A 271,467-nucleotide genomic window follows, 5' to 3' on the forward strand; every position below is an offset into this window, starting at 1 on the left:
CCCTGAGCGACCCATTCTGGGACCTGCCCGGGTGTCTGAGGTGGCAGTGGTAACAGCACCTGGCTATTAGCAGGACAAAGAATGATCCTCAAAGGGTTTGATGACTAGCTCTCGGTTGTCATGGAAACCAAGTCCCTGTTCAGCCTCCTTAGGCATCTTGCTGCTCACCTGTCTCAGGCCTTTTCTCCAGCCTTGATCCAAGCAAGAATCAGAGAAGGACAGGTCATAACCCTGCAAAGCAGGGCTTGGGGGTGGGCACCTGCGGGAAGGAAAGAATCCCACAGTTGTGTCTTTTAGGAAGCCCTAGGGTGAGGGAAAGAATGTCTGCTAATTAATGTAAGAGGGAATATAAAATTAAAAGCAGGGCTGGTAGGATGGCTCAGCGTGTAAAAGTGTTTGCTGCCCAAGCCTGACAACCTGAGTTCAGTTCCCGGGTCCCACAGTGCAAGGCAAGAACAAACTCCTGCGACTTGTTCCTCATATTTGAGTCTTTGTGTTTTCATAGGCATACACTCGGGAACACACACACACATATCCTCATTGTCATGACAATAATAAATTAACCCTAAATTTTAAAAAGGAAAAAACCAGGAGGCTAGAGACACGGCTCGGTAGTTAAGAGCACATGTTGCTCTCGCAGAAGACCCAGGTTAGGTACTCAGCACCCACATGGCGACTCACAACCATCCATAATTCCAGTTCCAGGGGACCTGGTGTCTCTTCTGACCTCCCCGAGTACCAGGCATGTATGCGGTTCACTGACGCATGGGCAGTCAACACTCAGACACATAAGATAAATCGGAAATAAAGATAAAGAAAAAGGAGACCAGGGCTGGGGGGGGGGGGTCACTTGGCAGGGTGCTTGTCTAGGTGCCTGGGTTCCATGCCAGCATCACATGAGCTCAGTACATGGTGCATGCCTGAAATCCCAGCACCGTGGAAACAGGAGAATCAGAAATCCAAGACATCTGCTACGTAGTGAGTTCTAGACTGGGCTGCATGAATCCTTGTCTGGAAAAAAAACAATAAAACAAAGCAAGCAAACACAGGAAAACCTGTTTTAAAAGAAGAAATCCAGGGGGCTGGAGAGATGGCTCAGGTGTTAAGAACATTGGCTGTTCTTCCAGAGGTCCTGAGTTCAATTCTCAGCAACCACATGGTAGCTCACAACCATCTGTAATGAGATCTGGTACCCTCATCTGGCCTGCAGGGATACATGCAGGCGGAACACTGTATATGTAATAAATAAATATTTAAAAAAAAAAAAAAGAACACGCCTTTAATCCCAGCACTGGGGAGGCAGAGCCAGGTTGATCTCTGTGAGTTCAAGGCCAACCTGGGCTACCAAGTGAGTCCCAGGAAAGGTGCAAAGCTACACAGAGAAACCCTGTCTCAAAAAGCCAAAAAAAGAAAAAAAAAGAAAAAGAAAAAGAAATCCGTTTTTTGGCCTCTAAGAAAACAATTGTCCCAGCAATGGTTGGAACATCAGAGGAAACTGATGAATGTCCGGTTAATATCAAGCCACCCCCACATGTGTGGACTAAACACCTTTGTGTTGTTGGCCGGATTAGAGCCCCTGGCCTCAGTTTAGCAGGTCACACTCAGAGCCTCTGGGCAGTGGCTGTCAGGACTCCTCTGGTCTCAACCTCCACCAAGGGGACAGTAGAGACTGGGGAGCCCCACCCCCACCTCTCCACATCTTACATTTTTTTACGTTTTATGTGTGTGAGGACAAGGGACTGGTACACACTCAGGTGCCAGTGCTCCCTCGTTTGAGACTGGATCTCTTGCTCACTGCTGTGCGCACCAGACTAGCTGGTCCACAAGCTTCTGGGGGTTCTCCTATCTCTGCCTCCTGTGTCCCCCAAAGGAGCCCTGGGATTACAGACTCCGGTGCTACAGTGTCGGACTTGGGACACAGGTCCTGGGACTTTGGACTCAGGTTCTCACGCTTGTGTGACAAACGCTTTTCCCCAGCCCCCCCTCTCTTCTTGGGACAGCTCTGAATGGCTGGTTTGGGCTCCTCACAACATGGCACTCTCAGAATAGTCACGGTCCTTAGATACCAGGTGGTTGTCACTAGAGAAGTTCTGAAAGCCTTGAGGTAAGCCACAAGCTTCTGATAACCAAGGTCACATGGCCCCTCCACAAGGTCACATGGCCCCTCCACAAGGTCACATGGTCCTTCCACCATGCGCTAGTACTCCAAACAGCCGCCAGAGGGCTTCTGTCTCTACTGTGGCAAGCCTGACTAAGGGTTTACACGGTTCCAGGACATACGGTCCTTCAAGGTAGGGTGTCATGGTAACAGGGGCAGCCGGTCACAGCACATCTACAGTTGGAAGCAGGGAGCAATGAATGCTGATGCTCTGCTTCCTTTCTTCTGTGTTTTCAGTTCAAGGCCCCAGCCCACACCGTATTTAGCCTCATCAGCCTAATCTAAAGAATCCCCACAGACATGCCCAGAGACCTGTGTCCACTCTAACTCTGAATCCTTTGATGTCGAGAGTCAGTACTGAGAGGTCAACACTGTAGAGCAGATACCAAGCAAGAGATGTCACCGCAGAGAAATCAGGCTGACACCTTTGAAGCCACAGTCTACCATTAGAGGAGGGATAAATGGACCACATGTGCCTCCTGGCATGGCACAGGAATCAGCTTTCCCCGCTGTAACAAACACCCAAAGTAGAGAGAAAAGGTTTAGCCAGGCAGTGGTGGTGCATGCCTTTAATCCCAGCACTTGGGAGGCAGAGGCAGGAGGATTTCTGTGAGTTCGAGAGAACAAGGTGGACTGGTCACATTGTTCACTTTAAGGGTACACCCCAATGACCTAACAACCTTCTGCCCCTTAGAGTTTCCACTACGCCCCAATAGTGCTGTTCTGGGGGGCAAGCCCTTATCTCCTGGGGACATTCAAGGCACAAACCACAGCCAGGTGTGGTGGCATAGCCCTGCAGCCCAGCACTGGAATTCAGGGTCAGCCTCAGCTGTCTGAGACCCTGCCTCAAAACAAACAGCAGCAAAGATCCCAAGCACAGCACACGCTGACATCCATTTTCAGAAAGTATGGACTGGAAAAATGGCTTAGGGGTTAGGAGGGTTTGATGCTCTTCCAGAGGACCAGAGTTCAGGCCCCAGCACCCACACTGGGCAGCTGACCACTGTCTTAACTCCAGCTCCAGAACTAATATCCTCTTTTAGACAACACACACACACACACACACACACACACACACACACACTTGAAAATTTGTAAACAGATAACTATTTAAAAGTGTGGGGTGTGAGGCAATGAGGTTCCCAGGAAATGAGTCAATCCTGGGGACAAGAATGACTGGGTTTCTAAGAGATGGCCACACTTGATGCACACCTTTAATCTCAGCACTTGGGAAGTGGAAAAAAGAGGATCTTTGTGAGTTCAAGGCCAGCCTGGTCTACATTAGATTTCCAGGCCGGCCCAGACTGCACAGTGGGATCCTGCCTCAAAAAGATAATGATAACTAAATTAAATTAAAAATTTAAAGAGGAAGAGAAGCAGCCGGAAATCAGAAAGGCTTTCCCAGAACTATCAACTAAATGCCACCAAGGCCTTTCCAGACTCCAGCAAACAACCACAGAGACAAAGGACACTTTCATGACAAACAAGAGCGTCTGATCACAGCGGGTCTGAGTGCCAATCCTATCTAAGTGGCTAAGATTTATTTTGCTTGGTGTGATAATGGCTTTGTGGTTATTTGAAAAAACATCATCTTTTTGAGAGAGGGAATTACATGGATCACAACACATGAAGTTACTTTAGGGTTGAGATTTAGTTTAAGCATTTCAATGGGGAGGAAGAGAGAGGAGAGAGCCAGTGGAACGAAATCCCTGCTGTGATCCTGGGGGCTGGGGGTTCCGGGCACACGAGGCTTCATCTCACTGTTCCCTCCACGGTGTGTGCAACTGACATGTTGATCATGAAAAGGGAAATTTTAAAGAGAGCCACCAAGAAGGAGCCTTTCATCTCTCCCGCTGCTCCTGACAGCCAGGCCACGTACAGAGTCCTTTGTCGCAGTACCTTTGAGTGGCCCAGGCCGCTGCAGGAACAAACGCAGCCATTCAAAGTCACCTTTCATTAAGCCAGAGGCCAGGCTTGGAAACTGCTGTTCCCAGCTGCTATTGTTCGCTGGGCTTCTGACAGTTCCGGGCACCTGAGGAAGAATGAGCCCCCTTCCCCACAGACACAGGATGTCCCAGCCCCAGGGTTCTCTCCAATTTGTGGGGAGACATTAGTGTCAAATGGGCCCCGTGGGTCACAAGATGCATCAGGGAAGGCTTGAAGCCAACAAAAGGCAGATGGGATGCAGGACAGGTCACAAGCACGTGTGCAGCCCTTCCCAAATGAGGAAGGGAGAGCACACATTGGCAATGGCCAGCCCTCCTTCAGGCTGGGTACTGCTTCTCTCTGTGAAAACAGAGCTAGGTCAGTGCTCCCCACCCCTCACCAAGAGTGATGTCTCTGCTGAGAACCTGCCTGCTGGAAGTTGGTGGTGGCTCCAAGGTTCTAGTCCCAGATTAGCACTTCAGAGTCTACAGTATCCATGGGTCTCACATAGGCTGGCTCAGGCTTCTTGACAGGGAAGGGGTGAGGTAAGGTAGTACTGAGAGAATCACTTCTTGGCCCCATTTATAAACCTGATTTGTGTTCGTGTGTGTGTGTGTGTGTGTGTGTGTGTGTGTGTGTGTGTGTGCGCGCGCGCGTGCACACATGCTGATGCATGTGAAGGACCTTCCTCAAATCACTCTCCACCTGGTTTTTGGAGGCAGGGTCTCTCACTGAGCCCACAAGTCACACTTTGGTCTAGACTGGCTGGTCAGCACACCCAGGGATCCTCACATCTCCACTTCTTTAGCACTGAGCTTACCAACATACACCAGTGCACCCAGCTTTTGTGAAGGAACTGGGAACTTGAACTCAGGTCCTCAAGACCCATACTTTTTTTCTTTCTTTCTTTCTTTCTTTCTTTCTTTCTTTCTTTCTTTCTTTCTTTCTTTCTTTCTTTCTTTCTTTTCGAGACAGGGTCTTATGTAGCCCAGGCTAGCCTCAAACTCACTATGTTACAGAGTAATTTTGAATGGTTGCTCCTTCTGAGATTACGGCTGTATGCCACCACACCCAATGTAAGGACCAGATCTCGTGAGGCTAGGCCCCTGCTTCTGGGTCCCAGCTCACTGTACAGGGGTGAGGAGGAAAACACTGAATGCAGAACTATCCTCAGTGCATGGCCAGCTGCTCTGGCTTTTGTTTGTTCCTTTTAGTTTTTGTTGTTGTTGGGTTTGGGGATTTTTCTTTTTTTTTGTCTGTTTGCTTTGAGATTTTTTTTTTGTTTGGTTTGTTTTTTGTTGTTGTTGTTGTTGTTTTATCTAAGACAGGGTTTCTCTGTGTGGCCTGGCTGTCCTGGAACTCTTTGTAGACCAGGCTGGACTCCAACTCACAGAGCTATGACTGCCTCTGCCTCCCTCGCACCCCACCTCCACCCCTGGCTTCAGCTGGTCTGTTTAACATGAAGCAGTGCTCCCCAGTTGCACATAAGTCTGATTTCTCCTGAGCAGGCTGCAATTTTACAAATGGTGCCCTTCCAAGGAGAATGCAGGCCAGACCAGCATCTCCCCGGGGAGACATCATCTGAGGCCCGTCTTGCCTAAGCACTCAAGAGGGAGCTTTTACAAAGAAGGCACGTGGGTTCAGAATGGAGCAAGCACTTGACCGTGTTCAAGCAACTCTTTGGAACCTCCACAGAGTCAAAGCCTGCATCCCCCAGAGAGCTCATCAAAATTTACCTTTCCCTGGGCTGTAGACATAGTTCAGTCTAGAAAGTGCGTGCTGAGTTTAGATCCTTGTGGGCCAGGCATGACGTGGCACCTGCTGCTGCTACCCTCATCACTGGGGAGGTGGAGACTGGAGATCTGGGGCTTGCTGGCTGCCTGACTAGCCAATTAGTGAGTTCCAGACTCATCAAGAGACCCTGTCTCAGCTGGGCAGTGGTGGCACATGCCTTTAATCCCAGCACTTAGGAGGCAGAGGCCAATTCCAGGACATCTGAAGCAATACGGAGAAACTCTGTCTCAGAAAGAGAAAGAAAGAAGAGAGAGAGAGAGAGAGAGAGAGAGAGAGAGAGAGAGAGAGAGAGAGAGAGAGAGAGAGAGAGAGAGACCCTGTCTCAGGGAATGATGTGGAAGGCCAGTACCATGGCTCTCCAGTACGTGCTGTGCAAGCCAGGAGACTGGAGTTCAGTCTCCATGGAGGTAGGGACACCAAGTGATCACCGCCCTTCATCTCCAGCTCTCAGCACAAAGAAGCCCAAGAAACCCTGAAGTACTAACGTTTGGGGTCCCAGGTTTCATGTAGAAGACTCAGTACTTCCAGTTACCCACAGGTCCTAGGTCTGCAGGAGCAACTGGCCCTGCCACTGTCGCCCTGGAGGGGTGCCACAAAGGGAGACTCTGAGGGAAAGAGAAAATGGCCTCTCCAGGGGGAAGAGTTTTGCCTTAGGACGGTAGCCAGAGCTCACAGTGCACAGTGCGGCTGAGGCTTAGCATCTTCCCCAGGGCCAGTGTGTCCTGCCTTGCTGGGCCCCAGCAGGCCAAGCATGGAGCTGTGTTTGTTTGTTTGTTGTTTTTTGAGACAGGATTTCGCTGTGTAGCCTTGGCTGTCCTGGAACTCTCTCTGTAGGCCAGGCTGGCCTTGAACTCACAGAGTTCCCAAGTGCTAGGATTAAAGGCAGCACCACCCAGCAGGAACTGATTTTTTTATTTAGTTGTTTTCTCTCTTCACTCAGTTTCTCATCCAGTTCAGCAGACTTGGTTTTAGATTTGGGGTTGGGAATTCGGTGTTGGGGTGGTGGGTTGGTGTTTTTAATGTCTGTGTGAAGGAGGGAGGGCTCTGTGCCATAGTGCACCGTGAAGTCAGAGGGCTGCTCTCTGCAGGCGGTTCTCGATTCCGCCTTGCTGAAAGGCGAGCTCACCTGTGTTTCTGCTGTGCTGTTTACTCCAGCCAAACTGCCTAAGGAGCTCACCAGCTTCCAGCCAATTCTCTTGCCCCCACCTTCCATCTCCTGGAAGGAGCACACTGGGATTGTACACACTTGTGGTTCTGAATCCAGCTTTTTACATGTGTTCTGGGGGTAGAACTCAGGTCATCAGGCTCGTATGGGCTGAGTGATGGCAGCAATGTGAACTTTTGACCTCAGATGCTCGCTAGCATTGAGGACAACACCTCCTGCATCCTACCACTGAGCTACATTGCCCTATTCCAGCCATGTGATCTGTAGCAAGTGTCTATGGTTGTTTCCCTGGGGGCCTGGGACCCTCTGGATCCACTTGATTTCTATGAGAGTTGGAGACAGAAGGGTTAAAGTAGAACCACCTGCCTACATGACTGAGCCCTCCAGGAAACTTTACACACTAATACATAGGTAGATAAATAGATAGATAGATAGATAGATAGATAGATAGATAGATAGATAGATAGATAGATAGATAGATAGATGCTGCAAGAATATATTATAGAGATTCAGCTGTATATAATAAAGCTATACCTAGAATGGTCAAGATATCTTTTCTAGAGGGAAGCCATTTATCAAGGAATATTTGATGTTATTCAGCTTTTAATATTCAGCTGTTTCTTGCTATGAATTTCTTGTTTGTTCATATACTACTAGGCCATAAGGCAAAAAGTATTAGCTCAGATGTACTGCTGATCCACTAGGTAACACCCCCACAGAGCCTAGGAGACAGGCAGACTGTAGATGCATAGATTGTTTCTTGTGCAAATGAAGCTCAGACCATCCCTTTCCTTCAGGCCTAGTAGCATTGCAGAGCTATTGATTGACCTAAGACAATGGGGCTTTTTCCAAAACCAGGTGCAATAAAGACTGGAGCAGAATTCCTGGTCTGAGAAGTGTCACGTGGCTGGAGAGAAGAGAACAAGGCACAGTTTCTATAGACGGGAGGGCAGACTGGCTCTGGCTGAGGAGTAAGGAGCAAGAAAAAGTTCTGTAGACTGTAGGTGGATTTGAATCAGGTCAGGAGAGCAGGAGAGAAAAGAGAGATGGAGGACAGAGGACTGGAGGATGAGGATGAGGTCGAAAGCATAAGAGCTTAGTTATTATTAAGGCCATGAGGGGACAGAAAAAGAAGGGACAGAGAGGAACCGAATGTCAGGATGGACCTGAAGCTGCATAGATAGAATTTTGTCTTAGAGAAATAAAGTAAATGGACAAAAAAGCATGGTGTACATAGATTCCTTTCCCTCAGATAACCCCACACCAGACATAGCATCTTCCCCAGGACTCTGGGGAGGATTTTCTCAGGGTAGGCCCCTGGAAAAATTCCAGTAGATAGATAGATAGATAGATAGATAGATAGATAGATAGATAGATGATAGATAGATAGGTGGCAGATAGATAGATAATAGATAGATAGGTGACAGATAGAAGATAGGTAGATACATAGATGATAGATAGATAGATAGATAGATAGATAGATAGATAGATAGATAGATAGAAAGATAGAAAGATAGATGGATGGACGGACGGACGGACAGACAGACAGACAGACAGACAGACAGACAGATAGATAGATAGATAGATAGATAGACAGATAGACAGATAGACAGACAGATAGCTGGAAAGATGACTCTGCAGCTAAGAGCACTTGCACTCCCACTGTTGTGAGCTGCCCATAGCTCCAGCTCCAAGGGATCTGTCTGATTCCCTCTCTGGCCTCTGCAGACATGCAGGCACTCACATACATGTGTCATACACACACACACACACACACACACACACACAAAACACACACACTCATTAAAAATAAATATTTAAAAAACAAAGAAATCCAATCTAATAAATGTTTTTCCCCCAATAAATGTTTTTTAAAAGATCGCATTGTGAAGCTGGAGAGATATGACTCAGTGGTTTAAGAGAACTGGCTGCTCTCACAGAGGACTCACGTTCAGGTCCCAGTGCCTGCACAGCAGCTCACAACAGCCTGTAATTCCAGTTCCAGGGGCTCTGACACCCTCTTCTGGCATCTACTGGCATTGCATGCATGTGGTGCACAGACATACATGCAGGCAAAACACCCCTACACACACAAAGTAAACAAATCTAAATAATAATAATAACAAAAGTACACATTGCTAGCATAAAGTATCCTGTGTGGTCCAGGACACATGAACAAAAACACTCACCAGGCAGGACAGAGCTAGGGCTCAGAATGAGCCAGACTCTGTGTGGGATACGCAGGGTTTGAGCATCCCAGGTCTGTTTCGCACATCTGTTCCTGAAGTGGGCCCTTCTGTGGGCATGGAGCTACACTTAGGGTCAAAAGCACGAGGCTGTCTCTCTCATTGCTAGGACAAAACACCTGGCAAGAGGCAGCTTAAAGAAGGAAGGGTTCAGTCGGCTCACAGTCTTGGGGTACAGTCTATCACCATGGGGCAGGCATGACATCACCATGGGGCAAGAGCTTGAAGCATCTGGTTTCATTGGACCACAGTCAGGAAGCAGAGGGAGATGAATGCTGCAGCTCAGCCCATTTTCTCCCCCCCCCCCCAAAAAAATGGGTGGAAAAGATGGCTCAGCAATTAAGAGCACTAGCTGCTCCTCCAGAGGACCAGGGTTTGATTCCCAGCATTCATATGGCAGCTCACAACCATTTGTAACCCCAGTTCCAGGGGACCCAACGAAATGCCCTCTTCGGATGCCATAGTCTGATTTCAGACATAAAATAAAATGAATATATCTAACTTTTTAAAATTTTTAAATGAAAAGATGAAATTACTTTGCATGTGTGTGATGCACCATGTGTGTGTGTGTGTACCATGGCATGTGTGTAGAGGTCAGAGAAGAAACTCAGCTGTTGGTCCTCACTTTCCACCTTGTTGAAGCAGGGTCTCTTGTTCACCAGTGCATATCCCAGGCTAGCCAGCCTGCAGGCTTCCAGGCTGCCCATCCCGCCACAGGAGTTCTGAGATTACAGATGTGTGCAGCCTTGTCCTGCTTCGGGGACTCACACTTGAGTGGCAATCATTGAGCCACCTCCCAAACTGGCTTCCTCCTTCTAATTCCACCAAGCTGAGGGGGAGGGCAAAGTCACACACAGTCAAGTGCCCTTGAAACCCAGCTCTGGAAGATGTACTTTGGAAATTCTCAGCTCCCAGAGTCATCACAGCTAGACCGATCGCCCAGGCTGCACTCGGCTCCCACTGAGGCTGGATGTGTGGGAAAATGCAGTCTGGAAGCTCTGAGTCCTAGCTGACTCTTAGTGGTTGAGACTCCAGCCTTGGGGTCACTTCTTCAGCTGCATCCAGGAGGATGTCTCCCACCCAGTCTAGGGCTGGTGCCCAGCTATGGGATCTCAGCAATATGCAAATTATTCCCTGCAGTTTGACAAGTGCATCCAATACAATCTGCATGTGCTAAATATGCATTTCATTCAAGTTGCCTCTAGGGAAAGAGTCTTCTCTTTGAGGTGAAATAAAACACTGAAGGTCCAAGGATGCAGTTCAGTAGGCAGGAAACTTGCCTTGCATACACCAAACCCTGGGTTTGATCCCCAGCACCACATAAACCACGTGTGGTAGCACATCCCTGTAATCCCAGCACTCAGGAGGTGGGGCCGAATGATCAATAGTTCAAGGTCATCCTCAACTTCAAAGCAAGTTTTATGGCTAGCTTGGTGGATCTAAACATTTGAAAAAGCCAGGCATGGTGGCACATATCTTTAATCCCAACACTTAGAAGGCAGAGGCAGGTGGATATCTGTGTGCTGGAGCCCAGCCTGGTCTATATTGCAGTTTACAGGCCAGCCAGGGCTATATAGTGAGATCACATCATAAATAAATAAATAGGTTAAAAGGAGAAAAAAGAGGCCGGGGATGGCTCAGTGGTAAAGCTCATGCTATAGAGTGTTAGGTCCAGGTTACGGGGTCCCAGAACGCACAGGAAAGCCAGATGGGCATAGCAGCCACCTGTAATGCCAGCACGTGGGAGGTGGAGACAAGAAATGCTCAGAGCAAGCTGGCTGAGGAGACCAGCCAGAGCAGCAAACTTTTGGGTCAGAGACAGACCTACCTCGATATGGGAAGTAGACAGGAATCGAAGACTGACATCAGAGTTGAGCCTCTACTCACAGGAGAAAACACACACATACACATATATACACACACATATACACATATACACACACATACACATATATACACACACATATACACACACATACAGACACACACACACACACACACACACACATACAGACACACACACACACACACACAGACACACACACACAACTTAAGAAAAAGAACCACTAATGCATAATGGCTGCTTCCTCTGGATAAATGCATTTCTCTGCTTCGTACATACAGATCCACTGTCTTCCCACACTATCCTCTGAGACAGTGAGCATTCCACAGGAGATGGAGGCACAGAGAGGTTAAAATGTGTTCAAAGTCACACAGCAAGTTGATGGAAGAGGCGGTGGCTTGAACCAAGATGGTGTGGCTCTGAGGTACCAAGCTCTGCCACTCGGGAGACAAATTACCACCAGCCCAAAAGCTACAAAAAAAGACATCCTGTGCTGCTGACAGACTCACCAGGCTCCAGCCGCGCAGCAGACTGAAGGAGAGATGGAAATGGCTCGGAAACAGATCTTACAACCAGCATGGAGCTGTGAGAAAGTGCTGGGGAAAATGAAGGAAAGCACCAGGCTGACGCAGTTCAGGGTCTCCTAAGGAGAGGGCTATGTCTCCCAGGCCTGGAAGGCAGGGCGGGGGCATGGAGGAGTCCCTGACAAATAGAACAAGAGGAGCTTCTGAGTGGTCACAGGGCCAAAGAGGAGACTCAGAAATAAGAGGTCTAACATGAGCCCAAGAGTTAAGGAGGATGAGCCAGGCACAAGAGTCCAGGCCAGGCGACATCAGGAGTCACTGTTCCCTGAAGCTTCGTGATTCCTCATGAGTGATTTTGGAGAATAGAGTACACGCTCTTAAAAGAGCCCAGAAAAATGAGCACGGAACACTGCTGGGCCCCGAGGGGCAGGCTGACACGGTGACTTAAAGTGAGGATGAAGGGGAGCCTGAGCCCCTAGGCAGATCAACAGAGCACTCTGGAGCCAAGTTAGACCCCAGCAGGTGGGTGGCAGCAAGCTTTGAGGCTGGGTGGAGAGCAGAGTGGATTGGGGGCGGGGCCTGTCAGAAGAGGTCTGCAGCCAAATAGGCCTCCAGCGAGTAGCTGCCTATCACGGCTGGAACCCTACAGTCAGACTCTGTGGGGTTCCCAGTCTGAAGCTGTCACGGTCCCATTGGAGACAGAAGTTGTGGAAGTTCTCAAAAAGGAAATTTAACAGAAAAGATCATTACTAAGCCATGGTGACGAGGAGGAAGTTACTGGTTACAGAATAAGACTCAGTCCCCCAAAAATAAAGGCTGGGGTGTAGTTCAATGGTGGAATGCTCACCTAGCATATGAGAGACCCTGGGTTTGATCCCCAGGGTTACAAAAGAAAGGGGTCAGCAGGCATGGTGGCTCATGCCTTTAATCCTAGCAATGGGGGGGGGGTGCAGGGCCAGGAGGATCTCTGTGAGTTCAAGGCCAGCCTGGTCTACAGCGTGAGTTCCAGGACAACCAGGGCTACACAGAAAAACCCTGTCTCAAAAAAAAAACAGAAGGGGAGGAGGAGGAAGGAAGGAAAGAAAGAAAGAAAAAAAGAAGGGAAAGGAAAGGAAAGGAAAAGAAAGGAAAAGAAAAGAAAGGAAAGGAAAAGAAAAGAAAAGAAAAGAAAAGAAAAGAAAAGAAAAGAAAAGAAAAGAAAAGAAAAGAAAAGAAAAGAAAAGAAAAGAGAAAGGGAGTAGGGAGAATGGTGGGGAAGCAAAGAGAGCGCAAACCTAATCTGACCTTGGCATCCAGAAGTGTGGTCTTTGTTGTGTGCTTGGAGGTGGGTGGGGGGTGGGGGGGTGTTAGGACTAGATAATTCCATCAGGTAGAGTCCCTGACTGGATTCTGAAGGGAAGGCTGAGCATAGTAGCATAAAACATAATCCAAACTCTCAGGTGGTAGAGACAATAAGATCATGAATTCAAAGTCAGCTTCAGCTACATAGTGAGTTCAAGGCCAGCGTAGGATACAAGACCTGTCTTAGGGTTTCTAATGCTGTGAAGAGAGACCCCATGACCACTGAAACTCTTATAAATGGGTCTGGCTTACAGTTCAGAGGTTTAGTCCATAGTGATCATGACAGAAAGCATGCAGACAGACACGTGGCTGGAGAGGTAGCTGAGAGGCCTACATCTGGATCATCAGGAAGAGAGAGCGACACTGGGCCTGGCTTGAGTGTCTGAGACCTCAAAGCCCAACCCCAGTGACACACTTCCTCTAACAAGGCCACACCTACTCCAGCAAGGCCACACCTCCTGTAAGCGACACTCCCTGTGAGCCTATGAGGTCATTTTTATTCAAACCACCACAGACCCTATTTCAAAAAAACTCAAAACAATGAGCTGGAGCGTTAGCTCAGTCACTAAGACCACTGGCTCGGCTCTGTCGGGTGTTCTGTGTGGGTCTGTGGAAGAAAGAGGGTCACTCCAAGATGGATTTTAGGCTCTCGGCAGCAGGGAGGTCCAGCCTCTTGGATGGAACCTTGAACAGCTGTGCAAAGGCATGCTTATTGTTACACAAAGGTTGTTTTGGGGGTAAAACAAGTTCCTCGTACCAAAGCCCTGATCTAATCTATCCGTTTTTCTGAAGGAAATCATCACACCCCTGCAACCTCAGTCCTTATCATGTCCTGCTTGCAGTGGCCAGTGACCCAGGAGCTCCAGGGGTGCCAGGATAGTCTTGTGACCAAAGTCACGCAAAGCCTGTAAAGCTGCTTCAGAAACACAACTCTACAGATAACAAAACAACCACTGTTTTCCACAACGATTTCTTCAAGGTCTAAGTACTTCTAGAAAACAACTATTCGTTCTGATGTTTACCACAGACACAGTGAAAAACAACTATTTCATTCTCATGTTTACCCTAGATACAATGATTCTCCTAGATTCCCACAGCAGGTTCGATTCTCGGCACCCACATGGCTGCTCATAGCCATCTGAACTCCAGTTCCCCAGGACCCAATATCCTCCTTTGGCCTCCCAGGGCACCAGTCACATATAAAGAGACTTACACTCAGGCAAAACACCCCTACATTTAAAAATAAAAATAAATTGGAAAAAAAGAGAAAAAGAAGAAGAGGAGGGGACAACCAGAGTAGACACACTAGAGGTGACCTGATACTCAGACCTAGCCCTCTGCATGTAGCCCAGGGTGGCCTCTAACTCTCTGTGTAGCGGAAGATGATATTTAGCTCTTGACTGTACTGCTCTGCCCTCCATATGCTGGGATTACAGGTGTGCACCCCATACCCTGTCTATGTGGTGCTAGGGATCAACCCAGGGCCTCAGGGATGCTGGGCAAGCACTCTCACAACTGATACCCCATCTAATGTTTTCTTTATAACTTACCCAACCTCAAATATTTTGTTACAGCTATGAAGAATGGACCAAAACACCAGGGAACTGAAAAGGCACAGAAGAGACATGGACCTCATCAAGGATGATTTTTCTAGATGCAGCACCCACCTCCAAGGCTGAGTGGATGAACAAGGACTTGGGATTACTGAAATCAGGACGCGTGGGACACTGCCATCGTGTGAGAGACTCTCCGGGAGTCTGCGGGAATCCATCTGCCTGCCGGCAAAGCTGCAGTTCCAGCAACCACGGCAGGAAGGAAACACTGTGTGGGTGACGCCACATGAAGCCGTGTGGTGATGCCCACAGAAGCAGACAGGAAGGAGCAAGTCCCTCTTCCCTCCCACAGACACACAGCTGCTCCAAACTCCCCCATCGCTGAAGCCCAGTGGGGGCAGAACAGAAACATGGCTGAAGAGACTGCTCAGCAGACAAAGGCTGAAGAGTCTGCTCTGTCCCTGGGACCCACACAGTAGGAGAAGAGAACCAAGTCCTGCATTGACCTCTGACCTCCACACTAGTACACACACACACACACACACACACACACACACACACACACGCTCACACGCTCACATGCTCATACATATAAACGTAATTAAAACAAGTTTTAAATTTTTATTTTTGTTTACGTGTATTTCTGTGTGCCTGCCTGTCTGTGTCCCATGTCACACAGGTGTCCATGGAGGCCAACAGAGGGAACTGGAGTTATAGGTGGCTGTGAGTTGCCACGTGGATGCTGGGAACTGAACCCAGGTCTCCTGCAAGAGCAGCCAGTGCTCTGTGCCTGTGATCCACCTCTCGCCCCCAGACACATCCTGCATCCATGGACTCACATCACCCTTTGAATCAGCCTCCCGCCCTAAAGCGGTTGCCCCGGCTCTGCTGAGGCCTCTTGCTCTGAGGGACAGGGTTGTACCAGCCCCTCTACCTCCAAGCCTGGGACAATGGCAGAGTGTCCGGAACCCCAGACAGATCTCAGAAATTCCTATGAAGCCTGCCTGGCCTGGAACCTGCTGTGTAGACCACAGCTATTTATGCAATGCCAGCCATTGAACCCAGGACTTAAGGAATTCCCAGTAAGCACTCTTCCAACTGAGCTACATCCTAACCCGGTTTGTTTTTTTAAGAAAGGATATCATGTAGCCCAGGCGGGCCTCAAACTAAACATCATCCACCTCAGCCTCCCTAGTGCTGGGGTCAGGTGTGGCCCTCCGTGCCTGGCCTTTAGAGATTCCTTCGGCTCCATTTGACTCCTTACCATTCAACCTGGATTGTGGCGTCCAGTTCTAATGCACAGCATTGACCACAACCACCACACTGGTGCAGTGAAGATTCACGACCTGAGGTCCCCAAAGACCTAGCACCCCCAGCCCATCACTGTAGAGGCCAGGCTCAAGGAACAATCTTGAAAGAAAATCAGGAAGGACTTGAAATTTCTGAGATCTCCCTGGGGTTCCGGACACTCTGCCATTGTCCCAAGCTTGGAGGTAGAGGGGCTGGTACAACCTTGTCCCTCAGAGCAAGAGGCCTCAACAAGCAGAGCCAGGGCAACCGCTTTAGGGCGGGAGGCTGATGCGGAGGGTGAGCTCCTGTCACATGGGGAGTGGGGAATGAACCCCAGGGACATTAAGTGAAATAAGCCAGGTCCAGCAGGAAACACAGCACGGCGTCAGTCATGTGGGGACTCTGAAACCCTGAGAGAGCTGGAGGATGATCAGGAGTTCAAGGTCACCCTAGGCTACATAGTAAGTCTGAGGCTAGCCTGGGCCCCATCACAAACAAACACCAGCCCATCTCCTTGATGTAGAGAGGGCCGTGGTTCCCAGACTGGCAAGGGGAAAGGAACTTGGTCAGTGGACCAATGTCACAGTTATGAGCTCAGCCACATGGCAGAGCAGCTAGAGTTCACCATGGAGCTGGAAGAGAAGACCTTGGTTTGGATTTTAAGTGGGGTTTGTTTGTTTGTTTGTTTGTTTGTTTGATTAGAGACCTGGGTTCCCTATGTAGCTCAGGCTAGACTGGAATTCCTGAGCTGAAGTGAGCAAGCCATCCTCCAGCCTCAGCCTCATGAGAGCAGCTGGGAAAGGCATGTACCACTCACTGCCCATGCTGAAGAGATTTCAAATACTTCAGTAAGGAGATGAGAGCAGGAGGTGGTGGCGCACGCCTTTAGTCCCAGCACTTGGGAGGCAGAGGCAGGCAGATCTCTGTGAGTTTCAGGACAGCCAGGGGTACACAGAGAAACCCTGTCTCAAGAAACCAAAATAAATAAATAAATAAATAGATGAAACCAAAGGGAGGTGATGTCTAATGGCCCTGGATTGATCTCCACACAAGCTTAAGTGTATAAAGTGGTATACCTGCCTGTAAATTCCTACTGTAACCACAAAGCAATTAAACAACAGGATGGGCTGAGTTCCCAGGCTCAAGGGGAGGAAAGGTGGTCAGCCAGAGCTTGAAAGGCAGCATACAAGGGCCTTTGGATCACCTGACTTGGGTTTGAGCCACCTGAGTGGTAAGACCAAGACCAATGATGAACTCCCTCCCCTCAGCCCCCAGTCCTCAGTGGCTCGTTTTGACGCAGCTGCTGTTGAAATTACCAGAGGCTCCATTAAGCTTAAAGCAGTATCACCTGCCAGGCTGTCTGCACAGTCATTGTCCTGCTTTTTGCTTCTGTGAGGTCCCTCTTCTCTCCTCCAGAGGCGGGGTGGGGGGTGGGGGGCTGGGGGGAGCAGTCACCTCCAGAGCCCTCTTGCCCTCTGGATCCAATTCCTAGCCAGGGGAGACCGCCCCGGGCAAATTGCTGCTGTCAATTAGATTGCCAGCATGTCTGCCCTGCAAATTAATGATTTCATTCATCAGCTCATAAATCACCTCCTGCCACAAGCCTGGCCTGGTCCCAGGAGAATGTCCAGGCTCAGAGCAGGCTAAAAGCAGATCAGCATTCCCAAACTATGTTCCAGGGAACCTGCCCCTCCCCAACAGGTGTCCAGGGCAAGCCTGAGTCAAACAGATATCACCATGAAGGATTTGACAGTCTTGACCGTACTTGAGGGGCTCTGTGACTTTCTGGGGAGCACCATGGAGGGCTGACCACAAGATTTCAATAGAAAATCCTCCCATTCCAAGGAGCAGTGTGCAAATGTTTAGGGAGCTGGGCTTGGGGGTGCACACCTTGGCATTATAGAGAGAAGGCTTGGGCTTGGGGATTCAGGGTTAGCCTGTGCTATGGGAGATCATGTCTCAAAACAAATGGGCTGGAGAGATGGCTCAGCAGTGAAGAGCATTTGTTGCTCTTGAAGAAGACAGGGGTTTGGTTCCCAGCACCCACGTACATGGTGGCCACTCACAAGCATCTGTAACTCCAGCTCCAGGACGTCTGACGCCCTCTTCTGGCCGCTGCGGGGTACTGCACACACATGGTGCACATAAATCAGGCAAATTCACAGCCACAAAATAAAAATAAAGCTAAATAAATAAATAAAAATACCGTGACAGAACAGCTCCCAGACTGACTGAAAAACAGACCTGGCCCCCCAAGCAACACTCACTCATGTCCTGTCTGCCCCGGACAGGGTGAGGGTTAAGCATGGAATGTCGGAGCACGCTGAGCCAAGAGCTGACTGACCCTACTGCACAGCAGTCCAGCTGTCGCCTCCTCCTAGGGACCATCCTTTAGTACCCGTTAGCTGCAGTGAGGTGACTGCCCCACAGTCAAGCTGCCAGGGTGTCTCTCTCCTTAGAGTCAACTCTGCTTTCTACCCCGTCCTGTCCCCTACAGGCCAAGGGCCCACTAAGTCCCAGGGGCATCCCAGAAGCTTCCCCAGGCCCAATATCGTATCTGAAGATCGGAACGGCCAGGAGCACAGGCACACTCCACGGTCCCTTTGGCTGGTGACCCCAGCCTCCCTGGCAGGATACTACCGGGTCTGCCCCAGCCAGCCCAGCCTCCTTCCCTGGCCCACTCCCTCTGCCAGTGGTACATGTCTGCCCACATGGAGTGATTTCTTCAAAGGTTTTTCTTGAGATGGGGTCTCACGTGGCCCAGGCTGGCCTCAAACTTGACTCACAGCTAAAGATGAGGGACACATGGGAGCCAAGTGTGTAACAGCAGGGGCTGTGTCACCAGGAAGAAGCCCAAGAAGGATACTAGATAACTGAACTTCTGATTCTCTGCCTCCACCTCCTGAGCACTGGGATTACAGGCATGAGCCACCAACACCTATTTAGTGAAGACAATTTCTAGTAAGAAGCCCTTTGATAATCAAGCATCATCATATGAATGAGTGACAGGTCCTGTATCCTACATCATCCATTAGAGCATCATCATCCATTAGAGCATCATCCATCAGAACAATGGAAGCTGCAAACACAGCCAAGCAGTCAGGTGCCTCCTGCCCCTGTGAGCCTGAGACACAGGACAGGATGGATCCAGATCTGGGAGACCAGTTAAGTGCCCAATGAGGCGAGGAAAGGAGATGCTGAAGGGAGGGACCCACTACCGGCTCTGGTTAAAGCCAGCAGCCTAGCATGTGTGAGGCTCTGGGTTCCTCCACCAGAACTACAAAATAAGCAAAAACACACAAATGCGGCAGTCAGCTGGGTGGGCGGGATTTGGGGGCTTCCCTGTCTGTCATCCCAGCCTCGACCGGCCGAGATGTTCCTAGAATGCAGTCCCTGGTGGCCATAGGTTGGCTGTCTACAGGAAAAGGGATTTGAATCTGCACCAGCCACTCAGACTTCCCAGCAGCTCTCCCTGAGGTGGACCTGGAAGGCCCTAGAGGGAGTGAGGGGGAAGGAAAAGAAAACTGGGAATTTATGAGAAAATGCCCTGAGTTCTGTCCCGACAGTACAGATAACTAACAGAGAAGACACTGTAGGTGCAAGAGACAGGTGGGCGAGGAAGTGGCCATGTAAATAGGAACCACGGGCCAAGGAACGGCCACTAAGGGCCAACACCAGCTAATGCCTTTGCACCCTTTGAACGGTCTGATCAACCTTTCTTCCCCACAGTCACGGAGGATCAGACATTAAAGACCCAGGACCCTCCACCAGGCCCATGCTGGATGCCCTGGCTGAGGGTCTGAATCCCAGCCCCAGTCAGGTGGCCTTGCCTGTGATCTCAGCACCCGGGAAGCTGAAGCAGGAGGACTGCGGTTAGTTTTTGAGGCCAACCTGGACTGTGCATAGCAAGATCTTACCCTCAGCCCAGCCCCCAAAAACTGAGAGAGTGGAAGAAGGAGGAAAAGAAGAGGAAGGAGGGAGGGGAAGGGAAGGAGCGAGGAAAGGAGGTGTAATTGTAGCAAACACCTGTAACCCAGCACTTGGGAAACAGCCAGGCCAGGCTGATCTGCATGAGGCCCAATCTCAGAAAGAAACAAAGAAAAGAAGACAGGAGGGAGGGGGGGAGGGAGCGAGGGAGAGGAGGAGAGGGGGAGAGAGGGAGAGAGAGAATAGAAAAAGGAAGTGTGTGTGTGTGTGTGTGTGTGTGTGTGTGTGTGTGTGTGTGTGTGTTTAACTCCATTGATATGATCACATATTCAATTACGGAATACACTGAGGAGCTGCAGCCCCTTAGGGACCCACACACCTGTGGCAAACCCATCTTTTTGGTTGACTGGAGACGGTGCAATGTGTCAGCTGCTCCCAAAACAGTGAGTGTCCGATTAAAGGCTGCACCTGCCTACAAACTAGACAGACAAAGGTAACCGTGGCTGGAGCAGGATGGTGGTCACATTTGTCTGTCATATAAAAAGAAATTCAGGGGCTTCAGAGATGGCTCAGCTCCTAAGAGCACTGGCTGTTCTTGTAGAGAACCTGAGTTCTGTTCTCAGCACCCATGTTGAGGGGGGCGGGGGCACAACCATCTCAGCGGAGCAGACGCCCTCTTCTGGCCTCCACAGGCATATGCACAATGAATACACTTTTTTTTTTTTTAATTATTAAATTTTTTAAAAGTCTCAAATTCCTGGTGTAGGGTTGAGGTCGAAGCAAGGCCGTCAGCAGTATATCTGGGTCCCCCTCTCCGTCATCATCAACACCAGGTCCTCATCCTTCAGGTCACCTTCTGATTCCAAGCACCACGTATCACATCCACACGCCAGGCAGTGGAGGGCGAGCAGGAACAAGCTAACACCCCCACAACACACCCCACTCCCAACGCAATGCCTTCCTGCTGAGTCAGCCTTCTCTGCAGAGTCCTCCGGCCACGCCCCTCCCGAGCCCTTCTTAAAGAGAGGGCAGGGAAGGGTATTGTCCGAAATTCTCGGATCAGCTCAGCTCTCTGGTGCTAAGACCAAGGGTGTGGCTACTGGGTGTGCCAAGAGCAACTCCCCCTACACCCCCCCCCGTCCCCCGCCCCCACGTAATCCTGATTGTTGAATGAAAGACAGGCCTGAGAGCTTCGCTGATGCTGTGGGGCCTCAGCAGAAGGATGCAGCCTGGAAACTGCCGCAAAGCTTGGAAGACTCGGTCTCCTTCCTGGGACTTGCTGCAACAGGCCCACCGCCACCACCGCCACCCTCAGACCCGCCGCCGCCACCCTCAGACCCACCACCACCACCCTCAGACCCCCCACCGCCACCCTCAGACCCACCGCCGCCACCCTCAGACCCACCACCGCCACCCTCAGACCCCCCACCGCCACCCTCAGACCCACCGCCGCCACCCTCAGACCCCCCACCGCCACCCTCAGACCCCCCACCGCCACCCTCAGACCCACTGCCACCACCCTCAGACCCACCATCGCCACCGTCAGACCCACCGCCGCCACCCTCAGACCCCCCGCCGCCACCCTCAGACCCCCCACCGCCACCCTCAGACCCACCGCCACCCTCAGACCCCCCACCGCCACCCTCAGACCCACCGCCGCCACCCTCAGACCCACCGCCACCCTCAGACCCCCCACCGCCACCCTCAGACCCCCCACCGCCACCCTCAGACCCACCGCCACCACCCTCAGACCCACCATCGCCACCGTCAGACCCACCGCCGCCACCCTCAGACCCACCACCACCCTCAGACCCACCACCGCCACCCTCAGACACCACCCCCCGCCGCCACCCTCAGACCCACCACAGCCACCCTCAGACCCGCCGCCGCCACCCTCAGACCCACCGCCATCCTGCACCACCGAGAGGGTGTAAATAAAAACTACGGAGGAGTTGTATTAGTCTGATCCCCTAAGTGGCTTCGCTTATCCCTGTCTTTCAAAAGCAAAGTATTCTGGAAAATCAGGGCAAAGAGATAACAGCTTTCCTTTCCTTTCCTTTTTCCTTTCCTTTCCTTTCCTTTCCTTTCCTTTCCTTTCCTTTCCTTTCCTTTCCTTTCCTTTCCTTTCCTTTCCTTTCCTTTCCTTTCCTTTCCTTTCCTTTCCTTTCCTTTCCTTTCCTTTCCTTTTTCCTTTCCTTTCCTTTCCTTTCCTTTCCTTTCCTTTCCTCTTTCTTTCTTTCTTTCTTTCTTTCTTTCTTTCTTTCTTTCTTTCTCTCTTTCCTTTCTTTCTTTTTTTTCTTTCTTTCTTTCTTTCTTTCTTCTTTTTTTTTTCCCTTGGCTTTTTGAGACAGAGTTTCTCTGTGTATAGCCTTGGCTGTCCTGTAACTCACTCTGTAGACCAGGCTGGCCCCAAACTCACAGAGATCTGCCTGCCACAGGAAGGCAGAGGCAGGTGGATCTCTGTGGATGCTGGGATTAAAGACGTGCACCACCACTGCCTGGCAACACAGACCGCTTTCAATCAAGACAATAATGGAATCCTCTCTGCCTCAGTTTACCAAAAATAGCACTGTAAAGCTGGGCTCTGTGACATCCACCTGTGGTCCTGGCTGCTTGAGGCTGAGACAGAAGGATGGTTTGATCCCAGGAGTTCAAGACCCACTTGGGTGCCATACAATGATACCCAGGATTAATCAATCAATCAAATTTCTTTCAGAGTGATTTCATATAACCAAAGTTGATGGATCCGTATTTCCACACTTTCTCCCTGTGTGATACCATCTATGCATGCAGGAATGAATTTGTTTTCTCTGACAATTAATTAAAAGGCAGAAAAAAATTGAAAGTCAAAGTTTATTCAAAGGGAAAATTTTTTAAAGAAAAACCCCAGAGCAGGCATGATGTAAATCTTAGCTGCTGCCTAGAGTGGGAGAACAGAGAAGAGAAAGAGGAAAAAAATCTATGCTGCTAGAGTCAAGCCTGGATGGAGGCTGCTTTGGGGCAGAGAAGTGGCTCTGGAGCAGGGAGAGAATGTAAGGGAAGAGGGAGGGAGCCCAGTACTGGAGAAAGCACACTTACATCCTGGTGGTATGCAAAAGAAAGAGACAGGGAAAGGAAGTGTTGCTCCTGAATCAGGAGGGAGAGCAGACCCAGTGAACCCCATACCCTTCGTAGAGACTGCAAAAAAGGCAGGAATTCTAGAGGGAAAGTACAGTATCTCATTAAAGGGATAATTATTCCGCCCATCTCTTAGCATGCCTTAAAGAGGGCCTGCCTTCCTCAGAGTAGGCACTAGGCCAGGTGACTGACTGCCCCAACTGGATTAACTATGTTTTAGGTAGCTTGGAATGCTCAGTCTCCACCCAGGCCAGACATGTCAGGGGCTTTTGTTGTGTCAGCCCCCTCTCTGAAGAGGTAGCCCTAAAACCATCAAGGAGATGAGCTGAAACTGGGGACTAGCTCTAACCCATTTTCACCATGAAAAATCTCAGAATTTGGTTCTGCAGCTGTTTGCCAGAAGATATAATTGTTGTCTGGGCTGGAATTCTAGTCCACGCCCTGCAGCCTAAGCTCCAGGCAGGAGTGGCCCCTTAGGAAGGCTAAGAAACTGGAGCTCCCTGCTAGCATTCCTGGCCCAGGAACTAGGGAGAGCTCTAGGCGCTCCTGGGGGCCGGAAAGCTGCTGAAGCTGCCCGTCCAGTTTCCAATCCTTGTTTACATCTCCTGCTCCTGCTCTGGAAAGAAAGAAAGTTTTAAATGGCTTCTATTTGTCTGTTTTGTGTGTGTGCCTGCACTGGAGGTTAGAGTTTCCAGAGTCCTTCTCTCCTTCCACGTGTTGGTCCCCGGGGACTAAACCCAGGTCACCAGGCTTGGGGCCTTTATCCACTGAGCCACCTTGTTGGCATAAGGAAGTAATTTTTAAACCGATCACTTTCGCCTTGGTTTCTTCTTTCCTCAGCTCACTGGGACACTTTGTTGTGGGATAAGGGGCCTGAATCTCAAGCCAGTGTGGTGGAGGCAGAGTGGATACCTGTGAGTTCAGGGCTAGCCTGGTCTACATAGCAAGTTCCAAGCTAGCGAGAGCTTCATAATGAGATCTTGTCTCAAAAAGATTAAAAAAGAAAAGAAAAGCTGATTAAGACTGATTAAGGTCTTTAACTGACTAAGGACTTTAATGAATTTATTACACTTTCATCTTTTGACACAGACATGCTCAGCTGGTGTCCGCTGGGACCCTGATCTTCCTCTGAATTTTCACTTTGTTACTCCTCGTCCATCTTTCCTTTGTGGCGTTTGCTTTTTCTCTCTGAAGCAATTTATTCCCCGACCCGGTTCCCAGTTGCTCCAGGACACAATCTTCACATTGTGATCGCCGGCTGCTGATCGGAATGGAAAGCTGAGCTAAGATGAGAGACAGGGCACTGTCACTTGCTGACTGATGGGATGCACTTCAACCAGACAGCAAGGCAAGCCAGCAGGTCCGCACTGCTGCAGGGCGCACAGAGCCGGCACAGTAACGAGACCCACCGTGCAAACGAGCTGAGATGTGTAATAAGGGAAGGTAAATGGCCACAGAGTCTTCTGGAAGGCAGGGGTAACTAACTCTGAGAGGCAGGATTAGGCCAGGGTGTGGAGAGGCTCATCTCCTCGGCTGCTGCTGTGTGACTCTGGTGGACAATGCGTGCAGTCTCTCTGAGACTTGTTTTCCTCTTCCATGCAGATAGTAACGGCTCCATTTCTGAAGGGCAGTCACCTAGGGCAGCCATTTGTCCCGTAGCAGTGACAGCAGGAGGCTCAGATCTTTGCGGCTGGCACCCCGACACTCAACAGTTGGGCTTGATGGCCTCTCCTGGTGTGACAGGAAGAAATTCCCTGAGAGTGTTTCCTCTTTCTCCATACAACCCCAGAAACTTCCCCTAACTTGGTTTTACAGACACAAAAATGTCCTGCCTCCATGCAGGGGAGATGAGAGGTGAGGAGCCTGGAGCTGCAGCCCTGCATCTGCAACACCCACCCAGGACTGCTGGTGACCGCAAGTCAGATGCCAGCGGCTGGTGCTGCCTCAGGGAAGCTGGGAGAGGCAGGCACCCCCCCTCCCCCCTCCTCCCCCGGCCCCGCACTCTGTAGTCAGCTTGCTCTCCTGTGACTGGGGCAGAAGGGTGGATGTCTGAGATCCTGCCATAAGGCTGGATGCTGCCATGTGTAAAATTCTGGGAGCTGGGAGTCTTAGCTTATGCATCTAATCCCAGCACTCAAGAGACTGACTAGAGAGGAATGCCATGAATTCTCCACCAGCTTGGGCTACATAGTGTGTTCTAGGCCTATGGAGCTCTGGCCTATAGAACTCTGGCCTATGGAGCGCTGGCCTATAGAACTCTGGCCTATAGAACTCTGGCCTATGGAGCGCTGGCCTATGGAGCGCTGGCCTATGGAGCTCTGACCTATAGAACTCTGGCCTATGGAACTCTGACCTATGGAGCTCTGGCCTATGGAGCGCTGGCCTATGGAGCTCTGACCTATAGAACTCTGGCCTATGGAGCTCTGGCCTATGGAGCGCTGGCCTATGGAGCTCTGGCCTATGGAGCTCTGGCCTATGGAGCTCTGGCCTATGGAGCGCTGGCCTATGGAGCTCTGGCCTATGGAGCGCTGGCCTATGGAGCTCTGGCCTATGGAGCTCTGGCCTATGGAGCTCTGGCCTATGGAGCGCTGGCCTATGGAGCGCTGGCCTATGGAGCGCTGGCCTATGGAGCTCTGACCTATAGAACTCTGGCCTATGGAGCTCTGGCCTATGGAGCGCTGGCCTATGGAGCGCTGGCCTATGGAGCGCTGGCCTATGGAGTGCTGGCCTATGGAGTGCTGGCCTATGGAGCGCTGGCCTATGGAGCGCTGGCCTATGGAGTGCTGGCCTATGGAGTGCTGGCCTATAGAATGCTGTCTAGCATACACAAAGCCCTGAGATCAATCCCCAGCATTGCATAAACCAGGCATGGTGGTGCATGCCTATAACCCCAGGGATGGAAAAGTGAGACGTTATCTAAAACCCAAAGTCCTCCTCAGCTACACAGCTACTTCAACACCTGAGCTACATGAGATCCTGAGGCAAAGCGGGAGGACAAGAGTGGGGGAGGGGGAAAAAAAAGAACTTCCATCCCAGGCAGATGGCCGAGGAGGCCACCCTAGTGAGTCCCTTCTTCTGTGTACCTTGGTCCTCTTGGGGATGATGGGACTGTTCTCTGACCTGACAGATGCCAGGAATGCTGATTAAGGGCAGAGTCACAGCCTGTGTTCCAGGGGTCCAGGAACCAAAGGCCACCAGAGAACTCGACTCTGACTCGGTGATGACCTCTTGATTAGTGGTTTGTGGCCTTAGGAATCTTGGGGCTCCCCACAGCCAGTAGGGCCTCAGGAGAAGTAAGAGGCAGGGAGAGTCGAAAGGTAGAAAGGAGGGCACCCGGGACCCCAGCCAGCACCACAGCGAGCCAGTAAATGGGTTTCTCCGTGGTCTCTGCTTCAGTTCCTGCCCTGGCCTCCCTCAGTGACGGACCACAGGCTGTAAGATGAAATTCTCTTTCTGCCCCAAATTGCTTTTGGTCCTGGTGTTTCTCACAGTGTCCCAGGCTCAGAGATCAGTCTGCCGGTCACCCTCCCCAGTGAAATTTCCTCTATCTGAGAAGCCAGCGTGTCCCGTCTCCCACCCTGCCCCGGGCAGTCTCGTCTCTGCGGTAACAAGCTGTGTCCCGTGTGCTGTAGGTATTACCTCAGCTTACCCTCACAGCAGCTTCTGCAGTGGCCAGCTCCACTGTTTGAACTTGTCAGTTAAGGTCCTGAGGTGCAAGGAGGTTCAGGAATTCGCCCCAGGTCAAACAGCTGAAAACCAGAGAGCCTGTTCACACCGAGCCTGTTCACACCCAGGCGGAAGGCGCACACACACACACACACACACACACACACACACACACACCCCGCTGCACTCTGAAGACTAGATAAGGGTTTCCTTAGCCCTCAGCGGAGAGACGCTGACATCCTGCCTCCCCTCTCCTGCTCAGGAAGACCTTCTCCAGACAGAACTGGATCTGAGAGTCACAGTCACCTCCCAGTCCCTGTGACTGGTAAAGTAGGAGACTAAGAGAGGAGCTATGATGTCCCTGTCCCAAGGCCACACAGTGAGCATCTGGTCAGACACAAGACCTGCTGGGCAGCTTCGAGGACACCTGAGCTGTCCACCCGAGGGACTCCGGGGACGGCTAGGGTCTAGACCAGGAAGGGAGCTTCCCCAGGGTTTCAGCCATAAATGTGCCTGGCTACTGACTCGGCTACAGTCAGCTGAGCACCTGGGGAGGGGGAGGCCTGGGAGGGCCACGTGTCAGGCCTAAGCCCCTAGGGGCCTTCTTGACATTTGTTCACTGAAGTCTTGAATCCCAGAGGGAGGAGATAGAGTGTCCCCACCTTGAAGGTCCTAGTGCACAGGATCCCCGCCTCGTATTACAGCAGCCCTTGGAGCCGGGAGGAACCAGTGCCCAGGGCTAGCAGCAGGGGCACCTCTGGGGACTCACCCAAGGGTCCCCTGCATCATGTCCTGAAAGGAGCAGACTGGCTTCAGGGGCGGGACTCAGAGGTGTCAACAGCGCCCAGTGGCCCAGCATGAAGCTCCCCCTCCCCATTCCCTATTCCCTTCAACCCAGAAAACCCTGCCACTTTCACACTCCCACCAAGTTTCCCAAGAGAGGAGGGTGGTCTGCCTGGGAGGCAGGGAGAAGAGCCTGGAGCTGCAGCCTGGCATCTGCAATCTTCATGAGACAAGGCCCACCTGGCCTTCTTCTCCTTCCCTGTCCCAGACTGTCAGTAACAGCTTTGCAGAGATGTTTGTCATGGAGCCAGCCAGGCATCTGCGGCCTACATGCCTGGGAACCCCCCCCAGCCTAACCCCCCACTACCTATGCCCCCCCCACATCCTAACCCCCCACTCCCTATGCCCCCCCACATCCTAACCTCCCACTCCCTATGCCCCCCCCATCCTAACCTCCCACTCCCTATGCCCCCCCACATCCTAACCTCCCACTCCCTATGCCCCCCACATCCTAACCTCCCACTCCCTATGCCCCCCCATGACCTAACCCCCCACTCCCTATGCCCCCCCACATCCTAACCTCCCACTCCCTATGCCCCCCCACATCCTAACCTCCCACTCCCTATGCCCCCCACATCCTAACCTCCCACTCCCTATGCCCCCCCATGACCTAACCCCCCACTCCCTATGCCCCCCATATCCTAACCCCCCACTCCCTATGCCCCCCATATCCTAACCCCCCACTCCCTATACCCCCCATATCCTAACCCCCCACTCCCTATGCCCCCCACATCCTAACCTCCCACTCCCTATGCCCCCCACATCCTAACCTCCCACTCCCTATGCCCCCCATGACCTAACCCCCCACTCCCTATGCTCCCCCACATCCTAACCTCCCTCTCCCTATGCCCCCCCACATCCTAACCCCCCACTCCCTATGCCCCCACATCCTAACCTCCCACTCCCTATGCCCCCCATCCTAACCTCCCTCTCCCTATGCCCCCCCATCCTAACCCCCCACTCCCTATGCCCCCCCCACATCCTAACCCCCCTCTCCCTATGTCCCCACACACCTGCCTCCTTCCTTCAGCACTCCAGGCTCCCGTTGGGCCCTAGGTGTGTCCTGCTCCCAGCAGCTCCTGGCCCTTACAGGCAGCTCACTCTGCAGTCACCAAGCTGGGCCCTAGCATCTCAAGTCCCTATGACCACAAAGTTCCCACCTCCAGCCTGGCACTGGGGGAAATCTGGAAAAATAAAAAATACCCCAGGGTGTACCCAATGACAAGGGTGTTACCCCACCTACCACGACATTTGTGTGTTGCCCCAGGGGTCCTGGACAAGAAAAGAGGGACACCAGCTTGGCTGACACAAAAGCAGGATCCAGGGGCTGAAGATAGCTCAGCAGTTAAGAGTCCATACTGCTCATGTGCACACACCTTCACACAGACACACCTCAGTAAAAATAAGAATAAAGCGGGTGTGGTGGCTCATGTCTTTAATCCCAGCACTCAGGAGGCAGAGGCAGGAGGATCTCCGTGAGTTAGAGACCAGCCTGGTCTACAGAACGAGTTCAGGACAGCCAAGGCTACACAGTGAGACCCTGTTTCACGGTTAATTTTTTATTGCTGTGATAAAACACCACGACCCAGACAAACCATATAAGAAAATGTTTATCGGGGCTTATGGTTCCAGAGGGTCAGAGTCCATGACTGCAGGAGGAAGGTGGACAGCCAGGAGCAGGAGTCCAGGTCCACTCACATCTTGAATTGCAAGCAGGAGGCAAAGAGTGAACTGGGAATGGTGAGAATCTTTAAAGCCTCAAAGCCCACCTCCAGTGACATACTTCCCTGAGCAGGGCCTTAGCTCCCAAATATCATCACCAACAACTGGGACCAAGTGCTCAAATGCCCAGGATTATGTAGGACATTTAACCACCAAGCCTTGTCACAGAAAAGGGAAAAGGATTTAGAGGGTCTGAGAGGTGGCCTAGTCATTAAGAACACTGAATGCTCTTCTAGAGGACTCAGGTTCAATTCCAGCATCCACACAGCGGCTCACAGCCATCAGTAACTCCAGTTCCAGGGGATCCAGTGCCCTCTTCTGGTCTCCATGGGCACTGCATGCATGTGGTGCACAGACACACAAGCAGGCAAAACACCCATATATGTGAAATAAAATTTTAATTTGGGGGGGGGGAGGCTTGAGATATGGTATTGTAGTTACTGTTCTACTATGAAGAGACACCCTGACCAAGACATCTTACAAAAGAAAGCATTAGATTGGGGCTTCCAATGTCAGAGGGTGGGTTAGTTCATCACCATCAGCAGCAGGCAGGAGGCATGGAGCTGGAGCAGTAGCTGAGAGCTTACCCCCTTATCAGAAGGTAGAAAGCAGAGAGAGACTGGGCCTGGAGAGGGGTTTTGAAACTCAAAGCCCATCCTAGGGACATACCTTCCCCAACAAGGCCAAACCTTCTAATCCTTCCCAAAGGTTCCACCAACTGTGGACTAAACATTCAAATATATGCGGCTCTGGGGGCCCTACGTCTTTCAAAACAACAGCATTTCTCTACACAGTCCTGGCTGTCCTGAACTTGCTAGGTAGAACAGGCTGGCCTTGAACTCAGAGAGATCTTCCTAACGCTGCCTTCTGAGTGCTGAGATTAGAGGTCTGTTCAACCATGCCTAGCTATATATGTGTGTGTGTGTGTGTGTGTGTGTGTGTGTGTGTGTGTGAGAGAGAGAGAGAGTATTTTATTTAAACAAACAAAAAGGCTGGGCTGATATTTTTCTGTCGTCTTAGCGGTTGCACATGAATCTGCTAATATCTTAACTATTGTCTGTGGCCCCACAGCCCCATAGTCAGTGCCCCACCAACCACTCAGGCTGTGGCCTAGAGGGACTTCTGGTCCCACAGGCCTGGCAGACATGCAGGTTTAAACTAAGTCTCTGTCATTCTATTTACCAACAAAGACTCAGATGTCAGATGCTGGGTGAAAACCTGCTGGATCAGAGAGGCAGAGCAGCGACCAGCTGACCCTCCTCTTTGTCCAGAGACCCAGCAAGAGACGCGTCTCTCCACTCATCCCAAACCAAAAGAAGTGTGAAACTCCAAGTCCCTCTCTGCTCCTTCCTGTGTGCCTCTATCCATATTCCTGACTCATCCAGACTACCTATAGCTAATTCCATTCATCTAGTTGCTGGCTTCTCCCCCAGAATCAAGGCTGATTTTATTTAATTAGCACAAATGCAAAGTCAGGGTTCACAATGTGATCAAATATCCCCCAACATTTTCCCCGTTTGTCTAAATAAAAAGGAAAGATTTTAACTCTAACACAGTAAAACTATATACAATAAGAACAATTATCGGGTAAGAATTACATTCACAATGTCCAGTCCTTTTGTATTTGGCAAATTCAGAGAAAATACTCTATTATCTATCCTGTCTTAGTGTATATACCTAAACAACTTTCTATCATAACTGGTTTCTTTTTATTTATTTATTTATTTATTTATTTATTTATTTATTTATCTATCTATCTTTTTTTATCCTGGCGTGATTAGACTCAGGACGACCTGGGAATTGAACCTGGTTCCTCTGGAACATCAGTCAGTGCTCTTAACTGCTGAGTCACCTCTCTCCTGCTATCATAACTTGTATTACCAGCCTAAAAATATCCTTTTAGCCCTTAAAACAGTTTCTTAGATAAACAACTTAAGCTTTTATGTCTCTCAACCTTTATGAATTTTATATCTCTTTTGTAAGTTTTTTTAAAGTGGTAACAAAGAAAATGGTAAAACTGTAACTGTCTAGTCTTCAATCCCCATCAGAGACCTGAGAAGGATAAACTATTACCTGAGTAAATAGGATGTGCAGGGCAAACAGCTTCCAAAACTATAGAAATGACAGAGACAGCTGGCTGCCTGAAAAGTCACCCAAGGTTCCTCAGCAGTGTTGGGGCATCCGTCTTTGGCCTACAGGCCTAGAACATCTGACAGACTTTTCTGTGAAGCAGGAATTTTGAAGGACTGTCCTACCTTGTCTTGGCAAAGTTTGGCAGTTAAATTTCTTTGTGTCTTGCTTGTCCAATTGGATAGTACCCTGTCAGCAGTCAAGGTAAGGACAGTTTCTTGCCCAGTGGCTAACTTTGCCACAAGAAAAGCAAACTCCATATGAAGATTCTTTGATGCCCATCATCTTTTTTGAAGTAGATTGGTGCTGCCAAGAGCACTGTGTCCCACTGGCATGAAAAGCCTTATGTTATTAAAACATCTTAAATGCCATAATCCGTAGATCTCTGAAGTGTTTAAAGACCACCTGTCTATCTAAAATATATGTTTAACCTTGAAAACATACCTAACATAACAAGTTTGATTACTATATATGACTAACTACTAACCTGAATTTTTTTTTTAAGATTTATTTATTATGTATACAGCAGAGGGTGCCAGATCTCATTACAGATGGTTGTGAGCCACCATGTGGGTGCTGGGAATTGAACTCAGGACCTCTGGAAGAGCAGTCAGTGCTCTTAACCTCTGAGCCATCTCTCCAGCCCCCCATGAATTTCTTAATTATTCTAAGTAGTTTATAATAATAGCTTTCAAGGACTAGAACCTTACATTACATTTTTAAATGAACTGCATAGGTACAACATCTTAAATGAGAGTAGAAACATGTAGCATGTTGTAACAAAAATAACCTTAAATTTGTATCAATATACAAAAATCCATGCCAATGTAAAATATTTGAGACTAGTAGTTGCTTTTTAGTCTAAAAGTAGATTCAATAATCTACCCTTTTATCCTATCATTCCTATATCCTCCTTTCTTTTTCTTTTCAGAAAGAGATTCCTGAATCTAACCTCCTCTGCTTAATTTCCTCCCTGACCATGACTAATAACAACTTGCAACAACCCCTTTATACAATGACAAATATTCATAACCCACTGAATGACCAAAACCAACCACCCTACCTTTTTGGGAATGTGGGCATCATGTTCTTAAAATTACTTTCTATTGTCTGGGGATGATGGCATCTCTAGGGGACCCTGAAAATGGGATAATGGTCAAGGCCTAGGAGAGCTAGCTGTATCATTTGTTGTCCAGTCTCTGTGTGATGGGAAAGTGTGGGGCTTATCTCAAATTCTGGCTGCAGTAGTCTGTGAGGCTGGACCATCTCAGCTAGCAGCTTTGAAGTTGTCCTGAGCAGTTTGTAGTCCTAAACGGGCTTTGGGTGGTGTTTGTCAGCTTGATGGTGTTAGCACAGTCAAGGTGGAATTGTCTTTGTAGGGCTCCATCATGTTTTTAGAGACTTCAAAGGTTGCTGTTAGGAATGGTCACAGTTCACTGCAGAAAACTTAAACATTTTAAATGCCATACACAGCAGATCTCCAAGAAGTTAGAGGGGCACAATCTATTAAGTATATCAGGGTTACACAAACTTAGTTCCTGATTACCTGCTTCAGAGGCAGGCGGTGGTGGCACACACCTTTCAGCACTAATCTCAACACTCGGGAGGCAGAGGCAGGCAGATCGCTATGAGTTTAAGGCCAGCCTGGTCTACAGAGTGAGTTCCAGGACAAGCTCCAGAGCTACAGAAAAACCCTGTCTTGAAAATTACCTGCTTCAGACTCAAACCCAAAAACACGTACTAGAAGCTAGATGAAACTTATTTCTAGAATTAGTACTCTGTATGACTACTAATATCCTGGCAGAAAGTTACACACATACAGAGATAGATAGATAGATAGATAGATAGATAGATAGATAGATAGATAGATAGATAGACAGACAGATAGATGATAGATAGATAGGTAGATAGATAGATAGGTAGATAGATAAGATAGATAGATGATAGATGATAGATAGATAGATAGATAGATAGATGATAGATAGATAAGATAGATGATAGATGATAGATAAGATGGATAGATGATAGATAGATAGATGGATGATAGATAGATAGATAGATAGATGATAGATAAGATAGATAGATGATAGATAGATGGATAGATAGATAGACAGACAAATAGATGATTGATAGATAGATAGATAATAGATAGATAGATGATAGATAGATAGATAGATAGATAGATAGATAGATAGATAGATAGACAGATAGATGATAGATAGATAGATAGATAGATAGATGATAGGTAGGTAGGTAGGTAGGTAGATAGAGAGAGAGATAGAGAGATAGGCAGGCAGGCAGATAGATATAGCAATCTTAGAGATTTTGGGATAATATTTATATCTTAAGAAAAAATTTAAAGAGTCAAAACCAAAGGACTATAAAATTAGTGGCAATAGAATATTCCCTTAGTTTTTATTTTCTTCTACTTCATACCAGGTAGCTCTTCTGACATAAGACAGAGATTTTGGATTTTTCTTTAACAAGCATGCTTGGGTTTAGAGAAGGAGAGAGCCATGCTCCAACTCCAAAGCCAGCTTTGATTTTTAATTGAATTGAGACCACAAAAGATCATTTGCCTTTTATGTTTGTAGAGAGCAGAAAAAACAAGCATTTGGGAAGATTTATAAAATTCTACCCTGTTGGAGGTGTGTTATACCATTAGGCCAATTTACTCTTTTTCTTGGGATATTTTATCTTGGTGATTTGTCCTTCTTCAGACATCTCATTTGTCCAGTGGTCTCTGGATTCTTTAGTTGGATACTTTTCTATCCCTAGAAAGACAAAAATATAACCCTGCCCCACCCAACCCTAACTTTGGGGAGATCCTTTTTCTGCAGGTTATATTTTTGTTAAGGCAAAATGTCTTTTGGCAACAGAAAAAGTATTGTCTTTTAATTTAAAAAAATTTGGGGGGGGCGGGCGGTGGTGGTGCATGCCTTTAATCCCAGCACTTGGGAGGCAGAGGCAGGTGGATCTCTGTGAGTTTGAGGCCAGCCTGGTCTACAGAGTGAGTTCCAGGAAAAGCACAAAGCTACACAGGGAAACCCTGTCTCAAAACAAAAAAAAAAAAAACAAAAAAAAAAAAAACAAAAACAAAAACAAAAACCTTTTGAAATTTACCTTGAATTTGAATTTGAAATGTACCTTGGTATATGTGTATAAACATACCTATTTTCCCCTTTCTCTTTCTATATACATAAATTCAAGGTTAATGTGTATTTGCTTCTAGATCACAAGGGATCATCATTTTAAATTTTAGCCTGTCTTTTTAGTAACCTTTTGAATTTACTTAAAACACTTTAACTCTCTTAACTGGGCTTTTAATACCGGACAACAAAAATATCCTTTTTATTTGAAAAGAAAACTCAAAAGCTGATGTCCAAGATGAAGTGAGTCACATGACAATCTGCAATTTAACATTCTAATATGGAATTAAGACATGTGTTTTAAGAAAACCTGCCAGGCAGTGGTGGTGCATGCCTTTAATCCCAGCACTTGGGAGGCAGAGGCCAGCCTGGTCTACAGAGTTAGTCCAGGACAGGCTCCAAAGCTACAGAGAAACCCTGTCTTGAAAAGCCAAAAAAAAAAAAAAAAAAAAAAAATGAAAAAAAGAAAACCCCTTTTTCCTTTCATGCCAGTAAGGCAATTGTGCCTTTGGTAAATTATCATTCAAAAATATTATTATGATGATATTTTTTCATACCTGAGCAAATGAAAGACATTTGTTATTCTTACAACTTTGTATTGAATGATCAGGCTGTTTGATGAACTACCACCTCTCCTTAATCAAGAAATCTCTCCTATTCAAATCTAATCTTTATTAATTTTGAAAGAATCCATAGCATTTCATTTCCTGGGGAAACAAAGTCATGACTTCTCTCGCAGTGCAACACATTTCCTGACTTCCATTCTGAAGTTAAGACATTCTTAAAATACGTGGACTGGTTTAATTCAGCAGTTTTTCCCCCCACAATCCAATGTTTCTCAGTTGCTGTTGTTATTTTGTTCATTAGCATTTAAAAACTTTAAAGTTAATAAAGCACTATATAATCTATCTCTGGAGGTTTTTGTTTGCTGTGGATTATGCTCGTTGTTAATAATAAAGCTGATTGGCCGACAGCAGGGCAGAAAGAGATTGGGCAAGGCAGCCAGACACAGGAAGAATGCTGAGAGAGAGAGGCAGAGTAAGAGAGCTGCTGGGAAATGCAGAGAAGCAAGATGAGAACGCCATACTGAGAAATAGTACCAAGCCACGTGGCAAAGAATAGATAGAAATATGGGTTAATTTAAGTGTAAGAGTTAGCTAGTAACAAGCCTGAGCTATCGGCTAAGCATTTATATTGTAATATGAAAAAAACTGCTTCATCTTCCCTTGTTAGTTTACATTCATTAGTCCAATGTCAGCCTTTGCCACACTTTCTTCATACTCCAGAAGGCTGGGACCTTCTTTTTGAATTAACTCTAGAAAAAAACATTGTTTCTAGGAATACCTTGACTACAATCCCTATTGAAATGACCTTGCTTGCCACAGCCAAGACATTTGACAATTTGGCTTTTCTCAAAACTTTTAGAGATTACTTCTCCTACTAAAGTTGCATCATAAGTATGAGATCCAATATCAGCCGTATTTCTAATCCATTCATCTATTGGTGTTAATCTTGCCTTTAGAGGCCTGATCACCTTTTTGTGTTCAGAATTAGCATTTTCAAAAACCAGCCAAAGATTCTATTAATATTTATCTGATTTCTAGATCTGATACTATTCTATATGCAGCTGAGGTCAATCGTTGCAAAAAAAAAAATCAGTTAAGGCTTCTTTTGGGCCTTGTATAATTTTAGTAAATGACTCAAATCTCTTTCCTGATTCTCCAACAGTGCCCCGAGCATTTAAGGCTGCTAAACAACACAGGGTCAAGGTGTGCTCATCAAATTCAAGCTGCCTTTGCAACTCAGCATGCAGGCCTTCACCTAGCACCTGGTCTTGGGAAGTGTCGATGCCTCTAGCTCTATTTCACTGTTCTATGGCACTAGCCTCCTCTTGCCACCTTGTTTGCCATCAATGTTGTTTATACCAAATCTTCCCAGTCTTGGGGGATAATTCTGTTCCGAGTTGCCCATGAGTTTAATATCTGCTTCACATAGGGTGAATGCATACCATATGAAACAACCTCTGAGAGGACCAAGCAGACGCCATAACGGGCTGCTCAGTCTTCTCTCAGAGATCAGGCCTCAATTTCAGTTTCCTGAGACTGATCAAGGAGTTTCTAGGAGGTCCATGAACAAAAGACAATCACTGATGTCCCTGACAACAGGGACAGGGAGATAGGATGCACCAAGCCTGGGCCACTGAGCCAGCCCCCACAGTCAGTACGTGCTAGGACAGCCAGCCTCCACAGCAGCTCAAGGAGAAAGCCTGGGATTTATCCAGGCCTACCCGAAAATTGATAACGGTAACTTCCAACTAACCCTAGCCAATTAAAAGTTACTAACATGACTGCCATTCTATCCATCTTCCTCGTTCCTCTAGACTTTCTATAGTTAATTCCGGTCAACTAGTTGCTGGCTCCACCCTCTGAACCAAGGTTGATTTTATTTAATTAACACAAATGTGAACTCAGTGTTCACAGTGTGATTGAATAATATCCCACAACACTGAGCCAAGCATGATGGCTGTACTGAAACATTTTCCTCCAAGACTGAAACATTCCATCCTGCCCAGAAGCTCCTGAAACAGGAAAGTAAGCAACTCACATAGCTTCAGGAAGTTCCTGAAACTGACAGATTTGTTAGGACTCTCCTGCCAGAATAAGCTATAAAAGCTGAGAGTGCCTCTCAGAAGAACAGAGGCAAGCTGCAAAGAAGACCCTGAGACCAGATCAGCTGCCCTAAAGAAGCAGAAAACAGCCAAGTTGCCTAGAAGAGGTTTAGACCACTGAGGCACTTGGAAAGGACACTCTCCAACCTGCTAAGTAAGCTGTTGTGCCGTGTGCTCCAGGTTCCCTGCTTTGTGAGCTGTCACCCATGCTGGGGTGGGCTTTGCTTATGCAGATGTCTGAGTCATTTCTGTTCCTGTAATTACTCACCCACATTCCTGTAAGTAACCACAATAAAACTCCTGAGGTGACCAAATTGGACTTTGGTGTTATTTGTACTTTAGTCGGCCATGGGTTCCCTATCTGGGTTGAGTAGACGTGTGCATTTTGTCTCTCCAGGAAAAGGCTTGTCACACAGCAGTGGTGACACCCTCAATCCCAGCACTCCAGAGGCAGAGGCAGGTGGATCTCTGTGAGCTCGAGGCCAGCCTGGTCTACATAACGAGTTCCAGTGCAGCCAGAGCTACATAGTGAGACTTGTCTCAAAAATAAGCTGGGTGTGGTGGCGCACACCTTTATTCCCAGCATTCAGGAGGCAGAGGCAGGCAGATCTCTGGGAGTTCGAGGCCAGCCTGGTCTACACAGAGAGTTCCAGGAAGCCAGGGCACACAGAGAAACCCTGTCTCAAAGCAATAATAATAATAAACAAGATCCACAACCTTGGGGACTGGACCTGAGCCTGTCCCTTGATTTCCTGAACTCGGGTTTTTTGTTTATTTGTTTGTTTGTTTGTTTGTTTGTTTTTTCTTCCTTCTTGGGAGGAAACACCGACCGGAATCACCTCTAGAACCCAGCCTTACACCTGCAGTGTGTCTGTCCCCACTTCCACTGAGACTTTCAGAACCAAGTGAGCAGTGAAAACAGGAACAGGAGAGGCCAGGCTGAGGTTTGAGCATCTCTCCAGGACCAGGTACGTGCTTACCTACAGTGTTCTGGGCAGGCCCACAGCCTGGAAACCTACTGTTGGCCCTGGGGCCATGCACCCATCCCTAAAGCTTACTCCCCGCAGCCCATCCAGCAGAGGAGGAAGTCACTTGTTGGGCCTCCTGCTTGGCTTGTGGCCCCTACACACCCCATGCCACACTCCCAAGGTCCTAGCTGCATACAGCAGTTTCTGCAGCACCACCCAGTGAGGGCAGTGGCAAATTTTGGCAACAGAGTCTCTGTTCTTTTCTTCTTTTTACTTTTTTGAGGGAGTAGAGAGGAGACAGTCTCATATAGCCTCAAGTGCACTATGTTCAAAAGATATGCCTTAAAACTCCTGGTCCCCCTGCCTCCACCTCTGAAGTGCTGGAATTGCAAGGTTGCACCACTACACCCAGTTTATTCAGGACTGGGAATCAAACTCAGACAGTTCATACGCTGGACAAACGCTCTGTGCAGCACTGCTCAGAATAGCGGGGAACTGAAGTGTCCTGGCAGCCAAAAATAGAAATAATCTAAATAAATGGTGGGAAGGGATGCCTGTGGCTCTACAAAGTAATTACAAAATATAACTGGGGTAGAAATGGTCAACACCAGCCTCTGAGTTTGAGACGTGCTATGAGAATCTAGCTACATATTGATGTCATTCCAATTAAAATTCATATCCATAAAGAAATTGGGTGGGGGCTATGGATGTGGCTCAGTTGGTAGAGCACATGCCTAGTATATACAAAGCCCTGCTTTCCATCCTTGGCACTGCACATACCTGTATGTGCAATACTTAAGAGGTGGAGGCAGGAGAATCAGGGATTCACAGTCATCCTTGGCTACATATGGAGTTACAGGCCAACCTGGGCTACATGGGACCTTTCTTCAAAAGCAAAAGGAAAATGTGGCAGTGCCTGCTTCAAAATACTGAGAAAAATCTAAAAAAGAAACAAAGAAAGGTCGGGTGTAGTGGTGCATTCCTTTAATCCTAGCACTCTGGAGGCAGAAGCAGATCTTTGTGAGTTCGAGGCATCTACATAGTCAATTCCAGGACTACACGGAGAGACCCTGTCTCAAAAACATCAAGAAGGTGTGTGTGTGTGTGTGTGTGTGTGTGTGTGTGTGTGTGTGTGTGTATACATCTGTGGAGAGTCAAGCCAAGTGGCTCATCACTTTCTTCTCATTTGTACTTTCTGATTTTTCCTTCAAGCAATGTTCAATTAACATGAAGTTTTTCTATCTGGTTATTTGTTTGAGTAACCTGGAACTACTCGAGAATTCATGTGCATGGAGGCATATATATAGCATGGAGGTCCCTAGGACGACTGTGGCTTATAATAAATTTCAGTTTTACTCAATTATTGAAAAAAAATAGCCAAACGAATGGAAACACATGAACTATGAACCAAAGGCTGAGGGGCCCCCAGCTGGATCAGGCCCTCTGAATAGGTGAGACAGTTGATTGGCTTGATCTGTTTGGGAGGCAACTAGGCAGTGGGACCAAGTCCTGTGCTCATTGCATGAGTTGGCTATTTGAAACCTGGAGCTTATGCAGGGACACTTGGCTCAGCCTGGGAGGAGGGGACTGGACCTGCCTGGACTGAGTCTACCAGGTTGATCTCAGTCCTCAGGGGAGGCTTTGCCCTGGAGGGGGTGGGAGGGGGGGAGAACAGGGGAACCCATGGCTGATATGTAGAACTGAATGGTATTGTAAAATAAAATAAAAGGGAAAAAAAAAAGAATTCATGTGCACAAACACTTGAGACCAGAGGACAACTTGAGTGAGCTGGTTCTCTCCCTCCAACACGTGGGTCCCAGGGATGGAACCCACGTTGTTGGGCCTAGCAACCGCCCTTGCCAACCAAACCATCTCACCAGCCCTGCAAACGTTTTTAGACTTATTTATTTTTATTTTTTAAGTGGGTAGGTATTTTGCCTGCATGGATGTCTGTACACCATGTGCATTCCCGGGGCTCACAGAGGCCAGAAGAGGGTGTCAGATCCCCTGGAACTACTGGAGTTACAGACAATTGTTAGCCATCATGTGGGAGCTGAACTCAGGTCTTCTGGTAAAGCAGCCAGTGCTCCTAACCACTGAACCATCCCTCTCTCCCTCCTTCAGAGGTTTTGTTTTGTTTTGTTTTACTGCAATAGTCTACGCTAGTGAGTGTCTAACGAAATGACACTAACTTTCCTAGCTTTCGTTTGTTAGTTTTTTTGTTTTTTTTTTAACTGTTTTTTTTTTAAAGATTTATTTATTTATTATGTATACATTGTTCTGTCTGTACATATCCCCACAGGCCAGAAGAGGGCACCAGATCTCATTACAGATAGTTGTGAGCCACCATGTGGTTGCTGGGAATTGAACTCAGGACCTTTGGAAGAGCAAGCAGTGCTCTTAACCTCTGAGCCATCTCTCCAGCCCCCCGTTTGTTAGTTTTTAAAGCCCAGGATCACCTTGAACTTGCTATGTACCCAAGGATGACCAAGGATAACCTTGAATTCCTAATTCTACTTGCCTTCACTTCTGAGTGTTGAATTACAGGTGTGTGCCACCACATCTGGTTTGTGTCGTGCTGGGCATGGAACCTAGGTCTTCATATATGCAATAAAGGCACTCCACCAACTACATCTCCAGCCACCATTTTCCTGTCTTTTTTTTTCCCCTTGAGACAGGGTCTGTCCACATAGTCCTGACTGTTCTGGAACTCACTATGTAGACCAGGCTGGTCTGGAACTCAGAGAGATCTGTCTGCCTCTGCCTCCCTGCCTCTTGAGTCCTGGGATTAAAGGTGTGTGCCACCAAGCCCAGCTCCATTTTCCTATCTTAAGTGAGATTCCCACTTGCAGTGTTCAGGAAGAGTCTTGCACACTAGAATTCAGTGAACACTTAGTGGCTGATTCCCTGCTGATTCCCAAGCAACTCTTTTTGATAGATGGGGAAGCCTGGGCTATTGGGTGGCTTGCTCATGTCACACAGTCAATAACCAACAGCATAGGAGTTAGAATTAGAGATAGATCACCTCCCAGGATCCTTGCCAGGGCCTGTCCCCACCCTTCCAGAGCACCAGGATAGGACAAGCCTGGGCATCCCATACCACCTAGAGGTGCATTCCCTGAGGACACCACCCACCCACATCAGCAGCACTGCCTTCAAGGCCTGCCTAGCTTCACCCTGATTCCCAGACATCCAGATACCACTTCTGCCAAGAGATAAGCACAATGGGAAGGTCCACCTCACAGTCCCACAGCACAGCTTGGAAAGCATGGAGGAAGTTAACCAGACAAGGCTGGAACAGCATAGCCATGCTAAATGGATAGAAGCCCTGACCGAGGGCACCATCAAGGGTGCTCAGACCACAGCTGCCCCAGAAATGAGTATCATTCCCCTGAGAGAAAGCTGCTCTCACCACTGACAGGTCATTGGAGAAGCCCACTAAGTCTCCTACTCTCCATCCAAAGAGCCTTGAAAGGGGAAGTCCATGATCCATAGCTAATCAGCTATGCCATAAGCCAATCAGCAAATGGCATTCTTTACTAAAATGATGAGCTCAGGGTGGCCATGTGACTTAATAGCATCCAGTAGAGTGCAGCTTCAGATTTCCTAAGAACCTATCACCTGGCTGGGTAGTGGTGATACACGCCTTTTATCCCAGCACTGGGGAAGCAAAGGCAGATCTCTATGAGTTCAAGGCCAGCCTGGTCTACAGAGTGAGTTCCAGGACAGTCAAGGCTACATAGAAAAACTCTGTCACTCCCCGCTCAAAGAACCTATCACCTGATTATTTCAGTCGGTAGCCAGAGCTTGCTGGGCCCCACCTTGCCTTAAAGAGGCCTCCAGGCCCAAATACCAACAGAGGCTGAATAAGAAAGGAACACTGGAAAATGTGGGGCAGAAGGCTGCTTTTACCTACATCTGGCCTGGTCAGAAGTTCCAAGAGACTAAAACTGCTTATATATTGCTTAACTGAGCTAAAGTTATCTACTAGTCCCAATCCTGTCCAGAGCTGCCCAGACACAGATGAGATGAGTTTGCCTTATGTCAAAAACTCAGGAGCAAGACTGGAAAGATAGCTCTGAGGTTAAGAGCACCAATTGCAGGCTGGAGAGATGGCTCAGCAGTTAAGAACACTGGCTCCTCTTCCAGAGGTCCTAAGTTAATTCCCAGCAACCACAAGGTAGCTCACAACCATCTATAATGAGATCTAGTACCCTCTTCTGACCTGCAGGCAGAACACTGTATGCACAATACATAAATAAATATTTAAACAAACAAACAAAAAAGCACAAAAGCACCAACTGATCTTCCAAAGGACTTGAGTTTGATTCCCAGCACCCAAATGGTGGCTCACAACTAGTAACTCTAGTTCCAGGGGACCTGGCACCCTCTGCTGGCTTCAGATAGCACTGCATGCACGTGGTGCACAGACACACACAAAGGCAAAACACCCATACGTATAAATAAAAATAAAGGGAAAAAAAAAAAGGTGTTTTTTTTAAAACCCGAGCGCTGGTTGAGTGTTTCCCTAGCATGCACAAGGCACCAAGTTGGATCATGGTGGTGCACACACTCAGGAGGGGGAAGCAGGGGGTAAAGAGTCCCAGGTCCCAGAAACTATTCCCTCAACTGCATAGTGAGTTCCAGAACAGCCCGGGGGCTCCTGGATCTCAAAAGGCAAATGACAGGGGTGGAGGGTGGGAGTGGGGGAAAGGGTGGGAGGTTGGCTGAGTAAGTAACAATCCCAGGATCCACATGAATGTGGAATGGGCTTGGTGGCCCGGAAGGCTAAGCAGGGATGCCCAAGCTAGCTGGCTGGCCAAACCAGACCCATCTGCAATCCCTAGCTGCAATTCAATGCGTAAGATGGAGGGTAATTGAGGAAGCCTCTCAACGTCAACCTTGGGTCTCTGCACAAATGCACACAGGCACCTGAACACGTGCACACCCACGTTAACGTAAACAGGCATATACACACAAAGTGATAGGCCTGGGAGGTGAATCAGTCAGTAAGGTGCATCCAGTACAGGGGGAGGACATGAGTTGGGGTCCCCAGGACCCATATGAAAAGCCAGGCATGGCATGGGAGCCTGCATCCCCAGCCTTACAGGGGGAAGAGACAGACGGATTCCTGAAGCTGGTGGCTAACTTGCCCCACCCACCCAGTAGATCAACCTCAGGTTCAGTGAGAAACACAGTCTCAAAAAATAAATATGGAGGCCAATCAAGGTGGTGCATGCCTTTAATGCCAGCATTCAGGAAACGAAGGCAGATGGATTTCTGTGAGTTTGAGGCCAAGCTGGTCTATGTACTGAATTCCAGGACAGCCAAAGCTATGTAGAGACCCTGTCTTAAAGATTAATTAATTAATATTAATGATGGAGAGCAATGAAGGAAAGGTGACCTACAGGGACCTCAGAGCTCCACACACAAATACACATCTATGCATGCATACCTGCATGCACAGGTGCACACCACACACACACAACTAAGTGACCAAGGATGAAGGCCACCTTCTTGACACCCTCTCAAAGGTCTTACCTGTCCGTCTACCCCCAGCTCCAGAAACGCCCACCATGAACACAAACCATAGATACCACATGCAGCACTGGATGGAGTTTTATTTTAAAGTCAAAGGCACAGCCTAGAGGGGCGGAGGCAGTGACAGTGGGTGCCCAGCCCAGCCCCCCAAGGCTCCACCTGCAGCCAGGGGCAGCTGTGCCCATGGGGAGTGGGGGAGTGGCAAAGTACCTCCCCTTGTGGGGGAGCCCCTGCCTCTTTCCGCCGGTGACATAAAAGTGGTGCACTTCAGAAATGCTCCAGAGGTCCCCCAGGGTCTCTCTCCCGTTCCCAACACAGGTCTTTGGTGGACGTAATTGCACACGGTCCATAAAGTGACGTCATGTTGACGGGTATCCCCTCCCAGGGGCAAGGCCCCAGGGGAGCACAGGAGGGGGGGTGCTCCTGATTCTTCCCCATGGCAACTGCGTGCCTAAGGATGGGAAAGGATGCCCTTCCTTAGTGGAGGAGGCCCCGAGAAAGGCCCTCTCTCTCGATGAGGCAGTGTGGGGGTGGGGCGGGGTGGTAAACCCCACTCTGCTCACAACGCTTGCTTCCCGGTGTCCCCAGCTCTTATCTGGTAAGACATTTTTTAAAAAATCTCTGCTTATAAAAATACTTCTGCTCTGTCTGGGACTGGGTGGGGAGCGGAGGGGAGGGCAATTCCTGGGGATCAGAGTGGGAGCGGCTGGCAGCACCAGGCTCCTAAGGGTCACAGCTCCTAAGGGGAAGGGGGTCACAGTGGCGGGAGCTAGGAGGGGGACAAGGGGCCGTTGGCTCGGCGGGATGTCCCCTTGGTGGCAGAGGCTGTTAGGCGACCCGAGGAGGCAGGCACCGGGGAGCCGCGGCGGGAGGCAGCTGCGCTCCGGAGCTTCTGCTTGCGCCTCTTGGCTAGAGGCGCATTCTCCACACTTTTCAAAAAGAAGCCTTCCCGCTTGCCTCGGTTGAATGCCTGGGAAAGAGGAGGATGAGTGTCCCCACCTGGCCTGATTTGGGTTTGCTGATCCTCGCCTTGGAGTCTTGGAGCGCACCCCATAGTGCCCAGATCTGCAGGCCCCAGGCCTCCAGCCTCCGGAGGTCAGGCCCCCTTACCCATCGAAGGCCGGGCTCCGCCCACCAGCGGTCTGCCCCTTACCATGAAAGTGGCGTTGAGCCCAGAGCGCACAGCTGGCCCAGAGGACTCCAGCACATCGGGCGTCCGAAGCGGTGGAGAAGAGCGCGCGCTGCCGTCCTGAAGCCACGAGCTGCCTCGCAGCCCCTCCAGCTTCAGCCGCTTGGCTGGGTCCACTGTCAGTAGCCCTGGTGGCGAGGCAGGGACAAGCTGGAAAGGGAGACTTACTCTGCCCCCGCACCCGTCCCTCAACCAGGATGTCTGATTGAGTACTCGCTTGCCTCACACAAACACCCTCCTCAGCCATGCCCAAGTCCTCCAGTTCCGCACCTCGGACCAGCTCCTTGGCTTCCTCCGACACACCCTGCCAGGCTTCCCCGTCCAGTGAGAAGCGCCCTTCGCGGATCTTGCACATGATCTCAGCTGCCTGGCTCTGCCCGCCCTGGCCGGAGGACCCTTGGAAGGGAACTTGCCCCGACAGCATCATGTACTGGGGGAGATGAAGGAGTGAGGGGTCCAGGATGCAAGACGGAGGCTGCATCTTCAACCCACCCACAGCACCACGGCCCTCTCCACTGCATGGGAGTCCCAAGAGTGCTGGGCTCTCAATCCCAGTATCACAGAGACCCTGCTTTGCATCCTGGTCTCAAAGACACTGCTACCCCCACTAACACACTTGGTAACCCCAGGTTCCTCCGAGAACCTTACCAAAATGACACCCAGGCTCCAAAGATCACAGGACTCATCATAGCCCTGCTGTGCCAGCAGCTCGGGGGCTGCGTACTGCAGCGTGAAGCAAGGTGTCTGCATGGGTCCCGCTGGGCTCTGCGGCCGCAGTCGCGCGAACCCAAAGTCGATGATCTTTACAGGGGCCCCGGGCGTGTCATCTGCATATAAGATGTTCTACAGGATGGAGACCGGACAGTCAGTGGCAGCCCAGCGCAGGTGCCAGGCAGTCCTGCCCCACCGCCCGGGCCCGGCGCCCACCTCTGGCTTGAGGTCTCGGTGCACCACGCCCGCCTCCTCGTGCATAAAGCTCACGGCCGACACCAGGCTGCGCAGAATCTGGCTGGCCTCCGACTCGCTGAAGAGCCGCTTCTTTCGGATCCGCTCCAGCAGCTCCCCTCCTCGCAGCAACTCCAGGACCAGGTAAGTGTGCAACTGCGGAAGGCGCGGAGGGTCACCTCCACCCCCTGCCGGCCTCCTCGGTATCTTGGGAGCCCTCAAATTCCACTCCTGGACACACGCACCTCCATTAACTGCTTCCCGGGAACTCTTTATCCAACTTTACTGCCCATCCCCTAAGCTCCGCCTCCTGAGCATCCTCCTCACATTCGGTTCCTCCTCCAGACTCAGCGGTGTCCCACAGTCCTCAGGTCCTACGCTCCTCAGACCCCACTCCTAGGGTCTCCTTCTCTCCGGTCCCCCACTCCACAGCCCGCCCCTAACAAGCGTCAGTCACCTGGTCATGAAACACCTCATGCAAATTCACCACGTTGGGGTGTGACTGGCACAGGCGAAGGGCAGCCACCTCGCGCTGTGTGTTCTCCTCCAGCCTGGGGACGAAGCAGGAGGAGTTACAGTGGCCTGCTGGACCCTTATCCCCAGGCCTCTCTGTGGACCCTGCCCAAAGCCGGCTCCCACCTGCGGCTGAGGATCTTGACAGCGAATTCCTGGCCGCTCTGGCGTTGGCGACATCGCCGACACACGGAGAAGCTGCCCTGACCCAGTGCAGGCTCCCGAAGGTCTAACTCATACTGCTGGAAGAAGGGCGAGTCCTGGAGGCAATGGGGGGACGGTCAGATTCTCACCCTGGAGCTGGGTGGCCATGTCACAGCCGATGGCCTACACCCAAGTCATAACCACCAGCAACCCCGAGGATTCCAACAAAGCCAATACTATCGCCATCCCAGGCTAGCCCACCTGCATCATGGCACTCCTGGCAACTGCTGCCCTTCCAGGCCTGTGTCCCGCACCAGGTGCCTCCAGGACATCTGTCATCACTGCATTGTTGTGGTCAAAGAGGATGGACGGTGCCACGAAGGAGTATCCCTGCAAGGACAAGTGTCAGGGGCAGATGCCCATGGGGGCTGCTGAACAAGTCAGTGGGGGGGGGGGGATGGGGGGTGGTTTGGGGGACTGAATTCATCAGAGGGAAGACCTCCACAAAGGGGCAGTTAGGAGTATTCTTACATGCGGGTGCACACAGCCTGTGTGGACACATTTCATTCCACCTGCTTTATAATCACTTGGGGCCATGTCTATCCTCCTAGTGTGTGACACCCCCATTTTTCTCATCACAGTGACAATCCTCTACCCGCAAAGTACCTAGCACAGACTAGTAGCCCAGGATTGTGCAGAAGCGCTGCATCTATTGTCATACACGCTTAACTTAATTTATCAATATCTGCGACAGGGGAAACAACTCTCTTCCTTCCTTCCTTCCTTTCTTTCTTTTTATTTATTTATTTATTTTTTATTTAATGCTGAATGCTGTTTATTGAAGGAGGGAAGAGGTCTTAAATATAGGCTTGCAATACAATGGGAGAACCCTGGAGGGCAGAAGTTCACTCGATGTTTTACAATCTTGCATCTAAGCTGTTAACGCCCATTATGCAGGATACACACACAAGGAACTTTCCTTAAGCATTCAGGAGGGTGGAACCCAGTAGGGAATTAGCATAGGGAGGATATCAAGGTCAAGGTCAGCAAGCAAGGCAATAGTTACCCAAAACAGGGGCCAAGACCCTACAGGTCCCCCTTTTACTAAAAAATGAGCTTCTGACTTAGGTTGCATGGGATGTCAGCAGGTTACCCGTCATGGAGACGCCTGCCCAGGCCACACAGGTGCTCTGTCTTAGGTTGGTGAGCGCCCCCCAGGCATTACCCGTCTCTGAATACTCATTATCATACAGGCTCAATCGTGTGTGAGCTGCAGAGTTAACTGCTACCAAAGATCTCAAAGTGGTGCTGGGCTTGCAATCTGTGTGTTCGACACAGACAAGAACAACAGAGGTCCTAACCCAACATAGCCAGTAGGCTAAAGGTAACTGAACCATTCCCTTCCTTCTCTCTTCCTTCCAAAACCAGACTTCAACCTCCTCTGCCAGGCGGGGCTGCCAAGGAAAGGCAAAGAGATCAGAAGGTTGACCTCTGCCTTTCATATAGACCTGAGTCCTGGCAGTTTCAAAGTTTTGTTGTTCTTATTGTTTCGCTTATGTTTTGTTTTGTTGTTGTGGTTGCTGTTGTTTTGGGTTTGTTCATTTGTTTTGAGACACAGTCTTATATGTAGACCAGGCTAGCCTGAACTCACAGAGATCTCACCTGGCTCTGCCGCCTGAGTCCTGAGATTAAAAGGCCTGTGTCACTATGTCCAGTCTTTGCTTTTTTTAAAGACCAGGCCATGTTATGTAACCTTGGTTGGCTTGGTACTCACTAGGTAGCCCAGGCTATCCTCAAACTCACAGCAGTCCTTCTACCTCAGTCTCCCAAAGCTGGGGGTTACAAGGGTACATTACTACGTGACATCATTGGTTTCTTTAAAACAGACTCCAAGTGGATGATATTTTCTCCTATTAAGGTCATTGGTACATCCCCAGTGCCCAGATCACATTGTAGGTGCTCAACACAGAGTCTTGCTATGCTAACATCAAACTCTCAATCCTCCTGCCTCAGCCCTCTGAGTGCTGGGATGGACAGTGTAATACCATCATAACTGGCTGGATCCATCATCCTCACTATTGTTCTGTTCTTATACAGTATGTTTGAACTATGTTCTAAGGTTGAACTTGAGCCCGGGGGACATAGGAATGAATCCCAATCCTTAGGGATTTCCAGATCAGTCATGTCAAATTGCTCAGCAGTAGGTGCTGGGCTCAAGTGCACAGGAAAGGGAGCCAGGTGGTTTGGCCAGTGGGGAGCTAGGCAGGTGACTGCCCTGGGGCAAGCAAGACAGCAGAGGTGTGGCCTGGTGCCTCGGGAAAGTGCAGTGCACTGTCTGGGGCATCAGGTCGGACAATGGTAAGCACTGAGGTACACAGCTCACACAGGACCACACCATCCCAGGCCCTGGACGCAGAGCTAAGGCAAGCCTAGTCATTCAGCCCTCAATTTCTAAACAAATGTGCCGTGCCAGGGCCATGCCTAGCTGCGGTATAAGCATAGCCTCTCTCCCCTGAGTGCCGACTTAGCAATTTTGAAAATTATTAATAATTTTTTGAGACTAAGTCTCATGTATCCCAGGCTGGCCTCATACTCCATATGTAGCAAAGGATGACCTTGAACTCCTGACCCTCCTGCCTCTACTTCCTGAGTGCTGGGATCACAGGTGGCAGCACCAACGCAGCTCATACAGTGCCAGCACCAAACCCAAGCTTCACGCATGGCAAGCAAGCTCTCTGCCAACCCAGCTGCAACCTCAGCCCTTCATAAATCTTTTGTTTTTGTTTTTCAAGACAGGCTTTCTCTGTGCAGCCTTGACTGTCCTCCAAGGCTGGCCTCCAGCTCACAGAGATCCTCCTGCCTCTGTCTCCGAAGTACTGGGATTAAAAGGGATGCGCCACCACCGCCAGGCGAAAGCAGTATTTTTTAATTTATTGAGTCTATATGTGTGGGTGTTTTGCCTGCATGAATGTCTGTGCACCACATGTGGACAGTGTCCTCAGAGGCCAGAAGAGGGTGTCAGATCCCCTGGAACTGGAGTTGTAGGTGGTTGTGGGTGCTGGGAATTGAACTCCTATCATCTGGAAGAACAGCCAGTGCTCTTAAACACTGAGCAATCTCTCTAGACCTCTAAATATCTCTGAAGCAGTGGTTCTCAACTTGTGGGGTCATGAGCCCTTGAGTGTGGAATGACCCATTCACAGGGGTCACCTAAGACCATCAGGAATATCAGCTATTTACATTATGATTCATAACAGTGGCAAAATTACAGTAGCAACAAAAGTAATTGTATCGCTGGGGGGGGTGATCACAACATGAGGAACTATATTAAAGGGTCGAGGCATTAGGAAGGTTGGGAACCACTGCCCTAAAGCAAGAGATGGTGGAATGGGGAGGAAATGAAAAGCCAGGTCTGGAGGTGCCGGCCTGTATTTCAGGAGACTGAGCAGTAAGATAGGAAGTTCAAGGCTGGCGTGGGCAACTCATCAATGCCGTGTCTCAAAATAAAAAGCAAAAGGGGGCTGGAGGCACGGCTCGGTGGCAGAGCACTCCTTAGCACAAGTGAGGCCTTATGTTTAACCCCATGGATATACAGGGGAGCAGGGGCTGGTGGGCTGGCTCTGCAGCCGAGAGCACCAGCTGCTCTTCCAGAGGACCTGGGTTCGATTCCCAGTACCCACATGGCAGCTCACAACTGTCTCTAACCCAGTCCCAAGGAATCTGACACCCTCTTCCGGCCTCCTTGGGCACCAGGCACGCTCATGGTGTATAAACATCAAACAGACAAAAATATATATACACATAAAATAAATAAATAAAAATGTTAAGGAGGTAAGCAGATGTGACACAGCTGTGGTGGCTTCTGTGACTGACAACCTCAGGCAACCTCTAGGAGGTGGAAAGGTCCGTGGAGATGTATCCTCAGCATGACCCGGGGACTCGCAGGGACTTTGCCAGCAGAACTGAAGCAGGCAGTAGTGTCCTGCATCTCCTCCATCGGGTCTGGTGGGTTCCCACTCACCTGAAAGATCCTAGAGTCCCCAGGTGGAGGGCTGCCAGCAGGGGAGTAGACAGGCTCCAGCCGAGTGAATTCCTCCGCAAAATTACCCACATCCAGCTCTGAGCGAATCTGGGGCCGGAATGGGGCTGGGATCTTCCTGGCAGCCAAAGCAGCCCAATCCAGACCCTAGGGAGGAACGGTCGGGGTGAGAGGTGAGAACAGGCCGAGTCACTCTGGTTCCTCTGTTGTATGGAATAGGACCTTTCAGGCTGTGCCTAGCCTTGAGTGACTGACCTGAGTTACTCCATCTTGAGTCTAACTGCCGAGAAAGAATGACTGTACATCTTGTTAATACAGGTAAACAACTACCATCTGCCAGCACAGCCAGAGGCACAAGCTGATAAATATTTGTATCTGATAAATCAGGACACCTGAAAATATACGAATCCATGAGCCAGGGTGTAGCTCGGGTGGTCGAGCGCTTCCCTAAACGTGCACAAGCCCTTGTTCTAATCCTCAGAATGCATAGACTGGGCACACCTGTAATCCTAGGACTGGGGAGATGGAGGCAGGAGGATCAGAAATACAAGCTCATCCTCAGTTACGTAGGGAGTTTGAGACCCTGGTGGGATATCAGAAAAATCAGTCCCATGAACATACCATATTTAAAGGAAGTCTCTCACCTGGAACTATGGAAAGAAGGATCCCACCCAAGACCAAATGTGGCTGGCCTGCTGACTAGTCACTGGGTCACAGGCAACCACCTCATCCAGGAAAACTGTCACAGCAGAGAACTCCTGCCTCTGACCCAGGCTCCCACACAGCTACTCCTTCAGTGACATTCAGCCTACTTCAGACTGGGCCCAGAGACAGCCTGCTGCCTGGCCCTGCATCTGCTCTGCGCCTTCAGGACAACCTCAGCAGTCAGCCTCTTTAACCCTTTCCTAGCCATCCTGCAACCTGCATGTTTGTATATTGGGTGGCACGTGGACCAGGGATTGGAGAGTTGATGTGCATAAAGATGGGAATAAAGGGAGGTGAGACGGCTTCACAGATAAAGGCACTTGCCACCAAGGCTGACAACCCGAGCTCACTCCATGGAACACACAGAGTGGAAGGAGAAAACCAACAAGTTGTCCTCTGGCCTCACATACATGTCCTGGCTTTTGGTTTATTGAGATAAGGACTCTCGACATAGCCCTAGCTGTCCTGGAACTCACTGTGTAGACCAGGCTGTCCTGGAACTCACTGTGTAGACCAGGCTGTCCTGGAACTCACTGTGTAGACCAGGCTGTCCTGGAACTCACTGTGTAGACCAGGCTGGCCTTCACTCACAACTACACCCAGTGCAAAAATAAGGTGATTTTTTTTGTTTGTTTGTTTGTTTGTTTTGTTTTGTTTTTGGTTTGTTTTTGGTTTGGTTTGGTTAGGTTTGGTTTTTTTAACAGGGTTTCTCTGTGTAGCTTTGCGCCTTTCCTGGAACTCACTCTGTAGACCAGGCTGGCCTCGAACTCACAGAGATCCACTGGCTCTAGGATTAAAGGCATGTGCCACCACCGCCCAGCATGCAAAAATAAGTTTTAAAAAAAGATTAGAATAAAAGAACCTGTGGATGCCAGGTGGTGGTGGCACACACCTTTAATGCCAGCACTGGGGAGGCAGAGGCAGGCAGATCTCTGAGTTCAAGGCCAGGGCTACACAGAGAAACCCTGTGCAACAACACAAAACCTCTGAGTGCCCACAGCCAGTTATGAAGTGAAACTGGATAGATTACCTGACAGACACCAACCAATCAAACTGATGCAGCTTGTGGACTTATTGTTACTCAATTAATTCTGACATTGTGGAGAGATGTAAAGGAGCCCGTGTGTTTCTGACATAACATACAGTAAGAGGTCAGAGGACAGGACGTGGAGACCCCACTTTCCTCTGTCTACCCTCACTGGGCCACTCCCCAAGAGCAAAGGCCCCGACCCTGAAGTAGGCAGCCCCCTGTCCCACCCCCTCCCCCTCCCCCTTACAGAGCTTCCACTCCACGCTGTCAGTTCCTGAACTTGTAATGCAGTGACATCAAAACACAAACCAGCTGGGCCTGGAGGGATGGCCCAGCAGTTAAGAGCCCTGGCTACTGCTCTTCCAGAGGATCCGGGTTCAATTCCCAGCACCCACATAGCAGCTCACAATGATCTGTAACTCCAGTCTGATGCCGTTTTCTGCCCTCCACAGACACTGCACACACATGGTGTAGACAAATAAAAATAAACAGACAAATATTCCTGAATGAAGAAACACCGTTCTTTGGATTTTCACTTCTGGGAGTGAGCACCTGCCCTTTTCCATACGTTTTGACTAATGTAATAGAGCTAACTAATTTCTACCCAACACCCATTTCCCTGTCTTTTTTTAGCACCATAATCCTAACATAACCAGGATGCACCATCTTACAGACACTTCCTTGTAGCTGGCTGTACCCAATCGTTTGCAAGCAGATGCTGTCAAGAAGCACCTGGGAGGGAAGGTAGGAGCAGCTGGCAGATGGTGGTATTAGGTGTGTGTGTGTGTGTGTGTGTGTGTGTGTGTGTGTGTGTGTGCGTGTGCGCACGCGCACACTTTCCAAAGAAAGGGCAGAAGGAAAGGAACACCCCTTCCAAGTGTCGTGCCTCAAAGACCTTGCAGAATGACAGGTGAGTACTCTCCCAGCACCCAGTCTGAGCCTGGGGGTATCCCAGAAATTCCCTGAAGGAAGTGGACCCTGCTCATTTGCATCTTGGGCTCCACTCTTGCCCATGTTGGCCTGGGAGAGGAAGACTCTGATCTGCGAGCAACCCAGGAGGCCCTCAGCTGGGATCCCAGTATGGAGGCAGAGTGCCTGGCCACAGGAAACACCTACAGATGATGCTCTTATTGCCATATCAGACAGATGCCAAATCTGATGCCTACATGTAAACAGAAGAAGGCAACAGCTAGGAAAACCCATGCAGTGAGGTCTGGTGTGAGGGCTCCATGCCAGTTCCTGCATTCTCCGGGAGCTGCCCGGAGAGAGTGGCCTGAGGACACTGGGGTCTCTGCATTCCTCCCTTTGACCCCTTATTGTGCGTAACATCAGAAAAACATGGGCACACTTATGCTACCCATGCTGCAGCCCAGCATGGATATGAGAGGATGTCATAGGTTAAAAGCCTCACCTGGAAAAAGGGGTGACTCTTGACTTCCTGCGCGCCCTGGGGACCCGCGCCCAACCTCTTCTTAGGATCCTTGCACAGCAGCCGCTGCAGCAGGTCCTGTGCCACAGGCCCAATCCGGAGGGGGAAGGGAGGGGAGCACTTCAAGATCCGTCTGGGAGGATGGGTGGGGGTGTCAGGGGCAGCAAGCCCCCTCCCAGCCCAGCCCAGGCAGGCCGCAGAGCCCTCCGCTGCCCTCCATGACCCGTACCACTTACCGGGACACCTCGGCCTGAGTGTTCCTCTCTCCCTCCAATGTGAAGGGCGAGGCCCCTGTCAGCAGCTCGAAGAGCAGGATACCCAGGCTCCACCAGTCCACAGCCTATGGGGCAGGGCCAGAGTGAAGGCCTTGTGTGTTCAGCCTCACCTCTGCCACCTTCACCCGGTTAACCCACCTTGCCATGTCCAGCCTTGCTTCGGATGATTTCGGGGGCCATGTACTCGATTGTGCCACAGAAGGAGTAGGTCCGCTCTTTCTGGGAAGCCAAAAGGACCCATTTGGATACCTTAACCCCTCCCATGCCCCAAAGGCCCTAAAGGCTTAAAGCGGAACTTGCTCAATGTTAGATGATCCTGGGGAAACAGTGGGAACCTTTGTACCCACCCACTCTGCAGACCCTAGGGTGCTGACACGGAGGGAGCAGGACAAAGGCCTGGCTGGGAGCACCGTGGACCACGCTCGCCATCCACTCACCTCCTCTGTCAGAAACTCCTTGCTTAGCCCAAAGTCTGTGAGGACGATGTGACCTTCCGAGTCAAGCAAGACATTCTCGAGCTTCAGGTCACGGTAGATGATGCCCAGCTGGCAGAAGAGAAGGGACACTGAGTGTTGCCCTAATGGACACCCTACACCGCCATAGCCCTGTGGGTCCTCACTTGGATAAAGAGGCGTCTTGAAGATCTTTAGCCTGCAGGGTGAGCTCCAGGGCAGGACCAAGCCCAGGCAGAGCTGGCCATTAGAAAAGCCACTGGACCCAGGCATGGACAGTCACACCTGTCACCCTAGTACACAGGAGGCTACGGCAGGAGGCCAGCCTGGCCAGTCAGCGACTGCCAGGAGAGGTGGGCTACCGAGTGAGACCCGGACTAAAACAAAACCAACCAAAAAAGAAGAAAGAAGAAAGGGGTGCGGCAGGTGTGAGCTGTTAGTGGAGTGCTCGCCCAGCATGAGGCCCTGGGTAGGATCCCCAGAACCACACAAACTGGGCATTGTGAGACAGAGGCAGCAGGATCAGAAGTTCCAGGTCATTCCTGACAACGTAAGGAGCTCAAGGCCAGCTTGGGCTACATGAGATGCTGGGATCTTACACAAGATGGCTCAGCAGATAAAGTGCTTGCCGGGAAGGCTGACAACCTGAATTCGATCCCCAGAACCCATGTAAAGGTGGAAGGAGAGAATTAATGTTACAGAATCTGACCCACATACATGCTGTGACACATATGTACACATATGTACCTACACACGTCACACATACACACAATAAAAAAACAAATAAGAAAGGAATACAAAGGAACCACTGAAGTTATAAAGCAAAAAGGCCCTGTAGCCCAGGTCTCCAAGAGGACTGATGTGAACAAAAAGCCCCATTTCAAAAGCTTTGGGGACTGAGGTCTGAGGTCACCACTTGAGGAAGTCCGGTGAAGGTAAATCTGAGTTCCTGTTAGAAGAAAGCCCCTTCCAGAAGGTTCTGGGGCAGGAGACCCTACCAAGTAGTGTTGTTTCAATCCCGGAGGCCAAGGCAAGCAATTCTTTCAAGGTCCCCACCCAGGTTCCTGAAACAGGAAGCCCCTCATCAGGCTCAGGGCGGTCCCCAAGGAGCAACCAGAAGCCAGGCTCTCTCTTACCTTGTGCAGGTGTTCCAGGGCCAGCACAATCTCACCCCCGTACACTCGCACCTCAGCCTCCTTGAAGTACTGACGCTGGTAGAGGTGAGTGAACATCTCGCCACCATTCACATAGTCTAAGGGTGCAGGAGAGGTTGAGATGTTCCCCTATAAGGTAGCCTAACCTAACTTCCGTCCCCCTCCAAAGCCAGGGTGTGACAGGCCCTCACCCAGGATGAGGTGCAGCTTGGCATCCGTCTGGAAGGCGTAGTGCAGTGTAACCAGGAAGGGTGCCTGGCGCACCAGCTCCAGCACTGAGCGTTCGGTGCGGGTATGCTCCTGCGTCTTGGCGCGCTGCACCAACGCCGCCTTGCGTAGCACCTTCATGGCATAGAGCTTGCCCGCATCGTGCCCACCCTCCTTCCGCACCAGGAACACCTTCCCGTAGGCTGTGGGAGCAGCAAGCAAGCGGATTGAAGGTGGGCTGTAAGTGTGAGGGCGGTGCAGACTGGTGGAAAGAGGGGTGCAGGGGTGCAGGGGTGCAAAAGGCTGACAGAGCCTGCTAAGGAAAAGGTGAGCACCTCCCTAGAGGGTGCTCAGCTAAGCCGAAGAAGCTAAGTGCAGTGCAAGCTAGCCTGGGGAGCTTGCAACTCCAGAAGGCCTGCGGGGCGGGGAGGGGGCGGGGCACGTGCAAACCTGGGACGATCAGAGAGCTGAGAAAGGATGAAAACGCTGGCACCGGAGGCAGAGGCGCGCTCCCAGACAGCGGAGGGATGTGCAAACTCGGACTTGGGGGTTTGCAAAATACAAGAGTGGGGCTCGCAAGGGGACAAGGGAAGAAGCTATGCAAAGCTCTTGGGAGAGAGTCAAACCCCCAAAGAGACTAGGAAATCGCGACAGGGGGGCATGCACGCACAGGACTTTGCAGAGAGGAGTGATGTCAACCTGGACGCCCTGCAAGTGGGCATGGAACCCTGGTACGGTAGGGCGGGGCGGGAAAGGGGAGCCGTGCCGGGAAAGGGTGGGGGGACTTCCCCAGCAGCCAGGCCCAGGCCCAGGCCCAGGCGGGCGAGCGGGCAGAAGGCCCAAAGCACCATGCCAGGGGCACTGGCCCAGTGAACGCGGTTCCTCACCTCCCGTGCCCAGCACCTTGAGCAGCGCGAAGTTCTCCACGCTCACCTTCTCCTCATGCCCAGTCAGGTTGGCTGCGGGCACAGGGGGGCGAATGAGCCCAGCGGGTCGCTGACTCTTGCCACCCGTCTGGGACAGCCGCCTCGGGATCCCGCACCCACCTTCGGTGATCTGCAGCTCCACGGCGCAGCCCTCGTCCTCATCCTCGTCTCCCATGGCGGGCGGGTCGCTGGGGCCCGCGCGGCTGGGGCTCCGGGCGGCGCCGGTTACATGGCGGCTCCGGCCGGGGCGGGTGCTTCCTGGTGCCGCCTCCAGGGCCGAACGGGCGCCGGCACCGCCTCCCGGCTCCCCGCCCCGCGGCCTGAGTCAGGCGGCTGGAACGTGACGGAGCGGGGCTGCGGGTGGGCGGCCGGAGGGGGTGGTAGGGTCTCCCCAACCCCGGGACCCGTGAGAGCCGCGCAGGGCCTTTGGATGACACCTGGCCTCTGCTGGGGTAGGCAAGCCTCCAAGCCAGGTAGGTGTCTGCCCAGTGGGATATGGAGGGCACCAGAGGTTTATGTCCCAGGATTCAGGGAGGGCTGCCCACCCAGGCACACAGAGCCCTCCTTCCCACGTGGCAGCCATGCCTCTTCTGCTCCTCCTAGCCACTTGACACACATCATAGCCCACCTCCTTCTTTAGGACCGCGCTTTAACCTCAGCAAATACAGCGGAGACCCCTGGACACAGGAGTCCTGGGCTCTTAATGATGGACAGGCTGGGGTGTGTGTGAGGGGCGCGGGGGGGGGGGGTCTGAGAGTATGCTTCAAAACCAGGAAGCCACTTTTCATGACCAAAGAGTTGGATGCCTGGTCCCCACATGGTAGAAGGAGAGAAATGACTTCCACAAGTTGTCCTTAGATCTATATGCCTGCACCCACATACAATACACAGGACATAATATAAAATAAATGTAATTTCAAAAAAATTATAGAGGGAGCTGCAGGGCTGATTGCTCAAGGACCCTGCTCCACCTTTCCCAGGGAGCCCCACCCTCCCTCGGGCAGCCTCAGGTGCCCTGACTCACATCCTGCCACCCAGCCTAATTGTCCCGGGATTCGTTTGCTTCTCTGTTGCTGAGATAAAACACTCTGACCAAAAGCGACTTGGGGAAGGGAGAGTTATTTGGTTTACAGGTTACAGTCCACACTCAGAACTCAGGGCTGGAACCTGGAGACAGGAGCTGACGCAGAGCCGGTGGAGGATCACTGTTTCCTGGCTTGCTTCCCATCCCTCCATCAGCTGGCTTTATTATACAGCCCAAGCCCTCCGACCTAGGGATGTACCAGCCACAGCGGATGGGGCCTGCCTACATCAATTACCAACCAAGAAAACGCCTCCATAGACAGGTCCACAGGCCCATCTGATGGCAGCAAGTCCTCAGCCATGAGGTTCCCTCTTCCTAGGTGTCCAGTTTGACAAGTCAGAGATGACATTCCACCCCTTGTCAACTTTGACACACAAGCACACCTCCCTTAAAGCATAATCTTTCCTCTCTTGTTCATTTCCAAGAGCTCATGTTAATATCACAATATACAAGACAGTCCAGCTGGAGAATGGTGGTGCACACCTTTAATCCCAACATTCAAGAGGCAAAGGCAGGCAGATCTCTAAATTCCAGGCCAGCCTGGTCTACAGAGCAGGACAGAGTGGCACATGCCTTTAATCCCAGTACTCGGGAGGCAGAGGCAGGCAGATCTCTGCGAGTTCGAGGCCAGCCTGGGCTACAGAGTGAGTTCCAGGAAAGGTGCAAAGCTACACAGACAAACCCTGTTTCGAAAAACCAATAAAAAAAAAGAAAAAGAAAGAAAGAAAAAGAAAAAAACCAAACCAAACAAACAATTACAATGACTTGATGGTCAAAATTATCTTTTTTTATTTTTATTTTGTAATTTATTTTTTTTATTTTTTATTTTTTTGGTTTTTTGAGACAGGGTTTCTCTGTGTAGTTTTAGTGCCTGCCCTGGATCTCACTCTGTAGACCAGGCTAGCCTCGAACTCACAGAGATCTGCCTGCCTCTGCCTCCCAAGTGCTAGGATTAAAGACTTATGCCACTACCACCCAGCTAATTAACTTTTTTTTTTTTTAATATCCAGTCTCTTAAATGTGGGCTGCGGTAAAATCCAAAATAGTTACATACTTTATTCAAAAGGGAAGAACCAGGACACAGGATACAATCAGATCAAGCAAAACCCAGCATCCAGTAAAGATATCAAAGCCTGTATCTCGAGGCCCAGCATCTGGGACTCACTCATGATCTTCTGACTCCGAAGCACCAAGGGAGGTCTGTTCCTCTGGCCGGCCATCCCCAGCACACACAGCTTGTCCTGGAGGCTTAAGTCAGCTCCCCGCCACAACTGCTGCTGTGCCTGGCATGTGTCTCACAGCCCTGGCACCTCCAACATCCTGAGGTTCCCATCCCAACTGAGACTGCACCTTTGCCAGTGGCCTCCTGGCCTCCCTTCGGGGACTCTGACCCTGCCACATAGTACCAAGCCTCAGCTGTTCCCCATGACCCTTTCATGCCTTCAAAATACCAGTACCAGGTGGAAGACTTAGACCCTGTTTGCCAAGTTCTGCTGACAGCTTGAGATGCAACCTTGGCCCCTACTAGGCCACAGCTTCTGTGCGGTGGCCCTGAGAAACACTTCCCAGAAGACTGCCTCAATGGTGCCAGTTCCTTATTCACCCCAGCCGATGTTTCAGCCCTGGCTCACAAACATCATTGGTCCCAGGAAAGCACGGGTTTCGTTTCCTCGACTCTCCCAACACATCACATAGACAGTCTGGTAAACTGAAAGACTGTCAGACTTCCCTCTCAGACTCCACAAGCCAGGCCTTCGTAGTCTGCACTGCTCACACAGCTCTTTAGGCTCTGAGCACTCCATGGCTTTTCCAGCCCAAAGTTCCAAAATCCTCTGCCTTCTTCCCACAAAAAAACAGTCCAAGCCACGTGGTCAGGTCCATCACTGCACCCCACGTTCCAGGTACCAACGTCCATATTAGTTTGCTTCTCTGTTTCTGTGACAGAAAACAACTTAGGGAAGAAAAGGTTTACCTGGCTCACTGAGTGCAGTCCTCCTGTATGGGAAGCCAGGGCGGGAACGAACGTGGGGGCGGGAACGTACGTGGGGGCGGGAGCTGAAGCAGAGACTGGAGAACACTGCTTGTTGGTTTGCCTCCTTCGGCTTGCTCAACTGCCTTTTCTTTTCTTTAGGATTTACTTTTATTATTTTTAATTATGTGGGGGTATGCATGTCTACATGTGGGTGTGTGCACATGGGTAGGTACCCATGGAAGCCAGAGGCATGCCCTAGAGCTGTGAGCCGCACTGTGAGTGCTGGGAACTGAACTTGGGTCTTCCAGAAGAGCAGCTAGCGCTCTTAACCAGTAAGCCATCTCTCCAGCCTCTCTGCTAGCCTTTTTATACCGCCCAGGCCCACCTCCCTGGGAATGCACTACCACAGTGGACTGGGCCCCTCCTACATCAATTAGCAATCAAGAAAATGCCGAGACGCCCACAAACCAGGCTAATGGTGGCAATTCCTCAGCTGAGTTTCCTCTTCCCAGGAGTCAAGCTGACAACTGAACCCAACTATGACAGTTTCCTTTCCCAGTAATCATCCTAGGGGCTCGGGTCAGAGACATGGGACGCCATGTCTTATAGTACCCCCTCGAGTGACTGTGAGCTCCCTGAGGCAGAGCTCAACCCCAAAGGCTGGAAAAGAAGACGAGGAGGTTGGAAGATACGGAGAGAGAAAAGAGGTGCCCTGAGACACAGGGTCAGGGCCAACCAAGGTCATCATGCCCCAATTCCCAGATCCCATGTCCCACTTCCCACCCAGGCTCTGCCCACCAGTGGCTGCCTACCTGGCCAGCACATCCAGGTTTTGGCAAGTCCAAGTGGCCACACTATAATTCCTTTTGTTACATGGTCCAGACATGGCTCCCTAGCTACAGAAGCCCGTCAATAGGAATCCCCAACACCTCCAGGCTCCCAGAGGCAGCCAGCAGACACAGAGCCCAGATTCATGGGGTTACAGCTTTATTCTCTCCTTCGTGTCCTGGACAGGGCTTAGATATCAGCCCAGGCTTGTCCCCAGAGAATGGGCCTTGGCTTCCCATCTAGACCGGGCAGAGGACTCTCTTACCCACTCTTGCCAGGCTCCTTCAACTGGGGGATCCCCCAGAGATCGCCTCCTCAATGATGGCTGTGTACCAGAGCAAGAGCCCTGGCCAGGAGCTACCCGTTGGGACCAGTCACATCCTCGGTTGACAAACTTGTCCCAGCTCCTTCGTAGGGCCCCAGTACGGGTTGTGGAGGGCCTGGGAGTCCAGGCCTCTTTTAAGTACTCTTCTTGGAGTCCCTGGGTCCCCCGGCTCTTGGGTTGCCTGGGAGACCCACCGGCCCTATATTGAGGAGAAGGCTTCGCTCCTAAGTCTCCTGTCCCCACAGCGTCACTGGCTGAGGGAAGGGGTAAGGGGATGTTTCTCCGGTTTCTGCTCCTGGAGGGCTAGAGAGAAAAGCTGGGCTCAGGCTTCCTCCCCAGGAAGATCTGGAGCAGTCAAGGCAGCCCACGGGGCCCTGAACCTTCTGTCCACCTGCTAGCCATCCACCCCCGTACCAGCCTGCCTCCCAGCTGCCCCTAAACTTCAGCTCCCTTCCAAAGCCTGTCCCCAGCCAGTGCCCTCATTGGAATCCCAGCCCGTACACACACACACACACACACACACACACACACACACACACACACACACACTCTTCTTCCCCAGCACTATAACCTCCTATCATGCTGGGCTAAGCGCCTCTGCTAGCTCAAACGGTTATATGCCTGCATGTGAAATAGGCATGTGATAGGCTTTGAAAACTTAGTATGAAAAATAAGGGGTGTGGTGACACAGAACTATTATCCCAGGACTAAGAAAGTTGAGGCTGGACACTTGCCACACATTTGTGGCCAGCCTGGGCAACAGGGTGAGCTCTGGGCCATCTTGAGCTATATAACAAGACTCTATCTCAAAAAACCAAACACAATAGTAAGGCATAGTCAAGGTATACATATGATCCCAGCACAAGGAAGGTAGAGGCAGGAGAGTCAGTTCAAGGCTAGCCTAGGCTATATGAGACCTTGTCTCAAAAAAAAAAAAAAAAAAATCTTGAGCTGGACATGATGGATCACGCCTTTAACCCCAGCACTCATGAGGCAGAGATAGGCCGATCTTTGTGAGTTTGAGGCTGGTCTCAAACTATGGTCTACATAGTAAGTTCCAGGCCAGCCAGGCTGCACAGTAAGAATCAGTCTCAAAAAGTAAAATAATGTAGGAAAGAAAATCTCATTTGTAATTTTTCCGCACTGACTACACATTGAAAATGGTCATCATTTAGACAGACAGAGTTAAATGAGTCATGTCACTAAAATCCTTGTACCTGTCTCTCCGTGTTTTCTGGCTGGGTTGCTAACAGGGAAAAGATACACACATAGCTCACACCACCATTTTCCTTTCTTCCCCTTTAAGACAGGGGTCTTGCCCTAGAATCTAGGCTGGGCTTGAACTTTCAGTCTTCCCAATCAGCCTCCCAGGTGCTGGGGTAACCGGCACGTACCACTCATACTGTTCACACTGCACTGCTGTCAGTCCAGGCTGTTGGAGACAGCGACTGTGTTCAGTGTTTGCTGTCTGCCTCCCCACACCAAAATGTTCCCTGCCACATCCCCAGGAGCACCCGAGCTGGTGTTTGGTAAAGGATCCTTCCTCATCAGAAGAGAGAATTGGTGAATGAGACTTCAGGGACCCCAGACGAGTCACAGACCCCCGCTCACCCTCTCGACTGGCGTCTGTTTCATGTTCCGGGAGGGTCTTGATGGAGCCATCCCATTCCACACCAGATCCTGGGGATCAGAAGGCAGTCACTGGGCCATGGTGCCAGGCAGTGGTGGGCAAGGCACACAGGACACAGAGACTAACAGGAATGAATCTTCTCCCCAAAGGTCCATCGGATGAGGGGGGGCTCATATTCGGGGACTCTGTGTCTCACCTTTGCTGTGGGCACTGGGTGCCCCCAGGGGGCCTGGCCTGCGCTGACGGAACCGCTGCCTTGGGGTGTCCCCTGGACTGAATGACTCAGAACTTCGCCCCCCAGGGAACCGGGAGCTGAGTCTCCTCCGCTGCCCACCTGCCAGGGTCTCATCTCCCAAGCAAAGCGAACTCTGGGCACGGCGCATGGGTGCCGGTGACGAGGACCCTGTGAGAGGCACATGTGGAGGGGTTGGGTATCATCAAAGTACAGGGAGACAAGCAGAGAGCCAGTGCGTGAAGCGGGAGAGAAGGGACCTGGCAGGTGAACCTGGCCAGTGTGATGCTGGCTCACACAGATGCTGTGTGGCCTTGGGCGAGGCACCTCACCCTCCGGTCCTCAGTTTCCTTCTGTACCATCAAGGATAAATGACCTTTCCCTAATGTGCCCTGCTGCTATGAGGTCACAGGCGTGGTGTGGGTTGTGTAGAAATGGGGAGGTGGCAATATGGGCATAAAGGAGGAGCCAGGCAACATCAAGGGCAGGTTGGGGGCAGGAAGCAGGAGAGGCCTGGGAAGTACACGTGCAGGCCAGAGAGTATGGCAGATGCCAAGGGTGGGAGACATGGGATAGGGACATCCTGGTCACCCAGCCCTCAGACCCACCTGTCCCATCTGCCTCCCTGCCCTCAGGGAGCTCCGTCTCCAGGGGGCCCCCCAGGCTCTCGGTGCTGCCAGCCCCATCGGCCCCCAGGCGTGGCCCCCCATGGAGGGCCCCCTCCCGCCGGGGCCGAATCAGCCTCTTCACCTTGTCTGCCAGCCAGCTGCCCTTCCTGGGGGCAAGAGGGCATAAGAAGGGATAAGGAAAGTGGAGAAGGGAGGCAGAGGAGAGTCGTGTCAGGGGGAGAAAAGGGCCAGGAAAACCCTCACTAAGACCTGCATCCCAGCCTGGCTCTTAGGGAACTGGGGGTCGGAGGGCAGGACAGGGCAAAAGTTAGCAGGATCCCATTCCAGAAGGTGGGGCCTCACTTGGTGCGGGGCAGGGGCCCAGGTTCCAGCACACGGTACTGGTCCATGATTTTCTCCACCAGCTTCTGCTTCTCACGGCGTAGGGCGTTAAGCTGGTCCCTGGTAGGAAGAGGAGAGAATGGGTTCAGAGAAATCTGGCAAAGCCCTGGCAAAAGCAGGTGTAACCCAGGGCAGCCACGTTGCAGGTCAAACTGCCCTGTGCCTGGGATCTTCTCCTAGGACGTGGTGGGGGCGTGTGGGGGAGGCTCCCCAGAGGCCCATGGGGCCTAGCCCTGGCCTGCGCATGCTCACAGGTACTCTCGCTGCTCTCGGTGAAGGTGGTCACGACTCTCCAGACTCCGCTCCAGCAGCTCTCGATTCTCCCGGCTCAGGGCCTGTACCTCTGCTAGCAGCTGCCTGTTCTCCTCCTCCTGAGCGCTGCGAAGCTGGGTCAGCAGCTGCGGACAGCAGCAAGGTCAGGATGAAGACCCGTCCCGAATACCTGTCCCAGCTTGGCTTGCCCGCCTTGGCCTCCCCAGGCTGCCCTGACCCTCGGCCACACCTCACACTGTGTGGTCAGCCGGCAGGCGCTCAGGTCCAGCTGCTGGTTGGACTCCCGCAGCTGCTGGCTCTGCATCTCCAGCTGTGCCCGCTCCAGCTCCAGCCTCACCAGGCGGCCCCGCAGTTCCCCGCGTTCACCCTGGAGCTCCCCTCGCTCCCGAGACACCTCAGCCAGTAGCTTCTGAGCTCTTTGGAGGCAAAGACAAGAGCTCTCCAAGAGCCCGGAGGGCCACACCCACAGAGAGGAGGTGAAGCAGACCACACAGGGGGGCCGTGGCTAAAGCCATCCCAACCCACTTCATACATGGGATGCTCATCTGGGAGTCGGGGGCAGGGCTGCACGAGGGCCGGTACCTGTCGTGCTCATTCTGAAGCCTCCGCAGCTCCTCCTCCAGGTCCCGCTGCCGATGCCCATCCTGCATCAGGCGCTCACGCTCTGCCAGTAAGGCCACCTCTTGTGCCTCCACACTGGCCCTCTGGGCCTGCAACTGCTCATGCCTGTATGGATAAGTTCCATAAGGGCTGCAGGGGCCTGCAGCCTTGGCAAGTAGGCGCTGCATTGTGGGGATCTAGGAGTCTGACACCTCCAAAGCATAAGCACTACACCTCAGAAAAGCCCCCAAACGCAGAATACCATGCCAAGGTGTCACCATTCCCAGCCTCAAAGTTGAGGAGCCCAGATCCCCCAAGAGATCGATCGGCAATAGGGCCGATATGCAGAGTATGGAATTCCCCCCCTGGGTCGGACCTAATGAGGGAAGCAGGCGAGTGAGCATGCCAGGGAGAGAAGCCGGGCGTCTGGGGGGTCTCACCGGCCCTGCAGCTCACGGTGGGCCAGCTCCAGGGCGCGCATGTTGGCCTTGAGATCTCGGTGCCGCACCAGCAGTCCCTCCAGCTCTGTCTCTTGTCTCCGCTGCAGCTGGGCCAGGGCCTCGTGGTCTCGGAGCAGAGCCTGCTGCTGCCCGCGGGTCTCCTCCTGGGCCTGTCTTGCTGCCCGCACCTCCTCTTCTAGCACCCCCAGCTTCCTGTGCAGCTCCTGGCCCTGCATCTCCATCATAGACTTTTCAGCCTAGGGTGAAGCAAACAGGCAGGACCGCGGCAGTGTGGCACCCAGCCCAGAAGGAATAAGGGACACGGGCTGGGACCAGAGGGCAGAGGACAGGAACGAGCTACGGAGGAAGCAGGGGGACAGCTGAAGAACAGGAAGAGGTTAAAAGCTGTAGAGAAGCGTCAATGTGGCAAGGAAAAGCTGAGCCATGCAAGGGGTCCAGAACATGGGTAGGACCGATGAGCAGAGACTAGGAAAGGCAGTGAAGACTAATGGCTAGTACGGAGGAGAAGGCTGGGATGGGAAGGTGATGGGGAATGGAGATGGATACAGACGTGGATTCTGAAAGCAGGGGTAGGGAGAAGGTACAGACCGGGGTGGCTGGGGTCAGAGGACAAGCACTGCAAACAGGTGGGGTGGCTGGCTAGAGGACGGGAAAGGGCACGAAATGACACAAATGGGCAGGGGACAACGGCCCCAGGCTGCCACCCACCTGCAGGCGGCTGCTGTGCTCCTGCGCCCGCTGACTCTGCAGCAGGAGCTCCTGCGCCCGGCCCTGCAGGCTCCCCAGCTGCCCCTCCAGGTGCTGCAGCTGCCCCTGCAGAGCTGCCTTCTCAGCTACCAGCGTGGCATTCTGCCAGAGAGGGTCATCATCAGTGGCTAGGCGGCCAGTCCCCCCATCCCCCCGGGCAACCCCCGTCCCGTCACTCACATTTCGCTCCACCTCGATGAGCCGACAGTTCTGGGTCTCCGCAGTCCGAGGGTCAGCCCTCACCTCCGTCGCCAGCCCCACAGGGTGCTGTCGCAGCTGCAGAGACAAGGTCCAGGGACACAAATAACAGGTGCCACGCATGCCTCGGGACGTGTGGGAGCCCAAGGAAAAAGCAGAGCGGTCACCCCAAGAAGAGGCTCCATCCATTTAAGGAGTGGAGGACACAGCCCCAGCAGGGCGTGAGATGAGCAGCTAGCCCATCAATCCAGAGGTGAGACCTGAGCCCTGGCAATCCTGGTTGTCTACTCCCAGGTTGGAACAAGGGGCTGGCACCTCGGTTCCCAGGACAACTTTACCTGAATCAGCTCCTCCTCCAGCTTCAGGGCCCGGGCCTTGAGCTCCATCAACGCCTCCTCCTTACTGGTTGACGCTGCCCGCAGCTCAGCTTCCAGCCGCTGCTCCAGGCCCTGGTACCTACCAGGAGAAACCGTTAACACCCAGCCCTCACTTCCCTGCCCCTGCCTGTCCCAGCCACTGTGCCCACCTCTGGTGCTGACTCTCCTGCTCTCGTAGGAACTCCTGGCGCTCCAAGGCTGCCTGTTCCAGCTCTCGCTGCAGGTGCTCCAGCCGGGCCCCCAGCTCCTGGCCACGTACCACAGCCTTCTCCAGCTCCTGAGGGCAGGCAGGGTAGGCTGAGCAGGTGGGATGAGCACAGGGAACATGCCTCTCCCCCAGAGACAGAGGAGAGCTCGAGACGGGCCTAAGAAGGGGTTATCTTGCTCTTTGCCTTGCTCTGTTACCCTGGCAAATGTCTTTTAATCCTTCGGGTCTCTGTGTTCCCATCTGGTGGGCACGGTGGTTCACATCTGCAATACCAGCACTCAAGAAGCTGAGGCAGGAGGATGGCTACAACGTTAAGGCCAGCCTGGGCTACAGAGTGAGGTCTAGGCTCAATGTGAGACCTTATCTAAAAGACCCGAAAGTGGGGAGCGGTGGCCTTGCAGGATGGATATGAAAGGGGTGGGGCCCTAACCCTGGTAGGGTGTGGGAAGCAGCCCCTGAGTAAGGAATCAGAGATGCACACTAAGCGAGTGGCTTCACCTCTTTGAGCCCATAGTTTCGCATGTACCCAGGAGGGTGAGGAACCCTGTGCGCGGCCACATCAGCCATGTGCAGGGGCTCAGTGGAGCTGGGCCTGCAGAGCATCCTCCGCCACAAAGGGGTGGCTGCTGAGAGCAGGCAGAACAGGAACTCGGGACCTCGGGCCTAACCACAGTGCAGGGCTGCAGAGGTTGGGTCAGAGACCATGGCATTTGGCAGTTGGGCCACAGCATTCCATGGTAGGGGTGGAAGGTCAGCTCTGGCCAGTGAGCTCCAGGGAGAAGGAGACCAAACCATTCCAACTCCTGGGGACCCTGGAAAGATAAAGCTACACAAAGGTGACCCTACCAGCCACTGGCCACATCCTGCCTCTGAAAACTAAGACTGTTGAGCCATCGTCCTAGGTAACAACCTCCACACCCTGCCCTGGGCACCTTGGTTCCCAACAGATGTGGGCATGGCCTCTGGGTGAAAATCTACAATTCAGCTGGGCGGTGGTGGCACACACCTTTAACCAACACTTAGGAGACAGATCCAGGCAAATCTCTTGAGTTCAAGGCCAGCCTGGTCTACAGAGTGAGCTCCAGGACAGCCAGGGCTAATAGAGAAACCCTGGATGGGGGGAGGGAGGGAGGGAGAGGGAGGAGAAAAATTACAATTCCCATAAGGCTTTGCTGCCCAGCTGGCCACTAGGGCCTTGGCACCGCTAGAGATAAAAAAGAACTGTAGTGCAGATGAAAGTGGAGGCCTGGGGCCCGGCCCACCCCTGTTCTGGCTATAGCCATACCAAGTGCTCCTCTGCCCAGCCCGAGAGGCCTCCGTGCCCGCAGGAAAGCCTCGGGATCTCTTCTGTCTGCCTGCTGGCCGGCTCCTTCCGTGTCACCGCCGGGCAGCACCCAGAACGGCTGCAGTCAGGAAATCCTCCTGATTCTCTCTAACCCCAGCCTCTCCCACACTCTAAGTCCTCAGAGCCAGCTCTTCCAGGCCCGCCCTTACCGTCTCTGCCAGCTACCACCAGTCCCTCTCCCCGTACTGGAGCCGGGCACACCCTGAGCCCTGGCCACACACTGCTTTGCCAGCTCCTATCAGACAGGAACAGTTTTCAGTTTTCCTCTCATCTCTCTCTCTCTCTCTCTCTGTCTGTCTCTGCCCCTCACCCCTGGATCTTTTTTATTCTCCCTCTTTGGTTATGTATTTATTGATTTCTGAGACAGGGTCTCCTTACGTATTCCTGTCACTATGAGCCAGGCTAACCTCAGACTCACATCTATCTGCCTACCCCCCCGACCCCCACCCCCCCACGCCCGCCCCCAAGTACTGGGATTAAAGTGCACTCCCACATCAGGTCCCTCTTTAGCTTTAGAGGCTTTGCTCTATAGCTCAGGCTGGCCTCTAACTCGCAATCCTCCTGCCTCAGCCTCCCAAGGGCAGGACTTCAGACATGCGCCACCACAGGAGGGACAGGCAGTTTTGTTTCCACTTTACAGATGAGGGACGGGACACTCAGAAGTAACTGGCTCCGAGTCACACAGCTGACAATCAGGGAGGGTCTGAGACATCCTGCAGTCCTTCACTGGCAGATCTCTGGGTCCCGTCCTACAGTATGTACCCCAGAGAGACCCTCTCTCTTCACTGGCTCACGCACATCCGTTCTCACATTGCCTACCTATCTTCCCCATACCTACCCTGCGCAGTGTCCAACCTGGGTCCACCAGCCCCCCAGTCATGTTCCCTATCCTCACCACTGGGAGGGGCCACACAGGTGCTCTTCCTGTCTGAGCCTCTGTCTCGTCTGTGCCCTGGCATGGGACAGGAAACTGCTCACACTGGAGCACCCAGTTGCCAGCCCACAGCTCTAACACCCTTGCCCCTCCTTCACGCCGCCCCAGGCTCCGCCTCCCAGTGTGGACTGACCCTTGGGTTTGTCTCCAGCCTCCAGAGGTACCATTTACACACAAAAGCCCCAGCCTCTCCCTCAGCACAGAAGGAAGCTCTCACTGTGCCCAACAAGAACCCTGCTTAGCCGGGGGGTGGTGGTGGCGCACACCTTTGATCCCAGCACTCGGGAGGCAGAGCCAGGCAGATCTCTGTGAGTTCGAGGCCAGCCTGGTCTACAGCGCGAGATCCAAGACAGGCACCAAAACAACACAGAGAAACTCTGTCTCGAAAAACCAAACAAACAAACAAAAAGAACCCTGCTTAATTCCTCCTTAGCCTCACCTCTCCTGCCTTCTTCAGCTCACACCTGGTTCTGCTCCTCCCCACCTCTTCCTGGAAGCCTTCCCTGATGTATCCAGCCTGGACTCATGGCCCCTGCACTGTCCTGTCTCCTCTACACCTGTGCATATGGACAGCTCCCCTACCTGGTCATTGCTGTGCACACAGCCTGGTATAGAGCCTTGGCTGGCCTCACGAAGTGTGTGAATGAATAAATGAACAAAAGCATTTCTAGCCATCACCTCCCCTCCAGCACTGCCCCTGTCAGCCTTACTGGTTACCACTGCCACTGCCTCTTGAGGGGCCTCAGCTCCCATCCTCAAACTCAACCCCACGTGGGTCTGCCCACACCCTGAGGCTTTCCATGCAAGACAGAGTAGCAACCCCTTCAAAGCTGGCCGCTGCTGTGACTTTTTCTGGGTCCCCCAGCATCTCCAGTGCCTTAGAGTCCTTGTCCTCACCAAAGCATCCAAGGAAATGTTGGTGATTTTTCCTGGAGGCCTCTCCCACCCAGACTGGCATTTCCACCCCCTCCTGGGTACTCTGCTGGCACTTCTTCAGTAGATGTTTTCGTTTTTGTTTTCTCTCTAGACAAAGTCTCGTGTAGCCCAGGCTAGCCTCCAATTCATTATATAGTCAAGGATGCCTGTGCTGTCAACTTGACACAAGCCATTCATCTGGGATCAGGGAGCCTCCGCTGAGAAAATGGCTCTGTCAAGTTGTCCATAGGCAAGTCTGGGGGCATTTTCTTGGTTAATGACTAATGTGGGAGAACCCAGCCCACCATGAGTGGCACTGACCCTGGAGAGGCTGTCCTGAGTTATATAAAGAGAAGCCAGTAAGTAGAGCCTTTCCAGGACTCTTCATTGTGTTCCTGCCTCCAGGTTCCTGCTTTGGGTACCTGCCCTGACTTTCTTCATGATGGACTGTAACCTGGAAGATGAAATAAAACCTTTCCTACCCAACTTGCTTTTTTTTTCCTTTGGTCATGGCGTTTGACACAGCCATTGAACAATGGCCTTGAACAACTTCTAATCCTCCTGCCTCCGTATGCTGAGTGCCGAGATGACAGCATTATGCCACCGTGTCCAGTTTATGTGGAGCTGGGTATGGACCTGGGGCTTCGTGAATGCCAGGCAAGCTCTCAACAAAATGAACTCCATCCCAGCTCCTAAGGAACCACTGTTTGGGCACTTACAGCAGGCCTTGGCCAGGTATGAGCCAGGTGCTTTCCACAATGATCCTGGTCTGCCCACAGACCATGAGGGCTGCAAGGCACAGCATCTCTGTTTTACACAGGAAGAGGGAACCAGGGTGAAGGGGTAGAGACTTTGACAACAGAGTGCAGGACAGACCACCGATTGGCTGTGTGAGTCCCTCCTGTAGCCTACCCTATCGAGGACCAGCCATCAGCTGTATCCTGCAACCGCAGGAGTGGCCTGGACTGTCTACCTTCTGTCCCATCTCAGTGCAGTGAAGGAACCCACACCGTACATCCCAGCAACCTGACCCACTGGCCACACCCCACATACCTCCCTCAGGGCTTGTTTCTCCAGGCGCTCCCTCTCAGCCTCCTCCAGATGACGACGGACCTGGCTCTCCAGAGTCTGCACCTGCTGCTCGGCAGCCTCGGCTTGAGCCCGCAGCCTGGGCCCCTCTCGTTCCCACTGCCTTCGTTCGCGGCCTGCCGCCGCCAGCGCCTCTGCCAGCGCCTCCCGCTCTCGGGATGCAGCCTCCAGCTCCAGGCTAGCTGTTTCCACCGCTTCGCGCAGTCGGGCCTGCTCCCGGGCCTGGGTCTCGGCCTCCTGATGGGCCTCAGCCTCTGCTCTGCGTGCTTGGGCCAGCTCGTCAGAGAGGCAGCTAGCCTCAGCACTTCGGGCCTCCAGTCTTTGGGCCTGGGCTTGCAGTTGGGCCTCAAGGCCCACAACCTCTCTCCTTAGCTGTACCACCTCCTCTCTGAGGGCCTGCTCCTCGGGGACAGCACTGGCCAGGGTCTCCCCCACGACTGGCTTCTCCCTGGACCAGGCATTAGGAGCCCCTTCTGATGTCTGCTGTGGTTTCTGAGGGACCAGTTTACTGACCAACCCCTCGGGCCTCTGTTCATGCCCTCCTGCCTCTGTCTGCTGCTTGGACAGTTCTAGGCCCTGATTGAGAGTCTCCTGATCCTTCAGCGGCTCCTGGAGTTTGAACTCTGAAGACCTGGGCCTGCACTCAGGGCTCTCCCATTTTAGGACCTGGGTCTCGGGCACCAATTCCCCTTGGAGAGCCTCCCTGCTTCCAGTCTCTTCTAGCAACTCCTGCACCTCAATTCTGATCTCCGGACCCTGTGGTAGAGCCCAGACAATGGGGCTCTGGAGAGAGACTCTATGGTTGGACTTCTCCAGAGATCCATGTGTTTCCACAGTAGGGTCTGATTCTTGGGGAGTTAGGACTGAGGTTTGGGTATCCTGAGAAACCATCTTGAAAGAACTCTCCATCTTCTCTGGATGTGAGTCAGGTGCCTGGGGACACTCAGATGACCTTGTGATGTCAGAGTCTGATGCTGAGGAAGCCAGGTCCAAGGATTCAGGGCCTTCACCTCCCCTCTGGCAAGACCAGCTTTTGAGGTTGTGATCTAGGGCCCCAGGAGTTGGGGGAGCCCCATTGGGCCGGGGCAGCATGGCATCCTTACTCTGCTCCTCCAGCAGAGGGCGCTGAGGACATATGAGGACAGTGTGAGAGGGGGGGCATTAGGACGGGGTGGGGGTGGGAACCGGTAAGGATAAGGATGCTGGAGGGACCTACCTGGCTGTCAAGCTGCTCCTGCATCATCTGCAGCAGGCCTCGAAGCTCCTGATTCTCCCGTTCCACTGCCCTTAGCCGCCCAGCCTCTGCTTCCCTCACCTCGTCCTGCAGGGAGGGCGCTGCTCCGGGTAGGGGAGCTGGGGATGTGGCCACGTCAGGGCTCTATCCACCCTCCCTGACTTCCCTGCAGCACCTCTCAGAGACCTAGTAAGGGCATGAAAACAAGTCCTCCCCACCCAGTCGGCCTCCACCCCAGATCCTCACCCCCACCCTAGGCCTCACTCACCCTCCCCAGGGGAGCCTGGGGGTGGCTCCAGGCTCCTCTGAAGTTCCAGCTCCAGCTCCACATTTTCCTCCACCAGCTGCTCCAACTGATGCCGCAGGGAGTCCAGCTCCTGGGGTGTGACGGAGTGGGGTCAGCACAGCCTTCTTCATCGGGCCCAGGCCAAACGTGCACATCTGAGAGTCCCAACAAGCTCCGGGAACCGCTTGGAGAGACCTCGGGCATCACTGGGGTCATGGGGGACCAGACACAAGGGGCAGATGGTCGGGTCAACCTAGCTCACCGCATGGGCCTCGCCCAGCCTGGTGCGCAGCAGCAGGTTCTCCCGCTGGGTCTCATGCAGCCTGGCTGAGCGCTCTCGGGCAACCTCCAGCTGTTCCTCCAGCATCGCCTTCGAGGCCTCCAGGGCCCCAGAAAGCACCCGCTCCTCCTGGTGGGAAAGCAGGGGCGATCCGTGATGACGCGCAACCCCTAAGCTCCAGCACCTGGCAGTTCCCAGTTCCTGACCCTGAGACCGCCTCAGACCCCACCTCCTTTTCCTACCTCTTACCTCCATCTGCAGCTCTCTCCAGGGTCTCCCAAGCTCCTGGCCCACCCTCCCGCCCCCCTCCGGAAACCGCCTCCCAAGGCCACATCCCTCCACCAGACCACACTTATCCGTACCCCTACTTGTTAGGGTCTCACTGCAGACTCCCCAGTTCTACCCATGGCCTCATCCTTCTCTTCAAAATCTGCCTCTCCACAGTCTCCTCCTCTTCTCCCTTCCATCGTCCCATCCTAAAGGATTTGTCCCGGACTCCACCTGCTGTGTTCTCACCCATTTCCCCCAGCTAGCATCACCCATCCCCAACAAAGTTGGACCCCCTCCTCTTAGCCAACCTCCTCCCGCACGCCCCGCCTCCAAACCACGCCCCCACGTGCCCCGCCCACGGCTCCGCCCCCACCGCACCTCCAGCTGGCCCTTGAAGACCTCAGCGGCCTGCAGCCTCTCGCGACAGCGCCGCAGCTCCTCCTGCAGGCGTGGCAGGCGGCCGGCTCGCTCGCGTAGTGCCTCTGCCTCCTCGCGGTAGAGCTCGGCGCGTTTAGCTTGTCCGGACAGTGCCTGGGTCTGGGCCAGATGGTGTGGAACTAGGATCAGCCAGCCACGGTACAGAGAGGGGTGAGGGGGCTTCTGGGAGCAATGGGACCACGATCGGGAGCGGACAGTGGACGGGGATGTTGGAGCGCACCTCCTGGCGGAGCCTTCGAATTTCAGCCTCCAAGCCCTGCACCTCGGCCTGGGAGTCCAGCAGCAGCTCGGCCTTCTCCTCCCTGGAGGGACGGGGTGATGGAGGGTGTCTGCCAGCCGCAAACCCACACCTAGGCCCTATCACGCCCCCGCCCCCCCCCCCGTGCTGTAGACCCACCCAGGTTCCATCGGCCCCTCCCCAGTCTGCAGACACTCACACCTCCTGCCGCAGTCGTCTCAACTGGGCCTTGGCGTTGGTCAGCTGCAGAGCCAGATGGTGCGAGGGACCCTCTGCAGAAGCATTAGCAGGAACCTCTGGCAACCGCACGTGGGCTGGTTCCCGCTCCAGGAGCGCTTCAGCCAGCCGCTGGCGGGAAGGCAAAGGTCAAGAGGCACCCTCCGAAACCTCTGCACATAAGGCTTCCGATCCCCACAGAATCACTCGAGGTTAGGACAACCGACAGCTCCCAGCACTGCCCCCGAACCCCAGCTCCCTACTCAGCTCCATGTGACTGTTGCCTGTCCCCTACCTGGGCCCCCAGATCACGTTCTCGCACCAGCCTGGACACCGTCCCCATCAGGTTGCGTAACTGCATCTCCAGCTCCACAGCCTCCAGCTCTCCCGACTCTGGTCCAGCCAGAGCCAGTACCACACCAGCACCAGGCTGGGTCACCTGAGGGCACGGAGAACAATCCATCAGAAGGAGGGTGATGAGAGGTGAGGGTGGCTTCAGTGATGGTGATAGTCCCACATGCCACCCAGCACAGTACTGAGATACCAGGAGTCAGACTCCCCGGCAGGCAGGCAGACTGAGAGGGGCCGTGACTAGGTAATAAAGGCAGTGGCAAATTTCCAAGCTAGTCATCTTCTTCTACAGCCTCCTGACTTGAGACAAAAGCCTGGCAGCTTTTGCCTCCCACCAACAGGCCCCTGCTGATGGACTGACTCAACAAGTTCAGGGCCTGATCAAGACATGTCATACAGGGACTGGAGAGATGGCTCAGAGGTTAAGAGCACCGGCAGCTCTTCCAGGGGTCCTGAGTTCAATTCCCAGCAACCACACTGGGGCTCACAGATGGGACATGCAGACATACATGCTGGCAGAACACTGTATACACAATCAATAAATTTAAAAAAAAAAAAAAAAGACATGTCACAACAGTTTCAGACCAATCAACTATCCCATCGGTCTTTAGAACACTGTATACACAATCAATAGATTTTAAAAAAAAGACATGTCACACAACAGTTTCAGACCAATCAACTATCCCATCGGTCTTCAGATGACCAACCCTAAAGTAGGGGAGCAAGATTCTTCACAGTGTGTCTGCTGCACGTGTTTGCTCACCCTCAATAAACGCCTTTCTGAATTGCGTGAGATTTCTCTGCTGCCACCTGGTGCACTTCAGATATTTTCCTGCCTTTAGTTCCTTAACTGGCAGAGACAACGGACCCAATCAAGATCCCTAGACTGTATCACTTCCAGACTGCATCAGTACCTCTTGGATTACAGTGGCCAACTCGCTCTGGACGTCAAGACTGAGGCCCCGGATGTGACGGATGAAGAGCTCCCGATGTTCACACTGTGGTAGACAGGAGAACCAAAGCTGGCACCCAGGGGCTCTGTCCTCCTGTCAGAACTCCATTCTGTTCTCCCTTCCCCTCCTCACCTGCACTGAGGCCCCCAACAGCAGCCGAAGGATGCCTTCCAGCTCGTCCACTGCCTCTTCTGCTGGGTACAAGCCACAAGGGGTTAAGGAGGGACATGGGGCAGGGACAGAGGTCAGAGGGCACCACCACCCGGGGAAACAGCACCTGAAAGGGGGTCAGACCCCAGTGTCTGGAGGTCTGGGGGTGGCGGCAGGATCAGCAGCTGCAGTTCTTCCTACAACAGGCCAACAGTAAGAAAACCGCCTTCACCAGGGCTTGCCGGGCCCCTTGTCGGGGCTTCCTGATGCCTTACCTGGTAGAAATCCCTCAGCCGCCCCCACAGGTGATGAAGGTTCCACATCCGACAGGCTGCAGGACCATCGTGACCCCTGATCATCCGAAGTCCTCCTCCTCGAGAACTAGGAGCACTGGGGTCACCCAGGGAACATGGATGAGAGGCTGGTTTGAGGACCACCCACCCCCAGGCCTTGCCCTCCACCCTAGGCTCCTCCCACCATTGGACACGCCCCAGGCCTTGCCCTCCACCCTCAGGCTCCTCCCACCATTGGACACCCCCCCCAGGCCTTGCCCTCCACCCTAGGCTCCTCCCACCATTGGACACGCCCCAGGCCTTGCCCTCCACCCTCAAACTCCTCCCACCATTCATAGCGACCTCTCCTCAGACCTCAGACCAGCCTCCCCCCCCACCCCCCCGCCCCGCTCCCCATGTCACTTACATGATTCCAAGCACCCGAAGGAGCAAGGCCCCATCACTCAGCTGCAGGAATCTCTTCTCTGTACAAGGCCCCTTATCCTCCTCTTCTGTCCCCGCTGATTCTTCTGCCTCCCCCACCAGCCCAGCCAGTCCCAGCGCCTGTGGGGACAAACCCGAGAAGTCAGATGAACAGGTGGCATCCCCACAACCAGTAAATCCATCCTGAGCCCCCGATCTGTCCCAACACACCCTAGGATCCCTCTCCCCACCAGTGCCTCTGGTCCCAGATCCTAGGCTCTTTCCACCTCACTCTCCTCCGCCCACAACTCTACCAGCCCCAGCCACCCATCCCCCAGTTCTCAGTCCGCCCTGATACTCACTTCCCCACACAGCCCTCCCACCTGATCCTCACCCAGGTGGCCAGACTCCCACTCAGGAAGTCTTTGAGCCTGGGCCCCTTGGCCCCCTCCATGTTGGGGGTCAGGGTGTAGTCCCTGTCACGCTGTGGCAGCCACACCTGCTCTGAGAGGAAGAGGAAGTCCCCGGCTGGGGGATCCCAGGGGCCCAGCCACAGACCCTGTACAGCTTCCTTCTTCCGGGGTTCTGCCGGGCTACGTGTCCTGCCTCAGCAGCACACACACACACACACACACACACACACACACACACACACACACAGGCACACACACACACACACACACACACACACACACACACACACATACACACATTCCTCCCTGGGTCTCAGATAAGACTAGATACAATTCTGTAAGTTAGCTGAGGGGAGGCCTACAGTGCTTCTGACTCCATGGCAATGATAGGGAGTCCCTTCCTCTCTAGGCAAGAGGGTGACCTCAAGCTAGCACTCTGTGGTCACTGAAGAGGCTCTCTGGCTTTGCCATGGAGTCTGAATGCCATATCTCCTTCTTCTCTTCAGTTTCATGGCAATGAATCCATCTCCAACCCTGAAGCCTGCTGCAGATGCTATCTGTCCCAGCCAGCTCCTCTGAACCCCAGGAGGGAGTGGACACTGACCCAGTCATACTTGGTCTATACTACACTGAGAAATGGCCGTGGGCCGGAAACCTCAGTTGCCAGCCTCAGTTTTCCATCTGTAAACGACTTAAAGGGGGATGCGGTCAGTGGGTGGAGAACCTGCTTATGATGCACCAGGCTCTGGTTCAATGCCTAGCACCTTGTAAACCAGGTGTGGTGGCGCACGCCTGTAATCCCAGCACTTGGGAGGCAGAGGCAGGGGAATCGGGAGTTCAAGGACATCCTGGACTACCTATAGTGAATGCTAGACCAGCTAAGCCAACTCAGCCAGAAACTATGTCCCAAAATAATGATGATGCCGGGCATGATGGCACACGCCTTTAATCCCAGCACTTGGGAGGCAGAAGCAGGTGGATCTCTGTCAGTTCAAAGCCAGCCTGGGCTACCAAGTGAGTTCCAGGACAGTGAGGGCTATTTAGAGAGACCCTGTCTCAAAAATAAATAAAAAAATGATCATGTTAATAGTCACACAAAATATGACATTGTACTACTACTAAAAGTGCTTTCACAGGACAGTCAGGGAAGGCCTTCCCGAGGAGGCAGGAGATGAGTGCTGTCTCTGAGCTCACAGCCTGAGGAGAAGGCAGGGTATTCAAGGAATCAGTGCGGAATGCTGTGAGGCAGCTAGATGCATAGATCAGGAACTACTCGTGTTCTGTCTCTCCTGAGGTGTCTTGTTTGTCACAAGTGGCATTTCTGAAGTCAGGTGACTGTTGCCCTTCAGCTAGCTTCCGTCCTGACTGAGCTGTCATAACTGTCATTGCAGGCGCCAGCCCACGCTTCCAAAGCCCCAGCAGCAATTCCTGGAGAGAAGATATGAGCAACTTAGAAGAGGACCCTGAGGCCCCGCAAATGGCGGGAGCGCCCTCGGGAGGGACCTGGCTGGCCTGAGCTACTCCCAGCACGCCAGCAAAGCAGTCCTGGTTCCCAAGCCCCCCAGCTGGGGAGACCTGTTTGAAGGAGTGCAGCTCTATGGAGTATTCTGGATGTCCCCGAGTGGGAGGCTGCCAGGAAACAGACCCAAGGACTCACAGCAGAAGCGATCACAGGAGTCGCCTCTCCGTGGGAATTCTGCCACTGAGCTCACCGGTCGTCTTGATTCTATCATGCTGTTTGTGAATGCATCAAAATTTTATATGATATGAACCTGCATCTAATCAGGAAGCAGATCTGCTGGGAAATATAGAAACGGCCTAGTGATGAGGAGCCTGGGGCCTGGTTAACTTTTCCTTTAGTGGCATTTTTATTACACACGATGACATCTTAGAGTTGATATGATATGAGGTAATAATAACATCAGTGGCGCTGCGGTGGCACAGGCCTGTAATCCCAGCACTCAGGAGACTGAAGCAGGAGGATCCACACTCCAAGGCCAGCCTCTTCATCTAAGGACGAGTGAGATGGCTCAGAAAGCCTTGAAGCCTGACAACGTGAGTTCAGTCACCAAGACCCACCCAGTAGACGGGGAGAACCAACTCCTACCAGCTGTCCTCTGGCCCCAGACACTCATGGCGGCATGGGGGCCCCCACACACTAATGGAACCAAAGTTAAAGTAAATACAAGTAATAGAAATCACAGCAAACGCAGGCTTCCCATGAGCTGGGCATGGTTAATAAGGACTTGACTCCTATTAACCCATTTGTGCTGGACTCCTCTGTGAAATAAAAAGTGTGGAATATTTCTCATTTTGCAGAGGGAAACAACAACAAACAAACAAACAAAAAAGACAGGCACAGAGGGGTTAAGAAACCTGCCTAAGGTCCCACAGCTGTGAAGTTGGGGATAGACCAACTGGAAGAGGACAGCAAGGCCAGAGGATAAGGAGCAAGGGACATGGAGTCAGGCAAGCTGGGGCTGACAGGCAGAGGGAAATCATGCAAGACTAAGGAAGAGGCTTGTCCTTGAATCATCTGGGAAAGTGGGTAATCTGGTCAAGAAGTGCTGAGCGGTTCACAAGGGGACTCCGCACTTGTTGAATGACCCAGCTGTGCCCTGGGCCTTCCTAGTAACGCTCTCCAGGGGTTGTCGGCTTCCGGCCTCTTGAATCTTGTTCCCACTTGCCTCCTCCGACAATTTCAGCCCGAGGATTCTAGAGGCACTACTACACTGGCCGAGAAGGTCCTCCAGAGCCAGCCAGACATGGTGACTGGGGCTCACCTCCGCTGTGGCAGAGCGTAGGCCCGGTGTGGCTCAATTTCTGAGTCACACCCTTCCTGAGCCCTGAGGCAAAGGCCATGTCCAATTGCTCTTACTTCCTTCTTTTAGACAAAATTGGCTGCACCTCCATCTGCCCTCAGACTGCTGAGTCAGGTGAGGCAGGATGGGCAGCGGGGCACCCAGTCCGTTGGCACAGACATCGTGTGTTTCCCAAGGCTCTATTAGATACAGAGTGGAATTCATGTTGGGAAGCTGGCAGGGGTCTCTCCCTTGGCTTGAATCTTTCTTTAAACATTTTCATATATATATGCATGATTATGCTGGCCAGTTTTATGTCCGTTTGACACCAACTAGAGTCATTTTGGAAGAGGGAAACTCAATTAAGAAAACGCCCCCACCAGAATGGTCTCTACGTTAGCCTCTGGTGCACTTTCTTGATTGATGACTGATGTGGGAAGGCCCAGCCCAATGTGGGCAGGGCCACAACTGGCCCTGTGTGCTCTAAGAAAGCAGTCTGAACAAGCAAGCCAGTAAGCGACGGTCTCTAGTGGCCCCTGCTTCGGTTCCTGCTTCCAAGTTCCTGCCTTGAACTCCTACCCTGACTATCCTGGATGATGAACTATGAACTGTAAGCGGAATTCCCTTTCCCCCCCGGGTTTGCTTTTGGTAATGGTGTTGTATCACAGCAATAGACCCATGAGGCCAGAATAAAAAGTGTTTAAAAACCAGGGCTTCAGTGCCACATGACTGTAACTAGAACTTGGAAAGCTGAGGCAGGACTAGGAATTTGTAACCAATCTTGTAGCAAGCTTTCTTGTTGAACTATTTGGGGACCACCAGCCCCCTCAATGGTGACATGGAGACTTATTATTAATTGTAAGAGCTTGGCCTTCAGCTTAGGCTTGTTCCCAGCTACCTCTTATAACTTAAATTAGCCTGCTTTTATTAATCTACGTTTGGCCACGGCTTTTTAACCTCTCTTTCACTGTGTACGTCTGACTTCCTCCGCATCTCGCTGGCATCTCCAGTGCGCCTAGACTCAAGTTCCTCTTTCTCTCCCCAAAGTCCTGACTATTCTCTCCTGCCTCGCTATTGGCCATCCAGCTCCTTATTGAACGAACCAGAGCGACACATCTTCACACAGCGTAAACAAATATTCTGAAACACAATCTGGACTGCATAGCGGGACCCTGTCAAAATAAACAGAAAAATAAATTACACAGTGGTTCACAACAGTAATCCCAGCACTTGGGAAGGCTGAGTCCAGAGCTTATCATAAATTAGAGACCAGCCTGAGTGGGCTAGTGGTAAGTTCCAGGCCAGCCTAGGCTAGGATGTAAGACTTGTCCCACCCACTCCACCCCCACCACGCACCCCACCACCCACCCCCGCATAAAAGTACAGAGAGCTGGGCACTATGGAGGTAGAGGCAGGTGGGTCTCTGAGTTCAAGGCCAGCCTGGTCTACAAAGTGAGTTCCAGGACAACCAAGGCTACACAAAGGAACCCTGTCTTGGGGGTGGGGAATAGAGAGAAACTCAAGGGTCTATCATCCATCACTCCCACTGCCCTAGCTAGAGATAGCCCACTGGTCTACTTTTGTATCCTTTCTGAGGACATAAGTGTGCCAGGCACACACATGGCCATGGGCCTTCCGTTTTGCTTCACAGTGTTTTGCAATCTCGTTTGTTTCTCTGGTGGTGCTGATTTGGGACCCATGCCTCACACACGCTAAGCATATAGTAGCGCTGAACTACAGCCTGAGCTGCAGCCCCAGGCAGCCAAGATCTGCTGTCTTTCCGTTCAGGGAGCCATGTATCACGGCTAAGGGAGCCAGGTATCACGGCTCACGCCTTTAATTCCAAAACTTGGGAAGCAGAGGCAGGCAGGTCTTTGTGAGTTTGATGCCAGCCTGGTCTACATAGAAAGTTCCAAGACATTCAGGGCTACACAGAGAGATCATGTCTTCAAAAATAAGTGTTGCTGGAGGTCAGAGGCCAGCCTTTCGTGTTGACCCTCTCTTTCTGCCATCTTTAGAGAGGGCCTCATCTCTGCACTATGTTCCAGGTTCTGGTCACAGGTGCAGGCCACTAAAGCCCTGTTTTTTTTTTTTTTTTTTGTTTTGTTTTGTTTTTTTAACACTTTTAAGTCCCCAGCCCAGACTTGACATTTTAAGAACTGCACAGCTCTGGGCCTCCGCTGTCTCTTCCCATTCAGTCTGCTGTTTTTGTTTGTTTGTTTTTGAGACAGGGTTTCTCTGTGTAGTCCTGGCTGTCCTGGAACTCTCTCTGTAGACCAGGCTGTCCTCAAACTCAGATATCTGCCTGCCTCTGCCTCCCGAGTGCTGGGATTAAAGGTGTGCACCACCATCAGGCTTCATTTAGTCTCCTGTTGATGGATGTTGAACACATTTGCATCTTGTCCTATGAACGACAATGACATCAGAACTGGCTTTCTCTGGTTTTTTGTTTTGTTTTGTTTTGTTTTGTTTTTCAAGACAGGGTTTCTCTGTGTAGCTTTGTGCCTTTCCTGGAACTCACTTGGTAGCCCAGGCTGGCCTCGAACTCACAGAGATCCGCCTGGCTCTGCCTCCTGAGTGCTAGGATTAAAGGTTTGCGCCACCACCACCCCGCTCAGAGGTCTTTTTTGATCAGTTTCTTTTCAATGAAATTAACTCCTCAGGTTGGTATGAGGGCTCATACCTGTAACTCCAGCATTCAGGAGGCTGAGAGGGATGGTAAATTTGAGGCTAGCCTTAGCTATATAATAATACTATATCTAAAAATAAAAAAAAATGTACTGGGCATGGTAGCACATGCCTTTATTCCCAGGAAATGCAGGTGGATCTCTGTGAGTTCCAGGCCAGCCAGTTCTACAGAGACTCTGCCCCCCAGGCCTGGTAGCTCATGCCCATATTCCCAGCACGTGGGAAGGAGAGGCAAGAGGATCGAAAGAAGTTCCAAGTAAGCTTAGGTTAGTCTAAATAACAAGTTCCAGACTAGCCACAGCTGTACAGTAAGGCCCTATCTCAGAAAACAAAAACCAGGGCCAGCAAAATGCCTCAACAGGCAGAAACACTTTTAGCCAGGCCTCCCAATCTGAGTTTGATCCCTGGGACCCATGTGGTGGAAGGAAAGAACCGACTCTCATAAGTTATCCTCTAACCAGCGCACGCGCACACACACACACACACACACACACACACACACACACACACACATACACACACACACACACATATACACACACACACAGACACACACACACACACCACAATAAATAAATGTAATAAAGTTTAATTATTTTTATTTTAACTGATTCACAAAATTCATACAAGAAATAGAAAAGGTATCAATTAAGTCTAGAGGGCTGAGGATATGGCTGGGTTAGGAGAACATTTGCCTCCCATGCAGGAAGCCCCAGGTAACATCTCCAATACTAGATAAGTCAAATTAAACCAAAGGTAGCACATGCCTATGAGCCAACACTTGGGAGAAGGAGGAAGACTAGGAGTTCAAGGTCATCCTCAGCTATAAGGACTTTGAAGCAAGCCTGGGCTACATAAACTTCTGTCAAAAAAAAAAAAAAATCCTAGGCCTTGTGGCACAGACCTGTATGCCCAGCCATAAGGGAAGCTGAGGCAGGGGGATTGCAAGCCAGGCTCTGTAGTCTAGCAAGTTCAAGATTCTGTCTCAAAATATAAAACTAAAAGTTAGTCGGACGCTGGCAGCACACGTCTTTAATCCTAGCACTTGGGAGGCAGAGGCAGGTGGATCTTTGTGAGTTCGAAGCCAGTCTGGTCTACAGAGTGAGATCCAGGACAGCCAGGGCTACACAGAGAAACCCTGTCTTGAAAAAACAAAACAAACAAACAAACAAAAAGTAAAAGCTATCAGGTTTGGCTTGGTCTGGGACAAGGTCTCACGGTATAGTCCAGGCTGGCAAACTCAAGAGCCTTCTTTCTGCCTCAGGCTGTTAGGTGCTGGATCACTGGCTTGTGTCGCCCCTCCCCCTGGTGCCAATTTCTAAAAGGGCTCAGTTCACACTGCTGTCCAGCAGAGGGACCCAAAAGAAGGGCAAGGAGCAGAGACTGTCAGACAGACAAATGGACACGGACTCGGTGCCTCTGCCCCTGTCCGACAGACAGTCCCTCCCTAGGTGCTCTTCTGGGTCTGCACAAGGTAGGGCTGGGGAAACCTGCAGTGCTCAGTTCTCTTCCGATTTTGAGATTTCTGCAAAGCCATGATCCAACAGGAAGGCCAGCAGGAGCAGGGCTCTGGGACCGGGCCAGAGGCACAGTCACTGTGCATGCAGCCTTTCCTCCCTGTTTGAGCGGCCTAGAGTCCCACCTGGTACCCAGCAGCCTGGCTGCATCTGTACTCAGATGGTTCAGGACCCCAGACTCAGAAAGTCAAAACATGAAACAGAGCCTCCAGGGCTTGCTAGCATCTCCACAGAGACTCCCTCCTTCTCAGGCACCTGTGGGAGCAGGTGTTCAGGTCCAGAGATGCTCAGTGACCCATGCTGCCCAGATGGGAGGCCAGATCCAGCTGCAGTAGGGCCCAGAGCCCTCTGCCCACGGCTCACCAGGTGCCAGTACCCACCATGTGCCCCCCAGTGTCAGCTGCAGCCTTGACAGCTGAAAAGAGTGAAGCCAGCCCAGGCCTGCCACCTGTCAATTGGCCAGACCTTCCTCCCTGCTCTTCCCAAGGCTCTCTCCCCTGCCTGTCTCCAGGGCTCTAGGCATCACTGGAACCCAGACCTCCCTCTCCAGGCCTTCTCCAATGGCCTTTCCCTAAATTCAAATGAAGCTAGAATCTCTGTCCATGACCTTCAAGGCCCTGTAGAAAAGGCCCCTTTAACAAAAAAAAAAAAAAAAAAAAAAAAAAAAAAAAAAAAAGCCGGGCGATGGTGGCACACGCCTTTAATCCCAACACTTGGGAGGCAGAGGCAGGCGGATCTTTGTGAGTTCGAGGCCAGCCTGGTCTACTGAGGGAGATCCAGGAAAGGCACAAAGCTACACAGAGAAACCCTGTCTCAAAAAAAACAAAAAACAAAAAAAGGAAAAGAAAAGGCCCCTTTACCACCCTGACTACTATGATTTAAATCTGCAATATTCCCTGCAGGCTTGTGGCTTGAAGGTTTGGCCCCCAGATATGGCTCTATTTTTGTTTTGGAAACAATAAGAAATGGGATCCCAGCTAAAGAAAGCAGATTTCTAGATTTCTAGGGGCTGGTCTTGGGGGGGGGGGTATTATTTCTGCCTACTTCCTGTCTTGCTCTCTGCTCCTGTTCAGCCAGGATGTGAATCAGGCTGCTCCACGATGCCTTTCCCAACACGGTGGATTGAACCCTCTGAAATCATGGGCTGAGTCTGTGACTTAGTTGGTAGAGTGCTTGCCTAGCATGCATGACGCTCTGAGTCCAAGTCTCAGCACCACATATACCAGGACTGGTGGCACATGGCCATGATCCTAGCACGTGGGAGGTGGAAGCAGGAGGATCAGAAGTTCAAAACCATCTTCAGTCACATATCAAGTTCAAGGCCAGTCTGAGATAGGTGAGACCCTGTCTCAAAAACAAAGGGCTGGAGAGGTGGCTTCACAGTTAAGAGGACAGCTGCTCTTTCAGAGGCCCTAAGTTCATTTCCCAGCATCCACATGGTGGCTTCAACCGTCTATAACTGCAGTTCCAGGCACTCCCATGCCCTCTGCTGGCCTCCACAGGCAATGCATGCTGGTGGTGAAAAGGTATGCATGCAGACAAAACACTTGTACACATAAAATAAAATAAAAAATTAATCTTCAAAATAAAATAAAAATAAAATTTTGAGGGAGCTGAAGAGATGGTTCAGTGGTTAAGAGAACTGGTTGTTCTTCCAGAGGACCGGGGTTCAATTCCCAGCACCCACATGGCAGCTCACAACTGTCGTAACTCCTGTTCTAGAGGATCCGATGCCCTCATATAGACATACATATAGCCAAAAGTACACAGAGAAACAGTCTCGAAGAAAAAAAAAATCCTCCTTTGTTTCTGTCAGGTATTTTGTTACAGTAACAAAAAAGGAGTAAGCAATCCACTAACCCAATCTTCCTCTGCTCTACTCCCTCCTGGGACCTCTTCTGTCCTCCCTGTTCTCTCTCTCCCTCTCCACAAGAACCCCTCCTCTTTCTCACCCCTACTACATTCAGTCAACTACCCACTTCTCACAAAAGGCTTTTCCTTTCTTCTGAAGACCCCAAACCCCATCCCAGACCTACTGCATTCTGTGGTGGCTTCATCTTTCCTGTGGAACCGATGTCCCTGCCAAGCATATACGGCAACTACAGCCATCACAAGACTGCCAGCTCTGTATCTGTATAACGCCCCCCCCCCCCATATCCCCTAGTCATAAAACATGTTATTGTTCGCCCATTCACAAGGAGGAGCATTCTGTTTAGAAAGGTTCCATCACCTGAGGCCATGCATCCAGGAAGCTACTACGTCAAGATCCAAAGCCAAGTTCGAGTTCCTGACTAAGAGAATTCCCATGGCAGAGACAAGATAAAGAGCCTCCAACTAGGGGTGGTGGGCACACCTGTGATCCTAATACCACGGAGATGGAGTCAGGCAATAAGGAGTTCAAAGTCACCCACTCCTCAGCTTGGTATCAAATTTGAGGCCAGCCTAGGCTACATGAGATTGTCAAAAGAACAAGAGAGGGGCTGGAGAGATAACTCAGAGGTTAAGAGCACAGGCTGCTCTTCCAGAGGTCCTGAGTTCAATTCCCAGCACCCATGTGACAATTGTATCTCCAGCTCCAGAAGACCCAAAGCCCTCTTCTGGCCTCCAAGGACAGTGCATGCACATGGTGCACAGATATGCAAGCGAGCAAACACCAATACACATAGAAATAAAATATTTTTCAATTTTCTTGATTAAATTCTGTGTAGCCCTGGCTGTCCTGAAACTCCATCTATAGCCCAGGCTGGCCTCGAACTCACAGAGATCCGCCTGGCTCTGCCTCCCAAGTGCTGGGATTAAAGGCATGCGCCGCCACCACTTGTCCACTTGCTGCTCTTGCAGAGGCGGCAGGTTAGGTTCCTAGCACCCAGATGGCATCACATGGCTGTCTGTAATTCCAGTTCCAGGGGATCTGATGTTCTCCTCTGACTTCCAGGAGCATGAGGCATGCACATGGCACACGTATGTATGTGCATACACATCAACAAATAAAAAGGAAGGAAGAGAGAAAGAGGGCACCTCATTACTAGGTGGTGCACACCTGTAGTCCCAGCTGAGGCAGGAGGGTTGCTTGAATCCAGAGTTCAAGATTAGCTTGAACAACATAGTGAGAACCTAAGTAAAGGACAGAAGGAGAGAGAGAGAGAGAGAGAGAGAGAGAGAGAGAGAGAGAGAGAGAGAGAGAGAGAGAGAGAGAGAGAGCGCTGTGGGATTGTGGGATTGGACTGGAGGAAGCAGAGCTCAAGTTCATCCATCACCTTGGGCTCTGGGAGATCCCAACATACCTGCTCCCTGACCCCTCACTCTCTGGTGAAAGCAAGGCAGGCATCCATGCACATCAGGTCACAAAGAGGAGCCCAAAGCCACCTGGGGTCACCAGCCGCCCTCGGATTAAAGATGCACATTAAGGACCTGCCACCATTAAACACCTATTAAGCAGGAAAATAAAATCCAGAAGGAAAGTGAGCTGTGAGGTGTGCAAACTCCTCATTGAGGCCCTCCAAGAGGACCAACAAAACAGCCTTTGCCCTGGCTACACAGCCTTGGAGAACACACCCTGAGGAAGGAGTCTAAGAGGAAAGAAAGAGAAATGTCTGAAGCTGCTGCGTCCTGAAAGCTGGGAGGCCAGGTTTCCACCAAGAGAAGCCGAGAGCCGCATGTCTCTGCCTCACTGCGCCCAGACTTCCCTCATCCTGCCCTCCTTAGGCTTTAGTGCAGACTGTTCCTACATCTTAGAACACCCCTCCAGAGTTGCCTTCAGAGTCCATGCCTGGCAGATTCACCGCTGAGCCCCTGAATGCCACACAAGGACTCAGACATGGCTCTCAGCAGACAGCGGCTGAAGGCAGGGCACATTACATGACTGCAAGGGGACCTGGGAGTGAAATGTGAAACCCTAGACATCTGAACATGCCCCTTAGAATTATACAAGGGAGACATGGCTTTATGAGATCCAAAGTCACATTTTAAGTTTTAATTACCATGCCTACGAGATCCATGAAACAAAAATGCCTGTGATCTGCAAACCTTGCTCAAGGACAGATAGTTCCTGAAATGCTGGAGGCTGTTGTTTATGGGAGATGACAAGCCACATGTTTTCCCTCCCCTAAACAAGTTTGTTTGACTCATCTGCACCGGATGTGCTTGGTCACATGTGGGCGGGAGGTTCACGGGCAGGAAATACGTCAGGATGTATGCTTGCCCCTGATTGGACCTGATGGGAAATACTTAGGCTGCTGCAAACCATTTTCTGGAAACCCAGAGATGATGGACCCTGGCCAGAGCCCATTCACCTGGCCAGTATTTAATTAAAGTTTGCTTCAAATTTGGCCTTAAATTACAGTAACGAGCCGGGCGGTGGTGGCGCACGCCTTTAATCCCAGCACTCGGGAGGCAGAGCCAGGAGGATCTCTGTGAGTTCGAGGCCAGCCTGGGCTACAGAGCAAGATCCAGGACAGGCACCAAAACTACAGAGAAACCCTGTCTCAAAAAAAAAAAAAAAATTACAGTTGTGGTCTTACTCTTGACTGGTGGGAGTAACAGCTTCCCACTGGGTGAAGTCACCAATATCGAGAATTCATTTTGGGACCTGGGCATGGTGGCACAACACCTGTAATCCAAGCACTCAGGAGCCTGAGGCAGGAGGATTACTGCAATTATAGGCTACATAGTCATTTCCAGGACAGCTGAGCTGCAGTGTGAAGTGTAACAGAGCCCCTGACCAAAGGGGAAAAAAAGCCGGCAGAAGACCCAGTAAAGATGGCGGGGACCCGCCTGACTCCATTTTGAAGGCAGCAGCCATCATGCTGTATTGTTAAGTTTCTATTTACCGTGAGAGCTGAGTTGCTCTCTCTTTCCTGGATCCTGACCTTCCCCAACCTGTGACCTTGACTCGTTTTTGAGAATGCCCTTCCCCTCCCTGACCCTCCCTAATTACATGGTGACCATGTGACCCCCCATTTCCTTATTGTCCCATTGTCTCCCTTCTGTAAGACTACTTAAAACTCCTTGAAAGGGGCCCAAGGAATGGATTTGAGGCTGTCATCTTTAACCCGATTTAAAAGGCAGTTGCTGGTCAGCTCTTGGGTACACCCCAATAAAAACCAAGCTTGCTTCAGATTTGTTCAAGTTGTGCTAGTGGTCTTATTCTCGACGTTGGGATTAACAATGGCTGCAGAGCAAGCCTGAGGATCCGACTTCATTCACCCCAGAACCCTCAGGAAAAGAGAACTGACCCCCCTTGAATGTTGTCTTCTGGTCTGGAAGATCCACGCGGTAGAAGTAGGGTGATGGAGGAGATCAAGGATGATGGGACAGAGGCTTAGAGCAGGGTCCCAAGGCCACACAGGGATCTGGGACAGCTCAGCACGCGCTCCTTCCAAGGCTGACAGTTTGGACTTTTGAGAGAGGGTCTCACTATGTATCCTCTGGCTTATCTGATACTCACTGTGTAGACCAGGCCGGCCTCAAACTCACAGAGATCTTCCTGTCTCTGACTCTCGAGAACTGGAATTAGAGCTGTGTGCCACCATGCCTGGCTTCCAAGGCTGGTAGAACACCAGAGAAGTGATACCAACCATTTGGATGCCATGGGCTCCCCAATGGTCCCTCTTCTCAGAAGTGGCCCTGGAGTGGCCTGTGCTTCTTCCTCTCTACCCAGTGTCCTCAGTTTTAGCTGAACATATGATTGCTTGGAAGAAAGTGATTTCCCAGGTTCCCTTGCAGCTGTTTGGACCCCGTGACTAAATTCTGTCCAGTGAGATATAAGAGGAAAAGACACATAGTAGACGCCTCTTTACCCTGGTGTCATATTCTGCAGTTTTAGTTACCAGTGGCTTATCAGGGCCTGAAAATACTAAATAGAATTTTTCAGAAATAAATCATACTTTTTTTCTTTTCTTTCTTTCTTTCTTTCTTTCTTTCTTTCTTTCTTTCTTTCTTTCTTTCTTTCTTTCTTTTTTTTTTTTTTCTTGGTTTTTCCAGACAGGGTTTCTCTGTGGAACTTTGGAGCCTGTCCTGGAACTTGCTCTGTAGACCAGGCTGGCCTCAAACTCACAGATACCTGCTGTGGGATGTTCTGTATGTCCTGTGGGAGCCCGTTCTCAGGTTCCTCGTGGCTTTACCCAGCAGGTCCGCATAGAGGATGATTAGGACCACAGGCCTGAGTGCAGGTATCTGAGATGGTCTGCACTTGGCTGTGCTGGGGGATGGTCTGTATGTCAAATTGCTCTGATTGGTCAATAAATAAAACACTGACTGGCCAGTGGCTAGGCAGGAAGTATAGGCGGGACTAACAGAGAGGAGAAATAAAAGAACAGGAAGGCAGAAGGAGTCACTGCCAGCCACTGCCAGGACAAGCAGCATGCAAAGATGCCAGTAAGCAACGAGCCGCGTGGCAAGGTATAGATTTATGGAAATGGATTAATTTAAGATATAAAAACAGTTAGCAAGAAGCCTGCCATGACCATACAGTTTGTAAGCAATAGAAGTCTCTGTGTTTACTTGGTTGGGTCTGAGCGGCTGTGGGACTGGCGGGTGACAAAGATTTGTCCTGACTGTGGCCAAGGCAGGAAAACTCTAGCTACAGAGATCCACCTGCCTCTCCCTTGAGAGTGCTCAGATTAAAGGCGTGCACCACCACCGACAGGCAATTCACACCTTTTAAGTTATGCACTATTCTGAGTAACAAAGTAGAAGTTGTCCGCTTCATCCTTTCTAGCATATCCACAGTGTATAGGCTACCCTCCCATTAGTAATTAAGTAGCTACCTTGGTCATCAGATGGACTGTCATAGTATCACAGCTCTTGTGTTCAAATAGCACTTGCTGGGCTGGAGAGATAGCTCACAATCAAAAAGCATTTACTTGACTCAATAATGACCCCAAAAAGTCATGGTGCATGTGAGGATTGGGAGAAAGCTCTCTCTCTCTCTCTCTCTCCTTAGCTGAGGCTAGTCTTGAACTTCTGATCCTTCTGCCTCCATCTTGTTAGTACTGGGACTATAGGCATGGACTACCACACCTGATTTAACGTGTCCTGCCTTCCCTCTGTTCTCATGCCACTAAATTCAACACAGAAAACTCACCAGACTCAGGAATCTCCACATGCCAAGCAAGTGGTATGACCTCTGATCCAGTTCAGTTCGGATACTCTCTGCCTGGACAGGACATAAGGTCCCACTAGTTGGGGGTTTGACTCCCCAAGATTGTCCCATTCTAGATGCCAGCTGCCAGCTTCAGGTTGTTTGTGTGTCATACCTACCATCTATACAACCAGGTTCCCACAACATATTTTTTTTATTTGTGTGTCAAAGTTGGAGAAACGGCTCTGTGAGTCAAAGTACTTGCTGCTCTTCCAGAGAACCAAGGTTGGGCTCATGGAACCCACAGGTCAGCTCACTATCACCTGTGACTCCAGCTCCAGGGGATCCAATGCTCTCCTATTGGCCTTCATGGGCACCTCCCCTTCCACATGCCATATACTAAGATAGACATATCCATAAAAATAATAAACCTAGGGGCTGGAGAGATGGCTCAGAGGTTAAGAGCACTGGCTGCTCTTCCAGAGGTCCTGAGTTCAATTCCCGGCAACCACATGGTGGCTCACAACCATCTGTAATGAGATCTGTCGCCCTCTTCTGGCTTGCAGTGCAGGCATGTGTGCAGGCAGAACACTGTATACTAAATAAATGAATAAATAAATAAATAAATCTTTTAAAAATAATAATAATAAACCTAAAACAAAAAAAATTGTTTAATTTGTGTATATGATATGAACTTGTCATTCTGTGGGTGTGTACATCTGTGTGGGTGCATCTGTGTGTATGCAGGCACACATACACGTGGAAGCCAAAATCTGACACTGCACCCTTCTGCAATCACTGTCCAACTTTATTCATTATCACTGTGCATGTCTGATGCTCGTGTGTGCGAGCATGTGCCACGGCACTCGAGTGGCCGTCAGAGAACAATGTGTGCAGTCAGTTTGCTCCTCCACTCTTTCTATGGTCCCGGGGATTGAACTCAGGTCACCAGGCTTGTGTGGCAAGGGCCCTTACATGCCCAGCATCTCTCTGGCCTTCCACCTTTATTCTTTGAGACAAGGTCTCTCACTAAACATGAAATTGAGCTTTGATTGGTTGACTGGCCAATGAGCTTCATTTGGCTCTGCCGCCCCACCCCCACCCCCACATACACCAGTGATGGGTTTTTAGCAGAGCGCCCCCCACCCAGTGTTACATAGATTCTAGGGACTGGAACTCAGGTCCTTGTCTGTGTGTGGCAGGCACTTTACCAAATGAACCATACCTGCATCCCTAGTGTATGTGCATGTGTGTGTGTATTCATGTGTGTGGGCATGTGTGTGTGTGTTATTTAAAGATAGGGTCTCATGAACTTGCTATGTAGCCAAAATTGTATTAATCCCAATGGTGAGAATAAAACCACTTCCAGAATTTGAGCCAAATTTGAAGCAAGCTTGGTTTTTTTTTTTTTTTTTTTTTGGTTTTTCCAGACAGGGTTTCTCTGTGTAGTTTTGCGCCTTTCCTGGATCTTGCTCTGTAGACCAGGCTGGCCTCGAACTCACAGAGATCTGCCTGCCTCTGCCTCCCAAGTGCTGGGATTAAAGGCATGCGCTACCACTCCCCGGCTTCCTGGGCCCCTTTTACAGAGTAAAATCACAGTAGTTTTACTGAAGGGAGATGATGGAGCAATAAGGAAACACAGAGAAAAAAATCTCAGAAAAATATCCTGTGGTCACCATGTGATTGGGGAGGGGTTAGGGAGGATCAGGGAGGGGAAGGGCATTCTCAAAAACAAGTCAAGGTCACAGGCTGGGGAAGGTCAGGTTCCAGGAAACAGAGAGCAACTCAATTCTCACGGTAAATAGGAACTTATTTTTTAAAATACAGCATAATGGCTCCTGCCTTCAAAATGGAGTCAGGCAGGTTCCTCAACTGGACTGTGTTCCTGATTCTCCTGCCTTCACCTTCTGAATACTGGGATTACAGATATGCCCAATTTTTTTTTCTTTTTTAAATATTTATTTTTGTTTTATTTGTATGAATGTTTTGCTTGCATGTATGTCTGTCATGCATGCCTGGTGCCTGCCTAGTTGCCAGAGGGCGTTGGATCCCCTGGAACTGAAGTTGGTGATGTCTGTGAGCTGCCATGTGGGTGCTGGGAACTGAATTCAGGTCCTCTATAAGAGCATCAAGTGCTCTTAACCACGGAACCTTCTCTCCAGGCCCCAGTTTTTAATACTAATTTCTTTAGAACTTCTGTTTGCTTTCTTTTTGCAATGACTGCAAGGCAAGCTCTTCTGTGCAGTTCATCTGCAGAGCATGTCAGAAAACTCAGGAACTTACTTCAGCTTGATTGATTACAACTGGTATTATAAGGTTGGGGGTGTGGGTCAGCAGATTGTTTGCTTAGCAAGGCCTGGCCTCCATTCCCAGCACCGCAGAGGAACAGAGACAAAAGGCTCAGATAGAGATGGGAGGGGAGCAGGGGAAGAACAAGGGAAGAGCACACTGCCCTGGCGGCCTGCCAAGCCCTGTCCTCTGTGCTCTCAGGGTGACATCTCCACAGAGGCAGGACTGAAGTTCCACACCCTCACTAAAAAGTCGTTCGACCGACAGGGCCAGAATGGGTGTGGACACCAGCTCAGCCTGTCTGCTCAGATTCTCGCTCACCCCATCTGCAGCACCTCCCTCCAGGGGATGGGACAGACTCCTCCAGGGCCTCAGGATCTGTTATCAGACAAGGCTAGGTCAAAGAATTATTGTTATGTCTATTAGTTTCCATGGCTGCCTTGGGAAGGAAGTTAGAAGCCATGGCCAATAAACAACATACATAGCATTGTATTGGATGGATAGATGATAGATAGACAGACAGACAGATAGATAGATAGATAGACAGACAGACAGACAGACAGATAGACAGATACACAGAAAGATACACACACACACACACACACACACACACACACACACACACACACACACACACACACTGCATTCTGTCTAAGTGTACCTAACTTACATCCGAGGCTGAGACAGGAGGATTGCAAGTTCCAGTCCACAGAGGAACACTGCTCACTGGCTTGTTCCCCATGGCATGCTCAGCCTGCTTTCCTATACAACCCAGGACTACCTGCTCAGGGTGGCAACCCCCAGGGTGAGTTGGGTCTCCCACACCAATCATTAATTAAGAAAATGCCCCACAGGAATGTGTACAGGCCAATCTGATGGAGAAGAGGTTTTTTTTGTTTTGTTTCTCAGTTGAGATTTGCTCTTCCAGATAACTTATTTCAAGATGATTTAAAAAAAAAAAACAAAACAGGGATGTGGCAGCTTTCAGAAAACCTTGAAGGTAATGGGATGGTTTTCTTCTGTTCTCCATTTCCTCCTTTGTAGGGAGCTGAGGAAGCCCTGAATGAATGAGCATTTTGACATGGGCTTGGTCATGTTGAGGACTCCAGGATTTTGGATGCAGGGGAATATGGGCCAGGCTCAAGAGGAGGCGAATGTTTACTAACTACTGATGAGTGTGTGCAGAGACTAGCCACTGCAGCCTCCTCCTTATCAACTGCTCACCTACAGAGACCTCCCACTGAAACTCGGTAACCCCACCCCAGCCCTGCACCTAATAAACACACTGAGGTTGCCCGGTAGCAGGCAGACCCTAGCTGATCCCAGCTTTGTGTATCTGTGTCTGTCCATTCTTCAGTCCTTTGCTCTCCTTAGCCAGGGTACCAGGACCTAAGCTACACAGCACACAGCATTCCTGTCTGTCTACTAGACTACAGGTGTGATATCTGGAACTCCAGCAGCCATACTGGGTTTTCTGGTGAAAACATGTTCAAATTGGCAGAGCAAGAAGATAGAGGTGTGAGTGCCCAGTAGTCACCCACCTGCCAATGACTGCCACCTCAGTCCATCCGTGAGCTCCCAAGCAAAACTTGATCTATCCCATATCAGGTCCCAAGGAAAATCAACTCCTGAAACTTCAAAAGGCAGTCTAAATATCCAGACACAAGCTCAACCTGGACTATAGGAGCATTTCTGCAGGTTAGATAAACACCAGCCTTCCTCGGGAACTTATGAAACTGGTTCCCATCTACCCAAAAGGAATCATTTCCCTTAGCTCTGACACAAAGGACATTATCGCTACCTGTGGTGCCTATCAGCATATCAAAGCAAATGCTGGCCTCCAGGCTCCCTCAGTATCACAAGTACCTGTGACCCATTCCAAAGTCCAGGCCAACATCCTAGCCTTTTTCGCTTCTTCGCCCACCCAACGCTCTCTCTAGCTTACAGGTTTCCCTCCCCCTAGCTACTCATTCCCCTTATAACCCTGCTAGTCTGTTTTTTCTCCCATGCTCTTTGCTTCTCTCACTAGGTTTTCTCTATTCTCTGCGCCCTGCTATTCTCCTTCCTTTCACAGATAGCCCTGGCCAGGTCCAGTCTGTTGGTCATGGTCAGTCTCCTCCTTCCTCTCTCTGCTCTGGGCTCTTCCAGATGCCTCTGGCTGTTCCCTCTTTCATCTCTACAAACCTTCCCCCTAACTATGCCACGGAGCAGTCACGTGGTCAGTTTATACACCCCACACCCAAAATGGTCAAGTAATGCTAAGAGATAGCCACCCGCTTATTTTGGTTCTCTGTTATTTGCTGTGGGATGTTCTGTATGGCAAATGTGTTGCTCTGATTGGTTAGTAAATAAAACACTGATTGGCCAGTAGTCAGGCAGGAGGAAGTATAGGCGGGACAAGGAGGAGAAGAATTCTGGAAAGTGGAAGGCTGAGTCAGAGTCACTGCCAGCCACCACCAGGACAAGCCACATGTGAAGATGCCGGTAAGCCATGAGCCACGTGGCAAGGTATAGATTTATGGAAATAGACTAATTTAAGATATAAGAACAGTTAGCAAGAAGCCTGCCACAGCCATACAGTTTGTAAGCAATATAAGTCTCTGTGTTTACTTGGTTGGGTCTGAGCGGCTGTGGGACTGGTGGGTGAGAGAGATTTGTCCTGACCGTGGGCCAGGCAGGAAAACTCTAGCTACAGTTATTGGCACCGGTAAAAAGACACAAGTCCCAGTGGTGGCTCATGCTTGTAATACCAGACTGAAACAGGACTGGCACCAGTTCAAGGTCAGCCTAGGCTACAGTAAGAATCAATCTCTCTCTCTCTCTCTCTCTCTCTCTCTCTCTCTCTCTCTCTCTCTCTCTTTCTCTCTCTCTCTCTCTCACACACACACACAAAGTTAAATAGGGTATAGTGTTGTACTCAGGAGGCAGAGACAGGCAGAACTCTTGGTTCTGCGCCAGCCTGCTCTACATGATAGAATTCCTAGCCACCCTCCCATGACTGCGCATGCACTGGCAAGATGCTTAGTCATTCCGGGGTCTTACGTCCTAAATAATCCACGCGCTGTGTGGTCACGTAGTCACGTAATTTGCGTGCAGCATGATCACGTAATCTATGCTCATGCATGGTGTAGCTACTATGTGAGCCCATATGCGCATGCCTGGGGAATCCATAAAAAGTGGGTCACATGCCCCTCCCCATCTCTCCCTGCACGACCATTTCCATAGGCCTAAGCTCCCCCTTCTGTTCCCCTTCCCCTAATAAACTCTTGTAGTGGATTTTGTTGTGCCTCACTTTTCTGTAACAGTAAACAGCACCAATTAATGAATAACACAGAGCCGCATAATAACTAATATGTAGTAATAACACTACATAGTTACAGGCCACCCAGGGGCACACAGGAAGACCCTGTCTAACAATAACAAGAGAAGGTGAGCAGGAGATGGTGAGACTACACTTATAGTTCCAACACTTGAGAGATGAACAGGAGGATGAGTTCAAGGTCATCCATGGCTTATGTGTGGAGTTTGAGGCCAGCCTGGACTACATAAAACCCTACCACACAGAACATCCTGTGCTGGAACTCAATTTGTAGACCAGGCTGGCCTGCCGCTGTCTCCTGAATGCTGGGATCTCTTTCATTTTAGGTGTATGGGTGTTTTGTCTAGGCACATGTGCACAGTAGCACAGATGCCAGCAGAGGGCACCAGAAGCCTTGGAACTGAAGTTACAGAACCACCATGTGGGTGCTGTGAACCACCATGTGGGTGCTGGGAACCACCATGTGGGTGCTGGGAAGTGAACCCAGATGTTCTGAAGAGCTGCCAGTGCTTTTAACCACTGAGCCTCTCTCCAGCCCCAACCGTTCCCTCCCACTCCTCTGTGTGTTCCTCTGTGTAACAGTCCTGGCTGTCCTGGAACTCACTCTGTAGACCAGGCTGGCCTCTAACTCAGAAATCTACCTGCCTCTGCCTCTGCCTCTGCATGCTGCAAACCTGTCTTCTTAATAGCTGACCCTCGGGCTTCCTGCTCCAGCAGCATAAAGCCAGTATGTGTGTCTGGGTTCTTTTAGGACATTTGTTCAATTGTTTGGCCTTAATATTGGCCCTTTGGCCTCTACAGTCCCTGTTCCAGGTGCAGCCTCAGGCCTCCCAAGCCCTCAGGCCCAATCCACAGGGCCTGGCTCGCCTTACCTCAGACCTGAAGCCCCGCCTGCTGGCTCTAGAAACAGCCTTACTGCATTCTTCTGGCAGGTGTAGATCTCCTTAGGGGCCTGGAGCAGCTCCAGGGCTGGCTCAACACTAGACATTCCACCCCAGGAAGATAAGCCCAGGTGCTGTGCAACCAGGGCCCACCAACCCCCATAAGGCTGTCCCAAGGTGCCACTGGGACCCTGTAAACCCCCTTCTCTCAGCCTAGAGACTCAGCCTCTGGAGAGGACACTTCCTTAGAGGCCTTGTAAGGATGGGAAAGATAGGCGGCCAGTGAGAAATGCAAGTTGGTGTCTGTGAGAGGGACTGCCAAGGTGGCAGGAGGCTGCAGGAAGAACAGGAGGCAGAGTTCAGGAGCCAGGGTTCTAATCCATGCAGTGACCTGTGGTAGGGAGAAGCCCTGTTCCTCGGCTCCTTCATTTATCTCTAAAGATCTGGGAAGGGACAAGTCTCCTCACTGTGCTCGCTCCTCAGGTCCTGTGACCCAAGCATCACAAGAGGACAGGTCGGCAATGGCCAGTGACATGGCGTAGCGGGTAGGATGAGGGAATCTCAGGAGGAAAGATGGGGGCACTGGCCACTCAGGTAGCTGAGTAGTAGGTCCCCTTAGCGGGAGAACCCAAAGTCACCACCTAGTCCTCTACCCTGAGCGCCCACGGCCCCTCCTGGCCCAGGGCCCTCCCCCTGGCATCCCATCACAGATCTTTTGACACCTCTCTTCTGCCTCCCAGCTCCACACAATCTCAGATTTGACTCTGATCTGGGCTCTGAACAAGTCCCCTGGTGCCTGGGAAGGCTGGGAGGCAGGTTGCTTACCACTCTCAAGGCCCTGAGCTGCTGACTTCCAGACAGCCTCAGCCAAACAGTGCCCAGACTGCCTGATCCTCCTGTAAGTTAGGCCAGCGCTACCTTTCCGGCTCACCCTGACTGTCTCTGCCACTCCCATCCCTAGGCTCCTTTCAGCTCCAGGGTCTCTTCCACCCTGCCTGGCCTCGCAGCCTCTGGCTGATGCAGAGCTTCTTTGGTCCTGAGTACTGTACAGTGGTGTGGAATATTTGCTTAACTAGGAAAAAATGTGTTACATTTGTTTATGCTGCATTGGTTTAACTAAGTAAAGATGTGTTGCATTTGGATTTGCGTTAATTAAATAAAATTGACTCAGAGAGGCAGGGTTAGCAACTGGTTGTCAGGAAGTAGCAAAGAGGAGAGAACTAGAGGGAAAGAGAGGGAGGTGCCTGATGCCGGCCGGCCAGGCAACCACCAGCCAGCTGGACACGGGAGTAGGACATACAGAATGGAAAAAAGGTAAAAAGCCCCAAGGCAAAAAGAAGAAGAAAAACAGGTTAAATTAAGTTGTAAGAGCCAGTGGGAGAAGCATAGGCTAAGGCTAGGCATTCATAACTAATACTAAGTCTCCATGTCTTTATTTGGGAGCTGGTTGGTGGTCCAGGAGAGAAAGTCTGCTACAGGACAGGACTGCTGTTATACCCCACTACGCCTACACAGATCGGTCAAGTGTGCTGTAAGCATCTACCTCTAGAACTACAACCTCCTAAACACGGCAAGGGCTTCCCAGCCAACCCCTGCTTCCCTGAACATGGATTCCATGGGCTAGGAGCTGGATGTAGATCTCCTGAGACCCCAAGTCCTACTAGTATCCCTGCTCTTGGTCCATTTCTGATCACTACTGGCCACATGTCTCCAAGGCTCCTCCCCCCAGGAAGTCTCCTGTACTGAGCCTGGTACTATGTGCTCTGAGGAAGCCTGGTCAGTACCAGAGATGCTCCTGGAGGAACTGGAGTCTGCGAAATGGGAGGCCTGAAGCCAAGCTTCCAGTAAATGGAATCACCCAGCTCCTAGACCAAGCACTAGCTTGCTGTGGAAAAATTCTCTTGTATACTGTAAAGATTTGTCACTCAAATTGGTTTAATAAAACTCTGGCCACTAGCCAGACAGGAAGTATAGAGTGGGGTGACCAACCTAAGGATGATGGGAAGGAGAAGGGCGGAGTTAAAGGTCACCAGCCAAATGCAGAGGGACAAAATGAACATGCCATGTTAATAAAGGTGCCACCAGGTGGCAGAGCATAAATAAGGAATGTGGGTTAACTTAAAATGTAAGAGTTAGTTGGTAACAAGCCTGAGCTATTGACCGAGCATTTATAATTTACATTCAGCCTCTAAGTCAGTTATTTGGGACCAAAAAGTCAGGACATGGAAAACCTCACCTACAAATGGTGCCCACTGTCCAGCATAGATCCACATAAAACCTGAAAAAGCTTTAAAAAGGTTCTAAACACACAAAAATGGAGCCATTTTGACTTAAATTTTGAAGTCAAGATATTCTTAAAATATATAGGTTGGTTGAATCTAGCAGACTTAGATTCCTAGTCGCATGTCTCCCATGCCAGCCACAGTACGGAGACACATCCCCTGGTGGCTGCCATGAGCTAAGCCGTATAGTGGGTCCCTGCAGTCTCTCACATGTGCAGAGGTACAGCAAGGCATCTTTCAGCTGCTGCCTGCAGGTTTAGGCTCCCAGCACAAGCTCCACCAGCAAGCTGTATGGTGGGTTTGGGTTTTTGCTCATGTAAGACAGAAAAAGTTACTGATAGCAGTAAAGACAGATTCAGATGGAAAAAAGCCTCTAAACAGGTTACATTGTATTTAAAAATACACAGACTTGGGAGAGAAAAGAAAAAGGGTAGAGAAAGTCCTTACAAAATAGCGTAATAAAAAATATAAGCTATATATAGAGGGAAAATACACAGAGAGTCTGAATCCTTTATGTTATTGTGTTGTCTTTGAATTTTTTTGGCTTCTAAGAGACACTGGATTATGAAAACTGCTAGATTCAACCAACCTATATATTTTAAAAATATCTTGACTTCAAAATTTAAGTCAAAAGATATGTTAATTTGGGGAAAGGTTATGCTTTTATTCCCACAGGAAATGGGAGGCAGAGGTAGGTGGATGGATCTCTGTGAGTTTGAGGCCAGCCTGGTCTCCAAAGCGAGTTCCAGGAAAGGCGCAAAGCTACACAAAGAAACCCTGTCTCAAAACAAACAAACAAACAAAATGTAATGTATAATTAAGAAATACAGATTAACAGCCATCTATAATAGTCAAACTTATATTCATGTTAGGTTTTCTTGTATACAGAGATGTATTTCAGATAGATAGGTAATCTTCAAATACTTCAAAGACCTACTGAACATGGGATTTATAAAGTTTTTTTTTCTTTTTTTTTTTTCGAGACAGGGTTTCTCTCTGTAGCTTTGTGCCTTTCCTGGGACTCACTTGGTAGTCCAGGCTGGCCTCGAACTCACAGAGATCCACCTGGCTCTGCCTCCTGAGTGCTGGGATTAAAGGCGTGCGCTGCCACCACCCTGCTGGGTTTTAAAAAGTTTTAATAACTTAGACTTTTCATGACAGTGAGACACGTCTGCTCCTGGTAGTACCAATGTACTCCAGAGAAGATGATGGGAATCAAAGAAATTCCATATGGAGTTTGTTTTCTTTATGGCAAAAGCTAGCCACATGGACAAAGAAACTGCCCTTGCCTCAACTGCTGACAGTTACTGTCCAAACTGAACCAGTAGGACACACAAAAAAGTGACTGCTGAACTTTGCCAAGACATGGTAGGACAGTCCTTCAAAATTCCCTGCTTCACAGGAAAGTCTGTCAGATATGCTAGGCCTGTAGGTCAAAGATGGATGCCTCATTATCGAAGAGAAACTTTGAGTTACTGTCCAGGCAACCTAATGTTCCTGTCATTAGGAAACATTTCATCCTTCTGGAGTCTTTGATGAAGTTGAAGACTAGATAGTCATAGTAATAATTTTCCTTAGTTATGATAAAAGGGTAAATTAGATATAAAACTTTGGACACAGCAAGATGGGATGTATAATTAAATGTTTTCTCCTATTTTATCAAATACAAATAGACTGGATATTGTAACTGTAATCCTTACTTGATAAGTATTAATCTAACTATGTTAAAGTTAAAACCTTTTTTAATTAGACAAAAAGGGGGAAATGCTGTGGAATGATCCTCTTGTATACTGTAAAGATTTATCACTCAAATTGGTTTAACAAAACGCTGATTGGCCATTAGCCAGGCAGGAAGTATAGGTGGGGTAACCAAAATAAGAATGTTGGGAAGAAGGGCAGGGTCAGGGGGTTACTAGCCAGATGCAGAGGGAGAGAGGATGAACATGCCATGTTAATAAAGGTACCACCAGGTGTCAGAGCATAAATAAGGAATGTTGGTTAACTTAAAATGTAAGAGTTAGCTAGTAACAAGCCTGATCTATCAACTGAGCATTTAGAATTTATGTTCAGCCTCTGAGTTGGTTATTTGGGACCTGAAGGTTGGAACATGGAAACATCCATCTACACCAACTATCTCAGGATGCACCAAGCAAAGCCAATTCTGGCTTCCTCTCAGCTTCCAGGTACCTGCCCTGGCTGTCCTCTACTTTCTCCCACACACCCCTCCATTGACCTTGGCTCCAACTATAACTACACCATGAGCAAGGGCAAAGCACACAATTCCATGCCAGAGGCAGACACAAATCAGACTGTTTATTGCAGAAATATGATCAACGTTCCATTTAAGTGGCCCAAGGTAAGAAGGTGCTGGGCCTCTCAGCCTAGAGCTGAGCAGGGAAGATGGGAAGGACAGAGGACCTTCTTCATCTGGTCAGGGCCTCAGAGTTGTGAGAGGATGTTCGGGGCCAGGCTGCAGGTGAGGCCTGTGCCATCCGGCTCTACATTCAGTGCCTTCACTATGCCATTGTCTACCACCATGGAGAACCTGCAGAAAAGAGGTACAGCTGCAGAAGCCGAGCCAGCCGCCTGGGCCCCTAGTGCCCGTGGGGAATGCCCCAACTTTACCTCTTCAGCCGGCGATTCCCAAAGAGAGACACCAAAGAATCATCCAGTAATAAACCTGTCTCCTAGAAGACAGGCAGAGACGGGTGTTGAGAGCCCCCAAACAGGTCAGGGGCTGCTCCACACATAATGGGTCCCTCCAGGACCAACTGCAGGCTGAGGGAAGGGTGATACACTCACCTTCCCAAAGGCCCCAGTGGGGTCAGCCAGGAGCCGAACCTGAGGGAGAGAGTAATGTCACAAGGAAACCTCCAGTGCTAGTAAGATGGCTCAGTGAATACAGGCACTTGCTACCAAGCCTGAGGACCTGAGTTCAATCCCCAAGACCCCACATGGCAGGAGAGAACCAAGTCTCATAGGTTATCCTCTGACCTTCACTTAAGTATCATGGCATGAGTGCCCACCCCAAACATAAAATAAGTAAATAAAATGTAATGAAAAACAAGGAACCTCCTACCTGGGCCTGACCCCTTACAGACCCCACACCTCACCTTGCCTTCCGCCTGGTGGGCTCGACCCCACTCTTGAGTCACAAAGACGTCATTAACACTCAGACATGCCAACACCTGCACTCCCTTGGCCTTCAGAGCCCCAGCTTGCTCCACGAACCCAGGCAGGTGGGTCTAAGAGGAAAACACAGGGTCAAAACAAAGACAGCTGCTGGTGTTCCTGAGCTGGCTCTTTAGCTTCCCATGCTCTAAAACCTCTGATCAGGTTAAGGAAAGCAGTGTGAAACATGCCATTTACTGTTCACTTTGGCTGCTCGGGAGGATTGAACCTGAATATCTGTGGTCAAGAACATGAAATTCCCATGGGCAAAACTCTTGTCTCATTAGCACAAGCCCCAAGTAATTTTTCAGTTCTTCGGTGAGCGGGATCAAGCAGAGGTGTTAGATTTAACCCGAGTCCTTTTCTCCCACACTCCTGATTCTGGAAAGAAGCCTCACCTTAGAACAGCCAGGCGTGAAAGCCCCAGGCACTCCAAACAGGACTCCTTTCTTGCCCTTGAACAGGTCTGCCAGGTTCACCTTCTTCCCAGGCTCCCCTTCAAACACTTCCACCGAGGGGATGCCATCTCCCACCTGGAGACAAGGACTCCAGGATAAAAGGGGGTCAAGAACGGCCCAGTAAGCCACATCCAAGCTGACACCCAGCAGAGAAAATGCCGCCTGTCTGTTTCCAGGGGTCAATCTCTGTTCTCTGTACCTCCCAGTTGCCCCACGTCTTACGAGCGTCAAGGAAGCCTGGTCTGCTTAAGCCTGGCAACAGAGAAAGGGAGAGGCCTCCCCAAGTGTCGCAATGCTGTGTCAACAAGCCACCCAGGATGGATCAACGCACAAGAGGGGGACAGAGGGCTGTGCTTGGGGTTGAGAAAGCGCCCGGCAACAGGGAGGGAAGACATCCTGACCACACAACGGAAAGTCAGGGAAGATGCCCAAGTCAAAGGATAGGTGGGGGGTGTCCACCTACCTGGAGGCTTCCTGAAGCCACAGGAGGGAACAAAAGGGAGGGAGGCTGGGGTCAGCAGGTAAAGGTGTTTGCCACCAAGCCCAACTCCCCATAACCAGACAGGACTGACTCCCGAGAAAGTCGTCCTCTGACCTCCACATGCACATGTGTGTTCCCAAATACACACTCTAAATACATATTAAAAAGTGGTTTTCGAAAAAAGTAAGGGCCTTTAATCCCAGCACTCAGGAGGCAGAGGCAGGTGGATCTCTGTGAGTTCCAGGCCAGCCTGGTCTATGGAGCGAGATCCAGGACAGGCACCAAACTGCACAGAGAAACACTGTCGCGGAAAAAAGAAAAAAAAAAAAAAAGGATAAAGTCCAAGAACCTTCCAGAAAGGCCAAACAGAAGCAGCGGGGGAAGCATTCACAGAGGGAAGACAGCAATGGGGGGGAACAACGCGGTCTCCAAGAGACCACCTCACTTTCAAAAGATGCGGCGAAGCGGCATCCAGCACTATCATAAATGGGGCTCTGGAGAGGGGTGTAAGAGGTTTGAAAAGCGGCCACGCAGCGAGGGAGATATTTCCAGAATGTGGAAAATGACAAAGCATCTGTCGCCTGACAATGGTGGGGACCTGTCCCTGGACGTCGCAGTTAATATGAGACAAAGAACGTCAAGGAATGTCCCGCGACGGAGGGGCAACGAGGGGGTCTTACAGAAAGCCTGGCAGGAAGAAAGCGTCAAGGAGGACAGCCCGAGACCCCGCGAGCAGTCCAAAATGCCGCAACAGGGTGGATGCAGGAGAATTAGGACCGGTCACCTTGATCGGGGCCATAGCCACTGCGGCGCTGCTGAAGCTGCGGGCCCCGCTAGGCTCCCACCCTGCTGCTTCCCGGCTTGCTCGGCCTGCCTCGCACGTCCAGGTAGCAGCTGAACGGAGCACCGAACCGGCTACGCCGCCCAGGACGCGTATCCTTGGGAGTAGCATGTCAGGCCCGTCGCCGCAGCCCCCCGCCCGCCGCTAGGTCGGCCCACCAGAGGCGGGTGCCGAGTCCGCTCCGCCCACGCCACCTCGCCGCACCTACCACGCGGGTTTATAGAGACTAAGCCGTGACGCATTATGACGCGGTGGGGCTTGCAGGGGTCGGGCGCCTTATTTGCATGCAGAGAGAGGCGCCCGATTTACCGATGCAACACTTTCTGACCCTGAACCGCAAAAAGGGGGTTGGGGTACAATCTGGCTAGGCCCCGAACGTGCTTCACACTCAACGAGAGCCACGCAGTGTTGCTTTGCATTGTACATGCGATTTACTGCGAGCGGGGGCCGGCGAACGCCGTTGCACTCTCCCTGAGAAACGCTTCCGGTACCAGGACTTGGCCCACCCCTTCGCGGCCGCAAAACCCCAGAAGTTCCAGCAACTTCACCACTTCCGGTCCGGGGGTGGGGAGGGGAGGGCCCAACGGCTTCAACAGCGGAAGTGGCATGAGAAGTGTGGATTCCTTCCGCTTCCGGCCGCGCGAGCTCCCGTGTGGCAACATGAAACTGCTCACCCACAATCTCCTGAGCTCGCATGTGCGCGGCGTGGGCACGCGTGGCTTCCCGCTGAGGCTGCAGGTATTTGCATGAGCGTCTGTCGCCCTTGTAGCTCAGGATAGGGACACCGGGCCCGACCCCACCTCGCTAAACCTTTCCTCCCCGCAGGCCACCGAGGTCCGCATCAACCCCGTGGAGTTCAACCCCGACTTCGTGGCGCGGATGATCCCTAAAGTGGAGTGGGCGGCGCTTGTGCAGGCGGCGGACACGGTGAGAATCCCCCCCCCCCCCCCCCGTCACCCCGGGGGCGGGCTCGGGCTCTCGGCCCTGCCAGGCCCCAGTGGAGTCCGTGGTATGCCCGGTGACCACACGTCTCTTTCCCGCAGTTAAACCTGGAAGAGGTACCCAAAGAGCCGACTCAAGGCTATGAGCACGACGAGACGTTTTTGAGGAAGATGCACCACGTGTTGCTTGAGGTGAGAACCCTGTCACTTGCCTGTCGCTCCTACACAGAGGCTCGGGTGCTCAGCTTGGTCTTGCTCCCCCTCCCCACAGGTGGACGTGCTCGAAGGCACCCTGCAGTGCCCAGAATCGGGCCGTCTTTTCCCCATCAGCCGTGGGATCCCCAATATGTTGCTGAATGATGAGGAGACGGAAACGTGAACTTGCTAGCCACCGCTCTGACGTTTTGTGAAGTGTGTATCATTTGTATAGTCTGTTAACTATATATGTCATGTATGACCCCATCTCCCCCCAGTGACTCACCGACCACCATGTACTTGAGCTCCATAGTATATTTTTTTTTTTCTCATTAAAGGTTCAAAACCAAAAGCGGTTTCTCTTTGCAGCAAATATACATTAAAATAGAGTCTCTGTACAGCCAAGGGCTCTGGGCCCCGGCTTGCCCCACGGCCCTGCGCCTCCCTGGCCAAACCCAAAAATAAATATAGTGTTATTGCTCTGCAGGGCATAGAGGCAGTGCTGTCCCCCACCCCTTGAGGTGGGAGCTGATGGGGGGCCCGGGCCACCCCAGGGGTCCAGGGGCTGGAGCCTGCTTGGAGTTATTGCTTCGAGGGGGGGCACTAATGCCCAATGCGAATGAGAGGAGCGAAGGGGACAAGGGCCTTTGCTTTCCAAGCCCTCCTCTGCTCTGGAGAGGGGGTCGATTAAGCAGCAGCAAAAGCATCGCCCACTGGGAGACTGTGGCCTTTCTCCATCCCCTTCCCTCCCTGAGATCAGTTTCTGCCTCCCACATCCCCTGCAGCCCCCTATGGCTTCCGCAAGGCCCCCTACACTCTTGGGGGCACATTATGGCTTGCAAGGGGCAGCACTGTGCCCACACCTGGGCATTCACTTTCCTGGCTCCTGACACCCCCCAGAGGGGGGAGGGGAGGGCATGAAGCCTGCTCCCAGGGGCGGATGGCATTGCCCTGGCCCTGCCAGCAGGCTGTGGCACTGCCCAGACTCCAGCTTTGCCCCCTTGGGGCTAACACCCCATGCTGGGCAGATCCTGCCAGCCACCCCACCCTGTCCCACCCCTTGCCTCAGTCCATCATGGCCTCAAGCATTTCCAAAAACAGCTTGTGCATGGGCACCTTGCCCTCCAGCTTCACCCCATAAAAATGGGCCAGGACTTTGCCTGCTGTCTGGCGGAGGAGCGGCAGTGTGAGCAGCAGCCTGCCCGCTCGCCTCCGCTCAGCACCCCCTCCAGGGCCAGCCCGGCCAGCTTCATACTCCAGCAGGGCCTCGTGCAGGGCTTCACGTAGCTGCTCCACAGCCTCAGCATCTTCAATATGCACAGAGTCTGAGGAGGGGAGAGAAACATTGGCAGAGGTGACAGGCTTCACATCTGTTTGGATACTGCTGGATAGGGGATAACACACTCACTGCTCTGCCTGTGCGCCAGGACCCATCCTTTCTCACCTGTGGCCACCTCTTGTCTGCCACACCTTCCCTTTCACTATCTCCTTGTCAGCACAGCACTAGGGCTCAGAATCCTGTGTACAATTCAGGACCTTGGCTTACTTGGCGATTTTCAGTGATCAAGCCTCAGTTGTCCTAATCTATAATTAGGGACCGTGCCACCACCGTTGACAACTGGAGGGCCTTTGGGGGAGACCTGTGTGCCTTCCCTGGACACTCACCAGAATTGGCAAGGGCCAAAGCCTTCAGCAGTACGTACTCCTCCCGCTCCAGCCGTAGGGCTTGCAGTCGCCGTACCAGCTGCAGCAAGGCTGCCCCCAGGTCCCCCAGACCAGCTGCCCGGGCCCCCTCTTCATCCAGGACCAGGTCCTCGGCAAATGCCAGCTCATCCTGCAGCGGCAGTGAGCGCTGGGCCACACCCAGCACTAGCACCTCCATCCACACACTCTGCAGTACTGACATCTGGTCAGACAGTGACAGTGAGGAGAAGCCTGGAGGAAAACCAGGAAAGGACAGGTCAACAGTGCAGCAGGGCCAAACATGGCCTACCTGTTCAGAGACGCCCTGACCACAAGCCCTTCACCTGGGATGCTCTTGGCCCAGCTGATGGTGACCACTATCTCTCGATCGAAAAGGTCGCAGAGAGTCGCCACGGCAGGGAGTTGTCCATCAGGGCTTGCTGGGTCAGGCATGGCATACAGCTTCTCAGGCTCAACCACCAGCAGATGAGACACCAGTGCGTTCACTGGGGCTGCAGTGACATGACGAGAGTCATGAAAACAGATCTGGCAGACCTCTGAGGCCCCCCAGAGCCAAGTGTCTTCGCAGACATTCCCCTCTGGCCTTCCTTGAAAGCCACTGGTAAGCCTGAAGACACAGTGCTCACTTCCTCAGAGAAAGGTTGTATGCACCAGAAAACCTTTCCCTGGGGCATGGGCGTAGCTTGCACACAGCCCCAGTCTAGTCTAGCATTTAGTAGGCTCAGGTTCCTCCAACAACCCAAAAAAAAAGACAAAAGCAACCCCTGTGCTGATTCGTTTTTGTCAACTTGACACATGTCTGGGAAGGACTCTTAACTGAGAAAATGCCTCCGTTAAGATGGGCCCATAGGCAAGTCTGTAGGGCATCTTCTTGACTGATGATTGATGTGGAAGAGTCCTATCTACTGAGGGTGGTGTCATTCCGGGCAGGTGGGCCCCAGTTGTGTAACAAAGCAGACTGAGCAAGCCAAGAGGATTAAGGCAGTAAGCAGGGTTCTTCCATGGCCTCTGTATCAGCTCCTGCCTTGAGTTCCTGCCCTTATTTCTCTCAGTGATGGAGTGTGACCTCAGAGTTATAAACTGAAATAAATCCTTTCCTCTCCAAGTTGCTTTTGGTCATGGTGTTTTGCCACTGCAACAGAAACCCTTCTACTTGGGAATCTGACCTGTGAAGTAGTTGATTGTTCTCGAATGACTTCACAATCACCTATGACCCCAAACTCCTAATCCTGGTCTGCCTCCTGAGCACTGGGATTTTGATTTTGTTTTTGGTTTTTCGAGACAGGGTTTCTCTGTAGCTTTGCGCCTTTCCTAAAACTCACTTGGTAGCCCAGGCTGGCCTTGAACTCACAGAGATCCGCCTGGCTCTGCCTCCTGAGTGCTGGGATTAAAGGCGTGCGCCACCACCGCCCGGCCTGAGCACTGGGATTAAAGTGTGCATGTGGTGTGCACTGTGCTCAGAATCAAACCCAGGACTTCATGCATGCTAGACAAGCACTCTACTGCCTGAGCTACATCCTTGGCCCGTGGAGATATTTTTATTCTAATTATTTCTTGGGGGGAAATAAGAGAAGGTAAGACCTGGGTCCCAGGGCATGTAAGGAAACCAAACAGACTTCTCCAGTGGCTGGCCCACCAACACCCCAAAGCTTAGGAACCCAGGATCTCACCTGTCTTCCGGGGGCCTCCAGCTACTGCCAGAGGACCAGCAGGGAAGGGGCCTGGGAAAGGCAATGGGTCCACCTCTGGCCGCCGCTTGTACTTCTGTCGCCCACCTCGGACACGGTCCAGACGCACACCTTGAATTGTAAGACCAGACTGTGTCCATAAAACACCTGCCCCACAGAGCCCCACCCCCACCTTCTCCCCAGGCTTCCACCCAACCCACTGGACCACCTCCACCTCACTCAGGCACTGCCCAGCGCTCACCCTCCTTGAGCATGCCCACCCGCAGGCACTTGGTGAATCGGCAAGCCTGACAGGCCTTGCGTCTCCGCTTGGTGATCTCACACTCATTGGAGGCCGGACAGCTGTACTCGATGCTCCCTGCCAGGAAGAGGCAGGGCTCCAGTGGCGGCCTCCCAGAGCCCGGAGGGGGCCCAGATGACAGGAGAGCCCTGACTCACCCTGGGCAAACACCAGTCTGGGGGTATGGGGAGGAAAGGGAGAGCAGGATGCCATGAGCAGGGCAGGGAGGGAGACAGCCACTGGGCTGGGGGAACCCTGCTTGCATGAGGCCAGGCCCTGGAGGTCAAGCTGCGTATTTGTCCTAAAACCATACTACTGGGTTACGATGTCCTCACCTGCTTGCTGTCAAGGGTCACAGCAACCTCCAGGCTAAATCCAAGGCTCCATTGAGTCCTGAGCTCCCTTGCCTAAAGCATTGCCTTCGGCTCCTAGAAACCCTTCAATGCTGTCTTCCTTTGCTTCTGGGACAGGCTCTCCTGGTCCTCCTACCCTCTGGCAACTCTATGGTTTCTGTATAGTGACCTAATGCAGTCCCCAGGGCTGTCCTACCTCTTTCTCCCTATCTCCTAGACTTCCAGGTGTGCATCTCTAGCATGGTGCTCTAGATGCACATATCCAGCAGTCCCAGGACACCCCGAGGGTCTTCCAATCCACCCTGATGTAGAAAGACCCCAGCTCTCCTGTCAAGTCTCCAACCACTTTCCATTGCCCAAGAAACCTAAGTGGCATCGTCCTCCTCTCAGCCACCCGGCGGTGTTGGGAGTCTTCTCGCCCACCAGACCCCAGCTCCTGCCTGCAGCTTCTATCCTGACCTGTCCCTGGCTGTCTCTATTCTCTGCAGAGCGGCAGGGGAGGGATCCTGTCCTCCGATCAAATCCCCACTCAGGTCTCTTAAGTACTCTGCCCAAGTAAAGCAGCGTTCCACTACGGGTTCCCTCGGCCGAGCTTCACCGTCTTCTGGTTCTGTTCTGCACTGCATGCTCCTCACACAGGGCCAGCCCCAGGGCATCTGCTCCTTGCCTGGAGCTCTGGTCCACAGCCTCGGTTGCTCCCTTACTTCCATCACCTTGGAGAGGCCTTTCCTTAGCCTCCTGTGACAAATCCCTTTGCAGCTACTTCTGGCCTGCAGAAACTCTCAGCGTTGATCACCATCTGATATATAACACGTGTGCTCAGTTACCCTGTGGCTTTCAGCTCTTGTTTTTGTTTTCTGAGACAGTTTCACTCCATGGCCCAGTCTGGTCTGGAACTGGCAACAATCCTTCTGCCTCAAGTCTCATGGGCATGCGCCACCATACCTGGCTGTTCTGTGTTTAGTTTTTGTGGGATTTGTGTGTGGTTGCAAGCACATGGAAGCTCTGAGTTCATGTAAGGTGTCTCCAACAATGGTTCTCAACTTTTTTTTTTTTTCTGAGACAGGGTCTCGCTATGTAGTCCTTGTTGACCTTAAACTCACTATATACACAAGCCTGGCCTCAAACTCTGCCTCCTGAGCACTGGGATAAAGGTGCACCCAGCATGTGTGAATTCTCCACCTTGTATTTTGAAACAAGGTCTTTCACTGAACCTCACCAACTCAACTAGAGTACCCCAAATCCTCCTGTCGCTGCCTCCCAACATCTGGCTCTTGTGTGAGTACCAAGCATTCAAACACTACCAAATGTGCCATCTCCTCAGCCCCCTCTTTTGAGTTTTCTTTTTTTTTTAAACAGGGTCAGATGTAGCCCAGGCTGGCCTCTTAACTCACTATGAAGTGGAGGATGATCTTGAACCTTGATCCTCCTGACCCCACTACCAAATGCTTACATCACAGGCATGTGCCACCACACTAGGGAAGAAAACACTGTCTTGCTATATAGCCCATATGTACTCCATATGTACCCCAGGTTTGCCTGGAACTCACAAGCCTCTGCCTCAGCCTCCCAAATGCTGGGATTAGACGAATACCGCTGTGAACAGCTTACCCTGTATGCTTTCTCAACCCAGCTCCAGTTTCCCAAGGCTAGTCACAAGGCCTGATGTGTAGTAGGTACCAACACCCGGTCAGCCTCACAGGGCTGATCCCAAGGACCAAGACATGAAACACACAAGCAGCCAGCAGGCCTTTCATGCTTCTCTCCTCCTATACCCAGCAAGGCTGCTACACCCAGCTCAAGGGCCTCCGCAGGGGTCCTCCAGTCCTGGTCCTGACAGGCCCTTAGCACACACCTTGCTCCTTCCCTTCCAACACAAGCTACAAAACAAAGAGGACCATTCTGACCAAGTCAGTTTCCCCTGCCCAGCCTCAGCTGTGTCTGGAAGACAGGCCATGGGAGCAAAGAGCAAAGGACAATCTGAGTGCTGCAGCACAGGCCTATAATTCCAACACTTCGAAGAGTCTCAGCCAGCCTGGGCTATACACAAGACCTTACTCAAGAAAGAAAAATAAAGCAAGGGCTGTGGGGACTTATCATCTGTGGTTTATTTACTTATTTATGTGTTTATTTTGAGACTGGGTCTCTCTATAGGTCTGGTCGCCCTGGAACTCAGCTATGTAGATCAGGCTGGCTTCAAACTGAAGAGAGATCCACCCTTTTCTTTTCTTTTCCGTTTTTCAAATGAGACAGGGCCATGCCTTTAATCCCAGCACTTGGGAGGCAGAGGCAGGCAGATCTCTGTGAGTTCGAGGCCAGCCTGGTCTACAGAGTAAGTTCCAGGACAGCCAGGACTGTTTCATAGAGGAAAGCGTGTCTTGAAAAACAAAAATAAACAAACAAACAAAAAAAAGAGACAGGATCTCATTGTGTAGCCCTGGCTGGCCTTGAACTCATAGAGTTCCACCTTCCTCAGCCTCGTTAAGGACTGAGATTAAAGGTGTGGGCCACTACTGCCCAGCTGTACTTCCTATTCCTAAAACGTATGAGCCTTCAGTTTTCCTAACTGTAAAGCTGGCATCGCTAAATATATATATATATATATACACACACTTGAGGCTGGAGTATAGCTCACTGTAGTGTGTGCTTAGCATTCACAAGGTCCTGGATTCCATCACTAGCAACCTCCTTCACCGCACCTCCCCAAAAGAGGAAGGCTGGAGAAAAATTAATGGAGCTGGGCATGATGGCACATGCCTTTTTCCCAGCACACTCGAAAGGCAGAGGCAGGCAGATCTCTATGAGTTAGAGGCCAGTCTGGTCTACATAGTGAGTTCCTGTATGGACAGCCAGACCCTGTCTCCATTTTAAAAAAAAGAAAATGAGAGGGAGAGAGAGAGAAAGAAAGAAAGAAAGGAAGGAAGGAAGGAAGGAAGGAAGGAAGGAAAGGGAAGGGAAAGGAAAGGAAAGAATGAATGAAGATAATTTACAGCAGTTAGGTTTGGCCCACAGTCAGAATGAAGGTGTATGGGAGGCACCTGGCTCTGACTGGCAAGGAGCAGTTTTAGACCAGTGCACTTCAGCCAAGTCAAAATTCATTGGATCCAGACATGGTAGCACATTAATGCCTTTAGTCACAATATTCTGGAGGCAGAGACAGGCAGATCTGTGTGAATTTAAGACCAGCCTGGTCTACAGTGTGAGTTGTAGGCCAGCCAGGATTTCACAATAAGACCCTGTCTTAAAACAACAACAACAAAACCCACAACACACCTTACTGGAATGTCACTATCAGTAGTCCAAAGTCCAGTTCCTAGTGATACACAGAGGCAGCAGTCTGCAGTGTTAAGAGCTCAGCTCTGGGCTTGCACCAAATACCAGGGCTGTCATTTTCCACTTGAGATCTGAATAGCTACAGAAGTCTCCCTGTGCTTCAGGCCTTAACGGGACTGTTTTCCATAGCCCTGCAATAGGGGGCCGAGACCCTGAAAGTAAAAGGGACAGTACCTACCACAGGATAAGCTCTCAAGTGTTCAAAAACAGTTGAGGGCTGGCAAGACGACTCAGTGGGTAAGGGCACTGGCTGCCAAACCGGATGACCCTAGTTCAATCCCCAGGTCCTCTACGGTGGGAGTCCAGAACCTAATCCCACAAGTTATCCTCTGGTCTCTGCACACAGGCAGTTGCTGTAAGTGTACACACACACACAATAAATACGTGCTAAAGAATTTTTAAAAAGTTGTTGCGGTGGGATTTGCCTGAAACTACAGCACTCCTGGGAGTCTGAGGCAAAGGATGGGGAGTTCTAGGCCAGCCTGGAACAGTAAGTTCCAGGCCAACTCCATAATAAGATAGCAGTGTATCAAAACACTTTTTTTTTTTTTGGGTAAATTATACATGTTATAGTGCCAAAGTAACCACTGGTGGCATAAAAACATAATAAAGAGAATGTCCACAGCAACATCTTTGTGTCCTCAAATTCTGACATGCTCTCCTGAGTGAGGACAAAAAAATCAGTGGCTGAAGAGTGGGAGAGCCTATCCTTTTTTCCTTTGTGTGTGTGTGTGTGTGTTTTTGGAGACTCGAACTCATAGAGGATAGCCTTGCTGGGATTAAAGGCGTGGGCTACTACCACCACCACCACCAAGCAGAAGCCTATCTTTTTAAAGCTAGATGCTAAAACATAACAAACCTTTACCAGTTACCCATAAAAAAAAAAAAAAGGAATTCTGTGATGTACTAGGGATAAGCAGGCAGCTACTAGAGACAATAAGAAAGCCAGGAGCTCTGGGCTTGGTGGCGCACGCCTTTAATCCCAGCACTCCGGAGGCAGAGGCAGGCGGAGCTCCGTGAATTCAAGGCCAGCCTGGTCTACAGAATTTAGATCCAGGACAGCCAGGGCAATACAGCAAAAGAGTATGTGTGGGGGGTGCAGGGGGGAGGGGGGGGGAGGACGGGACACGACAGGAGCAAAGTTTTACAACAGGTGCAGGCACCTCGGCCTGGCTTATACCCCATTCCAGTCCAATGACCTACGCTAGTGCCTTTTCTTTCTTCTTTTTCTTCGAGACAGGGTTTCACCTAGCCCAGGTTGGCCTTCAACTTACTATGTAGTTAATGATGACCTTGAATTTCTGATTCTCCTAGTTCCACCTCTGAAGTGCTGAAATACCACCTGGTTATACAGTGCTGAGGACAGAACCCGGAGCCTCCTGTGAACTAGGCAAGCACTCTACTAACTCAGCTACATCCTCGGCCATCATGTCTTAAAAAATAACAACACAACATGTGCCTGGGAAGTACAAGGAAATTCAAACTCAAGCGGCACCAGGCAGGCTCCGGGCCTCCTGCATGCATCACTGTACCAGCACCGCTGGAAGGTGCCAGGCCTAAGGGGTATGGGGCAAAGGACACAGAGGCTGGGGTGCGGGGTAGGGGCTCACCCTGGATGGTCCTCTTGAAGAAGGCCTTGCAGGCCTCACAGGATGCCACACCGTAGTGGTAGCCGGAGGCCACATCCCCACAGACCAGGCAGAGGCGTTTGGGCAGAGAGCTGAGTACCAGCTTCCCACTGCCCTGCTCACCAGACCCTGCCCCCTCCCCATCCTCCTCCTCCTTGTGCCCTGGAAGGCAGCGTGCTGGCGCTGGACCCGGAGCCAGGGTCACCGGCGGTTCGGTCTCAGTCTCTGAGGAACCCTTTGGACTGTCAGGGCTGGCTGGCTCTGCTTTGATGTAGAGAGGCTCGATGCCCACCACCTGGCTGGACATGATGCTGGTCACCTGCAGGGAAAGGCCATCAGGGTCACAGGGAGGCACTCTGCCACATGGGTTGGGCAACACTGGGCCTGGGCCAAGCTGCCAGGCTAAGCCAAGGAGAGGGAGGAGGCAGAGTCCAAGGAAGGGCTGCCCATGAAGAGGGCCCCCAGCTGTCACCATGGGAACAGAGTCTCCAGAGCCTCTGGGGCCAGTTAACTGACAGCAGGTCCTCCTCTTGGGAACCTGGGAGAGGCCTGGCAAGTCTACCTCCCACCCAAGCCAGGCAGCAGGGTGATTTCAACCTGCAGGCACCTCTCAACCCCCAAACATAATACCTCTCCTCAGTTTTCTCCAGATGTTGGGAGGGCTCCCTTTAGGTAGTGAGTCTTCAAGAGCATACTTAGGAACACAACGGGGGTGGGCGGGGGCGGACGGGAGGGGTGTTTAGCCACTCTCTCTGGAGTTTCCACATGTCCACACATGCTCACTCTCCTGAGGACCTTCACACTCACACATGGCCTATAACCAGTCCCTGCTCTTACATACTCAATAAGCAAACTCACACAAGTCTTAAATCGTACTCTCTCCAGACTCTTGGGAGAGAGCCTCTCACCTCTGACACGCCACCCCCTCCTGCCTTAGCAAGCCCATTCCAGCCACGCCGTGCAGGGCGCGGCTCCACCTCTTTTGCACCCCGGGCCTGCACGGTTCATTCTTACACTCCAGCTGCCGCAGAGTACACCACCTCTCGCGACTCCCGGGGCGCTCCCACCCCCACCACCCCCCGCTCCGGGGCCACCCCCTTCCAACCTGCGCACACCTATGGGAAGTTGCCTGAAGTTACTTGTCCCCCCCCTCCCCCACTACCCGCGGGGGACTTCTATCAGGTTATCAGGAAGTAAGAAGAGGCGACAAGGAAGAAGTTCTCCCCCGCGCTGCGATGACCTATGACCCAGAGAGGAGGGTGGCCCAGAGCCCCTGCAAGCGCCCCCACGTGGCCTCTAGGGCCCCTTTCAACACCAGCCCACCGCGAAGACTCCCGCAATGCTCAAGAGTCGAGCTCAACGCTGCCCGGAGGCTCTCTCCGAGGCCCGAGAATAACCCGGGGCCAAGACCCGTCCTGACCCGGCCGCCGCACCGGGCGCGACCCCGCCCGCAACCCGCCCCCCGCCCGCGCTCGCACATGGCCCCCGGCGCGCCCGCCCACCCCCGCGGCCGCGCTCCCCTCCGCCCCCACACCTGGGGCTCCGACAAGGCTGGCGGGCAGGCATGGGGGCCGAGCGGCCCGGAGAGCCGGGATGAGCAGGGGCCGCCTCCTCCGGCCGCGCCGCCCCGCTGCGCTGCGTCCCCCTCACTCGGCGGCGCCGCTGGCTGCTTGTAGGACACAAAAGGACATCGCGGCCGCTTCCTACTCCGCTTCCTCCAGCTGACAGCGGAGGCGGGGTCGGCCGTGCGCATGCAAAGCAGGGGGCGGGGCCAGGTGCCTTATGCTAATCAACCCAGAGAAGCGGGCGGCGCCTGCGTACCCGGAGGCAAGTGGGCGGGCTTTAGTGACACACACGCGTGCGCGGACGCCCTGAGGGCGGGGCCTGAGCCCAGGCTAGGCACAAGGACTCGGAGCCGGAGCGGGGAGGAGCCGGAGCGCCCTTGCGTCATGGAGGTGGGCGGAGCCCCGCCTTACAGGAGTGGGCGTAGCCACTCAAGTGGACTCTGTGCAGGCGGTGAACATGTATGTAAATGAGGGGGCGGGGTTGTGTGTCTGCATATGCATAAGGATAAGGGGTGGGGCCTAACGGGGGCGCTGACACCCCCCCCTCATAATGTTGATGGGACACTTGACACTGACTTGGTAGACCAGCACACCTGCGGACCCTCGGGTAGGAGCAGCAGACCTAAAACATGCAAGTATTCCTGGTTTGTGAGTTCCTGGAAGGTGGTACTGGTGAGACTCGGGCGGAGAAAACTCAAGGTCACTGCGGTGACCGAATGAAGGTCACGGGGAAAGGCGGGGCCACGTGCGTCCGCCTCACGCAAGCAGCCACGCACTGACTCGGGAACCATGCATAGACTCTTTAATTTCTCTAGGGCTCAAATTCCATGCAGATGGGGTCGAGCTTGGGTCCAGGGAACGGGACAGGGCACGGGGCTGCCGTCTGGTCGGCCGCTTGAGCTGGAGGTTCACTGAGGCATCAAGTTCAGCCTCTTGTTCCGGCGCTTCTTGAGCCCCTCGATGTATCCCTGCAGCTCTTTAGTCATGAAGTGGCCCCTGCCAATCGTGGACCTATATGCTACGAAGAGGGCAGAGCTGAGGGCAGGGCCGTGAGCCATGGCAAAGCTTTCCCCCAGAAGGCACCACCGGTGTGATTCGAGGAACCACAGATGACTCGAGGTGGCAGTTAATGCTGGATTTGGATCTGTGTTAGTTTGGGGGTTTTGGATCACCAAGGTTACGATGTGTTACGGTGAAGAATGGAGGTGAAGGAGGCTGAAGATGCTGCAAGCCTGAGCCAGGGCTGTGAGCGCCGGCAGCTGTACAGCCTCCTCCTGGGCCACCCACTCTAACTAGTCATCCGGCCCTTTTTCCCCCTCTGGATGTTCATACCTCGTGAACAGAAGGTTAGCCAAACAACCCAATACCCAATAACTTTACCCAAATAATCCAGATGTGTCACTGTTCCCTCACCTGGGAGTGAAGCAAAGCTACACAAAGGCAGTCTGTCATCCCACTGGACAAGTGGTTTTAAGTCCTCTGAGTCACTCCATTGAGCCTGCCTGTGCCTAGTCCCTAGACTTTTAATTTTGGGGGAGCCCTTGGAATATTTGTGAGTGCTAAGGGGATCTGACAAGATATACAACACATCCTGAAACTCCACTCCCGAAACCCCAAGCCCTGCCAAAGCCACCAGGATCTTTTGTGGAAGTTGGGGTGGGGGTGCTCACTATTGAGGGCTTTGCTGAGAATATCCAGAACTTCATTCTCCATGAGTTCCATCAGGGGCAGGGGCAGCTGGAAAGGCAACAAGAAGACCCCGGTTCTGTGTGGAGCTGAAGGGCTCCCCACGTGACCTCCCCAGCCTGCCCGCCCCACCTTCCTGAAATCTGCCCCAGCCTACCTGCAGGCCTCAGCCTGCCCTCCTCCTACCCACTGCCCGCCCGCCCGCCCGCAGCAGTCTCCCCAGGCCCCTCCAACCCTGTTCTGCTGCTCGGTCCAGTAGGCTTGATGCGGTGTTCGCTTTGACGGACTGACTGACAATTCCGAAGTAGACTTTCCTAGAGAAACGCAAAGCGAAATCAGTCCACTTCAGGCTCCTGGGTCTGCTCTGGAGCAAAGCATGTATGTGTAGGCACATGGTGGATGTGGGGTTCAGAGGTTAGTTCCACATACTACCTTCACTGAAGACTGTATGGGATATCCAGCCCTAGGTTTTAGAATCCCACCCAACTGGGACCCAGAACGACTGTCCCACTGTGTGAGACACAGAGTCTTGGATTTGTCACCTGTAAATGGAGTTATAGGAATTGTCTTTTATGAGAATAGTGCATCCTCTGTGAGTGTGTTGTTGTGACTAGAACCCAGGACCTTGTATAAGCTAGATAGAACTCTACCAGTAAGCTACACTCCCAGGCCCAGAATGGCCTCTGATGGCAGTTGTGATATGTAGAGGGAACAGTACCAGAAGTTCTATGCCGGACATATAACAAGTGTTCAGTATGTGTCAATTGCTATATTGGTATCAAGCTTTTTGTTTAGACAGGGTCTCATTGTGTGGACTTAGCTGTCCTGGAACTCAATATCTAGACCAGGCTGTCTTGGAACTCACAGCTATCCACCCGCCTCTGCCTTCTGAATACTGGGATCAGGGGTGTACACTTCCACACCTGGCTTTGTTATCAGTGCTAATTCCCTGAAGAAGTTGGAAATGGGAGGGACAGAGGGTGGACACACCCAAGTCTCAACAGTGCTTGGCATACTGTGAATATATTTAATTTTTGTTTTTAACCAAGTTGGACATGGTGGTGCATGTGTGTAAATCCCAACACTCAGGAAGACACCGGGAATCCAAGGTCATCCTGGGCTACATAGTGAGACTCTCATTCCAAAAAGAAAAACAAAATAAAAATAAAGTAACTGCCGGGCAGTGGTAGTGCACGCCTTTAATCCCAGCACTCGGGAGGCAGAGCCAGGCGGATCTCTGTGAGTTCGAGGCCAGCCTGGTCTACAGAGCGAGTTCCAGAAAAGGTGCAAAGCTACACAGAGAAGCCCTGTCTCGAAAAACCAAAAAATAAAATAAAATAAAGTAACTGTTGACTTTAAAAAAAAAGGGGGGGGGGGAGACTGCAAAACAGTGAGATCCCAGCCAGGGAATGAACTCATTAAACCCACAGGTGAGGGAGGGCTCGGAATGTAGTTCAGTAGAAGAGAACTTTCCTAGTATGCGCGATGCCCTCGGTTGACACCCAGCACCACATTATACAGGAAACCCACCAGGGCTTCGCTTGTGCTGACTGCCTGCGCCTCTCTTCTGCATTTCCCGATTCTGAGTAGTAGGACGCCTGCCCGGTAGGGGGCGCTCCAAGAATGTATGTTTGCGGTAAAGCGTGAAAGATTTGCTGCCCTCACCACCACCCCCGCAACCCCCCCCCCCAGGTAATCTTGTAAACTTGGGATCCTATGGGCTTACCCCCATTTCGCAGGAAGGGAAACTGAGACCCTGGCTAGCCCCACCCCTGTACACACCTATCGCCTCGGCGAGGCCACTCTGTTCAAAGGAGGTCACAGATTCGTCGTGCTCCTCCTCATCTACCACGAGATCGCGCTCCAAGGTACTGCCACGGCGCAGCTCTAGCTCTAAACGCGCTTGCTGCTGGATCTCCTCTGGCTCGAGGTGGAGACTTTCCTTCAAGGAAATGGTGTGGCTGTACCTGCGAGACTTCTCTACATCTCTGCCTTCCTCGTCGAAGTCCTCGCAGACGTCGGCCAACGACGCGTTGGCTGTGGACATGGTGGCCGTGCTCCATAGATCACGAACATCTCCGTACAGGCTCGACCTGGCGGAACTGCGGCGACGGTGTTCGTGTTTGGTCACAGCCTGCGGGTCACACACACACACACAAAGGAAGCCAAGGGACTCGGGGAGCTAGAGAGGGCAGGAAGAATGGGCTGGAGTGGGGACTCCATGGACCAAGCGCCCAGGCTGCAAGTGTCAGGGCTCGGAGGGCCCAGGCAGACTTCTTACTTGGGAAACGTTTTCCTCCATCGTTCCGCACCAACGGACCAGTCGCCACAGGACTCAGTCGAGAAGGGGGTCACGCTCCAGGAAGGGGGAGGGGCAGAGTCTCCTCCCGGATGGCGATAATGGTCTCGCAGGAGGAGACTTCAAGCTGCAGTTGTCATTCAAGACTAAATTGCTCCCACCCCCAATATCAATGCCAAGGTTGGCGGTGCCCAGGCCAGTTCTGAGTTCGGGTCTCCTCCAGGCATGGACAAGAGTCTGAATACCCAAGCTCAGCCGAAAGGGCCACAACTTGATCAGCGTGGGTTCCCAGTGGGCTGGATATAGCCCCGCCGCAGCGCGAGAAAAGCACTCGCACACCCACTCGGGTCCCAGGAGCACGCACTCGGTGGTGCAGACTTTTTGTTTATTGATGCAGGTTTTGAGGCACAGTCGTGAGGTGTGAGGGACAAGCCGGGCCAGGACAGCGAGTCAGAAAGCTTTGGATGGTGGAATTTGGAAATGGTTGGGTGTGAGGAACCAGCCTGGGAAGAGCGGTGCCATTTGGCAACCCTTGAACACCTCCCAGGGTTACAATCGCATTGAACAAAAGAGGACTCTTTGGTCAAATAAGCCAAACATGCCTGGGCATCAGCAGGAACGAAGCCCCTGGCGGGGGTCCCGGGCCAGGGATCCTGCCCCTACACAGGCACAGCTTTGTCTCGGAGACGCGCAGGACCCCGGGGTCTCGAGGGCTTCTTGGAGGGATTGGGACGGCGGCGACCCCGAGGCGCTCGAGGCAGGGAGCAGCCACGTTCACTCTGCGTGTCTGAGGACTCATCGATGAAGGCCAGGTTCTCACTGGGGTAATCCAGAGCCGAGGCCGTGGGCGGGGAAGGTGTCTCGGCCTTCTTTGGGGGCACAGGGGATCCCGGCCTGCAGGCTGGCTCAGCAGCACCAGGTGGTGCTGGCAGGGAAGAGGGCAGGATCGGTTGCTCCTTCTCTGGTGGCGGGGCGCTGGGCCCGGCTCTCTGCGTCACCCGTGCTGTCACTGTGCCGGTCCAGCTAGCAGCCTGCGCCGTGAGGCCACCCATCTGCAGAGAGGAAACGGTGTCCGCCGATTCTGGGAACTGCCCCTTTACCAATCGCACCCACCTTTTCGCCTGGCTCTCGAGCCTCAGCCTGACCCCCGCAGACACACTATTCCTGCATTGGATCGAAGCACTCCTTCTCCAGGACCCTTTCTAGAAAGCCCCAGTTTTGTTTCAGCCTTAGCTGTCTCTCTGTAGTCGGCTAGCAAAATTCAGGTTTCAGATAAGTCGCAAAATTTAATATCAGTATGACTCATACAGTATTTGGGGCATGTTCTAAAATCTTATTTGTTGTTCATCTGAAACTCACACGTAACTGGCCTTTCTAGTTTTGTTGTTTTTAAAAGAGTCTCATTCTATAGCCCAGGCAGGTCTGAACTCGCAGCAATCCTCCTGACTCTGCTTTGCTTACCAAGTATGGGATTTATAGATGCGTTCCACCTCGCCTCCGAGTTTTTATTTACTAACCCTAGCGACCCTATCTATCCATGGAGGCCGAGGTGGTCGAGTCCCTGACAAACCTGAATTTACTCCATTGTTCCCGGTAGCGCACGCTCCGAGACTCAATTTCGGAGGAACCTACATTTTGGAGGGGAGTCTGGCTGATCAACCAGCGGCTAAGGGTACAAGAGACAAGTGACATGCATGGCGCATGCGCGGCAAAGAACAGACCCTGGGAAGCGTACCTCTGCCCGAGTGCGGCGAGACACCGCCCGCAACCAGTTGCCGATGGTGGTGAGCACCGAGGCGAAGTAGGCTAGGCCAAACAAGATCCAGAACCACGCCAGAGGTTGGTAGGCTGAGTTCTGCCCGGGGTCAGTGCCTAGATAAATCACAGGGAGAGACAAGTAAGTTGATGGGGTCAGGAGGCAAATGTGTGAGCCTCTCTGGTTCAGGGCCGGTTTCTGCACCTTGATGAGAGAGTGCCCTCCCCAGAAAAAAAAAAAAAAGGATGTGTTAGAGTGTTAGATGTATGCAAGATGAGTGTGCACGAATTGCAATTGTGTATAGTAAGAGCATGCAAGAGGGGGTGAACTTAATATATGTAGGAGCATGCACGGGACTCAGGCCGACAAGATGTAAGTGGGCATTGGGTGCTGCCTGCTGGAAGCACCATAGTGCGTTCCATGATGGGTGTGGGAGCTGGGGCAAATACCCCACAGTAGTTCATAGGCAGAGTGCAGGGATAAAGTAGTTGGGGAAAGCGCTGGGCAAAGTTAGCCTCACCGGGCACATAATCGCCAAAGCCCACGGTGGTGAGTGTCACTATGACAAAGTAGATGGCTTCCAGCTTGCTCCAGCTCTCCATATAGGAGAACACGAAGGTAGGAGTTAGGACAAAGAGCAGGCAGCCAATCAGCAGAAAGAGCACCGCGGACAGCATTCTCACCAGCCCGGGTGGCACGTGCCACTTCTGCGGGGAGGGGCGAGAGATAGGGCCATGGAGATATCCAATTCCATTCTCCCCACCCCTCCCGACCTCCATCCTGGCTTACTGCGAGGCTCCCTAGGAGTGCACACTCACATGCCAGGGACCTAGGGAAGAGTACCCTATGAGGGGCACAGTGCAGCTCACCAAGAAGATTGCTTCGATGTGACCGATGCCCCGGCGCAGAGAGGAGCCCAGCCGGTCCCCGACCCCCGCCAGCAGCATCCCGAACAGCGGGATCCCCACCAGTGCATAGAAGATACAAAAGAGACGCCCGGCGTCTGTCTGTAAGGCTGTATTGCCATAGCCTGGATAGAGGGGGCAGTGCAGGAAATGTAGGCGCGATCTGGCACCCACTGCCGCTCCCTGCACCTTCCCCCATAGGGAAACTCCTTGCCCCTTGCCTCCCTCCACATGCCCCATCTCCTCCCCCACCGATGGTAGTGATGATGGTGCCCGAGAAAAAGAAGGCGCTGCCCAGGTTCCAAGCTGATGAGTGGTTGCTGCTATTGGTCCAACTGGTGTCTGGGTTTGCACCCCCTCCCAGGGTTTCAGCCACGAGCTGCGGACAAGGCGCACAAGGAGGAACCTCAGACCTTCCCTCCAGCTGGGCCCTCCAGCTCCAGCCCTCCCCATTCCTTACACAGCTCACTGGCTGTGTATCTACCTCTCTTCCCTTCCCTGCTCTTTGGTTTTAGTTTTTGACAATGTCTCTCTGACTCTCTCTACCTAGCTATCTTTTTGTGGTTGGTTGGTCTGGTTTTTTGAGACAGCATTTCACTATGTATCCCAAGCTACCCTGAAACGTGCCGTGTGTCTGGAACTATTGATCCCTCCTGCCTCAGCCCCCCAAGTGATAGAATGAGAAACATAAAACCACCATAACTGACTTTGCATGATAGATTCCCAACTTTACAGTCGGGAGCACTGGTGCTGGGTTCCAATCTTGGCAGCCTTGGGCAAGTTAACTCATGGTTCCTCAGATTCCTCCTCTATCACATGGGGTGACTGTCAGAGCACCAACATCATAGATCTGGCATGCAGAGTAAACACTGGGTATTTGTTGGGTAATTTCCCACACAGTCATGATGTCCTGTGAGTTCCTGCTCCTATGAGTGTGAGACTCCACCCCCCACCCCACCCCCCACTGCTGCAGTGGAAAGTGAGTCTGAGTACCTGGACTCTAAACAATGTATTAAAAGGTGAGACCTTCACATGCCATCAAATGTTGTGGCCACTTTTAGAAGGTTTATATGTGTGTGCTTGTGTGCACACGCCACCTCGTAACATCCAAGCCAAACCCAGTATTTCATATGGAGTGCTCCATAAGCGTGACTGAATGAGTGAAGTGCCAGGGCCATGCTTTTCTTGCCTACCTGCAGATTCCCCAGGGGAACGATCTGTGTCTGGAAAGAGCTTGCCCTGGGTGCTGGAATGTCAGAGCACCCAGAAGATGAGAGGAAGAAGGGCCCTTCCCCATACTAAGCAAGGACAGAATCCACAGAGAAGTTTACAGTCTGTCTCATCTCCATGGCAGCCCCCATTAGCAAGACCTACTCCAAGTTCATCCTCCCTGGAGTAACTGCTGCAAACCCTCAAGGCTCTGATTTGTCCGGAGGAGAGTCCAGACTCCTTAGCTTAGCATTTATTTAGTTTTTAGTTATTATTTTGAAAAAAAAAAAGTCTCATATAGCCTAGGCTAACCTCAAACTCACTAAGTAGTCAAGGATGGCTTTGAACTCCCGATCCTCTTGCCTCTACTAAGTGCTGACATTACAGGTGTGAGCTACCCTATCCAGTTTTGGTAGTGCTGGAGAGATACCCAAGCCTGCAGCATGCTAGGCTAGTACCTATCAATCTATCAGCTGAGCCACACATCCCCACTCGCTCTTATTGGAGGGTTGTTTGCTTTTGTTTTGGGAGTCTTTCTTACTCAGTAGCCCAGGCTAACCTGGAACTCACAGCAGTCCTCCTGCCTCAGCCTGGCACAGCACTTTTTCTAACCTGGTCTCCACCTTTCCTCAGACTTCTCTCTTGAGATTGTGATTTAGCACCCCAAAAAACAGCAGCCTTCTCCCCAGATTCTCTGAGGTGATTCCATTTTCTGTAATAATGGTCTTTGAATAAAGAGGTGAAATGTCTGGTTAAAAGTGATTTAAGTTTTTCTAAGATTTATTTTATATGTTTATTTTATTGTGTATATGTATGTATGTATGTATGTCATGTACATGCCTGGTGCCCACAGAGGCCAGAAAAGGGTGTCAGATTCTCTGGATCTAGAGTTACAGATGGTTATGAGCCACTGTTGGGGTGCTGAGAGCCAAACCCAGGTCCCCTACAAGAGCAGCAAGTACTCCAAACTGCTGAGCCATCTCCCCAGCCCCAGTGATTTATGTTTTATTTATTTGGCAACCTTCCCTCACATCCCCAAATCCTTCATCATCCAGTGTGTTCTGACTTTTGTTTCAAATGACCAGGCGTCTGCTCTCTCCAGTTTCTGCTACACTCTGAGCTTGTCAGCTTCCGCTCTATTGCCATGCTGTTCCTCTGCCTGGGGCTTGTTTGGCCCCACACTCAGAATCCTGTCCCTCTCACTTGGTACTTTCCCACTGCCAGCTCCCCCTAAAGCCTCTGCATTCTGCTTCATTCCCAGCACACAACCCAAGGCCCAGCAACCAGTGGGTGCTTAGTGAAGAAGGAAGGAATCTCCCTTTCCACGGCTTCCTACAGTCTGTCCCTGGATCTGTGCCTTAGATGTGACAGCACTGAGAAGCCCCATCTGCTTCACCCCAATATTTGTGCCTCTACCCACCCCCAGCACACACAGGCGTATCGTTGCTGCAGGACTCACTCATTCAGGGAGTGGCTGCTGTTGTTAAGAGAAGCAGAGCAACAGCCACCCACCCTGTAGGCTCCCGGTCTCTCCCTTTCTTCTTCCTCATCCCAGAATAAAGCAATTCCATTGTGAAGATAAATAGGTCACACTCCCTCCCTCCCTCTGCCCTGTGGTCTGGCCAGGCACACTCTCCACCCAGGCACTTCTGAGCAGAGCTTGTCCTGATTTCTGGAAGTGGGAGAGAGCATCACTCTGCCCGTATCTTGGCACTGGATCCTGCCACCTTAGGAATCAGTTGGAACTCTGAGGTTTACAGGCAGACCCTCCACAAAGAACAGTCAGGGAATGAGGGGTACTCTTCTGCCAAGTGAGAAAAACTAATTTATCAAGGTTAAGCCAGAGCTTTCCAGAGCGGTGACTGAGAAATCAAAGGGAGCGACACAGGAACTCACAATCTGGACCCATGAAGGCTGAAGCCCACAGCTTCCCTTCATGACTGGATGGAGACTGATCTACAGTAGCTTGGAAAAGCCTGACACCACCACCCCCCCCTCCCACTTGCTTGGCTGCTGAGCATGAGGGAGGAGGGACTCCTGAACTGGCATCCACAGTGGGAGGAGCAGAAGAAGCCCTCTAAAGTCACCTGTACTTGTTTATGTGCAAACTTTGGGGGCGCAGCGGGAGGTGTTCGCCGGATCTTTGGGTTTCTCTAAAGCATCTGAACTAAAAACATACATAGGAGCTTGTGTGGGAGGAGCAGCCAACATTAGCAAGTAAAAACTCTGCGGGGGGGCCGGGTATGGTTGTTCCGGCTTGTAATCCCAGTGCTCTGGAGGCTGAGGCAAGACAAGACAGTCCTGAGTTCAAGGTCAGTTTGTGTGGCACAGTGAGTGCCCGGCCAGTCAGGGCCACATAGCAAGCCCCTGTCTCAAAAAAACAAAAATCATTACCAGGGTTATATTTAAATTCAGCTGTTTAGCTGAAAGTCCCAAGTGACTGAACATCTAAGATTTGGTCTGGTGACCTAATGATGTTAGACCTGGACAAATGTAGCATGTGCTCCAGCCACTTATTCATTCCATTCATTTATTTGTCCGTTTTCCCTTCCTTCTATCAGCATCACACAGGGAAGGAGGCGTTCCAGGAAGCCTTATGCCAGCACACACAGGTAGCAACAACAGCATGGCCAGCATTTTGTAAACACCCCCAGATGCACCCAGCCCTCATGCATGTCTGGAGGCAGCCTCCCCCCACCCCTGAGCAGGACCCCACTGCTGACCAGTTCTGCCGACCCACCTTGATGAATTTCGTCAGGTTCTCTTGGCTCACACAAGGATAGTCCTTCAGAAACTTGTCTCGGCCATCCTCCAGCTTCTTCTGAACCTGCTGCTCATGAGGCTGCTCTAGAGCCTGGAACACTAGAGCCCCAGATACCAAGTAAAGCAGCACCAGTGCCAGCAGGGCCAGGAGTGTGGTGCTGCGCATGGCCCTTCCAGAGGCAGGTCCGGCTCCGCTTCCTGCCTGGGAAGGAGGAGCGGGGAGCTCCTGGGGAGCAGTAGTCACTGCAGGCCAAACCAAGGATTATGGGGTCAAGGAGAGATCTGACACCCACATCCTCCTTTTCTATCTTAGACTCCCCAAGGTTTTGGAACCCCTAGCCTTATTGTCCATGGATATAACACCCCCCCCCCGCCCCCCAGCATCCTCTGGTTAGACATCTAGTTCCAGGTACTAACACCTAGACCGCCACCTCCAGCCTCCCTCTTACCTCCGGGGCCTAACCATCAGGAGAGTAGGAGGAAGAAGGAGACAGCCTCGGAAGAGGCAGGGTAAGTGAGAAATGTGGGGAGTTGTGAGCCATAGGGAGCCTTGGAGAAGACCAAGGGAAGACCAGGGCTTTCCAAGGCAAAGCAGGAGGAAAGGCTGGAGCCCGCAAAACAGGAGACAGGAATAGCAGGTCCATACTTGACTCTCCCAATGCGGCTGTGGCAGCCTCCTCAGATGCATCTGTCCCTTCCTGCCTTTCCCGAGTCCAGGCTAGCAGGGATCAGCGGGGCAGGGATCCTCCAGGGTCCCCACCCGCCCGCTGGGCTTTCGAGGAACCCAGAGGCAGATCTGGCTGCAGGGTAGAGGCAAGGCCCAGAGCCAGGTACAGGAAGGGTAGGCACCAGGTTCCCGAAAGAAGGGAGGCACGGGGTGGGAAGGGCAGCATGGATACAGCAGCCCACGGGACAGCTGTCACCTAGGGAGCAGCGGGAGATGGCAGGCGCGCGCGCGAGCACACACACGCGCGCGCACACACAGACACGCATATATATATTTTATATATATATGCTGTCCGCCACACGTGCCACAAAGATCCGCGATCCCGCACTCCACCCCTCGGCTCTAGCCGCAAGCTGCCCAGGCTGCAGGCATAGCACTGCACCACATTCCAGCAGACCCCGGCGCAACTGACCACCATGGGCGTGCCCGCGGTGCCGAACCACCTTAGATGTCCACGCGCACGGGCACGCACACACACACACACACACACACACACACACACACACACCAGATCCGTGTGACACCGCACGGCAGCCACTTGCTCCCACCACCTCCCCCCGCGTCCTTACGCCGACGCCTCCGAGCGTGACCCGAGACGGGACGCACCGTCACACCACTCGAGGAGGGCATTCACGCGCGGGAGGTGGGTGTCCCGCTCTGCCGGTCGCCTCCCAGCTCCCGGCCCGATATTCAGCCCACGTCCCCGCGCCTGCTCCCCACTTACTGTCTGCCCCTCTGCGGCTGCGGCTTTGGCTGCAGCCAGGTCTCCCGCGCCGCCTCGCGCGGGTACGGGCTGGGTCACGGAAGTGGTGGCAGCCGGGGACCGAGCGGTCGGCCTTCAGGCTGGGACACCACCCCCTCCTTTCCACCCTCAAAACCCCCCTCCCCGGGCGCTTAACCCTACCACAGCTACGTCTCCTAGTCTCCTACGTGCCGCACCCTCGCCACCGGCTCTCGCTGTCACTCGCCTTGCACTCAGCCCTTTACCTGCACCCTCTGGGCTCCCCAATCCTGGCTTGTCCTGGCCAGTGAGCAGCAGAAGAGCTAGAGAGCGGTCGACGCGGAGTCCAACCTTCCAGGCTGGTATCGGAGCCCCAGCGCTGCCCTAACCTGGACATCAGTTGGCCCGGGGCTCAGGACAGCCGTCGCACTCATCTCCTGGAATCTTCTAGGTCTATTACTGGACTGGGAAGAGCCCTCTTTCTCCGCCCATGGGGATAGTCAGGCCCTTGGGCTCAGCACTTATGAGGGAGAGGCCCTCAGGGAGAAAGGGGTATGTGGGGGTGGGGGGCGGGGAGATCTCTTTGAGGCCACCTGGATTTAACCAGCTGTATGGGCTGGGTCCCAGCTCTGCGAAGTCACTGATGGAGCATCTCCTGATCTGGCTGCATCCCCAGCTCTGATCCTCCAGGTCTTGGAGTAACTCCCCCACCCCCGGAGAGGGGCCAGCAGCTGCCTGCCAATCCTAGCAGGCAGAGTAGAGTGCTAGCATTTTCTGAAGAGCTAAGACTGGGTCCTATGCGGTCTCTGCTCTTCCCTGTTCCCTGTTCACGTTCATATCCATTTCTTTACTGATCTCCCCAGTCTCTCCTGCAGCATTTGGAGATCCTATGGGCTTGTGGTCCATACTTTTTATTGTTGTTTTGCTTTTTGGAATCGGGGTTTCTCTTTGTCCTGGAACTCACTTTGTAGACTAGTGTGGCTTCAAACTCAGAGATCTGCCTGTCTATGACTTCTGAGTGCTGGGATTAAAGGTACACGCCACCATACCAGGCCCAGCGGCGATGGTCAGTAGTTTTAAGCCTAGAGTTTAAGGTGACCACCCCAGATGGGAGGGGGCCAGGGCAGGTTATCAAACTCTCTAGAGTCTTCCTGTCCCCACTTACAGTAAAATAATTTTCTCCGGGTGCTGATTGGAGCGTTTAAGAGGTCAGTGTTTATAAAATGCTCAAAGGCTGGCACACACAATTAAGTGCTCTATAAATGTTAGCAATTTTGCTTCCACCCAAAGTGATTGTCTAGCTTACTGCTGAAGTCCTGAGCCTCTGATGTTCTCTCTGGAGACCTTGCAGACCTGGCTCCAGGATGCTCCCAAAGAAAGGGCTTCAAGGCAGACTCATTGCTAGGCTGAGATCCCAGAGGAGCTGGAATCACCAGGTTTCTGGGCAGGAGTCACAGGCTCTGATAAGCAATCCTGAGCCTCAGGGCAGAGCTGCCAAGATGTCATGTCAGGAGTGCAGGGCACTGACTAAACTGTTGGGGGGCAGGAGGCAGGAGCTGACTGCAAGTGACCAGGCAATCAGGGGAACCCATACCCACGTGAGGAGATGGAGGTGGGCCACAGCAACACCTCTTGACACTTGAAGGCCACATTAGAAGTGGTGACAGAAACAAACGAGACCTCAGGTCAATGAGATTGCTCAGTGCTGCATAAGGCTGCTTACCACCAAGCCTGAAATTCCAAGTTTGATTCCTGGAACCCCATACCTGTATGTGTGTCTGTGTATGCACACCCATGCTACACACACCCCACAATTAAAATAAGAGAGTATTAGCCGGGCGGTGGTGGCCCACGCCTTTAATCCCAGCACTCGGGAGGCAGAGGCAGGCAGATCTCTGTGAGTTCGAGGCCAGCCTGGGCTAACAAGTGAGTCCTAGGAAAGGTGCAAAGCTACACAGAGAAACCCTGTCTCAAAAAATCAAAAAAAAAAAAAAAAGAGAGAGAGAGAGTATTAAAGGGCGGGGGCTGAGAGAGAGAGAGAGAGAGAGAGAGAGAGAGAGTATTAAAAGGGGGGGGGGCTGGAGAGATGGCTCAGTGGTTAAGAGCACTGACTGCTCTTCCAGAGGTCCTGAGTTCAGTTCTCAGCAACCACATGGTGGCTCACAACCACCTAATGAGATCTGGTGCCCTCTTCTGGTGTGCAGGCATACATGCAGATAGAATACTGTATACATAATAAATAAATAAATCTTAAAAAAGAGAGAGAGAGAGAGTATTAAAGGAACTAGGCCTGCACAAAGCTTAGTCCATTTGAAGACAAGATGCCCAAAAGACTGTAGAGATGGCTTAATGGTTAAAAGCACTTGCTGGGGGTCCTCTGAAAGCTGTAGTGGGTAGCCATTCCAGCTTTGATCTGGAAATTCCAACCCCCATTGAGGCTTCGGTAACTGTCACGCCTACAAGGCAGGGCCGAGAGAGGACGCTGAAGACCTGAGATCCGAATGCACTGGCCCTCTTGGTTCCTGGACCCTGGACACTGGAGGTAGACCGAGCAGAGTTCTCCAGAGAACACCGCCAGACTGCGCTACACCTTTCCCAGACCCTGTTACCTATCCCTTCACTTGTAAGTTACCCCACAAAATAAACCTCCCTTTTAACTACGTGGAGTGGCCTTAATAATTTTACCAATATCTGGTGCCCAACGTGAGTTTCCAGCACTGATAGCTGTAACTCTAGTTCCAGGGAATCTGATGCCCTCTTCTGGCTTCCTTGGGCACCACATACAGGTACAGATACACCTATACACACATTAAAAACAAATCTTAGGGAAAAAAAAAAGATGCCAAACAGGCTAGGTAGACATGATGGTACACGCCTGTATCCCAGCAGTTGACAGGTAGAGGTAGGAGTGTCAGGAGTTCAAAGTTATCTTCAGCTACCTACAAGGTCTCTGTCTCAAAAAGCTGAAATTGGGTCAATGAGATGATGCAACAGGTAAAGGTCTTTGCCACCAAGCCTGATGACATAAATTCTGTCCCCTGATCCATATGGTGAGAGGAGTGAGCCAACCAGTAAGTTGTCACCTGACCTCTACATATGTGTGTGCTGTGACAAGTGCTTGTCCACACAGACACACAGATATGTTAATTTAAAAATGATAGTTGGGCACTGTGGCACACCCCTTTAATCGCTCAGCACTAGAGAGGCTGAGGCAGGGAAATCTCTGTGAGTTCAAGGCCAGCCTGGTCTATAGCTGGAGTTCCAGGACAGCCAGGGCTACACAGAAGAACCCATCTCAAAAAACAAGAAAGTCAGAGGGCTGGTGAGATGGCTGGGTGGCCAAGGGCACTGGCTGCCAAGCCTGGCAGCCCGCGTTCGCTCTCTAGGACCCGCGTGGTAGGAGAGAACTGCCTCACTATGAACCCACACATATCACAATAAACAAATGTAATGTAATTTGTTTTGTTTTGTTTTGTTTGTTTTTCAAGACAGTGTTTCTCTGTATAGGCTCTGCTGTCCAGAAACTCACTCTTGTAGACCAGGCTGGCCTCGAACTCACAGAGATCTATCTACCTCTGCCTCCTGAGTGCTGGGATTAAAGGCGTGTGCAACCACTGCCTGGCTGTAACACAATTTTTTAAAAGGAAGCCTAAAAGCCACATAAGTACAGTGCTGTGTGGTCTGGGAGAGGGGTTATGGCTCTCTGCACAGCCAGTAGAAAGTTTCATGAAGATTCGACTCCCTGCCCCCTCCTATGGAGGGAGATTCAACCCATAGCCCTGGACATCCCTAAAAGTACTCAATAACTGAGCCACATCTCCAGCCTGTGGAGGTGATTTTTCAATCAGGACAGGTGCACTAACCTCTAGTCTCAGCTATTTGAGCTGAGACTAAGGCAGAAAAAAATCACTCGAGGCAAAGAATTTCAGGCCAGGCTGGGCAACAGAGAGAAGGCTGCTCTAAACCAGGACACCTTGGCCAACAGAGAGAGACCTGTACCGTTCCTCTACCGCTCCATGCCCACTAGCCTTGAAGAAAGTGAATGGCTCCCTTCCAGCCTAGCAACCCATGTCAAGGGCCAGTGTTTGATCAGCCTGATGCCAAACAGGTAAGAAGGAACACAACTCAGACAAGTGACAGGTGGAGGGACAGGACACAGACTGTTTATTGAGTGGTAGGCACAGGAGAGGTAGCTGGCTCCAGTGTGGAAGCAGAGGCAGCAGGTCATGCCAGGGCACTGTGGGCATCTGGCAGCCTGGGGGCCTGGTCCTTATCTTAAGGGGATGGCACAAGCTCACTACGATAGGAGCAGCAAGGAGCTGGCCAGAGGAGAGAAGCAGCCACAGTCCCCTGGCATCCTGGGCAAGAAGCGGCAGATGTACTTGGCACAGGGGCCGGGGATAAGGGGGCCTGGGGCCTGGGTGCTCTAAGGGGGGTAAAAGGAGGTCATGTCTGTGGCGTGGAATAGAGGCTGTGGTGGTGGCCGCCAGGTCCTGGCACCTGGGAGAAGAGCAGAGGAGTGGTCCTTGTCTGGCTGGCCCCGCCCCAGCCTGGCTCACGTCCGATGGCACCATACCAGCTGCCAGAGCCCAGGCTGCCGGACATGCTGCAGGCAGAGAAGCAAGGTAAGTCCCAGGAGTCCCGGGTAGTGCCCAGGGTCACACTCATGAGATGGGGGAGGGGGGCAGGGGCAGGCGCCTTTAGCCCTGGGAACCCAGAGGGGGCTTCACTCAGAACAAGGCAAGCCTGGCTCTTGGTCCCCACTGCCTCATGGAGCCAGGCAGGACCCCAAGACCCCTCAGGCAGGGTTGAGGCTCCTACCTGGTGCTCTCACTCCGGCTGTGCTCCCAGGAGCAGCCCTCATCCTCACAGTGCCCAGCCCGGTCAAAGAAGTAGGAACGGGAGTCAAAAACCTGCCCGTTGAGGATTCGGCTGGTGCTCTGTAGGTGTGGGGGGAGAAGCTGCTACTATGGATTTTTATTTTTGCCCCCATAACTGTTTCAGGACCCCAGGCTAGAATCCCCAGGCTCTAGCCCACTCCACTGGACCTAGAGGGGCTTGGGGGCCCTACCAGGTCCTGCGGGGGCCGGTGTACCCGGAAGAAGCCCACCAGCAGTGTGGTGGGCAGCAGTTCCCACACGAAGAGGATGAGGCCAAACACCAGGTAGCCTTTGTTCCCTAGGTCATTCACCAGGTCTGCCTGGGGGAAAGCAGAGGCTGAGAACAGTCTGCCACCACACAGACCGTGCTGGCGCAGGGCCCCGGCCAGCCGGGGGCTAGATACGAGAGAGGGGACAAACTCGGCCAATGCCTACCTGGTCAGATACGTTGTACCAGTCGTAGTCGAAGGCATCTAGCCGGCTCCGAGGGGCCAAGGCCAGAGCTGCCAGGTTGTAACAGGCCCGACTGGCATAGAGCAGAACCATGGCAGCCCCTATGGCAGCCGCCTGGCACACACTGGTCCCCTGGTAGAGATGACGATAGAGGACCTTCAGGGGGAGGAGGCTTCCTCTACATCCTAAGGACCTCTGTCCAAGGACCCTCAAGGCTGCCACATCAGGGCTGGTGGCCCTACCTTAGCCTCTAAGTAGATGCTAGTGGAAGGAGCTCGCCTGGCGACGAGGCAGAGGCAGGCAGCAAGCGAGAGGGCGCAGATGACGAAGAGGGAGTCGCTCACCAGGACGCGGACCAGCAGGAGAACCCAGGGCTGTGCCCGGCGCTGGCGGGACAGCACGGCACACAGTACGTTCACCAGCAGAAAGAGCAGGGAAGCGCCCACGAAGGCCCCTCGGACAGCCAGCCTGCAGCCCACAGCAAAGTCAGCCCCCCGACCACGGACCTCCCTGGCCCTCGCCAACCACCCCGACTCCTCCGAAGACCCCAGGGTCAACCAGAACTCAAGATGGTCCAGTCCAAACTCTGCTCGTCTAGTTTTGCATAGGAGGGAACTGAGGCTCAAAGAGGTGAGGTGATTGAAAGCTATGGCACTGTAGGAGGAGCATCAGACAGGGGGTCAGACATCTGGATCTGAGCCCTGACTGGGCCTTCCTCCAGCTGTGTGACCTTGAACACGTTGCTTTATCTAACTGGGCCTCAGTTTCTTCATCTCTTAAAATGAGAATAAGAATAGTATCTCAGGTGAGGTGTGAAAAGATGCTTGTGAAATATCTTTATAAACTGGAAGACACTGTGCAAAGGACGGGCAGGGGCGGGGCAGCCAAGGTCACTGGAAGTGCACCAATACTTGATATAGTCCACGGGTTGGAGCTTCTTTCTATCATTCTCCACCGTGGATGATACCATCAGGGCTATCTGCACCGGGTACTTTAGTCTTTCCTAGCTCTATCACAAATGTTCTGGGGGTTCTTCTCATCTCAGCCCTGCCACTGACCCATTAACTTCTCCAGTACTTACAAGCCTCGGCTCATCTCTGGCCGACGCTTTGCCTTGGCCTTGAACACCACCTGGGAGCAGAGAGACCCATCACTCCTCTGGACCCTTGGGTTTGCCCTCCTTCTCCCACCACACCAGTCCCCGTGGTTACCTGGGCAAAGTAGAGGTTCATAAGCGTCAGTGTGAAGAACTGCAGGCAAACAGGGCAGCAATAGAGAAGCCAGAAAGGCAAGGGCCCCAGGCGGTTGGCCCGGGGAGTATCTCGGAAGTAGAAGGAGAAGAGTGTGGTACGCAAGGCTGCCCAGAGCAGACAGAGCGCCAGGAACACCGTCTGATAGCTGAGGCGCTTGTGCCCGTACAGAAGCACCAGCCAGAGCTGGGCATAGACAGAGAGGAAGAGCAGTGCGTACAGGGCAGTGTAGGCAGCGGTCAGCCCCAGAGTCACTGTAGGCGGCAGCGCAGGTACCAGCCCGGCTGCAGGCACCAGGCCAGACAGGTTACTCTCCATGTCAAGGAGGGCGGCCTGAAACCAGGAGACAGAGATGGAGGGCTGGCCAGAAGCCAGGGAAATAAATACGGAGGGGTGGTTACTGCAGGAGGAGGTGAGAGCTGGGGACTCTGGAGGACAGAAGTTGGGGTTGCCAGGCCTTTCCTCCTCAAGAGACGGGGGGATGGGGGTGGGCACGGGTAATCTGGGCCCTGAACCCCTCACTCTGGAGTGTGTAAGGGTACTCTTTCCTACCCAGGGCAAATGGAGTGGGGGTTGGGGGTGTCCCTCCCTGGGTCAGCCCCAGAGCCAAGATGGGAGGATGCAGTGGTACAGAAAGTCCCTGGCCTTGGTCGCTCGTGTCCGGCTGGCAGGAGGGGGAGAGCCGGCCGATGCCCGTCAGCTTAGGACAGCGGCCGCTGCGGGGGCGCCCAACGCCCCGCTCTCCCCCTCCCCACGCTTGGTGGCTCTTTCCCCTCCAATAATCCGGATTGGGGGGGGCTTCTTCCTCTGTCCTCAAGATTCCAGACGTTGTTGCCCCACTGCGTCCACCCTCAGCCCCGGTGAATAAGAGGAAGTCGATGTCAGGTCCTCAGGCCGCTGCTGGGGAAGCGGGATCCGGTCGCCGGGACACGGGGCTCCAGCTCCCCGGCTCCCGCTGCTCCGCCCCACTCCTGCGCCTGCGCGGGCGGCCGTTCGCTACGCAAACTGCGTAGCAGCCGATGGAGACTCCGAGGCCGTGCGCCGCGCCCGGCGTGCAGCTCTTCGAGAATCGACGCAAGATGCGCTGCCAGCGGGCGTCCGGGGTTACGGATGGCTGCGGGCGGCCGAGAGGCGGAGACAGGGCCGCATGTAGCAAGCACTCGGGTTATTCGTGTCCTGAAATGCCAGCTTTTAATGTTTGGGGGACTACTGTTTCCTACGCTGAGATTCCCCTAGCCCACATCGGGATCGGCGTGCCCATATGGGGGCGGCAACGACTTCCCCGCACTGGGTCGCTGAAGGGAACTTCCGCCCACAACCAAGATGGCACCCTGGCCCCGCCCCCTAGCTTCTGTTCGCGGGCTCCGCGCTCCGGCCTGCGACCGCTTGCACACACCTTTTCTAGCAGCCGAGCCCCCCGAGAGCCCCACGGCTCGTCCTCCTGGGCACCCCTCTCCCTTCTCCCGCACCCGGGCGGCCATCCTGCCTGGAAGGAGCTCCCGAGATGGCGCGGTGGGTTGTCCCCGAGTTGGGCAACGCGAGGCCTCCACGACCAGGAGGAGGAAGGAGCCGGCTTCCCCATCCCGGTCCTTGGGTCCAGGGAGAGCAATAACCATCGCAACGATCACTGCACCCTACGGCCGAGCTTCAGTGAACGGCTCTACAAGTGCTTTCGCCCATAGTAATCACTGAGCTGTTTACAGAGTTTTCACCAGCTCCCCAGGGAGGTGTCATTAGCCCCATTTTACAGGAGGGAATTCGGGCCCAGAGGATGTATCAGCCGAAGCAGGCCTTCCCGATCCAAATGGGAACCCCAAAGCAGCCCTTGCTGGCTCCTGCACATGCCCTAGGCGTGAGGAAGTCGGATCCCGGAATCCGGAGCCTGGGGAGCGACGCAGGAGGAAGGCGGTGGAGACCAGCAGGTCGACTGCAGGGGTGGGACCTGGCTTGGGGTGGCCCCGCCTCCAGGCCGACCCGGGATTTACTTCGAGAACTGATTGGGTCAGATGCGTGACAGTTCCCGTCGCCCAGGAAACTAGGACCGGGCGCCCTTAGAACTAGAGGGAGGAGGCAGGCCCGGGTCAGGGGCCTCGAGATCGGGCTTGGGGTGAGACCTATTCGCGGTCATAACGGGCAAGCGGGACGCACCGGGGCCTGGACAGAACTCTAAAGAGAGATTTAGTATCCCGGGGACAGCCTGTGTTCTCCACCAGGCCAGACCCAGCGGACAGATGAGGGCTTGGGAAGGCTGATAGGCCTGTGGCGTGTGTGTGTGTGTGTGTGCGTGTGTGCGTGTGTGTGTGTGTGTGTGTGTGTGTGTGTGTGCTCGCGCGTGTGTGCGTGTGATCCAGTAGGAGAGGGTGTGTGTGTGTGCTCGCGCGCGTGCGTGTGATCCAGTAGGAGTGTGTGTGTGTGTGTGTGTGTGTGTGTGTGTGTGTGTGTGTGTGTGCTCGCGCGCGCGTGCGTGTGATCCAGTAGGAGAGGGAGCCAGGGGCCAGACCCAGTAGACAGATGAGGCTTGGGAAGACTGATGGGCCTGTGTTGTGTGTGTGTGCGCGCGGGCGTGTGCGCGTGCTCCTGTGTGATCCAGTAGGAGAGGGAGCCAGGGGCACCTCTCCTGCTTCTCATCACCAGTTTGCCTCACTGTGCCCTAAGTACTTCTTACCTTGTCTTTACAGCCCAGAGTATGTTCCAGATCCCAGAGTTTGAGCCGAGTGAGCAGGAAGACTCCAGTACTGCTGATAGGGGCCTGGGCCCAAGCTTCACTGGGGACCAACGGGGTCCCTACCTGCCCCCAGGTCTCCTGGGGAACATCGGACACCAACAGGGGCAGGCAGCCAACAGCAGTCATCATGGAGGTAGGTTCCCCATCCCACCATCATCTGCCTGCCCCTCGCCCCCCACTCAGTTGCCCCTTGCATCCCTGTAGCAGCCATACTTCCTGAAGACTCTGGGTAAGTCCCACATAGCTCTGAGCCTCAAAATGTCTCTTCTACAAACTATCACTGCCTTTGTAAGACCACAGGGTTAATTCACAGAAATATTTGGCATGCCCTTAGGTGATCAACCTGCTTCACTGAATGCTCAAAACAGGCCCCAGGATAGACATCAGTGGGAGGCAAACTGATCCCCAAAGAGGAAGTGACTTTCCTAAGGTCACCCTAAGAGGTGGTGCTGGAAGACTCCTCAATTTCTGAGTACCTGTTCTTCCTTGGTTAGGGCCTTCCAGTGGCCAGTAGGTTCTTTCTTTTTTTTTTTTTTTTTCAAGATAGGGTTCCTCTATGTAGCCCTGGCTGTCCTGGAACTTACTCTGTAGACCAGGCTGGCCTCTCAAGTGCTGGGATTAAAGGTATGTGCCACCACTGCCCAGCCAGTAGGTTCTTTCTCACCCCATGGATCACCCACAGCAGGACTGTCCTTGCACAGATGGGACAGGCAGGTGACCAAAGTGACAAACAGAAGAGCAGTGTGAGGATTGGAAAGTGAGTGCCAAAATGGAAGGCGGGGCATTGGAAGATACTGGTTATTTCTCAGTCCTCTCCACTCCCCAGGGTTGAGCCTGTGCAGCCACAGAAATCTCAGCTTAATCAGGTGTGTCACTGCCCACTAGAGCTTAAATGACCCCCATTTCCTTCTTCTTCTTTTTTTTTTTTCTTTTTCTTTGTTTTTTTTTCAAGACAGGGTTTCTCTGTGTAGCTTTGGAGTCTTTCCTGGAACTTGCTCTGTAGACCAGACTGGCCTTGAACTCACAGAGATCTGCCTGCCTCTGTCTCCAGATTAAATCTGCTGGGTTTAAAGGCGTGTGCCACCACCGCATAGTCCCCACTCCCTTTTTGAGACAAGGCCTCACATATCCCAGGGTTGCTTCAAACTTGCTGTATAAGTGAGACTAGCCTTGAATTTCCGATCCTCCTGCCTCTACCTCCCAAGTACTGGGATCATAGGTGGGCCAACATGCCTGGCATTCCACAATTTTTTTTTTTTTAGCTGAGGATCAAACCCAGGGCCTTGCGCTTGCTAGGCAAGCGCTGTACCACTGAACTAAATCCCCAACCCCACATTTTTTTTAATTGTATGTATATGTGTGCCTGTGTGTGTGCAAGTGCAGGTTCCTTGGAGTCCAGAAGAGGGTGCTAGATCCCCTAGAGCTGTTAGAGGTGGTTGTGAGCCACCCCTGATGTAGGTGGTTGTAAGCTGCCCCATGTGGTTGCTGGGTACTGAACTCACATCCTCTGCAAGAGCAGTAAAGGCTGAGCCACTGAGCCATCTCTCCAGCCCACCACATTTCTTTTAACCTCCAGATGTCCTGCTTGCTCTTTTTCTGCTCTTAGCTCCTCTCCATCCTCTGCCCACACCTGGCTGTTCCTCCTCAACCCTGAGGCACACTAACCCCTCTTCATCCATGTCCTACAGTGGTGGGACAGACACCAACAGAGGAGCCATAAGAAAGCTACGCAGTGCTCAGAAGATGATGTGTGTTGGAGGTAGAGAGCAGAGACTTACCTAGGTAGTCAGGGCTGGTCTTAGGAGGGAGCAGCCGAATAGGTAAGGCTGAGAGTTAGCTATTCTGATGCCTGTGTTTCAGGTATAGAGAACAGGAAGTTAGGAGGCCCTGGGACAAGAATTGCTCCTGGGTAGTAGGGCCCCAAGTGGGGAGAGGTAAAGAAGGGTAAGTAGAGCCCTGTCCAATTCAGTCTGTACAGGCCTTTGGAGGCTATTGTAAGAACAACTTTGACTGGAATCCTGGGAAGATTTTTTTTTCCCTTCTTACTGTGCTGGGGATGGATCCCAGGGCCTTTGTACATGCTGAGCAAGTGTTCTTCTATGAGCCACATCCCCAGGCCTGGGAGTTGGGTAGGAAGGAAAGAGCTGTTGAGGAACATACTCAGCACCCTGAAAGTTGGAAGAAAGAGATGGGGGAAGGCCAGGGATCAGGTAGGAACTTTTAGACATGTAGGTGGGATTCCAGAGCACTGCTTGTGGGAGCAGCAGGGAGTTGATCTGAGTTGTGTATGTGACAGCCAGCCAGGGGTAGGTGCTAGGTGCTTGTGGAAAGGAGAGGAGCTACCCCAAGTTTTACACCTACGTCAAGGGGGTGCTCCAAGAGGAAGGAGGTGGCAGTTGGCTGGCATCGTGCTAGGATGGAGTTTTTGATAAGTGACAGGGTGGTCTAGGTTATGCCAATGGAATGAGAGGCTGAGAGGAGGGCAAGGAACATGGAGATGAAGAAGTCAGAGATCAGGAGGAGCACTCAGGTTCAAAAAACTCAGAGTGGGCTAAGGGACTGGCAGAGAAGCAGAGCAATTTGTGTACAAGATGGAGAAGGCTGAGGCATGGAGCGTGGCAGTGACAAGCTCTGAACCCTGATTTAGGGATCGCAGTGTGAAAGTGTGGCCGGGAGTGGAGAGAGGTGCACCCCAGCTCAGCTCCGATCCGTGAAGGAGGGCTGCCAGGGGAAACAGCCATAGGGAAGGTAGCTGAATGTCTTTGCTTCCCTGCTAGGCGGGGACTAGACCACAGATATCCTCCCTGAACCAGTGTGTGTGTGTGTGTGTGTGTGTGTATGGAGTGTCATAAACATTTGATTTAGTATTTAGTTGTCTCAAAAGCAATTGCCAGAACTGGATGTGGTGGTAGTTAGCATTTAGGCGTCAGTAAGATATGCCTGTAATCTCAGCACCAAGCATGGCTGAGTTTGAGGCCAGCTTGGGCTCCTTAGTGAGACTCTGTTCCAGCAAAACAAGTCACTTTCCATAACGAGATTTGCAAGTGCCATAGAGCTACTGGCCATTTCTGCAGTCAGCTCACTCTGACCCTAGCTCTCCTGCCTATTTGCACCAGGCCCACTGGGCTGTGAGCATCCCTGGGGCAGTGACTGCAGTGCAATGCCTGAAACAGACTCCAGAGTGGGAAGGGGAGAAGGCCATAAACTGGGAGAAGCAGCCCGTACTGGCCTCTGGTCCAGACTGCAGCATCTGAGGAGGGCCCTTTAGGAGCCCATTGAAACATTAACTGGTCCGCCTGAATTTCCCGAGCTGTAAAATGGGAATAGAACTGTTCCTACTTCACAGGGCTGCAGTAAGGGTACCTGAGTTCATGTGAACAATGCTTAGGAACTGCCTGGCACAGAGGAGGTACCATGGAGGTCCTGTGCCCTATTACTGCCATAGTTGTGGTTATCATTGTTACTGTGAGTTGGCTCAGGCGCTGCAGACCTGGGTTTCCATCAGTAGTAAAGGCCTTGGACATCCAGTGTTCTTGGATGGCAAACATGAGGTGTAGGTTAGACTCAGGATGGAAGTGACTTGCAGGCATTCCTTCCTTCCATACAGCCATTCAAGATTTAAGGTAGGCAGTTGGGATTTAGAGCAGCGATTGGAAAACCACAGACATGGGCTAAATCCCTGTGGTTTTGCACGGCCCCTGAGCTAGGAATGTTTTTCTTGTTAGGTTTTGAGGTTTTAAGGTCAGGACCCAGGGTCTCCAGCTTAACTAGGCAAACACTATCACTGAACCATATCCCCAGCCTTTTTTACATTTATTGAGACAAAATCTCACTGTGTTGCCCAGGCTGGCCTCAAACTCCTGGGCATAAGCAACCCTCCTGCCTCAGACAGCCAACTAGCAAGAAGCTGGGATTGTATAGATTTGTACCTCCAGGAACAATTCTTTATTTTGTCTTTTCAAGACAGGGCTTTTCTGAATAGCCCTGGCTGGCCTTGAACTCCTGTTTCTGCCTCCCAAGGGCTTGGATTAAAGGTGTGTGCTACCACGCCCAGCTGGGAACAGTTTCTAATCTATTGAAATGATTGGCTGATAAAATCCAGGGAGCAAATTATTATTATTAATTTTTGGGGTTTTTTGTTGTTGTTGTTTGTTTTTGGGTTTTATTTTTATTTTTTTTTTTTTGGTTTTTTGAGACAGGGTTTCTCTGTGTAGCTTTGCGCCTTTCCTGGAACTCGCTTTGTAGACCAGGTTGGTCTCGAACTCACAGAGATCCGCCTGCCTCTGCCTCCCGAGTGCTGGGATTAAAGGCGTGCGCCACCACCGCCCGGCTTATTTTGTTTTTTTTGAGACAAGGTTTCTCTGTGCAGCTCTGGCTGTCCTGAAACTCACTCTGTAGATTAGGCTGGCCTCTCACAGAGATCCACCTGCCTCTGCCTCCCATGTGCTGGGATTAAAGTGGTGCGCCACGACCGCCCAGCTTCTTTCTTAAATATTTTATTATAACAGGTAAAAATTGTATGAAATTCCTATTTCAGTGTTACTGAGTAGAGTGATGGTGGGCACAGTGGTGTTTGGGGAGGCATTTTGTCTGTGACCCCAGCTATGAGCAAGCTGGGCTGTTGTTATAGAGGCCCTGATAGAACGCTTGGCCAGAGCAGGGCCAGGTGAGGACCCAGGCTGGAACTCTAGAATGCCTTTGCTCAAGGCTACAGCACAAGTCTGGGCAGGCCACTATGGAGACATGGCAGGCACAGTGGCCTGCCCTGCCTGAGGGCAAAGCCTCACTGTTCTTGGAAGGGTATAGGACACCACCGTTTTTGTTTTTATTACTCTTTTCCACCTTGCCATGTTTTTTGTGTGTAAGGGCATGTGTGGAGGTCAGAAGAGAATTTTAGGAGTTGGTTTGGTTCTCTCCTCTTCTACTTTGTGGGTCTCAGGAACAGAACTGAAGTCATCAGGCTTTGTGGCAAACACTTTTTCCTGGCTTGTCACCTCCTGGGCACTCCCGCCAGTTTTAATGGAGTGTGCTAGGTTGCTCCTTGAACTGTGAATTTTCCCAATCAGCCACACCCACTTACCCAGAAACCCCCTGGGTAAGGAGTTTAAAGTGCAAGACAACCTGTCTCTTCCCATCCTCCTACCCCCTCCGTCTGGGAGGGTGGCATAAATGGGCAGGCCTGAGCACCCACCCAGAGAGAAGCCACCCATCCCTGCCCCTGAGGGATGGGGCGGGTCTGCGCCACACCCCACCCACCCTCTTTATCCAAGGAGTTCACAGAATCTCAAGGTTCTTTCCAGTAAATGCAAAGATATTTCTAAAAATTCCACCAGGGCCGGGAGATGCAACTCAGGCTGTAGAGTGCCTGCCTGGCAGGTACACAGCACAGCCTTGGCTTCCAGTCTCAGCAACTCAAACTGCAGTTGGGGGGTGGGAGTTTAAGGCCAGCGTCCCAGCTACCTGAGACCCTATCTCATCAATCAATAAAGCCTCTTGACACAAATGGGTGTCATTTGGTTGCTGGGGTGCTTGGCATTGCTGAGCACCTTTAGTGACTGACATCCTCCATGCCACAGCACAGGCTCTTGGCATGGGTGACAAGTGGGGAGGAAGAGAATGACTCCTCCAGACTGGGCCACTGGGTACTGTTGAAGGGGGGCTAGGATATGAGATGGGCAGACCCTGGAGTCAGGCGGGTTGTGTTTGCACTAGTCTTCCTCACTGTGTGGCCTTGGGTAGGTTGCATACTGTCTCTGTGCCTTAGTTTCATCCCTGTCAAATGAGGAACTTCCCCAATAATATGAGCTGAGAACTAAATCAATGAATCTGAGAGACACCTCTAGCCTGACCTGCTCTGTGTCCTCCTTGATTGGTTGGGTTTTTGTTTTGTGAGGTGCTGTGGATGGAACCCAGGGCCTTGAGTGTGCTAAGCAAGGATTTTAACCCTGCTCATGAAAGCAGATCTGTTGGGGGATGGAGCATGTGTGCCACACTGCCCAAGTATCCGTGCAGGCCGGAGGACAGCTTGTGGAGGTCGTCTTCTCCTTCCCCCTTTACATAGATTCCAAGGTTCCCACGCAGGTCTTCAGGCTCCTACTGAAAGCTCCTGTACTGGCTGAGCAGTCTCACCAGCCCTTGGTGAAGGAAGTGGGCTGAGCTCCCACCAAGGCCACCTGGACGTCTTCACCTTCCTGCCAGCACAGCACCTGAATGCTGAGGTTCCAGGGCTCAGGTCCAGTTGAAGTGACATTTCGTTTTTTAGTGCAGATAGGGTGCACCACCAAGAGACTCAGGCATGAGCCTTTTAGCTTCTGCCTTCCTTCTCTGTAAGATGGGGAGAACTCCACATCTGTCATACAGGAGACAAGAAGCCAATGGCTGTTCACAGGACAAGGTGGAGTGCTCTCCTGTCTTGTCTGTTCTCATGGTAACTATGAGACAGGCTGTCCCTGTGTCACAGAGAAAGACACTGATGTGCCAGGGAATTGGGGAAATTCCCTAGCTGCTGAGTAGTCCCCCTGAAATGCTCTGTAGATGGGCAATAGTATTGTTCTGGCCAGGTGCTTTAAGCAGACCAGGCCAGGCCTTTCATGATGGTTCCCTCCTTACCTCTGGCTTTCTGTTACATGTCTGCAGCTGGGATCCTCAGTACTGGAGCTGAATTGCAGAGTTCTGCCCATTGACCTTTGTGAAAGGGAGGCAAACTTACCAACCTCCAAACCTGGGGGAATTTTACCTCCTCCCAAGCTTTCCCTGCAGACACCTGGGTGTGGGCAGCAGGCTGTACCTAGCTCTGGACTCTGCCCCTGGGAGAGGTTCTTGGTCTTCACTGGTCTGAGCAGAGGGGGTTCAGATGGCAGAAGTTAGGATGGCACACAGTACCCAGATCAGAGAAGCAGATCACCCACAATTCGCTTGCAGCTCACAGAGCATGTCTACATTCCGATGTGACCTTCATACAGGTGCGTTAGTATGCAGGGTAGGTGAGACTTCATGAAGGGAGGAAACTAACTTGGAGTTTAAGGGTGGCTGGGCAAGGCAAGAGTTGCACGCCCTGATGGGCTCAGGCGGCCAAACCCAAGGACTTCTGGCCTCAGGGCCTAACAGTCTTGTCAGCCTGAGAAACTGACTTCTCTGAACACCTGTGTAGCTGTAGTCTCCCCACTCCCCCATTTGTGAGACGTGACACGTCCTCCTGTAGTAGAGACTGGTTTTGAACTCAAGCCCCTGCTTCCAGCTCACCAGTGCTGGGATTATAAATATGCACCGTGCCCAGGACAAGCCTCTATGTTCTGTCTGTAGAACCAGGTGGTGAGGATAGTTTAGCACATAAATGCTAGTCTCAAAAAAGAAAAAAAATCCACAGTTCTGGACACTGTCTCCAAAAAATAGGTGCAATATGGAATGCAGAGAGTTCTTGTTCCCCCGCAAAGACAGAACAGAACACCTCCCTAGTTAGGGGTTACTATGAGACCATGTGAGTTAAGGCACAGTAGAAAGTCTTTTTGTACACTAAAGTCGTCCTTCATTACTGGCACTCGACAAGGATTTGTGGAAGTTAACTCGATTTCTCACAAAAACCCTCTTAGCTCCCTCCATTCGCAAAAGAGGGACTGGGGCTATTGGAAGGTGTGAAGGGCGGGTCGAAATTCACACCTCTTTCATCCCGACTCCTGCAGGCGTTGGGGCTATGGAGACCCGGAGTCGCCACAGTTCGTACCCCGCGGGGACCGAGGAGGATGAAGGGACGGAGGAGGAGCTCAGCCCCTTTCGGGGCCGCTCGCGTTCGGCTCCCCCCAACCTCTGGGCCGCGCAGCGTTACGGCCGCGAGCTCCGAAGGATGAGCGACGAGTTTGAGGGTTCCTTCAAGGTGAGCACCTGCATAGGGTGCGACCGGACCTATACCCACCTTCCCCTTCTGCTATCTAGGGCATGTCGGGATTTGTAGTTTCAGGCCCACCAGGTTTTCCCTTTCGTGTTTCAGGGCATGCCGGGACTTGCAGTTCTAATCCCTCCTCTGTCCCTTGTGTTCTGTGACTTGCAGTCCAAGGATTTCCTCCCTCTTCCTTCTTTGTCCGAAACCCCGCCCCCAGTTCCGGAACTTGTCGGCACCTGTAGTCCAGAGTTCTTTTACAGGTAGACCGCTCAGAGAACCAAGGTTTTCTGTGATCTGTACTACAGACTCATTTCAGGCCAAAGTTCCTGAGTCCCCGAGGTTCGGAGAGCTCGAAGCTTGCTAGTATGGGAGCGTCTCCCCAACTTCTGAGCCACTTTAAATTCTTGAATTCAGCCCCATCCTCTTAAGATCTCTGGCTCGGAGGTTTCATTTAGGGTCCCAGCAGTTTGTGGGCTCCAACCAATACCGATTCCCGAGAGCCCACTCATCTTCTAGCGCCCCTGACCGCTCAGTGCAGAGCAAGCTGGTGGCGGTGGTCTTGACATTTCAACTCAGAATGTGAGGAGGACTTGATTCGGGATGCCAGGGTGAGGCTCATTCACTCAACTCTTTACTCCTTCCCTGAAGGGACTTCCTCGCCCAAAGAGCGCGGGGACTGCAACACAGATGCGACAAAGCGCCAGCTGGACGCGCATTATCCAGTCCTGGTGGGATCGAAACTTGGGCAAAGGAGGCTCCACCCCCTCCCAGTGATCTTCCGCTCCACATTCCCGGAACTCGACCTGCTCCCGACGCCCGCCATATTGGGTGTGGGCGGAAGCCTTCGGAAGACTTAGGGATAAAGAGAGGATCGCTGTGCCCCTTTAACAGGGAGAAGAGCTGGCCAACAGCTTGAGTCCCTTCTGGTGCGTGCAATAGCCACGAAGGGATGGTTCTCGTTGGAAGTTTCAAAGTTTCCGCCTCCCCCACCTCAGCTTCCGGAAGTGACTTTTCCCCTCTCGGTTTCCCGGCTGCCCTCAGGCGCCTGCGCCAAGTTGAGAGCCGGGGTATAAACCGTGACTTGGCTGCAGCCCTATCATTCGAACTGGGAGCCCGTGGTCGCTACGTGCTTGACAATAAAGCCCGCGCCTGTGCTGCCGCATCTCTGTCCTTCGTTTGGGGTTCCGCAAGCCGGATCATTCATTATTCCTGATAGTTTTAAGAGACTCCTTTTATCCATAAGGGAAGCAGGCTCTGTCTAAGGACTGAGACCAAGAAGTTGAAGCGATCAGCGGAGCGGGGCTGCTAGGCTTGGGGGTGAGGGAGCGGATCATGGCTAGACCCCTGGGACTGCCAGGCCTTATCTCTAATATGGTAATTGGGAGCTGCAGCCCAGACGGCCGCTGGAATTCGCCGCTGGAATTCAGCGTTCTGCAAACCCTGCCGCGGCTCCCCCGGGGGCGGGGGGGCGGGGGTCATTTGCTCCTATTTGGGTCAGTCCTTGTGAGCAGCTACTGTGTGACCGGCCTGGGGCCAGCGCTGCTCGGGGACCTGGCAGGGCACGCGGGGCGGGGCGGCACGATCGCTAGGGAACGTAGAAGCTTCTCATGGGGACCTGGAGCAGGGCCCAGAGCCCAGTTCAGAGATTTATTGGCGCCCCTATAGCCCAGGCCAGTGCTTTGGGCTGGATATGCAGATAAATTGCGCCACAACCCTGCTTCCCGGAACATGGGAGGGGGCGGCCCCCACGGCCGGGCCTCAAGGAGTAGGTCAGACTTGAAGGTGAGGCGCTGTCTGGGACTGCCACTCAGCAGAAGGACGGACCAGGATGTTGGGAGTCAGCTTGTTTTTGAGGACCCCAGGCAAAAATGGAGGTCAGCCAGTCAGCAGTGGACATGGATTACAGGAAAGTGGGAGATCTGGGAACAGGACTCTGACAACTGAAGGAGGTGGCTTGGGCAATGGTAGGAACCTCAGAGAGCAGAGGCCTTAACCCTGGGAAGCCCAACCCTGGCCACCCAGTTTCTCTGGCCTTCCTACCCGAGCTGTTTGCCTGGGGCTGCAACAAAAACAAAGAAAGCAAACACTTCATTGGCAGGAGATAAGGCCAGATAAGAGGCTGCCTTCCTCCGGAGGGAGCAGCCAGTCCCCAGCCGCCAGGAAGCTGGGAGAGGCCTTGAAGAAGTGCCAGTCTGCCTCAGCCGCAGGGCCTGGCCCATTCTCTTGCCACAGGGTCTCTGGTGTTCCTAGCTGGTCCCAGGCTCGCAGCAGGTCTTCCAGGCTAGTGAAGACCATCCAGCAGAGCCAGCTGCAGGCCATGCTGCCTCCTGGCAGATCTCCACTTAGCTATGGCCCAGTACACGCAGCTGCCATTCAGGGCCTGTTTCTGTATCTGTAAAACAGGCAAAACATCTCCCTCACGGGTGAGGGGGCCACAAGGTATCCACGGGTATCAACCCCTGCCAGCAGCAACCCTTCAGACTGCCAGCTTCCTTTATCCTAAGAGCCATGGATCCCTCCCCAATCTGACAACTCAGCTCCAGCCGGCCACTCCATCCCTGTGTGGTGTCCTCGGTGGCCCTGGCAGAAGATGCGGGGTGCTTCGGTCATATCAGGCAACAGGAAGGGGGGCAGGGAAGGCTTCCTGAAGCAGGGTCTGAGCCTGAGCAAAGAGACTAATAGGGGGGGGAAGCTAAGGGCTCAGGGCAGAGGCAGGAAGCTCAGAACCTCCTCTGGCAGGGAATAAGGTGCCTTGGGCAAGGCAGCCAAGCTCAAACCTTGAAAGTTTTTGCCAGGAGTCTGACCACCAGAGCACAACCCCATTTTATAAATAAGGAGACTGAGGCCCCAGAGGAAATGGCAGTACCAGAGCTAGAGCCTAGAATGTTTTCATCCAAACCACACTGTACACAGGGTCCCTGAAGTCCACTTTTATTCATGTAAAAAAAAAAAAATCCCTAAATATAAAGGGTTGGCCTTTACTTCCCAGAGCTCCAGGGCCCCTCCTGCTGCTCCCTGGGAGTGCTGCAGGTTCGCCTCCAGCCCTTGTCCTGGGCCTGAGGTTAGAAAGGGAAGCTGAGGACTGAAGAGGCCCCAGAAAATGAGGTTAGTGTGAGACATCTGCCTGATTTTAAAAAAATAAAATTTCTAAAGATAAAATGTTTAAAAAAAAAAAAAAAAGCATTAGTGTCTTCTAGCCATTACCCGGTGCTCGCTCACGTCCTGTGGCCACCTATTTTTTTTTTCAAGACAGGGTTTCTCCGTGTAGTTTTGGTGCCTGTCCTGGATCTCACTCTGGAGACCAGGCTGGCCTCGAACTCACAGAGATCTATCCCCCTGGCTCTGCCTCCCGAGTGCTGGGATTAAAGGCGTGCTCCCCTGTTGCCCGGCCATGTGGCCACCTCTTGCTCAGCCAGTTTAGAGCTGGGTGTTCTCCTCCTGGCTCTCCAAGTCAGCGCCAGACAGGTGCCCGCCACTCCCAGGTGCATGACCATTGCTGGCACAAGCCACCAGGGGGCCGTCCCCAAGCCCTTCGGATGATGTCTCGCCCAGCAGGCATCGGCGGATCTCCTGGGGCAACCTCTCTCGCTGTTCTTGACACTCCTGGGTCAGCTGGGCCAGCAGCTGCCAAGAGAAATGAGTGTCCCGGGGGGCCAGGCTGCCCAGCTCCTGTCCACCCGCCCGTCCGCCCGCCTCCTCTCAGGCCTTACCTTGGGCTCCTCTTCCACTAGCTGCTGGAGGACTTGCTGCTGCCCTGCCAGGAGGCGCTCATGGCGCTGCTTCTGGGCCTCTTCTAGCTGTAAGGGAGGGCAAGAGTTCAGCTGAGGGAGGGGCAAGATCTGGAGGCCCTGAAATTAGGGAGAGGGGACCAGGGCTCCCAAGGACACTGAAGGTGTTCAATAGGATGCAGGCACCAGAGGCTGTTGGTACCGTGCCTGGAGGAAAGGCCTTTGGGAGAGCGATGTGGCACCCAAGCCAAGCCAGGCATGGAAGAGCTGAGTTTTTGATGAGTAAAGGAAGAGAGGCGGGGCTCACTCACCCGTCTGATGGAGTTGACTGACTCTGTGATGTGCCGCCGATTAATCTCTGTCAGCTCCCTGCAGAGGGGAAAGGGTTCGGTGCCCAGGCTCCCCAACCCCCCCCCCACCCCCGCCTCCCTCCCCTCACTCAATGGCTCCCAGCCCCGACACACTTACACTTCCTTCTTATGTTTCTCCCTTGTCTTGGCCTCTGAGATACTGTTGTTGCGCTTCCTGTCCAGGATCTTCTGCAGCTCCTTCTTCTCCCTGGGGCAGCCAGGAGGGACAGAGGGGTTCAGAGGCAGGACTCCTGGCACCAGAGTCCCACTGCACTCACACAGGACCCTCTACCTTTCTTTACCTTTCATTCAGCTCCTTCAGTCTCTTGAACTGGGTTGTGTGTGCATCCAGGACAACCTCCCTGAGCCGCTGCTGACCCTGGGGACACAGGCAGCCAGCCAGCAGGTAACAGAGGGCTGACGGGTCTACCCCGGAAGCTGGCTCTCCTTGCCTCCACCGCAGGCCCCTCACCTGTCTCAGGTGCTCCAGCCTCCGCTCAGTTTCTGCATCTGCCTGGGCCTCCCTCAGCTCCAGCAGGCTCTGCACCTGTCGGTTCTGGAACTCTCGGTACTGCTTGGCCTCCTCTTCCTCCTCCTTAATGTCCTCCACATTGGTAGCTCTGCCTCTGTAGGAAGAACCTTCTCAGTAATGCTAGGTCCCTGGCATAGGAGGACAGTTAGAGCAGGGCTCGTGCCAGCAGGCAGTGGCAGGCACCAGCCAGGTGAGGTCTGCTATGCAAATCAAGAGGACCAGCACGGGCCAGCAGCTGCACCGTTAGCTCCACACAAGTGACAAGTCCCTGCTTCTTGGCAGAGGACTTCAGAGGAGGTGTTACTACCAGGGAAGAGTGAGGACCAGTATGGGAGTCCACCTCCCCCTTCCTGTTATCCGAGTATGCCCACCCAGCATGGACAGCCACATGCACACCCCCCTCCAGCATTCCTGTCAGCACACAACCCAGGTGGCACCAGGCTGAGGGCACTCACGGAGCACTGGGGGCGGGCCGGCACCTGCCCTCAGCCCTGGCCTGAGCCAAGCCATCCAGAAGGCGGCGGGTGAGGGCCACAGCCTTGCGCTGGTGCTTTTTCTGCAGCTCCCTCAGGTCTCGCTCCTGCCGGCTCCGCAGCTTCACCATAGACTTGTGGTTTCGGAGCTCCTCCAGAGGGGCAGGCGTCACCTCTGCAAGGGAGAGGTGTAGGTAGCAGGCAGAGGAGGTGGGGTAGCCGGCAAGGTGGGCGGAGCATGGCCGAGCTGGATGGGGTAGATGCCCCCCAGGTGGCCCCACCCCGGATCAGGCTGTGCCCCTTACCAGAGAGGATGCTGGCAATCAAATCATCTCGCTGCCCTGGAGAGCAGAGGATCTGGTGAGAAGCTGGGGAGCCCAGCAGCAGATGGCTTCCCTGTGGCCCACTCCTAGGACAGGCTCCCCCTTACCTGGGCTACTGAGGGAGGTGCTAGTGGGGGAGGTGGTCGGACCCGGGGGCCATCGAGGCGAAGCATCCAGTGGGTTAGGTGTGGGGTTGGGCAAGAGCTGTGACCCTGGCTGTTGAGACTGCGTCTCCTGATACGTCTCTGTGCTGGTCTGAGCCTGCAAGAGAGAAAACTCCTTCCAAAAATGTCTTCTTCATCTCTGGGTCCTTCCACCTCTGGATGCCCTATGCCCCTCCCAGCTCCCTCTGCCTGCACAATGAAGAGATAGACAGTAGGCACCCCTAGACCCTGGTCCATGCCAGGAAGGCTGTGTGGTACCAGATCACTGCATGTCCTCAACAACTCCCAGATGATTCTGGAAAAGCCTGGCTTGGCCCCAAGAGTCCTCCAGTGTGTCCCTCCCACCCTTGCCCGCTGGTTCGTCTTCCTCCTGGATGCTCAGCTCCTGATTTAATCAGCAGAGGAAGCAACGGCAGAGCGGGCACCAGTCTCTTCGACTAACAGCTCCTCACAGCCCTAATTGCAGTCATCTCTTTCCTGGCCGCCACAGGCCCCATGGGGACTGGGTCAGGACATGTGGCCGAACCCCTGCTCCTGGCGCCTCCCCACAGAAGCCACTGCCTACCTCCTCCTGGCTTCCCTGGCTTCTAATGCCTCAGTGTATATATACCCAAGTTTTCTACTCCACCTAGAGTTGGAGAAACTCCTGTCTAGAGACAAGCCAAATCAATGCACATAGGTAAGTCCTCTTCCAAGAGCCCACAGCTGAGCTGAGGGTATAGCCCAGTGGTAACGCATGTGCCTGGCCTAATTAAAACCCTGGGCTCCGTCCCTATCTAGCCCTGGGGGAGAGAAGGTAAGGGGTTGGAAAACTGACTGCTCAGGAAAGTGCTCGCCATAAAAGCATGAGGACCTGTGGTCAGATCTCCTCACGCCCATAACCCCAGTGCCAGGATGGGCAAAGACAGGCAGATCCCTGGAGTTCACTGGCCAGCCAGTCTGGTTCAGTGAGAGACCCTATCTGAGAAAATAAGGTGGAGTGTGTCTCTGGAAAACCACATGCACATGTATGTGAACACATGCAGACATGTTTACACACAAAAGCAGAACCCCACAGCCCGTACGCCTGGTGCAAGTCATCCAAAGCTCCTGACAGTGCAACATGGCAGAAAGGTCAAGCTTTAGGGGCTAAAAATGGGCTGGAAGCCGAGGCAGGCTGTATGGAGCTCAGCCACTTCCCACAGCCTCAGTGTCCCGTCTCTGAGGGACATGGCCAGGAGCCAAGGATGTGACTGACCTCACAGTAGGCTTAGCAGCAAGCTGGCACTTAGCCGTCACTTGACATCATTTCCAGGTTTGAGTGAGACAAAAGGACCCAGAAAGGGGAGCAGGTTTTGCAGGCATGAGCTGGGCTGGTAAGACAGGAAACTAGGGTCTGCAGTAAGACACTTCACAGCTTGGTTTAGAGAGAGGTAGGTATCAGCTGGCAGGGCTGGGAACTGGGGGTACCCGTGGGAGAGTCATCCGCTGGTCTCCAGCGTCAAGGTAGGCCTAGCCCCGCCCACCCCCACTGTTGCCCACTCACCTCACTCTCCCCAATGAGAGCAGCCAGCTGCTTGGCCCGCTGGTCCATCAGGCTGACATGCTTGATGGGGTTAATCAGGGCCTCTGCATAGTCTAGAGGAAGCAGAAGGTCCAGTCTTCAGACCAAACCCCAGGCCACACTCTTCCTGCCAGCCCAGGGCGCCAAGGGTGGGAAGTCTGACCCCACTTGACCTGGGGCACCTACCTAGTTCAGCCACGCCCAAGTCCAGCTCCCACCCTCCTGGCCCCTGCCCTGCCCTACCACCCCGTCTCACCCTGGTGGTCATCGGGGATGTAGTCAGAAGCTTCAGTGTAGATAAGCAGGGCGGGCAGACACAATGGCTGGTTGGCCTCATTTCGCAGGCAGACATAGTGGTATCCTGGGCGGGCAGGAGGGTAAGGTCAGCTAGGCCTGGCCAAATCCCCAAGCCAACCTAGTGCTACCCAAAACCCATAGACTCACCCGAGCGGATGGCCGAGACAGGAAGGATGCGGTGCCCAACGAATCTGCCACCCTCCTCAAAGGCTGCAATGCGAAGCGAGGCCAGCGTGGGCAGCACAACCTGTAGGGGCCAGACTGCTGAGCTATGGGGCAGAGCCAGGACCGCCATACCACAGCCATCAAGGCTTCACCCTCAGAGCACAGAAGCCCAGCTCACAGGCAGCCAGAAGCCCTCAGAGTCATCCACAGGACAAGACAGGACAGGTCGCATCGTGGCCTGCTTAGCAACTATGTACTGAGCCGTGTGTATCAATTCAGGACACACTTCAACCAAGTCAAAAGCAGAGGTCATATTCCTACTCCTATGGGACCGTAGGAGTGGGTGCAAGCTTGGAGCTGTGGTCTCTGGCAAGTGCTTCCTGCTTTGGAGATGAGGCGGGCAGTGTCTGTTCCTCATGTGGGGAAGGAACAGGAACAACACAAGATAGGACAATGTTGTCATCATCCCTCCCCTACAGCCCAGCCCTGTCTCTCCTTATCCCCTCTGTCACTCAGAAGAGGACAGGGAACCCAAGCCTGACCACAGGACACACGCGGGGCCTGGGAGGTCAGCTGCCCCTTCCCGCTTTCTGGTCCCCAGCCACTACCAGGTGCCCGGCCCCCAGAGCCGAGTCAGGTGAGGCTGGCCTGCCGCAGGGTGGACTCACCTTGGGGAAATCAAAGGGTTCTTCATCCCACACAGGGTTGAATGAGTTCCCCTGAGACGTCCTGGTGCGGTATTTGCGCCTCGTGTCCACTGGGAGGCCAAACATGTCCACTTCGACGTAGATGCCCACCTTCCTGTCAGACAGGAACTGCCCGGAAATCACCTGCAGTGGGAGAGCCCAGGGAGGAAGTAAAGCAGCTGCTGTGTGTCCTACCCTCAGGACACCCCAGGCCCAGTCCCTCTCAGGACCCACCTTGACCCGCAAGGCGTTGGCTACGATGCCGTCGACAATGACCTCAGTGAAGGGGTCAAAGGACTTGTCCGGCCGCCGCATGAACTCGGGCTTGAGCAAGTACCCGCTGCGCCCGTTGTACTCAAACACGCCTGCGTTGAGCTGCATTGGCATGTCTGCGGGCAACACAGGCAGCGTCAGTTAAGTGGCCTCGGCGGGGTCATCCCGAGTTCAAGGTCCAGGGTCAAATGGATTCCAGGGTCCAGACTCAAGAACAACCAGACAGGTGAGGGTCCACAGAGTCAGTCAGGGTCGGGGTTCCAGATAAAGTATGGGTGCAGTTTTGGGACAAAGGATTAGGGAAAACCGAAGTCAGTAAGGTGGGTCAGGGTGTGTGCGCTGCCTAGTTTTACGTCAACCCGATCCCAGCCACAGTCATTTTGGAAGAGGGCACCTAAACTGCGAAAATGCCTCCCCCACATCAGATTGGCCTGTGGGCAAGCGTGTGGTGCATTTTCTTGATTAATGATTAATTGATGTGGGAGGGCCCAGCCCATTGTGGGCAGTGCGGCCCCTGGGCTGGTGGTCCTGGGTGCTGTAAGGAAGCAGGCTGAGCAAGCCAGGGGGAGCAAGCCAGGAAGCAGCGTTTCTCCATGGCTTCTGCTCCAGTTCCTGGCCTGGCTTCCCGCGAGGATGAACATGTAAGCTGTAAAATGGAATGAACCCCTTCCTTCCCAAGTTGCTTTTGGTCACATTGTTTTATCCCAGCAATAAAAACCCTAAGACAGAGGGCCAGAGCTCACCCAAGGTCTGGAAGTTGAGGGCAACAAGCTGGCAACCCACATTCCAAAAGAGCTGAGGCATGTAGTTGGAAGAGTCCACACGGGTGCCCTTGGGATAGATGCGGCTAAGCTGCTGTTTGTTGTATCTGGGGTTGGTGGTCAGGGCCATAAGGGAATAAGTGACCACCTTCTGCCAGCCTCTGCCTCAGGCCCCATCTCCACGCTCCTGGAAGCCCACTCCCAACAAAGCCGTCCATACCATTCCCCAGCCACTGCACCTCAACTTCCTGGTGTCCCCATGCAGATGGCTTCCGTGGGATCAATCCCTGAGGCATCTGCAAGTCCCTGCCTGGCCCCACCCCAGCCCCAATGCCTGGGGAGGATACTCCACAAATTCCATGGGACTCTTGGTCAGCTGTTCCATGGCCTTGGTCTCCACAAAGGATGACATCTCGAAGCACTTGTTCCTTTCTGTGGGCAGTGGAGGGGAAAGCGTCAGGCCCGGCCGGGCCTGGCAGGGCCAGCTCCCAGTCACCCAGCTCCACTTACTTCGAGCAGCCTCAAAAGACTTGAACTTGACAGGCTCAATGTAGTTGACAAGTGTCGACATCTCCTCGGTGGCATTGACCTCACTGCTGGCTGTGCCCTGTGGCCCCCAAACTCAAGGTCAGTGGGACCAGATGTCCCTTACTTGCCCCCACAAAAGGGGGGCTAGCCCTTTCCCACCCCTGCAGTCATACTGCCCAGCAGCTTCCTGCAGGACACCTTGATATCACCTTGACAGTGACCTTTCTGTCACCTCTACTTGCCAGTGTTCCCCTTGACGCTCCCTCCTCTTGCCCCAGTTCCTCCTGCCACAGGGCCTTAGCACATGCTAGTCCCACCTCTTCAGGTCTGTCTGCCCCAACCTTCCCTCCAGGGCAGAGTCCCCTTCCCCTGCTCTGCAATTCTGTGTCCTCTTTTCTTTAAACCTTTTTTTTTTTTTTTTTAAGATTTATTTATTTATTACGTATACAGTGTTCTGCCTGCAGGCCAGAAGAAGGAACTAGATCTCATTACAGACGGTTATGAGCCACCATGTGGTTGCTGGGAATTGAACTCAGGACCTCTGGAAGAGCAGCCTGTCTTTTTAACCTCTGAGCCATCTCTCCAGCCCCTTTTCTTTAAACTTTTAACTTCATTTATTTTTCCTTTGTGTGTGTGATAGTGTATGGAAGTGTGGGTACTTGCTGCCACTGTGCACATGGTTGATCAGAGGACAACTTTAGGGAGTTAGTTCCCACCTTGTCTCGGGTTCTGGGTATCAAACCTAGGTCACTATGCTTGTATGGTAAGCAATGATACCTTGCCAGCACTGCAATTTTATTTATTTTGAGACAGGGTCTCTCTATGTTGCACTTGCCAGCCTAGAACTCACTATGTAGACAGACCAGGCTGGGCTCAAACTCAGAGATCCGCCTGTCTCTGCCTCCCAATGCTGGTATTGAAGGCATGCGTCAGCACACCTAGCTGGCTCTTCATTACTGCATTTATGTATTATATGTGAAGAGGACGAGCATGTGGAGGCAGATGCTTTTATTAGGGGAGCCATCTCCTTGGCCTTGCACCCTAACTCTTATAGGTTCGTTTGCATACCACTTAAACTGGGGGCTACAGAACTCAAGCTCAGGAGAGTAAATGATCGGCACACTGGCTGTCACCCAGCAGGTGCTCAACAAACAGCCCCCTCAACCCGCCTGTGGTCCTGACCTCATCCGTAGTGGGTTTTTTTGGATCTGTTTCCTCCTCTTCTTCATCTTCTTCCTCATCCTCTCGGTCAGCAGGCATGAGAACATTAGGTCCCCGGCTGAGGCCCTCCTCACCCAGAGACTTCTGGGCCTCCAGGCTGGTCTTCTCAAGTCCCATCTCCTCCCCATTGCTTAGGCCGGGGCAGCTGTCTGAGCTGGGGGACCCTGCACAAGGGCCAAGAGTCAAAGGTCAGGACCACAGGCTGATGCTGAGGAGAGCTGCAGCTGTGCTCACTATGTGTGGGGAGGTCAGGGCGCCTTTTTAGAGAAGCACAGCTGGCGGAGAGGGTAGGGGTCACGATCTGGATGGCATTAAAGCTGGTGGTCATCCAGAGGGGTCACAGGTCAGAGTTACACTCTCTCTCTCTCCATATATATTTATATATATGGAACTGGAACAACAGCCTGAACAGCCTGAACATGGTAACATGGATGGGCTGCAAGCTGAGCTCAGCCAGAGCCATACCCAGTGGGGATTAGTGAGGTGAGCAGTAATTGTCATGTGATAGGGGACCTCAATGAAGTGACAGGGCAAAGGTTAGCTGAAATTTTAAGGAGCTGGGTGAGCAGAGTTAGTGGAAGTTACAGGTCAAGTGTCAGGAGCCTGAAGGAAGAAGTTCACTGAGGTCAAAGGTCAGAATCCAGAACCCTACCCTGACCAGGCGGCAGTGACAGGTTGGAAGTCAGGGCTGAGAGGTCACCCCTCAGCTAAGAGGTGGTAAGGAAGGAGGTCAGGGGCTGGGGTGATGGAGACAACGGGGTGAGAGGTTAAGTCAGTGTTAGGACCTGGGCTGGAGGTCGGGCCGGGCCATACCTAGCTGGGGTGAGGAGGGCTCTGTGGCGGCTGAGCTCTCGCTCAGGGCTGAGTTGCTCTGCTCCAGCGGCCTCTTGCGAATGGAGCTGTCAGAGACGCCTGTGCTGGGCCGATGTCTCTTCTTGTTCTTCACCAGGATGCGGCCCATCAGGTCCTGTGGACTAGGCAGGGGGACGCCCGCAGATAGCTGGGCAGTGTGGACACATCAGGACCTACTCAGTCACGCTTCACCTCCAAACACCCCCCTTAGCTCCAAGCCCCCCCATACCGGGTACTTATCCAGTGGGTCAATAAGCAACGCGTCCCCGAAGATAGAGCGGCAGTACTCAGCCATCTTGGCCTGCTGCTTTGCCCTGTGGGGACAAGGTCAGAGGTCAGAGGCTCCCAGGGGAAGCTGAGGCAGTTCAGGTTCACAGATGATTAAATCCATGAAAGAAGGGCTGTGTTGGGGTCCATCTGAGGTGCCACCGTCTGAGGTTCCTCTGGAGATTCCCAGGGCAGACCCACTCACGAGTCTACATGGTTCTCGAAGGAGAGGATGACCGGGTAGGGCGAGGTCTTGAAGGCTGTCTCAGCAATGGCCTCCAGCACGTCCCGTAACGGCACCTCGGTGGTCATGGTGAAACCATGCGTAATGAAGGGCTCCTCCTCCGGGGGCCGTCCCTTCCATACGTCCAGCTCCACACAGCGGCAGCCCCACAGCAGCGCCTGGCGGTACATCTCCACCGACGACGTTCCGGCCAGCTGGCCCGCTGCAGGGGAGGCCGCGTCACCACCCACTGGCCACCCCATTCCCCGGAGAACCGACCCATACTGGGGACAGAGAGACCCCTGACACAGCCAACTCCAGGGTGCTACACTCTGGCCAGTCTGTTACTCCTCCACTCAGTGTGAGGCCAGCACCCTCTCCCCAAGAAGCCCTCAGGAAAGGGTAGACATGCTAACCCCCAGCCCCTGGCATTCACCAGGCGGGAGCAGAGCAGGCGGCATTCAGCAGCATTTGCAGACCCAGCTGGTTCTTCCTTCAAGACTCACATCCTCTCACATAAGACACTCCCAGCCCTGCCCTACTACCCTGAACTGTGGAATCCTCAGATACCTTCCAGAACTCCCTAGGACCTAACTAGTCTCTACTATTCCTGCTCTCCATCTCTGGCCTGCACCAGCCTCACTCACTACCTCTTGCCTAGAGGATCACAGTCCCTCCCTGCCTCCAACCCAATCTCCACAGAACTTCAGACAACTTACCCGGTTCCAGTGCTTTCTCTTCTTCAGGCTCTCCAAAGAACCTCTCTGCCACTCACATTGAGTCCAGAAGCCCTCCAGACCAGGGTGCTCCTGCCTCCCTTTCCTAACCACCTCTCACTAGCCCTCTCCTTCTGTGGACCTGTCCCTAGGCCCATGTTCCCCTACCCCTGGCTCCCTTTCTTGCTTCTCCTGGGGCTATGCATGTGGTAGGCTAGTGTTCCATCCCTGAGATACACACACTCCCCATCCCCTTTTTTTAACTTCTAAACCCATTCATCTCCTGCCCAGGCATCTGTACAGGCTACCCCTGCACAATGCCCTCAGCCCCTCTCCAGGGACACTTCAAGATACCCACCCATGCCCGGCGGTGGTGGTGGCGCACGCCTTTAATCCCAGCACTCGGGAGGCAGAGGCAGGTGGATCTCTGTGAGTTCGAGGCCAACCTGGGCTACAGAGTGAGTTCCAGGAAAGGCGCAAAGCTACACAGAGAAACCCTGTCTCGAAAAAAAAAGGCACAAAGCTACACAGAGAAACCCTGTCTCGAAAAACCAAAAAAAAAAAAAAAAGATACCCATCCATAAGGCACACCCACAGAGATATTGACTCTGGGGTAGGGTGGCTGTTCCCCAGCCCTTCCCCAGTGCTGGCCATGGATGATCAAATTGAAAGCTCTCCCCCAAAGGAGAAGCAGTGCGAGGCCAGGGATGTGGGTGTCTTTGCCCCCCGCTCTCTCACTTACCAGTGAGATAGGTATTATGTGAAGAGTTGATGAAGTATGCACTCAGTGGCTGCGTCATGTCCATGCTCAGGTCCAGGGCCTCCAGCGGCAGGATGCCGTTCTCCTCTCCTCCCAGGTAGCGGCTGAAGCCCTCCATGGACATCTGGTCTGGAGATGGAGTGCCAACAGGTCACCTGGGCTTGGCCTGTCCCACGCACACCACCCCCACTGCCACCAGCCGCTCACCTCGCTCCAGGAACTGTTGGTTAGGCTCATATTTCTCGATGAGCAACCGAGCCTGCGAGGGCCGCAGTGGCGGGTACAGAACTTCATTGAGTCTTGGGTCTCTTTGCTTCTGGTTGATAAAGTCCATGAGCTGCTCCAGAGTGAGGTACGGCTTGCCCTTGGCACCTCTGGAGGGGCCCAGAAGCTGGGTCAGGCTGTGGCCTCAGTTCCCACCTCGTGCTAAGCCCTCACCCTGGGAGACAGAAGTGGGAAGGCCTGCACCTAACTTCAGCTGCCACAGATTGGTATTCTGGGCCTCAGTTTCCCTGTCCACTCTCCTGACCACTCAACAGTGTCAGGCAGAAGACGGACTGGCATCAGCACTCACAATGGCTTTAGAAGCTGCTAAATGCTCAACCCACTACCCTGAGTCTCTAGACCCTAGGACCAATCTTGGCTCTGGCCTCCCACACTGTGTTGGCTCAGGCAGGTCCCCCAACACCTCTGAGCCCCTTGGTTCCCATCCTGAGTGGGTTGATTAAGCCACCTGTGGCAAAGGGCTGGCACACAGTGCTCCAGAAACCACAGGAGAGTCCCAGGGAGGTCCTGCCTTCCTTACACTGACACCTGTGAACCTGCCCACCCACACCACTTTTCACTGGGCCAGAAGAACACTGAGCAGAAGGCAGAGGCAGAGCCCAGCCTATGGGAACCACTCCCTGGCCACTTACATCTCGAGCAGGATCTTGTCAATATCCGGTCGCAGGCACAGCTTGTTCAAGAACCGCTCAAAGATTTCCAAGGAAAACTCATCAGGCCGGATGGACTCACTCTGAGGGTGAGGAGTGTGGAGTGAGAACCTAGGGCAGCCAGTTCCAGAAAGTGGGCACCCACTGTGACACCCCACCCTGCCCCACCCTCACCCTGGCCCTGGCCCCACACACCCGGTTGAAGTTGAGGCCACAGGACTCCAGCGCAGTCTCCACCCGCTTCTTGTCTGCTGAGAACATCTTCAGAATGCTGATGCAGGCGGGAGAGGTCAGGGTCAGTTGGGGGGCAAAGATCACCAAGGTCAGGGCAGGAGAGAAGATGCTGAGGGGGGAGGGATGCTCACTTCTTGACTGGAATCCGTCCATCCTGGTTCACCTGCAGCTTCAGCTTTGTATATCTGGGGAGACGGGTATGAGGATCAGATCCTGGGCCTGGTCAGCTGCACCCCCAGTGCTCCCCAGGGGGACCCAGGGCTCACGCTTTCCGCAGGAAGGTGTTCCGGGAGGCGTTCTGAGCCAGTATGTTCATCGCCAGTTTGAACAACTCCTCCGACCAGACCTGGGAGTTAGCACACACACGGGGAAGAGGTGAAGGGGGCTGAGGGGCTGGCCCAGTCACCCTTACATCCCCAACAGAGTATGGGACGGAAAACATCAAGGGGATGAAACCAGGAGTGGTGGCTCATGCCTGTGATCCCAGCACTTGAGAAACTCAGGCAGGAGGATTGCTTCAAGTTGGAGGCCAGCCTGGGCTCCAGGATGTCTTCCAATGAAGCGTCTGCTTTCCTGGACGGTCTCTCGACCCCAACCCACCTTGACTGTGTCATCTTGCACGGCCATGAAGTTCAGGAATGTGGTGTTGACTGGGTCCGGCCCAGCCACCACCGTCATCAGCTTCTCCTCCAGCCGGGCATCAGGGCCTCCAAAGCCCAGGACTTCCCGAATCTTGGGGTCCTGTGTAGTGAAAGTCAAGGGTGAGGGGAAGGGGTGCACTGTCCCGACAACCTTGGTCCCTCAGTACGAGGCCTCATCCCTCACCTTGGGCAGGCGGGCATAACGACCTGTCCGTGTGTCCCTGATGGAGCTGATGTCCAGGGTGTCCACCTCCTAGGGAAACCAGAGTCAAGGTTTGTGTGTAGGAGGCAGGAGGGGTCTTTAATCTCCCCACCACCCCAGCTGAGGAATGCCCAAGTCCTGGTTAGGTCTCAACCCCAGGCCAAGGGAACCAGGCAGGGGTCTCCCGTGGCCGGGGTCTCCCGTGGCGGGGGTCTCCCGTGGCCGGGGGTCTCCCGTGGCGGGGGTCTCCCGTGGCGGGGGGTCTCCTGTGGCCGGGGTCTCCCGTGACCGGGGTCTCCCATGGCCGGGGTCTCCCGTGGCGGGGGGTCTCCCGTGGCTGGGGTCTCCCGTGGCCGGGGTCTCCCGTGGCTGGGGTCTCCCGTGGCAGGGGCCTGGGCCTGAGCCAGCAGCACCAGCACACTCTCACCATGTTGGGTCCCGTCCAGTACAAGAAGAAACCATTGGGATCCACACGCAGGGTCACCAAGTTCCTACTGGAGGCCTCCTGAGGGCAGCACAGAGGACAAGGGTCAGGGAGTGAGAGCTGGGACAGGCTTGGTCCTGGACCAAGCTGATTTTACCAGTGAGCCAAGCAGAAGCTCCTCCAGCCTGCAGGTGCTCCTGGAGAAGAAGGCAAGACCTCAGCATGACATCTCAGGTTCAGTCCCCACACTCCTCCCAGCTGCACCCTTTCCCCCGAGATGCTGTCCCACAGGCTACTAGCTGCTCTGTCCCCTCCACCTGCCTGCCTTTTGTCACGCCCTTCCCTGTGCTGTCCTTTTTTTTTTTTTTTTTTCTTGAGACAGAGTTTCTCTGTGTAGTTTTGGTGCCTGCCCTGGATCTCGCTCTGTAGACCAGGCTGGCCTCGAACTCACAGAGATCCACCTGCCTCTGCCTCCCGAGTGCTGGGACTAAAGGCATGCGCCACCACCGCCCAGCGTGCTTTCCTTTCCTATCTACCCCTGAAATGTCTGTGGAGGTTTCCAGGAGCCCATCCTAGCCTCGGTTTCCCCCGAAGGCCTGAGAGATCAGGGGTGCTAGAATCCCTGCTCCACCGCCCCCTTACATAAGCACACCCCAACCGTATGAAAGCAGGGGGCTGGGAGCCTGGATCTAAAGCCTTGCTGTGTCCCTTGAGGCAACTGGCCACCCTAAGGTCTGCCTCAAAGCCCGTCACCCATCACGCTGTAGCTCATGGGATCTTCCATTAGCCTTCAGGCTCACCCCATGTTATAGAAGAGCCCCCACCCGCTCCAGGAAGACTAGGCAGGAACTTCCCATTCTCCATAACAGCTCTAAGATGACTGACAGGAGGGCAGGATATCAGGAATATGCCTATTTTCTGAAAAGGACCCCGTCATTGATGCGCAAGGCTATCTACCCCATATACTCAGAACCAGCAAAGAAAGGCTTGCACTCCAGCCGGAGAACCCCCCTTGAGCACCCCACCCTGCAAACTGCTGCTCTGGACAATCCGGCCACCAACCATGCACAGTCCCAGTTCCACAGCCCCAACTGTGGACCACGTCCGGTTCTACACCCTGAATTTCAACAGCCTCCCCCGTCTCCAGGCTCTCCAAAGCCGGGTCCTGCCATCATCTCCGTTATACACGGGAGGAAACCGAGGAGCCAGGATTTGCAGGGTTATATTCACAAAGTCCTGGCACCTAGGAAACGGGGAGCTAAGACCCCTTGCAGGGCCCCAGCTCCTGGTTTCAGGCCTCACAGGCAGCGGGGACATCAGCTGGAAGACTGGAATTGCACGGCCCCACCCATGCTGTCTTGGTTTACAGAAGGATGGCAGCCGATCCGGGGACTCGGGTCCCTAAACCTTTTGTATGGGTGGTCCTTCAACTCTAATGGGAGAACACTGGGCCCCTCCCAACCCCTCCAGGAGATCCCCAACCTTGCCCTGGGCCTGACTGCACAGCCCCCAGTAGTGCTAGGAAGGGGGAGATGTGTGGGTGCTGTCCCTAGAGCCCCCCCCATGGGACCGTCTCCAGGGGCCTAACTTCCAAAGGCCATCCAGGCCCCTGGCTCTTCAGTCCCAAACTGTGTTCAGCACCCCCACACCACCCCGGGCCCTCTCCCTGTTTCCACTTCCTTATTTGGGTTTATCACAGTGCAAGGAAAAGGAGAAACTTTTCCCTTTAGGCAGGCCTGGGGAAAGGGGTCTCCTGGGGCCGCGGGGATGCCCAGGCACCCCTCGCCCAACACACCTGCAGCTAAGGCCACGCCCCCAGCCCCTCCCCTTAGTTCCCACTCCTGCCCCACCCAGCCGGAAAGAAACCTAGCGTCTTCCAGGCCTATGGCCTGACTGGGGAGGAACAGTAAAGGAAGCTCAGGCCGCTGGGTCGAGGCTCTAGGGAGCGGGAGGCCCAGGGGGCAGGGGAGGGAACGGAACGTGGGTGAGACGTGGGATCCGGATAAGAAGCCGCAGGTGGGTATCGGGTAAGGATCAGGAGAAAAGCAGTAAAAACTGGGGTCCAGGATTTATTGGGGTTCAAAGTCCCGAAGTGAAGGAGTGGGGAGCAAAGTTCCCAGAGTTGGAGGAACTTGGAGGAGACAAAGTCTCTCCAGTGAGGGGTGACTTGGTGCTCCCACCTGAACAGAAAGCTCGCGGGGATCCTGAAGCAGGGCGAAAGGGTGAGGGTGAGGGTTAGGGACAGGGTGAAAGTGGTGAATAGAAGAGAACTGCTCAGGTGCGGCGCTGGGGAGAGTGGGATCCCAGAGGCACTCCACCCAGGACAAGGATGCCCTACGTCCCGTGGGAGTGCAGTGCCGGGCGCAGGGGGCTCGGGGACCAGACCAGTATCGGAGAACCAGAATTGGTCTGGCAAGAATGGGAAGGAGGCGTGCGAGAGGAGCAGGATTTACAGGCTTCGAAGTCTCCACGCCAAGGCGTGGAGAGCCCAACTGACCACAGCTGAAGGACTGGCTGGGTTGCGGACTGGGCTGCCGGGGGGACAAAGTCTTCAATTACTGAGACGACAGGGGACTCAAGTTTCCGGAGGGCAGCAAGGCTGGAATGGGGGGCGCCGTGGTCAGGCAACGCTGAAGTGGGGGTCCCTGGCATCTGGCCGCATGAGAGTGAAGGAGTCCTCCGGTCTGGGGAGCGCAGGGGACAGCCGCTCTTACCTCGTCCCATTTGATGAACTTACTCCCGCGTCGCAGGGTCTCCACCACGGTGGGCGGCTCCAGCTGCAGCGCGTGGACGCCGGGCCTGGCGCCCGCCATGGCCAAGCCGGGGGCGGCTCGGGGACCCACGGAGCCCCGACGGGAACCGACGGTGCCGCTGCGCTTTCCACACCCTCCCGCGCGGCCCGCTCCGGCCCCGCGGCGTCAGCGCCCGCCCGCCAGCCAGTCTGTCCCGGACCGACCGGAGACTCGGCGCCCGGCCCCGCCCCCGCCCAGCTCCGCCCCGTCGGGCGGTGCCGCCCCCTCCCTCCGCGTCGGGCCCGCCCGGTCCGCGGCGGCGCCCCCTGGCGGTCGGGGCGGCGACTGCATCCAGAGGAAGGATGGAGCAGATTTGGAGGGTCTTTGTTGGCCGGCTCAGTAAGGGCTTTATTTTTCAGGGGTCTTGAGTAAAAGAAGAGAACTTGGGGCCACGGAGCTATCGAGTGTGCACCTGGTAGGACGGACGTTAGAGCTGCCTAAGATGGGCCAAGGTCAGCCCGTCGAGGGCTCCAAGTGGAAAAGAGGGAGATAATAGGGTGGGGGGACGCAGAGCTTTGTACCCCACCCCGCTCCCGCCGCACTTAACTGAGCTCAGGAAACGTCACCCCATCTCCCTCCATCCCACTTCACCGGCTTGCCCTCACTTCGCCTCACCCCCTCCTGCTGCAGCGCAGTCCCCCCTCCCAGGGAGCACTTAGCTGGCTAATGGGCCTCCCGCCGGCAAGCGCCCCTCCCCCGTCCCTAGCCCTGGAGGCCCGGAGCCTGCCACCTCCTTTGAGGACCCAGGCATGCTGGCTTTCCAGAGAAAACCTTGGCTCTGTTCTTGCGCTGCTGACCCTGTGATGGGAGCTAGTCTCTGTTGAGTCTCCTAGCTGAAAACTGCAAAGTGAAGGATGGTTGTTTGCCCAGCGGGGGCAGAAGCCTCGTGGGTGTCCCCAAAGGAGGGGTTGTGCAGCGCCTGGCCCACAGCAGGTGCCCTGAAATCTGTGTTCCAGAGATCGGAGGAACGGAAGGGGCAGGCGCATGGGCACTGGCAGGGGTGGGGGCTGCAGCCCCTCCCGCAGGGCTTGGCTGGGGGGGCTCCTGCCTGGGGGCCCCTGTGGGAGCCCCCCCAATACGAAGGAGGCAGCAGCAGCAGGTTTAAAGTAGAACTCATCCAGAGGGGCCAGCCAAGTCACCTAGAAACCCAGAAAGAGTCGGAGCTGGCTCTGGGGGAGGAGGGTCAGCCAAGGAGGAGCTTCCCTGCTGGCGCCTTTGCCCCAGGCTCTCAGGCCTCAAGAGGAGCCCAGCCTGGCACTGGCAGTTCTCCAAATCCCCACCAGAATGGTGGCAAACTTAATGAGTCTTGTTGACTCTGGCTGCGGCCTTGTGCAGTGGTGTGATTATTATCTCCATTTGGGGCCCAGAGAGGGGAAGGGACTTGCCCAAGGTCACACAGTTTCCTGAGAGGATTTCAACCCTCATTCTGACTTCCTGCCTCTGCTCCCAGCTCTATTAGAGACAAAGGGGAGGGGTGTGCAGGGCTGTGACCCTCTTCCTCTCTTAAAAAGGCTGTAAAAGGAATACCCCTCCAATGCTCCAAGGATCATCAACCTCCTTGGAGAACAGAACCATCGGGTACCCACAGGCTTAGGTTCAAGTCCAGGACTCACGCTCCCTAGTTGTCAAGCTAGAACATACACCCCCTCTATGAGCTGGGAAAGAAAGCTGTGGGGACGTCGGAGGGGAAGGAGGGAAGAACATGGACGGCGGTGAGCTCTGGCACAGGGGACCCTGTCACCAACACTAAGGTTAGGAGGCCCTGTGCCTTCCGAGGGAGGCCTTCCCAGAAGCTTCTGAAAGCAGGTCCTTGGAAAACAGGATGGAAGCTGCTTGCTGGGCCAGGCCCTCGTCTTCCCCACTGCTAATCTCTTGAGGCCAGGCAGCCCCCATTAGAAGGCTCCTTCCTCCTCCTTGGTCACTTTCTTCCAGCCCTGGAATGGTAATCGTTTCTCGGCAAGCAATAATGGGGGGACGAAGGCAGCCTTTCAGGCCTCTACCCTCGATTAAGGGATTGGTTTCAGCCCACGGGTCCCTCCCCAGGGCCTCTGCTTCAGGGAGGTGCTGGAAGCATCCTTAGCTACACTCGTAGGGTGGGAGGGGGCCGCATCCCCCTGGGAAAAGTGGAGCATGGATGGGAAAAGGAAGCGACTGCGTGAGGCTGGGTGAGGGGCCAGGCACACCCCAGTCACAGGAGGACTGGTGGGTGAGCAGAGCCGGACAAAGGCTCCAGAGCCTGAGCTCTGGGTCACACGGAGGTCAGGATCCTCTCTGGCTCCTGGAAGATTTGCCCACTTCCTGGCAGAGTCAGGACTTGAACCCAACCCCTTGTGCTCCAAGGCTAGGGTTCTGTCCAAGCAGCCCAGGTTCTAAGAAGGCTGCGGGCCAGCATACCCATCTTTCTTCTCACACTGAATGGTCACGGGGAAGGACAAGACAAACAGAACAGCCAGCCCCAGGAAAATGAGGATGCCCTGGGGATGACACAGGAGGTAGCCAGAGGGGAACGCAGGATGAGCATGCCCCTGAAAGGACCTGGCATGTTAACTGAACTGGAGACCTTCACATTAACCACGAAGGTCAAAGGCCAGAAAAGTCAGTGTTCAATATCATCATCTTGGGGGCAGAGGCAGAGCTGAAGGTCTCCAGAGTCGCAGGCTCCGCTCTCATAGCAGCCACTGGGCATTAGGGGCCATTAAAGTGTCTCTAATCCAGGAGTTCCTTCTAGGTACAGACCAATGCTGGGGTTCAAAACGACGCCTTTGGTGTGGCGAGTGGGGCACACAGGGAAACAGTACTGGGAAGAGTGACTTGTCTCCCCTCATTTCAGACTCTGGACAGGTATGTCACAGCCGACCCTGCGATAACAGGAGCCGGCCTCCCTGGCCCCACAGGCTAGCTGAAGAGAGGCTGATGTCTGGCAATGGGCTGTGGAGGGAGGGAAGGTCAGCTTACTCCAGTGCTTCCCCTACTGAGAACAGGGGTTCCTGCCCCAAGCCAGTCTCCTCCTAAGCAGCGCACCCCCCCCACACACACACACAAACACCACTCCCAATCAATCTGTCTTCCCATTTTACTGTTTATTTGTTTACTTATTTATTGTTTCATGCATCTCAGGCTGGCTTCGAACTCACCAAGTAACAGCGAATACCCTGAACTTCCAATCCCCCTGCCTCCACAACTATGATTATAATTGTGCACCACCACAAACAATTTATATGGTGCTGGGGATTGAACCCAAAGCATTGTGCATGTTAGGCAAACCCTACACTAAGGGAGCTACCTCCCCAGACTCCTCTCCCTTTATCCCATTTTTACAGGGCTGGGAATCAAACCCATGCCATTGCATATGCTAGGCAAATGTTCAGCCCCTGACCTACATCCCTAGCCTTTGTGGCTTCTCTCCAAAAATAGCATCAAGGGGGCTAGAGAGAGCCTTAGCAGTTAGGAGCACTTGCTCTTGCAGAGGACCCAAATTCAATTCCCAGCACCCATGGTATCTCACAAACATCTGTAACTCCAGTTCCAGGGAATTCAAAGCTTTCTTTTGACTTCTGCAGCCACAGGGTGGTACACAGGCACACGTGCAGACAAAACATTCATAACACACACACACACACACACACACACACACACACACACACACACACACAGAGTAGCATAAGAAGCCCAAAGTCCTGAGTTTGAGTTTGGATGCAGTACCATCTGTGGGACCCTGGGCCAAACTTACCCTCTCTGAACTCCACCTGCTGAGAGGCTTTTTTCTTTGTAGCATCCACAGAAAAGATGCCCATAAGGGGCTAGGACCTGCTGTCCCTGTAATCCTGAGACTATTTGGGACTGAAGAGGGTGAGCCAACCATAGAGACATCCCAGAAAGTGCTATCCAACCTCCCTAGGGGGTATGAAATGAGGTGGGCCTGGGCCAGGGACTAGCAGACTCTACCACAGTGTGTGTGTGGGGGGGGGGGGGCGCTGTCACACAGCCTTGGCTCAAAATCCCAGGTCCCCCTTTATACAGCCCTATGCCTGTGACTTAACTCTGTGTTGTCACAATTGAAGTTTCCACGGATTTTCCTGTTTAAACAAAGTCCATCATTCTTTTATGGTCATTTGTTTAACCAATACGATGGAGTTGTCTGCCTGAATCTGACAATTTTAGGGGCTGGGGCTCTCTAGGGACTCGATAGTTTCCCAAGACCTGTAGGTTTGTTAAGGAGCAGGCTGTCCCAAGTTTGGGTATTAGCAAACGAAGTCCTCAGCGCTTTCCGCCACCAAAATTCGCTGTCTAGAAGAGAGACAGAGAAATGAATGAATGAGACAATTTAAAGCTTCAGACAGAACGAAAGAAGAAAGTGTGAAGGATAGAGGAGATGCTGGGAAAGCTAACTCGCTGCCCTCACAGCGGAACACGCCTGCCTGACTGACCGGGGTGCATATACACGCTCATTTGGGGTCAACTGCTATTATTACCTTTATCATCGTAAGTTTTGGTTCCCCCACATGCTAGCTCTTTGCACCCGAGTTTCCTCCTTTGCACACGTTCAAGCTGCGGGGTGCTTAGGGCCGCGCCCAGCAGAACCCAGCCATCCCGGAGGGGCGCGTCCCAAGCAAGTTTGCGCTTCGCGGCGGGCTCTGCAGCTAGCTGGGAGGGGCAGCGTCGCCGAGCCGTGGACTACATTGCCCACAATGCGCCGCGCGCCGCCATCTCAGCCGGTGGGCGGTGGTCGTCTGGGGTCCTGGCTATTGTAAGCCCGAGGGCTAACTCTACACGCCCCCACCCGGGGCTCCTCCTTGAGGGGCGTGAGACCTGACCAAGTAGGGCGTCCCGGCACCTGGACAGCTCCTGGACGCCTTTGCACGCCCCCATCCCCGGAAGCCCCGTCCACGTGTCGGCCCGCGCGCGGAAGTCCTCTCGCCCCTTGCTGACCAAGGGTCCCGCACGTTCCTCCCCGGATCTGCGCCTACTCGGCCCTATGCCTAGACCGCCGCCTCTGTTTCGGCCTCAGTGACAGAATGAGTCAGGGTCAGGAGAGGGCTGTGGTCCTGGCGGGCGAGCAGATCCGGGCACCAGGCACCTAGAAGTCGGGGTTTGGGGCCAGAGGTTAAACTAAGCGGGGAGCCGACAGACAGCCCCGGACCCCGCAGACTAGATCCTCCCCTTATCCCCTTTCAGGAGGCGGGGTTGGGGAGAGGGGGCCTGAAGCCGGGCTGGCCCTTTAAGGGGGTGTGGTCGGGGGGCGGGGGAAGAGAGCAAGACAGAGAAAGCGGCAGCGGCGGCGGCGGCTCGGGCGGCGGCCGCGGGGGACAAAGGGCGGGCGGATCGGTGGGGAGGGGGCGGGGCGCGGCCAGGCCAAGCCCGGGGGCTCCGCATGCTGCAGCTGCCCCCGGGCGCCCCCGCCGCCGCCCTCGCCGCGGAGCCGCGCGGAGCGGAGCCCGGGAGCTAACCGGAGCCAGCGGCCCGGAGCCAGCCGGCGGGCGTCCGGGAGGCGGCGGCGCAGGGAGGGGCCCCGAGCGCGCACGTGGCCCCGGCGGCCGCCATGGCGGACAGCGGCCCCGCGGGGGGCGCGGCGTTGGCTGCCCCGGCCCCCGGGCCGGGCAGTGGGAGCACAGGGCCCCGCGTCTACTTCCAGAGTCCCCCAGGGGCCGCAGGCGAAGGCCCGGGGGGCGCCGATGATGATGGCCCGGTGAGACGGCAAGGGAAGGTCACCGTCAAGTACGACCGCAAGGAGCTACGGAAGCGCCTCAACCTGGAGGAGTGGATCTTAGAACAGCTCACGCGTCTCTACGACTGCCAGGTGTGCTCCCCACCCCGTGCCGATGCCCTAAAATCGGACCCAAGCCGGTCTGCTCGGAAACCCCACCGTCGGTCTGTTGTCAGTCGGTGGGAGCGAGGCTGCTCGCTCTTACACCAGCCGCTCCCCAGCGTGTGGTTTTCCTTGCCTGGCCTGAGTCACTACCTTTCCCCGCTACCTCGGACCTTGCGTCCTTCGTGGTACTGCCCCAGGTTAGACATGGTGTCATCCCCGAGCTTAGAGGGATGGATAGCCCGGTCTGGGACTGGAAGCCGTCTAGCTTGGGCTGACAGTGAAAGGTCTAACTAATCTGGTTAGTCTAGTCTGGGCTCGAATAGACACTAGTTGAAAGGCACAAGTGTAACTGTTTCAAGTGTATAAAGGATCGGAGTTGTTCTAGTGGTTAGCCTGCCATGCTGCCTGTCTGTGGAGGCCGGTTAGCCAGTTTTCCCGGCTCTGGTTCTCCACCCCGTGACTCCCTGCTTGTTCAGATGGTGACTCAGGCCCCCAGGGGTAGGGTGGAGGAGTGGGATTGCCCTGTAATGCCTACCCTAGCCCAGCCATGGAATGCAGCTGGCTCCAAGTGGGATAGCTGTTCCCTTGGGGAGGGGGGGATGTACCCCTTTCTCCTCAAAGCATGGGCTCTTTGTTTCCCCTTTATCAAGCATGGGTCTTTCCCACTGACCCCTCACCCTTCACTTCCTCCTCACTCCCAGGAAGCTGTGACAGGTGTTTGGGGGAGGGGAGGGGACTGTTGATGAACTGGGACAGCTGGCCCCACCAGTGCCCTGGAAAGCTAGAGGTCCTGGATGCTGAGAAGGCACATCTGCTAGGTTCAAAGCCCAACGTCCCCAGCCCTGTCTGTCTGGCGCCCCTGGTGCCCACTGGCAGGGACAGGAAGTTCCCCCTCATTGGGCAATTTGCCTTGGCACAGACCTGATCTGTTTTCCTTCCCAGAGCAGCTGTCTTCTGCCGGGCAAGGAAGGCTGGGCTGGTTTTGAGTTAGGGAGTCCTCTGCACATCTTCTCCTGCCTGAGGCACTGTCCTTTCCCACCCCTACCCCAGGAAGAGGAGATCCCAGAGCTGGAGATAGACGTGGACGAACTCTTGGACATGGAAAGTGATGATACCCGGGCTGCTCGAGTCAAGGTAAGCTGAAGTCATCTGTGGAAGGCTGCCTGGAGACCCTGCCCCTGGGGAAGCTCGGCCCCGGTGCCATACCGTCTTTGCTTTGGGTCATCTTCCGCCTCTGGAAAAATGAGGCTCGTGGAACTTAACTTAGCTACGTTCCTAAGTGGCCTCGGCCTCTTGGGAGGGTACAGGTGAACTGTGAGTCCCTGTCCCCAAGAACTCACTCTATTCTCCCTCACCAGGAGCTGTTAGTTGACTGTTACAAACCCACTGAGGTAAGTCATTTTCTCTGACCTTAAGGTGGGTATGTATGTGTGGCAGATTATCATCTTGGGTCTTAGCCTCTCTAACGGCCTCCTCCTATCTAGGCCTTCATCTCTGGCCTGCTGGACAAGATCCGGGGCATGCAGAAGCTGAGCACACCCCAGAAGAAGTAAGGGTCCTGACCCAGATGACCATGGCTCCCACAGGACAATCGCTGCCCCTCAACCTTGTAGCAACAGCAATACCAGGGACCCTGCAGCCAGGCCTGGTGCCATGAGCAGGGATCCCCATGCCCCTGCCTAGGGGCCACTTCCCTTGCCCTCAGTTTTCCATTTTTGGGGTTTTTTATTGTTATTAAACTGATGGGACTTTTTGTGTTTTTATATTGATTCTGCGGCGCAGGCCCTTTAAAAATAAAGCTAGGATACGCCTTTGGAGCAGCTAACAGGCTTGGCTGGTCTTTTGGGGGGGGGACACACTGCTGTACAATTGTCACCAGCTCAGCTGCTCCCCAGGTGACCACAGGCCTTCCTGTGGGCCATGTAGCCATGGTGATAACCCATGCTGGCTCCCAGATTGGTATGCCAAGTGGCTGGGGAGCTGTGCTGCTACCAGCAATCTTGAGGGTTTTTATCTGCACTGGGTAAGGGTCTCCAGGCCATTGAGGCTGCAGCTCAAGGCCCTGCAATTATCAGGAAACCTGAGACTGAGGCTGGTGCTGTTTTCTCTTCCCCCATGCTGGGGATCCAACGTGTGTGTGTGTGTGTGTGTGTGTGTGTGTGTGTGTGTGTGTGTTTGGGGGGGTCCTCATATTAGACCAGTGCCCCACTCTGAGCTATTTCCCCAACGCTGAAGCTAAGGTCTTAACCTAAGTCTCTTAGGATCCACAAAGAAACACAGACTCACTCTTGGGGTTTTAAAGGTTTTTTTGTTTTGTTTTGTTTGGAAGCAGTCTGGTCCCTGACAGGGGTCTCCTACCCCTCTGCAGCCTGCTACAGTTCTGACCGTCGCTCAATCTTGAGCAGCTCCACCTCAAACACCAGGGTTGCTCCACCTGGAGGGAAAAGTGTGGTCAGACTGGGACCTGGGACCCTGGGAGAGTCATGGGGTGGGGGTGTTATGGGTATTACCTGGGATCTTTGGGGGAGCTCCCCGCTCTCCATACCCTGTCAAAAACACAAAGACACAGTAAGTTGTGGCCAGGCTCCCTTCTAGCCCACATAAAGGATGATCTTGCCATAGGCAGGCAGAAGTGGAGGATGTAATGGAGAAGGATGAGGATGCCGAAGGTCTAGAGGGTCACACTACAGCTGAGCACGGGCCTTATCAGTTCTGACTGTGGGACACAAGCCAGAGTTGAAGTGGCATGTACTACAGTGACTAGTGTGGGGACCGATGAGGCTGAAGTGGCTTTAACCACTTGAGGTTAAAATCTAAGTGCCCCCCCACACGCACACACAATCCCCTAACCCCAAGGGCCTCTTACCCAGCTCAGATGGGATCACCAGCTTCCGCTTTTCCCCTTCACACATCCTGCAGGATGATACATGCTCAGCATGTGAGGCACCCAGACCCCCAGGCCCTTGCCCCACAAATGGGCCTTTCCTCCCACAGCTTATTTCCTGGATCACTGCAACATGGACCCCAAACTCACCCCAGCAGCCCCTGGTCCCAGCCCTTGATGACCTGACCGGTGCCGAGGGAGAAAACAAAGGGCTGGTTCTGTGGTAGACTGCTGTCAAACTCCGTCCCGTCTTCTAGCTTGCCCTGTGGGACCGTCAGAAAAGTAGTAAGGGGAGGCGACCACTCCAAAACCCCCTTCACCCAGCCGCTCCCCCCACCCCATCACCACGGTCACCACAGCACTGGTGGTTACGCTCCTTAAAAGTCGGGACAATGCCTTGGTAGCTAATGTACAGTAATTTTCATGCTAACACTTAGCTGATGAGTAAACTGAGAGGCAAGGTAGAATCAGAAAGGAGGCCAAAGAGGGATGTGTTCAAGGTCATCTATCTAGTTGAGAGAAGAACAGGATTCCCAGTCCTTTCTGGTCTCCAGAGACTGACAGAGCCCCAGAACCCCCACCCTGATACCTACCGTGTAGTGCATGTGTAAGACATCTCCCTTTCTAGACTTGATGGGACAGTGGTCCACTCGTTTCTTCACTCCAATCTGCAGCTTCCGCTTGCCTTCGGCCCCCGTGGCTGTGCCCAGGGCACTCAGGCAAATGGACAGTACTGTCAGGACCCAGCTCAGCCTCATGTCTCTGTAGGCACAGCTCCCCTCCCCCGACCAAGGAGGGAGGGTCATGGAACTTCAGTCAGTATCAGGAGGACGCCACCCCCATTGTATCTTGCCTGTGCCTGGGAATCCCACTGTCACCACCCTATCCCCCTGGGCTCTACTGTCACACTTACCAGTCCAGTGAGAAGGGGGCTTGGCCGAGGACCCCAGCAGCGAGGGGAGGGGGTCAGGGGAGGCCACAGCAGCCAGGGCCCCGCCCCTTTGCTCAATACCAGACCTTCCCTTCCTCCCGGTCCCCATCTCCATTCTTCAGTTCCCACCAGCCCCTTTACGCAAGGTCCAAACCCTATCTGGTTGCACCGGATTAGTCCCGGGACGACCCCACTCGCGCCACACCCAGCTGCCTCCTGTCCAGCACACCCACACCTCTGCGGCTGCTGCAGGTGGCCGGCCCCGAGGCACCCACACATCTCCGCTAGGCGGCTCTGGGGAGCCCCGGTCTTCCGGAGGCACACCCCATCCCGGCCCCGTGTCTCCTCCGCCAGAGGCGCCCCCCCAGCTCTGAGCTCTCGGGGGCCTCCGGGGCACCCAGACTGGCCCCGAGTCAACCGGGCGCCGAGCCCGCTCCACCCACACAATCTCTCCAGGGGGAGTTCTCGGTCTACCGCGACCCCAGGCGCGGCCACCACGCAGACCGCCCCCACGTGGACGCCCCGGGCCATTACTTGGGCTTAGCTCTTCGCAAGGCTCCTTGGCCCCGCCCTTCAGGGAGCGCGGCTCCGCCCCCTGACCTGCAGCTCCGCCCTCGGCAATGCTAGGCCCCTTCTCCTGCACAGGTGCCGCGCCACTCACCGGCTGAAGCCCCGCCCCCGACGCCTGGGACCCCACGCCCTCCGTCTCCGAGCCCAAGGCTCCACCTTCCACCTGCTCCGGCTCCTCCTCTAAACGCCAGACCCCGCCCCCCAGTCGTCCTAGCCCCTCCACGGGCCGCTGGGCTCCGCCCTCTACGGGCCGCTGGGCTCCGCCCTCCACTCGCACGAGATCCGTGGTCCCTCCCGCCGCTGTTCCGCGTCCAGCCCCGAGTCCCAGGGCTCCGCCCAGTACGGCGTGAGAGCCCGCCCCCTGCGGCATTGCCAGACGCTGGACCCCCGCCCCAATTCCCTCGTCTGCTATCCCTCGCTGGCACGCGGATAACGGCCCGCTTCGGCCCGACCTGCCCCAGCCTGCCCTCCTGCACCCGAATCCCCCAGCCCGGGCTGTGGCCCCCCGCTCACCTCCTCGCCGCGCCCCCGGAGCCAATCCCGCTCGTGCTGTCACCTCTGCGCAGGCGCGTCCTCGTCGCTACAGGGCGGGACACGCTGCCCGCCCTCATTGGACCGTCCGAAACCCGCTGCCGGGCTCTCAGGGTGGGGCTTCTCGCCTAGCTCCGCCTCCTGAATTACCACGTGGATAAAGTCACTTCCGGCGCCCGGGTCACCTGTCGGGTTTGGTAAAAAAAAAAATGATTTCTGAAAAGAAGGCACTTCCGGCCGAGGTGATATGGTCAAGCAAGCATGAGTAGCTGTGCCCAGAGGGGTTCTTGCCAGCACCATGCTTACTTCTCTGGTCACATCCCGCACGCCTTTCGTTGCTGTGGAAAGAGCCCAGGGTTCGCAGCGACAGCCCTGGTTTGAATCCTAGGTCTTTCACTTTTTGGCTGGCTGCGTGACCTTGAGCAAGTTCGGTCTCCTTGTGGGGGGCCCTGACCTATACGGACTCCTTCCATCTTGTGGTCTGCAGCATCCAGGATCACCTTTGGTTGCTCACACTGCACAGTCACGGCCTGCGGTGACCTGGCTCGGCCTGGTCTACCAGTACCCAGTGGACATTTGTCAACCGAAGGACCCTAAAATTCAGAGGCAGCCAAACCTGAGTTAGGTTAGGGAGTCAGGTGAATTCATACCTGCCCCAGGCCAGTTTGCCTTGCTAAAACTGAATACTCAAGGTGCCAAACAAAGATAACCATGGTGCTGACTTGAAGCCAAGGGAAGCATCTTGCATGTCTGATGAAGCTTAGTGGGTTCAGAGTTTAGCACTCAGGTTCTAACCATCTTGGAGCCAGAACATGATCATCAGTATCACCACTGAGAAAGTTACTTAAACATAATAAAAAATGGTGTGGTGTCCCATGCCTTTGGAGATGGAAGCAGGAGGATCAGAAGTTCAAGGACATCCCCAGCTGTATAAAGAATGCTGAGCCAGTCTGGGATACATGAGACATTGTCTCAAAAAAACAAAACAAAACAAAGGTTTAAAAGTAGCATCAGGGCTGGAGATGAATTGGTAGTGCTTGCTTAGCATGCAGGAATAGGTAGATTTGATTCCCAGCCTGTGTGGTGGTCTAAACCTGTAATTTCAGTACTTGAAGGTGGATGCAGGAAGATTAGAAATTTATGTCATCTTTGGCTACATGAAGAGTTTGAGGCCAGCCTGGGCTAAGTGAGACTCTCATAAATGGATAAATAAGTATGTGGCCATCATCATCAGGAATTCTTCAGTTTACCCTACTCCTGCCTCGGTACCACCTAGATCATGACACTCGTTATCAGTCCCTTCATTAGGGTGGCGTTTCAGTCAATTCTGCCCCTGAATTGCAGTAGGACAAAGCCTTGGTACCTAGGCTGGCCTTCCCACTTTATCCAGGACACTGAGCTTGAGTGGGATAGTGAGTTCTCTCATTCTGCAGCTGATGAATCCTGGGGTGCGAGGGATTGTACAGGTGGAGGAGACTGTGTGTGGGGGAGGACGCGGTTCTTAAAAGAGGCCTTCCAGCCATAGGGCCGGACTGAGAAATGAAAAGGGCAGTCACAGGGAACAATATCGTAAAATGTGCCCAGCAAGGGAAATGGCTGTTACCTCCTGTTGTGTGAAGGAAGTCATACTTGTCTGGAGCCCAAAGGGTTCCAGTGGCAGCAGTCATCTGGAAACAGCTCTTAAGGTCTGGGTCCCACCTTAATTTTCCTGGCCAGGGCAGACAGAATCTTTGTGGTGGGTAGGGGGCAGAGACTTCATGTAACAGACTTGATGAATCTGTGGTTGTAGCTTTGCCTGGGAACCATTGTTGGGCCCTGGGCCCCACTGGCACAGTAAGGCAAGCTGCAGGACTCGGATGCAGTGTGGTTGCATACTTTCCTGCCAAGCGGGCCAGCCTGGAGAGTGGCGAACAATGACAGAGTAAGCAGTGATAGTGCCTTCCATCTCTTTATCAGGATTGGGGCGGGGGTCACAGTTATTGTCGCAGAGCCCAAATCCCATGATTTGCAGAGGTTTGGAGTGTTTGTAGTGAGGGGAAACAGAGCAGCCAGAGGATGCTCCCCAGACCAGGGTGCTTGGCTGAGCTGGTACCCTGCTCCCCAAAAGGGGAGATATGAGGTTCCTTGTCAGTTGAGAGATGGCAATGCTGGGGGACAAGGATGGCAGGAGAGCCCTCTGAAAGGCCCCGGTCCTGGGGCAGCTTCCTCCCAGTCCAAGTCTGTTCTTCTACGCTCCTGTCTTCTCCCACTAAGATGGGGCCTATGAGGCAAATGGCCCTACGGAGTCTGAAAAGCATCTTGTCATTTTCGAGGCTTCCGGCACCTGGGGAGTGGAGGAAAGGATATTAGTGCTGGCTGGGGCTTAACTCCAAGCTCTTCTGTTACATTTATTCATTTTTTTTTTTTTTAAATCTTCTTAAATGGGCTGGAGAGATGGCTCGGTGGTTAAGAGCACTGGCTGTTCTTCCAGAGGACTCAGTTTAGTGCCCAGCACCCACATGGCAGCTCACAACTGTCTGAAACTCCAGTTCTAGGGGACCTGACACCCTCACAGACATACGTGCAGGCAAAACACCAATGCAAATAAAAATAAAAAAACTTTTTAAAAAAATTGGGGGGGGGGCTGGTGTGTGTGTGTGTGTGTGTGTGTGTGTGTGTGTGTGTTATATACTTGTGGCTTGATCATCCTCCACCTCTATCCCTTTTGCCTGGTGTATGGTGCACACCTTTGATCCCAACACTTAGGAGGCAGAGGCAGACAGATGTATGAGTTCAAGGGTAGCCTGGTCTACAGAGCGTCCAGTACAGCCAAAGCTATGTAAAGAGTCACTGTCTAAAAAACAAAACGAACAAGAACATATTTTGCTATTTTTTACTCAAGTGTATAAATGTCTGACTGTATACCCACATGCACACAGGTGCCTGAGGAGGCCAGAAGAGGGAGCTGCAGCAGCTGGAATGTGGCCCTCAACCAAGAGGGTCCTGGATCTATGTTCAGTCTTTTGCAGGAGTAGCAGCCATTCTGAGTCATCTGTCTCCCCCTCCACTTTTTATCTTTGGAGACAGGGTCACCAAGTGTGAAGCTAACTGATTCTTCTGAGTCTTGGCCAACAAATTCCAGGGTTCCTTTTGTCTTTGCCTGGGGTTCCAACACTAGGTTACACTGTATCTCTCTTACCTTTCTTCATGGAGTTAAGGACCAAAGTCAGGTCTTCATGCTCAAATGGTAGATACGTTACCAGCTGAGCCACCTCTCCAGCCCCTATTTATTTATTTATTTATTTATTTATTTATTTTTATTGTATCATTTTTGTTTATTTGTTTGAGACAACAAACAGCTTCTCTGAGTAGCCCTGGAGTGTCCTGGAACTCACTTTGTAGACCAGGCTGGTCTTGAATTCAGAGATCCTCCAGCTTCTGCCTCCCAAGTGATTAAAGGGATTAAAGGCGTACGCCACCATTGACCAGCATGATATCTTTTCTATGTATATGAGTGTTTTGCTTGCATACATATATGTGCACTGCATGGACACCTGGTGTCTGCAGAAGAGGTATTAGATGTCCTGGAACTGGAGTTATGGATGATTGGGAGCCACCATGTGGGTTCTGGAAACCAAACCTGGATCCTCTGCAAGAGCAGAAAGTGCTCTTAACCACTGAGCCACCTCTCCAACCCCTGTTTACTCATGTGGGCCAAGTGAGCTTCAAACTCACTATGTCACAAGGAATGACCTTGAACTTTTGAGTGCCACCGTACCTGGTTTCATTTGGTGCTCAAGCTCAAACCCAAGGTTTCTCGCATGCTACACAAGCATTCTACCAACTCAGCTACATCCCCGGCTCTTCTTTGTTATTATTGTTTGTTTGTTGAGAGCACTTTGATCTACAGGCCAGATTGTCCTCAAAATCACTCAGGCCTCTCCCTCCTGAGTGCTGGGATTACAGGTGTGCACCACCACACCCAGCCAAAGCTCCTTTTTGTCTTCTTGTGGGTTTGTTTTTTCAAGTAGCCCAAGCTGGCTTCAAACTCTCTCTGTAGCTGAGGTTGACCTTGAACTCCCAATCCTTCTACCTCCAGCTGAGTGCCAAGATTCCTGGCATATACCTCTGTCTGGTCCCAGTTCCCTCAATGCATTTCTTTTTCCTTTTTTGAACCCTGTTTTCTCCTGATACTCTCTGGGGTCCTCCAGGGCCTGGCCCATGTATCATAGCCCCATGGGACACAGAAGGGCTACTTCAGCTCTGTAAGCAGAGGCACATGGGGCTCCCATACTCCCTCGCTCTCTCGCAGCCCATAGAGCGGAGCAAATGGGCTTCTGTGATGACATAAAGCTCTGCAAATTGGACAAAGTCTTCTTTAGTTCCACTCCAGGAGATGGCTGATTGCTCAGAGATAAGACCGGATGATGCTCCTATCACAGCGCTCAGCATCCTTTACTGGTGGTGGCATCATCTCTCCCACTGTCTGGCTTGTGTGTCCGAACTTGAGCTGCGTTTTTGCTGATCTGGTTGCTAGCAGATGCGCAGTAAATGTTTAACACATGCAGCCGGCTCCTCCTTCCCTGGCCTTTCTCCCACTGGCAGGCTCACCTGGACCCGCTCCAGGGCACAGCCTTGATGTGCCACCCCGTAGACTCCTCACCTGCAGGTGTCTGGGTTGAGCTCTAAGCCCCGCCCTTGGCAACGGAGGAAGCTGCGGCGTCGGCAGCGGCAGCGGCAGGTCCGGGGGTCAGGGCGCTGACGGCGCTGGGTGCAGCGTGGGCAGAGGGTCCTGGGGCTGGAGTGGGATGGATGATGTCAGCTGGGGAAGGTGCTCCCGGGGCAGAGTCCCAGCCCGGAACAGAGCGGGGCTGGGGACGGTGGTGGGGTTTGGCAGCCCTAGGAGGAGAAGCGACATGTCTGGGGTGGAAAGAGTCTTCCCGGGAGCTAGGGCTAGGACAGGATGCATTGATTTGGGGAGCATGAAAAGGAAGGGGTGTCAGTGAGAGGAGAAAGCCAAGAGGGGCTGCGGCCTACTGGCTCACTTGTGTGCCTCCTAACCTACCCATGTGCTCTCTCCTGGACCAGCAGCAAGTCTCAGGAACTCACCTATATGGCTTCACAGCATTCTCCTTTTTTGGTCTGAAAAATGAGAGAGAGAGGAAGAGAGGAGAGAGATAAGAGAGGGTCAGGAAACCCGAGCCTCCTGCTCCCTTGCCCCAGGATCCATGCCTACTTCTGGCTCTACTCTTAGCCACCTGGTCCCAGTACTACGGTGCAGCCCCATGCCTGACACCCCCACCTCATGCTAGTTAGACCTGGCTGGCACCTGCATTCACATTGGCTGTGTTCTTCCAGGGACATCTCCCCCAGCTGACTGCTCGGGTACTGGATCATGAGGATCTGTACTCAGGAGAATGAGGAAGAGATAGTGAGTGTGGGGGGGGGGGGGGCAGGAGAAAGACAGAGAAAGGGGATACTCATGGGCTAGAGGAAGAATGGCCAGGACTTCCCGCCTCCTGTGTATCTGTCTCTGGGCAGACCCAGGCCCCAGAGCACCATTGTCCCATCAACACACACGACCCATAGGCCCCAATACCTGCATTCGGACTTGGTGTTGCCCAGTGGGCACACATTCCAGGCCGTCGTCAGGGCAGCAGCCACCACAGCGCTGCACGGTCACACAGCTGGGCACTAGTTGTCTGACCACATTGCCCACGAGCTCCATGCTCAGAGGCACCACCACCTCCCTGGGCTGGCATGTGGCACGTGCATAAACATCTATCCAGGACACCACTGTGGGCAGACCCAGATGGATTAAGTTCTTACCGGGTTTCCTGACGCTGCTTCAAGCATGGAGCCTCTCTAAGGCCCTGTCACCACCACCCCAACCCTCCCTTTAAACCTGTCTTCCTCTGCCTCGGTTTCCTCATTTGGGAGAAATGGCATCTCCCAAAGGAGTTGGGATCACACAAGATGAGGGACATAAACTCAGGGCATGTGCCAACCCCTCTTGGTACTGGCTGGTGTCAAGTTATTGTTAACTACTATTACCTTTCTTCTGGTGGCTGGGGCCATCAAACTGGGACACAGGGGCCTGTGGGAAAGAAGATACCTGGGCCCAAGGTGCACTCTGTAAGGGCCGGTCCTGTGTCTGTAAGTGCTCTGGCCCCGAGTCAGGTTTTTGCACCTTTCTAACATCTTAACAGATTGTTCCGTTCACAGGACCTCGGCTCTAATTTTCCTTGTCCACTTAGCCATCTGGGACTTTTCCCTGGCCCAAGACCCACCAGACATACTATGGAAGTGGCATTGAACCCCAAGCCTTGGAGCTGGGCTTGTTTTAGGTCAGGAGCGAGGACAGTGGGAGGCAAACGAGGTTCCGAGGGTACTGAGCAGCTCCGCCCCCCAGGAGCCCAGGGGATAGGGTGGGGCGTGGGAGTGGCCCGGGGGCTAGGGCTAGGGCTAGCCGGCCTGCATAGAGGGGCACCCAGGTTTATGCCCAGTTGGACCAACGGATTCCCTCCGCAGAGGTAGCGGGCGCCTCCCTACTTCCGCCAACCTTGAGAGGGCACCGCGGGCGGGCGGGCATGCTGGACGTGGTGGACGCACATACCTGGGTACGGGCCAGCTGCAGCAGCGCAGCGAGCAGCAGGCGGCGGAGCAGGGGGCTCATGGTGCCCGTGGGGGCCGCGCGCCGGGGGGGCCCGCATAGCCCTAGCCTGGCGGCGCGGGGGGCGGCGGCAGCCAGAGCCCCATGGCGCGGGCCCGGGCGCGGGGACCCGGGGCCCGGCGCGGGGGGCGGCTCCTCCGCAGCCCCCTCCCGAGCCCTGGGCGCAGGCAGCGCAGCGCAGCGCCGCGGCGGCGGCTGGAGGATCGGGATGGGCAGGCGGCCGGTGGCGGTGGCGGGGACGGCGGGCGGCAGGGACGGCAGGGGTGGCAGGGGGCCTGGCCGGGGCTGGCGGGCTGGAGGCTCATGTGACCTAAACAGGCGCTCCCCACCGGGCTGCGGGCGGAGGCGGGGCGGGGGCGGAGCTGGTCCCCTCCAAACGCCCCCTCCGGCCGCTGCAGGGGAAAGGGGACGCACCGCCCAGGAGGCCGGGCTCCGGGGTCGCTGTACCAAGAGGTGAAGGGTGAGGACATGTGTGACCTGAAGGACCGAGCCAGACAAGAGTCTGAAAATGAATTTATTGCACGTGTTGTGGGAAATGTGTAGTCCTGGACAGGCAGCAAAGAGAGAACCAATGCGGGTCCCACCCAAGTGAGCCCCTCAAGGGCTGCCGTCCTGGGGCACAATCCCAGGGCCTTCCGGAGGCAGGGAGGGTCCGTTCCGAGGCTTCTGCCTCTGCTGGCGCTCCTGCTGAATCCTGGCTCTGTTGGCCCTGGAGAAAAGATAGATGGGGCAGGGATCCTGACGGAGGGTTCTGGGGCAGGGAGCGAGGCAAGATGGAGCAGTGACAGACCTGGCCCTCGCCCTTGTGTCATTGTAGATGGCTGTGATGATCCGATCCTTTTCGTCCATGAAGCGCCGGTGCACCTGCTCCAGCTTCCTGTGAGGGGATTGCAATTAACCCTGGGTCTCCAGACTCAGCTGTCCCTGAAGCCCTGGTCCTCAACCAGGCTCTAGAATCTCCCACACAACTTCACATCTCTCCTCCTAACAGACAGTCCTGTGATAAGTTGGGGGAAAGGGGACACAAGTTGGGCGGTGGTGGTGCACACTTTTAATCCCAGGACTTGGGAGACAGAGGCAGGCAGATCTCTGTGAGTTCAAGGCCAGCCTGGTCTACAGAACAAGAACGAGTTTTAGGACAGTCTGGGATACACAGAGAAACCCTGTTTCGGGGGACAGAGGGGAGGACACCAAGTGGTCCAGGTCAGTGCAGGGCTGGGTGGTACCCTAAGTCCCTGGCTAGCTTGTGAAGAATGGTTAAACAGGTCTGAAATCGGGGTGCCCCTCCCAGGAGATTAGAAAGGGGACGCATTTCTCTCATCTCCATTGCTGAACTAGGCGGTACTGGCAGTGGGCACCATCCTTTGGGTTTCTGTGCTGCAGAAATCTGGAATTACAGCATGCATGACGGGTGGGGTGAGGCCCTGGCTGTCAGCAAGGGCCGTCTCTGTCACACTGCCCCTGTCCTCCTCACCCCCTTCTGCTTTCTTTCTATATTGAGACAGAGTTTAATGTGGCCTAGGCTGCCCTCAAATTCAGTAATGTAGCCAAAGACGACGCTGAACTTAAAAGAGGAAAAGATTTCTGTGTGTGTGTGTGTGTGTGTGTGTGTGTGTGTGTGTGTGTGTGGTGTGTGTCAGGTCTGCCTGAAGGTCAGAGGAGGGCATCAGATCTCCTGCAGCTGTGGACTATCATATGTGGGTGCTGGGAATTGACTCTGCTCCTCTACAGGAGCAGCAAGCAATCTTAATCACCGACCCCTTTCTCCAGCCCCCAAGCTTCTCATCTTCCTGCCTCCATCTCCTGAGTGCTGAGATTACAGGTACACACCACCATGCCTGTTTTAGGACGTGCTAGAGAGAGAACCCCAGGGTTTTGTCTGTGCCCTCCTTGTGCGTCATTTTGGATGACTCTAGCCTCACCAGCAACCAGCACCAAAGATTAGCATTCAAGTTATGAGAAACAAAACAGTTTTAGCCCTTTCATGCGATGCTGCCTTTACCCAGCAAGGCAAGGCTCCAAAGACTGATTTCACAAAGTTCTTAGCTTGGGAGAGACAAAGTATGCGGGTCATAGGCTGTTGTGGCTGGCTGGCCACAGCACTCTTCACCCACCCTCTGCCCAGGACCCGGGAAGGATGGAGAGGCACCTGAAAGCGACATAGTGCAGGCCCATGCCTGCCAGCATGAGCAGGAGGCAGTACCCCAGTACCCGCTGGTTGTGCTTATGCTGCTGCCGCCTTGCCTCAGGCCCCTGTGGCCTCACGTTGTGAAACTGGGCCCAGTATTGTGCGTTGGGGGGTTCCCAGGAGCTGCTGAAGAACAAGAGGGCCGTGGAAAGATGAAGCTCTCTGGAAGGCTTCAGGGTGGGGATACCACGAGTCAGGACTACGATACCTGCGTGTCTCTTGGGTATACTTAGGCTGGGCTGTGGTCCCTGAAGATTTGGGGGGACTGGCTGAGTGCAGCTGGTGGTCGTAGTTGCGACGACTCTCCTCACGGCTGAGCACTCGGTAGGCCTCATTCAGCTCCACAAAGCGGCTATGCAGGGCTGGATTCCCGGGGTCTCGGTCAGGGTGCAGCTGGGGTGAGACAGGGGCCCCTTACCTCATTCTCCAGCTCCTTCCCAGGGCCTGTCCTGATGATGTCCACCCATGAAGACTGATAGCACTCCCTCAGACCTGGCCTGTGGGACACTGCCGCTCACTCACAGGCTTGCTGATCCCTCCCAAAGGCCAGAGAATCACAAAGTACAGACTCCTGTACTTCTCACCCAAGAAAACCAACCAGATCTTTAGTTCACCTCTGTGACTCCAGTTCTAGGAAGGTGGAGATAGGGGGACCACTGAAAGTTTGGGACACCAGTTTGGGCTACAGTGTGAGATCCTATCTCAAAAAAAAAAAAAAAACAAAAAACAAAAAACAAAGAAAAACGAGACACACAGAAGGACCCCTGGCCTTGCCAGATTCTTTCCTCATAGAGGATATTGAGTACCTCCTATCCATGCAGATGGAAGGAATGTGCTACCAGCTAGAGATACAGACCTACCCCAGGAAGTTGGAGCACCCCTGTGTCTGGCTCATTTCTCATCTTCCCCCTCCTCACCTTGGGGACACCAGTACCTCTTTTGACTTGGTGAAGAAAGCACGTTTAACCTCTTCAGCACTGGCACCAGGATGCACCCCCAACAGTTCATAGTAATTAGTAGGAGCAGGCCTGTGGAGAGAAGCCCAAATCCACAGACGCTTAGGAGACCACAGGGCACCATTGCCCTCCCTGTCCTGCCATCCTCCCTGGGACACACCCTTCAGTTCAGTCACCAGGAACTGAAGTTAATCCCAAAACACATCTAGCCCCCAGATTACCCTTCCCTTTGGGGTGATTCGGGAATGGTCAAGACTTCTCATTTTCAAAGTGTAGTCCCCAGACTCCTGCACCACAGACCCAAAAGGGTTCTGCTGCTGCTTTTTTAAAAACAGGGCCTCACTAGCTTTGTCTGACCTGGACTCCCTAGGTAGACCAGACTAGCCTGAAGCTCATAGAGTTTGCCTTTGCCTCCCAAGTTCTGGGACTGAAGATGCATACCACCATCCTGGCTAAAAAGCTTTAAAGATTTATTACTTAATTTTATATACATGAGTGTCTGTAGGTATATGCACCACGTGAATGCCTGGTACCCCCAACAGGTCAGAAGAGTGTGGTTGTGAGTCGTCATGTTGATGCTGGGATCAAAACTGGAGAGATGGCTCAGAGGTTAAGAGCACTGACTGCTCTTCCAGAGGTCCTGAGTTCAATTCCCAGCAACCACATGGTGGCTCACAGCCATCTGTAATGAGGTCTGGTGCCCTCTTCTGGCATGCAGGCATACACACAGGCAGAACACACTGTGTACATAATAAGTAAATAAATCTGAAAAACAAAGGAAAAAACCCACTGGGTCCTCTGTGAGTGTGGCAAGTGCTCTCTCTCTGAGCCATCTCTCCAGCCCCTAAAAAAACGTATTTTAAATAGCAGTTTTTGATGTAAGGTGGTGTCCACTTGTAATCCCAGCACTTGAGACGTGGAGGCAAAGTCTGAAATTCAGGTCATGTCTTGGCTATTAGTAAGTTTGAGGCTAGCCTAGACTACATGAGACCCTGAATCAAAAAAAAAAAAAAAAAAAAAGATTTCCTGGTCTCTCATGCACGAGGTTCTGTTTTCCAGTGCCAGTACTGAGGGAAAAGCAGTACTGAGGGAAAAGATTTCCAGGCCAGGTATGGTGGCTGTGCCTGAACTCCAGATACTCTGGAGATTGAGTTCGGACCCTTGCCTGGGCAACACGGGAAAACTCCATCTCAAAGGAAAAGGCAGATTCCCACCCTCCACTTTATTCCTCCTGACCGGCGTCTCCAGATTCCAGCCCAGAAATCTAAATCTGTGTACCCAACCTCCCCTTCCCCAGAGTATGCACAGTGAAGCGAGGCGTCATACCAGAACTACAGAAAGAGCCCTGGGTTTGACCTGAGCTCAAGTTCCCGATCTGCCACTTCTCTCACCTAATCCTGGGGCTCTGCTCCTAACTCTTGATGCTTAGTGTCCAGCACTGAAGGTGAGGGTTACCTGGGACAAACCTCTGAAGGCACTTGACATATAATACAGAGACAACGATCTCAGAACACGGCCGAGATCTGGAGCTCAACTCACCGCTGCCCTGCGGCGGCCGTGAGAAGTCGGGTGGGAGAGCTGCGGGGCCACCGCCGGAGTAGGCGCAGGGGCAGCAGGAGCAACAGGGACGGCATGATGACGGCGTGCGGGCAGCTGGGGAAGGGAGGTCCCCAAGAAGGGTGCATTGGGTCCCAGGAGGGCCGGACTTCGGGTGTCGGGGCAGAGGGAAGGAGCCTGCCTCAGTTTCCCACAAAGGCAGACTTAAGCAGATTCGGGAAAGGCCTTTTTACTAAGAATCAGATGCTGGGGCCCTGACCCTTCTCCAGCACCGGCCTCCAGGTCTGGACCACCAGCTCAGGACCAGGGGCACCCCTCCCCACCTACAGCCTTAGGGGGGCGTGCGAGGGAGGAGCCACGGCCAAGCCCCGCCTCCGTCCCCTACTCACAGGCTCCGCGGTCGCCGCCATTTCCTGCCCCCGCACAGGCCCCGCCCCCGAGCTCTCATTGGCGCAAGGCTCTGGCCGCGCATAATTGGGCAGGAAGCGGAGGACGTGCAGCGAAGGGCCCGCCCCCGTGCGCTGATTGGCCGAGGGCGCCAGAGTCCGCGAAGCGGAAGCGCTGGGGTTCCTGAAAGGACCGCTGTCTGCCGGTCCGGTTCCGAGTCTGGCCTCGGGGAAGGTCTCCCGCCCCGTCCCGCTCAGCAGTGAGGCGCGGTTCAAAGAGAAGCTTTCACTGCGCCGTGCCCACGTCCACCAAACGAGGGGGACACACGGAGGCTGCGCTATGGGGCCTTTTGTTTTGTTCCCCTTCGGCCACGTGCTCAGCCCCTCTCACCCACCCCAGGTTCTCCCCGAGGATCCCAGACTTCCAGAGAAGCAGCAGAAGCCAACGCAACCCAAGAATAAAAGTCCTTTATTGTCTTCAGAGCTGTAGTGATAGGGCCGGGACGCTAGGATTACTCAGGTGGGACTTCCCAGCACCCGACTGTAGAGTCGGATGGCGATTGTAGAGGAGGATGGCCCCTTTGGCTGAAGGGCAGAGTTGTGTCCACATCTCCGTCTCCTGCAGTCTCTGGACCCTCTGCGGGAAATCAGTGAGACCCAGACATCAGGCCCCCATTCTACTGGGACTGTGTCCAGCGTTGCTGAACCTCAGTACTCCTGCCCCTGAGGTAGCAGCCAAGCTTTGTGCCTCTGGAAACTAGGAGACCAGGGAGTTCTCTGCCTCTCCCAGGTGTCCTTTTCCCCCATCACCAGACCACCTTGAAAGCCTCAACTCCACACCTGTGTCTCCACAAAGATGATTCCTGTAGACTCGTGGGCCTCAGGTCCCCCATTCATGTAGTAACTCCTGATCTCCGCTGAAGTTAGGCTGCACCTGGACAAGAACATGAGGGCGGCTTGGTGGGCGTCCAGGCCTTATAGGAACCCTGCAGAACTCCAGTTGCCTCGAACCCACTCCTTCCCCACCCGCCTCACCCAGGGTCCTGCACCCCGGAGCCCACTCACTGGACATAGAACTCTGCACTGGCTCTGCCCGCGCTGGTCTCATTGCAAGCGATGCCCAGTAACAGTGGCCGGCTCAGGGTGTGCAGTGGCAGGTTCACCTGTGGCAGGGAGTCCCCCGTCAGGCTGACCTCAGTGGCCTGGGTTTGTTGTTTGTTGGTTGGTTTGGTGTTTTATATGTTTGTTTTTGTTGAGACAGGGCCTCGTGTAGCTCAGGCTAGCCTTAGACTCAATATTTAGCCAAGATGGCCCTGAATTTCTGATCCTCTGCCTTCATCTCCTGAGTGCTGGGATTACAGGTATGCACCACTGTACCTGTTTTATACGGTACCGAAGATCAAGGCCCAGGCCTTGGATAGGCTAGGCCAATGTTTCTCAACCTGTGGGTCGTGACCCCCTTAGGAGGTCAACCTTTTCACAGAGGCCACCTAAGACCATTGGAAAACAGATATTTACATTATGGTTCATAACAGCAAACATGAAAATTGTAAAAACTAGCAAAATTACAGTTATGAAGTAGCAACGGAAATCACTGTATGGTTGGAGGTCACCACCACATGTGGAACTGTATTAAGGGTGGCAGCACTGGGAAGACTGAGAACCACTGTGCTAGGCAAACAGTGTACCAGCTCAACTGAGCTACGTCCTCAGTCCTCAATGGCCTGTGACCCTCAGCACGTCTTTGTTTTGCTAGCCAAGTGTCCACTACACAAAACACAGGCTCTGGGTATGCTCATCCTACAGATGGGAAATGGAGCACATTGTCCAGGGAAGTCCTTTTACCAAGTGAAGTTGACTCAGTAAACAAGACGCTATTTTTTCAGCAAGTATTGGAACAGACTAGACATTTTTTATTGTTTCCATTGTAGGAAAGAATCTGAGGACCAAGGAATCATGGCTCCAGCGTTAATGCCATGCTCTTTCTCAATGCCAGCTGGGCTCATGCAGACCCTCACTCCGGCCCAGGCCAGTGGATTTCTAGCAAATTCCACCCCTCACTCATGCCCATCATGTGTGGGGCCCCGCCACTCACCTCATCACATATCTCCTGCAGGACACTGGAGAAGAGTTCCTGGACCACCAGTTCCCCAGGGAGGTCCTTGTGTTGGGGGCTGCCACCAGGGCACAGGGCCTGTGAAAAATTTAGGCTCAGCCTTCATCTGCACCGATTCCCACACTGCTTTTCCTCTTGTTGGCCGTGGGTGCCTAGGGCAGGCTCAGTGTGGGAGTCTTGGCAATCCCCTAACCCAGGCCCTCCTATTCCAAATAAACAATCAAGTCTAGCTAGGAAGGATTACATAAGGTGGGAAAAAACATCTCCTCCCCTTCAGTCTCTCCTCCCATGATCCCTAGCTTCTATAGGTGGGTCTCCCAAATGGCAGGGAGCACCTTCCTCTCCGGAGTGGCGAGAGTCATGGGCTATGCTCAGCGGGGCCCATACTTTCTCCTGGACAGTCCTCTAGCAGGGCCCACAGCATGGGAGGAGGCTGCAGCCTCAGAAACACCAGGCCACTTTTCCCTTTAAGAGGCGATGGACAGAACTAGGAGCCTGGACTCCTCCGTGCCCTTGTGCCCAGCCAGTCGTTCTACCTGAGGCTCAGGGTGCCCACCGGGCACGTCCACCAGCCCAGGTGCCTCGGCCACCTGCTGAGAGCGGCGCAGGAAGACAAGGAAGTCATCAGCTGTGACCAACGTGGCACCCACCCCCAGTGGGTCTGCCAGATAGGCTTGCTTGTCACCCCAATCTGTAGCTCCCTGCTGTCGCAGCCAGGAGGCTGAGCTGGACCAGTTGGTGCCCAGGAAGTCCCGGTAGGAAGTGAGACCCAGATGCAGGAGCAGCTGTGGCCCAGGTGAGCTGGATGCCAGGGTGGCTGAGTGAAGGCGGAACTTGGGAGCATCAAAGATCCAGGGTTGGGTCTGCAGCCGGGCCTCCCAGGTGGCAGTAATGGTCTTGTCTCCTCCAGGCAGTGGACGACGGTCGTGAGCTGGGCTCAGCTCTACTGCTACCTGCTCCTGGGACAGTCCCCCAAGAGGGCACAGCAGCAAGAGCGACACCTCGGGGTCCATGGCGTGACAGGGAAGTCCTGGAGGAAGACACAGACGGCCATCCTGTCACTCTAGGTGACCTTCTCTTACACAGAAATCCTGACAGGGACCCTCCTGCAGATCCCCGACTACTTAGTGCTTGGGCAGCGAGTATCATCCCACCAAGAGTCCTGAGCCCAGCAAGCGCCTGGACTCCTGCTGTCCCAAACCCGTAAAACCTTTGGGCATCCCTACCGCCCCGCAGCACCAGGAGCGCCAATGCTCGTAGCCCCCAAACCAGGAGTCCTCCTACATCCAACCTGGACACGCAGGATCTCGGAGTTCACCGGTCGGCTTGCCCCCCTCCCCCAAGCTCCACCTCTTTCCCCTCAAGCGGAAGTGCCCGCCCCTTCCCTTCGCGTCTTCCCATTGGCCAGTCCTTGTCCGGGTCTGCGATTTGCCTTCCTCGGTGGAGAGCTTCTGATACGCGCAGGCCTGGCTCACCTTGGCGTCTCTTCGCACTCCAGTCCCGAGATCCGGGCAGGAGATCCGTGATCCGATTCCGGAAAGAGGGGTCTGATCCGGATCCCTCGGGCCTCGTGGCTGCCAGGGTGACCCTGGGCAAGTTTCGCCAGCTGGGCCTTAAATTCCCTTGTGTGGACCAGAGGTTCCCCGGGTGGGATGAGCAGTGCGGTTCTCCCATCCTGAGCCTTTGTGACTTTATGGGCAAAGTGGCCACACGTCCCTGATCCCTACAGGTCTTGGCCATGAACGCCCCTGGTGGAAGGAGGCAGGAAGGTAGACGGGCCCATAGACCCCGGGAACAGGTGTGCACCTCTTTCCATCCTCACCCCCACAGTGGCAGGACAGGGGCGGGGACCGGAGCCTTGGTGTCTTGGTGGGAAGACGGCAGGACCAATGGTCCCAGAGACCACGGGAGCTTTTCTGGTCTACCTTGGCAGTAGGGCTCAGGGCTCAGGGCCATCCTCACTGGACTCTTTCAGGACCGAGATGTGCAGCTGTCCAAGGCCCTGTCCTATGTCCTACGCCATGGAGCTCTGAAGCTGGGACTTCCCATGCGAGCTGGTAAGTGAGCATGGTGGAAGCTGGGAGGACGAGTAGGAGCCCCGAGAGCAGCTGGAACCCTGTCTCCTCAACTCTCAACACTGCCCCAGTGGGAACAGAGAATAGGCACACCCTCCGAATGTACAGGAAAATCAAGGCCCAGAACCCCTTTCACGTCCTCTGGAAGAGAAGCCCCTGTCTAGGCTGGGCCTCATGATGTCTCTTTCAGCCAGCCCGTCCTATAAACGTTTCCCAAGGATACTGAGACAACTGATGCTCACTGGGATGTCCACTCTGCGCCAACTACTTAGTGCTTACTATGTTACTTGGCCTGAAGCAGATATGCTATTTTGTTTTGTTTTTTGTTTTAATTTTTTTTTTAATGTGTATGAGTGTTTTGCCTGCATGCGCGTGCGTGCGTGCGTGCGTGCGTGCGTGCGTGCGTGCGTGCGTGCGTGCGTGTGTGTGTGTGTGTGTGTCTGTATCACATGCATAGCTGGTGCTTGCAGAAGAGGGCATTGGCCCTGGGAATGAGTTCAGATGGTTGGGAATCGGACCCCAGGTCCTTTGGAAGGAAGAACAGCCCGTGCTCTTAACTGATACACAATCTCTAAAGCTACCCCTCCTTTTTTTCATATTGAGACAAGGTGTCGTGTAACCTAGGTTAGCCTCAAAACACCTTGAACTTTTGATTCTTCTGTCTGTACGTCCCAAGTGCTGGGCTTATGGGCATGTACCAACATGCCCAGCCCACCATGAAGCTGGTCACCTTCCTCTGTAAGTTAAGAAAAATGAGGCTTGCTGGGCGGTGGTGGCGCACACCTTTAATCCCATTACTCCGGAGGCAGAGCCAGAAGAATCTCTGTGAGTTTGAGGCCAGCTTGGTCTATAGAGCGAGTTCCAGGACAGGCTCCAAAGCTGTCTTGTGTCAAAACACCAAAAAAAGAAAAGAAAAATGAGGCTTGGGATGGAAGTGTCTCTCCTTGGCAGAGTTCTTGCCTAGCAGATGCGAGGCTCTGCGCTCCACCCCAGCACAGAACAAACAAAATGAGGCCCCAAAAGGGAAACCTTCCTGAAGATCACACAGAGAACGCTCCTGTGCCCTCCCAGGCCTAGCCTTTGTTCCAGCTGCCTGTGGCTCCCCCGTTAAGCACAGCCCCGGCCTCTGAGCACACCCCCGCCTGGCTGCCCGCAGATGGCTTTGTACCCCTGCAAGCTCTCCTGCGGCTGCCCCAGTTCCACAGCTTCTCCATTGAGGATGTGCAGCGCGTGGTGGATAACAACGGAAAGCAGCGGTTTGCCCTGCGGCCAGGCGAGCCCAGCACTGGCCCTCTCATCAGGGCCAATCAGGGCCACTCCCTACAAGTGGGTACCAGGGGGCATGTGAGAGGGAGGGAGAGCCAGGTGGGACCCCAGTTCAGGAGGGAGGTCTCACTGCTGCCCATTCACACACTCCTTCCTAGGTACCTGAGTTGGAGCTGATGCCCCTGGAGACACCACAAGCCCTGCCTTTGATGCTAGTCCATGGTACATTCTGGAAGCATTGGCCATCTATTCTACTGAAGGGCTTGTCATGCCAAGGAAGGGCGCACATCCACTTGGCCTCAGGATTGCCTGGCGACCCTGGTGTCACCAGTGGTCAGTATCACCTTTCACCTATTCTGTCCTCCCAGGCCCCCCTCCCAAGGGTCACAGCGTCGTTTGTGTGAGATCCCCACACAGACTTGCATGGAGCAGTACCTCCCCATCCCACCACAGAGCCCCATTCTGCCCAGGGACCCCTGGCCCTAGTCCAGTTGTCCCCGCAGGCATGCGTCCAAATTGTGACGTGGCGGTGTTCATCGATGGACCCCTAGCTCTGGCAGGTAAGTGCGGACCCTCCAGGGACTCTCGCAGGTCTGTCAGAGAGGGACGCCGCTCACATCTCTAGCTCCCTGAGCAGATGGAATCCCCTTCTACAGCTCTGCCAACGGGGTGATCCTGACTCCCGGGAACGCTGAAGGTTTCCTGCCTCCCAAGTACTTCAAGGAGGCCCTGCAGCTACGACCCACCCGTGAGAATCAAACCATCACTGCCCTGTGTCCCGAAGCGCGTGCCCTTCTGCCTCAGGCTCTTTGAAAGTTCCCCGCTGTAGGCTGACTTAGACATGCCTTTCTCTTAGTAACTCGTGTCTCTACCTCAGGAAAGCCTCTCTCCTTGGCTGGCGATAAAGAGGCGGAGTATCAGAGTGGCGCCAGGCACAGCTCCAGAGGAGGAAGAAGAAAGATCCAACAATAAAATATGTATTTATTTTTAAAAAAACAAAAACCCAACAACTCTGAAAACTGTCACGGGAAGAAAGTCCGGTTTGAAAGCAGGATTCTCTGTTCCTTATCCATATCGGTCATCCTCATGTGCTCGGGGACTACATATAGGCCAGGGATGTGAGCTGCCAAGAGGGCAAGAGGAGGGGCTGTGTGTGGCTCGGGGCCTTCCATCCCTAGGCTGGGTGGTGCAGTGTCTACCCCGGCCAGGGCCCTGGCCTGCCTGTGACAGCAGGTGAGAGTGTCCAGCCCGGTGCATGCTGGGAGTGGTGGAGCTGTGAGTTCAGGTAGGCGTGGGCTGGCCAGGCTCCCTGGAGGTGGTGAGTGGAGCAGGGGCAGCCTGGCTGCCCTCAGAAGGCCTCGTGGCCGCCTGTAAGCTGCAGGAACAGATCCTCGTCCAGCTCCTCCCCGCGAGCCCGCTCTCGAGTGGACAGGAAAATGTAGCCCCCGATGTATTCATGGACGATGCGGCAGCTGGCAGACACACAGCTGAAGGCCACGTTGATGTGCTCATCAAATTCAATGGCCACCTGCAGGCGGGTGGTCACAGGTCCAGTGGGCTCAGGCAACAAGCAGGAGCTCCTGCCTTGCCCTGGTTGGGTCTGAGCTGGCCACCTGTCCCGGTCCCTGCCCTCCCTCGGGACCCACCTGTCTTATGTCCCAGTTGACGTTCCACTGACGCATGTTGCTGAAGCGCCAGGTCTTGACCACATCGCCCACGGCCAGGTCAATGCGGATCAGACGGTTGTTGGCAATGCCCAGGATCTCATCTTTCCTGCTGCCCTTGAACCTAATTCCCAGGGGGGAAACATGAGCGAGAGCTACACCGTGTGTGGCCCTGGAGCCTGCCCTGTGTGGACACACGGCTCCAGAGCCTGCCCTGTGTGGACACACGGCTCCAGAGCCTGCCCTGTGTGGACACACGGCTCCGGAGCCCTCAGGGTAGGGCACAGCCTCACCTGCCCCAGCTCTGCAGCTCTGCAGCTGTTCAGCCTGAGGCAGCCAATCGGTTTCTCCTAGCCTTAATAAGCTCCCACTCTGAAAAATGGGATTACTCATGGACTGATGCTAGCCAGGCATTGGTGCAGTGCGTCTGTCATCCCAGCCAAGGGGCTGAGACGGGAATTCACACCAGACTTGATACATGGTGAATGAAGCTCTGTCTCAAAAACCAAGGGGGGGTAGGCGGGGACTGAGAAGATGCTTCAGTCAATAGAGTACCTGCCTTGCAAGTAGGAAGACCTGAGGTTGATCCCCAGGACTGTAGTGCATGCCTATGGTCCCTGGGACAAGATAGGCAGGCTGGGAGAGATTGCTCAGTGCAAAGAGCTCTTGCCACACATGTGTGAATCTAATATGTCTGCAATGTGCCTGTGGCAAGCTGGGAGGCAGAGACGGGAGAATCTCTGGACAGTCTGCAGCCAGCTAACCTGGAACACACAGTGATGAGTAAGAACTCTTGTCTCGAGGTGGAAGGTAAAGACTGACCTAGAGGCTATCTTCTGACCCCATATAACTGCCACAGCATGTGCGCGCGCGCGCGCGCGCACACACACACACAGATTTAAAATAAAAACATTAAGAAAAAAATAGGACCAGCAAGAGTCACCCTCAAGTCTGATGGCGGGAGTTTATCCCCAGGACCCACGTGGGAACCCAGAGAACCAGGTTCCCGTAAGTTGTTCTCTGGTCTCCACATGTGCACATGCACAAAATAAATAAGTTGAAAATGTAAGACAGGGGCTGAAGAGATGGCTCAGCTGTTATGAACACTTACAGTGCTTACAGAAGACCCAGGTTTGGTTCCCAGTACCCTCAATGGGGGCTCTTAACTCCAGTTCCAGGGGATCTGGTGCCTCTTCTGGCCTCTGTGGGCACTGGGCACTACATGCAGTATATATGTACATATGCAGGCAAAAAACTCATACATGAAAAACAATCTTTTTTCTTTTTCAGTTTTTTGAGTCAGGGTTTCTCTGTGTAGCCCTGGATGTCCTGGAACTGGCTCTGGAGATCAGGCTGGCCTGGAAACCACAGAGATCCACCTGCCTCTGCCTCCTGAGTGCTGGAATTAAAGGTGTGCACCACCACTGTCTGGCAAAATAAATCTTAAAATATGTAAAATACTCGGGGCTGGAGAGATGGCTCAGCGGTTAAGAGCACTGGCTGCTCTTCCAGAGGACCCAGGTTTAAATCCCAGTACCCACATGGCAGTTTACAACTGTCTGTAATTCTAGTTCCAGAGATCAGACACCCTCACATAGCACGTGGCAAAACACCAATGAACAAAAATTAAAAAGGAAAAAAAAAAAAAAGAAACCCTGTCTCGAACAATCCCTCCCCCCCCCAAAAAATGTAAAATACTCAGGGAGCAGAGGCAGGATCTCTGAGTTTAAGGCCAGTCTGGTTTACAGAGCGAGTTCCAGGACAGCCAGGACTACATAGAGAAACCTTGTCTTGAAAAATCAACCCCCCTCTCACAAAAAAAAAAAAAAAAAAAAAAAAAAAAAAAAGTAAAAAATAAAGAAAAACAAGATGGGCAGCCCCTGAGAACAACACTTGAGTTACCCTACATCAACAAAGGCATACAAGGTGGGGCATCCTAACAGCATTTGCCAACGTTAGAAAATAGTTCATCCCTCTAAGGAATGATCTTGTATCATCATCAACGGCATGTCATTCACTTCTCTGCAGACTTGGGAACTGAGTTCTCAGGGTCCTCCCTATAACACAGGGACAGCGGGCCAAGGCCCAGAGAGGGGAGCATCTACGACAGAGCTGGGAAAAGCACTGGATCTTCGGTTTGCCTGGTGTGAGCTCTGTCTCGCTGGGGAACACACAGAACCCCCAGGGAGTGGTACCCACAGAGAGCCGGGGAGGAGAGGCACTGGGTTGTGTGCCTGGGACCCATCTGGGATGTGCGCACCCAGCAGCGGGCAGCAAGTGAGGGCAGAGGCAGGGCTTTGCAGGGCTGGCATCATACCTGACCATCATGTAGGAGATGCCAAAGTCAGGCAAGGACTGCCAGGCCTGGATGAAACGCAGCTGGGCCTCGATCAGCGAGAGCTGGGCCACATTCTGGTGAGCTTCCAGGATCCGGGGGGTGAGCTGTGGTTCCATATGGGGAAGGGACTCTTAGGGCCTCCCCTTATCTAAAGTCCCTAAGATCCCTGCCACCCCACCCCACCCGCCTGCCCTGCACAGGACACTGAGGGGAAGGCAGCCATTGTGGTACCACCAAGGTGTACATGTGGCTGAGTCAGGCCCTGGAATAGTCCTGGAGCCCTTCCAGAGAGGACATGGCAGAAGGAAGAAGTGGGTACAGGGTTTTCTAAGGAAGAGGGTTGGAGGTCCAGGGGTCTTCAAGGGTGGCTAGGTAAACGCTATGGTGGTTCCCACCCCCACACTTCCTCTGTCACCTGCTTGGCCTTGAACTTTCGCTGGAAACGGGGAGCCACGAGGCCGTAGGGGTTAAGGCCCTCAGCAGAGGCCTCAGGGCCCTGGATATGGTTCCCTGAGCCTCCGCCGCCGCCGCCGCCACCACCTGCCCGCTGCAGGCTGAGGAAGGCCAGAATGGCCTGCACCTCGCTGGCATAGCTGCTGTCGGCCATGGTGCGGCCCTTGGAGGCCAGGCGGCAGGCAGCCATCCACTGTGCGTACTGCTGGTCCTGGAGCAAGGACAGACAGAGAGGGCGGTGAGTAAGACCTGGCCACGTTCACTCTCACCCTGAATGCCATCCCAACCCTGGCCCCTGGCCCGGCCACTCCCGTTCCCCCTGCGGCCCAGCCTGCTCACATCCTGGCAGCGCAGGTAGATCTCACTCATGCCCTCGGGTGAGGGCACCAGGAGTTTGATGCAGAACTTCTGGCCAGAGACATTGACATCAGGGACCACCTCGCAGCCTGCAAGAAGGAGGTGGCTAAGAGGTCCCTGTGTGAAAGTCAGCCCACCCACCCACAGCTGCCTCAGGGCAGATGGTCTCCACCCAGGTCCCTAAGAGGAAACAGGCTGAGAGCAGTTACTACTGGCACCTCCCTCACCCTTGAGGTTCAGCTGCTGGATAGGGTCCCCTGGTGCTTCATCCTGGCTCTTATAGTAGGACAGGGTGGTGTCCTTGAATACCACCCAGTGCTGGCGGTAGCCCTTCAGGGTCAACTTCCGGGGCCTGGAGGGAGTAGGAAGCTTGTGAACCATGGCCTCCCTGCCTTCCCCCTCCTCCCCTCTCTCCAAGCAGGCCCCACACTTAACCTGAAGATTCGGAGGTGGTCCTTGAGCTCTGGGATGGTGGTGAGACTATCCTGGAGGAAGGGAGAAGTAGAGGGAACCTTGGGTGCCCTGCCTGGCCCTGACTCCAACCCCATTCATTCCCAGGCCCAAGTCCCTCCTCACCAGCATGTCTGAGGGTGCCGACCCCTTCAGCTTCACCTCGAGGTTGTTCAGGGCTGCATCCAGGTCATCCAACCCCAGGTCCCCAGAGGCTGGCTCACCCACATCCCCACTCAGGGACAATTTGTTGATGTGATACTAGGGGACACATAGTCAGTTAGAGCTGAGTCTGACTGAGGCCCATCGGCCCCACACACCCCCACGCTGGACTTCTTTGGAGATGGACTCCTTTCTGGAAGGCCTTTTGACCTTGTACCCCAGCACCCCCAGAGCCCCAGGCACCTGCAAGGCGGCGAACACCATCATCTCCTCCTCGGTGCAGTCGATTTCCTCTGTCAGCAAGTCCCAGCGGGCTTGCTCATACAGCTGGGTCAGCCGTACTGGGTCTGTCTGGAGCAGCAGGGGTCGGGGAGCTAGTCAGAAGGCGCCTGTCCTGGACACTCAGGCTCGGCCAGCATGAGCAGCAGACCCCAGTCTACCCTGCTGGCCTGCCCCCGCCTAGGCAGACAGAGCAGCTTTCTCTATACACTTCTGCTCTACCGGGCCACAGGCCCAGGCCACAGGCCCAGGCCACAGGCCACAGGCCACAGGCCAGCCTCCTGCTGAGGACAGGCAAGAGAGGAGGAAGACAGTCCCTGAATGCAGTGCTCCCAGAATAGAAAAAAGACAGCTAGTCAGGTGGTGGTGGCGCATGCCTTTAATCACAGCATTCACTCGGGAGGCAGAGCCAGGTGGATCTCTGTGAGTTCGAGCTCTGGTTCCAGGATAAGCTCTGAAGCTACAGAGAGAAACCCTGTCTCAAAAAACAAAAACAAAAACAAAAACAAAAAAACAAAAAAAGAAAGAAAGGAAAAGAAAGAAAGAAAAAAAAAAGACAGACAGACGGCTTCCCTTGGGGTAGCTCCTTCAACTCATCTCTCAGGAGAGTACAGGCCACAGGAAAGCACTCCAGGAAGGCTTCCCTGAGGAAGTGACCTACAGGGCGGAGGCCTGCAGGGTGACAAGGGACCACTGAAGGGAAGAATGAGTGAAGGGATTCTAGGGTCAAGGAGCAGGGAGGGCCTCCCAGACAGCGTGGAAGTGCACACTCTATGGCCCACAGGGCTGAGAGCAAGGGCATCCAAAAGGCAAAGGGAGGAGGGGCAGCCTTGAATGAGCAAAGCCCCGGGTTCGATCCCCAGTGCTACTTGAGACTGAGCTTAGTGGTGATTGCTCACAATCCAGCACTTTGGAGGGAAGCAGCAGGGTCAGGAGTTCAAGACTGCCTGTGACTGAGGTCAACCTGAGGTGCATAAGATTGTCACACACAAAAAGATACACTGGCAGAACAGAATGGTTTATCAAACCATTGAGAGAAAGAATCAAAGGCAAAGCCTAGAGTGGAGAGTCGATTCAGGGGCTATCCCTCTGACAGATACTCAGAACAGACACAGCTCAGTACAGGAACTGCCAAAAACGAGCAGAATTGGCACTGGAGAGGCGATCCAAGCGGCGAGCAGCTAAAGGCCAACCAGATCTACTAGTCACTGGGGAAGGTGGGCCGAGGACACAGGAAAAGTTGGCCTGCTGGTTGTCTGGGGTGAGTGTTGGAGGCAAAAAAACTGAAAATAGGCACTAGAGAATTTTCTGGAACAGCAACAATGTTTTAAAACTGGATATGGTGGGGCTGGAGAGCTGGCTCAGCAGTTAAGAGCACACTGGCTGCTTTTCAATTCTCAGGTTCAATTCTCAGCACCTGTATGGCAGCTCACACCTGTCTATAACTCCAGTTCTAGACAGTTCTAGGGCTTCGGACATCCTCACACAGATATACATGCAAATAAACAAATAAATGGAAAACTGGATGTGGCAGCGGTTGTACAACCACACACAATGACCAAAAATAAACTGCTCAGGATGGGCGGTGCTTGCGCATGTCAGTTACATCTCAGTGATGCTGGGGGACAGTCTTTTGGCATAGTGGTCTCGTTATGTTAAGTAGCAAGTGCCAAGTGCAGCGGAGGTTGGAGGCGCTCTAACTGTCACTTGCTGCTAATGGGGGAGGTCCTACTCGAGGTGCTCCTGCATGCTCTGAGTCCCACCTCTTCCACCTCTGAAATCTGTGCACACAATGTCCCAAAATGTACATTCAGCCTCAGATCTGTGGGCTCCAAATCCTGATCCAACCAACCAGAGACTGATAATATTGTGGTGGGGGGATTAGATCTAGTTGGGTGTGGTGGCTCATCCCTGTAATCTCATAATTTGGGAGGTTGAGGCAAGAGGATTATCACAAGTTTCAGACGAGTCTGAGCTGCACAGTGGATTCTGTTTGGAGACAGGGTTTCTCTGTGTAGCCCTGGCTGTCCTGAACTCACTCTGTAGATCTGCCTGCCTCTACCTCCCTGGTGCTGGGACTAAAAGTATGCACCATCACCACCCAGCCTTACATAGTAAATTCTAGAACAGCCCAGAATACAAATACAAAGTGAGACCATATCCTTTTGTTGTTATTTTTGAGACAAGATCTCTCTACATAGCCCTGACTGGCCTGGATCTCACTCTGTAGACCAGGCTGGCCTGGAACTCACAGAGATCCTCCTGTCTCTGCCTCCCGAGTGCTGGGATTAAATGCTTGTCATACCACGTGGTGCCATACTCCTTTAATCCTAGCACTCAAACTCAGGAGGCAGAGGCAGGAGGATTTCTGTGAGTTCAAAGTTAGTGTAGTCTATACAAGTTACAGACTAGCCAGAACTACAAAGTGAGATTCCCCCCTTACACACACACACACACACACACACACACACACACACACACACACACACACGAGAGAGAGAGAGAGAGAGAGAGAGAGAGAGAGAGAGAGAGAGAGAGAATGTGTATATGTGCACTAGAGGTAGATTTAAGAACAGGGGACATAATTAAGCAAGGGAGCTCTTACCAGGCCAGGACCTGGAGCTCTCAACCTAGCCTTTTTTTTTTTTTTTTTGTTTTTCGAGACAGGGTTTCTCTGTGTAGCTTTGCGCCTTTTCCTGGAACTCACTTGGTAGCCCAGGCTGGCCTCGAACTCACAGAGATCCGCCTGCCTCTGCCTCCCGAGTGCTGGGATTAAAGGCGTGTGCCACCAACGCCCGGCTTTCAACCTAGCCTTCTTGATGCCTCTTCAGCCCCCATTTCCCCGAATATTGAAAAAAATAGTTTGACCCTACTAAGATGTGTGTGTGTGTGTGTGTGTGTGTGTGTGTGTGTGTGTGTACACGCACTGTGGAATAATCCTGGATACTGTGTGAGTATATGTCACTATGATTGGTTTAATAAACAAGCTGACTGGCCAATAGCTGAGCAGGATAAAGTTAGGCGGGAAAGCCAAACTGAGAATGATGGGATGAGGAAGGGTGGAGTAAGAGGAGATGCCAGCCAGATGCCAAGGAAGCAGGACGTATAGAAAATGAGGTAACCCCTTCGGTGGTGGTGTATATCTTTATTCCCAGCACTCAGGAGGCATGGGCAGGTGGATCTCTGTGAGTTCAAGGCCAGCCTGGGCTACAGAGCAAGTTTCAGGACAGGCTCCAAAGCTACACAGAGAAGAAACCCTGTCTTCAAAAAACAAACAAAAAAAAAAAAAAGAAAGAAAGAAAGAAAGAAAAATGAGGTAACAAGCCTTAAGCCATGTGGCAAAACACAGATAAGAAATATGGGTTAATTTCAATGTAAGAGTTAGGTAATAGCAAGCCTGAGCTGTTGACTGAGCATTTACAATTAATATAAGCCTCAGTGGTTATTTGGGACTAGGCAGTCAGGATGGGAAACTTCTGCCTACATGCGTGTGTGCATGCGTGCGTGCGTGCGTGCGTGCGTGCGTGCGTGCGTAATTATTATTATTACCATTGCTTGTTAGTTTGAGACTGGGTCTCACGTTGCCCAAGCTGACCTTGAATTCACCATGCAGCGAGGGTTGCCTGAACTGTCCACCCTCCTGCTTCAGCCTCCCAAGTTCGTGGGATTACACACCACCAGGCCTGGTTTTACTCACCTGCTCTGAAAGTGGTAGTACTGTGTTGGGTACCATGTGGAGGGGCTGGGTTAAACGGCCCTGTGCAAGTCACAGTGTGTGGGGAATGCCCAGGCAGTCCTTTGCAGCCCCTCTCATCATTATGGACAGAAACTTTGGGTAGGTAGAGCTCAGTGGTGGAGGAGCCCAGCCCTGCAGGCCCTGGGTTCAACCCATGACACCATACATGTCACCTCTCACTCCAAAGACCTGACCATGAAAGGAAATAGGAGCACAGCTATTCTGGGTTCTGCTAAGATCACTGTTTATATGTTACTATTTGTAGTCATGGCGACGTTGTTTTCACCAAACACCATAAACACCAGTAGATTAGTAAGACTCACAGAAATGTGTGTGCTGTGTGGAAGGGGAGATGGGGAGGGCAGGAGAGCAAAGTCTTCATCTTCTGATAACCTATAGCTGTGTACAAAACTGCTAGGTCACAGAACAGGGCTCTGGGCTCAGGAGCAGACACAGAAGTCCCAGCCAGGACACTTGGCTTTGGCCTAAGTTCAAGACTAGCCTGAGTAACAAAGTGAGACTCTCCAGGTGACCCAACATCCCCCACATAGACATACACGCAGGCAAAACATCAATGCACATGAAATACAAATCAAACAAACAAATAAAAAAGAAAGTAAACATTAAATAAAAACCTACATTGTTTGCCAGGGAGTGGTGGCATAAGCCTTTAATCCCACCCAGTGTCCAGGGAGGCAGAGACAAGCAGATTTCTGTGAGTTCGAGGCCAGCCTGGTCTACAGAGTGAGCTGGAGGACAGGCTCCAAAGCTACAGAGAAACCCTGTCTCAGAAAAACCAAAACCAAAAAAAGACCCCAAACCTACCTTGTTCAAATCTACCTTTCCTGGAGAATAGAGGGGGGTAGAGAATGGTTTTTCTGCCTGTGCCAAGAAGTGTGGGGATGGAGTAACTGCAGTCCAGTGCCGGGGGCGGGGTGGAGGTGGGGTGGGGGTGTGGTGTGGTGGGGTGTGGTGTGGTGGGCAAACTGCACAGAGCCGCCTGAGAATCAGGGGCATCCAAGTCACTTGGAGGCAGTAGGAGATGGAGCTGGAGGCCAGCAGAGGCTGGGAAGGAGTAAAGGAGCAGACAGAACCCACAGGAGGGTGGGAGGAAGCGGGGTGTTGCCTCAGTCAGAGACTAGTCAGCACTCGGTACTGCAGCTGTAGCTGGGCCTTACTGAGGTTAATAGTGAACTAGGAAGGGTCAGGCTGGTTTCCCAGGACCTCAACTCCATCCCCAAGTAAGGATTTTTACATTTTATCTGTTTGCAAGGCTGTGGATTACCCCAGGGTCTTGCACAGGCTAGACAGGTACTCCACCTCTGGACTACATCCTCAGGCCTGGAAACAAGATTGTATAATACTGTAACAGGTCAGTGTTGTCAAACTGACTATCCTAGAAGCACCTCTGGGCATGTGTGTGGGGATTATTTTATGTTCAGTGATGTGCGGAGACCCACCCATATCAGGGTGGGGAGCCACACCCTGGGCAGGAGAGCCTAGATTTTTTTTTTTTTTTTTTTTTGCTTTTCAAGACAGGGTTTCTCTGTGTAGCTTTGGAGCCTCTCCTGGAACTTGCTTTGTAGACCAGGCTGGCCTCAAACTCACAGATACCTGCCTGCCTCTGCCTCCCGAGTGCTGGTATTAAAGGAGTGCGCCACCGCCCAGAGAGCCTAGATTTTGTAAATGGAGAAAGGGAACTGAGCATCAGCAGGCAAGCTCTCCTCTTCCTGTGGGTGTCAGGTGACCAGCTGCTTCCAGCCTTCCTTGACTCCCCTGTCTGGATGTACTGTACTTGACCTGTGAACTGCGCCAGATCTCTTTACAGATGGTTGTGAGCCACCATGTGGTTGCTGGGAATTGAACTCAGGACCTCTGGAAGGACAGTCAGTGCTCTTAACCTCTGAGGCATCTCTCCAGCCCCTGAACTGCTCCTTTTCTGAGTAGCTTTTGGCAGGGTATTTTACCTCAGCTCAGGGACAAAACCAAGACAAAGGAATAACTATTTTTCAATAACCCTAATCTGAGCACTCAGACAGACAAAGGAAGAACTATTTTACAATAACCCTAATCTGAGCACTCAGACAGCAGAGTTGCCCTCGAGCTACAAAGGGACACTCTTTTCTTTTTTCGGGTTGAGACAGGGTTTCTCTGTGTAACTTGAACTTCCTTTTGTGCACACACACACACACACACACACACAAATAAGTAAATTTAAAATATGTAAATAATAAAAAATTTAAAAAATATATTCCTTTCTAAAGAAGGCAGAAACCAAAAACCAGAGAGAAGGAACTATTTCTGTCCTTCCCGGTAGTAGAGTAACGACTGCGTAAAACAATCTAAGATACATGGGGCTGGAGAGACCCACACAGCAGCTCACAACCGTCTCTAACTCCAGTTCCAGGAAATCCAGTGTCCGTCTCTGGACTCTGTGTGCGCCAAGCACACACATGGTGACAGACACATATGCAGGCAAAACAGTAAGACATAAAGTAAAAATAAATCTTAACTACTTAGGATACCTAGTCCCCTGGTTTGAATGTATGCATTTCATTACATGTACTGAATTACTACAATGTATTCTGTAAAGACTTACTAGTCATATAAATGAGTTAATAAAATGCAATTTGTTTTTGTTTTGTGTTTTACTTTTTGAGACAGGGTTTCTCTGTGTAGCCTTGGCTGTCCTGAAACTCGACCTCAACCAGGCCTGGCCTCGAACTCACAGAGATCCACCTGCCTCTGCTTCCTGAGTGCTGGGATTAAAGGCATGTGCCACCACTGTCTGGCTAAAATTCAATTTTTTAAAAAGACCAGCAAGATCTCTCAGTGGGTGAAGGCACTTGCTGCCAAACCTGACCACCTGAGTTTGAACCCCGGGATTCACATGGTGGAAGGAGAGAACCAACTTCTGCAAGTTGTCCCCTGACCTCCCGATCTCCACACATACACTGTGGCACACAGGAACACACACACACACACACACACACACACACACACACACACACACACACACACACACGCTGTCTGTCTCTGTCTCTGTCTCTCTTTCTCACACACACACATAAAATAGATAAATATGGTTTCAAAAAGAAGGGGCTGGGAGGAGACGGCTCAGTTGCAGAATAGCTGTGTAAGCAAAGGACTGGAGTTCGTATCCCCAACACCTATAGAAACAGCCTCTAATCCCCCACTCAGGCGGAGACAGGCAGAACCATGGGCTTTGCTAGCTAGCCAGGCTAGCTGAATCAGTGAGTTCCAGGTTCTGTGAGAGACAGCGACAGAAGACCCCTGACAATGACCTCTGACCTCAGGTGCACACACGGGGCGGCTAGGAAGAGGAGAGACAGAAGCCACAGAGCTTGGGAACAGCTACAAGGAGAGAGAGAGAGAGAGAGAGAGAGACAGAGACAGAGAGACAGAGAGAGACAGAGAGACAGAGAGAGAGAGACAGAGAGAGACAGAGAGAGACAGAGAGAGACAGAGAGAGAGAGAGAGACCCCCTTAGCTCATGGGACGCAGAAGCTGTGAGAGAAAGATGATTCCAGGGGAAGAGGCGTTGGCTATGTCCATGCCGTAATGAGCAAGCAAGATGCAGGCCTGTGATCCTAGTCACCGCAGGTGCTGAGGCAGGAAGACTGAAAATTCAAGGCCTGCCTGGGCTACAGATTCAAGGCCACGTTCCACAACTTAGATAACTTAGCAAGACCCTACCTCAAATTAAAAATAAATAAATAATAAAAGTTCAGGGCTGGAGAGACAGCTCAGCGGTTAAGATTACTGACTGCTCTTCCAGAGCACCCAGGTTCAGTTTCCAGCACCCACAGGGTGGCTCACAACTCTCTGTAGCTCCAGTTCCAGGGGATCTGACACCCTCTTCTGGTCTCTGTTGATACCAGGCACACATGCTGTACAGACATCCAGGCAGAGAAAACACCCGTACACAAAATAATATTAAACTAGTCCCGAAGGGCCTGGGGGAGCACTCAGTAGTTGAGCATTTGTCTAGCATTTGAGGTGGGGGGGGGGACGTCTAATCCTTATTAAAAAAAAAAAAAAGTAGCTGGGTAGCATTGGCACACACCTTTAATCCCAGCACTTGGGAGGCAGAGCCAGGCGGATCTCTGTGAGTTCGAGGCCAACCTGGTCTTCAGAGTGAGATCCAGGACAGCACCAAAGCTACACAGAGAAACCCTGTCTCGAAAAACCAAAAACAAAGTATGTAGGTGGGATGGAACCATGGGACCGGCTGCACGGAGGGCAGCAGGTGTCCTTCTGTGTGTAGATGTGGGTAGAAGCACCAGGGCAGTTTGGCTCAGAAGAGAACACTGAGGGACTCTGCCACAGCTTGAAACCAAGTGCTCTGTAGACCACTATATGTATGTTTTCAATGAAGGCCACAGGTAGGAAGAGGAGCCTGTGGGGCCCCGGGAAGTTTGTGGAGACAGAGGGTTACCGACATTGTTGCAGAGGAGAATTCAGGCATTGGAGGGCTAAGAATGGGGTACACTGAGGCCACCCTGCAAAGCTCCTACCCCACCTCCCAGGCCCTGCTGGTCCAAGTGGCCTCCCTGTGCCCAGCTCAGAACCTCCCCATTAGAGACCCACGTTCCCCAGAACCCACCACTGTCTACATGGGTCTCTGCCATTGACACCCCCTCCCCCCGCAGGCAGGTCCTAAAGAAACCAGCACTTAGCCGGGCGGTAGTGGCACACGCCTTTAATCCCAGCACTCGGGAGGCAGAGCCAGGTGGATCGCTGTGAGTTCGAGGCCAGCCTGGGCTACCAAGTGAGCTCCAGGAAAGGCACAAAACTACGCAGAGAAACCCTGTCTCGAAAAACCAAAAAAAAAAAAAAAAAGAAACCAGCACTGAGACTTGTCTCCATCTGCCTTATCATTGGAGGCCCCACGGCGCACTGAAGGATCGGCACACAGAGATACAGATGAGCAAACAGTCAGACAAACTGATCCCCAGGGCTGGACCCTCTGATTCCAGAGCGCAGCTCACCTTGGGATCCAGGTCAAAGAAGCTGTAGTACTTAAATCTCAGCCAAAGCACATCCCCGGCCTTGATACCTTGCTGCATGAGGCACCGTGATGAGTCCAGCCACCTGGGTATGACAGAGGCAGAGTCAGGGCACAGAGAGGAAGGTCCTGAAAGCAGGACGCAGAGGGTAGGTGAGCTAGGCCCTGGGCAGTGTGGCCTGGCTGTGGGTCATGCACCTGCTGTGGAGCTGAGTCTTGTCAGACAGGGAGCTGGGCCTCGGCAGGCGCTGGAGCAGGAGAGGATCAGGTGGCGGCTGTGGCCGGCTCAGCATGTGGTAACAAGCCTCAGTCTGGGGACTGTCCGAGAAGTGTGCTGGCATGCCTCGGAATAAGGTGGGTGCCACACCTGCAGTGTCGTGTCGGTGGGAGTCAGTCAGGCCCGGCTCCAGTTCTGGCCTCCCAGGCCAGTCTCTGTCCTGGCCCCAGCCCGGGGTTGGCCATGCTCACTCACCCCCAGCTAGGACAACCTTGGTCAGGTCATGCACCTCTTCCTCAGGCTCCTTCTCCTTCTTCTTCTTCTCCTTCTTTTCTGGAGCTCGAAGCAGAGACAGCTCCTCAGGGTGCCTGATACCTGAAGGGAGTAAGGCCTCAGCACCAAGGGTCTGCTAGGTCACCTCCATACCTTTCCCCACAGACACCCCGGGGAAGTCACACCCTTTGATAGGCTGCGGAGAGGCGATGGCAAGAACAAGCTGATGTGGCTTGGCCCGGGAAGGGGAAGAGGCCACAGCTACTCACTGAGCAGGCGGCAGATGGCAGCCACAGCCTGGAAGAGGGGCTTGGAGAAGCTGGCACGCAGACGTAGCACTCGACGGTTGGGTAGTCGCAGGATGACGGGTCGGTGCTGTGGCCCAAAGAAGAGGCGGGCATCTGCCAGGATCCCATACTTGTCCAGTGTCCAGTGCGTCTGTAGCAGCCACTGTCTCTTCTGCTCCCACCAAATGGCATGGTCAGACCAGTCCTGCTTGCGATCTGTGAGGACCCAGGGGTATCCATTGGCCTTCAAAGGCCCTGCCAGGCCTTCTTCATTTCTGGCCCAGCACTGATGCCACAGGTGAGCCAGATTGGGCTGGCTCTAAAGTGATGATGGAATGTTTGGTAGCTGACTCCTGCTGGTCCTTCTGGGTTCAGTTGTTACATCACTTCTGAGGGGAGCCCCCCAACCAGGAATATGGGTACCTCAATCTCAATGGCCTCACCTCATACTTTATTGAGTTGACTCCTTACAGCCCATGTGTATTCTGGGATGCTTGGTTCAATGCCTTTTCTATTATTTTTGTTGTTGTTTTGATTTTGTTTTTTTTGAGACAGAGTTTCTCTGTGTAGCCTTGACTGTCTTGGAACTCACTCTAGACCAGGCTGACTTAGAGATCTGCATGCCTCTGCCTCCTGAGTGCTGGGATTAAGGGCATGCACCACCACACCCACCACTGGCAACATCTGCAGTCTCCAGGGCTGTTGATAATCTCCGTCACTAGCTGCCCCCTTGCTCACAGTGTTTCACCTCTCCAGCTCAGTTCTCTAGTTAAGATGTAACAATCATCCTGACTCATGGCTGCTGACCAATGGCTGTGACATTACAAAGTGTTGTGCAATTTTGACACTTAAAGAGAAGCGCTCATTTGGAAATGCAAATGTCACTTGTCATCTGACCAGGAATTGGGGTGACAACAATGGATGACACAGGAGGATGCCTTATCCCCCCGCCCCCAAGAAGTGTGAATACAGAAATAAATGGGGCAAAAGCTGCTGAGCACACGACCTCCTGGGTTTTGCTGAGACCCGGCATGCTGTTGTTTGGGGTTTCCAGACAGGGTTTTGAACTGCATAGCTGAGGCCAACCCTGGTCCACTCATCCTCCTGCCTCCAATGGCCAATGCTAGCATTGCAGGTATATGCCTCGTTGATGCCATGCTGAGGGTCACACCCAGGGCTTTGTGCCTGGTGGGCAAGCACTCTACCTGCTAAGATTCTAGGCCTCTCTCTCTGGTCCTCCCACTGGGTTTTGATCCCTGTCCCCACCCTGGACTCCTGCCAGCTCCTGACCTGTCTCCCCAGTGCCACCAGTGCCGCCAAACACTGGAGAAGCTTCTCCGCCCGGCTCCTCAGGACTCTGAGCCCCCGTCCTGAGGCCCTCACTCTGCCCCCACTTCCTCTCCCGTTGGCCTTTTGCTTTTAAACTTGAGGCAGGGTTTGGCTATGTAGGCTGTCGATTCACTAGGGCTGGGACTGCCTCCATGCCCAGCAGCCTTTGCTGTGGCTTTGTGCTCTTCAGGAGGCTCTCCCCACCTACTCCTCACCCTTCTTTTCCCAGGGTTTAGCCTAGAACCTCCCTCTCTTCAGTCACACCCTCTTCTGGGGGTTGGGTATCTCTCTGCTCTGTGACTTCAGCTGCTCGCTCGCTTCCGCTGGGCCCTGCATGGCATGGCCCGCTACTCTAAGGGGCATTTGCATTGCTTCCTTCATCCCAGACTCCTGTTCACCCGGCTCCATAGCCAGTGCTGGAGTGCTGAGTGCAGGGAGACCAGCCCCAGCCTTCCAGGGGTTATGCTGAAGACTGCTGTGGCTGGACAGAGGAGCCCTTCCTTCCCAGGTCATCCAACCACCAAGGACTCTTCCTGACACTCAAGCACCATGCTTTTTACTTCCAGTCCAACCTTGAGTTAACGTCAGTTTCACTTCTAAACCCACCTTTGCTGTCCTCCCTGTCTGGCCTCTTGAGCGCTCATATGTCCCCGACCCCGACCCCACAGACGACTGGATGGCCTGCTTGGGTCTCCCCGGCTGCAATCTGTCTCCCTGCTGACAAGGGGCCCTGCAAAGGTGCCCTTTAGCATGGGGCCACCTTAACGCGGGCATGCCGTTTCCACGGCAAGTACCTAGTCCCTCAGGAGGCCAAAGGGCCTTCCCAGGCTGTCAGGGCACCACCTGGGCTTCCTGTTTTGTCCCAAACCAGGTGTCGTTACTGTTCTGAGGCCTTAACTCAGAGCTTCCTGGAGTCCCTGGCATCAGCTCTAGGTCTTCCTCATTCTAGAGACCTCTCTGGAATCACCGTCCTTCCTGGTGTCAGGTCCCCCAAGGAAGCTCTCACATCTGGCACCAGCATCTGGCAGTGGGAGGGGTGGGGATAATGCTCCTATTACTGGGGACTGAGGTCCGGAACTGACATGATTTGGCCTGAGGAGCCCAGCAGGGGTTCAGGTAAGGTCTAGCTGGCTGTGTTCAGCCCTCTTGGGGTTCACCTGCTGTGCCCTGGGACCCACCACCTTCTCAAGGCCTTCTATTCTGTCTTGGCCCAGGTCAAGTCTCCAACTCTGTCTGACATCTGGTTTCTGAAGGACCATCCCTCTGCTTCCCAACTTCTGCTTTCACAGGCTCTTGGGGCCCTGCCTCTGGCAGTTCCCTTCCCTGCCTTAGCCCTGTTACTTGGCTGTGCTGGGGCTTGTCGGACCCAGTCACTCTGGTCCCTGTCTTGGACTGTACAAAGGGGATTGGTTGGGTCTAGAAAGCCTGCCTCCCATCCCTCTCCCTATCCCAGAGGCCTAGGACCTAAGCTCATAAGTGCAACGCCTTCTGGCTCAGGCTATCAGGAGCTCATGGTGGGATGCTTTCCGGCTCTGGCTATCGGAGGCTTTCCTGCCATCCTCCCGGGAAGTGATAGCTCTCATTCTCCACTAGGAAGGTTGATGAGAAGCCCCCATGGGGCCTTCTGGGTGACTCTGGGTGACTGATATCGCACCAGCCTACTCTACCATAACTTCCTGTGGGGGCAGGGCCTTCCACCACGGTTACCAGCCTGCCAAGTGGCTTGCTGGGGAGGAAGTGTAGGGGAGTAGACCCCCCAGAAACCTCCGAGGCATCCTTCAGACCTCAGGAACATGACTGAGACCTCAGCACAGGCAAGGTGTACAGGGACCATGTTCTGTATGTCCCTTGAAGACTGGGCAGAACCAGCAGGAGTGGGAGGAAGTGAGAGGATGTTAAGAAATATCTTCTTTGGAACCAAACAATTAAGCTGTTGCCTGAGTCACTGTGACAAGGTTATCAATGGCAGGCAGGGATGGCCCAGAAGTGCCAGGGATGGCCGTCATGACGGCCTGTGTGCCAAACTGGGGACATGGGGGGCAGGGGGACTCACTGATCTCCTCCACGATCTTCAGAAGCACCCCACCAATGTGCGACTCCCCCGTGACTCGGAGGGTGACAGATTGGGCCTCCGGGTCCTCCTCGCCCACAAACACCCGCAGCTCCCAGGACGAGTCGATATAGTCCCCAGAGGCTGTCTTCATCCCCGCCATGGCTGTGGCTGCTTCTGCTGAGGCAAGGTGAGCAGACGCTGGGATCTGGTAGGTGGGTAGGCCTTGGGGGCGCTGACGCAGACGGCTTCTGTAATCAAGCCAATCTGAGACCCTCTACTGTCAATGTGTTTGGGCTGAAGGGACAGTTCCTTAGAACTCTCCAGCCAACTCGGGTCTCAGGTGAGAACACCAAGGCCCAACAGACTCACTCAAGCCCCGCGGTGGTGGCACACATCTTTAACCCCAGCACTCGGGAGGCAGAGGCAGGCAGATCTCTTTTGAGTTCAAGGCCAGCCTGGGCTACAAGCGAGTTTCAGGACAGTCAGAGCTGTTATACAGAGAAACCCGGCCTCAAGGAAAAAAAAAATAAGACTCCTTCAAGAGCACCCTGCTGGACACCAGAGCGGGCCAACTCTCCTCACAGACCCGCCAAGCCTACCTATCCCACAGAACAAACAAGCCCTGACCCACAGCGCTCAGCCAGCACTCACTCTAGCCCACACAAGCCTCTGGGGTGGTAGAAAGTGTGGCTGCCCAGCAGACTGGCAGGGCAGGGGACAACCGAGTCCTCCTGGGTCTTGCACTTACCTGGACTGCCGCTGCAGGTGGCTGGCGGTGGAGCGCCTGTCACCCCTGGCTGGGGTGCCTTGTGCTGCTCAGTTGCCTCCTTCAGAGGTCAGCCGGTGGCAGCCTTATCACCGAAGCTGTGCTAGGCCCTCCCCAGGGCGGGCTGCTGCTGGGTACAGGAAGCACACTGCCAGCACGTAAAGGCTCCACGGGACCTTGCTTTTGTCACCACAGGAAGTGAGGGAAGAGCAGAGGTGGGGTGACACCACAAAGCTCTCCCCCCCCCATCTCCCTGGCTTCCACTGGCTGCAGCTCCAGCCTACTGAGTAGGACTGCCTGTGGCCAGCGGAGACGCTTTTTCAATCTTTCCTACCCCAAAATAGGATTTGTTCCAAACCAACCAGCCTTCGACCTGCCCAAGCGGACAGCAACAAGTCAGGGTTTCCACCCCAAAGCCTCTACCTCAGGAAACCTCCATGTGATCCGCTTCAGGACCCCTTATCTAACTGTCCCTTTAGAGGGCTCTGGTGACCTCAGGCTCACGCTCTCCTCTGGCCCTGGGATGCAAACTTCTCCAAGTGCAAGGCCCTCAGTGCTGGCTGAGCAGGAACCCAGCCTGTCCAGGGTTAATGACCTTGGTGGCAGGAGACCCTTGCGGAGGTAAGATTGCCCTGGGGAGTCTCAGGACTGGGGGTGGGACAGGAAACCAGCTTATGCAAACACAGGAGAGGAAGTACAGCCTGATGCTGGCCTCAGCATCTTGCGAGCCCAGAAAGCAGCCTCTGGTAGCAAATGAGGAAGTTCAGTGTTGGCCACAGTGTGGGAGGAAGACTGGAGTAGGCCTGCAACCAGGCTCTCCACGGGCTAGGCAGCAGGAGCTGTTGGCAGCACTGATCTCAGGTCTGCTTCCTGATCCACTGGGGCTCTAGGCTGGGTCTAGCATTCTCTGCATCTATCTATTTGGTTTAGTGAGACTGTACTGCCAAGAACAGCATGAGCATCCACTCAAAGCTGATCAACTTGCAGGTCTTCAGCTGCTGAGCAACACTTCCACCTAGTGGCCATCCCAACAAAACACAACTCACTTTTCAGGCACCAGGAAGGAGGAAAGTCAGGGTCCCAAACCAGAGCAACTGTGTCTTTTTTTTTTGGTTTTTCGAGACAGGGTTTCTCTGTGTAGCTTTGCGCCTTTCCTGGGACTCACTTGGTAGCCCAGGCTGGCCTCGAACTCACAGAGATCCGCCTGGCTCTGCCTCCCGAGTGCTGGGATTAAAGGCGTGCGCCACCACCGCCCGGCTGCAACCGTGTCTTTAGGGAAGAAAAAGTCACTGGAGACCACAGCAACATATAACCACGCCTGACTGGCTTGTTTTATTGAAGGACATGGGGTAACAACAAGTGAAGACAGCTGGGACCCCAGGTTGGGAAGAATATCCTCCCCTCCCCGTATGCACCCACTGCCCCAAATAAAAAATAACCAACTATAAGGGAGCAGCCGAGACAGTGACGGGGGCTTGGGGGAGGGCAGGGAAGGACATTCAAGGGCAGCAGTGAAGAGACCATGCGTGTGCTGAGAGGGCCCGAGGTGGCGCTGGATGAGTCTGTCTTCCTTGCAGGCATGTATAAATATAAAGATAAGCCTTTCTTTCCCTCCCTCTGCCCAGTGCTGCTCGCCACCATCCCAGCTCGCCTTTCCACATTGGCGAAGGGAAGAGGGAAAAGCAAGTTATCACCGAATTGCGATCAGCCCCACATCCATCAGCTTCTGGATCTTCTGTGCTATTACAGGGTTCTTTAAGTGTCTATGGAGAGAAGATAGAGTTATCTGAAGCTTGTTCTTTCTTAGCTGCTATTTCCCTCCACCCAAGATCCCTGGCTCTCAGAGCAAGCTCAAATGAATGACCCAGTGCCAGGAGAACCTGCCTGCCGTCCTACTGTGTGCCTGCACACCTGTAAGCCTAGCAAAAACGGCCTTCCCAACAGAACCCTAGGCTGTCAGACAATCAGGAAAGAAAGCCTCTGCACTGTCCACCTTTTCAGTTAAGATCGACACAATTCAGGGCTCAAGGGATGGATTATTGATGAAGAGATGGCTCGGGACACTTACTGCTCTTGTAGACTTTGGTTTGGCTCCCAGCACCCACACAGTAGCTCACAACCCTCTATAATCTAGTTCTAAGGGAGGTCTGACACCCTCTTCTGACCTTTTCAAGCACCAGGCATACACGCGGTATACATACACACATACATAAAGGCAAAATGCTTATACACATAACCTAAATAATTCATCTTTAAAGATAAGATAGACAAAATTCTATCTGGACACATACATCCCTCTCACTTCCCCAGCACCCCCAATGGACTTACTCGCTCAGAGCCTGGGGGTCCTTCTGCATCTGCTCCAGGATGAGCCTCATGGCTGGGTCACTCATAATCTGCTGCACCTCAGGGTCAGCCATGGCCCGCCGCTTCACATCCTCAGGGCTGTCATGTCTGTTGTACTGTGCCATCATACAGCGCTGGTAACCATCTGCTGCCTCCTACATTCCAGAAAACACAGAGAGAGGCAAGAGTCAACAACAACACTACCTGGCCCACTGCTTCAGCAGGTCCAAAGTAACAGCTCTCTGACAAAGGGAAAGGAAGAGAGACAGACACTGAAGCAACTGAAGTGGGAGGGAGTACATGAAGGACCACAGAAAACACCCAGGGGAAATAGGTGGGATGAGCCTTGCAGGCCAGCAGCAGCCTACCTTACAGCTCGAGTCCAGGTCTAGCGCCTTCTGGTACACATCCATGGCTTTTGTATAGTCCTTCATGGCTTCCAGGGCAGCTGCTTTCCGTGTGTAACCCTTGACTACAAACAGGAGGTACCAATTCAATAGCTCTAGGCTGTGGGCTCCCCCTCCCCCTTCTGCTACACACCCCAAATCCTTAACCTTGATCTCTGGGGGCAATCAGGGCACTTACTGAAGGCAGGCTCCAGCTGGATGCACTCCTCACAGTCCTAGGAAGGAAGGAAGGAAGAAGGAAAGTAATTAGGCTCTTTTCCCTCCAGGGTGCTCAGTAGCCAGCTACTGTGCCCTAAGGAGTCAGAGGTCTTGGCTTTGACTCTGCTGCTCCTGTCAAATCCAGACCCCTGGGTTCCTAGAGAGCAAGTTAAACAAGAAGGAGAAAGCTGGGTGAGAGGACTAGGAAAGCAAGCTCCAGGTCACCATCCCAATACTGAGCACTGGACTCAAGGCTGTGCTATGGCAATACCAACGGTAGGACACTTCTGTTGGAGAGCAAACACACAAATGACACTGGCTGCCTTCAGACTTATGTTCAAAAAGCCTTACATACTTTGGACAAGCAGAAACTGAAATAAATCATCTCGGTGAGTGAGTTCCAGACCAGCCAGAGTTCATGAGACTATCTCAAAACCTCCTAGGGCTGCCATTGTCTCACAAGCCACTCAGGTTTTGACAGCACCCTTGCAACCCTAACTAGAGTGATGTCATTTTCAGGCGATTCCCCAAAGATAGTGGTATCAAAACCAAAACTCTAAGTTGAGAGGCAAGGCAGGAGGACTTCAAATTAGAAGTCAGCCTGGGCTTCTTCTAGTGAGACCCTTTCACAAAACAAAAACAGCTCAGGAGCTGATGAGCTTGCGAGTCAGGGATGGCAAGGATGAAGGACTGCATTCACTCTCCTGGCAATAAACACTTGTAATCTCAGTGCTGGGGAAGCAGACAAGCGACTGCTGGGGCTCAATGGCAGCAGCCAAACCTCAAGACACACACCCTGCCTGCAGCTCCTGAGGAAAAACTTCTGAGGTCGTCACTGGCCTTCAAGCACAAGCACTCACAGACAGGCCAGCTCTTGTTGTGGGATGTGTGTACACAGTGTGAAGATGTATTGCTGTGATTGGTGTAATACAGAGCTCAACAGCCAACAGCTAGGCAGGAGGTATAGGCATGACTTCCAGGCAGAGAGAAAGGAAGGAGGAGATGAATCTAGGCACGCATCAGATGCCAACAAGACATGAAGGGAGCTGGACATACAGAAGGAAAGAAAGGTAAAAAGCCATGAGGCAAAACGTGGATTAATATAAATGGGCTATTTTAAGTTATCAGAGCTAGTGGCACAAGCTTAACCTACGGCTAAGCTTTCATAACTAACAAGAAGTCTCTATGTTATTATTTGCAAGCTGGTGGCTGACAACAAAGCTTGCTAAAAGGTATGGTAGCTACTGGCATAAACACCAGCACTCAAGAGGCTGAGGACGGGGTTGGAGAGATGGCTCAGAGGTTAAGAGCATTGCTTGTTCTTCCAAAGGTCCTGAGTTCAATCTCTGTAATGAGATCTGGTGCCCTCTTCTGGCTTGCAGGGATATGTGCAGACAGAACACTGTATACATAATAAATAAATAAATCTTAAAAAAAAAAAAAAAAAAAAAAAGAGGCTGAGGACAAGAATGATGAGTTTAAAGTCAGCATGAACTAAAAAAAGAGAATATTAAAAACAGCAGGGTGGTGGTGGTACACGCCTTTAATCCAAGTACTTGGAAGGCAGATCTCACTGAGTTCAAGGCCAGCCTGGTTTACAAAGTGAGTTCCAGGAATATTATGCAAAGAAACCCTGTCTCCAAAAACGAATAAATAAAATAAAAAAAAGGGGAGGGGGGCTGTAGAGATGGAAAAGTAGCTGCTATTCTTCAAGGACCTGAGTTAGCTCCCAGCACCCACCTGGTAACTTGGAGCTGTCCATATTTCCTATTCTAGGGGGATCCAATGCCTTCTTCTGACCTCTGAGGATACCAGGCACATATCTGGTACACATACATACATATACTTTTGTGAGGCAAAACACTCACACACATTAAAGAAAAAAAAGCGGGGGAAGACAGGAAAGGAAGAAACATTAAGACTGGGGAGGAAAAAGCACCAGGGGATTCAGGGAAGGCAGAGGAGCCACAGTCCTGGAACTAGCTCTGTAGACCAGACTGGACTTGAACTCAAGAGATCCGCCTACCTCTGCCTCCCAAATGCTAGAATTAAAGGCATGTGCCACTACCACTGAGCTCAACCACTGATTTTTAAGGGCTGGAGTCAGGCAGACACAGGCCTCCAATTTTCTATAAGCACCACATACTGTCAACCTAGAATCTTAATAAGAACGTTAACCTGCTAAGGAGAGGACAGAAAGGAGAGGTCTGGCCCCTGCAAAGCCTTACAGTAACTCCAGGTCTCACTGTAAGTAACCCCTCCACCCCAGCAGAACTCCCCAGGCCTCACCTTGAGCGCCAGTTGAAATTCCAGGAGCTTGGTGTAGCAGGCAGCTCGGTTACTGTACAGTTTGGCATCTCTTGGATTCCGTTTAATGGCTTCTGTATAGTGCTTCATGGCCTGGGGGTAGTCCCCTAGACAGATATAAAGACATTTTCTATCAGCTCAGCTGGCTTGGAACTCATTATGTAGCTCAGGCTGCAGCCCTATCTCAAGCCTCCTGAGTGATAGGATTTTAAGTGTGCATCATCATGTCCAGCTAACTAAGGATGATTTACTTCTGTTATTTTGACACAGGATCTCACTCTGTAACCTAAGCTGTTTTGGGACCCCAAGTTATCTGCCTGTCTCAGTCTCCCAGTTGCTGGGATTTCATGTGTACACACTCACACTGAGGTTTTTAGGGACTGAAAATATAGGTCAGTGGTGGACAGCTTACCTAACATGGTCAATACACTAGATTCAACTCCAATTATTGCTCCATGCACGAAAAAGAGATTAAAAAATTTTCTTCCCCAATTTTTATGAACATTAGTGTTTTGCCTGCATGTATGTTTGTGTAAGGGTATCCAGTCCCCTGGAACTAAAGTCACGGACAGTTGTAAGCTGCCATGTGGGTGCTGGGAATTGAACTCGGGTCCTTTGGAAGCGCAAGTCAGTGCTCTTAACCTTGGAGCCACCTCTCCAGCCCCTGGATTTTTTTTTGAGACAGGGTCTTACTAAGTGCCAACAGCTTGCCTGAACCCTTTTTGTAGACAAGCCTGAAGAATTCAAGAATTCCTGCCTTTGCCTGAGTATTGGGATTAAAAACACAAGTCACCTCTGACCCCAAAATTGGCTGGGCGGTAGTGGTGTACACCCAGCACTTGGGAGGTAGAGGCAGGTGAATCTGAGTTTTGAGGTCAGTCTCGTCTACAGAGAGAGCTTCAGGACAGTCAGAGCTACACAGTGAAACCCTGTCTCAAAAACTCCCCAAAGTCACAACACTCAGCAGAAAGAGAACTTTATGATAGCCAAAAGTCGCCCTCCCCTCTCCTGAAGTGTGTCCTGCAAGCAGGCACAGGAAGTCACACACACAGCAGAGCCAGGCCTCATGGACAGGGTTGCTGCTACCTTTCTGGAAGCATTCATTGCCCTTGTTCTTCTCCTCCAAAGCCAAGTCAGGGTTGATGTAGGCCAGCCGCTCCTGCTCCTTCAGGATTTTCTCTGCCTAAAAAAAGACCATCATTGGCATAGTAATTCAAACTCTCACAAACATCCAGAACACTGACAAATTAGAATTTAAAAATTTTTTTCCTTTTCTTTTTTACATTTATGTGTATGCATGTGTGCACGAGTCTGCACACTACAGCGCCATCTGAAGATCAGAGGACTTCAAGTCCCCTGCAACATATAAGTTTTATGGACTGAAATCAGGGCATCAGGCTTGGTGATCAAGTGTCTTAACATGCTGAGCCCTTTGGGTGATCCCCTAATTAGGATTTTGATTTTCAGAGTTCTACAGCAAGATTTCCATCTCATTCCCAGGCTGGGGATGTTGCTTGGTGGAGCACATAGGCACCACAAAAATACTCTCCCTGTTTTAATATTTCTTTTCTTTTTTCCTCTCTTCAAGACAGGGTTTCTCTGTGTAGCTTTGGAGCCTGTCTTAGATCTCACTCTGTAGCCCAGGCTGTCCTCGAACTCACAGAGATCCATCTGCCTCCCGGGTGCTGGGATTAAAGGTGTGTGTCACCACCACCCAGCAGGAATGTAGTTTAGCTGGTAGAGTGCTTGCTTAACATACACTGAGGCCCTACATCCAAACACCAGTAGCACAGAACTCTGTTGTGGCAGCCTATACCTGTGATCTCAGCTGTCACGTGGTAGAGGCAGAATTATAAGGAGTTCAAGGTCATGGGAGGTCAGCTTAGGCTTTGCAACCTTGTCTCAAAAAGAAAAAAAAACAAAAACAAACAAAAGCCCAGGCCTACATGATGGGGCTGCCAAGCTGGTGGGAGAAAATTGACCACCCCAAGTTGTCCTCTGACCTCCATACCTACACTGTGGCATGTACCTACCCCCAAACAAATACATGTGTAAGATGTTAAAAACAACCATTGAAGGAAGAGAGAGAAAGAGAGAGAGATAGAGATAGAGATAGATAGATAGAGAGAACAATTCTATAAAAGTAAAGTAAAACATAGCACAATTTAATTTTCTGACTTTTCTTGGCAGCGGCTGGGAACCTTCCAGTTGGGAACCTTCACTATGCTACCCAGGCTGGTCTTGAACTGCTATCTTTAGCTCATAATAGTCATGTGCCACCATGCTAGACTTGACAAATCGTGAAATTACTGCCTGTGGTGAATTGAGTAAGAATGACTCCCAAGCCAGGTGGTGGCGCACGCCTTTAGTCCTAGCACTTGGGAGGCAGAGGCAGGTGGAGCTCTTTGAGTTTGAGGCCAGCCTGGTCTACAGAGCGAGTTCTAGGACAGGCTCCAAAGCTACACAGAGAAACCCTATCTCAAAAAAAAAAAAAAAAAAAAGACTCCCATAAGCTCATCTATTTGAATGCTTAGTTATGGGGGTAGGGTGGTGGTGGAACTGTTTCAAAGAGGTTTCAAAAGCCCATGCCAGGCCCAGTCTCTTTGTCTCTTTACCTACAGATGAGAATATTGTTCTCAGCTATTGCTCCAGCACCTGCCTACATGCTACCATGTTCCCCCATGATAATGGACTAAACCTCTGAAACTGTTAGAAAGCCTTCCAATTAAATGTTTTCTCTTATAAAAATTGCTTTAAAACATTGGTAGCAAACTTCTGCCCTCTGGGGTTCTCCCATTGTGCTGTAAGCCTGTATTTAAGACCTCCTCCCTCCTTCAATAAACGGCTTTTGGCCAAAAAAAAAAAAAAAAAAAAAAAAAAAAAAAAAAAAAAAAAAGCTGCTTTGGTCACAGTGTCTCTTCATAACAACAGAAGAGTTTAAGACACTCCCCTACATTATTAAATGAGACCAGGCATGGTGGTGCAAGCCTATAATCCCAGTCATCAGGGGGCAGAGGCAGGTGAATTTCTGTTAGTTCAAGGCCAGCCTAGTCTACACAGAGTTCCAGGACTACATAATAGAGACCCTGTCTTAACAATCCCTCCAAAATGATAAGGAAAAACACAGTTGTAACAGTAATATTAGAACCTTGCCAACAGGCCCAGAGCATTTCCTTCCTAAGTAGAGACAGGTATTCGTTCTGTTACTTCAAGGACAGCCTGGTCTACAGAGCTAGTTCCAGGACAGTCAAGGCTATATACACAAAGAAATCTGTCTCGAAAAAAGACATGATAGCCCTATTCTCGTCAGACCCACCTGCTGGCACTTCTTGAGCACGTCTGGGGTTCGGTGCTCTGCCAGAGACTTATTGTAGAAATGGATAGCATCCTTGTACTTTTCTTCTTTGAAGTAGGAATTGCCGATTCGGGCATAAGCTCTGATGAAGACAAGAGGGAAAAAGCATGCTGAGAGCAGAGTTAGATGCAAGGTCAGACCTCAAAGGAAATACACCAGCAAAGCTGGCACTGCAGCCTAGAAGCCCGACCCTCTCAACAGGGCCTCAGGCCCACAACCTCCACCCGGCCCTCAGTGGGTTGGTTCAGTGGCATACTTGGCAATCTGTCGGTAGTCCTCTCGGTTCTCTCTGCCCACTTCAATAGCCTTCTCACACAGCTCCCGGCATTTGTTGTAGTCCCCTTTCTCGAAGTGTACAGCTGCCAGGAGAAGGGTGAGAAAACAGTCAGTCCTCGTTTCTTCCCTCAGGAGTGCCTGCCGGCTTCTCTTGTCACTGGTTTCTGGGCCTCACCTGCTTGATTAGTTATGTAAGTCATATTGGTAGGGTCCAGTTCCTTGGCCCTGTCATAATGCTTCAAGGCCACATCAAAATCTTTCTTCTTGTAGGCATCATTTCCCATCTCTTTTTCTTTCAGTGCCTAAATGGGGTTGGAAAAGAGTGCTTAGTAGCATCTATACCAGATGACAGCAATAGCCGCAGAGTTCACACTCTGTCACTGGTGTCAATTAGCATGTGCCACCAACATGACCAGGAAGTAAGTTGTCCCTTGAAAAGGCCTCTGCACACACCAGCCAGAGTCAAGTGGTGAGGGTTAAAGTGAACTTGAACTTCACTTTCTGACCCTGAAACTGCCTTTTCCCATCTTGGATCTTCACCAGGCAGTAAAAGGCTTCTCTGAAGGAGAGAAAATCTCTAACTCAAATCAACTGAAGATGCTGGTTATAATCTGGTGGCAGATTTTTAGCCACAAGCTGGCTGTTGTGGCTATCTTGAGATCTTAGCTGTTAGGGAAGAGCAGGCATGGTAAGAGGATCAGAAAGGGCCACAGGAACAGAAGAGTCTGCAGCATCACTCTCCACCCACACAGAGGGCCTTTTTCCAGCTGAGACACCCTGAGCAACCAACACTCACCCATTTAAGGGTACTAAATTTGGCAACAATCTGCTGTTCCTGACTACGAGAAGGGAAACACAATTCTTTAGGCACACGTCTCCTGCTCTGGAAGAGTGTTGCTAAGTGGACATCCACCACATCCAATCAGGAGGCCAAAGCCTCAGAACGGATGCAGACACCATACCTGGATCCCAGCAGGAACCAGCACCCCTCACAATTCTGTCTGCTCTACTCAGAGCTCATGCTTGCAGCATGTGATGAGGGTTCATTTTCACTGCTGAAACACTCAGAAATTCAGCATTACTAGGAAATGGCTTATAAAGAGTATCTTTTCCATAAATATACTACAAACAAACAAAAAACCCAGGGTCTCCATGTAACACAGGTTGGCTTTTTTCTTTTTTAGTTTTCAAAACAGGGTTTCTCTGTATAGCCCTGGCTGTCCTTGAACTCAAGAGATCTGCCTGACAGTCTGGCTTCTAACTCATGATCCTCCTGTAACCATAGGCATTCATTCTTATCTATTTTATATATCAATTTATAAAAGTATTTTTCTAGGGGCTGGAGAGTTGGCTGAGCAATTAAGAGAACTTGTTGCTTTTGTAGAAGACCAGAGTGAGTTCAGTTCCAACACTCACATAGTGGTTCACAACTGTTCATCTGTTAACTCCAGTTCCAGAGGATCTGACACCTTCTTCTGACCTGCATAGGTACCAGGCACGCACGTGGCGCAGATACACACATGCAGGTAAAATACTCATACAAATAAAATTAAAAAGAGGCCCTGTGATGGCACACGCCTTTAGTCCCAACATTCCCAGGTTCAAGGGAATATCTGAGTTCAAGGTCAGCCAGGGCTATAAAGAGAAACCCTGTCGCAAAAATAAATAAAAATAAAAATTCTCATCTTTTTTAATTTAAAAAATATTTTACGTGTATGAGAGTTTCGCATGCATGTACCTCTCTCTGTACACCACATGCATGCCTGGTGCCCAAAGAGGACAGAAGATGGCATCAGATCCCCAGATCTGGAGTTCGTCACCAAGTGGATGCTGGGAATCAAACCCATGTCCTCTGCAAGAACAACTGTTCTTAATCACGGAGCCATCTCTCCAGGCCCCTATTAATTTATCTATTTATGTATGTAAGCACATGTGCCATGGTATATGTATGGAGGTCAAGGGATGGTGTGTCCCCGCCCCCCCCCCCCCAAACAGGGTTTCTGTGTGTAGCTTTGGAGGCTGTCCTGGATCTCACTCTGTAGACCAGGCTGGCCTCGATCTCACAGAGATCTACCTGGCTCTGCCTCCCGAATGCTGGGATTAAAGGTGTGCACCACTGCTGCCCAACAGGACACCTTGCAAAATAGCTCTCTTCTGCCATGTGGGTTTCAGGGAGGGAAATCAGGTTAAGTTTGGCAACAAATGCCTTTACCTACTGACTAAGCCATCTCCACTGACCCTCTGATGTATTAACTAATTTTTTTTTTCTTTCAGGCACAATTTCACTATGTTACCCAGATGGGTCTCAAAACACCAGCAGGTTAGGTGATCCTCCTATCTCAGCCACTCAAGTAACTTGGAACATACCAAGTACTCAAAACTATGGGGCTGCAGAGAGCGAGTAAGTCAGTTGGCAAAGTGCTTGCCTTGCAGACACAAGCATCTGAATTTAATTTCTCAGAACCCATGTAAACAATTAAGCCAGGAGGCTGAAGAGAGAGCTCAGTGGTTAAGAGCACTGGCTGCTCTTCCAGAGGGCCCAGGTTCAATTCTCTCAGCACCCACATGGCACATTAAAGCTGTCTATAACTCTAGTTCTAGGAGATGCAATACCCTCATACTGACATGCATGCAGGCAAAACACCAATGCACACGAGCTATGAGGGTGGTAGGCCTGGAGGCATAGCTTAGCAGTTAAGCACTTGCAAAGGACCCACACAGATTTATATATGAAATCTAGTTCCAGGGATCTGACAACCTCTTCTGCCTCCATGGACACTAGGCATGAATGTGGTGCAGAGACATACACATGCAGGCAAAACAGTCACACACATAAAATAAAAATAAAGCACACTCCTTTAATACCAGTTATCTGTGAGGCAGAGGCAGGTGGATCTCTGAATTCAAGGCCAGTCTAGTCTATATAGTAGAACCCTGTTCAACAGGGATCAACCAAATAAAACATAAAAACTTACTAATTCCATCAATTAGGAGGACAATCATCCTGAGTTTAAAGCCAGCCTGGGATGCAGAATAAAACTGTTTCTGAAAGTGTCAAATCCAGAGCTTCATGCATACTAGGCAGGTATTCCACAAACTGGGCCACATCCCCAGCCTCAAACCATTTCTCAGCTACAGTCTGTAGCCATACCCATTTAATATTCTTATTTCTAATTGTTTTGGCTGTATATAAATGCATGACAATTTAGAGGAGAAAAAAATAAGACCTGTTTCTTATTCTCTGGAAGATCTTCTTCCATTGGTTCTGGCTTGGCCTCCTTTTTGGGAGGAGGTGGGGGTGGGGGGGTTGCTGCCTCTTCCTCTTCATCCATACTGCCCAGATCAACCCCAAGGAGGACACTGAGAGTAGTCATGATCCGTGGATCTTGTATTTTCCTGGATTGATCAAAAAAAAAAGAGAACGAGCTGAAGAAATGTCTCCACAGTTAAGAAAAGCACACAGCTCTTCAGAGACTCAAGTTCCCTTCCCAGCACTCATACGGGGCAGCTTAGGAGACCCCAACATCTCCGGCCTCCTCAGGCACCTGCACTCACATGCACATTCCCATATATAGACACAAACACGAATAATTTGGAAGAATAAAAATGAAAATTTTCAAGAGAAACAAAGACTTGGGGAGATGTCTCAAAGATTAAGAGTGACCGAGAGTGCCTCTAGGAGGGCCAGAATTCAGATCCCAGCACCCGTATCAGGTGGCTCACATATGTCTGTAACTCCAGCTAAAGGAGAAAAAATAAAAAGCAAGACAAGCCCAGGAGGTGGTGGCACACACCTTTAATCCCAGCACTCAGGAAGCAGAGGCAGGCGGATCTCTGTGAGTTCAAGGCCAGCCTAATCTACAAAGTGAGTTCCAGGTTAGCTAGGGCTACAAAGAACCTGTCTCAAAAAAACTAAAAACCAAAAGCAAACAACCAACCAAAAAAGGCAAGACAAGCCAGATATGATGGTGTATCCCTTTAATCTGGCACTTAAGAGGGTTCTACAATTGCTCTTAACCTATTCACTGCTAACAGGTTACTGCATAGATGGTCTTCACCCACTGATACATGGCTAGAGCCAGGGCATGTAGCTCAGAGACAAAACATTTGCCTAGCATGGGCAAGGCACTCGGTTTGATCTTCAGGACTGCAAAAATAAGCAAAGCTAGAATTCTAGAAGAGGCAGGTCTGTAAGAAACATTCCAGAGTGCTATTATAAGCTATTGAACCCTTTCTATGCAAATTACAAAACTTGCCCTACTCAGTGGCAAAAAAGCAAAGGCAGAAAAACCTGTGGTTCAGACCAGAGAGCTTCTTCTGCCGGAGTTCCTGTTGCCTCTACTTACGTGCCCAGGTCTGAAGGCTTGTTCCGTAGCTGTTCTATGAGTTCCCGGTAGGTAGGGTCACTGAGCAGTGTCCTTGTCCTAGGATCGTTCTCCAACTTCTGGTACAGATTAGGCAAGTTGAAAGGATTCATGAATTTCCTCTCTGTCCAAACGAGGGAAAGTGCATCAGTATGAAATGTTTACTTGAGTTACCATGACATTACCCACCACCTTCACTTGGGGGAGGGCAGGATTGTTTTCAAAATTAATCCCATTACATAAAAGACCACTTACCTGCCAACCTGGCCTCCATGTTCTGCAAGCCCTCCTTAAGCTGGAGGTTATTTGCTTCATGTTTTAAACCCTCTTCATAGGTTCGCTTGGCTTCTTCAAACCGGTTTAGGAATTCAAGAGCTGCTGCTTTTCTTGAATAACCCTTAATACCCCCAACATTATAGAAAATAGAGGTCATACACAGGTAAATTCAGATAAACTCAAAAAACCTACTAGGGTTTGTTTTATTTATTTAACCTGTATGTACGGGTGTTCTCCCTGCATATGTTGATCTGTGTGTGCCTGGTGTCTACTGAGGCCAGAAGAGGGCACTGGATTCCCTGGGACTGGAATTACAGTTCTGAGCCACCATGTGGGCACTGAAAATTAAACCCAGGTCCTCTGGAAGAGCTGCCAGTACTCTTAACAACCGAGTCATCTCACCACCCCCAACCCTTCCTGAGACAGGGTCTCATTATGTAGCTCCAGGTGGCTTCAAACTCCACCTGTCTCTAATTCCCAAGTGCTGGGACTAAAGGCATGTACTTTTTAGACCCAAATGATACTTGCATAAAGGCCAACCAGAGAACAGGGAAAGGATTCAACCCCAATGATGATACCAAAAGGATGCAGACAAAGGTGCTGTCAGCTTCTTTAACACTCTTTTATTTCTTAGCAGCACAACTAAGAAAACCTGTTTACTACCGATGGTAAAGACTTGGTGAATTAAGTGTTCACCTTCAAGGGGTACTTCTGACAGGGTGGGCAGACAGGTCAGGAGGACCTGCTAAAAAGGGACCACAGACCAGACCCAAAGTCCTTAGGAAAACTGCAGAGCCCAACTCTCCAGCTTACCTTGCCCCAGTCGGGCTTCAGGTCAACCGTCTTACAGCCATCCTCATAGGCCTTCTGGTAGTCTCCTTTCTTGGCGTAGGCCGCAGAGCGATTGCTATAGAGCACATGGTTCTGGGGATCTAGTTTAATCGCCTCAGAGTAGCACTGTAAGGCATCATCGATGTTCCCAGCACTCAGGGCCTTATTGCCCTTCTCCTTTAGTTCATTCACCTGAGGAGAAAAGGAAGGCATCAATAGAGCCTCACTCCAAATAACATTCCTTCTCTCTTGGGGTGTTAGGTTATACTTACTCTTCCTAAGTATTAACTAGCTGGCTACTACTGATCAAGAGAGAAAAATGCTAATCCAGCCACACTCTCCCACATCTCTGGATGCTAGCAGGAAAAGCGAAAGCAGGAGCATGAAGTCGACTTCAGGTCAACAGAGAACTCAGCCCCTCCGGCACAACACAAGCTTCCTCTGAAAAGCATATTCAGCCTGGCGGTGATGGCTCACACCTTTAATCCCAGCACCCAGGAGGCAGAGGCAGGTGGATCTTTGTGAGTTCAAGGCCAGCCTGGTCTACAGAGTGAGATCCAGGAAAGGCACAAAGCTACACAGAGAAACCCTGTCTCAAAAACAAACAAACAAAAAAAGAAAAGAAAAGAAAAGCATACTCACTTGTAAGCTTTTCAAAGAGCTGAATGGTAAAATGAGTACAGGAAGAGCTACGCATGCTCAGATACATGATTGAGCAGCAAGCATGGTGACACAAATCTGCACTCCCAGTACTCAGAAGGCTGAGGTTGAAGAATACGAGTTCCAGTTTCAAAAAACTCAAGACGGGCGCCCAATGAGATGGCTCAGTGTGATCAACACTCAAGCCCGACAATCAAGTTTGAAACCTGGACAGTAAGGGTGGAGAAGAGAACCAACTCCACAAAGTTGTCCTACAACCTCCACCATATGCACATCTGAACACACACATTTACTCTAGTGCCCTACAAGCCTCAGGAGAAGAGGCCTCTATTCCTCTATGCTTATTATGGCTCTACTGCCATAATTCATATCCCATTATCAGTAAGAGCCAAATGGGAGTTTACTGTGCTGTCCCTTAAGGGTAGAGCTAGTCCCCATCAATGCTTTACTATTACTCTATCAGGAAGGAGAGGAGAGGATGAAGACAAGTATCATCTCATCCCATTCTTTTAGTTGCCAAGGAGCTTTATAAAGTGAAGAGACCTTGCTTAAGAGGAGTTCACCACAAAGCCACAAGTTTCCTCCCTTCCCTTCATAACACTTTGAGACAGTCTCAGTTTAATTTCAAAGGCTAGCCTTGAACTTGAGATCTTGTTCTGGACACCCACTAGCTGAGATTAGAGATCTACAAGTGCTCCTCATTATCTGTGTGTGTATAATGGGTTTTTCTTAACAGTGCTGACCTACAAAAGGTCAAGAACTTCATTGCCAGGCTGTGATGGCATACACCTTTAATCCTACCCAGCACCTGTGAGGCAGAGGCAGTCAAATCTCTGAGTTCAAGGCCAGTCTGGTTTATAGAGCCAAATTCCAGGACATCCAGAAAGGCACAGAAAAACCCTGTCTGGAAAAACAGTAACAACTCCCCCCACAAAAACAAACTAACAAATGCTAAAACTTCCTATAAGTCTAGCTAAAACTATACCTTCACAGCTCCCTTTAAAATGCAAGCACAGAGTGCACAATGAGCAGAGTAGGATATACACTTATGCCACTGGGGTGTGGATTTAGCTCACTTGGTAAACGAAGCCCCAGGTTGAATTCCAGCACCAGACATTTTGACCTACATGCACATACATGTTATTACAGGACTTATGAGGCACAGAAAGGAAAATAAGAAAGTCATTCCTTGGCTATATACAGTAAGTCTAAGGCAAGCCTGGGATACATGAGACTCTAACACAATCAAGCAAGGCCAACCCATTTTGAGTCAAAGCTGTACTAAAGTTATTACAGTACCTATTATGAAACTATCATCCACTCATGGTTCAGTAGACTGACATAGAATTCACTTCCTTCAGATGATTTTAGAAACCCAGGCATACCATAGGAACTTCCATAGAGCAGAGATCCTAACGCAAAGGTAAGCTGAGTCTGCCCTGTAATCTCAGCACTTAGGAAGGGGAAAGAGACCGTATTTTTAGGGAAGGAGGATGAGAAGCAAAGGCACAGGAAACTGCCAAAATTCCATCCCTTTAAAGGAAGGCCAACGGAGAAAAAGGTGGAAAACTCCATTCAACTGATATAAAGAGGAAGCTGACTTTGTTAGCTCTTGTTTAGAGAAAGGGTTTTACACAGGCCTGAAATTCACTATGTAGCCCAGGCTGGCTTACTGCCTCAGCCTCCTGAGTGCTGGGTTTATAGGCATGAGCTCAACACTCCACTTGGAAAAAATACTTTTCAAATGAGCATTGACAGGAAATCAATCGTTAGGAAATAAACTGGGGGCAAATTACCTTGTTAAAAAACAAAACTAGGAGCCGCGGTGGTGGCACACACCTTTAATCCCAGCACCCAGGAGGCAGAGCCAGGCAAGGCTCTGTGAGTTCGAGGCCAGCCTGGGCTACCAAGTGAGTTCCAGGAAAGGTGCAAAGCTACACAGAGAAACCCTGTCTCAGGGGGAAAAAAAAAAAAAAAAACCAGAAAAACCAAAAACAAAACTAGGGGCTGGAGAGATGGCTCAATGGTTAAGAGCACTGGCTGCTCTTCCAGAGTAGTTAGGTTCAACTCCCAGCACCCACATGGCAGCTCACAACTGTCTGTAACTTCAGTTCTAGGGGATCCAACACCTTCACACAGACATACACGTAGACAAAATACCAATGCATATAAAATAAAATTAAAAAACAGAGTGGTGATGGCACATGCCTTTAATCCCAGAACCCAGGAGGCAGAGGCAGGAGGATCTCTGTGAGTTCAAGGCCAACCTGATCTACAGAGTGAGTTCCAGCACAGGCTCCAAAGCAACACAGAGAAACCCTGTCTCGAAAAAAAATCAGAAGAAATAAATAAATAAAACAAAACAAAAAACAAACACTTCTTCAGGAAAACACCAAATGGCGGACGACGCCGGTGCAGTGGGAGGGCCCGGAGGCCCAGGACTAGGAGGTGGCGGCGGCTTCCGCGGAGGATTCGGCAACAGCCTCTAGGCCGCGGTCGAGGCCACAGGGCTCGTGGAAGTAAAGCTGAAGACAAGGAGTGGATCCCCATCACCAAGCTGGGCCACCTGGTTAAGGACATGAAGATCAAGTCCCTGGAGATCTACCTGTTCTCCCTTCCCATTAAGGAATCAGAGATCATTGACTTTTTCCTGGGCGCATCCCTAAAGGATGAGGTTCTAAAGATCATGCCAGTGCAGAAGCAAACTCGGGCTGGCCAGCGGACCAGGTTCAAGGCTTTTGTCACTATTGGGGACTACAATGGTCATGTTGGTCTTGGTGTGAAGTGCTCCAAGGAAGTAGCCACTGCCATCCAAGGGGCCATCATCTTGGCCAAACCTTCCATTGTCCCTGTGCGGAGAGGCTACTGGGGGAACAAGATTGGCAAGCCCCACACTGTCCCGTGCAAAGTGACAGGCCGCTGTGGCTCTGTGTTGGTGCGTCTCATCCCTGCCCCCAGGGGCACTGGCATCATCTCTGCTCCTGTGCCTAAGAAGTTACTGATGATGACCGGTATTGATGACTGCTACACGTCAGCCAGGGGCTGCACTGCCACCCTGGGCAACTTTGCCAAGGCCACCTTTGATGCCATCTCCAAGACCTACAGCTACCTGACCCCCCATCTCTGGAAAGAGACTGTGTTCACCAAATCTCCTTATCAGGAATTCACTAACCATCTTGTGAAAACCCACACCAGAGTGTCTGTTCAGAGAACTCAGGCTCCAGCTGTGGCCACCACATAAGGGTTTTTATACAAGAAAAATAAAGTGAATTAAATCTGTTAAAAAACAAAAACAAACACAACAAAACTAGAGGGGCTAGAAAGAATGCTCAGAGGTTAAGAGCATATGACACTCTTTTGGAAGATCTAAATTCAGTGTCCTCCCAGGTGGCTCCCACATCGATGGCCACCATGGGCACAAATGTACATGGTATACAAATAAAAATACATCTCTTTGTTTGTAGACAAGGTCTCTCTCTGTAGCTCTGGCTGTCCTGTAACTCCACTATGTAGACAAGGCTAGCCCCTGCTTCCCAAGGGTTGGGATTAAAGGTCTGTGCCCCCAAACTTGACGTTAAAAAATGTGTTGGCTCAGCAGTTAACCGCAACTAGCTGCTCTTCCAGAGGACCTGAATTCAATTCCCAGCACTCACATGGCAGCCTGCAACTGTCTGTAACTCCAGTTCCAGAGGATCTGACACGCTCACACAGACATACATGGAGGCAAAAAACACCAACACACAAAAACAAACAAATAAATAAGTAAATAAATAATGTCCTTTGGTATTTCTTGAGACAGGGTCTCACTACACAGCTCTGGCTGTTCTATTACAGAGATCAGCTTGCCTCTGCCTTATGAGTGCTGGGATTAAAAGCATGCACCTTTACACCTGGCAAAAATAAATTTTACAAATGTAAACTATGATGCCAGGAGTGGTGGTGCATGCCTTTGATCCAAGCACTCAGGAGGCAGAGGCAAGCTGATTTCTGTGAGTTCAAGGCCAGCCTGGTCCACAGAGTGAATTCCAGGACAGCCAAAAATACACAGAGAAAGCCGGTCTCAAAATAAATAAACAAACAATACATCACTGTAGGATTTACCTGAAAGAACTCCCTTCTTCAAATGTACAATTTTCTTTTCTTTTTTCTTTCTTTCTTTTTTTTTTTTTATTTTTATTTTTGGAGACAAGGTTTCTCTGTGTAGCCCTGGCTGTCCTAGAACTCAAACTTTAGACCATGCTGGCCTTGAACTCACAAAGATCCGCTTGCCTCTATGCTGGGATTAAACATAGGCACTAACTGCCGGCCTGACTCAAACGCACTATTTTCAATATTCAAATTTATTTCTCTGGGTGGTGACGGCACAAGTCTGATCCCGGCACTTGGAAGGCAAAGGCAGGCAGATTTCTGAGAGTTCAAGGCCAGACTGGTCTACAGAGCAAGTTCCAGGACAGGCTCCAAAGCTACACAGAGAAACTGTCCTAAAAAACAAAAACAAAAACAAAATTATTTCTTGTGTGCATGCCAGGGCACAGAACAGAAGTTGACTGAAGTCAGGATGTCTTCCTCTACTGCTCTTCACCTTAGTCTTTGAGACAGGGTCTCAATGAGCCTGGAGTGCATAGACTGGCTAGTGAGCCCTGAGATCCTCCTCTTTCCCCCCAACTCTTTGGGTGGGTGTTGAGAATCTGAACTCAGGTTCTCATTCTTTTTTTGAGACAGGGCTTCTCTGTGTAACAGCTCTGGCAGTGCTGGAACTCCATCTGTAGACCAGGCTAGCCTTGAACTCACAGAGATCTGCCTGCCTCTGCCTTATGAATGCTGGGATTAAAGGCTTTTGCCACCACTGCCCAGCTCAGGCTCTCATTCTTACACATCAAGGTTTTTACCATCCTGTCCTGAGCTTAGCCAGTCCCTTATAGTCTACATGTGTATTTGCACACTTGTCCAATGGCTGGCAGGATTTTATTTCTGAGGTGGGTGGGGCGGATGTATAGCTCTGAATACACCCAGGGCCTGGAACCCAATAGCCAGCACCACATACTAGATGAATGAATGAATGAATGAATGAAGGAAGAGAAGAGCCCCTTTTTTGTTCTAACAAAGTGTTGCTTATTCCAAAAGCGAGTTTTTGGGGGTTTTTTTGGTCTGTACTGCAGCCTATCTATCCCAGACACAACTTCATTACTTCAAGGGTACAAAAAGTTGGTTAAGTGCTCCATTTCCAGCCTTACTAAGGAAGCAGGGAGGCCCTAACGGTCCCTTACAGTGGCTAGTCCAGAACAAAAGGTTTTACTTTGTACATCATACTAAAAGTAGTAAGCTGTTCTCTTTTTTGTGAGCATTTGGGTGAATCAGGACAGTTCAATGACGGCTTCCAAGGTAACAAAACCTCTCCAGGCCTCTCAGGGCTGCGGGCCACTGTGGCCTGAGCTAGTCACTAAGGAAAGGGCAGCAAGTTCGACTCCGTGCCCTAGATGCTGAGCGAGGAGAGGCAGGGATTTCTGGCTGCTCACTATCGGCTCACAACTGTCTCTAACCACTAAATCCCGTGTAACTGGAGCCCGAATTTCCAAGTGTCAGATCCCCAGTCACCACAAAAAATAAATAAAATTTTAAAAAAAGAAAAAAAAAAAGAAAAAGAAAAAGGGAAAGCGCGGGGGGGGGGGGGGGGGGCGACGTATGCATCTCGAGCCGCAGGGAGACTCGGTGACACGGTCCGCGTCCGCCTCCCCTGCACAGCAGCGCGGGCCCCTCTCCCGGGCGCACGCAGCTGCCCTGTTCCCCGAAGGCGGCCGAGGTGATCGGTCACCGGAGCCCTCCAAGTTCGTCGCGGCCGACGGGGGCCTCCCGCGCTGAATCGGCCCCGCACCCAGAAGCCTCGGGGCCCGGGCCGCGGCCAGGCCCGCTCCCGCTCCCGCTCCGCTCGGCGGGCCGCGGGGGCGACGGGCGCTCGCCATTCTCCCCTCACACGCCCGACCGCGGCCCTCAAGCCCTGGCCTCGGCCGCGCGGCCCGGCCCCCGACCCCTCGCCTCTCCCCGCCGTCAGGCCTGCGCTGCCCCGGGGCCCCGGCCGCCCCTCCCCCTTCACCTGCTCCATAGCCTGGCCCGGAACCCCGTTGAATCGAATTCGTCCGCTCCGCGTTCCCAACCGCACGCGCCGCCTTCTGGAACCTACTAGAAGCTGCCGGGACCCCCCGGTTCCCGCCCCTTCCTTGCCTGCTCACTGGTTGATCGCGTCCAGGGGGCTCTATGCTCCTCTGCTATTGGCTTTAGATCCAGTCAATCATTCTCGCTTCTCTTTCATTGGTTCTCTGCGGGTCTTCTCGCCAGCCCTGCCTCCCCTGCACCTCGGGATTGGTCGGTCTTCGATAAGCCCCGCCTATGGCAGGGAGGAGCGGGCCTTGACGACACGGATTGGTTGGTGAGTCCGTCAATTGTGCCTGACCTGGCCGCGCCCATTGGTCCCGTTCTTTCTGGAAATTTCCACGACTCTCATTGGGCTGAAGGACTCCTTGACGGAACCGCCTTCAGAAAAAAAAAATTCAATTGGGTGTGTGTTGGGGGTGGAGTGGAAACTGGGCACACTTGGCCCTGATTGGTTTAGGCCGCTGCTCGGCCAAGGGGCGCTCGGCGGGTGGTTCGTGGGCGTCCTGCGTCGGACCGGCTTTGCCTGCAGCCTGACGACCGGCTGTTCTCCCAGAGCCCGCGACTGTCAGCCGGCTGGGTGGCCGTCTTAGCGGGCGGCGACGGGCCGGTGCTTTCCCCGCGGTGGCTCGGCTGAGCGGTGTCGTCAGCGGAGCCGCACGCCTCTGAGTTCAGGTGCAAGCTCGGTGCCCGCGTCCTGCCTGCAGAACTGCCACTCTGGTTGCAGGCTCGCCGTGCGGTGCACGGAACAATGGAGGCTGAGGACGGGTCTGGGGAGGGCAGGGGTGAGGGGTGGACTCTGGTGCCCTCTCTGTGCCAGGGGCGCCAATGCACATCCTTTCCAATCGGTTACCCCTTATCAAATGTTCGCTTATACCTAGTTCTCCTGCCTCGGCTAAGATCACCGCAGGAGAGCCGGGCGAGGTGGCGCACTCCTTTAATCCCGGCACTCGGGCGACAGAGGCAGGTGGGTCTCTGTGAGTTCGAGGCCAGCCTGGTCAGCAAAGAGAGTTCCAGGGCAGCCAGGGCTACACAGAGAAAGCCTATCTGGGGGGGGGGGGGGGCGCACGACAAAAAAGTTATGTTGGGCTGGAGAGATGGCTCAGTAGTTAGTTAGGATGGTATCCTGCTCTTTAAAGGATCCCAGCACTCAGTAGGCAGAGGCAGGCGAATCTCTGAGAGTTTGAGGCCAGCCTGGTCTACAGAGTGAGTTCCAGGACAGCCAAGAGCCACTACACAGTGAGACCTTGTCTCAAACCCTCAATAAAAAAAATCAGTAAATGAAAGTGGAGGGGCTGAAGAAATAAGTGGGTTGGCAATTAAGAACCCTTGCTCCTCTTGCAGAAGACTCTGGTTCAGTTTCCAAAACGAGCATGGCAGCTCACAACTGACCAAAAATCCAGTACAAGGGGACAGTGACCTATTCTGGCCTCTAACACACAGATGGTGCGCAGACATACATACAGGAAACACATACGCACAGGCACACATGCACGCACATGCGTGTGTACAAATAAACAAGCTCAAATAAATTGAGGAAGACACCTTACGTTGACTTCTGACCACCACATATGCGCACGTGTACCTACACAATAAAAAAGAACACGGTGTGGATCTTCAGATGGAGACTGTTGAGGCACTCTGAAGCTTGAGCGTCCAGTGCCACGGTAAAGTCAGGCTGAACACTTGGAAATGTGAGCTCTCACCAGCTCCACTACCTTAGTTTCCACACCCCTAACCTGAGCTGAGAGTTGAGTCAAGGAAATCAATGTCCCCTTCTCCCGGGTCCCTAGGACACAGCAGTGTCACCACAGAGACGGCTGGCCCCGTGCGTCCCCGAGTGTCCTGTGTGTTCCAGAATATTGCTGTTGAGAGTGGAGGGAAGTCAGGGACGGTTGTGTCAGCTCGAGACCACTGTCCTTACAGAGCAAACTCCCAGTTTGTACAGCGGCCTTTTAATGGCAGTGTGGTGTGGAGTGAGCAGTGCTGTTGCTCAGGATTCTGGGGGATCTTGGGATGCTGGAGTGAGGACTTGAGATAACCCTGGCTTCCTTCCCCCACTAAAGACAAGGTTCTGTTGAGGGGTTCTTTGAGGCCCACTAATCTCTGTGGTCCTGACTCCTGGGTCTCCTGCAAAGAGGCTGAGTTCTGATGAGTTTGGAAAGTTGGGGGAGAAAAAAAGGAGGGGAGAGCTCTCTTCATTTCCTGTGAACCTACATGGAGTGCCAGGCCCTACGCCAGATGCTGGGAGGACCAGAACAGTGGTAATTATCTAATCATTAACCAGACAGCTGAGGGCAGCAGAGGGGCTGGGCGTCTCCACCAGCCTCATGCCTATAAATACCATCTCAGATGACTCCTAGAATCCCAGCTCCATCTCAGAGCCTACTCCCACCTCCCAGGCATGTCTGACTAGCTGCCTCCTGACTTCTTCCCCTGGTGTCTGGCGGACACCCCAATATTGTCCTCCAGCCTGGTAGCCCCTCAATAGTGACATCACTAGCCCTCCAGTAGTTTTGTCTGGAAACTGAATGCATGTTTGATTTTTTTTTTCCCAGAGAGCTCTAGCTGTGTAGCCCCGGGGTGACTTTGAACTTGGACTCCTGCCTCAGTTTCCCAAGTGGTGGGACCACAGGCTTGAACTACCATCCCCAGCTTCCTTGAGTCTCTTCATTCACGCCTCACACCCAGTCCACGAGCAAGCCCCATAGCTAGAGGGACCTGGCACCTCCACCTCTGACTGCAATGAAGAAAAGTGTGTTGACTCCCTGATGTGGTAGCCAGAGTGAGAGGGGACAACGCTGTATGATACTTTTCAAGGTGCTCCCCAGCCTGTGCTCCCCGGTCATGTCTTGAGACTGGTGTGCAGCAGGGTAGGTGATGGATGGGGCCTCCTGTCTTTCCACCTTGGCCTTGGCGAACAGGAGCTGAGAACCTCCACAAGGAGGAGGGAGTCACATCATCTCTCAACTGGGAACCACTGCATGAGGAAGGAGCCTCAGTTTCTGGGATAACATCTCCGGACACTGGGATATGTGTACGAGTGTTCGTCGACTTGTATGTCTAGGTACCATGTGAATGCCTGGTGCCCATGAGTGACAGAAGAGAACATTAGATCCCCTTGAACTGGAGTTACAAGAGATTGTGAACTACCATGTGGGTGCTGGAAACCAAAACCAGGTCCTCTGTAAGAGCCTAAGTGCTCCTAACCACTGAGCCATCTCTTCAACCCTGTCTTAAGGCTAAAGCCTTTTTTAAAAGTTTTTTTGTTTGATTTTTTTTTTTTTTTTTTTTTTTTTTTTTTTTGGTTTTTCGAGACAGGGTTTCTCTGTGTAGCTTTGCGCCTTTCCTGGAGCTCACTTGGTAGCCCAGGCTGGCCTCGAACTCACAGAGATCCGCCTGGCTCTGCCTCCCGAGTGCTGGGATTAAAGGCATGCGCCACCAACGCCCGGCTGATTTTTTTTTTTTTAAGACAAGGTATCACTAAAGAGCCTTGCCTGGCCTGAAACTTGCTATATAGACTAGGTTGGTCTTAAACTCACAGAGATCCACCTGCCTCGGCCTCCCAAATACAGGGATTAAAGGTGTCACCATACCAGGCCTTATAGAAGTCTTTGAGACAGAATTTCTCATAGCCGAGGCTGGCCTCCAATTTCTGGTCCTTCTGCTTCTGCCTCCCAAGTGCTGGGATTACAGATGTGAGCTGCCACATCCGTCTCTAGCAGTTTATTTTATTATTCATTGTTTTGTGTGTGTGATATATGTGTGATATATGATGTGTGATAGAGCACACACGTGGAGATCAGAATTTGGTTCTCTTCTACCACCCTGGGTTTGGGGAATTGAATTCAAGTTGTCAGGCATTTGTGCTTTTACCTGCTGATCCTCCTGTCTCCACCTTCCTGTGCCAGGATTACAGGTGTGCAGCACCATGCCCAGCTCCTTTGGCCTTTTGAATTTTTTATCTCATCGGCTGGCAAACCTGCAGAGTGCTCCTTAAGCCACCTTACAATTTCATTTACTAAAGAAGAATGCAGTTCTTTGGATGAAAATATGCAGACCAAGGGCTGGAGGGCTGGCCCAATGGTTAAAGCGCTTGCTGCTCTTATAGGGAACCTGGGTCCCACTCCCATCATCCACATGGTAGCTTACAACTGTCTGTAACTCCAGTTCCGAGGGACTTAGTGCTCTCCTCTGGTCTCTGTGGGCAGCAAACGCTCACACAGTGCTCATATATGCATGCAGGCAAAGTACAAATTTAATAATAAAATTAAATAAATCAAACAAAATAAGCATTCGGGGTCAGCTACTAAAATGACTTGATGCACAAGCCTGGTGACCCAACTTCAGTCTTCACTCCTTGGAACCCACAGAAAAAGCCCGATGCCTCAACAAGGTGGGCAGGGGCTTGAGAGATGATTCTGTAGTTAAAATTACATACTGTTCCTGCAGAGAATGTCAGTTTGGTTCCCAGGTCCTGTGCCTGGCCTATTACAACTGCCTAGAACTCCAGCTTCAAGGGATCTGATGCCTCTGGCTTCTGTACGAACCTAAAAGTTATCCCTCCATAACATGCATACACATATGTACACATATATTTAAATATAAATATGGGCTGGAAAGATGCCATAGCAGTCAAGATCATGTACTGCTCTTGCAGAGAACCTGAGTTCAGTTCCTGGCTCCCATATCACAGGGCTCATACCACCTGTAATTCCAACTCTAGGAATTCTGATGTCTCTGGCCTCCTTGGGTACCTGCACACACACACACACACACACACACACACAGAAATAATAAACAAAAATAAAATAAAATAAGCATACCAGGAGAAGAATCAGCAAAGACACCAATGTTACCCTCAAGTCTCCACATGTAAGTGTACATGTGCACGTGCACCCACATACACGTAAGCCTACACACGTTTTAGCAGGTAGAGAGGTGTACACATACACCACACATATATGCAATAAATAAATGAATAAATATCTCCTCAATACCTTCCCATTTCATTTCTCAAGAAAAGAAAACATAAAATTATATATTATTATATAATCTTTGTTAATTTAAATTTTCTTCTTAGATATTTTACTTTATGTGTATGAGTGTTCCTGCTCACATGTATATCTGTACACTGCAATGTGTGCAGTGCCCACAGAGGCCAGAAGAGGGTGTTGAAACTGGAAATATGGACAGTTATAGATGTGAGCCACTGCCATGTGGGTGCTGGGAATTGAACCTGGGTCCTCTGCAAGAACAAGTGCTCTTAACATCTGAGCCATCTCTCCAGGCCCAAATATTATATAACCGTTTAAACCTCTGATTAATGTAAGTTCAAAATTCAGCAAAAACCAAGTCAAATATTTCAAGGCCAGACTGGTCTACACAGCAATTTCCAGGTCAACTGGGCAACACAGTGAGAATCCTGTCTCAACATACAAAAATTACTTAAAATTTTTTTTTTTTGTTCACTTTAAATCAACTGTCTCATAAACATCTACCTTCACCCAGGTGGCCTTAGGAGGCAGAGGACGGTAGTGACAGCCTCTCTCAGTCAGTTCCTCCCTGATCCAATGCCCCCTCCACTGGCTGAGTCACTCACTGACCCTGCTTTATTGTCTTGGGAAAGGCTCTTTCACTGGATGAGAAGCTCACTGTTTTGGCTAAGCTTGCTGACTAGTGAGCTTTCGAGGTCCATTTACAATGTTGGGGATTTGAATTTATGTCATTATGCTTGCAGAACAAGCATTCTTATCCTCTGAGCCATCTCCCTAGCCTCTTGTGTTTCATTTGAGACAAGGTCTCACTATGCAGCCCAGGTTGGCTTTGTACTCCCTATGACCTGTGTAGTTGAAGATGACATTGAATCCCTGATCTTTCTTCCTCTACCTCCCAATTGCCGAGATTATGGGCAAGCCTCACCACATCTGACTCTGGCCTCAAAGTAGCCTGTGTTTATTTTAGACATTGTTATATCCTTTTTTTTTTTTTAAATTGTCTCATTTATTTGTATGTGCCCATGTGCCATAACACACATGAAGGTCAGAAGACAACTTGCCGGAGTCAGTTTTCTCATCCATCATATGGGTCTGAGTCATCAAGTTTGGCAGTGAATATGTTTACCCACTGAGCAATCTTACTGGCGCCTCCTGGATGCTGGGGATTGAACTCAAGTCCTTTGTTTGCACAGTAAGAACTTTACTAAGTGACCCATCTCCTGGCCATTGGAATTGACTTATTCATTCTATTTCCTATTTTTTTTTTTTTTTTTTTGAGACAGGGTGTCTTTATGTATCCCTGGTTGTCCTAGAACTCCCTATATACACCAGCCTGGCCTAAAACTCACAGAAATCTGCCTACCCCTGCCTCCCACGTGGTGGGATTAAAGATGTGTCCATCACACCTGGCACTGGAACTGATTTCTTTTTTCCTTTTTTCATGTTTTTTTTTTTTTTTTTTTTTGAGATAGGTTTTTTCTATGTAGTCCTGGAATTCTTGCTGTAGACCAGGCTGGCTTCTAACTCACAGAGATCCACCTGCCTCTGTCACCCCCACTCAGCTGGAATTGATTTTTTGATTGCCCTGTCTTTGCATTATAGGGGTATCCCACTATGTCCAGTTTCTAAGTATCTATCTTCTTTCTTTCTTTCTGTGACAAGGTCTTTCTATGTTACTGTGTAAGTAAATGTCCTCCAAGATTGGAACATTCTGTCCTGCTGGGTCGCTCCTTAAGCAGGAAGGTAAACAACTCACAATAGCTCCAGGAAGTCCCTGAAACCGACCAGATTCACTAAACTCCTCCCTGCCAGTGTAAGCAATAAAAGCCAAGGGAAGCCAAGGGTCCTTCTCAAAGGAGCAGAGCCAACTGCAAAGAAAACTGAGTGTAAGTGTTACAGATCTGAAGAGCAATGTGTCCTGGAGCCAAGGAAGACCTCAAAGTCACATCCAACAACAAACCTTTCCCAGGATTTATTGGGAGAGACACAGGAGAGTGGCTGCTCTGCTCGAGAGAGAAGCAGCCAAGAACTGAGTAGGAGGCAGTCTTATATAGGATTTCATGCAGGGTGGGGTGGGGGTGGGGAGGTTTCCCAGGATGGCTTGGGGCAAGCTCAAAGATTGGTGGGATTCTGTGGCCTGATCTTGGGCTTTTTTCCCCCTATAAGGTGGAGCTTGGCCACCTGCCTCTTGAGGGGATGGAATCTACCTCTTAGACCAGTCTTGGGTGCAGGGACTGGCCACTTGTGAGCCTGGAGGGTGTTAAGCTTTAGCAGTGTAATCTAATGGTTGTTAGCAAGGTAGAGGGAATCAGGGAGAAGGGCAAGGCCTGCAGAGCCATGTTTGCCAGACCTATACTGGGTAGAGTCCCTTCAGAGGGGCTTACACTGAGGCCAGACCATCTGCCTGGAAGAAGCAGAAACCAGCCAAGCTGCCTAGAAGAGGTTTAGACCAACTGAGTCACTTGGAAGGGACACTCTCCAACCTGTTGAGCTGCCTGCAGGCTGTGTAACATGCTCCAAGTTCCTAACTTTTGTGAGCTGACTCCCATGCTGGGGTGTGTTGTTCGAATCTTAGATGGTCTTTTAATAAAAAAACCCAAAGCCAGATATGAGGGTGAAAGCTGAAAGATCAGAGAAGCAGAACAGTCAGCCACTAGTTCTTTCCTCTACAAAATCCTCAGCCTCAAGAGAGCGAGTTCCTGTTTCATCACGCCTTATATACCTTTCTCTGCCCTGCTATATTACTTCCTGGGATTAAAGGTGTGTGTGCTTCCCAAGCAAAGGCATGAGATCTCAAGTGCTGGGATTAAAGGTGTGTGCCACCACTGCCTGGCTCTGTTTCTAGTCTAGTGGTTGGCTCTGTCCTCTGATCCTCAGGCAAGTTATTAGGGTACACAATATATCACCACAGGGGTGGGCTTCAGTGATGCAACCGACTTTGTGGTCATGTCTGCTCCTGTAAGTGACCCCTCACCCATACTCCTGAATTAACCAATAAAACTCATGGGTTAACCAAGTTGGATTTTGGTGTTATCTGTGCTTTAGTCTGTCGTGGGCTCCCTACCTGGAGTGAGGAGATGTGCAGCTACTGTGTCCTCAGGAAGTTTTGTCACACAACACATTTAGTGTTGGCTGTCCTGGAACTCACTCTATAGACCAGGCTGGCCTCAAACTCACAGAGACTCTACCTGCCTCTGCTTCCTTTGTGTTGGGATCAAAGTGTGCCACTACACCAGCTCCAACTACTGTCTTTCAACTTAGTGAAATGTAGTTTTAAAAAAAATCTACTAAGCCGGGTGGTGGTGGCACACACCTTTAATCTTAGCACTCGGGAGGCAGAGGCAGGCAGATCTCTGTGAGTTCGAGGCCAGCCTGGTCTACAGAGCGAGATCCAGGACAGGCACCAAAACTACACAGAGAAACCCTGTCTCAAAAAAAACCCAAAAACAACAAAAAAAAATTTACTAGGGAATTTAATTACCTATGTTTATAATTGGCATTCATTTTGTAAGAAGAAGCTAATCTGCAGAACTTATGAGTTAATTAAATATTAATCAAAGAATAGCAAAGCAATTGTTCTTATTTTTATAAATATTGGTAGATTTATAAGTAGAAAATTAGCTTTGCAAGATGCATTTGGATGTTTAAGAAAAACTAGTTCTTTTTAAATGTCTACATTTTAATAAACAGCATTAATTTAAACACAAGCAGTGGTAGGAAGCACTCTGTGTATGAAAGCCTCTTTCCAACATTAAATCCTCAGTGACACCTTATACTGTGGCTTCACTAGAGGACTCAGCATTCCAGAGACTTCCAAACTTTTGCTTCTGCCCCCAACATACAGCTATTCCCATAATCCCAGTATTTGGGAGGTGGAGTCAGGAGGATCAGGGGTTTATTCTTTTTTGTTTGTTTGGTTTGGTTTGGTTTTTTCAGGTCAGTGTTTCTCTGTGTAGTTTTGGTACCTGTCCTGGATCTCGCTCTGTAGACCAAGCTGGCCTCGAACTCACAGAGATCTGCCTGGCTCTGCCTCCCAAGTGCTGGGATTAAAGGCATGTGCCACCATTGCCCGGCTGGATCAGGGTTTAAAGTCATCCTTCGCTACCTCTCTAGAGAATTCCAGAGCAGGGATTAGGATGTAGTTCAGTAGAGTGTTTGCCCATTGTACAGAAAGCCTTAGGTTTTATCCTAAGCACAACATAAATCTGGTGCAGAGCTCACACCTGTAATCTCAGCACTAGGGGTGAGGCAGGAAGATATGCTGGTTTAATAGTGGCATGAAGTTTGCGGGAGTAACTAACCAATATCTGATTGGATTTAAGGTCTACTCTATGAGATGAAACCCTCCCCTGACACTACCCAAGGTGGCCAAGAACCTGAGCCTAGACAGATGAAAGACCTAGTGAAAACCAAATCCTACTGTTCTTCTAAAGGAACTTATCAACAAAATGAGTCCTAACGTCTTTCTGCTATACTTATAGATGGGTATCTGACTCAGCCATCATCAGAGAAACTTCCTCCTGCAGTAGATGGGATCAAACACAGAGACCCACAGCTAGACAATGTGCAAAGAGTGAGAGACCATGGAACACTCAGTCCTAAATAGGGTGTCTCCATCAAATCCCCCCAGTCAGAGCTCAGAGGAGACAGTGAAATCCTGTGAAAGAGGAGGCAGAAAGATTGTGAGAGCCAGAGGGGGTGTGGGACGCCAAGGAAATAAGGCCTTCTATCTTTTTTGTTTTGCTTTGTTTGAGACAGGGTTTCTCTGTGTAGTCCCAACTGTCCTGTTATTCACTCTGTAGACCAGGCTGGCCTCGAACTCACAGAGATCTTCCTGCCTCTGCCTCCAGTGCTGGGATTAAAGGTGTGCACCACCACTGCCAGCCAAGGCCTTCTAGACACAGCAGGACCCACAGACATATGAACTCACAGAGACTGGCAACATGCAAAGCGCTTACACGAATCTCAGCCAGCTAGGGTCCGAGCTCTGAGGGGAAAAATGGACACAAGACCCCATCCCTAACTTAGGAGCTATCTCCAGTTGACAACTGTTCATAAAGGAAAAATGAGTTTTCTCCAATGGATCTTATTGGGTATACAGACCACTACGGGGCTCAGCAGTAGATTGCCTGTGCTTTTGTTTTCCTTTCTTTTCTTTCTTCCCTTACAGACCTTTTGTGTATATATGATGGCTTCTCACGTTGTGTTTTATGACGTTTCTGTGAGACGTGTAATGTCTTTGCGTCTATCTGTGTTTCTTGTGCTTTTTCTTTGTTTCTTTTTCTCCTGGTAGTTTATTTGCTTGTTCCTGTTCTGTTTGCTTCTTTTTATCTTATTCTATTATTTTTTAGATGCCTGCTTGTATTCTAATGGGAGAGAGAAAGGGTATGGATATGGGTAGGCTTTAGAGTCAGGGAGGATCTGAGAGGAGTTGGGGAAGAGGAAAAATGTAATAAGAATATATTGTATGTAGGGCTACACTGATGAACACCCCCCTACATTGTGTGTGTGTGTGTGTGTGTGTGTGTGTGTGTGTGTGTATGAGAAAAATCTATTTTCTTTCTTTCTTTCTTTTTTTTGTTTTTTGTTTTTCAAGACAGGGTTTCTCAGTGTAGTTTTGCGCCTTTCCTGGAACTCACTTTGTAGACCAGGCTGGCCTCGAACTCACAGAGATCTGCCTGGCTCTGCCTCCCGAGTGCTGGGATTAAAGGCGTGCACCACCACCGCCCGGCTGAGAAAAATCTATTTTCAACTAAGAAAAAAGAAGAAGAATGAGGGCTTTACCTTAACGTGCACTATCTGGTGGGGTGGTGGTGGTGGTGGGGTTCTGGCTTAACCAGAGAACTCCAGGGGCTCAGCCCCAAAGGACAAAGATTTCAGGCCCTAAGTGGAAGGCAGCCTTCTCCTTAGTAACCAAAATATCTTCTGAGTGGGACCTTGCCCTTTGCCAGAGTCCCCTGCCCAGTCTTTGACTGGAAGGCTGGAGGGCTAAGTGAAGGCCCTTCAAACTGCCCACATCCTACCCCCGAAGCCTGTCAATATGGCCCCTGGTAAAGGGAAACTGAGGCTTCAAACCAGCCAACCATGGGCAAGTAGTAACTTTTTCCTGGATGCAGATGGGGCCAGTGTAATCACAGCCTGGAAAATGGTAGAGGGAGAGCCAGGGGAACCAGAGAACAAGGCCCCCACCACATGCCAGACAAGAGAAGCCTGGGCTCCCTGCCAGGATGCAGGAAGGGGCTGCAGGAAGGGCCCTGTGACCTCTGGCCACTGGGAAATCCTGGGACAATCTCCCTTCGAGCTTGGGGAAGGAATGAAGCCAGCACATGTCACTCTGGTGACTCATGCCAGATCCTTGTCTCTCGGAACTTAAGACGGTAAATCTGCATTGTTTACGTTGCCAGATCTGTGGTGATGCTTCAATAGGAGGGTTGATCACCTTGCTCTCTCTCTTGTTTTAGTTTAGTTTTGTTTTTCAGTAACTAAATCTTTATTTGTCAAGTTTTAGGGGTAAGGCTTGGGGAGATGTCTGTGCACCTCTTTCATGCCTGCGGCCTGGGAGGCCAGGATAGAGTGTGGTAGCCCTTGGAACTGGAGTTACAGATGTTACCGCGTGAGTGCTGGAAAAAACGGACTCCTGGTCCTCTGGAACCAGTGCTCTTAATTGCTGAGCCCAGGATTTAAATCTTTTTTCTTTTTCACAAAACAGAAACAAACAAAAACAAAACACAGAGTCTCACAGGGTAGCTCTGGCCACAAGCTCCCAAGTAGACCAGGCTGGTGTGGAACTGAATATGAAGGAGTAGTTTGTTAACCTGGAACTCCTGACCCTCCTGCCTCCCCTCTGCCTCTGGAATGTTGGGATTACAGGCAGGTGTCTTTTTAAAGAAATTTATTATTTCATGTGCGTTGGTGTTTTGCCTGCATGTATGTCTATGTGAAGGTGTCATGTAGTCGGATTTTTTGGGGGGAGCCTGGCGCCAGCTCACAAATAACAATAAGGAGATTTATTAATTATGAAAGCTTGGCCATTAGCTTAGGCTTGTAAGTTGTAACTAGCTCTTGTAACTTAAATTAACCTATATTTTTATTAATCTACGTTCTACGACGTGGATTTTACCTCTCCTCCATTATGTGTGTCTGACTCCTTCCGTGTCTCAGTGGCGTCTCCCGTGGCCTCAGTCTTCCGCTTCCTTTCTCTCCCTGGAAATCCTGCCTAATCTATACTTCCTGCCTAGGTATTGACCGTTCAGCTCTTTATCACACCAATCACAGCTTCACACAGTGTACAGATATCCCACGACAGTATCAGGTCTTTGAGTTACAGACAGTAGTGAGCTGCCATGTGAGTGTTGATATTTAAACCCGGGGCCTCTGGAAGAGCAGTCAGTCAGTGCTCTATAACTGCTGAGCCATCTCTCCAGCCCCTCAGGCATGTGTCTTTAGGTTAAAAAAAAATTACCCTAGTTCGTTCACCAGATAGTGCTCCGAGGCACCCAGATTTTCTTTTATTTATTTTTTCTTTTCTTTTCTCTTTTCTTTTTTATATTGATTGATAGATCGACCGATTGACTGAGACAGGGTCTCACTATGGGGCTGCCTGTAGTCAGGCTAGCCTTAAACTTTCCTAGAATCCTCCAGCCTCTGCCTCCCAAAAGCTGGAATTATAGGTGTGCACCACCACACGGGGTTTGGCACCCAAGTTTCTGCCTTTCAAATCTCACTAGTGCCTTGGCTGCTCTGGAATTTAGTAGGTGCCGCTTGGCACCTGGAGCTTCGGGGGAGGCCGAGCTCTTCTGCCCGGCTCCGAAGAAGTCGCCCAACCTGACAAATTGGTCCGCCACACCTATCACCTCCCCTTGGTGGACTGGAACCTGCGGCTGTTGTGGACCAGACGCGGAGCTGGGTAAAGTGTGGGGTCAGCGACACAAGCCCAGGTCTCTCTGCCTGCAAAACATGCGGCAGAGGCCGAGTTGAGTACTGAGCCAGGGCAGCTCAGCGAAAAGACCCAGGCGCCGAGTCACCACCGAGCTTCAGGAGGTCGGCTGCAGCCACACCCCGGAGGACACAGACCGGCTGGGTGCGCACGTGTGTACACAAGTGCATGAGCGCCGTGGGTCGGATCGGGACTACAAGTTCCAGGGTGCCCAGCGGCGCGCCGCCCGCGGTCTCTAAGCAGGTCGCCACGGGCTGGCACGCGCCACTCTCGCCCCAGAGTAAATAAGGGACCGAGCCCGACTCTCCTGAGCACCGTAAATAGAGTCAGAGTGGGCGGGGAGCCGCCCGGCACCGCCTGCACATGTCGCTGCAGAGTCAAGTGTCCGGCCGCCTGGCACAGCTGCGCGCGGCGGGGCAGCTGCTGGTTGCCCCGCGCCCCTGGCCCGGCAGCTCGGCGGGTGGCCCGCGGGCCCGCAGCAGTGCGTGCGGTCCCCCGGTGGCGCTGGGTGCCCACAGCCACTGCGCGTGGCCCTCGGCGGGAGTTGGGGCGTGGGGGGCGGCGGGGCGTGGAGCCTGGGTGCGCACCTGGGCCCCCCTGGCCATGGCCGCGAAGGTGGACCTGAGCACCTCCACCGACTGGAAGGAGGCCAAATGTAAGTGTGAGCGCAGGGTGTGGGCCTCCCCGGCCGAATGGCACCCCACATGCCCCTGAGACACTTGGGGACTCCCCTCAGCCCACAGCCATGTCCAGCTAGCTCCCACACCAGGTTACCCCTTGACCAAGCTAGTGGGGAAAGCGGCCATACCTCAGCTATGGATCCCCGAAAACCCCTCCCGCCCAGACACCTTCCTCTATGCGCAGGAGGGAAACTGAGGCCCAGTGCCGGAGCCCATGTCCCCAAGGTCAGGCTCGAGTGTGCGGAGGCAAAGTGTGGACTCTTGACCTCCGACACCTGGCCTTGTATGCTGCTAGACATTTGGGGCAAGTGGCAGGGATGGGCTGAGAGAGCAGCACAGGGCGGGCCTGTGGCTGCCAGGTAGGGTCAGATAGCCCCAAGAGTGGCAGCTTGGGTGCCGGCCTCCCTGGGAGTGTGGTAGGCGCCCGTTTTGCCCGCCTGCTGGCTTCTGGCCCCTTGCCAGCACGCTGCCCCCTTCTTGTGGGACTGGGCTCATAGAACCTGGAGAGCAGACTGACATCGAGTGTGGGCTGGTGAGAATCACTGATTGCTCCCAAGAATGAAAATATCTCTCCTTCTGGACAGGCATGCCGGGAAGGGGCCACGGGTCCTGGACGACCGAGTGAGTCTCTAGCTGGAACGCAAAGTCCAGAGTCCCAAATAGCTCTGAACGGCGGCGGCCCAGCTGCCCCTGCCCTTCAGCTCCAGTCCCTCCTCTGTGGTTCTGGGCGGATCCCCTTTCAAAAGAGCTGCGAAGGCTCCTGCCTCATTGGCTGGGCTGCTGGTGGGCGTGACCATAGAGGATGGGTCAAGCTGGGTTGAAGGTAACCTCAGATTGGGACGTTTTAGGAAAGAGAACTCCCTGTGGTTTGAGTTGCCTGTCTGCCCAGGATTCTAAAGCACTTGGCGGTCCTCTCTGGGAGCAGAGAAAACTCGCCACGCCCTCAAACTTGGCCAGGAGTTGGGGGCTGGCCCAGAACTCCCGCAGTGGAAGTCATCATAGTCCCTCAGAATCCAGCCTTCCCAGGGAGAGCAGCAACCCAGAGCCATGGCAGAGAGCTGGGACAGTATTACACCTAGTGTAGGTTCTGCTTCTGTTCCTAGATCCTAGTCCTCCGGGTGAGCTGGGGCTGTGGGAGCCGGGTGAGCTGGTCCTTAAGGCTCTGGAGAGTCTCTGGTCTCCGCTTGCCATTTCCAGTGGGATTTTTACCAGAGTTACTTCGTCTGGCTTTTAGGTTCTTGCATGGGTTCTGGGGAGCAAACCCGGGTGTCCAGGCTTGCGTGGCAAGTGCATTTGCCCACTGAGCCGTCTTCTTAGCGCTCATTCAATAAACTTTTACCTCATGCCCTATGGGGGCCAGCGCTGTGGGTACTATGAAGAAACTGTGCTGGCTGGGGCCGCCTGAGCTAGGGAGGTCAGAGATCGTCCATCAGGGATCTGAGGTAAAGAAACTGAGTGGGGAAGGTCAGGAGGTAGGGCTAGACTTAGAGGAGGTGGTCCCATTGTGACCAAATGCAGCCCTGAGGTATCAGTGACAGTGGCTGGCAGGTGAGACAAGACCTCTCTCTAGTTACCTAGTGTGTGGAAGAGTTTACTCCAAGCCTCCATGACCCAGGGCAACAGGCTCTGGGCATGGAAATGTGGGGATGGCCTGTTTTCTTTTCTTTTCTTTTCTTTTCTTTTCTTTCTTTCTTTGTGTGTGTGTGTGTGTGTGTGTGTGTGTGTGTGTGTGTGTGTGTGTATGTGTTTGTTTTTTGAGAGAGTGTCCCTCTATGTAGTTCTGGCTGTCCCAGAACTCACTATATAGACCAGGCTGGCCTCAAACTCACAGAGATCCACCAGCCTCAAAGGCTTTGTTTTTTTGTTAAAAAAATAAATAAATAAAAGGCTAAGATTAGTGACACATGCCTGTAATACAGCACTTGGTTGGCAGAAGCAGGCAGATCTCTGTGAGGTTCAGGTCAGTCTGGTCTACAGGGCAAGTTCTAAGCTAGCCAGGGATACAGAGTGAGACCCTGTCTCCAAAAACAAAACAAGCTGGGCAGTGGTGGCGCATGCCTTTAAACCCAGTTTAACCCCAGCACTCGGGAGGCAGAGCCAGGTGGATCTCTGTGAGTTCAAGGCCATCCTGGTCTACAGAGTGAGATCCAGGACAGGCACCAAAACAACAGAGAAACCCTGTCTCGGAAAAACAAAACAAAAACAAAAAACCAAAAACCAAACCAACAAAGTCTTCCTCTGTAGCCCAGGCTGGCCTGGATCTCACTCTGAAGTCCACATGTACACATTATGACAGTTTATGCTTCTTTACTTCTGGGTAGTAGTCCATCTTACAGATGTACCACAGCTTGTACATGCCTTCTTTTATAGATGGGTATTTGGGTTTCTTGTGCATAAAGTTTCTCAGACCGCCCTGATCCGTGTCTCTAGTGGACGGACATGAGCTTTCAGGGATATAGCTAGATGAGGACTAGATAGCTACATGCTTGCTTTCCTGAGGTGACCTTCTGTCAGAGACTGGCACACGGTGATCAAGCTTACACAAGACTGATGCACAGGCAGATTAGGGTGAAAAAATATGGCCAGGTGGTGGTGAGGCACACCTTTAATTCAGGAGGCAGAGGCAGGTGGATCTCAGTGAGTTCCAGGCCAGCCTGGTCTACAGAGCAAGTTCCAGAACAGTCCAGGATACACAGTGAAACCCAGGCTCAAAAAAACCACCACCACCACCAGCAGCAGCTATCTATGTAAAATAGCAGTGGGTGTGAAACTCCTGAGCCCTTGGGCAGGGCCTCCTCACCCTATGGGAAAGCCAGGCACAGTCTTGGGTTGCGTGGTGGTCCCTGTTCTCCTCCAGAGCAGCCGATGTTAGTGTTTGCATGGCTGTGACCACAATAACTTCATTTAAGGGAAGAAAGAAGAGAAGAGATTCATTTTGGCTCCTGGGTGCAAAAGGTCTCTGTGCACAAGGGCCAAGGAGGCATGATGCACACCGCTGATCCCAGTACTCAGAAGAGGATCCTAGCACTAGAGGCAGGAGGATTGCTGTGAGTTTGAGCCTGGTGTAGGCTATAGAGCAGGGACGATGCTACCTGGCAAGACTGTCCCAAACAAAAGGAACGTGTGACCATCGTGGCAGGAGCGAGTGGCAGATGAGGAAGCAGAGGGTGAGTAAGGTCCAAGGCATAACCTGCAAAAACCCAGCTAGCTCCTGGTTCCACCAGCCAGCCCCCGCCTCCCAAGAATAGCACCATTAGCTAGGGACCATGTGACATGAGCCTGTGGGGACATTCACATTCAAAGCATAGTCTCACTCAAGCAGCAGGCTGCAAGGCAGACAGCAGGTGGGCAGGTGAGAGGCAGGAGAGCAAGCATCAGTGCTTGGGAAGGGCTCAGCCCTCCAGAAGAATCTCCTTATGGGGTTTTGTGCCATACCCATTGCCTGCTGTGGTCCAGCTAGAGAGGCCTTGCCCAAGGCTCGGCTCCTTCTTCACCTCCATGTTGGCTGCCTGCTTCTCTGGGTCCATTAACCTTCCACACCAGGACAGCCACCAGGCTGGATGCCCTCATCAGGAGACATGTAGGCTTTTCAGTTTTGTTTTGTTTTGTTTTGGAGACAGTATCTCCTGTAGCCTAGGCTTGCCTCTAATTCCCTGTATAGTGGAGGATGACTTTGAACTTCTGATCCTCCGGCCTGTACAGTATTCCAGATGCTGAGATTACAGGTGTGCACTACCAAGCTTGAAGCCTGGTTCATATTATCCTGGGGGTTGAACCAAGTGCTAAGCTTTGTGGCCTTCTGCCAGATCTGATTACACTGGTTAATTCACCGAATCTCCTTGGTTCTTGGGTGCCACAGTGCCCTCCCTCCAACTAGGTTCTGTTCAGAAGACTGGAAACAGGGCTGCAGAGTCCTGATTGCACTTTTTGAGGACCTGGGTTCACTTTCTAGCTCTTACATAATGGTCCACAACCACCCCCAACTCCAGTTCTAGGGGATCTGATGCCCTCTTCTGGCCTCTAAGAGCACTAGACAGGTACATGATGCACATACATACACACAGGCAAAATACTCATGCCATACGATAAAAATAAATAAACATAAAAATTACTTATTTTAATTTATACTTATTATAAAAAATAAACATTGGAAATTTCACAATGAAAGGCAGCTGGCTTGAGGGGACTTAGTTGGGGCCATCAGGAACATCTAGGGGCTCTGTCCTATCCTTGACTTCTTGTCCCATGCTGGGGCAGAACTATGTACTGAAAAGAAGAAGGAACATTGGTGCCATCAGACTCCAGCAAGCCCCAGGGTCACTGTTGCCTGCTCTCTGAGCCTCTATTTCCTCATCTATGAAATGGGACCCAAAGCTCCTACTGTTGTGCTGGGGTCACATTAGAGTGACAGCCTACAGAGCTGCCCCCTTCCACATCTCTTCCCAGCCTCCTATCCTGGCTGTGCTGGGCTCTTACAGACCAGCCTGCATTCTTTGTCCCTGGTGTCATGGTGAGATTCCTATGCTTCAGCTGCAGATCCTGTTGGAGGGGCCAGGACTGATTGAGGACCTTAGGGAACATCATCTCAGTGTCAGCGTCTCTGATGGGACTGCTGAGCCAGCATAGTGTCCAGGCACACCTGAGAATTAGGGGTGAGGGCATCTCTTCCATGTTGGGGTGCAGCCTTCGTACACCCCAGTGTGTGTGGAGGCAGGTCGAGAGCTGCAGTGGGCTTCATACTCTGTTCTCTGCTGCTTGTGCCGTGGGCTGGGATGAGTCGCTGCTCCCAGGGGCCGGTGAGCACAGGTGATTAATGCCACAGAAGCTGCGTGCCGCTGTGTTCAGTGCACAACCTTATCAGCTGTGCCCACCCGGTGTTCTGCAGACTCAGCCCCCCCCAGCCCCCCAGGCCCAGCCTGTCTCATCTCTCTGAACGACGTCTTGCAAAGTGTCATAAAGATACTTCTTAAAACACATCATTGAATTCCCGTTTGCCTGGCGCGCTTTATGGCTCTGGCGGAGCCTGCTTCCTCCTGCCCAGCTTTCGTGCCCACGAGCCTCTGGAAGCTCAGTCTGGGGTCAGGCTTCCCCATCAAAATTTACTGCGAACATCTTTTTACAACACCTGTCTCAGTGAGCCGTGAAATACTCTCGCCTCTTCAGAAGTGATAGAGAATGAAAATGCATGTTTTACATCTTTTATAAAAAAAATAAAACCCACTTGTGCTTTAAGTCTGCATCTGACTTGAAAGGAGGTGGGCAGTGGCTGTGTGGGGTAGAGGAGGCCTGGGAGATGGTCCTGAAAGATGGAGCTGAGGTGAGGAACAGTGTGTGGGCCCTGGGGCAGAGAACTATCTCGGTGTAGTTCCCAGCACCTCAGGAAGGTGTCATGGCCGTGACCTTGTTTGGAGATAGAGACACAGTACTGGTGTGCCGGCCTTTTTGCATCTCATACGGCCCAGGCTGGCCTTGAGTTCCTGATCCTTCTGCCTCTACCTGGCAAATGCTGGGATAACAGTTGTGTGCCACCATATCTGGCTCATGCTGGCCTTTTGAGGTTGTGTATTTGGGGACCAGCACCGACAGGGACAGACTGACAGATGTCCCTGAGACTGGTGTAGTGGTGGTTAGTGGCGGAGACAGGTTGTAGTCTCTGGGAAACAGTGCTCTGTTTGGACTCCATTGGAGCAAGTGGGCCTTGAGAACTGTGGCCATTCAAACGAGACCACCAAAGTTGTGAGGAAGGCCAGATCCACCCCAGGTTTCTTTCACCTGGGTGTGACAAGGGCTAGGTTTTTCTGCCTCTCCTCTAAGGTGCTGGCATCTGTCAGATGTGTCTGCCAGGGGTCTAGGTGTCTTCCCATGTGGTTCCAGGCTTGGTCCCAGCCTGACCACCTCAGCAGCGCCTATACCTGGTCTGTAGTAATTGGCAAGCAGTCGGTTGGTGCTACCCCAGCTTCTTGATGCCAGCTCCAGGTCTAGCCGGCTGGAAGCATCCACACTTGATTGTGCCAAGGTTCAGGGTGTCTTTGGTCATGATTGCATGTAATAACTAGTATGGGGAGCTATATAATGGCTAAAGCTCTACCTGCCCTGCTTTCCACCTGGGAAAAGCATTGTCCTCTCAAATCCTGCCCTCCTGGGCTCCCCTCCTGAGGAATCTGTGATGCTACAAAGGGGCTGCACTACAGTCCTGCTTTCTTTTTCTAAAGCCGGAATTGGGGTTGAACCTAGGACTCATGCATGCTAGAGCCAGTGTTCTTGCTGGTCTTGACTGCCCCCTTCTCACAGACCTTCAGCATCTGGGTGCCAGGGAGGGTACTTTATCTCTGACCTAGAAAAGGAAACTGAGGCTCAGGCCATTCCCAAGGGGGAATGAAAGCCCCATGTGGTTTCTCTCCACCCCTCTGTGCCCTGTTTTCTCTCTCTGCTCTGGCTGTTCCAGCTTCCCTCCACATCACCCCAAATGTTCCTTTGCCTCAGCACTTCTGCACAGGAGCCCTCTGCCTGGATGACTGCTCAGCCAGCTGACCCTCAGCCTTCAGGTTTTAGCTCTTCACTGAGTCATTAATGGAGCCTGGCGCACACTGTGCACTGTGCTGGTGGTGTAGAGTAGAGATCCTCACATGGATCCTATTGGCCAAGGTCTAGGAAGGAGCACACAGACTCTCAAGATTCTTAGTGGGGGAGCTGGAGAGATGGCTCGGAGGTTAAGAGCACTGGCTGCTCTTCCAGAGGTCCTGAGTTCAATTCCCAGCAACCACATGGTAGCTCACAACCATCCATAATGAGATCTGGTGCCCTCTTCTGGCGTGCAGGCATGCATGAAGACAGAACATTGTATACAATATATATATATATATATATATATATATATATATATTTAAAGATTCTTAGTGGGAAGTGGGAATGAAAGGAAACTACTATTTCAGGATTTCAGGTATAGCAGGTGCAGAGGCCCCAAGGCAGGAAATCACCTGGGTGTTTGAGGAATAGGTTGGTAAATTGCCAGGTCGGTGGGTGTAGTTAGGAGGACAGGTTTGGAAATGGGGGTGTGTCAGCGTGGGGTCAGGGTCATCTTGGGGTCAGGGAATGTCCTTAGGTTTGAGCTGTGTCTTACCTAGAGGAGGGGAGGGAGTAGTGAGGTTGGAACCCAGGGCTTTGGGCAAGCACTCTGCCAGCTGAGCTACATCCCCAGACAGCTCCTACCTCTCTTCTGATGCCCCTTGGGTTCTTTCGTGTGACTTTACTGTTGTTCGAATCTTAGATGGTCTTTTAATAAAAAACCCAGAGCCAGATATCAGGTGAAAGATGAGAGAAGCAGAGCAGCAGCCACTAGTCCTTATCCCTACGGAATCCTCAGCCTAAAGAGAGCGAGTTCCTGTTTCCTCACGCCTTATATAGCTTTCTCTGCCCTGCCATATCACTTCCTGGGATTAAAGGTGAGTGTGCTTCCCAAGCAAAGGCGTGAGATCTCAAGTGCTGGGATTAAAGGTGTGTGCCACCACTGCCTGGCTCTGTTTCCTATATTGACTGGATCAATCTCATGTAGCCCAGTGTGGGCTTAAACTCACAGAGATCCAGAGGATCTCTGCCTCCCGAGTGATTGGATTAAAGGTGTGTGCCATCATTGCCCGACCTCTATGTCTAGTCTAGTGGCTGGCTCTGTCCTCTGCTCCTCAGGCAAGTTTATTAGGGTACACACTGTATCACCACAATCCCCTCTCTGGTGATGGTGAGGGTCACTCTAATCTGCCATCTGTGTTTGAGGGAACCAGGCTGGGCTGAGCCTAAGTGTATAGGTAGTCTCTCACCAGCAGGGGGAGCCTGTGAGCCACAAGCCTGGACTAAGCTCTAGCAGAACTGCCTCTGAGGTGGGTCAAGTTCACTACAGCAAGGGAAGGCCTGACTTGGGGCAGGGTGGACCAACTTGGCACACTCAGAGTCTGTGAGCAGGTGGGTGCCTGGGTCCTCCCTCACCATCTGAGTGACCTCAGGCTGCCTCCCAAGTGCCTGCCGCCTCATCTGTAGAAATGGGGACATTTGCCTGCAGGCTGCATAGAAACCCCAGCCAGTGCTGGGCAGAGGCTGGCACAGGCTCCAGATCTGCCAGTCTATCTTTGAGGACACTGGTCTTGCCACCAGTGACACTGTGATGACAAGGGACAGAGCATCACCAGCCTGCCTGGCTTACTGCGTGCGAGTTTCCAGCTGTTCTGCAATGGACATCTCACCCCGCCACAAATGCAGACATGCGGGACCCAGAGATGTTTAGGCATCAGGAGGTGGCCAGGTTGAACTCTGAACCGGGGTCTGCAGTGGCTGAACAAGTCCCCCACTCTCCCTGGGCCTCAGTTTCTCTTCCTGAACTAAGACAGCAGGGTAAGATGTTGTAGAGTCCTCAGCGTCTCTGTCCCTGAGGACCATGGGAAACATGGCAGTTGGGATTGGGTTGGACTCAGCAGGAGCCCTCAGGAGGAGGAGGCCTAGGTGGGGACCGGTCTTCGCCCGGCCACACTGACTCTCCTTTCTGTCTGTCTTGCCCCTGCAGCTTTTCTGAAGGGCTTGAGTGACAAGCAGAGGGAGGAACACTACTTCTGCAGGGACTTCATTAAGCTGAAGAAGATCCCCACATGGAAGGAGACAGCGAAAGGTAGGCCTGATTCTCTGGGCATGGCAGGTGCCCCCAGCAGAATGGCTTGGGAGGACCTGACAGAAGCAGCCAGTGGCACCAATTGCCTGCTCCCTACATCCAGGCTCTCTGCGTGTGTCACCTCATTTAATTATTAACATTGCCTGAGGCCAGTTTGGTCTTCAGTCTCGTGAGAGCATTAGGAAGGCAGCTCCAGGCCACAGACGCCATCTACCTCGGGCACTCAGTTGCTGGGCGCTGGGTTTTGATGCCATGCCACACTTGCTTACAGGGGCATGCTGGGGAACTTCTTATCCCATCTCAGCCTCTGTTGTGACACCTAGAAAATGGAGTGTGTGAAGTCAGGTGTGGTGAGGCATTCCTGTAACCCCAGCACTTGGGAGGTAGAGGCAGGAGATGAGGAGCTGAAGACCAGTCTTGGCTATTTGTCAAGTTGAGGCCAGCCAGTCTCAAAAGTAGGAAAAAGGGGGTATGTGAGATCACTACGCTTCCTGGAGCATTATTATAAAGGCCTCGTGTGCACACAGTAGGCGCTCATTCAGAGGAGGATGCCATCACCAGCATCAGTGGCCAATCACTACCCTTTAGGCACTTTGCCCATGGGCTCTGGCCCAGCCACCCTGCAATGAAGGTCCCCTTTGTGACCCCTTAACCCTGCCTGTTCCAGGGGTGTCTGTGAAGGTGGAGGACCCCAAGTATAAGAAGGACAAGCAGCTGAATGAGAAAATCTCCCTGTTCCGTGGGGACATCACCAAGCTGGAAGTGGATGCCATTGTCAATGCTGGTGAGTGGCTGGCCCGAGTCAGAGGCCTGGGGTGCCACTTTGTCACGTTCAGCTTGGGTGGTGTGCCAAAAATGGGTGGGCGCCACCTGGCTCCAGAGAGCCTCTCAGTTGCTGTGTGGACGGCTTTGCTGGCGCCACAGGGGCCCAGCGTGGCGGCAACTCGGGCTCTTCTTCTCTTGAAGCCCTGACCTGCCTTGTGGGGGCACCTCGCCGCTCTGCCAAGCTGCCTTGCAGCCCTGAGGCCCATTAGCAGTGGGCATGGGGAAGAGCATGGCTGGAAAGACGCCACACTGCCCTGCCCCTGAGGTGGAGGCCAAAGCCAGCCGGCTCTCTTCATCCTGGGGTGGGGGTGGGGGTGGGGGCTGTGGCTGCTTCCCCACCCCCACCAGCCCTGGCTCACCCCACACCTGGCCAGGTGAGGGAGCTCATGGAGGGGAGGGAGGGTACGGAGAGGTCCCCTCAGCTCCCTGGCAGCTCTCCAGCGCCTGGGCTGGGAGCTAGCTGCTCAGTTTCCTGCGTGTGTTCTCTTCTTGCTGGCTTGGCAGAGTGGAGGCAGCTGCTTCTCTGGGGGAGGGAAGGACGCTGTGGTGTTTGGCTGGCTGAGGTCAGGAGGCTCTGGGAAGGGCTCTGGAGTCATGGGGACTGGGTGTCTGGGGTCAGCAAAGTCTAGCATGAGTGCAGGAACTTCCTGGAACAAGGTCGGGTAGCTTCCCTCCCTCCCTCCCTCCCTCCCTCCCTCCCTCCCTCCCTCCCTCCCTCCCTCATACAATCCGCGGGAACTACAGCTGGCATCAGAGGTGTATTTTCTATGGTTCTGTGAATATCAGGGCAGAGCTCCTGGCACAGGGCTCCGACTCACAGAAAAACCCCACCATGCCAGCCCCCACCCCTGTGTGGCCCACAGTACTCCAGGCGCCCTGGACCTCCTCTCACCTTACCTTCCGGCTTGCAGAAGCTCTGCCCGACCTGAGTCTTGACAAGGGATCCGGTCCCTCCAGGACTCTGGGGGGGGGGGGGCCGCTGATGCTGTCAATGCCTCTTTGGCCTCCTTCGGCACCTGGGCTCCCAGCAGAGGTGACTGCTCGGTCTGCTCTGGACTTTGGGGTCTGGGTGGCGCTCCTGGCAGTGTCTGCAGAGGTAGAACACTGGACCCCCCACCCCCTCCCCACCCCCGCCGCCGCGCTTGTCTCAGGCACACAGTGACGGGTGGCGCTCAGTGCCAGAGAGAGTGCGGGTCACCTTTGCCTTTCTGGCTGTTGCTTCTGTGTGTCTTGGGCACCTGACAGAGGGTAGGTGGCAGGGAGTCCGATGACTCTATCTGAGTGAAGGAAGACAGCTTTATCTGGTTTACACACCAGTCCCTCAGGATGTCTCCTGGGCCTGCCTTGTACCCGGCCCTGCCGGTGTTGCCGACAGTGTGGGAGGCACCCAGAGGTCCTTTTCCTGTTGAGCTGTAGAAAGGACGATGGAGGAGCAGGTGCCTCGCCTCGTGAGTTCCCTGGCAGCCTGGCTGGTGAACAAATTTGGGTTTAGAGACCAAGGTAGGTGTCACAGGGTTCATGGAACAGGCGAGAGCTCTGGGAGCTGGGACACGGGGCATGGACTGGCCTGTCAGCTCTCTCTCTGAGGAGTACTCCAGCACTGGCTGAGCCGGCCGCCCTGGGCTGATGGCCCGCTGGTCATACTTTCCCCAGGACATGGCATCCTTGCATGTGCCAGGCTTCTTTTCGTCTCCGTACAGTGTTGATGATGGAAAAGGACCCATCAGGTTGCTGGGCACATGTAAGGTAGGAACGACGCTCCTTCACCCCCTGCACCGGAGCCAAGGGCTCAGCACCTGAACTGGGACACTCTTAGCGCCATGCTGAGTGCCAGCTCAACAAGGTCAAGGACTTGGTGTCGCCTGCAGATGAGCAGCGTCCCTTCTCCTGCTTGCCTTAGTGAACCCAACGCCTCTTAGTTTGTTTCCTTGAGATCTTTTTCTAGAAAGAGGCGCAGTCAGGATTCAGAACCCTTCCAGAGGGGCAAAGCCGTGGCTGGAGCAGGTGTTGGCCGTGGGTTTCCCAGGCAGAACCTGCATCCCTGGTGTTTGATGTGGTATTGGCTCTGGTCAGACAGAGGTCCTCGGCGGCCTTGCTTCCCTCCCATCCCCTTGGGCCCTGGCTTCACCCCCGCAGCGTCACCCACCAGGGGGCAGCAGAGATTGCGTTTCCGAGGCGCCCATAAATCAGCCTTTATTAGTGATATAAAAGTCGCAGGCAATGTGGGGCTTTTCAGGGCTGCATAAATCTGCGTCCGAGCCTCGTGAAACCCATATGTGCTTAATTCATATGTAAAGTTTCAGGCAGGAAGAGAATGCATGTCCATTAAATTCTATTTGACTTGATTATAATCATTAGCCGTGAATAATTGCTTCTCATTGCCGACCGCAGAGTCGCCACAATAGGCAAAAGCAGAGAGCAATTATCCCGGGGTGGGAATCTTTAAATTTTTATTTTTGAAGCTAGGGGTAGCATTGGCTTGTGGGCATTTGATGGCCTATGGAGCACAGTGTGGACTGGGAGTGACTGGGGTCTTGAAGTCCCACCAGGGCTTCCACCCCATCTCTCTCTCTCTCTCTCTCTCTCTCTCTCTCTCTCTCTCTCTCTGTCCATCCTCATTTTGTTCTCACTTTGTCTCTGTTTCCAGATGGGGAGGAATGTCCCCCCGGCCTCATTCCAGCTACAAGAACATAGGCCATGGAGGAGCAGGCTGTGTGGGGAGCTAGAGGGGGCCTGTGAGGGAACGGGGAGGTTTGGATCCTCACAGAAGTGGGAAGCTTAAGGGAGAGCACCTCTACTAGGTTGCAGGCATCTCTGTCCCTTGGTCTCTGACCCAGGGAATGCTTGCAGGGGGCGGGTCCAGTCTCTGCCGACGCCCCAACCCCCGTCTTTCCACTGGCCACCTGGCATTTTGGAGCCCAGGATCGATTTTTAACCGTGTCTTAATGGTGGGTGTGATGTGACTGGCATGTGTGAGATGCGATGTGATGGTGTACATGTGTGTCTGTGATGTGGATGTCTGCCGTGTGGCAGAGGGTAGAAGGCCCGGGGCAGAGAACGAACGGGAGGCTGGTGAGCGGCAGGCCTTGAGGTCACAGGGGCAAGCCAGACTCCCTAAACTCCCCCCACAGCTGCCCCATGGGCTGACGGCCAAGGCCACATGCCAGGGCAGCACCCGGGAGAGCCTCAAGCTCCTGCCATCTGTGCCGGCCACGGCTCCTGCCCATGGGGGTATGCCACATCCATCTTAATTAAATTGACTGCCACAGTGGCGAGATAAGCCAGGGAGCCCCTGTGGCCACTCTCTCCTCAGGCCCCGGAGATGCTGGGGGCAGTGTCTGTCTCTTGGCTGTCCTCGGATCCCCAGGGCTGTGGGTGGGGAGGGCTCAGGTCTGGGTTTCTCCACTTGGGGTGGGAGGTGTTGTGACTTTCACAGTGTCTGAGTCTTCTCTCTGCCTCGGGGGATGTGACCTTAACGCTGCCTCTTGAGTGTCTAGCCCAGCAGCCTGGTGTCTGTGGGCCCCTGTGCCTAAGATGGCCAACTCCCAGCCAGGAAATCTGGACACAAAGACCCTCATTCTTGGCCAGCCAGGGGTCCAGTGGCCTGGTTCTGGCCTTGGAGTCATCTCAGGGCAGAGCATACTTGAATATCACACTTTGTGTAGAGACACAGCCATTTTTCTCTTCAGAGCAATCTCAGGCCATGCATGTGTGTCAGGGCGCCACCGAGGCCTTTGGAGTGGAACCCGGGGGCTCCTGCCAGCACCTCCCATCCATCCCTCAGGTCCTCCTCAGGCACAGCCTGTGTGGGAGTGAGGATGACACATGTTTCGGCCTGACACACACAGGGCCCTGGTAAATTAGTCCTGGGGAAGTCGGGAGCAGGAGCAGCTAAGTAGAATATAATGTGACAGGGCGGCGGCGGGAGGGAGGTTTGAATAAAGTGTGCGTGACGCCGCAGGGACCAATTAATTCTGCGAGGAGGTGGCGGAGGCGGGGTGGGTCAGGGAGGCCTTTGAAGGGTCTGGGTTCTGGGGCCTGGCCTTAAAGAATGGTGTGAAGCCATGTCTCACAGCGACAAGCTGGCCTCGCTGGAGACTTTTAAGCTGCTTATTTATTTAAAATAAGGCATGAGTGGCACTCGGCTTCCTTAAGTCCCGTGGCTTTGATTTGTGAGAGCCTACCCGCCTCTTATCCCCGCCACCCCCACCCCACTGCCGCAGAAGCCCTTGTTCCATCCCTTCACGCTGCTCCGAAGGGTAGGGGAGCCAGGCGTGTGGAGGAGCGGGCATTGCCACTGAGCGTCTGGCCACGAGTGAACGGCGGCCACCGAGTGCCCCGCCCTGCTCTGGCTGTCCCCCAGCCTGCCTGGGCTGGACTGGTGCGGGTGATTTAGAGACCGCCTTGATGGACTAGCAAGCAGAGGGCCGCAGGGACAGCGACTGCCTGGTGGGAAGTGATCTGACGCTAAACTGTCGCCGTAAATCGCTTTATCTGTCACTTCAGATTTAAATGTGTTTGCTGAGGCTTGCCGGCCGCCGACAGCAAAAAAAAAAAAAAAAAAAAGCTCCGCATGGGCAGGGGCAGTGCTGGCCAGAGCCGGGGAGGCCGCTATGGCGGCCTCTGCACTGTGCGCGGCCTGTTCAGCTCAGAGCTGCAGAGGCTGCTCGTCTCCCTCTGTCTTTGTTATCTTCTTCCCTCTCCCCCTTCTCCTCATCTCCCTCCCCATCCTCTGGCCCCTTCCTCTCCCTCATCTTCCTCCTTCCTCTCCTTTTCCCTCCCCTTCTCTCCTCATCTCTCCTTTCCTCCCTCTTTTCTCCCTCTTTCCCCATTCTCCCCCCCCCATTCCCTCCTCAAATCTCCACGCAGCCCCCATTGCAGCTCAAGCCTCCTCCTCTCCAGCCACGCCCCCCACCCCCCACCCCCAGGATTCAGGTCTTAGCCTTTTTTTAGGTCTGGCGATTTTGTGTGTGTGTGTGTGTGTGTGTGTGTGTGTGTGTGTGTGTGTCCCGCCCCACTCCAGCACCCGGTAGGTGACAAGTTCTAATTCAGTGTCTTGGTTGGCTGCTGGGAAGCATAGAGGTGCTTGCTCTGGGGACCAAGATTGAACTTACTCCCCCACCCCACCCCACCCCCCACCCCCCGGGCCCGGTAGTAGCTTCCTGCTGCCCAATCGTCTTGGTTCCTGAGCCCCAGCCCCCAATACTACAAGGAGTGCCAGCCCAGCTGCTCTTGCTGAGGCTCCCTGTGTTGAGCCCCACTTTGCAGATTAAGAGACTAAGGCTGTCATGGGGTCACAGAAGAGTCAGGGCCCCAAGCCAGGCGTGGTGGCACATACCTTTAATCCCATCACTCCAGAGGTGGAGGCAGAGGCAGAAGCAGGTGGATCTCTATGAGTTCAAGGCCAGCCAGGTGTCTACATAGTGAGTTCCAGGCTAGCCTGGCCTACACAGTGAAACCCTGTCTCCAAAACACAGACAAATAATCCCACCAACCCAAGCCCCTGGTCTTTGACGTCGGGTTTAAAGGATACAGCTGGCTTTGCTGGTCTCGCCAGCCCCCGCCGGGTGTGGGACCTGGTGTGGGAACAGCATGGAGCAGGGAGCCAGTCAGGTGGCCTGAGACCCAGGCAGCCACCCTCCCTGTGGCAAGAAGCACCAAGATGCCTGGCGCCTCCAGAAGAGTGTGGCTCATTTCCACAAGGTCGAGCCATGTTATATAAATTCATAAATGATAGATCCCTGCTGAATTATTGAGGCTCCCTCCTGGGCCTTCAGGGCTCGGTCCAGTGAGGCGAGCCTGCCTGGTGGGTTGCACTTGGAGGGAACCTGTAAGTTTCTTTTGCCTCCAGATCTCCTGCTAACTTCCCACCCCGAGTCAGGACCCACCTCTCTGTTGTCCCCACGGGAGTGAGGGGAGACACTCCCACTGTCCTGAGTTCTAGTTGACCCTCGGTGAATGAAAGTGACCCAGTACTGTGGAGGGCTGGATGGATGGCAGGGACATTGCAGGGGTCAGCTCTGGGACCCCTCTCTCCGATCCAGCCCCTCCTCTCTGGGCCCAGAGGAGCCTCTCGGTTTCATAGATATGGATAGTGGTTGGCATTCATTGCTCCCCCACCCCCCGCCGCTCCCCTCGGGTTCCTGGTAGTATGTGAGCCTCTGGAGGTGAGGAAGGAAATATAAGACTCCATGTGCCTACACCCAAGGCACTTGTAAGCCCTGTAGAGGAAGACACAGGAATAATTAGAGCTCAGAGAGGGTAGTAACCGGCTCAGGGTCACACAGCAGGAAAGCGGGAGAGCCTCAAACCCAGGCTTCCTACCGCCCATCTCTGGGCTATCACTAAACTTACATCAGAAAACCCTCTTCAGAGGGCTGTGACTTGCCCATACGGAGTGGTGGCTGGAGAACGTTCTGTCCCGGGCTTCCTGTCCTTGAGGCCACCTGGCCTCAGCTCCCACACCTGTGCAGCTGCCCATGTCCCCATGTGCTGTCCCGAGCACTGAGCTTATGGGAACGTGTGTGTTTTGAAATTAATGGAGACTATTAAGTTGGCGGAGCATGAAAAGGGCTGGAGCTGCAGCCCTTGGCTCGCTCTCCTGGAACGACCCACTAGGGACTGGACACAGGCTGCCTGGAACGATGGGCCCTCTGCATCCCTAGGTGACCAAGGGTCTAGGCTGAGCGTCATGAAGCAGACATGGGTGCCCCTCCCTAGGGACCAGCATCCCCCATCCTTCCTCCCAACCCAGTCAGTGAAGGAAAACAGCAATGTTTTGGGGGCGTATTAAAATGAATCTTTTCTCCAGACCTCCAGGGTCAGTTCCAACACACTCCAGGTCTAGACCTGGCCTTCCTAGGCAGGACAGGGGACATACCCCCCAGGGAAGCCACATGACTGCCTAAGTGGGCCCTAGCAGAGCTTGGTTACATCCACTGAGGTCAGAGCTGGCAGAGTAGAATCCACCTAAGCCCTCCCTGGCAGCTTCCAGGCTCCAAGGCTGCCGGCTCAGAGCCTCACCTCCGAAGTACCTTTGTTGATGTTTGCAAATTCCCTGTCCTGCTGACATTCTAAGTGGCCACTTTATGGTCCCCTCTGTAGTCCGCAGTTAACATCTATCAAAGGGTACAGTTTCCGGGGCTGCTGTGCTTAGGCCTGAGCTGAGTACAGGGCCCCTGGGGTGTGAGTGGGTCAGCTTGAGATGCCTCTTATGGCCTAGTCTTTCCACAACACTGACTGCCGTGTGGGGGTCTGCTTCCTCCACCAGTTCCCATAAGCCTCCCACCTCTGGGGTTTCACAGGGGAGCTCAGAGGAAAGAATAGATTCCAGTCAGGGTGCCCAGTGTCCTAGAGGGGCTCATTCCCCACAGGACAGCCTAGGAGCTCCCCATGGCAAGGGGGAGTCTCAGAGCTGTGTATCTGGCCTGGGAGGCGTCCCTGCAGGTGCTCAGGCTGTTTATACAGTAGGTCAGAGTAAAGACCCAGCAATGCAGAACCTAAGATTCCCCAAGGGCTGGGGACCCTACAGCGGACGTGGCTGCCCTGGGCACCATGTAAGGATGCCTATTCTCTCTGTCTGTAGTGGGCAGGCGAGGGGATATGCTAGTTTTTGGTCCCGGTGATTGAACTCAGGGCCCTGTGCATGCTAGGCAAGCGCTCTACCACTGAACTGTACTCCAGCCTCCCCTTTGTCTTCCTTTTAGTTTGAGGCAGAGACTATCAATAAGTTGCCTAGGCTGGCCTTGAACTCACTTTGTAGTGCCTTGAACTTGTGATCCTCCTGTCTCAGCCTCTCTGGGTGCTGGGATTACAGGCACGCACCAAACCCATGCTATTTATATCTATGTGGAGGTGTCAGGAGAGGAAGCTGGTGAGGACGGCAGGGGAGGAGGGTAGCATGGTAGAGAGCCATTCTGAGAGGGCGGGTGGGGTTCAGGTGAAGGGTGCCCCCCCATGGCATCTCATAACCGTTGCCCCCTCCCAGTGGCAACAAGTGGCCCTTGAATAGCATCTGCACTCACTCCCCCCATTCCACCTCCTCCCCTTCTAGACACTGTAATTGCCATCAAAATGAGAGCATTGGGGTGGCTCTTGGGAGAGAGAGCCGGCTGTCAGCTGTCCCCTGCCAGCAGGGCCCGCGACTGTTTGATTATTGCCGCCTGGCTGTATTTCACGTACGGTTTAAACATCATCAAACACTACATCCCTTTTGAGGAGCGAGGGCTACCTTGCTGTGGATGTTGAAGAGAAACAGGGACATTAAAATCCACGAAGCAAATGGCCTAGAATTGACATTTGCGGCGGCGGCAGGGGCGGCGGGGAGCTGTGCTGTGCCTGCCTGTCAGAAAAGCTGAATCCCAATCCTGTATGGCAGCAGGAGCTTCCCCACAAGGGTGGTGGGAAGCGGGTGGATCGGGTCAGGAGGGAGTTCTGGGGTCACCTGGCCACCTGTCAGTGCCCCTCTGGCCTTGACCTCTGTCTGCTCAGCCTTAGCCTCCTCCCGATGGGAGGGAGGAGCACCCCCTCCTCCAGACAGAACAGGGTGCTCGGCCTGCCGCTCCGGGGCTAGCGGTGGGGCACAGCAGGGTTATGTCCGACAGGGTTGCTCTCGGTTTCTGCTGTGGCCTCTGTGGAGCTTTGTGTGCTGCATCAAGGCACACTGATCGTCAAGGCCCACCTTCTTCATCTGTAGACCCCAGAGAGAAGTCTTCTGCCAGGGGTTGGAGCCTGATGGATGGTGAAGGCCGTTATCAAGAAAGTGGACATTGGGGCTGGGGATTTAGCTCAGTGGTGGAGTTCGGTCCTTAGCTCCAGAAAAAAGAAAAAGAAAGAGGACATGGAAGCTAGAGTTTGTATTTTTTAAAATTTATTTTTATTTATTTATGTGTGTGTATATATGTGCTTGTAAGGTTACTTGTGTGCAAGTGTCTTGAGAGGCCAGAAGAGGGTGTCAGATTTCCTGGAGTTGGGTTACAAGTGGGTGTGAACCACCTAGTCTGGGTGCTGGGAACAGAACTCTGGTCCCCTAGAATAGCAGCAAGAGCGCCTAACAGCTAAGCCATCTCCCTAGCCCCCAACCTACTGAAAACTAAGTGCAGTAAAACCAGGACCAGAGCTGAGCTCACAGCGCCCTGGGGGAGCCACGCATTGCGCTCATCACGCCTCGTGTAGAGCTGCTAGCCTCCTGGGACCAAGTCACAGTGTGCTGTGTACTAGGTGATCCTAACCTTGGGGAGCAGAGGCGGGTAGATCTCTGAAGTTTAAAGCCAGCCTTGTCTACAGAGTGAGTTCTAGGGCAGCTGGGACTAACATAGTGAGGTCCCCACCCCTTGAAGGTAAAACCAGCCCCCAAATCTTCCTGGAGCCATTAAACCAGTGAAAGAAGAACCAAGGCACCCTGGGACGACAGCTCAATGAACAACATGCTTGCTACACACACAGGGGACCCGAGTTCAATCCCCCACACACGTGTAAAAAGCCAGGCATAGTGGCACACACCTGTAATCTCAGCTCTGTAAGGGAGATAGAAGGATCCCTGAGGTTTGCTGGCTAGCCAGTCTAGGCAACTGGTCTGATCTGGGGCCAGTGAGCGACTCTGAGTCAAAAAATAAGCTGGAAGACACCTGATGTCTACCTCTGGCCACCACCTGTGCACATATATGCATAACACACACACACACACACACACACACACACACACACACACACACAGAACCAAGGAAGGGAAGGGTTGAGGGTTGAGAGTGTGGCTCAGTAGTAGAGAGCTTACCTACCATAAGGGATGCCCTGGATTCCATCCCCAAAGCTGAAAAAGAAAGACAGGGAGGAGGAAAACTAGACCACAAGAGAGAGCTCTGCCCTAGCATCTCCTTAGAGCATGGCCCTCGCGGCTGGCACACGTTCTTTCCCGTTCTTGCCTCGTTCCTGGAGACTCTCCTTCAGACCTGGCATCTGCCACTCATGCCGACCTGTGATCTCTTTGACTAGGGTTCATGACCCCCCGTAGTCAAGGCTCTCAGCGCTGCTCGGTCACTGGCATCTTACCATGGCTCCCGCCCGGATGGCACCTCAAAAGTGTCCCATGCCGACTGTTGTTTTTCTTTACAGCGTTTACAGAACTTGGCTGGTCTTTTGTTTTTCAGTTTTATTTTAAGGCAGGTCTTACTATGTAGCTCCATGTAGTGGTGTGAGTGAGAATGTCCCCGTAGGCTCTGGCATTTGAAGACGTGGCCCTCAGTTGTGGTGCTGTTTGGGGGGGCTCAGGAGCTGTGGCCTTGTGGGAGGAGGTGTCACTGGTGGCAGTCTTGAGGTTTCGAGGTCTTGTGCCAGTCCCAGATTGTGCTCTCTGCTTCCGGCTTGCGGTTTGAGCTGTGACCTCTCGGCTGCTCTCGTCCCCGCGTCTGCCGCCTGCTGCCACAACCGTCTGCCATGGTGGACTCTCGTCCCTCTGGAGCCAGAAGCCCCAAGCAGCCCTTTCTCCTGTAAGTTGTCTTGATCATGATGCTTTATCACAGCAACGGAAACATAACTGATACAGCCTGGATGAACTTGCTGTGCAGACCAGACTGGCCTTGAACTCAGAGATCCTCCTGCCTTTGCCTCCCACATCTATGGATTAAAGGCGCGTGCCGCCATGGATTAAAGGCCCGTGCCGCCACGCCAGCCTCCCCTCTGTTGAAACAGAGGCCAGGTTTTATGTGTCTCAATCTGGTTTTAAATGTACAATGGAACGGAAGATGACCTTGAACTCCTGCTCCTCTCAGGGACTGGGATTACATGTGTGATCCCGCACTCAGTTCGCAGGGTGCTGGGATTGGGCAAGTGCTGTACCAACAGAGCCGCTAGCTCTCAGCTGTTCTTATCCCCACCCCCATGGCTTATTCACTGTCCCAGAGCCTCACTCTCATGGTTCCCCTCCCCTCCCGACTCTTGCCTCTGCTTCTTGTTCGCTGCTGTGATTCCTGCCTCTCCTCCTGTGGTGACCTGGCCTCTGGGCCTCTTGTCTTGCCCAGGCCCACTGAGTCTGCCACTGCGGATTTCTCTCAGGAGAGCCTGTGACTAATAAGGGCTCCCCCCCGGGGGGCCTTCAAAATCTTTCCCTCCTTAACATCGGAGTTTAAAAATGTGTCACCATCGATTTGAAGGAGAGACTTGTTCCTGCTGAGAAAAGCGGCCTGGAGATTCGTCTCGCCTTAGGAACCACACGGGCGGCTGCATAAATTCCAGCATGCCACCAAGAGCTCCATGCAAATGTGCACTGGAGCCCTTGGGCAGCATGACGTGCTGCCGGCTTCTGTGCTGGTCCTGCTGCCCCGGCCTGCTGACCTTCTGGGGGGCCGGGGGGAGACCTCCTGTTCTTCACCTTTCCAACTCTCCTTTCAAGCTAACTCTACGCCACGATGTACTTAAATGTCAAAAGTGGGAGATGTGTGATTCTGGGAGTGGGGCTTAGCCACCCTGGTGTCCCCTCCTGGCTTGGGAGATCCCATCCTCCTTGGTGTGTGTGTCCTGAAGAGGGGAGCTTTGTATGTGTGTGAGTGTGAGTGTGAGTGTGAGTGTGTGTGTGTGTGTGTGTGTGTGTGTGTGTGTGTGTGTGTGTACATGGGTGCATGCATATGTGGAGGCCAGAGGACAGACACCCTCAGACATCATTTCTCGGGAGCCATCTGTCTTGTTTAAATTTTTGAAACTATATTTATTTCCGTGTGCGTGTGTGCGAACAGTCTCACCGGGACGTGCCTATGGAGGCCAGAGGACAGCTTTGAGGAGTCATGTTTCTCCTTCCACAGTGTGAGTCCTAGGGGTCAAACCCAGGTTGTCAGGACTGGCAGCAGGCATCTCACTGAGCTAGCTTGTTTTCTGACAGGGTCCCACTGATTTGGAGCTCACCCGTTAGACTAGGTTGCTTGATCACTGAGCCCCAGAGATCTGTCCTCTGCTTCCTGGGATCCAGGTGCCGGGATCACTAGTGTACCCTGCCACAGTGGCTTTTTTTTTTTTAAACATAGGTTCTGGTGATCTGAAGGTCTCGTGTTTACAATACCCACTGAATGATCTCCCCAGCTGGTTTTGTTTATTTGAGGTATGGTTTCAGGTAGCTCAGGATGGCTTTGAACTCCTCATCCCAGCATCTCTGCCTCCATAGTGCTAGGATGACAGACATGTACCATCACACCAGCTTGAAGGGAAGAGTTCCACTGGAATGCTGACTCCCAGTGTCTTCACGATTCCCTGGCAGGGGCTGTTTGGGGTCTTTGGGGCTACTCCTGCCTCCAGGTGCCTCTTCTCCCCTCTGGCTGCTGGGGTTCATCTACACCTTGCCTGCCCTCTTGGCCACTGCCTAAGGCGGTCCCAGCTTCCTCTAGCAACTTCTGAGCTCAGAATATAACTAATGACGCAGTAAAGATCCCAGAGGGGGCTGGTCTACCAGCTTTTCTGGGAGGGAAAGCTTCAGTATGGGACATGAAGTGACTTTTCTGGGGTCCTCATCTTTTCCTGAGAGCCTTGAATGGATCTGTCACTGAGTTAAGGGGAGGGGACGTGGAGAGGCCCATAGCAGCCCTGTTTTTAGTGCTGGATAGCACTTGGTGATAATCTGGGAGGAATGATGGGAACTAGAACACTTGATGGTCCAGGCCCACTGGGGAACCTACTCCCTGACTGCACACGGGTGCCTGTTTTCCTAGGAGTTAAAGAACATGTGCTGGAATACACGTGTAGGTCTCCCACCGGGCCAGCCTCAGGCCTCAGTGGGGAGCTTAGTGGGAGACAGGATATGGGGGTGACCCAGGGTGCCAGGTAGCCTCTGACGGTTCCTGGGGAGGTGCAGAGCCAGGGCAGAAGGAAGCAGGAGCATGGAGGCTCTGTGGCTGCTTTGGGCCCAGGAGCATGTGTGAGCCTCCATTTACCAACTGGGCAGGGACTTGTGCAGCCCAGCCGAGAGCACCTGCAGCTGTGGAACGTTCTCTGAGGACTCCCCGTAGTCATTACTCGGAGAAGGGAGGAGGCTTAATTTTTCCTGTCTCCCTAAATGTTATTGCCTTTACAGGCTTTGGAAATCAGTTTTATGGCCTGTGTTATGTGTCCAAAGAAATATGGGAAGCACCGGAGGGAAAATAAAGAGCAGGGGCGCTTCCGGGCCTGAAAGGTCAGGAGGCTGAGCGTGGGGCAGGGCGTGCGTGGGAGTCCCTCAGGCCAGGGTCCCTCTTTAGGGACTGCGGAAGCTGGAAGAGGAGCTGGGAAGGTGTGCTTGGGACTAGGGGGAGGGATTCTGGCCCTTGTATTTGCCTGAGTCCTGGGGACCTGGCATCTTTTGTCAAACGGTCCCATCAGCCTGGCCTGGAACCATGTAACCTCTCCATCCTTGATGTCCAGTTTCCCTGCTGTTCCCATTGAGTGACACCCAGTGTTCCCAGCCAGGCTCCGGCAGTGACCCTTTCCAGTGTAAGGAACAAAAAAAGCCTGCCGGGGTTTGCTATGCAAGAAGTGGTCCTGGGAAGGGCTCCACCTGCCTTCTTTCCTCATCTCCTGGCAGAGTGAGGATCTGGTCAGAGATGGAGATCCAGCTGGGACATCCAAGGCCCACACTCCCCTTTCATCCCATTCCCAGGACCCAGGACCCTCCAGGGAGGTCTCGAGGGTCTCCCCTTCCTGGGAGAGGACTGCTTCTTTCCTCCTCTCTGAATATGCAAAGAGCTCCTATGAGTCCAGAAGAAAAATGGGTGGAGGATAGGGGCAGCCGATTCCCGGTAGGAGGAAACAAATGGCCAGTAAACAAGTGAAGGAGGCAGAATTTCACCAGCAATCAAGAGAAGGCTAATTGAAGCGAAGAACATTCTTTACTCACCAAGGAGACGGCTGTGGGAGCACGCAAATGAGTAGGTGTGCCACAGCCTCAGGAATGGCTGATTCCTGGGTGCCCCCATCATATCTCACACCAGCACACAGTAGGTGTTCATAAATGCTTGTTTTATGTCTGCAAACAAACATGACTTCTTTCCATGTGCATCGACACTACAGTTGCTTTGTTCCTGTCCTTCCCACCCTCCGCTTGCTTCTTCCAGCATCCTGTCCCAGCTCCCGTCTGCTTCCTGGGCTGTGGCCAGTGTCCTCCGGGCCAGGACTTACCTCAAGGGCATGGATACTGCTTCTGGGTTTCAGCTTACAGGGTGTGTGTGTGTGTGTGTGTGTACTGCTAACTCAGGGACATGGGATGGAGAGGCCTCGAGTTGGATGAGTCTAGCTCTTTTGTTTTGTTTTTGAGACAGTCTCAGAGTGTGTCCTGGTTGGCCTAGAGCTCACTATGTAAATAAATCAGGCCAGGCTGGCTTCAAACTCACTTCTGCCTTCCAAGTGCCAGTATTCAAGGTGTGTGCCACCACATGTTGGCCTTTGCTGTCACTTTGTGAGGAAGGCTCTCACTCTGTAGGCCAGCTTGACCTGCATTTACTATGCAGCTAAGGTTGGCTTCAAACTTGCAGCAATCCTCCTGCCTCAGGCTTCCAACTGCTCGGGTGGCAGGTATAAGCTATTCCCTGTTTTTTTTTTTTTTTTGTCTGTCTCCTCTCTAGTCCTCTCCATTGCAGACAGCCAAAGAATCCATTCCTTTCTTTGTTTTTTAAGACACGGTCTCATATAGCCAAGCTGGCTTAGAACTAGCCATGATGCCTTTGAACGTCTGATCCTCCCGCTTCTACTTCCTGAGAGCAGTGATTATGGGTGTGCCACACAGTGATGGTTTTATAAAGTGCTGAGGATGAAACCCAGGGCTTCGTGTAAACATTCTACCAGCTGAGCTACATGTCCAGCCGGATTTGAGGTTTTCTAACTGCACATTCTCTCCCACCTCCTCGCTGTGGCTTAGGCCATTCCCTGCGCTGGGAGCACTTTTTTTTTTTAATTTTTAATTTTATTTTATTTTACAATACCATTCAGTTCTACATATCAGCCACGGGTTCCCCTATTCTCCCCCCTCCCCTTACCCCCAGCCCACCCCCCCATTCCCACCTCCTCCAGGGCAAAGCCTCCCCCGAGGACTGCGATCAACCTGGTAGACTCAGTCCAGGCAGGTCCAGTCCCTTCCTCCCAGACTGAGCCAAGTGTCCCTGCATAAGCTCCAGGTTTCAAACAGCCAACTCATGCAATGAGCACAGGACTCGGTCCCACTGCCTAGATGCCTCCCAAACTGATCAAGCCAATCAACTGTCTCAGCTATTCAGAGGGCCTGATCCAGCTGGGGGCCCCTCAGCCTTTGGTTCATAGTTCATGTGTTTCCATTCATTTGGCTATTTTTTTTTCAATAATTGAGTAAAACCAAAATTTATTATAAGCCACAGTCGTCCTAGTGACCTCCATGCTATATATATATAGCCTCCATGGTTCTATGGGTACTTTTTTTTTTTTTTTTAAAGACAAGGTTTCTCTGTGTAGCCCTGGCTGTCCTGGAACTACTCAGCTGTGTAGACCAGGCTGGCCTCAAACTCAGAGACCCACCTGCCTCTACTGAGCGCTACCGCCACCTGGCTGGGAGCACTTCTGCATCTACTTTCTTTCTGGCTTACTCTCAATGTCTCCCAGGTCCTGGCTGAGGCGCCAGCTCCTCCAAGAACTTCCTTAGACCCGAGTCAGATGTTCTCCTGTGTTGCATGTGACCTGTTCCTCCAGCAGCTGTGTGGGGTGCCAGGGCTGCAGTGGAGGAGCGTGGGAGGGATGGTCTGTACAGCTGG

The 271,467-nt window shown here is 52.6% G+C and overlaps 19 protein-coding genes, 1 long non-coding RNA gene and 1 pseudogene across 48 annotated transcripts in view; 7 read left to right on the forward strand and 14 right to left on the reverse strand.

The window, feature by feature from the left end:
* Positions 1 to 43,631: 43,631 nt before the first annotated feature.
* Rps6ka4 (ribosomal protein S6 kinase A4) lies at positions 43,632 to 56,857 on the reverse strand. Of its 3 annotated transcripts, none has more exons than XM_015999154.3 (17): positions 56,700 to 56,857; positions 56,587 to 56,612; positions 55,638 to 55,856; positions 55,429 to 55,544; positions 54,278 to 54,385; positions 53,979 to 54,059; positions 53,802 to 53,905; positions 53,548 to 53,698; positions 50,384 to 50,548; positions 46,624 to 46,752; positions 46,345 to 46,478; positions 46,163 to 46,256; positions 45,688 to 45,861; positions 45,409 to 45,603; positions 45,031 to 45,190; positions 44,725 to 44,888; positions 43,632 to 44,541 (listed from the first exon to the last, which is right to left on the reverse strand). In XM_015999154.3, the coding sequence occupies exons 3-17, from the start codon at positions 55,792 to 55,794 to the stop codon at positions 44,341 to 44,343; spliced, it is 2,133 nt and encodes a 710-aa protein (XP_015854640.2). In that variant the 5' UTR covers positions 55,795 to 55,856; positions 56,587 to 56,612; positions 56,700 to 56,857; the 3' UTR covers positions 43,632 to 44,340. The 3 variants fall into 3 exon arrangements, with proteins under 3 accessions (XP_015854640.2, XP_006980772.2, XP_006980773.2); XM_006980710.4 differs by having other exon boundaries at positions 56,541 to 56,612; positions 56,700 to 56,856; XM_006980711.4 differs by lacking the exon at positions 55,638 to 55,856 and having other exon boundaries at positions 56,541 to 56,612; positions 56,700 to 56,855.
* Positions 56,858 to 60,605: 3,748 nt separating this feature from the next.
* On the reverse strand, positions 60,606 to 76,497 carry Ccdc88b (coiled-coil and HOOK domain protein 88B). 2 transcript variants are annotated; one of them, XM_042259849.2, is made up of 27 exons: positions 76,313 to 76,492; positions 75,923 to 76,059; positions 75,499 to 75,613; positions 75,351 to 75,420; positions 75,206 to 75,264; positions 75,035 to 75,118; positions 74,065 to 74,208; positions 73,753 to 73,901; positions 73,536 to 73,617; positions 73,256 to 73,414; positions 72,590 to 72,736; positions 72,310 to 72,418; positions 72,024 to 72,160; positions 70,772 to 71,932; positions 66,466 to 66,593; positions 66,278 to 66,395; positions 65,922 to 66,017; positions 65,703 to 65,843; positions 64,974 to 65,230; positions 64,516 to 64,659; positions 64,163 to 64,349; positions 63,913 to 64,058; positions 63,622 to 63,720; positions 63,259 to 63,425; positions 62,615 to 62,821; positions 62,400 to 62,468; positions 60,606 to 61,091 (listed from the first exon to the last, which is right to left on the reverse strand). In XM_042259849.2, the coding sequence occupies exons 1-27, from the start codon at positions 76,370 to 76,372 to the stop codon at positions 61,036 to 61,038; spliced, it is 4,428 nt and encodes a 1,475-aa protein (XP_042115783.2). In that variant the 5' UTR covers positions 76,373 to 76,492; the 3' UTR covers positions 60,606 to 61,035. The 2 variants fall into 2 exon arrangements, 1 of the variants encoding a protein (XP_042115783.2); XR_013046854.1 differs by lacking the exon at positions 63,259 to 63,425 and having other exon boundaries at positions 76,313 to 76,497.
* LOC107401650 (uncharacterized) lies at positions 67,226 to 70,204 on the forward strand. Its single transcript, XR_013046856.1, has 3 exons — positions 67,226 to 67,426; positions 68,510 to 68,623; positions 69,237 to 70,204. It is a non-coding gene; the product is annotated as an uncharacterized LOC107401650 (long non-coding RNA).
* Positions 76,498 to 101,469: 24,972 nt separating the features above from the next.
* On the reverse strand, positions 101,470 to 104,334 carry Prdx5 (peroxiredoxin 5). Of its 2 annotated transcripts, XM_006980714.4 has the most exons (6): positions 104,084 to 104,330; positions 102,759 to 102,893; positions 102,303 to 102,434; positions 101,992 to 102,030; positions 101,815 to 101,876; positions 101,470 to 101,734 (listed from the first exon to the last, which is right to left on the reverse strand). In XM_006980714.4, exons 1-6 carry the CDS (start codon positions 104,249 to 104,251, stop codon positions 101,629 to 101,631), a joined length of 642 nt encoding a protein of 213 aa, XP_006980776.2. In that variant the 5' UTR covers positions 104,252 to 104,330; the 3' UTR covers positions 101,470 to 101,628. The 2 variants fall into 2 exon arrangements, with proteins under 2 accessions (XP_006980776.2, XP_076414425.1); XM_076558310.1 differs by lacking the exon at positions 101,815 to 101,876 and having other exon boundaries at positions 104,084 to 104,334.
* Positions 104,335 to 104,719: 385 nt separating this feature from the next.
* Trmt112 (tRNA methyltransferase activator subunit 11-2) lies at positions 104,720 to 105,628 on the forward strand. Its single transcript, XM_006980716.4, has 4 exons — positions 104,720 to 104,878; positions 104,966 to 105,067; positions 105,184 to 105,273; positions 105,353 to 105,628. Exons 1-4 carry the CDS (start codon positions 104,747 to 104,749, stop codon positions 105,458 to 105,460), a joined length of 432 nt encoding a protein of 143 aa, XP_006980778.3. The 5' UTR covers positions 104,720 to 104,746; the 3' UTR covers positions 105,461 to 105,628.
* On the reverse strand, positions 105,574 to 116,163 carry Esrra (estrogen related receptor alpha). The gene is made up of 7 exons (XM_076558287.1): positions 115,797 to 116,163; positions 114,245 to 114,581; positions 108,910 to 109,026; positions 108,651 to 108,779; positions 107,304 to 107,471; positions 106,942 to 107,211; positions 105,574 to 106,601 (listed from the first exon to the last, which is right to left on the reverse strand). Exons 1-7 carry the CDS (start codon positions 116,013 to 116,015, stop codon positions 106,342 to 106,344), a joined length of 1,500 nt encoding a protein of 499 aa, XP_076414402.1. The 5' UTR covers positions 116,016 to 116,163; the 3' UTR covers positions 105,574 to 106,341.
* A 451-nt stretch (positions 116,164 to 116,614) lies between these two features.
* Catsperz (catsper channel auxiliary subunit zeta) lies at positions 116,615 to 119,945 on the reverse strand. 2 transcript variants are annotated; one of them, XM_042259919.2, is made up of 5 exons: positions 119,795 to 119,945; positions 119,296 to 119,647; positions 117,748 to 117,827; positions 117,498 to 117,564; positions 116,615 to 116,838 (listed from the first exon to the last, which is right to left on the reverse strand). In XM_042259919.2, exons 1-5 carry the CDS (start codon positions 119,813 to 119,815, stop codon positions 116,810 to 116,812), a joined length of 549 nt encoding a protein of 182 aa, XP_042115853.1. In that variant the 5' UTR covers positions 119,816 to 119,945; the 3' UTR covers positions 116,615 to 116,809. The 2 variants fall into 2 exon arrangements, with proteins under 2 accessions (XP_042115853.1, XP_006980779.1); XM_006980717.4 differs by having other exon boundaries at positions 116,615 to 116,845.
* A 210-nt stretch (positions 119,946 to 120,155) lies between these two features.
* Positions 120,156 to 128,577, reverse strand: Kcnk4 (potassium two pore domain channel subfamily K member 4). 3 transcript variants are annotated; one of them, XM_015999157.3, is made up of 7 exons: positions 128,160 to 128,577; positions 126,423 to 126,688; positions 122,726 to 122,852; positions 122,438 to 122,598; positions 122,089 to 122,275; positions 121,548 to 121,684; positions 120,156 to 120,864 (listed from the first exon to the last, which is right to left on the reverse strand). In XM_015999157.3, the coding sequence occupies exons 2-7, from the start codon at positions 126,609 to 126,611 to the stop codon at positions 120,472 to 120,474; spliced, it is 1,194 nt and encodes a 397-aa protein (XP_015854643.2). In that variant the 5' UTR covers positions 126,612 to 126,688; positions 128,160 to 128,577; the 3' UTR covers positions 120,156 to 120,471. The 3 variants fall into 3 exon arrangements, with proteins under 3 accessions (XP_015854643.2, XP_076414435.1, XP_076414429.1); XM_076558320.1 differs by lacking the exons at positions 122,726 to 122,852; positions 128,160 to 128,577 and having other exon boundaries at positions 126,423 to 126,530; XM_076558314.1 differs by lacking the exon at positions 128,160 to 128,577 and having other exon boundaries at positions 122,438 to 126,049; positions 126,423 to 126,511.
* A 3,457-nt stretch (positions 128,578 to 132,034) lies between these two features.
* On the reverse strand, positions 132,035 to 135,451 carry Gpr137 (G protein-coupled receptor 137). 6 transcript variants are annotated; one of them, XM_076558360.1, is made up of 9 exons: positions 135,029 to 135,444; positions 134,438 to 134,809; positions 134,308 to 134,357; positions 133,785 to 133,880; positions 133,469 to 133,694; positions 133,209 to 133,358; positions 132,965 to 133,093; positions 132,715 to 132,833; positions 132,035 to 132,499 (listed from the first exon to the last, which is right to left on the reverse strand). In XM_076558360.1, exons 2-9 carry the CDS (start codon positions 134,792 to 134,794, stop codon positions 132,340 to 132,342), a joined length of 1,287 nt encoding a protein of 428 aa, XP_076414475.1. In that variant the 5' UTR covers positions 134,795 to 134,809; positions 135,029 to 135,444; the 3' UTR covers positions 132,035 to 132,339. The 6 variants fall into 6 exon arrangements, with proteins under 6 accessions (XP_076414475.1, XP_076414478.1, XP_076414490.1 ...); XM_076558363.1 differs by having other exon boundaries at positions 132,989 to 133,093; positions 134,438 to 135,451; XM_076558375.1 differs by lacking the exon at positions 133,785 to 133,880 and having other exon boundaries at positions 135,029 to 135,450.
* Positions 135,452 to 136,247: 796 nt separating this feature from the next.
* Bad (BCL2 associated agonist of cell death) lies at positions 136,248 to 146,239 on the forward strand. 2 transcript variants are annotated; one of them, XM_006980722.4, is made up of 4 exons: positions 136,248 to 136,398; positions 137,155 to 137,334; positions 144,881 to 145,071; positions 145,726 to 146,239. In XM_006980722.4, the coding sequence occupies exons 1-4, from the start codon at positions 136,248 to 136,250 to the stop codon at positions 145,849 to 145,851; spliced, it is 648 nt and encodes a 215-aa protein (XP_006980784.2). In that variant the 3' UTR covers positions 145,852 to 146,239. The 2 variants fall into 2 exon arrangements, with proteins under 2 accessions (XP_006980784.2, XP_006980785.2); XM_006980723.4 differs by lacking the exon at positions 136,248 to 136,398 and adding an exon at positions 136,450 to 136,583.
* A 1,753-nt stretch (positions 146,240 to 147,992) lies between these two features.
* Plcb3 (phospholipase C beta 3) lies at positions 147,993 to 164,323 on the reverse strand. Of its 2 annotated transcripts, XM_006980724.4 has the most exons (31): positions 164,090 to 164,323; positions 161,379 to 161,456; positions 160,934 to 161,002; positions 160,709 to 160,849; positions 160,375 to 160,454; positions 160,240 to 160,293; positions 160,070 to 160,145; positions 159,857 to 159,957; positions 159,147 to 159,313; positions 158,922 to 159,068; positions 157,446 to 157,686; positions 157,203 to 157,287; positions 156,935 to 157,121; positions 156,083 to 156,285; positions 154,883 to 154,979; positions 154,720 to 154,804; positions 154,355 to 154,479; positions 153,573 to 153,727; positions 153,321 to 153,482; positions 152,635 to 152,734; positions 152,447 to 152,551; positions 152,173 to 152,264; positions 150,591 to 150,744; positions 150,466 to 150,501; positions 150,143 to 150,335; positions 149,628 to 149,781; positions 149,458 to 149,534; positions 149,274 to 149,363; positions 149,117 to 149,174; positions 148,788 to 148,874; positions 147,993 to 148,701 (listed from the first exon to the last, which is right to left on the reverse strand). In XM_006980724.4, the coding sequence occupies exons 1-31, from the start codon at positions 164,186 to 164,188 to the stop codon at positions 148,495 to 148,497; spliced, it is 3,705 nt and encodes a 1,234-aa protein (XP_006980786.2). In that variant the 5' UTR covers positions 164,189 to 164,323; the 3' UTR covers positions 147,993 to 148,494. The 2 variants fall into 2 exon arrangements, with proteins under 2 accessions (XP_006980786.2, XP_076414450.1); XM_076558335.1 differs by lacking the exons at positions 160,070 to 160,145; positions 160,240 to 160,293; positions 160,375 to 160,454; ... (2 more) ...; positions 161,379 to 161,456; positions 164,090 to 164,323 and having other exon boundaries at positions 159,147 to 159,378; positions 159,857 to 159,938.
* A 5,092-nt stretch (positions 164,324 to 169,415) lies between these two features.
* Ppp1r14b (protein phosphatase 1 regulatory inhibitor subunit 14B) lies at positions 169,416 to 171,729 on the forward strand. Its single transcript, XM_006980772.3, is given in 6 exon segments — positions 169,416 to 169,572; positions 169,575 to 169,675; positions 169,677 to 169,964; positions 171,027 to 171,110; positions 171,335 to 171,367; positions 171,461 to 171,729. Coding segments are annotated over 6 exon segments (609 nt in total). The 5' UTR covers positions 169,416 to 169,538; the 3' UTR covers positions 171,530 to 171,729.
* A 535-nt stretch (positions 171,730 to 172,264) lies between these two features.
* On the reverse strand, positions 172,265 to 175,032 carry Fkbp2 (FKBP prolyl isomerase 2). 3 transcript variants are annotated; one of them, XM_006980725.4, is made up of 6 exons: positions 174,875 to 175,032; positions 173,454 to 173,622; positions 173,011 to 173,123; positions 172,843 to 172,889; positions 172,487 to 172,522; positions 172,265 to 172,410 (listed from the first exon to the last, which is right to left on the reverse strand). In XM_006980725.4, exons 1-6 carry the CDS (start codon positions 174,970 to 174,972, stop codon positions 172,349 to 172,351), a joined length of 525 nt encoding a protein of 174 aa, XP_006980787.1. In that variant the 5' UTR covers positions 174,973 to 175,032; the 3' UTR covers positions 172,265 to 172,348. The 3 variants fall into 3 exon arrangements, with proteins under 3 accessions (XP_006980787.1, XP_076414619.1, XP_006980788.1); XM_076558504.1 differs by lacking the exon at positions 174,875 to 175,032 and adding an exon at positions 174,237 to 174,322; XM_006980726.4 differs by lacking the exon at positions 174,875 to 175,032 and adding an exon at positions 173,774 to 173,915.
* A 1,792-nt stretch (positions 175,033 to 176,824) lies between these two features.
* Vegfb (vascular endothelial growth factor B) lies at positions 176,825 to 181,686 on the reverse strand. 2 transcript variants are annotated; one of them, XM_006980730.2, is made up of 7 exons: positions 181,488 to 181,686; positions 180,926 to 180,968; positions 180,471 to 180,667; positions 180,201 to 180,274; positions 179,981 to 180,013; positions 179,535 to 179,669; positions 176,825 to 177,215 (listed from the first exon to the last, which is right to left on the reverse strand). In XM_006980730.2, exons 1-7 carry the CDS (start codon positions 181,545 to 181,547, stop codon positions 177,194 to 177,196), a joined length of 564 nt encoding a protein of 187 aa, XP_006980792.1. In that variant the 5' UTR covers positions 181,548 to 181,686; the 3' UTR covers positions 176,825 to 177,193. The 2 variants fall into 2 exon arrangements, with proteins under 2 accessions (XP_006980792.1, XP_006980790.2); XM_006980728.2 differs by having other exon boundaries at positions 179,535 to 179,770.
* A 354-nt stretch (positions 181,687 to 182,040) lies between these two features.
* On the reverse strand, positions 182,041 to 186,732 carry Dnajc4 (DnaJ heat shock protein family (Hsp40) member C4). Of its 3 annotated transcripts, none has more exons than XM_006980731.4 (7): positions 186,635 to 186,721; positions 186,228 to 186,341; positions 184,667 to 184,760; positions 183,941 to 184,125; positions 183,694 to 183,855; positions 182,335 to 182,421; positions 182,041 to 182,253 (listed from the first exon to the last, which is right to left on the reverse strand). In XM_006980731.4, the coding sequence occupies exons 1-7, from the start codon at positions 186,715 to 186,717 to the stop codon at positions 182,142 to 182,144; spliced, it is 837 nt and encodes a 278-aa protein (XP_006980793.3). In that variant the 5' UTR covers positions 186,718 to 186,721; the 3' UTR covers positions 182,041 to 182,141. The 3 variants fall into 3 exon arrangements, with proteins under 3 accessions (XP_006980793.3, XP_015854654.2, XP_076414527.1); XM_015999168.3 differs by having other exon boundaries at positions 183,694 to 183,858; positions 186,635 to 186,720; XM_076558412.1 differs by lacking the exon at positions 186,228 to 186,341 and having other exon boundaries at positions 183,694 to 183,858; positions 186,635 to 186,732.
* Positions 186,733 to 187,083: 351 nt separating this feature from the next.
* On the reverse strand, positions 187,084 to 190,104 carry Nudt22 (nudix hydrolase 22). 3 transcript variants are annotated; one of them, XM_042260028.2, is made up of 6 exons: positions 190,039 to 190,104; positions 189,284 to 189,777; positions 188,727 to 188,825; positions 187,697 to 187,794; positions 187,472 to 187,565; positions 187,084 to 187,268 (listed from the first exon to the last, which is right to left on the reverse strand). In XM_042260028.2, exons 2-6 carry the CDS (start codon positions 189,758 to 189,760, stop codon positions 187,110 to 187,112), a joined length of 927 nt encoding a protein of 308 aa, XP_042115962.2. In that variant the 5' UTR covers positions 189,761 to 189,777; positions 190,039 to 190,104; the 3' UTR covers positions 187,084 to 187,109. The 3 variants fall into 3 exon arrangements, with proteins under 3 accessions (XP_042115962.2, XP_076414515.1, XP_042115970.2); XM_076558400.1 differs by having other exon boundaries at positions 189,398 to 189,777; positions 189,974 to 190,086; XM_042260036.2 differs by having other exon boundaries at positions 189,974 to 190,086.
* Positions 190,105 to 190,144: 40 nt separating this feature from the next.
* Trpt1 (tRNA phosphotransferase 1) lies at positions 190,145 to 193,090 on the forward strand. 6 transcript variants are annotated; one of them, XM_042260018.2, is made up of 8 exons: positions 190,145 to 190,339; positions 190,477 to 190,545; positions 190,723 to 190,804; positions 191,979 to 192,148; positions 192,247 to 192,421; positions 192,592 to 192,648; positions 192,726 to 192,836; positions 192,966 to 193,090. In XM_042260018.2, the coding sequence occupies exons 2-8, from the start codon at positions 190,486 to 190,488 to the stop codon at positions 193,058 to 193,060; spliced, it is 750 nt and encodes a 249-aa protein (XP_042115952.2). In that variant the 5' UTR covers positions 190,145 to 190,339; positions 190,477 to 190,485; the 3' UTR covers positions 193,061 to 193,090. The 6 variants fall into 6 exon arrangements, with proteins under 6 accessions (XP_042115952.2, XP_076414532.1, XP_076414562.1 ...); XM_076558436.1 differs by having other exon boundaries at positions 190,152 to 190,292; XM_076558417.1 differs by having other exon boundaries at positions 190,146 to 190,545.
* On the reverse strand, positions 193,050 to 212,131 carry Fermt3 (FERM domain containing kindlin 3). Of its 2 annotated transcripts, XM_076558336.1 has the most exons (16): positions 211,905 to 212,131; positions 211,464 to 211,661; positions 210,716 to 210,892; positions 207,316 to 207,549; positions 207,029 to 207,148; positions 206,755 to 206,923; positions 206,540 to 206,642; positions 197,756 to 197,863; positions 197,477 to 197,611; positions 197,336 to 197,385; positions 197,128 to 197,252; positions 196,883 to 196,989; positions 196,506 to 196,754; positions 196,070 to 196,194; positions 193,735 to 193,876; positions 193,050 to 193,616 (listed from the first exon to the last, which is right to left on the reverse strand). In XM_076558336.1, exons 3-16 carry the CDS (start codon positions 210,873 to 210,875, stop codon positions 193,437 to 193,439), a joined length of 2,007 nt encoding a protein of 668 aa, XP_076414451.1. In that variant the 5' UTR covers positions 210,876 to 210,892; positions 211,464 to 211,661; positions 211,905 to 212,131; the 3' UTR covers positions 193,050 to 193,436. The 2 variants fall into 2 exon arrangements, with proteins under 2 accessions (XP_076414451.1, XP_006980798.2); XM_006980736.4 differs by having other exon boundaries at positions 210,716 to 210,889; positions 211,464 to 212,131.
* A 653-nt stretch (positions 212,132 to 212,784) lies between these two features.
* Stip1 (stress induced phosphoprotein 1) lies at positions 212,785 to 232,739 on the reverse strand. Its single transcript, XM_076558349.1, has 14 exons — positions 232,593 to 232,739; positions 225,824 to 226,033; positions 224,990 to 225,131; positions 224,717 to 224,858; positions 223,598 to 223,766; positions 220,546 to 220,672; positions 220,351 to 220,453; positions 220,056 to 220,176; positions 217,826 to 217,922; positions 216,722 to 216,846; positions 214,413 to 214,449; positions 214,196 to 214,299; positions 213,810 to 213,982; positions 212,785 to 213,244 (listed from the first exon to the last, which is right to left on the reverse strand). The coding sequence occupies exons 1-14, from the start codon at positions 232,599 to 232,601 to the stop codon at positions 213,172 to 213,174; spliced, it is 1,632 nt and encodes a 543-aa protein (XP_076414464.1). The 5' UTR covers positions 232,602 to 232,739; the 3' UTR covers positions 212,785 to 213,171.
* On the forward strand, positions 228,892 to 229,783 carry LOC107401652 (small ribosomal subunit protein uS5 pseudogene; annotated as a pseudogene).
* A 13,068-nt stretch (positions 232,740 to 245,807) lies between the features above and the next one.
* Positions 245,808 to 271,467, forward strand: part of Macrod1 (mono-ADP ribosylhydrolase 1) — a 145,211-nt gene continuing 119,551 nt past the window's right edge. Inside the window, exons 1-3 of one of the 2 annotated variants that reach the window (XM_015999175.3) lie at positions 245,808 to 246,236; positions 254,813 to 254,914; positions 255,582 to 255,698. In XM_015999175.3, coding sequence (XP_015854661.2) covers positions 245,945 to 246,236; positions 254,813 to 254,914; positions 255,582 to 255,698 — 511 coding nt within the window. In that variant the 5' untranslated portion in view covers positions 245,808 to 245,944. The remainder of the gene's footprint in view (positions 246,237 to 254,812; positions 254,915 to 255,581; positions 255,699 to 271,467) is intronic. The other variant, XM_006980740.4, reaches the window with a different exon arrangement.

The sequence above is a fragment of the Peromyscus maniculatus genome, chromosome 1 (genome assembly GCF_049852395.1).
Source record: "Peromyscus maniculatus bairdii isolate BWxNUB_F1_BW_parent chromosome 1, HU_Pman_BW_mat_3.1, whole genome shotgun sequence".
In the NCBI taxonomy this organism is placed as follows: Eukaryota; Metazoa; Chordata; class Mammalia; order Rodentia; family Cricetidae; genus Peromyscus; species Peromyscus maniculatus.

Coding starts and splice junctions, on each gene's coding strand:
- Catsperz (XM_006980717.4), bottom strand. CDS start 119,815: ATGGAGGAAAACGTTTCCCAA. Junction 119,648..119,794: donor TGGAGGAAAACGTTTCCCAA/GTAAGAAGTCTG, acceptor TGTGACCCGCAG/GCTGTGACCAAACACGAACA. Junction 117,565..117,747: donor GGACCGAGCAGCAGAACAGG/GTTGGAGGGGCC, acceptor TTGCCTTTCCAG/CTGCCCCTGCCCCTGATGGA.
- Bad (XM_006980722.4), top strand. CDS start 136,248: ATGTATCAGCCGAAGCAGGCCTTCCCGATCCAAATGGGAACCCCAAAG. Junction 136,399..137,154: donor AAGGCGGTGGAGACCAGCAG/GTCGACTGCAGG, acceptor TTGTCTTTACAG/CCCAGAGTATGTTCCAGATC. Junction 145,072..145,725: donor AGTTTGAGGGTTCCTTCAAG/GTGAGCACCTGC, acceptor CCTTCCCTGAAG/GGACTTCCTCGCCCAAAGAG.
- Ccdc88b (XM_042259849.2), bottom strand. CDS start 76,372: ATGGAGGGGGCCAAGGGGCCCAGGCTCAAAGACTTCCTGAGTGGGAGT. Junction 72,161..72,309: donor CCCAGGCTCCCCTGGGGAGG/GTGAGTGAGGCC, acceptor CCACATCCCCAG/CTCCCCTACCCGGAGCAGCG. Junction 64,350..64,515: donor CTTCAGAATGAGCACGACAG/GTACCGGCCCTC, acceptor TTGCCTCCAAAG/AGCTCAGAAGCTACTGGCTG.
- Kcnk4 (XM_076558314.1), bottom strand. CDS start 122,926: ATGGGGAGGGCTGGAGCTGGAGGGCCCAGCTGGAGGGAAGGTCTGAGG. Junction 122,276..122,437: donor ACATCGAAGCAATCTTCTTG/GTGAGCTGCACT, acceptor CCCTCCCCGCAG/AAGTGGCACGTGCCACCCGG. Junction 120,865..121,547: donor CTCGCCGCACTCGGGCAGAG/GTACGCTTCCCA, acceptor TCCTCTCTGCAG/ATGGGTGGCCTCACGGCGCA.
- Dnajc4 (XM_015999168.3), bottom strand. CDS start 186,717: ATGCGCGGCCAGAGCCTTGCGCCAATGAGAGCTCGGGGGCGGGGCCTG. Junction 184,761..186,227: donor ACGGCCGCCGCAGGGCAGCG/GTGAGTTGAGCT, acceptor TTCTCTCCACAG/GCCTGCTCCTACTAATTACT. Junction 184,126..184,666: donor TCTTCACCAAGTCAAAAGAG/GTACTGGTGTCC, acceptor GTCTCACCCCAG/CTGCACCCTGACCGAGACCC.
- Nudt22 (XM_042260028.2), bottom strand. CDS start 189,760: ATGGACCCCGAGGTGTCGCTCTTGCTGCTGTGCCCTCTTGGGGGACTG. Junction 187,795..188,726: donor TGCAGGAGATATGTGATGAG/GTGAGTGGCGGG, acceptor TCCCTGCCACAG/GTGAACCTGCCACTGCACAC. Junction 187,566..187,696: donor AGTGCAGAGTTCTATGTCCA/GTGAGTGGGCTC, acceptor GTTCTTGTCCAG/GTGCAGCCTAACTTCAGCGG.
- Fkbp2 (XM_006980725.4), bottom strand. CDS start 174,972: ATGAGGGCGGGCAGCGTGTCCCGCCCTGTAGCGACGAGGACGCGCCTG. Junction 172,890..173,010: donor TGGGACCAGGGGCTGCTGGG/GTGAGTTTGGGG, acceptor ATCATCCTGCAG/GATGTGTGAAGGGGAAAAGC. Junction 172,523..172,842: donor GGTGATCCCATCTGAGCTGG/GTAAGAGGCCCT, acceptor TGTTTTTGACAG/GGTATGGAGAGCGGGGAGCT.
- Vegfb (XM_006980728.2), bottom strand. CDS start 181,547: ATGAGCCCCCTGCTCCGCCGCCTGCTGCTCGCTGCGCTGCTGCAGCTG. Junction 180,668..180,925: donor CCCCAGCCACCAGAAGAAAG/GTAATAGTAGTT, acceptor GTCTGCCCACAG/TGGTGTCCTGGATAGATGTT. Junction 180,275..180,470: donor AACACCAAGTCCGAATGCAG/GTATTGGGGCCT, acceptor TCCTGAGTACAG/ATCCTCATGATCCAGTACCC.
- Trpt1 (XM_042260018.2), top strand. CDS start 190,486: ATGAACGCCCCTGGTGGAAGGAGGCAGGAAGGTAGACGGGCCCATAGA. Junction 190,546..190,722: donor CCCATAGACCCCGGGAACAG/GTGTGCACCTCT, acceptor GGACTCTTTCAG/GACCGAGATGTGCAGCTGTC. Junction 192,837..192,965: donor CCTGCAGCTACGACCCACCC/GTGAGAATCAAA, acceptor TCTCTACCTCAG/GAAAGCCTCTCTCCTTGGCT.
- Fermt3 (XM_076558336.1), bottom strand. CDS start 210,875: ATGGCGGGGATGAAGACAGCCTCTGGGGACTATATCGACTCGTCCTGG. Junction 206,924..207,028: donor CAAGGTTGTCCTAGCTGGGG/GTGAGTGAGCAT, acceptor ACGACACTGCAG/GTGTGGCACCCACCTTATTC. Junction 197,612..197,755: donor TGGTGTTCGCCGCCTTGCAG/GTGCCTGGGGCT, acceptor TGTGTCCCCTAG/TATCACATCAACAAATTGTC.
- Gpr137 (XM_076558360.1), bottom strand. CDS start 134,794: ATGGAGAGTAACCTGTCTGGCCTGGTGCCTGCAGCCGGGCTGGTACCT. Junction 133,359..133,468: donor GCATCTACTTAGAGGCTAAG/GTAGGGCCACCA, acceptor CATCTCTACCAG/GGGACCAGTGTGTGCCAGGC. Junction 132,500..132,714: donor AGCCGGAGTGAGAGCACCAG/GTAGGAGCCTCA, acceptor CTCTGCCTGCAG/CATGTCCGGCAGCCTGGGCT.
- Prdx5 (XM_006980714.4), bottom strand. CDS start 104,251: ATGCTACTCCCAAGGATACGCGTCCTGGGCGGCGTAGCCGGTTCGGTG. Junction 102,031..102,302: donor CCCACCAGGCGGAAGGCAAG/GTGAGGTGTGGG, acceptor TCTCTCCCTCAG/GTTCGGCTCCTGGCTGACCC. Junction 101,877..101,991: donor CCACTGGGGCCTTTGGGAAG/GTGAGTGTATCA, acceptor CCTGTCTTCTAG/GAGACAGGTTTATTACTGGA.
- Stip1 (XM_076558349.1), bottom strand. Junction 214,450..216,721: donor AATTTCAACTGGCGCTCAAG/GTGAGGCCTGGG, acceptor CTTCCTTCCTAG/GACTGTGAGGAGTGCATCCA. Junction 214,300..214,412: donor CCAGCTGGAGCCTGCCTTCA/GTAAGTGCCCTG, acceptor TCCTGTTTGTAG/TCAAGGGTTACACACGGAAA.
- Trmt112 (XM_006980716.4), top strand. CDS start 104,747: ATGAGAAGTGTGGATTCCTTCCGCTTCCGGCCGCGCGAGCTCCCGTGT. Junction 104,879..104,965: donor GCTTCCCGCTGAGGCTGCAG/GTATTTGCATGA, acceptor TCCTCCCCGCAG/GCCACCGAGGTCCGCATCAA. Junction 105,274..105,352: donor TGCACCACGTGTTGCTTGAG/GTGAGAACCCTG, acceptor CCCTCCCCACAG/GTGGACGTGCTCGAAGGCAC.
- Plcb3 (XM_006980724.4), bottom strand. CDS start 164,188: ATGGCGGGCGCCAGGCCCGGCGTCCACGCGCTGCAGCTGGAGCCGCCC. Junction 154,480..154,719: donor AGTCCCATGGAATTTGTGGA/GTATCCTCCCCA, acceptor CACCAACCCCAG/ATACAACAAACAGCAGCTTA. Junction 152,552..152,634: donor TGTCTCGGCCATCCGCTCGG/GTGAGTCTATGG, acceptor CTGCCCGCCCAG/GATACCACTATGTCTGCCTG.
- Rps6ka4 (XM_006980710.4), bottom strand. CDS start 56,754: ATGGGAGACGAGGATGAGGACGAGGGCTGCGCCGTGGAGCTGCAGATC. Junction 46,479..46,623: donor CCAGGAGTGCCATGATGCAG/GTGGGCTAGCCT, acceptor CATTGCCTCCAG/GACTCGCCCTTCTTCCAGCA. Junction 45,862..46,162: donor ATGAGGTGTTTCATGACCAG/GTGACTGACGCT, acceptor CGCCTTCCGCAG/TTGCACACTTACCTGGTCCT.
- Esrra (XM_076558287.1), bottom strand. CDS start 116,015: ATGCGCACGGCCGACCCCGCCTCCGCTGTCAGCTGGAGGAAGCGGAGT. Junction 107,212..107,303: donor CTGGGCCAAGAGCATCCCAG/GTGAAGGGCTTG, acceptor GTTTTCCTCCAG/GCTTCTCCTCACTGTCACTG. Junction 106,602..106,941: donor TTTGGCCCTTGCCAATTCTG/GTGAGTGTCCAG, acceptor TCCCCTCCTCAG/ACTCTGTGCATATTGAAGAT.